The 248,274-nt window shown below is 54.4% G+C and overlaps 76 protein-coding genes and 2 non-coding genes across 78 annotated transcripts; 42 read left to right on the top strand and 36 right to left on the bottom strand.

Annotated features, from left to right (window-relative positions):
- The first annotated feature begins 170 nt into the window (after positions 1-170).
- Positions 171-1,217, top strand: BZA05DRAFT_121723 (uncharacterized protein). Its single transcript, XM_051478687.1, has 3 exons — positions 171-444; positions 515-615; positions 667-1,217. Exons 1-3 carry the CDS (start codon positions 382-384, stop codon positions 1,067-1,069), a joined length of 567 nt encoding a protein of 188 aa, XP_051337623.1. The 5' UTR covers positions 171-381; the 3' UTR covers positions 1,070-1,217.
- Positions 1,218-3,849: 2,632 nt separating this feature from the next.
- On the bottom strand, positions 3,850-4,091 carry BZA05DRAFT_446882 (uncharacterized protein; the record flags this gene model as incomplete). Its single annotated transcript, XM_051487112.1, has 2 exons — positions 3,850-3,887; positions 3,941-4,091. 2 exons carry the CDS (start codon positions 4,089-4,091, stop codon positions 3,850-3,852), a joined length of 189 nt encoding a protein of 62 aa, XP_051337622.1.
- Positions 4,092-8,578: 4,487 nt separating this feature from the next.
- Positions 8,579-9,057, bottom strand: BZA05DRAFT_404657 (uncharacterized protein). The gene has a single exon (XM_051484333.1). The coding sequence runs from the start codon at positions 8,968-8,970 to the stop codon at positions 8,599-8,601; it is 372 nt and encodes a 123-aa protein (XP_051337621.1). The 5' UTR covers positions 8,971-9,057; the 3' UTR covers positions 8,579-8,598.
- Positions 9,058-10,603: 1,546 nt separating this feature from the next.
- BZA05DRAFT_121648 (tyrosine-protein phosphatase-like protein non-receptor) lies at positions 10,604-13,794 on the top strand. Its single transcript, XM_051478686.1, has 3 exons — positions 10,604-12,093; positions 12,154-12,785; positions 12,873-13,794. The coding sequence occupies exons 1-3, from the start codon at positions 11,067-11,069 to the stop codon at positions 13,677-13,679; spliced, it is 2,466 nt and encodes an 821-aa protein (XP_051337620.1). The 5' UTR covers positions 10,604-11,066; the 3' UTR covers positions 13,680-13,794.
- BZA05DRAFT_457376 (uncharacterized protein) lies at positions 13,795-14,795 on the bottom strand (the record flags this gene model as incomplete). Its single annotated transcript, XM_051487575.1, has 2 exons — positions 13,795-14,277; positions 14,373-14,795. The coding sequence occupies 2 exons, from the start codon at positions 14,793-14,795 to the stop codon at positions 14,149-14,151; spliced, it is 552 nt and encodes a 183-aa protein (XP_051337619.1). The 3' UTR covers positions 13,795-14,148.
- Positions 14,796-15,618: 823 nt separating this feature from the next.
- Positions 15,619-19,694, bottom strand: BZA05DRAFT_437778 (ankyrin repeat-containing domain protein). The gene is made up of 4 exons (XM_051486459.1): positions 19,322-19,694; positions 19,054-19,262; positions 18,736-18,990; positions 15,619-18,685 (listed from the first exon to the last, which is right to left on the bottom strand). The coding sequence occupies exons 1-4, from the start codon at positions 19,666-19,668 to the stop codon at positions 16,020-16,022; spliced, it is 3,477 nt and encodes a 1,158-aa protein (XP_051337618.1). The 5' UTR covers positions 19,669-19,694; the 3' UTR covers positions 15,619-16,019.
- Positions 19,695-26,567: 6,873 nt separating this feature from the next.
- On the top strand, positions 26,568-28,414 carry BZA05DRAFT_446878 (HSF-type DNA-binding-domain-containing protein; the record flags this gene model as incomplete). Its single annotated transcript, XM_051487111.1, has 6 exons — positions 26,568-26,704; positions 26,760-26,858; positions 26,932-26,999; positions 27,096-27,442; positions 27,499-27,565; positions 27,627-28,414. 6 exons carry the CDS (start codon positions 26,568-26,570, stop codon positions 28,412-28,414), a joined length of 1,506 nt encoding a protein of 501 aa, XP_051337617.1.
- Positions 28,415-28,702: 288 nt separating this feature from the next.
- Positions 28,703-29,665, bottom strand: BZA05DRAFT_404642 (uncharacterized protein). Its single transcript, XM_051484332.1, has 2 exons — positions 29,372-29,665; positions 28,703-29,290 (listed from the first exon to the last, which is right to left on the bottom strand). The coding sequence occupies exons 1-2, from the start codon at positions 29,572-29,574 to the stop codon at positions 28,774-28,776; spliced, it is 720 nt and encodes a 239-aa protein (XP_051337616.1). The 5' UTR covers positions 29,575-29,665; the 3' UTR covers positions 28,703-28,773.
- Positions 29,666-31,864, top strand: BZA05DRAFT_376451 (uncharacterized protein). Its single transcript, XM_051481818.1, has 6 exons — positions 29,666-29,977; positions 30,099-30,185; positions 30,249-30,321; positions 30,390-30,489; positions 30,563-31,108; positions 31,168-31,864. Exons 1-6 carry the CDS (start codon positions 29,915-29,917, stop codon positions 31,640-31,642), a joined length of 1,344 nt encoding a protein of 447 aa, XP_051337615.1. The 5' UTR covers positions 29,666-29,914; the 3' UTR covers positions 31,643-31,864.
- Positions 31,865-31,936: 72 nt separating this feature from the next.
- BZA05DRAFT_404636 (DNA-binding protein HGH1) lies at positions 31,937-33,558 on the bottom strand. The gene is made up of 6 exons (XM_051484331.1): positions 33,402-33,558; positions 33,273-33,324; positions 33,099-33,205; positions 32,563-33,023; positions 32,386-32,497; positions 31,937-32,335 (listed from the first exon to the last, which is right to left on the bottom strand). Exons 1-6 carry the CDS (start codon positions 33,414-33,416, stop codon positions 31,997-31,999), a joined length of 1,086 nt encoding a protein of 361 aa, XP_051337614.1. The 5' UTR covers positions 33,417-33,558; the 3' UTR covers positions 31,937-31,996.
- A 303-nt stretch (positions 33,559-33,861) lies between these two features.
- BZA05DRAFT_404634 (cytidine deaminase-like protein) lies at positions 33,862-36,299 on the bottom strand. The gene is made up of 6 exons (XM_051484330.1): positions 36,201-36,299; positions 35,965-36,091; positions 35,801-35,877; positions 34,862-35,751; positions 34,291-34,806; positions 33,862-34,236 (listed from the first exon to the last, which is right to left on the bottom strand). Exons 1-6 carry the CDS (start codon positions 36,220-36,222, stop codon positions 34,081-34,083), a joined length of 1,788 nt encoding a protein of 595 aa, XP_051337613.1. The 5' UTR covers positions 36,223-36,299; the 3' UTR covers positions 33,862-34,080.
- Positions 36,300-37,080: 781 nt separating this feature from the next.
- On the top strand, positions 37,081-38,477 carry BZA05DRAFT_404629 (nucleophile aminohydrolase). The gene is made up of 7 exons (XM_051484329.1): positions 37,081-37,219; positions 37,281-37,326; positions 37,383-37,397; positions 37,483-37,517; positions 37,571-37,661; positions 37,714-37,779; positions 37,834-38,477. Exons 1-7 carry the CDS (start codon positions 37,195-37,197, stop codon positions 38,234-38,236), a joined length of 681 nt encoding a protein of 226 aa, XP_051337612.1. The 5' UTR covers positions 37,081-37,194; the 3' UTR covers positions 38,237-38,477.
- A 378-nt stretch (positions 38,478-38,855) lies between these two features.
- BZA05DRAFT_475623 (chaperonin Cpn60/TCP-1 family) lies at positions 38,856-41,148 on the top strand. Its single transcript, XM_051488206.1, has 6 exons — positions 38,856-39,100; positions 39,189-39,414; positions 39,483-39,627; positions 39,690-40,355; positions 40,410-40,765; positions 40,817-41,148. Exons 1-6 carry the CDS (start codon positions 39,042-39,044, stop codon positions 41,006-41,008), a joined length of 1,644 nt encoding a protein of 547 aa, XP_051337611.1. The 5' UTR covers positions 38,856-39,041; the 3' UTR covers positions 41,009-41,148.
- Positions 41,149-41,693: 545 nt separating this feature from the next.
- BZA05DRAFT_356363 (translation initiation factor 2, alpha subunit) lies at positions 41,694-43,268 on the top strand. The gene is made up of 4 exons (XM_051481412.1): positions 41,694-41,995; positions 42,099-42,261; positions 42,332-42,539; positions 42,600-43,268. The coding sequence occupies exons 1-4, from the start codon at positions 41,918-41,920 to the stop codon at positions 43,069-43,071; spliced, it is 921 nt and encodes a 306-aa protein (XP_051337610.1). The 5' UTR covers positions 41,694-41,917; the 3' UTR covers positions 43,072-43,268.
- Positions 43,269-43,999: 731 nt separating this feature from the next.
- BZA05DRAFT_121328 (ATP synthase alpha/beta family, nucleotide-binding domain-containing protein) lies at positions 44,000-45,989 on the top strand. Its single transcript, XM_051478685.1, has 4 exons — positions 44,000-44,051; positions 44,125-44,209; positions 44,269-45,800; positions 45,851-45,989. The coding sequence occupies exons 1-4, from the start codon at positions 44,025-44,027 to the stop codon at positions 45,941-45,943; spliced, it is 1,737 nt and encodes a 578-aa protein (XP_051337609.1). The 5' UTR covers positions 44,000-44,024; the 3' UTR covers positions 45,944-45,989.
- A 229-nt stretch (positions 45,990-46,218) lies between these two features.
- On the top strand, positions 46,219-48,697 carry BZA05DRAFT_404622 (P-loop containing nucleoside triphosphate hydrolase protein). Its single transcript, XM_051484328.1, has 8 exons — positions 46,219-46,424; positions 46,489-46,530; positions 46,589-46,649; positions 46,711-46,739; positions 46,806-46,886; positions 46,990-47,248; positions 47,313-47,849; positions 47,901-48,697. Exons 1-8 carry the CDS (start codon positions 46,392-46,394, stop codon positions 48,443-48,445), a joined length of 1,587 nt encoding a protein of 528 aa, XP_051337608.1. The 5' UTR covers positions 46,219-46,391; the 3' UTR covers positions 48,446-48,697.
- On the bottom strand, positions 48,698-50,761 carry BZA05DRAFT_404620 (SecY subunit domain-containing protein). Its single transcript, XM_051484327.1, has 6 exons — positions 50,624-50,761; positions 50,421-50,521; positions 50,287-50,349; positions 50,044-50,227; positions 48,984-49,980; positions 48,698-48,927 (listed from the first exon to the last, which is right to left on the bottom strand). Exons 1-6 carry the CDS (start codon positions 50,631-50,633, stop codon positions 48,855-48,857), a joined length of 1,428 nt encoding a protein of 475 aa, XP_051337607.1. The 5' UTR covers positions 50,634-50,761; the 3' UTR covers positions 48,698-48,854.
- Positions 50,762-50,892: 131 nt separating this feature from the next.
- On the bottom strand, positions 50,893-52,944 carry BZA05DRAFT_404618 (uncharacterized protein). Its single transcript, XM_051484326.1, has 4 exons — positions 52,568-52,944; positions 51,885-52,481; positions 51,558-51,817; positions 50,893-51,494 (listed from the first exon to the last, which is right to left on the bottom strand). The coding sequence occupies exons 1-4, from the start codon at positions 52,785-52,787 to the stop codon at positions 51,162-51,164; spliced, it is 1,410 nt and encodes a 469-aa protein (XP_051337606.1). The 5' UTR covers positions 52,788-52,944; the 3' UTR covers positions 50,893-51,161.
- A 2-nt stretch (positions 52,945-52,946) lies between these two features.
- BZA05DRAFT_356350 (transcription initiation factor TFIID component TAF4 family-domain-containing protein) lies at positions 52,947-55,032 on the top strand. The gene is made up of 2 exons (XM_051481411.1): positions 52,947-53,975; positions 54,045-55,032. The coding sequence occupies exons 1-2, from the start codon at positions 53,111-53,113 to the stop codon at positions 54,710-54,712; spliced, it is 1,533 nt and encodes a 510-aa protein (XP_051337605.1). The 5' UTR covers positions 52,947-53,110; the 3' UTR covers positions 54,713-55,032.
- On the bottom strand, positions 55,033-57,449 carry BZA05DRAFT_404614 (uncharacterized protein). Its single transcript, XM_051484325.1, has 7 exons — positions 57,151-57,449; positions 56,878-57,076; positions 56,792-56,805; positions 56,384-56,734; positions 55,998-56,330; positions 55,283-55,927; positions 55,033-55,223 (listed from the first exon to the last, which is right to left on the bottom strand). Exons 1-7 carry the CDS (start codon positions 57,280-57,282, stop codon positions 55,149-55,151), a joined length of 1,749 nt encoding a protein of 582 aa, XP_051337604.1. The 5' UTR covers positions 57,283-57,449; the 3' UTR covers positions 55,033-55,148.
- A 909-nt stretch (positions 57,450-58,358) lies between these two features.
- On the top strand, positions 58,359-59,186 carry BZA05DRAFT_446865 (uncharacterized protein; the record flags this gene model as incomplete). The annotated part of the gene is made up of 2 exons (XM_051487110.1): positions 58,359-59,065; positions 59,135-59,186. 2 exons carry the CDS (start codon positions 58,359-58,361, stop codon positions 59,184-59,186), a joined length of 759 nt encoding a protein of 252 aa, XP_051337603.1.
- Positions 59,187-59,253: 67 nt separating this feature from the next.
- Positions 59,254-62,501, bottom strand: BZA05DRAFT_121186 (uncharacterized protein). The gene is made up of 6 exons (XM_051478684.1): positions 62,379-62,501; positions 61,624-62,258; positions 60,668-61,552; positions 60,155-60,603; positions 59,850-60,106; positions 59,254-59,803 (listed from the first exon to the last, which is right to left on the bottom strand). Exons 2-6 carry the CDS (start codon positions 62,077-62,079, stop codon positions 59,385-59,387), a joined length of 2,466 nt encoding a protein of 821 aa, XP_051337602.1. The 5' UTR covers positions 62,080-62,258; positions 62,379-62,501; the 3' UTR covers positions 59,254-59,384.
- A 396-nt stretch (positions 62,502-62,897) lies between these two features.
- On the top strand, positions 62,898-64,400 carry BZA05DRAFT_404598 (uncharacterized protein). Its single transcript, XM_051484324.1, has 5 exons — positions 62,898-63,211; positions 63,356-63,455; positions 63,567-63,797; positions 63,871-64,159; positions 64,241-64,400. The coding sequence occupies exons 1-5, from the start codon at positions 63,122-63,124 to the stop codon at positions 64,323-64,325; spliced, it is 795 nt and encodes a 264-aa protein (XP_051337601.1). The 5' UTR covers positions 62,898-63,121; the 3' UTR covers positions 64,326-64,400.
- BZA05DRAFT_404595 (adaptin N terminal region-domain-containing protein) lies at positions 64,401-68,433 on the bottom strand. The gene is made up of 9 exons (XM_051484323.1): positions 68,193-68,433; positions 68,021-68,133; positions 67,839-67,926; positions 67,764-67,777; positions 67,653-67,696; positions 67,292-67,581; positions 66,907-67,241; positions 64,896-66,850; positions 64,401-64,837 (listed from the first exon to the last, which is right to left on the bottom strand). The coding sequence occupies exons 2-9, from the start codon at positions 68,034-68,036 to the stop codon at positions 64,727-64,729; spliced, it is 2,853 nt and encodes a 950-aa protein (XP_051337600.1). The 5' UTR covers positions 68,037-68,133; positions 68,193-68,433; the 3' UTR covers positions 64,401-64,726.
- A 104-nt stretch (positions 68,434-68,537) lies between these two features.
- BZA05DRAFT_404593 (uncharacterized protein) lies at positions 68,538-69,362 on the bottom strand. The gene is made up of 3 exons (XM_051484322.1): positions 69,008-69,362; positions 68,830-68,928; positions 68,538-68,766 (listed from the first exon to the last, which is right to left on the bottom strand). Exons 1-3 carry the CDS (start codon positions 69,162-69,164, stop codon positions 68,699-68,701), a joined length of 324 nt encoding a protein of 107 aa, XP_051337599.1. The 5' UTR covers positions 69,165-69,362; the 3' UTR covers positions 68,538-68,698.
- Positions 69,363-69,657: 295 nt separating this feature from the next.
- BZA05DRAFT_446861 (N2,N2-dimethylguanosine tRNA methyltransferase-domain-containing protein) lies at positions 69,658-71,684 on the bottom strand (the record flags this gene model as incomplete). Its single annotated transcript, XM_051487109.1, has 4 exons — positions 69,658-69,675; positions 69,728-70,324; positions 70,383-71,281; positions 71,339-71,684. The coding sequence occupies 4 exons, from the start codon at positions 71,682-71,684 to the stop codon at positions 69,658-69,660; spliced, it is 1,860 nt and encodes a 619-aa protein (XP_051337598.1).
- Positions 71,685-74,321: 2,637 nt separating this feature from the next.
- On the top strand, positions 74,322-75,442 carry BZA05DRAFT_420441 (putative methylsterol monooxygenase; the record flags this gene model as incomplete). Its single annotated transcript, XM_051485645.1, has 4 exons — positions 74,322-74,348; positions 74,386-74,560; positions 74,617-74,720; positions 74,783-75,442. 4 exons carry the CDS (start codon positions 74,322-74,324, stop codon positions 75,440-75,442), a joined length of 966 nt encoding a protein of 321 aa, XP_051337597.1.
- Positions 75,443-76,734: 1,292 nt separating this feature from the next.
- Positions 76,735-77,592, top strand: BZA05DRAFT_121015 (DUF427 domain protein). The gene is made up of 5 exons (XM_051478683.1): positions 76,735-76,769; positions 76,824-76,987; positions 77,120-77,130; positions 77,217-77,389; positions 77,544-77,592. The coding sequence occupies exons 2-5, from the start codon at positions 76,904-76,906 to the stop codon at positions 77,585-77,587; spliced, it is 312 nt and encodes a 103-aa protein (XP_051337596.1). The 5' UTR covers positions 76,735-76,769; positions 76,824-76,903; the 3' UTR covers positions 77,588-77,592.
- Positions 77,593-79,036: 1,444 nt separating this feature from the next.
- Positions 79,037-84,174, top strand: BZA05DRAFT_404571 (uncharacterized protein). Its single transcript, XM_051484321.1, has 3 exons — positions 79,037-79,624; positions 79,691-83,542; positions 83,604-84,174. Exons 1-3 carry the CDS (start codon positions 79,353-79,355, stop codon positions 83,920-83,922), a joined length of 4,443 nt encoding a protein of 1,480 aa, XP_051337595.1. The 5' UTR covers positions 79,037-79,352; the 3' UTR covers positions 83,923-84,174.
- A 136-nt stretch (positions 84,175-84,310) lies between these two features.
- BZA05DRAFT_404568 (uncharacterized protein) lies at positions 84,311-86,599 on the top strand. The gene has a single exon (XM_051484320.1). The coding sequence runs from the start codon at positions 84,793-84,795 to the stop codon at positions 86,392-86,394; it is 1,602 nt and encodes a 533-aa protein (XP_051337594.1). The 5' UTR covers positions 84,311-84,792; the 3' UTR covers positions 86,395-86,599.
- Positions 86,600-88,157: 1,558 nt separating this feature from the next.
- Positions 88,158-89,183, top strand: BZA05DRAFT_316706 (uncharacterized protein; the record flags this gene model as incomplete). The annotated part of the gene is made up of 1 exon (XM_051480391.1): positions 88,158-89,183. A coding segment is annotated over one exon (1,026 nt), but the record flags the coding sequence as incomplete, so codon positions are not given.
- A 927-nt stretch (positions 89,184-90,110) lies between these two features.
- Positions 90,111-92,022, bottom strand: BZA05DRAFT_404563 (uncharacterized protein). The gene is made up of 3 exons (XM_051484319.1): positions 91,786-92,022; positions 91,474-91,709; positions 90,111-91,412 (listed from the first exon to the last, which is right to left on the bottom strand). The coding sequence occupies exons 1-3, from the start codon at positions 91,810-91,812 to the stop codon at positions 90,443-90,445; spliced, it is 1,233 nt and encodes a 410-aa protein (XP_051337592.1). The 5' UTR covers positions 91,813-92,022; the 3' UTR covers positions 90,111-90,442.
- Positions 92,023-92,277: 255 nt separating this feature from the next.
- BZA05DRAFT_404561 (40S ribosomal protein S18) lies at positions 92,278-93,253 on the top strand. The gene is made up of 3 exons (XM_051484318.1): positions 92,278-92,475; positions 92,587-92,754; positions 92,810-93,253. Coding segments are annotated over exons 1-3 (468 nt in total). The 5' UTR covers positions 92,278-92,473; the 3' UTR covers positions 93,108-93,253.
- Positions 93,254-94,009: 756 nt separating this feature from the next.
- BZA05DRAFT_120963 (Di-sulfide bridge nucleocytoplasmic transport domain-containing protein) lies at positions 94,010-95,837 on the bottom strand. Its single transcript, XM_051478682.1, has 3 exons — positions 95,429-95,837; positions 94,500-95,368; positions 94,010-94,395 (listed from the first exon to the last, which is right to left on the bottom strand). The coding sequence occupies exons 1-3, from the start codon at positions 95,559-95,561 to the stop codon at positions 94,102-94,104; spliced, it is 1,296 nt and encodes a 431-aa protein (XP_051337590.1). The 5' UTR covers positions 95,562-95,837; the 3' UTR covers positions 94,010-94,101.
- Positions 95,838-98,656: 2,819 nt separating this feature from the next.
- Positions 98,657-101,665, top strand: BZA05DRAFT_426497 (glycine cleavage system P-protein-domain-containing protein; the record flags this gene model as incomplete). Its single annotated transcript, XM_051486012.1, has 3 exons — positions 98,657-98,942; positions 99,008-101,545; positions 101,610-101,665. The coding sequence occupies 3 exons, from the start codon at positions 98,657-98,659 to the stop codon at positions 101,663-101,665; spliced, it is 2,880 nt and encodes a 959-aa protein (XP_051337589.1).
- A 3,369-nt stretch (positions 101,666-105,034) lies between these two features.
- Positions 105,035-107,340, top strand: BZA05DRAFT_120909 (kinase-like domain-containing protein). The gene is made up of 3 exons (XM_051478681.1): positions 105,035-106,184; positions 106,247-106,475; positions 106,547-107,340. The coding sequence occupies exons 1-3, from the start codon at positions 105,157-105,159 to the stop codon at positions 106,979-106,981; spliced, it is 1,692 nt and encodes a 563-aa protein (XP_051337588.1). The 5' UTR covers positions 105,035-105,156; the 3' UTR covers positions 106,982-107,340.
- A 656-nt stretch (positions 107,341-107,996) lies between these two features.
- On the bottom strand, positions 107,997-113,217 carry BZA05DRAFT_340691 (histidine phosphatase superfamily-domain-containing protein; the record flags this gene model as incomplete). The annotated part of the gene is made up of 9 exons (XM_051480975.1): positions 107,997-108,858; positions 108,907-109,700; positions 109,762-109,871; positions 109,962-110,544; positions 110,590-110,634; positions 110,857-111,443; positions 111,513-111,706; positions 112,113-112,134; positions 112,341-113,217. 9 exons carry the CDS (start codon positions 113,215-113,217, stop codon positions 107,997-107,999), a joined length of 4,074 nt encoding a protein of 1,357 aa, XP_051337587.1.
- Positions 113,218-115,239: 2,022 nt separating this feature from the next.
- On the top strand, positions 115,240-117,997 carry BZA05DRAFT_404544 (calcium-activated chloride channel-domain-containing protein). The gene is made up of 6 exons (XM_051484317.1): positions 115,240-115,592; positions 115,664-115,820; positions 115,883-116,183; positions 116,238-116,669; positions 116,727-117,281; positions 117,336-117,997. Exons 1-6 carry the CDS (start codon positions 115,400-115,402, stop codon positions 117,894-117,896), a joined length of 2,199 nt encoding a protein of 732 aa, XP_051337586.1. The 5' UTR covers positions 115,240-115,399; the 3' UTR covers positions 117,897-117,997.
- Positions 117,998-119,857, bottom strand: BZA05DRAFT_404541 (P-loop containing nucleoside triphosphate hydrolase protein). Its single transcript, XM_051484316.1, has 5 exons — positions 119,578-119,857; positions 119,260-119,379; positions 118,528-119,203; positions 118,283-118,470; positions 117,998-118,220 (listed from the first exon to the last, which is right to left on the bottom strand). The coding sequence occupies exons 1-5, from the start codon at positions 119,690-119,692 to the stop codon at positions 118,150-118,152; spliced, it is 1,170 nt and encodes a 389-aa protein (XP_051337585.1). The 5' UTR covers positions 119,693-119,857; the 3' UTR covers positions 117,998-118,149.
- Positions 119,858-122,864: 3,007 nt separating this feature from the next.
- On the top strand, positions 122,865-127,046 carry BZA05DRAFT_404536 (Sodium/calcium exchanger protein-domain-containing protein). Its single transcript, XM_051484315.1, has 7 exons — positions 122,865-123,236; positions 123,330-123,507; positions 123,626-123,932; positions 123,992-125,329; positions 125,383-126,330; positions 126,388-126,645; positions 126,696-127,046. The coding sequence occupies exons 1-7, from the start codon at positions 122,963-122,965 to the stop codon at positions 126,840-126,842; spliced, it is 3,450 nt and encodes a 1,149-aa protein (XP_051337584.1). The 5' UTR covers positions 122,865-122,962; the 3' UTR covers positions 126,843-127,046.
- Positions 127,047-127,683, bottom strand: BZA05DRAFT_404534 (cytochrome c oxidase assembly protein COX16-domain-containing protein). The gene is made up of 2 exons (XM_051484314.1): positions 127,294-127,683; positions 127,047-127,206 (listed from the first exon to the last, which is right to left on the bottom strand). The coding sequence occupies exons 1-2, from the start codon at positions 127,621-127,623 to the stop codon at positions 127,126-127,128; spliced, it is 411 nt and encodes a 136-aa protein (XP_051337583.1). The 5' UTR covers positions 127,624-127,683; the 3' UTR covers positions 127,047-127,125.
- A 1,587-nt stretch (positions 127,684-129,270) lies between these two features.
- Positions 129,271-131,912, bottom strand: BZA05DRAFT_475594 (ATP synthase regulation protein NCA2-domain-containing protein). Its single transcript, XM_051488205.1, has 3 exons — positions 131,665-131,912; positions 129,542-131,587; positions 129,271-129,478 (listed from the first exon to the last, which is right to left on the bottom strand). The coding sequence occupies exons 1-3, from the start codon at positions 131,679-131,681 to the stop codon at positions 129,454-129,456; spliced, it is 2,088 nt and encodes a 695-aa protein (XP_051337582.1). The 5' UTR covers positions 131,682-131,912; the 3' UTR covers positions 129,271-129,453.
- A 7,003-nt stretch (positions 131,913-138,915) lies between these two features.
- Positions 138,916-139,733, top strand: BZA05DRAFT_340445 (ras family-domain-containing protein; the record flags this gene model as incomplete). Its single annotated transcript, XM_051480968.1, has 3 exons — positions 138,916-139,108; positions 139,228-139,323; positions 139,411-139,733. Coding segments are annotated over 3 exons (612 nt in total), but the record flags the coding sequence as incomplete, so codon positions are not given.
- A 486-nt stretch (positions 139,734-140,219) lies between these two features.
- BZA05DRAFT_404523 (cytochrome b-c1 complex subunit 9) lies at positions 140,220-140,769 on the bottom strand. The gene is made up of 3 exons (XM_051484313.1): positions 140,665-140,769; positions 140,524-140,609; positions 140,220-140,462 (listed from the first exon to the last, which is right to left on the bottom strand). Exons 1-3 carry the CDS (start codon positions 140,668-140,670, stop codon positions 140,369-140,371), a joined length of 186 nt encoding a protein of 61 aa, XP_051337580.1. The 5' UTR covers positions 140,671-140,769; the 3' UTR covers positions 140,220-140,368.
- Positions 140,770-140,862: 93 nt separating this feature from the next.
- Positions 140,863-141,569, top strand: BZA05DRAFT_120584 (uncharacterized protein). Its single transcript, XM_051478680.1, has one exon. The coding sequence runs from the start codon at positions 141,010-141,012 to the stop codon at positions 141,448-141,450; it is 441 nt and encodes a 146-aa protein (XP_051337579.1). The 5' UTR covers positions 140,863-141,009; the 3' UTR covers positions 141,451-141,569.
- Positions 141,547-143,651, bottom strand: BZA05DRAFT_120572 (pyridoxal phosphate-dependent transferase). The gene is made up of 3 exons (XM_051478679.1): positions 143,260-143,651; positions 143,038-143,200; positions 141,547-142,981 (listed from the first exon to the last, which is right to left on the bottom strand). Exons 1-3 carry the CDS (start codon positions 143,306-143,308, stop codon positions 141,643-141,645), a joined length of 1,551 nt encoding a protein of 516 aa, XP_051337578.1. The 5' UTR covers positions 143,309-143,651; the 3' UTR covers positions 141,547-141,642.
- Positions 143,652-144,754: 1,103 nt separating this feature from the next.
- BZA05DRAFT_404520 (DASH complex subunit Dad4) lies at positions 144,755-145,494 on the top strand. The gene is made up of 5 exons (XM_051484312.1): positions 144,755-144,822; positions 144,874-144,905; positions 144,962-145,006; positions 145,067-145,151; positions 145,229-145,494. Exons 1-5 carry the CDS (start codon positions 144,795-144,797, stop codon positions 145,255-145,257), a joined length of 219 nt encoding a protein of 72 aa, XP_051337577.1. The 5' UTR covers positions 144,755-144,794; the 3' UTR covers positions 145,258-145,494.
- A 14-nt stretch (positions 145,495-145,508) lies between these two features.
- On the top strand, positions 145,509-148,132 carry BZA05DRAFT_475588 (chromatin remodeling complex subunit; the record flags this gene model as incomplete). Its single annotated transcript, XM_051488204.1, has 4 exons — positions 145,509-145,860; positions 145,939-146,256; positions 146,308-146,807; positions 146,867-148,132. Exons 1-4 carry the CDS (start codon positions 145,695-145,697, stop codon positions 148,130-148,132), a joined length of 2,250 nt encoding a protein of 749 aa, XP_051337576.1. The 5' UTR covers positions 145,509-145,694.
- Positions 148,133-150,219: 2,087 nt separating this feature from the next.
- On the top strand, positions 150,220-151,295 carry BZA05DRAFT_120510 (uncharacterized protein). Its single transcript, XM_051478678.1, has 3 exons — positions 150,220-150,633; positions 150,714-150,888; positions 150,942-151,295. The coding sequence occupies exons 1-3, from the start codon at positions 150,392-150,394 to the stop codon at positions 151,131-151,133; spliced, it is 609 nt and encodes a 202-aa protein (XP_051337575.1). The 5' UTR covers positions 150,220-150,391; the 3' UTR covers positions 151,134-151,295.
- A 1,542-nt stretch (positions 151,296-152,837) lies between these two features.
- BZA05DRAFT_404510 (uncharacterized protein) lies at positions 152,838-153,168 on the top strand (the record flags this gene model as incomplete). Its single annotated transcript, XM_051484311.1, has 1 exon — positions 152,838-153,168. A coding segment is annotated over one exon (279 nt), but the record flags the coding sequence as incomplete, so codon positions are not given.
- Positions 153,169-156,082: 2,914 nt separating this feature from the next.
- On the top strand, positions 156,083-158,036 carry BZA05DRAFT_404506 (uncharacterized protein). The gene is made up of 3 exons (XM_051484310.1): positions 156,083-156,817; positions 157,101-157,277; positions 157,392-158,036. The coding sequence occupies exons 1-3, from the start codon at positions 156,331-156,333 to the stop codon at positions 157,991-157,993; spliced, it is 1,266 nt and encodes a 421-aa protein (XP_051337573.1). The 5' UTR covers positions 156,083-156,330; the 3' UTR covers positions 157,994-158,036.
- Positions 158,037-162,113: 4,077 nt separating this feature from the next.
- Positions 162,114-162,475, bottom strand: BZA05DRAFT_120365 (uncharacterized protein). Its single transcript, XM_051478676.1, has one exon. It carries the CDS (start codon positions 162,382-162,384, stop codon positions 162,145-162,147), a length of 240 nt encoding a protein of 79 aa, XP_051337572.1. The 5' UTR covers positions 162,385-162,475; the 3' UTR covers positions 162,114-162,144.
- A 1,211-nt stretch (positions 162,476-163,686) lies between these two features.
- BZA05DRAFT_120437 (uncharacterized protein) lies at positions 163,687-164,874 on the top strand. The gene is made up of 2 exons (XM_051478677.1): positions 163,687-163,925; positions 163,990-164,874. Exons 1-2 carry the CDS (start codon positions 163,840-163,842, stop codon positions 164,663-164,665), a joined length of 762 nt encoding a protein of 253 aa, XP_051337571.1. The 5' UTR covers positions 163,687-163,839; the 3' UTR covers positions 164,666-164,874.
- Positions 164,875-165,053: 179 nt separating this feature from the next.
- On the bottom strand, positions 165,054-172,182 carry BZA05DRAFT_404491 (acyl transferase domain-containing protein). Its single transcript, XM_051484309.1, has 4 exons — positions 171,833-172,182; positions 169,218-171,749; positions 166,453-169,165; positions 165,054-166,397 (listed from the first exon to the last, which is right to left on the bottom strand). The coding sequence occupies exons 2-4, from the start codon at positions 171,702-171,704 to the stop codon at positions 165,340-165,342; spliced, it is 6,258 nt and encodes a 2,085-aa protein (XP_051337570.1). The 5' UTR covers positions 171,705-171,749; positions 171,833-172,182; the 3' UTR covers positions 165,054-165,339.
- Positions 172,183-172,950: 768 nt separating this feature from the next.
- Positions 172,951-173,330, bottom strand: BZA05DRAFT_120350 (uncharacterized protein). The gene has a single exon (XM_051478675.1). The coding sequence runs from the start codon at positions 173,269-173,271 to the stop codon at positions 173,059-173,061; it is 213 nt and encodes a 70-aa protein (XP_051337569.1). The 5' UTR covers positions 173,272-173,330; the 3' UTR covers positions 172,951-173,058.
- A 697-nt stretch (positions 173,331-174,027) lies between these two features.
- Positions 174,028-180,701, top strand: BZA05DRAFT_475584 (fatty acid synthase-like protein). Its single transcript, XM_051488203.1, has 5 exons — positions 174,028-174,553; positions 174,679-175,142; positions 175,205-176,559; positions 176,613-180,149; positions 180,208-180,701. The coding sequence occupies exons 1-5, from the start codon at positions 174,471-174,473 to the stop codon at positions 180,322-180,324; spliced, it is 5,556 nt and encodes a 1,851-aa protein (XP_051337568.1). The 5' UTR covers positions 174,028-174,470; the 3' UTR covers positions 180,325-180,701.
- Positions 180,702-184,580: 3,879 nt separating this feature from the next.
- Positions 184,581-186,830, bottom strand: BZA05DRAFT_120323 (uncharacterized protein). Its single transcript, XM_051478674.1, has one exon. It carries the CDS (start codon positions 186,623-186,625, stop codon positions 184,688-184,690), a length of 1,938 nt encoding a protein of 645 aa, XP_051337567.1. The 5' UTR covers positions 186,626-186,830; the 3' UTR covers positions 184,581-184,687.
- A 6,042-nt stretch (positions 186,831-192,872) lies between these two features.
- BZA05DRAFT_475582 (uncharacterized protein) lies at positions 192,873-195,401 on the top strand. The gene is made up of 3 exons (XM_051488202.1): positions 192,873-193,778; positions 193,831-194,277; positions 194,343-195,401. The coding sequence occupies exons 1-3, from the start codon at positions 192,900-192,902 to the stop codon at positions 195,075-195,077; spliced, it is 2,061 nt and encodes a 686-aa protein (XP_051337566.1). The 5' UTR covers positions 192,873-192,899; the 3' UTR covers positions 195,078-195,401.
- Positions 195,402-198,871: 3,470 nt separating this feature from the next.
- On the top strand, positions 198,872-199,862 carry BZA05DRAFT_120231 (uncharacterized protein). The gene has a single exon (XM_051478673.1). It carries the CDS (start codon positions 198,956-198,958, stop codon positions 199,643-199,645), a length of 690 nt encoding a protein of 229 aa, XP_051337565.1. The 5' UTR covers positions 198,872-198,955; the 3' UTR covers positions 199,646-199,862.
- A 2,429-nt stretch (positions 199,863-202,291) lies between these two features.
- BZA05DRAFT_404471 (uncharacterized protein) lies at positions 202,292-204,087 on the top strand. Its single transcript, XM_051484308.1, has 3 exons — positions 202,292-202,346; positions 202,420-202,595; positions 202,648-204,087. The coding sequence occupies exons 2-3, from the start codon at positions 202,556-202,558 to the stop codon at positions 203,964-203,966; spliced, it is 1,359 nt and encodes a 452-aa protein (XP_051337564.1). The 5' UTR covers positions 202,292-202,346; positions 202,420-202,555; the 3' UTR covers positions 203,967-204,087.
- Positions 204,088-205,035: 948 nt separating this feature from the next.
- BZA05DRAFT_376354 (pectate lyase) lies at positions 205,036-206,701 on the top strand (the record flags this gene model as incomplete). Its single annotated transcript, XM_051481817.1, has 5 exons — positions 205,036-205,646; positions 205,708-205,994; positions 206,048-206,275; positions 206,327-206,484; positions 206,556-206,701. Exons 1-5 carry the CDS (start codon positions 205,449-205,451, stop codon positions 206,699-206,701), a joined length of 1,017 nt encoding a protein of 338 aa, XP_051337563.1. The 5' UTR covers positions 205,036-205,448.
- A 1,118-nt stretch (positions 206,702-207,819) lies between these two features.
- On the bottom strand, positions 207,820-208,909 carry BZA05DRAFT_475578 (uncharacterized protein). Its single transcript, XM_051488201.1, has 3 exons — positions 208,771-208,909; positions 208,636-208,701; positions 207,820-208,584 (listed from the first exon to the last, which is right to left on the bottom strand). The coding sequence occupies exons 1-3, from the start codon at positions 208,854-208,856 to the stop codon at positions 207,945-207,947; spliced, it is 792 nt and encodes a 263-aa protein (XP_051337562.1). The 5' UTR covers positions 208,857-208,909; the 3' UTR covers positions 207,820-207,944.
- Positions 208,910-210,164: 1,255 nt separating this feature from the next.
- BZA05DRAFT_404466 (ribose-phosphate pyrophosphokinase 1) lies at positions 210,165-212,520 on the bottom strand. The gene is made up of 5 exons (XM_051484307.1): positions 211,975-212,520; positions 211,834-211,907; positions 211,694-211,765; positions 210,520-211,629; positions 210,165-210,462 (listed from the first exon to the last, which is right to left on the bottom strand). The coding sequence occupies exons 1-5, from the start codon at positions 212,157-212,159 to the stop codon at positions 210,422-210,424; spliced, it is 1,482 nt and encodes a 493-aa protein (XP_051337561.1). The 5' UTR covers positions 212,160-212,520; the 3' UTR covers positions 210,165-210,421.
- An 877-nt stretch (positions 212,521-213,397) lies between these two features.
- BZA05DRAFT_340533 (PUA-like domain-containing protein) lies at positions 213,398-214,436 on the bottom strand (the record flags this gene model as incomplete). The annotated part of the gene is made up of 2 exons (XM_051480969.1): positions 213,398-213,890; positions 213,940-214,436. 2 exons carry the CDS (start codon positions 214,434-214,436, stop codon positions 213,398-213,400), a joined length of 990 nt encoding a protein of 329 aa, XP_051337560.1.
- A 448-nt stretch (positions 214,437-214,884) lies between these two features.
- On the top strand, positions 214,885-215,699 carry BZA05DRAFT_120161 (uncharacterized protein). The gene has a single exon (XM_051478672.1). It carries the CDS (start codon positions 215,124-215,126, stop codon positions 215,541-215,543), a length of 420 nt encoding a protein of 139 aa, XP_051337559.1. The 5' UTR covers positions 214,885-215,123; the 3' UTR covers positions 215,544-215,699.
- A 1,671-nt stretch (positions 215,700-217,370) lies between these two features.
- BZA05DRAFT_120143 (uncharacterized protein) lies at positions 217,371-219,977 on the bottom strand. Its single transcript, XM_051478671.1, has 4 exons — positions 219,190-219,977; positions 218,689-219,128; positions 218,528-218,629; positions 217,371-218,450 (listed from the first exon to the last, which is right to left on the bottom strand). Exons 1-4 carry the CDS (start codon positions 219,829-219,831, stop codon positions 217,577-217,579), a joined length of 2,058 nt encoding a protein of 685 aa, XP_051337558.1. The 5' UTR covers positions 219,832-219,977; the 3' UTR covers positions 217,371-217,576.
- A 147-nt stretch (positions 219,978-220,124) lies between these two features.
- Positions 220,125-221,460, bottom strand: BZA05DRAFT_420408 (uncharacterized protein; the record flags this gene model as incomplete). The annotated part of the gene is made up of 4 exons (XM_051485644.1): positions 220,125-220,222; positions 220,257-220,336; positions 220,453-221,329; positions 221,412-221,460. 4 exons carry the CDS (start codon positions 221,458-221,460, stop codon positions 220,125-220,127), a joined length of 1,104 nt encoding a protein of 367 aa, XP_051337557.1.
- A 2,483-nt stretch (positions 221,461-223,943) lies between these two features.
- On the bottom strand, positions 223,944-225,827 carry BZA05DRAFT_420407 (uncharacterized protein; the record flags this gene model as incomplete). The annotated part of the gene is made up of 1 exon (XM_051485643.1): positions 223,944-225,827. One exon carries the CDS (start codon positions 225,825-225,827, stop codon positions 223,944-223,946), a length of 1,884 nt encoding a protein of 627 aa, XP_051337556.1.
- A 919-nt stretch (positions 225,828-226,746) lies between these two features.
- BZA05DRAFT_120041 (uncharacterized protein) lies at positions 226,747-230,394 on the top strand. Its single transcript, XM_051478670.1, has 8 exons — positions 226,747-227,531; positions 227,592-227,761; positions 227,824-228,335; positions 228,388-228,470; positions 228,522-228,836; positions 228,891-228,947; positions 228,995-229,060; positions 229,112-230,394. Exons 1-8 carry the CDS (start codon positions 226,965-226,967, stop codon positions 230,246-230,248), a joined length of 2,907 nt encoding a protein of 968 aa, XP_051337555.1. The 5' UTR covers positions 226,747-226,964; the 3' UTR covers positions 230,249-230,394.
- Positions 230,395-230,521: 127 nt separating this feature from the next.
- Positions 230,522-230,613, top strand: BZA05DRAFT_t232. Its single transcript has one exon. It is a non-coding gene; the product is annotated as a tRNA-Gly (tRNA).
- Positions 230,614-231,584: 971 nt separating this feature from the next.
- Positions 231,585-231,676, top strand: BZA05DRAFT_t233. Its single transcript has one exon. It is a non-coding gene; the product is annotated as a tRNA-Gly (tRNA).
- Positions 231,677-233,151: 1,475 nt separating this feature from the next.
- Positions 233,152-234,596, bottom strand: BZA05DRAFT_119998 (TB2/DP1, HVA22 family-domain-containing protein). Its single transcript, XM_051478669.1, has 3 exons — positions 234,348-234,596; positions 234,088-234,237; positions 233,152-234,026 (listed from the first exon to the last, which is right to left on the bottom strand). The coding sequence occupies exons 1-3, from the start codon at positions 234,374-234,376 to the stop codon at positions 233,243-233,245; spliced, it is 963 nt and encodes a 320-aa protein (XP_051337554.1). The 5' UTR covers positions 234,377-234,596; the 3' UTR covers positions 233,152-233,242.
- A 497-nt stretch (positions 234,597-235,093) lies between these two features.
- Positions 235,094-235,754, bottom strand: BZA05DRAFT_475572 (uncharacterized protein; the record flags this gene model as incomplete). The annotated part of the gene is made up of 2 exons (XM_051488200.1): positions 235,094-235,564; positions 235,678-235,754. 2 exons carry the CDS (start codon positions 235,752-235,754, stop codon positions 235,174-235,176), a joined length of 468 nt encoding a protein of 155 aa, XP_051337553.1. The 3' UTR covers positions 235,094-235,173.
- Positions 235,755-236,209: 455 nt separating this feature from the next.
- On the top strand, positions 236,210-238,288 carry BZA05DRAFT_119980 (NRDE protein-domain-containing protein). Its single transcript, XM_051478668.1, has 4 exons — positions 236,210-236,305; positions 236,356-236,650; positions 236,750-236,843; positions 236,927-238,288. The coding sequence occupies exons 2-4, from the start codon at positions 236,585-236,587 to the stop codon at positions 237,913-237,915; spliced, it is 1,149 nt and encodes a 382-aa protein (XP_051337552.1). The 5' UTR covers positions 236,210-236,305; positions 236,356-236,584; the 3' UTR covers positions 237,916-238,288.
- Positions 238,289-238,628: 340 nt separating this feature from the next.
- Positions 238,629-240,573, top strand: BZA05DRAFT_404446 (isoprenoid synthase domain-containing protein). Its single transcript, XM_051484306.1, has 4 exons — positions 238,629-238,811; positions 238,981-240,037; positions 240,096-240,248; positions 240,317-240,573. The coding sequence occupies exons 1-4, from the start codon at positions 238,747-238,749 to the stop codon at positions 240,473-240,475; spliced, it is 1,434 nt and encodes a 477-aa protein (XP_051337551.1). The 5' UTR covers positions 238,629-238,746; the 3' UTR covers positions 240,476-240,573.
- Positions 240,574-242,437: 1,864 nt separating this feature from the next.
- On the top strand, positions 242,438-242,824 carry BZA05DRAFT_420401 (uncharacterized protein; the record flags this gene model as incomplete). Its single annotated transcript, XM_051485642.1, has 2 exons — positions 242,438-242,563; positions 242,639-242,824. 2 exons carry the CDS (start codon positions 242,438-242,440, stop codon positions 242,822-242,824), a joined length of 312 nt encoding a protein of 103 aa, XP_051337550.1.
- Positions 242,825-243,408: 584 nt separating this feature from the next.
- BZA05DRAFT_376340 (putative choline dehydrogenase) lies at positions 243,409-245,340 on the bottom strand (the record flags this gene model as incomplete). Its single annotated transcript, XM_051481816.1, has 2 exons — positions 243,409-244,325; positions 244,386-245,340. The coding sequence occupies 2 exons, from the start codon at positions 245,338-245,340 to the stop codon at positions 243,502-243,504; spliced, it is 1,779 nt and encodes a 592-aa protein (XP_051337549.1). The 3' UTR covers positions 243,409-243,501.
- Positions 245,341-246,834: 1,494 nt separating this feature from the next.
- BZA05DRAFT_404441 (uncharacterized protein) lies at positions 246,835-247,279 on the bottom strand. Its single transcript, XM_051484305.1, has one exon. It carries the CDS (start codon positions 247,184-247,186, stop codon positions 246,887-246,889), a length of 300 nt encoding a protein of 99 aa, XP_051337548.1. The 5' UTR covers positions 247,187-247,279; the 3' UTR covers positions 246,835-246,886.
- Positions 247,280-248,274: the final 995 nt, after the last annotated feature.

The raw sequence follows: 248,274 nt of genomic DNA, 5'->3' as shown, positions 1-248,274 counted from the left end.
GAGCTCCTACTGCACAGCACACAGCTCCCTGGGGTCTGTCACGATAAGACCGGTCCCCCTTCGATTTGCGCTATGTATGCGTACCCGCGGCTTCCAGCTCACGTCCCAGTGTCCCCCTTATCCACCCTCCCACCCCGTCCCACATGACTCAGTCTCTCATTCATTCAAAAACAAGCTCTCTCCTCCCTCCCTTCTCTACCTCTCCCCAACCCATCCTTTCTCTGAAAACCTCACCGGCATCCAGTATAAACACTACTGGTCACCTTCCCGCCTCGTCGTCCATCAAGCAGCAATATCAGTAGCCAACACCTCCTCGACAAGCTTTTGACATCAATCATACCTATCTACCACGAATCCTCTCCGACAACTACACCAGCAATCATGCCCATCGTCGACTCTGGAGATTTCCGATCCGCTGCCCACGAGATCCGTCGGGAGAAGGAGGTTTGTTGTTCCTGGCTACAGCTGTCAACCCCTTGCTACGGAAACACAAAGACTAACAAATATCAAACAGCACCGTGTCAAGTACCGCGGAGTCAACATGAACCTCATTGGAAACCCCAAGACCACCATTCCGGGTGCCGAGGCCAAGGCAACTTGGACCGCCACCAACAAGTCAGTCACCTCTTCTGCTCCCTCCGATACCACCCTACTGACATATCCCAGACACCAGATGCGGGCCCTGCCATCCCGAACCTGCCAGTGTTTCAACTGCAAATGCTACCGGGGCAAGAAATCGCGGTCCCGCAAAGAGATCCCACACACGGACGTGGTATGCACCGCATACGCGCCCTCGGCCATGGCCCGCAAGACTCCTCGACCTACACTGAACCTCGCGGATGACTTCCGGGACGACGACTACACCTCGTCCTCCTCGGACGATGGTGACTACATGGGCGGTGTTACCTACTCGTTCGATAACACCGGCCCGAACTGTGAAATGGACCTCTCCCATGCCGTTACCGAGGCGGTCGAGAAGTTTGAGACCAAGGAGCTGGCGTTGATCGTCAAGAATGAGTACGATTTCATCATGGAGAGCGAGACGGAGGAGGAGTTTGAGCTTATCTGAACACTCGCTCTCGGTTCATCTCCATCGTGTCACTTCTTCTGATACTCATGTGTACACCTTTCCATTTCGATCCGTCGATGTTTTAATACTCCTTTGTTGCTCCTATTGCTACTGTCGATGCTCTGGTGTTTGGTTCCGATTTCGGGGGGGGGGTTTCGATTCCATCTACGTTTGCGTTTTTCTGACTGCTGTCTACTGCTCTTTGCTGGAAGTGGTTGTTGTATTATTTTTTTGACCTTTCGTGTCTCTTTTGCTCTTGATTCTGCTCTCTCATTGAGACGATTTCATTGCACACGCTACAAACTAGAAATGACCTTAGATACCGTTGCGGTTTTTTTTTGCAGGCAGCTGTTGGAGTTGGATACGAACGAATATAACGGATATTTGTGGGAGCTCCTACAGTGCCGGGTTTGAGTCATGTGAGAACTGAGCTGTGAGCTGTGAGAGTCGTACCTAGCTGTTGGTTACCTACCCGGTACTCCAGCTGTTGGTTACCTACCCGGTACTCCAGCTGTTGGTCGATCGCGCGCTTTCCCACGGGCGTCAGGTAGGTGCATATCATACGCTGGGGTGCATCGTGCATCAGGCGCTGGCTGGGGGTGAGACATGGGCTTGTCGAATCGGTAACGGTACGGTATGTATTTTACAGTACATATTCCGGCGAATCACCGAATCGCTGGCCGCCAATGTTATTCTGAGGCTGCGGGACATTGCCAACAGCCAACTTGATGTAACTAATGGACGACTAATGGACGTGCAGTGCAGCGCGGATGACAAACCGTGGAGAGAGGGCGCGAGAGAGAGAGCGAGAGAGCGAGAAGTGTCCTCAGCGTTCCAACTTCCGTCGGCATCCTCCAAGATCACCTGAGCGAAGGGCGCGCGCGCACATAAGCAAAGTCAGTGGTCACACACAGGATGACGGACTGACCAATCGCTGAAGAATACTCATTCGCTCATGGCAGATGACTCCCTCTGTCACGGAACCGCCACTGAACCGCCACGGCTTACTGGTACGATACAAGTAACCAAGTAGAGTACACAATAGAGACAACGAGAGAGAGAGGAAGAAAGAGAGAGAGGAAGAAAGAGAGAGAGCTCGTGCGCCTTTGGCGTACATAATACGGTCCGGTTGCGCTGGAACACGGCGGATTTCCCGTGTCCCGGCCAGACCGGACCCGCTGGCCGAATATATATCGTGCTGTGTGGCGGGTGAGCCGGCGGCGCAGGTCGGGCTGTTGGCTGTCGTGGAGCGGCCGACGAGCGCGGGCCGCTGTACATATCGATCTGGATCGGGGGAGAACCTGGCTACCCGGCGAAGAAGGCCGGCACCCGGTACCCACGACCGCCGGGACTGACAATCTGACAGTCTGACCTGGCGGCCATGGGAAGCCACGGGATTACACGGGAGGTACACCTCAGTACATACACCGTGCAGAATTGGGAGGGGAAGGGGCGAGGACGTCCTCCCCCCCTCCCCCGAATTCAGGGGGTGGATCTGCCTCCCAAGTCCGGGCATCCCGCAGCGCCGGCTAAGCTTTCGTGGAAGTTTGCACGTTGGAAACATGGAAACCCGAACCAAACCAAACTAAGCCTGGAGTCTGGAGACCCCGCGACTCGCGGCCCAAAGGCGGAGAGGCAGGAAGACGGGAAGGCGGAAAGCACAGTGGAAGAATCCCCGCCGATGCCGATGCCGATACCGGCTACACGACGCGGGAGACCGGTGCACTCCGACTGTGTCCTGTCAACTGCCTCCGAGCTAGCTATCCCGTGATGACGCCGGGAGGATCACAGATACTCAGACACTCAGGCACTCATGAAATGTACATACATACCATACACCCGATAGCCGCTTATGACCGAGAATCGTGGGGATCGTGGATATGGTGACCAAGAGTCCAAGACAAGACAACAATCTCCTCATGATCCATCCAGACGGCGACTCAACTACCTATTTGCTACATAACCACACTTTCGTCCCCAGAGTTCCACTTGTTGCTTGTTGCTCATTGCTCATTACTCAGTGTACTCTACTCTACTTTTTGGCACCGTTGGACTGCCTGCCTGCCGACCTGCCCTGGATGCGGCCTGTTGTCGGGAATGCTGCGTGGCACCGATTCCAACGTCGTTTTTGCTCTGTACTTTTTTCCCATTTCTTTTCAGTTTCATCGATGATTACGTGCAACTTATGCAGCCTATGGTTCCTGCCTGCGGTTTCCGCTGTAGTTACGCACGTACGCGGGGGATAATGTTTGCGAGTTCAGATATAGCGAGCGAGTGAGAGTGTCATGATGTATTATGCATCATGTAGCAAGCATTATCGGCATCTATCTACTGTATATGCATCCGTCCCGGTACTGTATCGCCAGCGTCTACTATAAGTACTCTATCCACTCCACCCTACCCCATACCGTACACAGCCCTCTTTTATGTATACATCTTCACACTCTATTCTTCGTGTTCCGCCACTTTATAGTACCGGGTCCGCGGGATCTCCACAGTCCGAGGACGATGGATCCATAGTTTGCGTCCACCGGCCCGACACCGTCTGAGCTAAGTGCCGTCCATGAGATTGGGTGTTTGTTTCGAGCGATCCCTCAACCGTGGGTACCGCATTGGTATTCTAGGTAGTCGGTATTCTTCTTCGTACTCGTCCGGGTATGTAGGTACACCGTCCAGCGGCAGCTAGCCAGCACTCCGTTCCATTCGCCTTCCGTCTTAAAAGTTGCAACCCGTCAGCTTTCGTCTCACTCGCCACCCAGCCTCCAGGCGGAGAGTAACCTTCAGCGAACCTTCAGCCAACCTGTGACCCGTAGGCTGTCTACAGCGACGGCAAGCGCAAAAACGTGCTAGCACTGTAGCACGCAGGCAGACATTGCTGGAAAGCGACGATGCTCGAGAACAGGAACCACACGTGGAACACGGTGAAGGCGGGGGTGGACAGGAGGTTTGGGTAGTGGCTCGTCAGCGCCAGTAACGTGACGTTGAGCGAGATCAGCGGGAGGACGGTTGAGGTGTATGTCATCTTTACTGGCTGTAGAGAGGGAAGGGGAAGGGGAAAGGGAAAGGGAGTGATGCTGGGTGAGCGGGATAGAGGGAGGTTGGTTTAAACTTTGTGTCGGCGGGAATATGTCGGCGCTCTGGAGTCTGGAGGTGGTTTATATGAGGATATACCGAATTCAAAATGGCCATTTGTTTCCTCTCCGGCATCTCCTCTCCGGTTTGTACTGGACAGTGGGAAAACAACCCCCCACGGTGGGTGACAGCAAATGTTTGTCGTATCCTGAACACTTCACCCACTCCCTTGCTCTCTCTATCTCTATCTCTCTCGTGATCTCGGCCGCACCTAGAACCAATTCGTTTCTTGCTTCGTGTTTGATTTCCGAATTTGCAGCTTTCTCCATCGCTGGCTGGCCGTAGGCCCGTAGATAGTAGACTGTATCATAGTATTCACTTCAGCTCATCTCTCTGCTCCGCCCCCAACCACTCCGACGTGGACGTGGCTGCGGCAACAGCGGGCGGGCGGGCGGCAGCATTGCGATGAGCATGAACTCTGGACGTCGGTCGTGTGTGTCGTGCGTTGTTAACGAAGCTCTCTAGGGCTAACTCAACCTATCCCACAGCTGTTGCACAACATCCTGATCCCGACTTGATCCCGACATGATACATCCTCCCCTGAAGAATTGGATCAGCAAACCCCACCCACCTCCTGGATTTGTTGTTGTCGATAATTGCGCGTGTCGTGCTGCGTGCGAGGAAATAAAATCAGAAATAAAAGAACGTGTCACTGCTGGTGTTGGTGTTGGGTTTGGTTGGTGGTGTCGGTGTCTGCACATGTCGGTGCGGCACTGCGGCCAGCCAATGAATAAAGTCTCGCAGAAAAATGAAAGACGGGCTGGGCCCAGGACTCCAGGAGAGCCCCGCTTTTTGCACCGCTTCATTTGGGAAGTCGCCGGGCGGTCTCGAAAAGAAAGAACGAACAGACGGATGGACGGACGTCATGAAGTCTTTATGGACTGTGCATTTCGTTGGATATCGATAGGCACTGGTACTACATATCTCGTTACCGGTACCAGATACAGAATTGAACCTCCTGTCTGCAGCTAAGAATTGGTGCTTAGGCTGCCGGTCGGTGGTAATTGCGTCTTACATACCATGAGAAACATCTGTAGATACGGTATCCTGCTTGGAGTCTTGGACATGTAGCGATAGGCTTCTGCGACCTTGATTGCTGGACTGGTGTGTGCTGTACGGTACCGTACTGCGTAGTGCTATGCATATCCAGCTCCCGACAACGTGGTACCTGCTACATGGTACCCGCAGCTAGCCGTGCGGCGGCGAGCAAGTATAGAGGAGGAGTTGCAGGTATGGGAAAGCTGATGGACAATTGAGATTGAGATTGACTCGGACATAGTACCTCGTATTCAACGGGTTGTTTCCCGGAAATGACGTTGGAGATGCGGGAATGAACGGGACGTCGATACGAAGAGGCGTTGTTTGCGGAGCAGGTTCATGAATCATGAAGATGATGCTTCGGTGAGGCGGTGAGGCGGCTTTCACTTCTCCTCTCCTCCACCATCGCGAACCAACTTCTCGCCACCGACTCGCGGGCGTGCGGTGTAGTCTGTAGATATGCAATTCTCCGTTCACCCTCCACTATCCGAATCAACAGTCCACTTTCACCTCACTTTCCATCCTAGAACCAGATCAGGCACCTCAACTTTCAAGCAGTCCCAGTTCAGGTACATAGCGAGTGCAAAATCCAGTCTCCCGCCAAGCAACCCCGAACCGCCACAAGCCCAGCCAGCCAGCCAGCCAGCCCAGCAGCCCAGCAGCCCAGCAGCCCAGTCTAGTCTGGCCCCGCCCCCGTGCCGGCCTCAAGCCCAACAGTTAATCCCCAATTAGCTCGGGAAAGCCTCGGGAAAGCCGTGTGTTGGTAAAGCGAAACAGGAATCCGCTGGCGTGTGTGAATCATGATCGTCGATTCCGTGGGCGTACATGCCGCACAGCCGGCCACCATCCACCGGCCACCGGCTTGTCTGCTTGTCTGCTTGTCTGCTTGTCTGCTTGTCGGTGTGTACAGTGTGGACCCTGAATTGACCTCGGTGCTCCCCTCCCCTCCCCGGAAAAGTCCGAACTCCGGATTTCGCTGCGCATGAGGTGGCCTACCCACCGACTTACCTATCTGGACTCTGGTGGAGAACGTAATTCGATCGGAAATCATCATGATTGCGAATCTTTGCGATCATGACGATCTCCGCTCCGACCGGCCGGCCGACCGACCGATTGACCGACCAGCCGGCTGGGGGGGCAGCCGGCTGGGAGCGGAGCGGAGCCTGGAGGTGGGTGCGTGGGTGGATGGGTGGATGGGTGGATGGGTGGATGGGTGGATGGGTGGATGGAGCTGGGTGGAGCTGGATCCCAAGGGGTCATCGCCGATGTATAGTAGTTACATACAGCATATAGGCAGGCAGGTATATAGGCAGGTTAGGTAGGTAGGCAGGTAGGTTAAAGACGACGTCGCGGTAGGTAGGTACGGTATTATGTGCACACTGCACAGAGTGGAGAGCATAGCAGTCTATTTTGCCGATCGAAGATGGAGCTCGCTGCTCGAGTATCTATCGCGTGCCAATACAGTGGAACGGACTAATCGTCCGGAAGCTCTGCCTTAGGTCTACTCTAAGTAGGAGTAAGAGTAGGTAGGTCTGTATTCCCAAAGTGTTTCGGATCGATCACTAGTGACCACTGGGCCACCCAGGCGGTTTGAACTGAACTGACAGCTGATGGCCCCCGCCCCCCAGTGCTCACAATCTTATCGTCTCCATCTTATCAAGATACTAGTAGTAGTTACTCTATTACAGCCTAGTCTAGCCTAGCCCAGCCCAGCCCAGCCAGGCCTAGCCGAAGCTCACACATCACGTCATCATCCGTTGCGCAAGATGTCTCGCATGCCCAATCTTGGTCTTTGGTCCTTGGTGCTGGAAACGTTAACGCCAGTTACATATGTGTGTATGTGTGTATGTACCACGGCGCGGATGGATGATTACGCATGCGCAGCGGCCGGCGCGCGTCGACAGTCGTGTCACTCTGTGGATCCGGGACGTCGACTACCAGTACCTAGTATACACGATTGTGAAGAGTGTGGGGCTCCGAGCCTCCGATGAGCTTGATGGAGAAGGCGCTTGCGGAATCCGGGGAGACGATGGGATTGTGCACGGAGCTGATGAAGAATACGGCAGGTATAAGGTACCGTAGGCACCTACCCACGGATGCCGTTGCTGGCCTGCATACTCTACATACACCTACGATAGTACCGGAAGCAAGCCTCGCGCCTTGCGGTTGTGTGTAAATATGTAACTACCCAGGTACCAGTACTCCACAATTCTCCCCTCGCCCGGACTCCGGAGAGAGAACGGATTTACCTATGTATCGTCACTCCCTCGCCTCGCCCGGACCGGGAGGATAGGTGCCGTAGCGGCAGAGTGATGGGGCGTGACGGATAGTGCCGGAAGCAGACACCGATGCGGGGATAGGTACATAAAGTATCCCGTCGTGTGGAAACGAAGATCCGCGACCAATTATGGGCGCTGGCCGAACATGATCTGGAAGCCGCCGTGCACACTGGACAGTGGACGCGGATCTGTTAGGTACTGCGCACCGAGGATGAATAGACGCAGCCATAGCATATCACATCTATCGGAAAAGAAGAAGGTCTTTCCAACGACCGCAACCGCAACCGCTGCCCTTGGCGATCTCACTCGGTGCTACGGTAGGTACCGAAGTATATACCACTCTACTAGGTAGTAGCAGCGATCGCACGCACTACGAGAAGGTGTTGAGAATCCAAGCCGGGAAAAGGGGGCATAGATATCAGAGATATTCCGTCCTTTCTCCCTATCCTTCGACTGTTCGAGAGCACCTGAGTGGCATGCGCGGGTGTCCCTTGCAGCGAGTTAGCGACCAAAGAAAGCAGAAAGAAAGCAGAAAGAGAAAAAAATGTGGAAGGAGAAGCAAGGAGAATCCTTCAGGTGCGCCCCGCTCTCCTCTATCTCGCCCTCGCCTCAGGCGGGTGGCGGACGTCCAGCGAAACGCCGGAGTGCCGTATGTACGGCCGTTTCCCGGAGCTGTGTTTCGTAGTTTCGGAAGCTTACCGACGCGCACATTTTTTCTTTTTCTTTTCTTTTTTTCTTTTTTTCTTTTTTTTTCTTTGACTCTTTCTGTGCGGTGTGCTGTAGACAGGACAGGATCATATCGTGGGGCTGTTTGGTACGGAAGTACATCCGTGCGACTTTCAGGCCGGTCGGCGGTCTAGAGTATCTAGAGTAGGGTAGGTGGAGGATGGCCCCCGGCCCTCTCGGTTTCCCCCCCTCCCCCCTCCTCCCGCCCGATGACGTACTTGGCACGTGCTTTTCTGCGCGGTCTGGATCGTTTGGCCCTTCTACCTATCATATCTACTGCCGGCGCTTTTATCGTATGATCCGATACATATTATTATTTGGGCCTGCCTGCCTGCCTGAGTCGAGTGCAGTTAGTTACAGCCGAGTTGGCACTGATCTACAATACGTCATGCAGGTTTTGCTTGGTGTCCATGTAGGACTGAAAGTGCTTGAAAAGTTTGAAAGGTTTGAAAAAGTTGACGGCCGCCAGGATGGACTCTGGACTTTGGAGTGCCGGAGAAACTCGAGAGTTGACGCGAAGGCATGTACGTTAGTTACATGATACATGCAAAGATGTAGCATCATGGTTATTGTTATTGGGCGGCTTTTACATTGGTCGGTGGACTGGAACTTTGCTGTACTGTACTGTACTGGACTGTATTGAATTGTACTGTACTGTAGAGTAGAGCAGAGCCTCCGTGGAGGGAAGAAGAACGCGACGAAGAAGATGGTGAATATTACATACATACCAGTACCGTAGTTCGTCGCAGGTGGCCAGCCCTACCTACCTGCGAGCGAGCCACAAGAAGTCAAAGGTCGGTTTCTCCCGGTTGGTTCCGTGGGATGTCCGCACGGGAGCACCGACCGTCACTCGTGGAATCTCACCGACAGCTTCTCCGTGGTTCCTGTGATTTGCTGATCCGCTTACCTACTACGTTGCTGCATCTCGCGAAAATAAAACGAGTCCCAGAGCCGGAGAGTCATTATTCCTCATCCTCAGGTAATCGCTCAAATGCCTGCTGAACACGCATGAGCGAGCTGCCCCACGGAGGACATGTGCCACCCAGTCCAGAGAACCAAAGAGAGCGCAACGCGTCTGGGAGAGTATCATACATACTCTAGAGCAGAGTACTCTACTCTACACGCACGCAGACGTTGATGTGTCGGATGCGCCTATTAATAGTGTAGGGGGGGTCGTCTTTCGTCACTTCGGTACAAGCGAGAAGTCAGATCTAGACCTCCGTTACCTTGTGGGTGATCTCGCTGAGGCCAATTTGGAATTCGCCATGAGCGAGGCCGGTCGTCAGGTGCTTTTGTGCTCCTGTTGCGGATGGAGTGTTATTGCCGTTGAATGAAATACCCCCATTGTGGATGGGAGGGGTGGTGAACCGAGTCAGAGGGCGTGATAGGTAGGTATCATGAGATGAGCCATCCTCCGTCCGCGCTACATACAAACTTCTTATGCTACTTACTGATCTATGTAGGGCCACGCTCTCCAGAGTTACCGCCGACCAGTGGCCAGACCAGGTCAGACCAGGAAATCCGGGCGTGTAGTTACGGTGGTGAATCTCCTGTAGGGCCGGGCACCCATTGCGTGCTCTGGTTACCCGTGCTCCGCGTGCACGAGTGAGTGCCTGTTTCTTTCTTTATTCCTCTTTTCTCACACGGGCCGCCCGTCAGACGCGGTCTGTCCGCACGCTCAGAGGCGGGGGAATACCGTGGGTAAGTACTGACAAATGTACTGTAGATACTCCACCTGCAGCGACAGAGTGTGTGTGGCAATGGCGAGGGCATCGGTATTCATTCGTGCCGGATAACCTGTATGCACTTGCTGCGGGAATGAGTAATTAACCTGCCATGTAGAAAAGGCAAGAAACTGAACGTGTATCATAACTAGGCCATGGTTTTTCCCTTCTTTCCCTGAAACCCACACACGCCCTCAGAGACCACAAAGCAGGAACCACCCACGCTAACTAGCGTCGGTCCACAGGGTTTCGCCCCTCTTCCTCTTCAACATACCTCACCTCTCCCATCGTCCTCACCCCCTACTACCTACTACCACTGACTACATACGGTATTACTACTACGCCTACTACTACGTCTACTACTACTGCTACTACTACTACCACGCCTACTACTATTACTACAACTCCCCACCACCCCTCCCTACCCATCACCACCACCACCACCACCGTCCACCTACCTCACTTAAGGTCGGTCTAATACCATATCTACTCTAACTCCCGCCCCCGCCCCGCCCGTCACCCATCCCCTACATCTGTCCATCTACAATCGACCTGTTCACCGAACAACAACATCACACACCCCCGGACACCTACATACGTGCAGCTATATCCGCACATCCACCGCTGCTCTACCCATCGGACGTCGACCCAGCTACTACTACTACCACCATTACTACTGCTACCTGCAACCCCCCGACTCGGCACTAAAGTAACTGGCGAAACACCCCAGCCAGCCAGCCACGATCCGGCACGAACACGGCATCAACAAACTACTTGGACACTGCCGAGACCACAGCGAAAGCCTTTCACTGCGGCGAACACGGATCGGGAACGCCGGGTTCGAGCTAAAGTGAATAACGAATTTTCGGTCCCAGTCATAGTTGCCACATCAGTGCTGCCCCCTCACCCCCGTCATCATCGCCTTTGAATTGGAATGCTTGGTTGTTCATGACCATGATCAGTGGCCAGCAGTCTTCAACATCACCCTACCTTTGACGACAGAATCCAGAAGGCATCTCTAGCCCGCCGCCGCAGTCCATCATCTGTGGTGTCCCGCCCCCGCACAACTTACGATCCCACATCCTCTAGCCCTTCTACATGCCTCCGCTGCTTGGATCTCCTCTCCACATGCCCAGCATGACCGCATCACCTCGAACCTCGAAAAACGACCTTCCCGCGCACACGCAGATCCGCCAATTCCACAATGGCCCCACCCCCGCGCCCGCGTCCCTCGATATCTCGCCCCCCGCAATACCAGTACCAGCACCAGAATCCGCCTTCGCCGAAACACCTTCGCAGCCAGGTTCCGCCGGCTACTTTGGATTCGTGGTGGACCCGAATGACCCCGTGTACGGAACACACTCCAAGAAGAACTGGTCCCCGGCGAGCTCGTCGATTCGGTCGGCGGCCGCTCGTTCTCCTCTGCCGGTCCATATGGACAACCCTTCCACACCCTTCCAGATACAGACCGAAGCGTTGGCGCAAAAACTTCAGTTGCACCGGTCCTTGGGGTCGACGAGGACGAAGGAGCCCCTTCTGGGTGGTCACAAGGGGAGTTTCAGTGCCGTATCGTCTTCCGGAAAGGATGACGATTACTTTTCCGCGATTCGCACTACTTCACCGGTCAAATTGGACGATACCGGGAGTGACCAACCCTGGCCACCGATAGCATCTCCGGGCACGATCCTCTCCCCCGGACTCGCGTCACCTACCCTCAAGCTTCCGAGTCGAGCCGTAGGCGCCCCGAGCCTAGCGAAGGAGAAGCCGGCATTGATTTCGGCGCGCCATCTGTCCGATTTGATCTCGAGGTGCAGCACGGACGGTTTGCTACTGTTGGACGTCCGGACGTACAAGTCGTTCGCCAACGCTCGAGTGTTGACCGCTGTCAATCTATGTATCCCGACGACCCTACTGAAGCGGCCTTCGTTCAATGTGGCCAAGTTGTCCGACACCTTTGCCAACAGCCAGGATAAGGAGAGATTTGGCCGGTGGAAGCAGATGAAGTACATCGTGGTGTACGACGCGGATTCCAAGGACGCCGACGACCCATCCGCGCTTGCCGCTCTGCATACGCTCAGCAAATTTTCGAGGGAGGGCTGGGATGGCCAAGCCTACATCCTCAAAGGTACGGTCACCGCTGTGTGACTTGATCTATTAGGGGGAATATGTTTGCTAACATGATCAGGTGGGTTTGCTGCCTTCTCCCTGGCTTTCCCCGAAAAGGTCGATTCGAAACAGCTGTCCAACACTCCCAGCGCACCTAAGGGTGGATTGAGCCTGAAAGGAGCTCCTGGAATGGACAATAAGGGAGTCGTTGGCGGCGTGTTCAACTGTCCGTTGCCGGCCCATCAACCGGCTGTAAATCCTTTCTTTTCCAACATCAGACAGAATATGGATCTCATCGACGGTGTTGGAGAAATTCCCATCCAGTTACCCACAACTATGGGCAATAAGAATATTTCCCAGTTGCCCGCGTGGCTCCATGAAGTGGCGTGCAGAGAGGACGGCTCCAAGGTTGTTGCCGATCGGTTCCTGAACATCGAGAAAGCTGAGCAGCGTCGGATGCAAGAGGCGCTGAACGTCTCGGTGGTATATGACTCGCCTACGTCGACGAGTATCAAACCGCACACTTTAGCCGGCGTCGAAAAGGGGAGTAAGAACCGGTATAATAACATTTGGCCGTATGACCACTCGAGAGTCAAATTGCAGGAATACCCCGCTGAAGAGTGTGACTATGTGAATGCGAGCCACGTATGTATACCGCATAGCCGGAAACGATACATTGCATCACAAGCACCGCTTCCAAGCACATTTAGGGTAAGTTTTTCTTTTTCTTCTTTTTTTCCATTCCGTTCCGGGAGAGGAGGGAGAGAGACTACCAAAATATCATTTCTAACTTGCTAGGATTTCTGGTGTATGGTTTGGGAGCAAGACGTGCGCGTAATCGTCATGCTGACGGCTGAAGAAGAGGGCGGACGTGTGAAGAGTCACAAATACTGGGAGACGAATGAGTATGGTCCGCTGAAACTGACTCGCATACAAGAGAGAAAGGTGTCCCTGGAACCCACTTCTCTCAAGACCACGCCTAAGAGGCGTTCGGTCTCGACATCGAGCCAGCCATCTCCTTCGGACTCAAGCATACCCTACATCATAGTCCGGAAATTTACTCTGGAGCACACGGGGTCGCCATTTTCTCCTATGCGTGAGATTACCCAGCTGCAGTACTCTGCGTGGCCCGATCTGGGGACACCCACCCACCCGTCGCATGTTCTCGGGCTGGTTGAACATACAAATGCGGTGGTGCGAGCGTCCATGTCTTCGGAAACCGCAGCCTCTCGGCGACCGGTGCTCGTGCACTGCAGCGCCGGCTGCGGTCGGACAGGAACGTTCTGCACCGTGGACTCCGTGATTGCCATGATGAAACGCCAGCGTATGAACCGGAAACGTCTGATGCCGCAGCTTCAGCAACAGAGCACGGACGATGGATCTGACGGGGATGGTGACATGAAGATGAAGCACCTAGGCTTGGAGGATGAGGGAGACTGGATCACTCGTGAGGATGACGATCTCATCTTCAAGGCCGTCAGCGAACTACGAGACCAGAGAATTTCCATGGTACAATGTCTACAGCAGTACGTGCTTTGCTACGAGACAGTTTTGGAATGGCTCGCGAAGCAGGGCCCACTAGATTCGGGGAAGAGAAAGGCTTGAAGTTTTATTGGGATTGTGGCTGTGTTTGTACATTGAGGTTTTGGTTGTCTTTCCATCCTAATTCTTTACTTGTTTTTCCTATACCCATCGACCCGGGCTACTGTTGTAGATGGGCCGCTTGTGTCTTTTTTCCTTCTTTTCCTTAAAGTTTGATCTCTTTATTGTTTTGGATCGGTGTTTTGTTCAAGTTTTTTCTTTCTTTTTATGCATATGATATCAGGAATGGATGGATGGGATGGGGGAGAGAGGACCACATCAAAATATCACATAGGTCACGCACCCCCAGATACAGATGCAGTTCTTGTACAAAGAAGAAAGTTGGTATATATAAATCGAAGGAAGAGTCTATGATCTTATTCTCCTCCCCCTGCTCCCGAAATCAGCAAAAAGACGCCGGCGAGTAGGACCCACCAGTACCTATTAATCACCAACGGTTAGCATCGCTCGCCCAGTAACGTGAATCATGCAATTACTTTTGGAGTAAGGTCTTCTCCACCTGCGGTACCGGGATCTTCCCGTCGGCAGTCAAAACGATCGGCTTGTTGAGTTCGGGCATGACTCCGGGAGCAGCCTTCACAACCATAACCTTCGGCGCAGCCTACACAACACAGCACACCCATTAGCCCCCATCCCATCACCCATCCCCCACCCCTTCCCTCCCCTTCCCCCCAGGAACCCCGAATAGCAACATACCTCCACCGCCATCGCCACCTCAACGAACCAGACCCTCTTATCCGCGGCATCCCAGCGCAGCGTAACCGCGCCATCACGTATCATTCCACGAGTAGTAACACTACCACTCCACGTCCCATCCTCTGCCGGAACGCCAACGCGCACCAGCTCCTCTGCGTCGCCGTCGCCCAAAGCAGCATCGCCGAGAAGCTCCCAGCTCCCCGCGAGCGTCGTGCTGCTCCACGTGGCTTTGCCTAAAGGCGTGGGGGAGGCGGAGGTTAAGGGCCATGCGTGCAGCGTTACGGTGTTTTGTGCAGCGGAGGCGGAGGAGGGGGGGAGCGTGAATTCGTCGTCTAAGGAGGAGGAGGAGGAGGAGGAAGTGCTGCATAAGCCGAGCGTGAGAAGGCCTAGCAGCGGCAGCAGGAACAGGCGTGGGAGCTGCATTGTGCGTGTGGGTGTGGGTGTGGGTGGGCGGCCGTGGTCGTGATAGTCGCGTTGGGCGGGAATGAAGTTGTGGTGAGGTGGTATCTACTTTACGACGTGCTCACGTAGTCTAGTCTACCGACCCTGGTTACTCGATGGTTGGTTGGTTGGTGCTGGCTTCTCCTAAAACAGGAATGGGGTGGTGGATGAGTAAGCGGCTGGATGGCTAGCGCGTTGGTGGGTTTATACTTCTTATGTACAAAACCCCATGGTATGATACTCCAAAAGATCGCTTTGTACGGACCCTAATGTGTTACTGGTGAGCACCGATTTCTGCCAGCATGGAAGTCTTTCAGTACTCTAGTGATACCACAGCCATCCGGTTGAAGATCACGTACTTACCTATAGTACTACCGAAAAAAAAATTGACCAAATATGCAGTCCTGTTTACAGGACGAACCTGCAAATCCACGCTCAACATAATTACACAGTGCATTGCAACACTGTAGAACTCTCGTTGTCTGTACATAGATGACGTACCTATTACTTTTCGATACGTGATGTGAGAAAGACGGTACGGTACGGCTCCTGTCATTATGGAAATACGTGTTCTCTAGACTGTTCTAACAGTGAGCATACGAGGTAGTGAACAAAAATCTGGTACATAGTCCTTCGGTATTCAAATGACCGCGGTATTCTTCCCGTAGTTATCACACTCCACTTTTTGATACTGTGCTAGTATATAGAGTAATGGTGCGTTCCGTCAACCACCAAGGTGAGCAAATCTAAACCACAGTCGTCAAGCGTTGACCAGGCCGAGTGATGGTTTAAGGATGGTAGTCTACTTTCCAGTCCTCAGAAGTCCAGATTATGCGCAGGAATCCTCACGGACGGCTACAAAATTTCAAATAACATTCACCAACAGTCTAGCTTCCACCCGGTAATAAAACGAGAACCCAATTCCAATGCCTTTACATGACCGTAAACCTCCTCCAAGACCCGAGCCCGCGATTCTGCTTCGCCCTCCAACCAAAACCTGCAATGTGATCCCAAAAAATCAAACACCAAAAACCGGTACCCTGACATTGCCGCAACTGCCCTTCCGAGAATCCGGCCAGCGATAACCAAAACCTGCAATCGTATCTCAAAAAACAAAAACAAAACCGATACCCTGACATGACTGCAACTCTCTCTCGAAGACTCCCAAAACCCGCAATCTCGCCCACTACAGACGAGTAGCTCCACTCAACAGAATTTCTCCAGCACCTTAGCGACGACGGCATGGCCATTCTTCAGAGCAAGATCCCTTGCCCTTTCGGGATAGTTCCCTCCGATGTCGGCACCGGCGTTAAGCAGAAGCTGCAGCATGTCCAGACGTCCGTTTTCTGCCGCACCCTCGAGGGCCGTTCTTCCGTGAAACTTTGCCGACGGCGCGTTCGGGTCAGCGTCGGCTTCGATCAGTATGAGTGCTATTCCGAGGTGTCCCTGAATAGCAGCACCTTGAAGTGCTGTGACCCCACGTGATTCCGCGCCGGCGGCGTTGGGGTCTGCGCCGACTTCCAAAAGAAATCGTACGAGGTCGATGTGGCCTTCGATGGATGCTGCTTGGAGTGCGGTTCTCCCACTATCGGCGTGGGCTGGGTCATTGACTTTTGCTCCCATATCCAATAACGTTTGAACGAGTTCCATGTTGCCGCGTTTGGCCGCCGCCTGAAGCGCAGTCCGTCCCCCGAAGGGTTGAGGCCTCGCATTCACATTTGCGCCAGCCCGTAGAAGCAGGGCAGTCAGTTCGTCCTCGCCCTCCCCAATAGCACTCAAGAGTGCTGTTCTTCCAAGCTCATCGTCCGGGTCCTTGTATGTAACCTCTTTGTAATCCATCAAGCTGGCATCGACAGCAGCGCCGGCATCTAACAGGAGTTGGGCCATAACCAGGTTTCCACTTATCGCAGTGAGCGGGAGTGCATTGGAAACCCACGCAACGTCCGAGCTACTGTCTTGAGGAAAGTATTGGTTGACATTTACCCCGCGAGAAAGTAGTATCTTAACCAGCTCGACGTCATCCCCTATAACGGGACCATCAAGAACCGTGCCATGGGCGGATACAGTGTTGGGGAATGCTCCGGCACTCAACAAGACTTCGATTATTTCCAGGTGTCCCCTAGAAATCGCCATTTCGAGAGCAGTTATTTCAAAAGCAGCATTGACGTCCGCACCCATAGCTAATAAGAGTTCAACGAGGCGAATGTCGCCTTCTGTCGCTGCTGCAATAAGAGGAGATATTCTGCCCCCGGTATCGAAGTTTGTGTGAGAGAATCTGTTGATATCTGCCCCGGCATCTAATAGAATCGGTACGAGCTGCTTGCACTGCTTTGACTGAATTGCCAATAAGAGTGGGGAACATCCATAACCGTTGACATCTGCCCCAGCATCCAACAGAGTCGGCACGAGAAGGAGGCTGTTACTTGACTTAAATGCAAAAGAGAGTGCGGGATAGCCAGGAGCGTTGATATTCGCGCCTGCTTCTAGTAGCAATTGAGCGATCGCAAGGTTGCCAACTTCAGCTGCGGCCTGTAGAGCAGTTCGTCCGGTCAATCGGTTGCTGGTCGCCGGTGCATTGACATTCGCTCCTGCGGAAAGTAATAGTCGAACCGATTCAATCATACCTCTAGACGCAGCAATTTGCAGAGCGGTCATTCCACCCCATGGGCCGGCGGCAGGTGGGGCATTAACATCAGCGCCTGCGTCCAACAGTATTTGAATTAATTCAATATTGCCGTAGCCAGCTGCGCCTTGCAGAGCAGTTATGCCATAGCCTTCTTCTTCTTCTTCGCAATCCTCAAACCAGATCTCTTCCGGTGCCCAGTAAGGCGGGGCATTGATGTTGGCACCTGCGTCTAGGAGCAACTTGGCGAAATGCAAACTGGGCCGCTCATCATAACCAGCCGCAAATTGGAGTGCTGTAGATCCAGCAGATAGATTGTTATTTCTCTGGCTATTAGCGGCGGCAGCATTGACGTCCGCACCCTCGCGTAGTAAGAATTTAACTAGCGCGACATCTCCAGTCTCTGCAGCTACTTGAAGCACGGTTCTGTTGCAGTGGACGCGTTCAGCGACATTAACGTCTGCACCCGCGTGCAACAACATCTTAACCATATCGACGTCAGGTCTGGCAAGTGCGATGTGTAGTGCACTCACTCCAATCCTGCCGGTCGAAAGAGCGTTGATGTCCGCACCTGCGTCCAACAGGGTCTGGACGAGTGTCTCGTCCCTTCCTGAAACCACTACCTGGAGAGGGGTAAACCCATCCATTATGGAAGTGGGAGAATTTGGATCCACGCCGGCCTTCAGTAGGATCCGCAAAACTTCCGCGTTTTGAGTTCTGAGAGTACCTTCGAAGAGACACCTTGCAAAGGCGTCAATGGTTGGTAACTGCAGCTTTGCTGAGAACAGAGTCGTAAGAGCCGAGTGGTTGCTATTCTCAGCAAACCACTTGAGAATTTGATCGCATTTTATTGGACGTAGCATATTGTTGGATGCGAGATAGGCCGCATACTTGAGAAACTCGGACAGGGAGTTGTTATTGACGGGGCCGAGTAAAGTCTGGATACTGGAGAGTTGCTCCCCCTCCAACAGCTCCAACGAAATGGCTTGTAAGCGGGAATGTACGGCCGGAACAAACTCGACGCTTCCCCGTGACAACGGCGATAGGACAAGGTCTGAAAACAAGGACGTGGTTTCCAGTGCTTTTGTGCTGCCACCAGCCCCGGGCTGAATCGCTTGTGTTGATGAACCCGAAGCTGACGAAGCGCCCGGATAACCTGTACCTCGCAAAATAGGAAGGCCTTCGGATGGCTGGCGAAGTTGAGGATCTCTATCAAGCAACTGAGCGGCCCAATTGTCATTAAGGTCGACTATTCATCTGTTAGTTTTTTGAAGGAGTCCAAAAGAAGATACTACTAACTCTGAGCCTTAAGTTGGTGTCGAAACTGGAACCAAGGGAGGTTGTCCAACCGGAGAAAGTAAGTTCGCGGATATTCTGGGGTTAGAGCTGCCCTAGTTGTGCCTGCTGTAGGGGTCCCTGAACTTTCCCGAGTCTGAACGGCTCCTACGGCTCTAGGTGTACCTGGGGTTGGAGCTGCAGGTGTTCCGGGTGTTGCGCCTGTGGGTGTTCCCGGCGTTCGAACAATGATTCCAACGGGAGTTTTGGGACTCGGAACTGGACATCTGAGTGTAAGCATACATACCATCGAACAATTGCAAAAGGAGGGTGGCCAATTACCTGTGGCATGCCATCGCTGTGGAGGGAAATGGCGACCAAGTTCCTTCTTAACTCTCTTCACTGGGATGAGGGAGCCATGCAGATACACAGAACTCTCTTTGTCGTCGGCCTTCCGCTTTTTCGTCTTGTAGTTGATGACTTCCCACTCAGGACGAGTGAGATTCTTGCGTAGACCCCACTCTTTCAGCATCGTTTCGTACTGGTATTTGCTGCTTCCACTATCAGAACCCGGTCCTCTTGTGCCAAACGGCTCGTATAGATTACCAACCTAGGGCGAAAATCGTAGTGGTCTGCCATGAAGGACATGATATCCTTCAGAGCCATGTTGTTGGGTCCCATGTAGAGCTTTGTGATTTCGGGGCGACGACGGTCCCATTCAGCAAGGGCGATGCTTTGCGCCTGTGGCATCGTGGACAGTGACGGTTGTTGATGCGGAGTTGGGAGGGGTCTATAACTGGCAAATTGTAACAATTCAAGAGAGTGGATTGTGATTCGGAGGAGGAGAAGACTCAGGAGGCGGAATTGGAGGATAATTAATGCCAGAGAGTGGATTGAAGTTCGGAGGAGAGGACTCGAGAGAGGGTCCCAAGTGTGCACTGTGATGATCCTGTTCATGGTTCGCAGCAGTACGCCGGCTTTTTATACATACATACACATTGAGGCATGCAGCTCTGTGCCGGGCGCCCTGCGCGGTGCGCATAGAGCGTGGAGTTGGGCCTAGAAAAGCCAATACCAGGATCTGAGAGAGATGATTGGCCGATGCCAGAATCTGGGAGGACAAGGCTTCGACTTCATGTTTTTCATGCACCCAACTGGGTTTCAGCATAGCCTCGCCGTGTACACTATTCCGCAGACCGCCAATGCGGTCCATAGAATCGCTACAGACCCATTCCTCTGCTACTGCGCCTCTCATTTGTGGTTCCCAGAATCTGGTGTGTCTAACCCCCTGGATATGATTGTTGAACGTACATGCGTCAGGGATTACTACTAGGAAACCTCCAGAATCCGATTCAGACTCCTTTCTGTTAGGACACCACCAGCCGTTTCCTCATGAACGAGCAACAACGGACTCTTCCGAGCATGCTGCCTTGCGTCTTTTCCAGGTGACTGTGTATCCGCTCCAGCACATAAAGAGCATGCTGCCCAACTGTTATACCTCCATCTACCTCCGAAGCAAACGATCTCCCCAGTCCGTCTCTGCACTTCCAACTCAGCTCCCTCAACGAACCCGAGTCGATCGACCTACCGCTTACGCAACATGTACTTCTCCTCCGAGGCGATCATCGCAATCATCAGCATCGTGATAAGTCTACCACCGGCGATTTTGATTGTATGGAAGCTATGCCAACGACGAAGGCAGAGGAGCGATGAAGAAGCCGGTAGGTTAACGTCCTTTCAACGTTGCGTGTAGCCCTACTGAAGCCTGGGTCTGGTATTTTTAGGAAACGAACACGTGCTCGAGCGAGAAGGAGCCGTCGTCTCGCAATCGAACTTCACAGCAGTGGTAGTTATGATGAGGGAAGCAGATATAGGGGCCGGAGAGGCTAGACAACAGCTTGGAGAGTTCATCGGAGTCCCATAGGAACGGGAGACTTGGCCAAATCAATGCACCCTGGATATATAATAGTTAATGCTCCAAAACTGGTTTTTTTTTGTTTGCTCATTGATTGTCGACTTCAGAGCTGGTCAGTGCTAAATGTTCGGCGGAGGAGACACCCAGAGTGAGAATCTGTAAAGTGCATTCAGTCTCGTCCGCACCCCGAAACAGGACGCCCACGGAGACTAGCCTCGATATACGCTTTAGGGTAGAGATGACTGTCAAAGTAATAGGGTTGCCGGTCTTGGTTCTCGGGCTTGGTCCGTCCAGGTCGGAAGTGCTCCGTGCGGTAGCCCCTCCGTTATCATCAGTGCACAACCCGCAGAGCACAGTATTCTTCTGTGTTCGAACAGGCTGGACGGTGGCGCCAGTAGGGGCTCAGCCTCTATCGGCCCTGAATAGCTTTTCAATTATCGCTTAACGCCACAACCGTAGCCACCGGTCGTGACTGATATTCCTACCTCAAGCCTCTGCTATAGAAGAAGGAGCGAGAAGTCACGTTTTAGTTGTCGGTGGTGGTGGTGGTGGTGGTGGTGGTTAAGAATGGGGATGGGGCGTCTCCGGCTTCTCATCAGCCTCGCCAGGCGCCGCTATGTATCATAGTAATTGCGTCACTAGTTCCAGCCTACAAACCCCATGTACTCTACTGCACTCAGTTGGGCCAAATCTAGCCGCAGATCCAATCCGATCACACAACCTTTCGCGCGGCGACACAGCTTTAAGCGTGGCGTTTCCCACTCCACACGCACTGCGCAGCAGATAACCTCTCGATATGTGTCGGTTTTGCGAGTAATCTAACGTACATGCTACGTTGTACCCTCTACATTGTCTCCATCGACTCCCTCCGCGTCTCGTGCACCGGTTCACTATATATATGCGTCGTATCCAGCAACTCCTACCACATCACGTGCATCAAGTTGCGCACACTGCTTCAGACGCCTACGGGGTGCCAATTTCGTAGCTATCAACCACTTGGTTAAAAAAGCAAGATGGAAGGTCTAATGCTTTAATAAACGCTAGATATAGAAAACCAAGCAAGTGCCGGCAGTACCGAGTGACACATCATGCGTCAGTGTATCGAGGCAAAACAGGTCTCTCAAATTCCAGTACGAGGTGCAGTCATCACATCTTCGTCGAGAAGCGCCACTCAACAGAATAAGTTGATGTTATCGTATCTGGCCCCGCGAGCGTCTCCGCCGAGTCTACGGAAAAGACCTTGGGGCGAGCGTCGATCAACAATGAGGATGAGAATCCTTCATTTCAACCATCACGGCCGGAAGTAAAGCAACGGGCGGAAGCAAAGCGGCCCGCCGCATATACACGGAAGCCCGGACGGGATCGACTCGGATGCAACGCAGTTGAAGTAAAAAGTTAGAGCCTCGTGTCTGCGCTTATGTACTACCTACATCCTACCTACTCTGTCTGTCTCAAGGATACATATTGCACACACAACTGGCAGGAAGAAGGCTGGGCAAGCGGCTGCCCGACGTGTATTGTACATAACCGGGGTGCCTGAGACGTTACTTAACGGTCCGAGCCGACGAGAAGGCGCTTAAATTAAAGTTACTATCGATATCCTGGCGCATATATTTACGCATTGAAAACATAGGGCAATCAGCTGAAGGCGGTATGTAGAGTACGTATTACAAACATGTTCGATGTCAGCATGGCATTGGCATGGATGTTGTGCATATGAAGAATATATACCTACCAGTACAATTAAAGCACCGGTGATCGGTCTGGACTCCAGAATACTTGTATGGTTGAACCGGAGATGCCTGGCATCATATCTGGTATATCCAGAACGTAAAGTGACGGGAATCTCGAGTAGTTACTCGAGTAAACTTTTGTTATTTGCACACGGCGAAGAAGTGATGAACGCCAGCCTTTCTACGCCTGGAGGTTTACGGAATGTCAGCACCACTCCTAGATCCGCAACCATCTCTCGTTACAATTGTTTTGCAAGGCATTAGACCTATCACCAGAGCAGCTTCTCGGTTTCCAGATGCAGTTCACCAACGTTTGTGCCCAATTTTCTCTTTCCTCCAAGGGCTCATTCCAACATGCAACCACCCAGATTCTCGTCGCTATACTTTCCGCCATCGTGGCCACTGCCAACAGCCTCACCATTGCTGAACGGGGATCATACCCTTCAAGTCTAGTTTCATTTTGCTTGAGGGGTGGCCGTTGATTCCTTCATCATGTTTAGATTAAACAATGTGAGTGTTGTCTTTGTTTTTCTTGATCTGTACGGCATAATGATAGATATGGCGATGTAATAGTATATGTGCAATATGGCATTCCCTGATGTATTTACGTAGCAACTATCCGCTCTTAATGATTGTGATTATTTGCTTCTACTTCATGGTTCGGTGGGATGCAGAGTTGCTACCTCTATGACGGTCCTCAACAGCCCCCAAAAACAAACCGTAGAACCAAAGAGATGGGTAGCGGTTGTCTGATGCTATTCACATATTCAAAGCCTATCCACGAACTTCCCCGGTGCGCCGTGAGAAATTGTGCAACCACCGCCCCCGAAGCCTACCGGTATCCCCTACATGGCCACCGTAGATGTAGATCCGAGCCAGTGCGGATAGCTCTCATTTCTGGGAAGCTGCTTTCTGCTTTCGCGCTCTTGATTTCCATATCGTTTTTGCCGGCCGATTTATGCACTGCATTAAATCTACATTGATTGTGGGCCTTGTGGGGGGACAATGAATCACCCTGTCTCCGCCTCTTAACCTTTGCTCATACTAGGTACTAAACACGAGCCTACATTCTCCACGAGACATCAACGTGGAATTTGTCCTTGCTGGATGACATCAGCGCAAGAGCCAACCAGGAAAGTGGGCATTGTCGATACATGTTAACTGTACTAGGTACTTCGGGTCGGGCCGTCTATGTCTAAGGTAAGTGTGTACCAACGGTTCGAAGATCAGGGTATAAGCTGTCTTAAACAACTATATTAAAATTCTGTAGCTTTACAACATTCCAACCCGGCAAAGCCGTCGTGGCAGTAGTCGCAAACAGAAGTGGTCAGGATCCAAATGCAATCGTGAGTGATCTTTCATGATTTTCACGTGAAACTTCTCATCCGAACTTGTATGCCTCTGTGGTCCAATGTTGATATCACATTGCGAGGAACTTTGCAGCGAGCTCGAAAGTCGCAAGAAAGGTTGGCTCTGCCGGCCCGGTGCTCCGTGACTGCCCATGGGTGCTGTAGGTATCATACCTTGAGTTTTGCGAGGGGATATCTTTACCGATCACCGCAGCCCAGCTCGAAATAGAACTCCCTCTGCGACTGCTTCAGGTGCCGATGCCGACGTCGGCTCGTTAATCTCAAGACCGGCAACCAAGCTTCGACATCCAGGGGTAGCTGCACTACATCGGAAGATTCGAGTGACACACGGTGCCCGGTAAGTTGCGTTTCATCGGTATCTCGTCTCATTGATCGAACACCTAGATAGCCGTAAGGCTTACATACTACAGAACCGAAGCAGGTGGAATAATCGACTGCCACCGCCTCCGACTCGACGACAACGACCGAGCAATCTATCTTAAAATGCAATTCCCAGGATCCTGCCAGTGGAGAGTGTGGACGATTCCGGTTTTAAAGCTGCATACTTCTCACTTACTTATAATCACCCGGTAACGGCTGGACGGTGCTGGCTGATATCGATTTTATGGAGTACTTATCCTCCTGCTACTGGTCGTTGACGTGTTCTTTCTCGCAGGCTGTGATTTGTTCTGGCCGTGCATGGCTGGCTAGAGTCGTGTAGAGTGCTCGACACACACAGGCATGGGAGCGACTTCTTCATTGGGCGTTTCTTCACGTATCGTAGGGCTTGTGTATCGACTGGATATACCTACTCTTTCGAATGCAAATGCGAATGCCTCGTGTAATCGCTTGATTACTACCCTCCCGGTGTCCATGGCCAGTCGGGTTGTGTCCCCCCCGCGCCCCCCCCTCATGGACACCCCCCAAGCGGTTCCCGACCAATTGACGACTGGGCTCACTTCCGATCGATCCTCGCCTCAAACTCCACTCGGGGAATCGCAGGCTCCACGGCCGAGGAAATGAAGGCTTTGCACTGGCAAGGTTCACCTATGGGCCCCCTCCCCCCTCGAACTCCAGGGTCCCCGTAATTCTCCTGCTCCGCGGCACATGCCGACACCTCTCGGGTCCACCTCCCCGTCTCCACGCCGTGGGGTTGGTGAGGACCGCGGACGAACAGCTGTAGCCTTCCCCTCCGAGGAGGAAGTGGGGTATCCGTAGTGTCGGTGGTATACGTATCATCCCCCCACCAGCGCTCTCCGGCCACGTCAAGTCACTCGGCAGTATATATTAGCTAGTACCAATCCCTATGGCCTATTCATCTTGCTGTGTTCCCCCCTCCACATCTAAGCCAATAGCTAAGTAGGAATGGGTGGAGTATACGCGTATCCTGGGGGTGTCTCCCTCTACTGTAAACAGCCGCCAAATCACTCCCTGACGTTTGAATCCCGTCGATTCAATGGACGGGCTCTATAGAGAACATCCCAGCAGCGCTGTCGTCGAACCAGCTGTAGTTGTTGCCCCTGTCCGTGCGGAGTCGAGGCACGGAAGAACGAGGAGGAGGAGGAGGAGGAGGAAGAGGAGGAGGAGGAGGAGGAGGAGGAGGAGGAGGAGGAGGAGGAAGAATGAGAACGAGGAGAAAACAACAAGACGGGGTTTGATAGACCTGAGGGAGCCCCCCCCCTCCTCAATAATACTACCTATCATTTGCGGAAAATGAGAGCTGTTCCAGGTAGAAATCGAAGAAGAACCTGAGGAGCGGTGACGCCTTCCGCCAACACAGAGTGGAGATGTCCAGGAGTGCCATAGAGTCCACATCTCCGCCCCCCAATCACCATTGCCGCGGCCGCGTCCGCCACCGCCGCGCCTGTTGACTCGCTGCCACCGGGCTGTAATACCGGTAGTCATATCAGCCCTACCTGCCTCCATGTACGCAGCGCCAGCGATGTTCGAGTACCTCGCGCACTTCAGGCAGGGCCCATCATCTCTTTTTTTCTGGAAGGGACAAGAAGTTCGTTCGTGAACTCAGCCTCAAGTCCACAGTCTTCCCCTTGCCTTTGCATCAAAGGCGAACAAAACCGGAGAACCCGCCCGCCCCCCGACGTGACCCGAGCGGAGAAAACACAGAACCCTACCTCCCATCATCCCTCCCTTCGTAGAAGATAGCCTCCTTCCCCGTCCTCCTCCTCGTCCTCCCCGTCCCCGTCCCACCTCCTCCTCCCCCACAAATCCAAACCCCCGCCCGTCCGCCCGCCCCCGTCCACAACGGTGACACCCCTACACACACCAGGCCGCCCACCCGCCGGCCAGCAAGGAGTTTCTGACGATTTTCGCTTGGTCCGCCGGCCGCTGCCTGTCTGCCTGGGGGTTGCGGTGGCTTCCCGCGCTCAGAGCTGTCCTCACACCTTCTCGATCGGCTTTGACGCATGCACTATCGTTAAACCGGCAGTCTACGCTGAGGAACCGAGCGATCTCCACATCCACACCCCCCCATATGTTCGGTCGATAGTCCCCCTCCTCCTCCTCCTCTAGATCATCAACACTTTCTCGAAAAGAAAGAAAAAACCGCCGCCAAACCCTCCTCCTCCACCTCTCCACCTCCTCCTCACCCACTCCAAAAACCCGACCCTACCTGTCGCTTCATCCTGTGCTTGCTGAATTGAACGGAAGTGGCCGGGCTAGGATCTGGCGACTAAAAGGAGTCTGGCAACGAAAAAAAGTCTGATGATGGAACAGAGCCAAATAACCTCGAGGATACCTTTCTCCGGCGACGCAGGCAACCAAGTGCGACCTCTCTCCTCCTCGGAATCAAAGGGCGGACCACACTCCAGGAGCAGTCCCGAAATCGAGCCCATCGAGAACATGTCGCTTACGGCGACAATGGACGCGCAGATGGGGAATGCGCCGCCGGGGCCTCAACACTCGCAGTCGGTGTCGTTGGGGAGCTCGGCTGTCCAGCAACCGAAAGTGCAAACTGCGTTTATTCATAAGCTCTACAAGTACGGTCCCTCGCTTGAGTCTATTCGAGCTTCGAAAGCTAAGTGGGAAATGTAGCATGCTCGAGGACGCAAACATCCAGCATCTCATATCGTGGTCTCCCAGCAACGAGAGCTTTGTTGTCTCCCCGACTGGCGAGTTCTCCAAGGTCCTGAGGTAAGCCGACTCGAAAGAAGATAGAACCCGAGATAATCGAAACGAAATTCGAGTCTGACGATTGAGTGTGTAGTCAATATTTCAAGCACACCAATATCTCCTCCTTCGTACGCCAGCTCAACATGTACGGCTTCCACAAAGGTCCGCTGCTGCCCATCCGATCCTATAGCCTCCTCCTCCTCCTCCTCCTCCTCTCCCACAGTTGGTGACGCCCAGCTCATCCGCATGATGTTTCAGTGAACGACGTCTTCCACACCGGTTCCCCGGATTCCACGTTGTGGGAGTTTAAGCACGGAAACGGAAGTTTCAAACGCGGTGATTTGGTTGGCTTACGGGAGATCAAGCGCCGGGCGTCACGACACGCCTTGATCCATCGCGATTCATTCTCCGGACCCAAGGGTACTGCCGTTTCTGCTCCCGGAACGCCAGGCGAACAGTCAACAGACTCGGTGGAAGCCAGATTGAGCGGCATAGAGCAGACTCTGTTCGATGTCACCACACGACTGGCTCGGACCGAGGATAACAACACTTACCTATCCGCTCGTTGTCAGGCTGCGGTCGATGGCTTTTCCAGATGCCGCCGGGTGCGTCATTCTCCTGGGGAGTCATTATAGGTGTTATGCTGAACTTGTGATTCCAGTACACCTCGGAAATTGCCCAGTTCTTGTCGCACGCGTTTCCCTCGGATGCCCCGATTCTTCGTGACAGTGAGATAGCCCCAATTGTACGCTCCCGCTCCGCAAAGGGCATGGCTGACGATGCGAACAGTCCAATCGTTGCAGAAGGAAATAGAGCGGCACAGTCACGCTCTAGAAGAACCTCCAAGGGAAATGATGCACCGTGACGCGCCAACGTTTACCACAACGTTGGTAGACAACGGCGTACCCTTATCGCCACGGCAGCGGCCAGTGGAGGACGATTCCCTCCGCGGTTCCTTCAGTGGCCCGCCGCGACCCTACTTCCGACACCCAGCTCCACCGGCACCGCAGGCTCCGGGGAGGCGTCTCGCCGCCCCCGGAATGGCCGGCTCATCCTCACCCAACTCGCTCCGTCCGCAACGGGATCACCAACAACCGATCCCGCACCCTCTATCAAATCTCCAATCCCAATCTCCACCGGGCCACCTATCTCGGCGGCACACAACCGCCGATATCAGACAGCATGGTTGGCAGGTCAACTCTCCGTTCAGCGGGATTGGCCAGACCCCACACTGGCCCCCGTCACCCGGAAAGCCGCCGAATGACTACAGAGATGCTGGGCCCTACGACATGTCGCAGGCACCCAGGCCATCCATATTCTCGTCGCAGACTACGCCGCCCTTGAATGAGGGCGGCATGGGTAATCATGACGGGCCGGGTGGAGGCATTGCGTGGGGTTTCGGAGGGACCAAGTTCCCTCCCCCTCGAGAAGCAGGACATACGGCGCCTCCAACGAGGCGCTCGAGTCTTGCTTCCAGCAGCGTCCACGCATTGCTGAATCCACCGGATTCGGCGATGGATAGGGATGGTGTCAGCGATGGTGAACCAGATGACAGGAAGAGGAAGCGGATGATGTAGCGAGTTGTGCTCGAGAGAGGGTAGGGGGAGACCCAGGCATACATATCATGGCAACAATGTTATGGTTTTAATATATGGGGTTTGGCGTAAGGGATTGTATTTTCTTTCTATTTTGTCTTTCGTTTCTTGTGAAGCAGAGGGGGAGGGGATTTTTGGGCATACCAACGCATGGACAGAGTATTTTGTTGTGTACGATTTGCAAAGTCCGGTTTTACTCGTGTATGAATTGTACGAAAACGCCAACACTTGGGAGGATTTCCCAGTTCACATATGATAGTGATATATTTTGAAAGAAAGCCTGCGATGTATCGTAGGGATACTGAGCTTGGACTTCCCGTGCCTTGCCGGAGTAAGCAGTGCTATGCTTTAGCTATAGCACCGCTTGCTCCTTGCTTGTTCTTCTTGTTCTTCTTTTTCGACTTCGACTTCCTCTTGCTCGCGTCCACAGTCGTGGAAGGTGTATCGCCAGCAGCAGCAGCAGCAGCAGTGGGGGTATCATCGACATCCATGGGCTCGGGCTTGTCCTCCTCTTTCACCTTCGCCTCTCCCTCCTCTTTCGTCTTTGACCCTTCGTCCTCCTTCTTGGCCTTTGCCTTCTTCTCGCCAGTTTTCACAGCTACCAGGGCCGAAACCTTCGCAGGTTTCCTTCTCAGATCACTGGACATTTTCCGTTTCTTGGATCCAACACCACCCAGTGCGGAGCGTCCCGTATCCTCGTCGCTATCATCCTTTTCCACTCGTTTCCGGGCTGCTAATTTTTCCGCAGCGGGCATCTGTTTCGTAGGCTTCCGGCCGCCAAGTAGATTCCGCCGTAACGTGTCGGTTCCTGCTCCACGAACTTTGAACTCGGCGGGAATTGGCGCGCCGACACCTAGACTGTTCAGCGACGATTGTTAGTGAGAGTGTGCGTGGGCGCGGTGCAGCGGGGAGGGAGAGGGGGGAGGGGGGAGGAGGTGCCTGGGTGGTGCGGGCTTAAATAACTCGTCGTCCTCATCGTCGTTGTCCGCAACTGCTGTCGCGGATTGCCTGGCGGGAAGCCATGATGCTACTAGGTTCCGGGCTTTCGAGACCTGGAGGTCGATTCGCGCCTGTATCACGTTTGCGTCGGCAGGTTTCGCGGCGCCGGCGGTAGAGGCGGGGGAGGAGGTAGTTGCGGCCATTAATTTGTGGGGGTGGTTGTGGTTGCGGGCGGTTGTTGCTTGCTCTCGTTAGCGGCGCGGAATTCTGCGTCGTATTTGTCCGTGACAAGGGCCGAAGCCGAGAAGGTCGCAGGCAGGATGGCCGCCGTTGGATGTGGAAGGTTGCTGTGCGGCGGCTCTTCTCCCCCACACAAAACTAGCAATCCCCCCCTCCTAAAGCCCTCAACTCGCCGCGCCCTCTGCAGACCGACTACACCCGAGAAGCTACTTATTCGAATTTCCCGAAAGGAGGATCGATCCCACCTTAACACTTATTCTCCTCCTCCGAACACTCCGAACACCCCGAATCCCCCCACACAGCATGTTCAATATCGTGCGAAGCACTGGCAGGCCTCTTTTGGCATCTGTCAAGGCCACATCCAGAGTTCGTATACCGCCTCTCTTCCCTACCTTGATGATGTCCTGTGCGAAACCTACTGGTAGCTGGACAACGAGGGTTCAAGGGAAAAAAACAAAAATGCTGATATCAAGGTTGCCCTTGGCAGCATACACAGATCAATAGCAATCTTGTGCAGTCCCAGCGGAGATGTCTTTCCATCCACGAGTACCTCTCTGCAAACCTCCTTAAGTCGGTACGATCTCCCCCCCGCGATGCACACACCCCACATTGAGAGCTCTACTGAACCTCGGCCTAGTACGGCATCGGCGTGCCCAAGGGCGCGAATGCGACGACTGCGGAGGAGGCCGAAGCTGTGGCCAAAGATATCGGTCCGTTGACACCAAGATACTGGCTTCTCCGTAATTCGCTCGGTAACTAACTGGGTGTCCGAATATAGGCGGAGATGATATGGTTATCAAGGCTCAGGTTCTGGCTGGAGGCCGTGGAAAGGGCCACTTTGAGAACGGCCTAAAAGGTGGTGTGCGCGTTATCTACTCGTACGGCGTCCCCCCTCGTCCTTCGCGATAGAACGGGCTGTGTTGTGTGGACATGCTGGCTGATATTTACAAGCCCGACTGAGGCCAAGATGTTTGCAGGACAAATGATCGGTCAGAAGCTCATCACCAAGCAGACGGGTGCCGCGGGAAAGCTCTGCACTTCAGTGTACATCTGTGAGCGCAAGTTCGCCCGTCGCGAGTTCTACCTCGCTATCCTCATGGACCGTCAGACCCAGGGCCCCGTCATCGTCTCCTCCTCGCAGGGAGGAATGGATATCGAGGGTGTTGCTAAGGAGAACCCCGATGCTATCATTACCACCCCCGTCGATATCCACAAGGGTGTTACCGATGAAATGGCTACCAAGATTGCTACCGATTTGGGCTTCTCCCCTCAGTGCATCCCCGAGGCTGTGGACACCATCCAGAAGCTTTACAAAGTCTTCTGTGAGAAGGATGCTACCCAGATCGAGATCAACCCTCTGAGTGAGACTGTCGACCACCGCGTGCTCGCCATGGACGCCAAGTTGGGCTTCGATGACAATGCCGATTTCAGGCAGAAGGAAGTCTTCACCTGGAGGGACAAGTCCCAGGAGGACCCTGATGAGGTCAAGGCTGGAGAGTAAGACTTCCCCCCAGAGTCCACCCATTACCGGCCCGTATATCCTAACAGTTCAAAAGGCTCGGACTCAACTTCATCAAGCTCGATGGTGACATCGGATGTCTCGTTAACGGAGCCGGTCTTGCCATGGCCACCATGGACATCATCAAGCTGAACGGCGGAGAGCCCGCCAACTTCCTCGACTGCGGAGGAGGAGCCACCGGGCAGGCGATCGAGGAGGCGTTCCGCCTGATCACCAACGACCCCAAGGTGACTGCCATCTTCGTCAACATCTTTGGTGGTATCGTCCGCTGCGACGCCATTGCCAAGGGCCTGATCGCCACCGTGTCGAATATGAACCTGCGCATCCCCATCGTCGCCCGTCTGCAGGGCACCAACATGGCCGAGGCTCAGCAGCTCATCGCCGACTCCGGCCTCAAGATCTTCTCGTTCGAGGACCTCCAGGCGGCCGCTGAGAAGGCGGTCCAGTTCTCAAAGGTCGTCAAGATGGCCCGCGATATCGATGTTGGCGTCGAGTTTACCCTTGGAATATGATCGGGGGTAACGAGGTGGCAATGGCAGTGGAGGTGGGAGAGGAATACCATAAGACTTCTGTTAATGGATGTGCTTTTTGGGCGAGGACACATGCAAGGGGATACTTCAGATTGTGTACTTGCCGCGATGAGGTGTGTGTGCGTGTGTGTGTGTGTGAGAGAGAGATGTGTTTGAAATGCAAAGTTTAAGTTGGGGGGTTCATTTGATACCGAAATAACAGCTGCCGTTCCCATTCTTTACGGTTTTTACTTCAGTGCTGTACCTCTCGTTTTCGCTTACGATGAAAGTAAAACAGCCAGCTGATTCTTGATATTTTTTCTACCCCAAACCACCCGGTATCTAAAAGCAAATAGTCTATAATATCTCGACCATAGCGCCCTCATCCTCATCCTCCTCCTCCTCCTCCTTTTCTACCACCTCGCCATCGGGGCCTACATCACCCGCATCATCCCTCTCGGCCATAAGTACCTGTACAAGGCGATCACAAGCCTCAGCGACCTCATCATCCTCGGTATGCAAATGTGTCTCCCTGATGATAGGATACACCTGGACCTTCCGCATGTACTCTCGCCCAGCGCGGGTGGATGTGAGAAGGAGCAGCGACTCCAGATGTGTTGTAAGGATGTGGGTGTCAGTGTCGCGAGCTTTGTCGGGAGGCAGGAGTTGGAGGTCGTCGAGCATTCCGTCCATGTCCTGTCGCTGTTAAGGGCTAGCGAGGACCAAGGAAAGGGAGGGGTGCATACCTCGTCGTCGTATTCCTCTGAGCCCATCAATGGCAGCAGGATGTAGGGTAGCAGATTTACCTCCTCGGGGTTTAGGAAGGTTGGGTGGCTGGATACATCGAAGCAGCAGTTCCTATCGTCCACCACCATCCATCAGCACTGCTCCCCCTCTCCGCCCTCTCTTCCCGGGAAACATACTTGATAGTACTGGCCACACCCTTCCTCCGGATCAAACTCTTATGTTCCGTGAACACCGTGAGCTTACAGATGGGAATAACTCCATCGTAATCCCTCTTCTTGGTAAAATAATCTCTACCAGCCGGCAGCCTGGAGACATCCGCAAACACGTACGCGAGGAAGTCGTAGTTCGCCTCGGGATTCGTGCCCTTAACGAAGCAGTCCATGAGCTGGTCGAGCACGGAGGCAGCGCCGCCCTCGGCGCCCTCCAGTGCCGGGAGGTCGATAAGTTTTTTCGAGAACGAATCCGACTTCGTCATGTTGGCGAGCAGCATCGAGGCCTGGTCGGCATTGGTGTACGACTGAGACACGATCTTGGAGATCAGCAGCGGGTGGAAAAGAGCGTCGCTGATCAGCGACTCCAGCACCGCGGATTTGTCACTGAGGTTTACGAGGATCGTGAGCGCGTGTTTTGCTCGGGGCTGGAGACAGACGAGCACAGCAATCAGCAACCAACCACCCAGGACGCAGCGCAGATATGGGAGGGAGGAGCGCACAGGAATGTCGTTCACGATCACTTTGAGATCGCGTATAGGTTTCAGAGCGGGCTCGAGGAAGACACTCGACTGGGAACCTGCGCTGTAGCCGACAGCATGCTCCAGCGCTGCAATGATTTTTTTTCCATCAGCGCTCCTTGCCGCGGTCATTTGCATCATGATGCCACAACATACCGAGTTGTCGAATCTCCGGCCGTGGGGAGCCCAAAAAGCCCACCAGTTCTTCCTGTCGCATGCAGTGTATCAGCCCTCCTTCCCTCCTCCTTCTCCAGCTTCTCCAGCTTCTCGGCGAGTGTTGTTTACCAGTTCCGTCGGCATCGTTTCGTTCCGCAAAGGTGATCGATCTGAAGGCAGGTGTGTGTATGTATGTATGGTGGGGTGAAAGAGCCGCAATGGTGGGGTTAAGTGCAGCGCGCCAGGGAAGTTTTATACCTACCCTTCCTTCCAGGGTGCCATGCGTAGCGTTTGTAATGGTGAGCCATGTGGAGTCTCATCGAAACTTAATGGCCCGCCGCCGGCAGGGTGCTACATAATAAGTCAGCAAACTGGTGAAACTCTGCGCTCTCGCTGCATCACTCGAGAGTCGACAATGCATCTATCATCTAATAATGGCATCTGTGGGAACTGCTTCTTATTGACGGGAAATCTCGAGTAAAGACCGGCCAATCGCTAACTAGTGGGAACTACCCACTTGCTCTAGAGTGCAGTCTATCACTTCCAAAATCATGAAGAAAATGACAACCCGAACAACTTCGACTGCAGGCGCTTTAGACGCTGATCACTTCAACTGTGAGATTGAGGGCTACAAGGACTTCTCTGTAGGTCTGGATAGCTGGCCGGCTGACGATGGTGAGGGATCAGATAATACGAGCGGACAACCGAAACAGCATTATCACTAGCACACAAACATCTTTGACCTGAAAACATCGTTTATCACAATCTAGATCTACGAAATACAATACAAGTTCGCTATTTTTTTTCTCTAGTGATGGAACAGACGGGTCTCCTGCTCCACGAATGTGATACCACACTTCTCGGCGGCATCGTGAACGGCCTGGTCGTTCACCGATCCACCGGGGGCGGCAGCGTACTTGACACCAGAGGCGGCAGCACGGAAAATGTTGTCAACGAAGGGGAACTATATCATCGTCTGTTAGCCATAATTTCTGCAATAAAACAAATAGTGACTTACGAATGCGTCGCTGGAGACAACAACGTCGGTCAGCTCCTTCTTCCAGGCCTTCTTCTCCTCCGCAGTGAGTTCCGTAGGGACCTCGTCGAAGTTGGCGGCGTAGAGATCCCACTCCATGCTACCCTTCTCGGGGATCTGTCCGGTGACAAAGAGGTCGATAGCGTTGCTCTTGTCGGGGCGCTTGGTTCCCTTCTTCCACTTGAACTCGAAGATCTTAGGGTGCTGTCTCGCCCACCAGTTGTCGGCCTTGTCACCAGCAAGACGGGTGCAGTGAATACGCGACTGCTGGCCGGCTCCGAGTCCGACGACCTGGCCATTCTTGGCGAAGCAGACAGAGTTGGATTGGGTGTACTTGAGTGCGATGGTAGCGACGACCAGGTCGATGATCGCCTGCTTGGGGAGCTCGGCGCCGGCAGGGGTGATGACACGGGAGAAGGTCTTGTCGCTAATCTTAACGTCGTTGCGTCCCTGGTTGAGTGAGACGCCGTAGACCTGGCGAGTCTCGTTGTGGGCGGGCTGTGAAGGCCATCGTTAGTACCTCGCAAGAGCTGCGGAACTCGCCAGATTATACCTCGTAGTTGGGATCCATCTGAAGAACGGTGTACCTGCCACCCTTCTTCTTCTTCAGGATCTCAAGGGCCTCGGCCGAGTAGGCAGGGGCAATGATTCCGTCGGAAACCTCACGGCTGATGATCTTGGCCGTAACAACATCAACCTCGTCGCTCAGAGCAATCCAGTCGCCAAAGCTGCTCATTCTGTCGGCACCACGAGCACGGGCGTATGCACAAGCCAAGAGGCTCTCATCAAGACCCGCAATGTCGTCGACGAAGCACAGCTTCTTCTCGACGTCGGACAGCTTCAATCCAACGGAAGCACCAGCGGGCGAAACGTGCTTGAAGGAAGCGGCAGCGGGGAGGCCCAGAGCCTCCTTCATCTCCTTTACCAGCGCCCACGAGTTAAGGGCATCCAGAAGGTTGATGTATCCAGGGGATCCGCAGATGACCTTGAAAGGAAGCTTTCCAGACTTGACGAAGGCCTGGGCGGGCTTCTGGTGGGGGTTGGCTCCGTAGCGCAGGGTGAGCTGCTGGACGCCGTCACCGGCGTACCGCTTGCGGAAAAACTCGGAGATGGCGGAGTCATAGTCGGCAGTGTGCTCGAAAGCCTTCAAGGCATAGATCTTGCGAGCGGTCTCGGAAACCTCACCCTTCTTAAGCTCCTCCAAGAAACTGGGGTAATCCTCAGGGTCGGAGAGGATGGTGACGCGGGAGTGATTCTTGGCCGCCGCGCGGAGAAGAGTAACACCACCGATATCGATCTCCTCGACAGCCTCGGCAACGGTCACGTTGATTTTGGTGATGGTGTCCTTGAACGGGTACAAGTTGCAGACAACATAGTCAACCTTGTCGATGTTCTGCTCGGCCAGGTCCTTCTCGTCGGACTCCAGATTGCGGGCGAGGATGCCTTCACAGGTCAACTTTGTTTGGTGCATAACATCTGGGCGGGTGCGAACCGGCGTGAACCGAAGGGTGAAGAGTCTTCACTCGTCCGCCCAACATCTCGGGAGCGTGGGTAATGCTGCTGACATCGCTGTACAGAGAGGTCTGTTAACACGGCCCAACTATTTCTACATCCAACCGTGGAATCCGAAAGAGTAGGAGGATAATAAGAACATACAGAACTTCCATTCCAGCTTCCCGAATCAACTTGGCGGTACCGCCCGAGGCCAGGAGACGAATTCCATTCTGCGACAGTCCCTTTGCCAAATCCAAGAGTCCAGTCTTGTTGTAGACGGACAAGATGGCTGAGATGGCGATACGTCAGCGGCGGCTCACTCTGATGGAGGGAACTGGGATGGGGATCTGCTGCGGGGTTGGGTGTGTGGGCGAGCGCTGAGGCAAGAGCGTACGAACCGGTCTTCTGTTGGGCAGGCATGGCTACTTTTTGTTCGGTGGGTAGAATTGTCAAAGAAAAACCGGATACCGAACAGATGTGAAGAAGTGGCAATTGGCTGAAGAAGAAGGAGAAGAAGAAGAAGAGAAGAAAAGAAGAATAAGAGTTTTTTAGCTGTATCAACAGCGATTTACATATGGAGGGGGGAGGGGTCCTCCGAAGGGTGGTTGCTTGTTTGGTTGCATCACTCTGCACCGCAAAAAGGGTTGGTGGGGCCGTCACTGGTCCATGGTGGGGGGCTAAGCGGGGGAAGCGGTCTTCGCTTGCGCCATCCTCATCACCAAAGTGGAACCAATCCGCCCGGGAGAGATATACGCCTGTTATATATGCTTAACTTTGGGCTGCAGAATTCGGCCTCTTTCTGATCTTGACCTGAGAGTCCGCGTCTTCTTCTTGTGCTGCTAGGAAGAGGATTTCAGCGTTTAACGAGAAGGACTTGTAAGCGCACTTGCATCAATCAGCTACCATAACAGACGGATTTACCGCAGTAATCCGATTCCTCGGGATGGATTTGTTCACAACTTGCCAGAAGAAATGTCGGGCAAGGGGTCGCCATAGTGTAGACAGACCGCATGTGACAATAAGATTGATGTTCTCTCTTTCTCGTTCTCACCAGCTCCGTATGAACTACTTAAGGCAGAGAGCTGACTAACCTTCCGCAGAGCCATCGAGGATGCTGTAAGAAAACGGATCCTGTGATGTTGCATTGCCTTATTCCCCGTTGTTCGTAGTGCTCGCGTAACTGCCAGAACGAGTGATAGCCATGCCAAGCTTAAAGCTCGCGCTACCCATCAGCCACGCATCAGCCTCACTTAGAACGGAGGTGCCACACAAGGTTGCCATATCCACACGGCCTGCCGCGTCGAACCTCACCGCCCTAGCTCCCCCCACCACCACCACTGCCACTAAACTCAACCACCAACATATCCATCCATCAACACTTGCCACGAAACCATGCCTTCCGGAAATCTGAGCGTCGGTCAGTTTCCATCTGCTACACTCCGTCACCCTGGGATTTCGATGCTGATGGATGGCAACAGATGGCATCCATGTCGACATGGAGCATCTCAAGAAGGGCGAGGTCAAGTATGTTCTCATCTCAAGATCTTCCTTCTATGATGATGCTGACATAAAGCTTATAGCCTCGGAACCTCAATGTAAGACATTCTCGTTCGACGGTCCCCTGATGCACGCCGATGAACTGGAGATGGCTTTGGAGCTGTGATGGTAACCTGCAACTAGCATGGCGGTGACCTTCAACGGTGGGGTTGTGCTCGGTACGCCCCAGATATCTCAACTCCCCGGAGCGTTCACTGATTGATACTTCCAGGCGCCGATTCTCGAACAACCACCGGATCGTACATCGCGAACCGAGTCACTGACAAGCTTACCCAAGTTCACGACACCATCTGGTGCTGTCGGTAAGCCTGACCACCACTCCCTACGGTGGGCAGCACAGCTAACACTACCCAGCTCCGGATCGGCCGCAGATACTCAAGCAGTCGCGGATATCGTCCACTACCACCTCCAGATGTACAAGTTAGTTACCGTCTTTCTTAGCGTCCGGTTGTCGTGTGTTGACTTTCGTACCAGTGTCCAGAATGCTCAGCCACCTACCACTGCCATCGCCGGCGCCATCTTCCAGGAGATCTGCTACGCAAACAAGGATCAGCTGAGTGCGGGCATCATCATTGCCGGCTGGGACAAGCGCAGAGGTGGAGAAGTGTACTCAATCCCATTGGGCGGTTCCCTTCACAAGCAGGCGTATGCCATCGGCGGCTCCGGTTCGACATACATCTACGGTTACTGTGATGCGAACTGGAAAGACGGCATGACCGAAGAGGAGGCAGTTGAGTTTGTGAAGGGATCGTTGACGGAGGCGATCAAGTGGGACGGAAGCTCGGGTGGTGTTATCAGGATGGTGGTGCTCACCGAGCGAGGTCCCGACCGGAAGATCTTTTTCCCGGATGAGGACTACAAGGGCGATGGAAAATAGATCCGCGTCTTTTTCACGAAGGCGTCTGAGATGAATTTGACAGGCATAGGCGCGCTTTGTTGTACTAGATGTTTGGCAACGTTTGATCACTCTGTGGCTATTGTGAGGCCGAGAGACACATATTGCCCGAGCACGAATGCTAGGTTTGCTCTCCTCTGTATTTGTATCCCGCGGCTGTAGGGTGCGATACCGCGGGTTATTAGATATCCAGAGGTGGTATGTAAAAAAGTGCAATTAAAGCGATCGTGATCAGATGGTGTTTCATGATGCATTGAATCTCCTCCCACCTCATTGTCTCGCTCGTGCAGTTCTACTCTCAGAACTGACCGAGGGAGCCGACAATATGGGCTCGATAGGTGGTGCGATCAGAATTGAGAGAACGACGTCTGCGCATGCAGCCAATTCTGTAGACTCCATAGACGGGATACCGCCGCCGTCCTTAGGAACCTGAACATGTGGGGATGTCTTGCCTAAATGTTACATAGGAGGATGTGAGGGTCCGGCGATAGGTGTCGATGAGAAATAGTGGTGCAGCTGGGTGTACAGAAAAGAAAGGAAATGCAGGCGGTCCACTCGCAAGTGTCTGTCTTCAGTATTTATTTCCTTGGCAGCGTGACCAAGCAGCCAAGCCTTGCGGCTACAATCTGAAAGTTCAGAGGGAGGAATCTGAGGCTTGATAGCATCAAATACACACCTCCCGATTCCCCCAGTTTTCATCAACGGCTTCCTTTTCACCATTCCGGGCGGACCGACGATACTACCCTACCGAATATAAGCCTCTACGAAGCTTCTGTAACCCCTCACAATGTCGCTGCAGATTCCCTCCGCCCCCGGGAGTGGACTCTTCAAGGCCGGATACCAAAAGTTCGTGGTGAAGACAACACGTCTATCTTTCTCCTATGTGATGCGACGTGATGGTAGATTATGTATGCTGATTGGGATATGGTGATAGCTATTCGAGCGAAGATGGTGCCGTGATCAGAAACATCGATGCGTGCCAGGCAATTGCTTCGACGGTGCAGACATCACTCGGTCCGTGCGGCAGAAACAAGATCGTCATCAATCATCTGCAAAAGATGATATTGACATCCGATGCCGCGACTATCTTGAGGGAGCTGGATGTGGTACATCCCGCCGCGAAGCTAGTTGTGATGGCGAGTCAGCAGCAGGAGGCGGAGGTTAGTTACCATCACCCCCGAGGGAAGGAGCAGGAGGTTGATTGGTATTGACGGGATGATGGTGATAGATGGGTGATGCTACGAATATGGTGATCGTGTTGGCCGGCGAGATGCTCAAGATGGCCGAGGGTTTGATCAGGATTGGATTGCACCCTTCGGATATCGTAGCTGGTTACGAGAAGGCTCAGGAGTTTGCTTTGAAGACTCTGGAAGGTAACAATTATCCCCGACGCCCTGCTATGGATGCGCTTGCTGATGATAGTTCTCCTGTACAGAACTCGTGGTCGAGAAGGTCGCCGACATCCGTGATATCCAGGAGCTCACCAAGGCCATCAAGACCGTCGTTGCCTCCAAGCAGCTCGGAAACGAAGATATCATCGCTCCCCTCGTCGCCGAAGCCGTCCTCGCCGTCCTCCCGAAAAACCCCCTCAACTTCAATGTCGACAACATCCGTGTCGTCAAGATCATGGGTTCGTCCCTGACCGAGAGCAGAGTCGTCAAGGGTATGGTGTTTCCACGGTCACCCGACGGCTCCGTCAAGAGCGCAACTAAGGCCAAGGTCGGGGTCTTCTCTTGCCCCATTGACATCTCCCAGACGGAGACCAAAGGCACAGTGCTGCTCCACAACGCTAAGGAGATGCTTGACTTTACGAAGGGTGAGGAGGTGCAGCTAGAACAAGCTATCAAGGAGCTCCACGACTGCGGTTTGAGGGTTGTTGTAGCTGGTTCAACGCTGGGAGAGCTTGCTCTTCATTACTTGAACAGGTATGGAATCCTCGCTATCAAGGTTCTGAGCAAATTCGAGCTGCGGCGGTTGTGTCGAGTCGTTGGTGCCACACCATTGGCCAGACTTGGTGCCCCAATGCCTGATGAGATGGGTTCCATCGATATTGTTGAGACCACGGAGATCGGTGGTGACCGTGTAACTGTTTTCCGGCAAGGTATGCATTCATTATTGGCCAGAAGGATATCATAGCCCAGCTAATGTCTTCCAGAGAACGAGACCACAAAGACTGCGACCATAGTCATCCGAGGAGCCACGCAGAACCACCTCGATGACCTGGAGCGTGCCGTCGACGATGGTGTCAATGTTGTCAAGGCCATCACAAGAGATGCCCGTCTCGTACCAGGTGCCGGCGCAACCGAGATGCAGCTCATCGAACGCATCGTTGCCTACGGTGAGAAGACTCCCGGTCTTCTTCAGCACGCTATCAAGAAGTACGGAGAGGCCTTCGAGGTCATCCCCAGGACACTTGCCGAGAGTGCTGGTCTCGACGCCACCGAGGTTCTGAGTCGGTTGTACGCTGCCCACCACAAGAGGGACGTGTGGACGGCTGGTGTTGACATTGACGTAAGTAACACATGTCCGCTGCCTCTGTCAAAAATCTGACCATCAAAACAGGACGAAAAAGGAACCGGTATGCTCGATGCCAAGGAGAAGGGTATTCTTGATCTGCTTGCTGCAAAGAGCTGTGCTATCAAGCTAGCAACGGAGGCTGCGAGAACGGTTTTGTCTGTGGACCAGATCATCGTAGCGAGACAGGCCGGTGGGCCCAAGCCGCCAGCTCCCAGCAAGAACTGGGATGAGGATTAGAGCAGAAACCAGATAGCAGATATTTAATGGAGTGCCTTTCGTTCATGGTACTTGTACTTCGATCCCGATGCTCAGACGATGAATAAGGGCCTGTTCGGGTGTCAGCTGCATTTTGAATATACCACACAAGATTGAGATGCAGTTTGAAACCCCCAGTTTCCGGGCGATGGGTGACCGTTCGGCACACCATCCCAAGTTGAAAATTTGAGAAACTACATGTTGTCGACTGAGCCATAACTTTACAAATAGACTCTACCGACAACCACCAATACATACCAGCGTAGCCCCCGTAGTCAAAAAAAGTGTGTCGTGCTGTTGAACCTCTAGGTTGCCGAACGGGTCGTTGGGGGATGAGACTTTGCAGCTGCAGCTTTTTTAACCTCCAACTCGTTAGAAACCCCAGGTTTGAAAATACAGCTGGCACCCGAACAGGGTCTAAATTTGTTTCGAGGCCAGGTCACATGATATCACTCGGTCCTGCAAAGGGTTTCTCGTGATCGCGAACAAATTTCACCTTCTGCCTGTATGACTCCTCTAACCTTCATAAGATAAAAGCAAAGGTTGAGTGTATAATAGTGATATGGAAGGCCTGGACTTTTTGAGTCACTGTAGGAAAGGGCTGTGGTCTTTGAATGTTGTGCGGCTCAAATTCAAAAAAAAATCAGTGCTAGCACCAAAATGGCCACCCCACATCACCACTCAACCCAACCCAACACCCCTCACTATCACTAATTCTTCTTCTCTACCACCACCAAGATACGCACCTCCGGCCTCGACGCGACGGCTTCATCTAGAAAGCGCCTGTGTTTCCAGTACACCAGACGCAATAAATAAAGCCACTTCCTCCGACGTCTCACCGGCACCACTTTGACTACTAGTCTCCCCGCTACATCCATTACCACCGCCACCATGTCTTTCGTCAACTGCCGGTACTATCCGGACAAATACCCTGAGGTCGATAGCTATGTCATGGTCAACGTCAAGCAGGTACGCTCAAGATGAAGAGTTCATCCCATTATCTTCTGATTTCGACGATTTTGTACTATGACACAGAGCGCTAACTCTGCGCCTCATCTGCGCAAACCCACAGATCGCCGAGATGGGTGCCTACGTGAAGCTTCTAGAATACGATAACATCGATGGCATGATCCTTCTCAGTGAACTGTCGAGACGGCGTATCCGTTCCATTCAGAAGCTCATCCGAGTTGGCCGGAATGAGGTCGTGGTTGTGCTCAGGGTTGACAAAGAGAAGGGTATGTAATATGCGAAAAGTGTGAAAGACTGACTATCTGGGCTGGTGGCTGATATGCGCTGCGATCATAGGTTACATTGATCTTTCCAAGCGCCGGGTCTCCCCCGAGGATGTGATCAAGTGCGAGGAGAGATTCAACAAGAGCAAAATGGTCCATTCGATCTTGAGGCACGTGGCCGAAAAGGTCAAGGAGCCTATTGAGACCCTCTACGAGACTATCGGATGGCCTCTGCAGAAGAAATATGGACACGCTGTTGATGCGTTTAAATACTCCATCACGTATGTTCAGAAAAGCTTCAGCTATCTGTGAATGTGGTTCTAACATCTCCTGCTACGTAGTAACCCGGATGTGTGGGATGATGTTCAGTTCCCGTCTGAGGCGGTGCGTGCCGAGCTCACCAACTACATCTCGAAGCGTCTTACGCCACAGCCCACCAAGGTCCGTGCCGACGTAGAGGTTACTTGCTTCGGATACGAGGGCATCGACGCCGTCAAGGAAGCTCTTCGCAAGGCTGAGGCCAAGAACACCCCAGACACTCCCGTCAAGGTGAAGCTCGTTTCGCCGCCTCTTTACGTCCTCACCTCGCAGTGCTTGGACAAGACCACCGGTATACAAGTTCTTGAAGAGGCCATCAAGGATCTCGAGGCGTCAATTACAGCTGCCGGCGGAAGCTGCACCGTCAAGATGGCACCTAAGGCTGTCACCGAATCCGACGATGCCGAGCTGCAGGCTCTCATGGACAAGAAAGAAAAAGAGAACCAGGAGATCTCAGGAGACGAGGACGAAAGTGTCAGCGAGGACGAAGTTTGATTGTGCGTTGGGCGAGGTATCTTTTAGCTCGTGCTTCTCTCTTTCTCTGTCTGTATGTGTCCGCAAAAGGTTTACAAAAGTCTGGGGAGTTTGGTGGACCGCGTAATGGGCGGATACTTCGTGTGGGGTCACAATTTTCGGAGATGTTTTAAAATGCAAAGAACACCACGAAATGAGATAGTCATCGAAACCATGGGCACAATTGAATTGTGCAACGTGATGTGTGGCGAATCAGCAATCGAGCTCGAAACTGCTGTGCAAGCGTCTGGCTCGATAGGAGCTTATCGCCCAAGGACATGTGCCCGAAATCATGGCCCATGGTTCGCCTATGAATTTGGTGATATTTCAAACTTGACTCGATTACTATCAAATTTCCATGATCTAATAACGTCGAATGTAATGACGATTAAACAAAAAATATGAGATTACTATCGAATGATGTACTTGTTTAACGCTTGTAAAGCAGTCCAAATAAATAGAAGTTATTGTGATCATCCATTATTCCACTGTTTCCAGGTTAGCTCTTAGCTCATGCAACCCGAGGTAGTCTTGGCGGTGTCGTAGCAGGTGGTGGAGATACCAGGTCCGTTCGTTAACTCATGCATCTGAGGTCTGTCAGAGCAACAAAACTCCCACCATTCAACCATGGTTCGTCATTCCGCTGCCCTTCGGGATATCTCATAGCTGACTCTCTCTTTCTCGAATAGTCACTAAGCAACGCGAGAAAGGATGCCAAAAGGGCGGAGGAGTATGCGAGGGAGGGTGATTATGGTATGGACGTCATTCATTCCCCCGCGATACAGTGGGCGTAAGAGCTCAAGCTGATGATTTTTGCACCACGACAGGTTCCATTTATTCGGTCTCGGGGTATGATTGAAAAGAAGTCAAGAACGCTATTCCGATAATGGATACTGACAGCTTGCTACTATAGACCCGTCGTCGTCGCGGAGAACATGATCGGATGTGCTATGTACGAGCTTGTAGGTCTTCTCTGCATGGGCGGGATCGTTCATCCGAGCTGGGGATAGCTAATCACTTCTTCTGTTCTTTCAGGTCCGTGTCGGTCACGATGCACTGGTCGGCGAGGTCATCCGAATCGAAGCCGACAAAGCCACCATCCAGGTCTATGAAGAGACAGGTCTTGCTCCGGAATCTTGTATTTGCGGATGAAGCACAATGGCTGACTCTTTTCTGCAGCTGGTGTGACCGTCGGAGATCCCGTCCTGCGAACCGGAAAGCCGCTATCGGTCGAGCTCGGACCCGGTTTGATGGAGACCATCTACGACGGAATTCAGCGACCCTTGAAGGCCATCAGCGAAATGTCCAACAGCATCTACATTCCCCGTGGTATCGCGACACCGGCCCTGGACGCGAAAAAGTCGTGGGATTTCACACCCGGAGACTTCAAGGTCGGAGATCACGTCACCGGTGGAGATATCTTCGGTAGTGTTTGGGAGAACTCGCTTCTCGATGACCACAAGATTATGCTTCCACCACGCGTGAAGGGTACCATCACGAGCATTGCCGAGAAGGGTTCCTACACGGTGAGGGATACAGTTCTTGAGGTCGAGTTCGATGGGAAGACGCAGGAGGTCAGCATGATGCACACTTGGCCCGTTCGTGTTCCTCGGCCGGTGGCCGAGAAGCTTACAGCGGATTATCCGCTGTTGACCGGTCAGCGTGTCTTGGATGCCCTGTTCCCTTGTGTCCAGGGTGGTACGACGTGTATTCCCGGAGCCTTTGGATGTGGAAAGACAGTTATTTCTCAGGCGCTTTCCAAGTTTTCAAACTCGGACACTATTATCTACGTCGGATGCGGAGAGCGAGGAAACGAGATGGCTGAAGTCTTGATGGACTTCCCTGAGCTGTCTATCGAGATCAACGGCCGCAAGGAGCCCATCATGAAGCGTACCACCTTGGTCGCGAACACCTCCAACATGCCTGTCGCTGCCCGTGAGGCTTCCATCTACACTGGTATCACCTTGGCCGAGTACTTCCGTGATCAAGGAAAGGACGTGGCCATGATGGCAGACTCTTCGTCCCGCTGGGCCGAGGCTTTGCGTGAGATTTCCGGACGTCTCGGAGAGATGCCCGCAGATCAAGGTTTCCCCGCCTATCTCGGTGCTAAGCTAGCCAGTTTCTACGAGCGTGCCGGAAAGGCCAAGTCACTCGGTAGCCCTGGAAGATACGGAAGTGTCAGTATCGTCGGAGCTGTCTCCCCTCCCGGTGGTGATTTCTCGGACCCGGTCACTTCAGCAACTCTCGGTATCGTGCAGGTCTTCTGGGGTCTCGACAAGAAGCTCGCCCAGCGAAAACATTTCCCCAGCGTCAACACATCCATCAGTTACTCGAAGTACTCTAATGTCCTGGATAAGTACTACCAGTCCAACTACCCCGAGTTCCCCACGCTCAGGGACAGAATCAAGCAGCTCTTGTCCGACAGTGAGGAGTTGGACCAGGTCGTGCAGCTGGTCGGAAAATCGGCACTTTCGGACCCCGACAAAATCACGCTTGACGTCAGCTCTCTGATTAAGGAGGACTTCTTGCAGCAGAACGGTTACTCGGCCCACGACCAATATTGTCCCATTTGGAAGACTCTGTGGATGATGAAGGCCATGGTGGGTTTCTTTGACGAGTCACAGAAGGCCGTGCAGTCGGGTGTGTCTTGGACCAAAGTCAGGGAGGCTACATCCGATATTCAGCACCAGCTTCGTTCCATGAAGTTCGAGGTATATTCAGCTCTCCTTGCAGCTAAATAGATTACTAACCATACCGATAGATTCCGGATGACGGAGAAAAGGTCGTCTGTGCGAAGTACGAGAAGCTGTGGAATGAGATGATGGACAAGTTTGCTAGCATCGGCGATGATTAGACTAGGAGCTGTAGTCGGCTGTTGCAATTGTTTTCGTTTTTATAGCTTGCTGTAGTTTGCTCTTGTTTTTTTGTACTCTCTTGCATCGATATCACGACACAACCCGAGAGTAGAGCATCCCTTTCTGCGCCTGCGGTTCTGTAGGAATATTTGAGCGTTCTTTTGTATATCGACCGATACCTACTAATCGAAGTGATGACACGATAATCCAGATACGCCCGGTGTAGCCACCACGTGATTGCGGTATCGACGTATGTAGAGTGGCTTGGGCCAGGATACCATCCTGGTCCGGTGCGGTGTGGTCGGCTCGTCATTTCGCCAACCTAATTCCGCCGCCTCACTTCACCACCACCTCCAACCAATACAGTACCTTCCCCACACCAAACCAACACTACCATCATCACCTCGAACGGCCTACTAGAACGAGGCATCTGTTGATTCTTTCGATATGGTGACCGATCCCAGGATGACGGCCTCCGAGGTATGTTCTCTTCCTGCCCGCCCAAGCTTGAGGTGGAGCTAATCGGAGGTGTCGTAACGTACAGGCCTTTGCTATCAACGTAGCTGCCGTGACACGAAACTACGGTGTACATGCCCTCATATCCCACCACGAAAGGAAGGAATGAAGTTTAACAGTCAGGAAAGGTCAATCCGAGAATCAAATACAACACTGTGGCTGGTGTCAACGGTCCTCTGGTGATCCTGGGTACGGCAACCACCCTCCAACGAGCCTGGGAGCTTGCGCAAGTGCTGATTGAGTGGAACAGAGAATGTCAAATACCCACGTTTCAACGAGGTGCGCATCTCAGGATACCTGCCCTTTCCTTCGAATCACTGTTACTAAATCAATGGTTGTCCGCAGATCGTCAACTTGACGCTTCCGGATGGGTCGCAGCGTGCCGGACAGGTGCTGGAAGTCCGTGGGAGCAGAGCTATTGTGCAGGTCTGTCCTCCTCCTCCTCCTCCTCCTCCTCCTCCTCCTCCTCCTCCTCCTCTCCTCGCTCTGGGTGTATGACCAACTGCCCGATGCTTACACATTGGGATAGGTTTTCGAGGGAACATCCGGAGTCGATGTACGAAAGACGACCGTCGAGTTTACGGGAGAGAACCTCAAGATCCCAGTCTCGGAGGACATGCTAGGACGTATCTTCGACGGCTCTGGAAGACCCATCGATAAAGGTCCCAAGGTGTTCGCGGAGGAGTATCTGGATATCAACGGTTCTCCGATTAATCCGTACTCGCGCGTGTACCCTGAGGAGATGATCTCGACGGGTATTTCAGCTATCGATACTATGAACTCTGTCGGTAAGTGGAATAGCTAGCTGGTCGGGGAGTGGAGGAATGGTGAGCTGATAATTACGGTGTGTAGCTCGTGGCCAGAAGATTCCGATCTTCTCCGCTGCCGGTCTGCCCCACAACGACATCGCCGCACAGATCTGTCGTCAAGCCGGCTTGGTCAAGGGAAACCGGCCCGACAAGGGCATTCACGACGGCCACGAGGACAACTTCTCCATCGTCTTCGGAGCTATGGGAGTAAACTTGGAAACCAGTCGCTTCTTCACCCGCGACTTCGAGGAGAACGGTTCCCTGGAGCGTGTCACGCTGTTCCTGAACTTGGCCAACGACCCAACTATCGAGCGTATCATCACCCCTCGTCTCGCGTTGACCACTGCCGAATACTTCGCCTACCAGCTTGAGAAGCACGTCCTCGTCATTCTGACGGATTTGTCGTCTTACTGCGATGCCTTACGTGAGGTTTCGGCCGCCAGAGAGGAAGTGCCTGGACGTCGTGGTTACCCCGGTTACATGTACACGGATTTGTCTACCCTATATGAGCGTGCTGGTCGTGTTGAGGGCCGTAATGGATCCATCACTCAGATTCCTATCCTGACTATGCCTAACGATGGTAAGAACACTTCCCCCCACCACTGTACCTATACTGACCGCTCGCATCAAGACATCACCCACCCTATCCCCGATTTGACCGGCTACATCACGGAAGGACAAATCTTCGTCGACCGTCAACTCCACAACCGCGGCATTTACCCGCCTATCAACGTCCTCCCCTCCCTCTCCCGTCTCATGAAATCCGCCATCGGCGAAGGCATGACACGCAAAGACCACGGTGACGTCTCCAACCAGCTGTACGCAAAGTACGCCATCGGGCGTGATGCTGCCGCCATGAAAGCCGTCGTCGGCGAGGAGGCCCTCAGCAGCGAAGACAAGCTCTCACTCGAGTTCCTCGAGAAGTTTGAGCGTTCCTTCATCGCGCAGGGTGCATACGAGAATCGTACCATTTTCGAGTCCCTCGATCTCGCGTGGAGCTTGCTTAGGATTTACCCCAAGGAGCTGCTCAACAGAATCCCGGCTAAGATCATTAATGAGTTTTACCAGCGCTCCAGCGCCGCGGATAGGAAGGGGAAGGGGAAGCAGGGGAGTAAGGACACGAGGGACTCCGCGCCGAAGCAAGCCCCGCAGGAAGAGCAGTTGATTGAGACGTGATTTTCTTGCTTATTGCTGCGGCTGTTACCTAGTAGTTACCTATTGCGTGCGTTGTTTCTATCATTCGGATTCCCTACCGCTTGGTTTTGTTTCTACCTACTTTTTCACCGGTTCGTTACTTACTGGTGGGGTGTGCGCACATTCGCATTGTGATTACGATCTCCCGGTGAAGTTCTACCAATACGAATGGATTAGAGTAGGGAGGGTCAACCATTGTCTAGTCATGAATCAAACATGCCATTTGCACTGCTCTCCGCCGAGACAGCATCGCTCACATAGTCATAGAGGTTTTGTTTCTTCTACATTCATACAAAAAAGCGAATGGAAACAGAAAAGCGCGAAAAATCAACCTTATTACACCCCACCCACTTCGTTAACACCCATGGAAATTTTAGTCCCAACTGAGAATCTATGAAATGAACTGCCCAACACCACCGAGCTCTCCCTCCTTCGCCGCGATCTCGAAGTATCCGTAGATAATGCTGCGATGTCAATTAGTATTTAAGCCAAGGTAAAGTAGGGATAGGAAGAAGCTTACGTTACAGCCAACAAGATACCAGTTCCGGAACCAAGGGCCCCACTAAGATCCGAGACAACAGAGAGCGCACCGATGCAGGCACCACCGAAGGCGGCGGCGGTAGGGATGACGCGCTTGAGTTCCTTATACATGGACTGTTCACGGTGTCCGGCCATAACGAGACCCTGCTCCTTAAGCTGCTTGGCGACGTCGCGGGGGCTGGAACCGGAGACTTCAATCCAGGTCTTGGAAAAGATGGCGCAGGCTCCGAGCATGAAGATGATGTAGAGCGCGGTGTGGACGGGGTCGAGGAGCGCGTCGGTGAAGTTCAAGGGAGGTGACATGTAGTACGCGATTCCGGAGGTAGCAAAGAGTTGCGCAGAGCCCTCCTTGGGCTCCCAGACGCCGAGGAGACGGACCAGGATGTTGTCGGAGAAGCGGGAATACAGCATCTGCGAAACGAGGAACACGTTGGAGCTCAGAGCGGACTGCAGCATGATCGGCATGTTGCTGGTGTAGAACAGGCGGACGGGGTAGGTTCCGCGCGAGCCACGGTACTTGCTCGACTTGACGGGGATTTCGACGCGGAAGCCTTGGAGGTAGATGACCGCGGCGAAGACGACGAGGGTCGCGATGAGACTCATCACGTTGGGGAGGTTCTGGCGGTAGAAGGCCTCCTTGAGCGCGCGGCCCTTGTTGTCCCAGGTCAGGAGCAGGTGGAAGAGAGCGATGACGGCTCCCTCGAACTCGGGTCCACGGCCGGTGTTGATGGTGGTCGGGGAGAACGCCTTCCAGACAATGCTCTCGCAAATGTTGGTGGCAATGAAGAGCGAGATACCAGATCCCAATCCGTAGCCCTTCTGGAGGAGCTCGTCCAACAGAATGACGATCAATCCGGCGACAACAAGCTGCAGAACCAAAAGCAAGCAAATGCCGGCTCCGAGGTCGCTAGGCTGTCCGTAGAGTCCGGTAAGAACGTAGACGGTAGCCTGTCCGAGAGAGAGGATGATAGCGAAGACTATTGAGGGTCAGAGGGAAAGCTCATTCCAGATGCGAGTCGGTGGATTTGGAGTAGACATACGTTTCTGGGCAGTCTGGTACAGCTCACGGTCGGACTTCAGGTCGAGGTTGACATCGATCATGTGGGTACCGGCAAGCAGCTGGAAGATCATTCCGGACGAGATGATTGGCGATATACCGAGCTCCATTAACGTTCCTCGATTACTCGCCATCATCATTCGCAACCAGTATAGCGGATCGGATGACTACATCGGCGTTGTCAGTACTTGAGCTCAGGCATCTCTCGGGGAGCTGTCGATCATACATCTGAGGACACAATTCCGTATAGTGGCATTTGACTCATGACCAAGAAGATCAGCAATGTCAACTGCGAAGCAACCACCAATGTCAGCTACAGTACTCCAGAACTCTCTCGGTCGACGGGAATCGAATGCTTACACCTGTCCACATCATGCGCTGCTGAAAGGGCACCTTCCGCTCCGGTGCCGCAACCTCAGGGAGGTACGGCACGAAGGGCTTGATGATATCCAGAAACCGTACTGTTGGCGAAAACGCGGATCGTCAGTTCAATTACGCTCGGACACAGGAAACACAGCAAGCTTGCTCGGTAGAGAGATAGCATCGCGAACGGGCCAACGTACAACCAGACATGACGAGAGCAATAGGCGGGTGGTCCGCGTATGGAGGGAGGGAAAGTAAGAAAGAGAAAGGTTTGGACTGTAGAGAAGGAAGTCCAGATATGGTTCTGTGTGTTCGGAGGTGATGGATTCTTATGAGGCGGCTTCAGGAGAAAGTTGGCCTGCCAAAACTTAGTTTTTGTGAATCTGGCCTCTCAGCCCCCGTGACTAAGCTGAACCACGCTAACTAGCTATAGCGAGGCGCGACGGAACACCACAGAGAACACGTCTTTGCCGCCTTCTATGTGCATGAATTTACCCGCAGTAGCGGTCACAACCTCTCACTCATCATGACATTTAACTCCCCCGGCCCCGAACCCCCGGGAATATTAAGGGACACAGTAACTAACATACACGGACCAGGTATCAAGTATCGGAAAGTGGTCATAAAAATACAAAGCTGAAAGAATGCAGGCAAGCAGACAGCACAGATAGAAATGAAGTCTACTCTATTATACATACAAGAGAAGAAGAAAAAGAAGATATCACGTTCAGCAATCCCTTACGATTTAAAAACCATCATGCCCGCTCCCACACCCGCCGTCGCAATCCCGCCTGCAAGGAGTAGAAGTCGCCAGAACCTTCCGCCGTTAACTGGGGGCACAGCATCAAACTCGGCTTCAAGCCTCTCCGCCATCTTCTCCTTAGAGAACTCGCGGATAACCCTCTCTCTACCTTTCCTACCCATGGCCTTGATCTCGGTAGGTGACATCTCGAATAAGGCCTGTCGGATAACTTCCGCCCATTTTTCGGGGTTGTTGGGCCTATTCCAGCCAGTCACACCCTCTGTGATGGTCTCCAGAGGACCGCCAGAGTTCTGTGCGAGCACCGGAAGCTGACAAGGCCCGTATCAGTACGGGGGATTAATCCGGCGAGCGGAGGGTAAGAGGGCGCATACCTCGGCAATCAAAGCTTCCAACGGTACGATGCCGAAATGCTCACGCTCCGGAGTGTACAACAACAATGAGGATGCCTTGAGGAGATATGCCTTCCAGCTGGCCGGTATGGACAACAAGAACAAAACGTCCGTGTCTTCTGGGATCGAAAGCGACGTTATGAAGTTCTTGCAGGTGATGTGCTTGAAGCCGTAAGACTCGCAGAGGGTGGTAAGTTCATGATGATATGAAATGTTTTCGTGCACACGAGGGTCGTAACCGCCTACAACCCATGAGAAAGTAAGGACACTGAACTCTCGTGGAATGTCTCGAATAAGAATCAGTCATACCCGCAATGATCAATCGAATCCTTTTCCTCTCTTCCTCCGACAGGCAGGCAAGCGCCTTAATGCCCACCTCGATGTTCTTCTTCCTCTCGAACCTATTGATTGAAAGCAATATCTTCCGTCCATCTCCGGCGAGAAAGCTAGGCTCATCATCCTTGAGGACACTTTTTCTCTCGGTAACATCAACGCAGGGGTAGACCACGTGAGGCACCCGCTCGATCCTGGGAAATGCGGTCGAGAAGACACCCCGAGTGAAGTTCGAGTTGACCAGAATGGTACTAGCCAGCCCGGTTGTGACTGCCTCGATCCAATCAAAGGGGATCCTGTACAGCGATTTGATCAAGGACGTGCGGGACGCGAGTAGGTAGTCGGGAAAGTGGCAGTAGAAGAGCACCGGAATGTGTGGTGCGAACAAGTAGAACAACGGAATACAGGCGGAGAGTTGGTCGATGAAGAGACAATCGTAGTTAGAGATCTCGTTCGAGAGGATCAGCGAAGCGACCAGATGGAGCTGGCGAAGGATTGCGCAGAGGATGTTGAATCGACCGAGAATATTTCGAGGGACTATCGAGTTGCCCGAGACGCGGATGGTCAAGGTTCCTACAAAAATGACAGGCAGACAAGCGTGAGTTACCGTTGCTACAAAACACGTAGAGAGATCCGGTGTTGCTTTGGGGGAATAGTACCATTTCGGGCTTCATCAAAACAGTGTCGAGAATCACAGTGAGAGGTATAGACAGTAACGCTGTGGCCTCGGTCTTGCAACCCGACAGCAGCGTCCACGACGAGCCGCTCAGCACCTCCAATTCCCAAATCAGGATGGATGAAGAGGATTCGTTTCCTCTTCTGTAGTGGGCTTAGTGGTGAAGGCAGCATAGCTGGTTGAGGTGGGTGGTTGGAAGCCATTCGAGGGATCGTGTTTGGCGGACGGGGGGAGCTCTAGAGAGCTGTAACAAAGAGCAGAGCGAATTCAAAAACGATGATGACACGCGAAGATGGCGGCTCTGTGGAACGTATCGCACTAGGTAGTTAGCGTCGGGTAGAGTGGTTGCGTGCAGGTCGCGACTCTCTGCAACTAGCGGACACTGGACAGAGGAGACTCGCCCACCCACCCAGACCCAACCGTGCCGACGACATCACGACCGCGCCGACTACCTCACACTCCTCCTCCCCCCATCAACAACACAAACAAACTACCACCGCGCACTCGTGTAACCATCACCGACATCATGGAGAAGCAGCAGTCGCCATATCCCCCTTCGTCGGGTCCCCCATATCAACCTCCCCCACCTCCTCCACCTCCTCAACAGCAGCAATCGCACCCGCTGCAACAACCTCAACAGCAAATACAACAACCACAATTGCAACCACCACCGCCTCCGCAGCAACAGCAACAACAACACTTCGTACCACACCAGTACTATCACGACCAGTCGCATCCTCAATTCCAACTACAGCTAGCGCAGCAACAGCAGCAACAGCAACAGTACCAGCAGCAACAGCAGCAACAACAACAACACATGATGCCGCCCCCTGCAACCACGAATCCAACCTCTAAGCCGATCGACCCCACCGATCTCGCCGATGCCCTTACGTCTGCTGGTATCGACTTGAAGGAGGAGGAAGCGCGACTGGCGTCGGGCGGCAACTACGCGGCAGCGTACAATGGCTACCCCGGCATGCCGCTCTCGCAGGAAGAGGTGAACCGACAGGAGTTGCGGAGACGAGCGACAATTAAAGCAAACCATCTCAACGACCCCTTCCTGAACGCGCAAGTCCTCTCAAATCGACTTCTTAACAAGACCCGGAACGAAGGATGCACGGCGTTTACTATCAGCGATCCCACGATGCCAGCCCACAAGGAGAACATGGACATCGTCACATTGCTGTCGCTTGCCTGCCGAGAACGACTGAATTCGCTCCTGACCAGAAGCACCGCGTTGGCTCGAGCACGACGTCGACCGCAGACCACCATCACCGGCGAATGGGCGGATCGCGTGATGGGTGTCACACCGGAGATTAGGCCCAGCGCACCCCCGGACAGTGCTGGCAGCATTCCCTCCGCGATCTCCCCCGGCAGCAATCCGTTAAAACGTAAGATATCAATACCCTATGCCCTCACGATTGCCGAACCAATGCTGAATGGGAACCCACAAGTTACAGGCTCCTTTTCAGTCGCAAACGGCGCCACGCCCGCTCCCGGAGGCGGCATCCCCACCGCCAATCTACAGAACGAGGTTGCGATCGCCCTGCGCCAGCTGAAGCAGAAGGAATGGGAGGCGGACCAGGAACGCCTGCGCAAGAAGGCGAGACGGGAGCAACTGGCGGCCGGAGGCACTCCCACTCCAGGTGGCGGCGGCGATACTACTCCTGGAACCCCCGGCGGCGATTCCCCGGGCATGGGCGAGCGCAGGATCTCGGCGAAGGAGAGCAAGAAGCAGGCGGCAAGCAAGATCGAAGAAGCGGCTTCTCATCGCGCCGCCAATCTTACGGCAAACATGATGATGGGTGGCTTCGGCGGCTTCGGCGGACTCAGGAAAAAGAAGAAGACGTACTCGTGGATGACGGCTGGAGGCAATGCCCCGGGAGGTGGAGGTATGGGAGGACCGGCGAGACCGGGCCCTGTTGGCGCCATAGACACATCGGTCGGCCAGGCCAATACTGGCTCTGAACTGGGAAATCTCACGTGGACCGGACAGAGGTTGGGCGTGTGGAGAGAGGATGGCGAGCGTGGAAAAGCCATCCAGATCAGGGATTGGGTTGCCGCCTTGGAGGGAGACGGAAGAGTTGGTCGCAGGGGCGTCATCAAGGCCTACCTGCGGATGAAGTGATGAATTTCCAGTTTCGTTTTCTGTTTCGTTTTCTGTTTCTGATGGAAAATACTTGCCATTACATGATCATGGCGAATTGAGAGAAAAAAACTCCTTCTGCATTTGATGTTTCGAAAAAAGTTTCGGTGCAAAATATCAGTTAGCAACTTGTTTTTTTCTTTTTTTCTTTTCTTCTTTCTGCAATTTTCTGCTTTGTTTTGCTTTTCTATTTTTACTGGCGTTTTAATTCGGGATGTGTTTGTTGGGTCAATTGGCTGGTCATCCATCTGTTTGCTGCTTTTGTACTATAGGTTTCTTTTTTTTTTTCATTTCCTCTTCGTTAGGTCTAAATGCAATTTGTGTATTATTATGACCTATCCGAGTGATGCCGAGGGATTAGGTTCCATTTCATACCACAGTAGTCTAGAATCTAGATACATGCACAGCACTCATTCACTCAGTTCCACCCGCTGATGGCCCCATCAACGATATCCCGGTACTCCTGCTGTGCCCGAGCCATCCGCATGTAAACCTGCCATGGTGGTTAGCAACGACAGTTTGCAGACGATGGATCATTGAAGGAGTATCTACCTCATATTTCGCCTCCAGCAACTTCTTGACGTTCGCATCGGTCGTGGGATATGCCACAGTACCACTCTGGCTCATCCGGTCCATAATACTCCACAGATCCTCCGTCTCCCCCTTCTCATTCACGCTTGCGGCCTTCGCGCCGAGCATGGCAGCGCCGAGCACGACAGCGTCCTGGATATACTTTGGAATAGCGACGGGCAATCCCGTAGCGTCAGCGATCAGCTCCATTAACAGCGGGTTCTTGCACTGGCCGCCGCTCATGAAGATGCTGGTGACGCTGTGGCCGCTCTTGTTGAGCACGTCGATGATGTGCCGCGTCTGCTGCGCGATGAATTCCATCGCGGCGTAGTACTGCAGCGCGAGGTCGTCGACGGAAGAGTCCATGCTCAGCCCAACGATTGACCCTCTCATATTCGGGTCTGCGATTGGGCTCCGGTTGCCGTGCTTGTCGCCGTAGAAGAATAGGTGCCGCGCGAGGTGGCCGATGTGGGGCGCTTTCTGCGAGGTGCGCAGCGCAGAGAGGTGGCTGTTCAGGAAGTCGAAGATGTTGGTGGGCGCGGATTTGGCCTGTGCGAGGGCGGAGCTGTACGACGGGTGCGTCGTCAGGACATTGTGCAGGAGTGCGCCGGTGGTGCTTTGTCCGCCCTTTTTGTTTCCGGAATGTGAGTGATAGCCTGTGAGGAAGTATGTGCGGACTGCGGATATAGCAACATACCTCAGCCAGCCACCTCCCCTCTAGCAGCACATCCCTATACGGCCCCCAGATTCCTGGCGCAAATACGGGGTCTTTGGACATGACGAGATGGCAAGTACTCGTGCCCGCGACAACCGCGAGCCGGTGGAACGCCTGCTCCACCGAGTTCTTTGCGTACCCGGCTTCGAGGGCCTTATCAGAGATGTCGACCTTCGCACCCACGCTACCGACCCAGCCCGCATAGGCGTCGATCACTCCGCTGCCGATCTTGACGCCGGGTTGCAGTCCAAGTTCCTTCGCCGACTTCTCGCAGAGGCCGCCAACGACTTCGCCGGCGGAGGCCCACAGGCCGTTCTAAACACCCACCCGTCAGCTAGCTGCAAGCCCTAACAGCGTGAAAGATCAACCTCGCCGTTAACACCGCCCATCTTCTTATAATTATCCTTTGCCAGCACCTCAAGGCCTATTTCCTTCAAGAAATCTTCCTGCCACCCTTTCACGCTGCCGTCGACACCGACGGGCACGTAGCCCTGTTTGCACACGGTGGAGCAGAAGCTCCGCGTCTCCCGGCCCGTGGCGATGTGCGTCAGTGCGTCCGGGAGATCGTAGAATTTGCAGCGCGCGAAGAGCTCCGAAGGCATGTTGTTCTTCAGCCATAGCACCTTCGGCGTCTCCATCTCGATCGACATCTGCCCCCCGAAGTACTTGAGCAGGTTGTGGCCTGTGTTGTTGATAGTTTTCGTTTCTTCTTTGGGACGCTGTTTTCGCCATCAGCACCTGGTCTCTTGTAATATTTGCGGAGGAGGAGGTCCTACGTGGTCCATCCAAACTACGCATCATCGCAAACCAGATCAGTATACATCCCACGCATCATCTTCGAACCAGAGTAGACGCCACATACGAATAACATTCCTCTCGGTCTCCTTAAACTCCGGCCCCGCCACCGAAATCGGCTCGTTAGTCTCCTCATCGAGCACAACCAGCGAGCACGTGGCATCGAAGCCAATGCCCTTCACCAGCTCCGGGTCAATATCCGCCTTCGCCAGCGCCGCCTTGCTGCACTGGCAGATCGCCGCCCAGATGTCGTCCGTGCTTTGTTCCTGGAGATTGTGAGTGCTTGGTTACGGGGGGGAGGGATGGCGGGGCAGGTGGCCGGTGGGACGGGGGCACACACGTAGTAGTCGGCTTTTTCGTTCCAGGTGCGGATGTCTTTCGACTCCACGACCAGGATTTCGCCGGCCGATGAGGTGATGCACACGCGCGCACTGCCGGTGCCCACGTCCACGCCCATGTAGTAGGAGCTCATCTTGGTATGTATAGTTCGCGGACCCGGGATTGCGGGGGAAGGGGGTCGCTGGGGAGATCTGCGTATTCGGAACGAAGCGTGTGGGGAAACAATTCGATACCGCGGGGAGAGAGTGGCGATTACGACGAAAACACTCAAAGACGACCTCGCAGTCGCCAGGCTTTTATATCTATTCTTTACGCCCTCCCTCCTTCCCCCGTCCCTCCCTCCCTCCCTCCCTCCTTCCACCCGTCCCCAAGTAGGTACCCCATTTGGCGATCGAGCTTCACGGTCCCCAGCGGTCCGTAGGTACTTTAATACTCCAGATCAACCACGCATCGAAGGCCGCTCCTACATAGCTTACATACATACAGGCACACATGTTTGATAGATAGCGAAGAGTGGGGTGGCAGATCCCTCCCGGGAAAAACTAGGCATGTACCTATCATACATAGGCGGGGTTTTAGGTTACTGGAAACGGAACTGGGGCCAATTCAGCCAGTGGCCCGTGGTTAGGCCCGGTGTCGGGGGCGGATAAAAGCCTAAAGGCGAAGGCGAAGGCGGAGACGACGCTAAAATGCTTACATACGGACTCCGGAGTGGCTGTCTGTGTCACGGTGACGAGTGATCGGCAGTGATGGCTGGGAAGATCAACGGGAGGATAGGGAGGATGAGGGACGCTATGTACAAGCACTCGTCGTGATCATTCCTCAGCAGTGAAGCGTTTGTAAAGGATCGCTGGTGAAGGATCCTTCAAGCAATCGAAAGGTCAACTACCACCTACCCAAGTATGAGGCACCTACGACAACCTTCATTACTGTAGAATAGGAATTCAAGAAGTACGCAGAAGTGTGCCTATTATTGCAAACCAAGAATCCCTCACAGCGAGTGAAGAAATATGAGCACAAATATATCCCAGCCTCTCATTCAGACTCGAGCCAGGCCATCTTCCAAACCAGATGCAACCACTTACCGAGTGACATACCATGTTTCATAGACCTACGCCATACCTACTGCTTGTCCCGCATTCCATCCCCAACACCCCACTACAATCCCACCCCACCACCAGCATGTCCACCACCACCACCACCAACACAATGTCCACCGAGCCCGTAATCCTGCTAACCGGCGCCTCTCGGGGCCTTGGACTCGCAATCGCCTGCCACCTGTTAACGCACACAACCGCGAACCTCCACCTGATCTCCCGCAGCGCCATCCCCCTCGTCTCCCCGCGCATCAGCGTCTCCCTCCTGGACCTATCCCTGGACACCTCCGCCCCCCTCGCCATCGCCACCTGCCTTTCCGTCTGGGGGCGCCTCGACAGCCTAATCCTAAACCACGGCCTACTCTCCCCCGTGACGCCGCTCTCGTTCGCGACCGCCTCCGCCTGGCGCGCCGCATTCAACACGAACCTGTTCTCGCACGTCGGTCTGTTGGCTGCGGCACTGCCATCGCTGCGTGCAGCGCCTAACGGGCGCGTGGTACTGGTGTCCTCCGGCGCCGCGGTAACCGGCTACCCCGCGTGGGGCGCGTATGGCGCGGCCAAGGCCGCAATGAACCACTTGGTGCTGACGCTGGAGGCGGAGGAACCGCGGCTGACCGCAATCGCGGTCAGGCCGGGTGTGGTCGATACGGAAATGCAGAGGGAGATTCGAGAGGTGCATCAAGCGGCGATGGGAGCCGCTGGTGAGAGGTTTGTTGATGCGCATAGGGACGGGAAGTTGCTGGCGCCGGAGGTGCCGGGCGCGGTGGTGGCAAGGTTGGCAATGGGTATGGGGAGGGAGTTGGGAGGGAAGTTTTTGAGGTGCGTGGTTGCGGCCCCGGGAAGAGGGGGGGTGTTCGCGTTGCGAGGTGTGGGCTGATGAAACGATAGCTGGAATGCCGAGGAGTTGAGGGAGTTTCAAGACGATGCGGTAGCAGCTTGATCCGGTCGATGAGCTCGAACAACTCACATGTACTCTGGACTGCGCGGCCGGCGGATTCACTATAGACGGATTGACTATAGACGGTAGAAGTCACGATATAGCTTGATTTGAATTGGTTGGAACCAATGTTGTAGTCTACGGTAATGATCTGTACAGACAAATACGCCTCCCAAATGTCATTTTGCCATCCGGTCCTGCCTAGATATGATGCGGGTACTGATATCCCGACTGCGCCGGCGGGGCATACTGCGCAGGTCTCCTACGTCCCCTGGTAGGCTCTCTATTCAGGAGCCCCCTCACCTCCTCGAGGTCCTCATGACGACGGCTGCTCTCGCTATTGGTGCGAGCAAGAGTCCGCGCGTCATCCCCGCTGGAAGGCGGCCTGCTGTGAGTATCGGGGAACTGGGAGCGGCTGTGGTGGTCGGTTGCGAAGTCAAAGTTCAAACCGCCCGTGTTGGTGTTCTCGTGGACGCTCGGGGCGGGTGAGCGCGAGGACTGGTGGTCCCAGCGCTTGGCGAGCTTGTCGTCGACCGCCTTTTGCATATTTGATTGCGCGAGCTCATCCGGGATCGCGACGGTGTACATCGGCTTGCCGACTTCACCGAGGGCAGGGTCACCTATTCCAGTCAGCGAGCACTAACAGACAGAAAAGGGTGATAATACCTCCACCAGGAGCATAGATGGGGATCTTCTTGAGGATCGCCACCAATGCAAGGATGAACTTGTTCCGTCGCTGGAGAGCGAGGGCTTCAGTGATGGTCTCGCGGAAGCGCAGTTCGATCCGTAGCGTGAGCTTATCCAGGTCGTTGATTCCGGCGACTTCGACTTCAATCTCGGGCTGGAAGTCACGGCTGTTTTCGCGGACAAAGAGCATCAACTCCATCTTGAGCGTCTCGATGTCTTCTACCGAGGTATCGAAGCTATATTTCATTAGGTATGCCGTGAGCATAAAGAGGGGACTGGCTTACTGCACGGGAATCATCAGCTGCTCCTGAATGAACTTGGACCGTGTGATGTTCTCGACGATCTTGGTGTTCAGCACGTTGTTGGGGATCTGGGTCGTCTTGATATTGTCGACTCTCTTGAACACGGTGAACAACAGCGAGATGTGCTCGACGACGTATTTCTTGTCGTCAATATCCACTCTATCACCAACGTCATAGGGGTCTGTTGAAGTCAGCATGGCATTCTCTTTGCATTGCCGGAATATGAACTCACGTTTGACGAAGAGGAAGATGCAAGATCCCAAGATCTCCTGGGCCGTGATCGCAAAGACGAAAGACATGCTGATGAGCACAGTACCAGCTCCTGCGATCGTAGTGCCAACACTGGACTGTTGCGCAACGACAAAGACCAGAATCATGATGACAAAAACGATGAAGGAAAGGACATTGTCCAAGGCACTGATTGCATTATCCTAAGTTGGTCCATCAGCACTGGACAATACCGTCTCCCGCTCAGATATGTAGGGAGGTACTCACAACATCCTGCATGCTCTTCGCAACGTGTCGGCGCTCGGTGCGGAGCTGAGTCGTGTGCTGGATCATCTCTTCGAGAGAGACGTCTCCATTGTTATCCCCGTCCAGCGAGTAAAAACACTCCTGCGCCTGGATCTCAAGCTCTGGCCCCATCACTTCCTTCAGGTCGGCCAGTGTCATTGCCGAGTGATCCTCAGGAACAAACGACATCCAGATGCGCCTTGCCAGTGCCTCGGAAGACTTCTTACCGAGGAGAGCACCAGCAGTGACAGCATACGCCGAAGCTGGATTGAACGCATTCTTCTGGCCGGTGACTTCCTGCGCCATATTCCCAAAGACGCTGGCGACCTTACCCTGGACCATATTGACGCCTCCAAGGATATTCCGCATCGGCGTTGCTGCACCACTCGACTTCTTATACCCCGGAATACTCAAGGCACCACGGATTATGTAGTCCTCCTCGGCAAACTCGCCGTATTCGGGAAAGATGTTCCTCGAGACTTCGTACAGCTGTGACAGGAACTTGACCTTTTCCTTGTTGGTCTTGATGCGCTGGGCGAACTGTCGGCGGTGGTAGTCGACGGACACGATCTGGATCAGGAGTTTTTCGGCCAGCCAGAGGAGACTGGACACCAGGCAGGAGATGAGAACTTTGTTCATCACCGTCTGCCATGGCTTTTCGATGCGGACTTTGGTCATCAGTGGGAGGAAGGAGCACAGACTGGCGACCGCCCAACCGACGAAGGAGAGAGGAAGCTCCAGTGCCTTCAGCACGAGGGAGTATTTCTTGACACCGGAACTGATGACTCCGACGAGCGTCTGGAAGATCTTTGGAAGAGCCTTGGCGAATAGCTTTGACACCCAGAGGGAGCACCAGACAATCTCCAGCTGCATATCGAAACCAACGAACTTAGCTTTCACATTCGCACGACCAGCAGGTGCATCGAGGAATCACTCACCCAAACGAAAAACCACACCATCCTAACACCGCCAACAGAAGCCTTCGGAGCAGCATAAACGCCGACCAGAATCGGCACGAGGAAGCACAGACTCAACGGCAGAATGTAGAGCATATACCTCGTCACAATAGAGAAGTGTAAGATCCTACCATACACTTTTCCCATGGTAGTGAGGGCACCCTCCTCCTCGGTGAAAGAGTTGTCGTCGGTGTGCATCCGGCGCCGCCCACGGAACGCGGGAGCAGCGGCAGCAATTGGCTCCTCGAGCTGTACATCCGGCATGGTCTGCCCTGCTCGGCGAGCGCCAGTGCTGGCGTTGGTGCGGATCGGAGTGAGTGGGATGTTGACTACGTGCTCGTCCATTCTGGATTGCTGCTGCCGGGTGCTGGGATGGGGGCTGAGACCGTGAAGAGGGAGGAAGCCCTCGTGCTTGGGGGAGGTAGGAGATTGGACCATTGTATGGGTCGGTCAATTGAGTTGGGTGGTGAATGTCTGTCGATGGGGTTGGATTGTTGTTGAACTGGCCGGCCCGCGGTGGTAGTATGTTTGTGGATGGTATGTGTGGTATGGGTTTGTGTAGTAAAGACTGTGATATTGTCGATTGATGTATGTAGGACGGGGTGGAGCTGAGGTCTCTGCTTCTCACGATTGCAATCAGCAACTGTTTTCACTTCCACATCGGGAGAAGCCTGCTGGTTCCCACCAGGGCGACTGCCATGACATCAATCCCGCGTGAGCTGGAGGTCAACACTTACATTTATGTATCACCACCACATAACCACGAGGAAGAAACGTCAAGTCGAGACTAGGAAACCCGGAAACGAGCAACAGAGGTAGAAAGAAAGAGTGTGGGTTCACAACTGATGCGAAAGAACGGAGGATCTCATAAATCTGGGCATCCCATTGTTTAACTACCACTATATACAAGTCGCCAGGAAATCCCAAGCAGCAAGCCTGCAACACTGCAAGCCACAGGGGTGCTTTCTCGCATTCGCACCCAGGCAACCTAACCGTGAGGCATGGATTGGCGATGAAGATCTTTCTCGGAACCCTGGATAGTGAGGATCCCTACGGATGTTCGCACCAGGAAGCAGCAATGTTTATATCAAGCCTGGTCTCCAAAGCGGCCTAGCGTGAAACGCGAAGCAAGGAGCCCTGTCTCCTTCACGTTTTTTTTCCTAACGGCGGACTCAGTCCAGGTCTAACCGTCTGCGGCCGTAGCGGCGTTTTACCCGGCTGCTCGGATAGCCGGTCGTGACGACATCGATCGGGCATCTCCCTAGAGCAACTCACCCCCCGTGCGCTGCATTGATCGTCAGGTCCCAACCCAGCCTCCTCGCATATCGCATTGCATCTGCGAAATCAAGTTCAAATTACTCTAGAAGATCTCCACCCCCCCTCGTACCCCCGTACCCCCACAAAGAACGAAGGAAGACGGTTAGACAGTGCGCGACAATTGCTATCTAGAAGCAAATCCACCCATCAATCCAACCCAAAAATGCAAGCAACCCAAGCCCGAACCCAAAAGCTCGCCGACAACCTGCGCACCATCATTTCCCGCGTCTCCGCGGTTCCTACTAGCCGGCAGGTGCGTACGTACTCCTCCACCCCACCCACTCGAGCTAGATGAGCCGTCCGTCCAGCCGTCCAGCCGGTCCGCGGTCGGGAGCCAAAGCAAGAAGCAAGCCAAAGAAAAGAAAGCTAATCCATTCCTTGCGGATACCGACTGCAGGTGCGTCTAGTAGCCGTCTCGAAGCTGAAGCCCGCGGCGGAGGTGCTCGCCCTGCACACTGCCACGGGACATCGCCACATGGGCGAGAACTATGTTCAAGGCATGTCCTTCCCCATCCCTATCCCCTTCCCCATCCCTATCCCCTTCCCCTTCCCCTTCCCCTTCCCCTTCCCCCCGTCCTGATCCACCTCTTACACCTTTATTTCAACAGAGCTCCTCGACAAAGCCGCGCAACTCCCGCGCGAAATCGACTGGCACTTCATCGGCCAGCTGCAAACCAACAAGTGCCGCAAGCTAGCCGAGGAGATCCATAACCTATGGGCCGTCGAGTCCGTGGACACCTGCAAGAAGGCCGATGCGCTGGAGAAGGGCCGGGAGGCGCTCACGGCGCGGGAGCCAGAGACCAGTAAGCTGCGCGTTTACGTGCAGGTCAACACTTCCGGTACCGCCCCTCCCCCCGCACCCCTCCACCTCCCCCTCCCCCTCCCCCGCTGACCGTGACCGTGACCGTGCAGGTGAATCCTCGAAATCCGGCTGCGCGCCCACCGACGCCGCCGGTATCGCGCGGCACATCCGCACCGCGTGCCCGCACCTGACGCTGCAGGGACTGATGACGATCGGGAGCATTGCGCGGTCGCAGCGGGCGTTCTCGGAGGAGAACGAGGACTTCGTGCTGCTCGCGGCGACGGCGCGGGGTGTTGAGGAGGAGCTAGGTCTGAAGCTGCCCGAGGAGCAGCTCGAGCTGAGTATGGGCATGAGCAGCGACTTCGAACAGGCTATTGCGGCGGGGGCGACGAGTGTTAGGTACGTTGGCTTGGCTGGTTGGGCTTGGGTGCTGGTGGTGGTGGTGGTGGTTGGGGGATACAGGCTGACAGGAAGCGGTAGGGTCGGAACGGCGATCTTTGGCGAAAGGCGGCCGAGGCAGGGTGCTCAAGCTATGATGGATGTGGTCACTGAACAGAAGGCTTAGGCGTGCTGTTGTGCTTTCTCATAGAACAATGCTTAGAGGTTGGTTGTGTCGTGATCACGAAACCAAGATGAGGTATATGTACTAGAATTCCGTCATAGCAGACGGGATTACAAGTATCATACAATGCAATGAGCCCCCAAGCAAACCCTTTGTGGGGATATACAGAGTACGGGACTCTCTCAAAGCTTAAATAGAAGAATCCATTACGCACAAAAAGAGAAAGAAAGAAGGGCAACCCAGGAAATGATGTACCGCCTTCGACAGAGAGAGAAAAAGAGAAGCAGCTACATAATGTAGGTAGCTCGTACAGAAACAGATAGTAGGAAAAGAAGGGTGTTGGAACATTACAAAAAGTGCAGGTAACTTTACGCCCCCCCACATACAACCCCCCCGCTCCCCCCTCACCGTAAGTGGTCAGGAGGCGGGGATCCCAATGCCAAACGACCCTCCATAACCTTGAGCAAGATCGGAGGCACTCCTTCGTCCGTTGCTCTGACGGTGACACGGTACATCTGCACCCACAAGTAGTCAGCATGCCATCCACCTTACAAAGGAGGGGAAGGGACTCACCCCAGTCTCAAGATTTGGCTCGACCCTCAAAAGACAGCCAAACTTCCCGCCCTCGAGGGTATGCAGTACACTGGCACAGACAAAGTTCTTCGGATTAGAGTCGACGCCATCGAGCACGCCCCAGCGGAACCCCTCGATGACCCGTCGCGTGCGCGGGGGCTCAATCCGGTGTCCCTTGATCCTAATCCCAAACACCTTCTGATACTCCCGGGGGCCGCCACCGATCTGCTTCCAGCGCTTGAAGAAGTCCTCTGCCGAGAGCGCGGCGGGCTCCATGAACTTCGTGGGCACGACCGGAAGCTTGAGCGTGAGCGCTTGCAGTGCCCCTGCGAGGTACGATATCCGGATGGTCGGCGCTTCGGAGAAGATCTTGTGCGCTTCCAGCATGATCGTTTGCTGCGTCTGGCTCTCGGGTGCGACGTTGGTGTCCGGGATGTTGGAGCAGTTTACTACCAGCGCGCCAGGAGAGTTGTTGTTGACGGTGGTGGTGAAGGAGCCGATTGGAGCGGAGGACTTGTTGGTGTAGTAAAGGATTATACAGCCCATGTGTGCCCGGTATTCCGACCGCAACCCAACTTGTATCTGTCCGTCTTCGAAGAGAACTCCTTCCGGTCTGATCAGAAGGCGGTTGTACCCAACTTCCCAGTCGGGACTCAGATGGGCCGCCGAGGCAAGGTTCACTGGTGGCTTCTTGGTAGTGGTGGTGGTGGCGGTGTCACCATTGAGATCGAGACCAGCGAGCTCCTGTGTCGGAGTCAACGCACTTGGCTTCACGGGGCTGGACATGCCGCCGTTGGTCGGGGTGCCCGCTCCGTTCGTAAACGTCCGTTTCAGGCCGCTGTTCAGAGTGAGGTTGAATTCCTTCTTCTCGACGTTCGCGTCCTTGCCTCCTATGACCCAAGTGCGTTTGTCGCTGGTTCCCGCATGCTTCTGGTGCAATCTGGACAAGAGTGCCGATGCACGCTCGGGAAACGGCGGCATTTCGTCACAGACCGTCCGAAGCAGGTCGTCGGTCGGTAATGTCGCAAGCGCGAGGTATTCGCATGCTCGTTGTTGCAGCTCGGGATCTAGGGTGTGGCTATAGGCGCGGAAAACTTGCAGGAGTTGCGGCTTGATCTCCGGGAATAGGTTGATGAACTTTACAAAGGAGGAGAGTAAAATCGCTCTAGTGATGGATGAACATCCATTGAACTTGGACTGAAGCGCCAGAAACTGTTCGATGGGACTGCATCCGGGATGGTCTGCAATGAGATGGCCAAATTCTCCCAAGAGGTACCCTCCAATCTTCACCAGTGTTTCATGGCACTGGGCAGCTTTGAGATGTTGCAATATATTCTGCGCTGCATATACTTGGAGCTCCTCGTTGTTTGTGACGATCTGAATCACTCGCTGCCACACCTCATCGCTCACATGATCTCCAGCCATGCTGATGAGGCGAAGAGAAATGTCGACATACCATTGGTATTCAGTAGCATATTTCTCGGTCAGGATAGCTATCTTCAGCACCATCTCCTCCCGAATAGCGAAGTCAGCACCTTGCAGATACTTGAGGAGTTCTCCAACGATTGCGGATGCGTTCGTAGGATCGCACATGCTGTAGAGCAGGTCGAGGGCTTTCCTCCGAACACTGATGTCGCGATCCCGTAATGAGCCAATGATAGTATTCTGATGCTTCTTTATTGGCTCTAATGTCTCCGAGCGTGCGGCAAGATGCGTCATGGCTTCCAGCCCCAGATATCTGACGTTGGTTTCCCGGGAAGTGATGAATCGGCCAAGTCGGACGGCTATCTGGGTCATCAGGCCGGTCTCCGAGTCCAGATGAATAGCCAAGTTAATGGCCTCAAACAAGACAGCATTTTGTGCATTATTCTGTTGCACATTTTTGGGTGTGTCCGACGCAGTATCGAGGATATTTTGTAACGATTCCCGGATCATGTTTTGGATGCTGACGTCCTCTAGCAAGCAATGGGGTTAGCGGCATGAACCCGCGGGATGTCAAGACAATCCGTACCTGAAGGTGGATAGTATTGGAGAAGTCTTAGTAGCTTAACCTGAATCCATGGGCAAGGGACCTTGTAGTATATATAGTCTTGGGTGTACTCGTTATCAACGACAATGCGCTTCAGCCGATGGGCAGCTTTCACATAGCTAGTTTGGTACGCCTCGGGATTGTCCTGCACCAGAGCCATGACCAGCGATGTTACCGATAATGCAACACCGAGGTCGGGATCGTCCATGATGGAGATTATGCGTTCCGCCCACTCATTCTGGATGATACCGGGGAACTTGCGGTACAATCGGAGGAGCGTCAGGGCAGCCTTCTTCTTGACGAACGATTTCGACGTCCTATACCATCAATTAGCTTCGCCGAAGCTAGCCAGTAGGGAATCACGCACGGTGATATCAGCAGGCGATGAACATCGGGACTGAGTGCTTCTCCCATCTCCCTCCCTCCTACGTTTGCGATGGCGTGCAAGGCTAAGCAGTTATTCAGCTCATTGTTGTCCAGCAGGTCCTTCTTGATGCTGTTGACAACCAGGTGCAAGAAATCGTGCTTCTCGTTCAAAAACAAAGTGACGGCGAGATAGCCAATTTGTTTTTCCGAATACTTCGTCGCGGAGACAAGATTCACGGCTTCGAGGTGGCCAAAATCGACGTTCCATCCCAGGATATAGATATAGAGAAGCTACAATTCGGAGAGTTGAGTAAGGACGGCACTCGAAGGAAGAGCAGGAGGAGGCGTATAACGATAAGTACCTTGCAGACGTATTTTTTCTTATGGTAACCATTCAGTCCGCCATCTTCTCAGTAATATAGCGTCAGTGCCCATCGTAACCCCCGGATTTCAAGGAATTGCCAAGTAATTGCCTTTGAACTTTTGCCTTCGGAGATATCAGCGTATAGTTCCGCTAGCATATGATGCGATGGTGGGGCGCAACTAACCGTATGTTTGCCAGCTCTTTGTTGATTCGCTTCTCCTCGAGTTCTCGTGCCCGCGCGTTTCTCAAGTCCGCGATGAACTGAACCAGCCCTACAAGCAGCCACACCACAAAATCAATTGCCGCCCCCTGGGAATGCTACTCCGGCTTTGAATTGCCGAGTAGTACAGGCTGGTGTGTGCGTACCGCGCATGGACGACATGACAGCGCTTTCCGATGGGTAGCCGAGCTGAGCGCAGCAACGACGGTAGCTCTGGAAAGCTCTCGGAGGGGGTCACGGGCTATCTATCGGTGCAGTCCTATGATCCTTCAGCACTCCACGCGTCACGAACTCCCGTGACACTCCCGAGGAACATACCGGCGTCAAATTGCAAGCTGGAGTACGGCTCGGGGATGGGCCACGCGGAGGTGCGTTGAAAAGGGACGTCGCCACGTACGAACGGAGTGCGCGAATGCCGAGAACGTATCCGGATACCGAGCCGCGTTGAGGAGGCAGTGGAAGGTCGAGAACGCAATTGCTGTACGTAAGTGTTGAAGCGGGAGTGTATGTAGGTCGTATGTAAGCTGATGGAGAGTCGGCAGAGCAGATGGGAGCGGAGTCCGCACGCACACTAATTACAGCACTCTTGGTGCTAGGTACGCAGGGTACACGATGACGATCACGTGCGATGCATGGTTCGCACATTTCCACACGTATCAACAGCTTGGATCCTTCAAAGTACTCGAGTGACAACAAATTCGTTCGTCATGTATAGCTCGGCTCATACCGTAGTGATCCCACACATAAAAGTATACATCTTCCGCATGCTCCAACCCAGTGAATGCTGTTCCAAATTCCAATTACAATTCCCATCCCGCTCAAACTCATGCCTTCGTCGTGAAATCAACCTCTCCTTCCCTCAGCCCAAGTGCGGGGTTCTTCTCGCATGTGCCTACGTTACCACGGACGAATGAGCATGATGCGAAGGACGCAGACTGCATCGGCGGGGACTTACAGGCATCGGCGGGACGCTTCCCACACTCACAGGCGGCTCCTGAGACTTTGTTTTCCTCGGCGGCTCTCTCGCAAGTGCACTCCTGGGCTGGTCGCTTCGCTACCATACATCATTGGCAATCAGCAAATAACTCGATACAAGGAAATCAAAAGAAAAATCGCGACGGTCGAAGACTTACCGCACGAGCACCGAGGACCGCTGAGGACATTCTCTTCTGACGCCTTCTGGCAATTGCAGTCTAGCGCCTTACGCGCTCCGCACGAGCACTTAGCCTGCTCAGCGCAGCTGCACTGAGAACCGTCCTTACGACAACAAGTGGCAGGTTGAGACGACATATCGGATATTTTGTGATGGATTGAGTGTTTGAAGATGGAGTATTCGATGGTGATGAGAGTGGATGCTTTGATACTTCAATACAAAATACGTTGCGCCGTGCCTGTTTATATGGTGAAGTGCCATTTGGGATGCTTTCAAATACGACGGCCGTGATAGGCCGCCAGCGTTGGAAATACGCTATGCCTATTGGTCTAACGACAAACGCATTCAACTTTACGCTTCCTTTAGATCATCAGGCGAGGAGATAGGCTTGTGCACGGTTACAGCGGCTGGCGAGTGAGTCAGGCTTATGAATGGACGTCATGAATGGCCGGCTGAATTGACGTATGCAGCACGAGTGATAGATTATGAACAAAAAGACATGTAATACCACTATTTGCTACAGGATAGAGCCACAACAAGCGTTTACGAACATCCAACACCATTGATTGTAGAAGAACCCAGCCACATATGCTCTGATGCAAACATCTCCCGCAGTGAGGACGATCCACTTCAGCTTGATTCAACCTTCTGAGACATGTTAGCCGCTGCCGCATCCCACTCAAACAATCGTTGGCCTAACCCTTTTCTTGCTTTCCGAGCCTTCATCCTCCGCTTGTGATGGCTTGGTGGTGGATGGACCCGCCCTCGCCATTGGACCCCAATTTGCGGTAGGATTGACCTGATATCTCACGACACCATTGGCCTTATCTTCCTCTTTACCCAACTCCTTGTCGAAGACGATGTTCAGGCTTTCATCCAAGGGCTTCTGCATGATATTGAACCCGGCAGTTCCTTCTTTCAAAGCGTTTTCCTTGCGATCGCCTGCCTTTTGCTCAACCCATCTCTTCATGATTTGCCAGACCACGCTGTGCGGAGCATTTGTTTTGATTGAATTTGGTTTGCAATGCGAGCGAGCGACTTTGTATCCCAACCCAATAAGGGCACCACGTAGCCCCGCATTAGGCGGTGCTTCGCAGCGGACGGTTTTAGACAAGAGGGATGGGACGTGGAAGAAGGGGCTGTCGGCAAGGGGAATTTCCTGGAGTGCCGTCTGCAGCATACCGATGATCCGCGGGATGGTTCCATACGTAGAATCTTCAGCAGGTGGGAGGATCGACAAGAACCGTTCTACAAAGGCAGCGGAGTGTAAAGGACCAGCCCACATTGGACCTCCGAGCTAAAAGGACTTGGTCAACACGCCGTCATGGTCCTTTTATAGGTAGGGAGATGCTCACATGCATCACAGATCCGCACTCAGCGCAATTCTCGCCAACCGTGGGCGCCCTTGCAAGGCCAAACTTCAGGAACGTTCCTTTCCCGTTCTTGTTAGTATTCTCCTTGGCCTTCCCCAACCTCTGTGTCACCCAGGATCCGCATCCCGAGTCACAGTTGTAGACAATCATGGTTGAACTGGCCAATTTCTTCACCTCCGCGGGCCCTTGCCTAATGCGCACCCAAACTCTGGCGTAAAAGTCGATGCTCAGGCTGAGCAACGGTTCGATATACAGGCCGTACTTTCCAGCGGCGGTGGCAATGGAATGCAATATCAGACGAAGTCCAGCCTCATGACACCATTCGCCTTTCACCGGTGTTCCGCCATATAGGGAGTAGCACTTCTCACTGTAACCAGTAGATGCCCAGACGCCCGCATCTGTGCAGGTAACGCACAACAGCCCACCATTAGATACTGCTTGGACAGCGGCGTCCAAGAAGATAGCGGCAGTTCCGTACGGGTCCAGGTCAATGACTTCATATCTGTGTGATTGAGATTCTCCAGGTGACAGGCTATCGTGCGCTGGCGAGAGAACCGAGTACATGTGGTGCTGAGCATTGCCCAGGCTGGGCTTGATCTTGGAGACCGCGTCCGCAGCAGACATCTTTTCGGGATCCGTCGTAGTTGAATGTTTCTTATTGTACTCGATGTTCCTCCGGATCGAGTCAACAGCTGATGGGTCGAGATCGTTGGCAGTGGCCGAAGTGACCATGGGAAGCTCAAGCGTATACCGCAGCGCCCGTAAACCGGTGGCAGAAAGCGCATCGAGAATAGTGAACTTGGGTGGGGTTGGAGTTGCAAGCTTAGTTTCGGGGTGTGTGGCCGGTACTTCCATGATCTTGTCTTCACTCGTCGGTTTGTCTATGTCATAAATTATTACCGGCAACCATCAACTGCGCAAACCAACCACATTCGTACCTCCTTCACTCTTCTCCACCATCACCTCCACCCGTTGCTTCTTCGCGCCTTTCTTGCCATGCCTCGGTTTCTTTTCAGCGAGATATATTTCCGCGAAATTTTTGATTGCAAGAACACTCAAATCACGATTGAATTGTTGGATCGGGTTGTAGAACACCTCTCCCTTAACCTCCACTTCACGGCCATTCTCGTCCCGCTTTATCGTACTCTTGGGGAACAGAACGGTCGCACGGCCCTCCGTGATCGCGGTATATTCGCTACCGTCTACCACAACATCTTTTGAGCTCGCCGGTAGCGGTTTCTCTGGAAGCGGCTCCAGGGTTACAGTGCGCGTGCGCTTTCCCATGGTGGGGCTTGAGTGGAATCTCCGGGTGTTTTGGCTGAGTTGAGACGAGAAATTGCGAGCGAAGACCGGTCGGCGAAGGCGAAGATTCGGACTGATAAGGGCGACCGCCGTTCGTGAAAGTAATACGGTGTTAGGTGCAAGGACGCAGGTGAGCCATCGGCGTTGGGACATCTAGATGCGGCTGCTAAAGTTGTCGCATTGAGTCATGGACGAAAATGTTTAATTAAATGGAGGGTGAATCAAGAATATGGTGTTACCCGGCTGACGGCCCCGCCAACGTACCAGTCGCTTGAACCCAGCACTCTGTACGAGCCCTCACGTGTACCTCTATTACACATGTGATGAGTTGTTTAAGAGGTTGTTCTCCAGACACCGTCTCGAGAGCGCCGAGGTCGATGGGTAGAAGACGGAATAAGCCAATTTCTTGGCTACCCTTCGATATCCACCCTTCGATCTCCACCCTTCGATCTCCACCCTTCGATCTCCACCCTTCGATTTCCACCCCACGTATCTCACTATAAATCACTCGATTAGCCGTTGTAGCGGACTGGGTTTCTTGCCCAAGTTACGCATCAAGCTCCCCACGCTTGGTCGGAGCCTGTCATCGAAAACGTATCCGGCTGAGTAGCACACGTTACCGGCAGAACAATCTCTACACACCTACAGTCAGCGTCTATCTCGTTACCTCGTCAAACAGGATATATTGTACGCAACTTGAACTGCAAAACACAGTCCAATCCGTCCGATCAGCGCTCCTAGAAGCGCTTTTCCACACATGTATTACCAATCTCGTTACATCCGTATTTCCGTCCATCTTAGCCTGCCGGAGACCCAGGGCAATTCCCTAACAGACACTACTGACGTATCTCTGTTGTACTGATGTTCTTTGCTATGCTGGTTGATCTAGGGGCAGGGACCGCGTAGTGCTCGAGTGAATGTTGCAATGTGCGAGTGCTGAAGCGCTCTAGACAGGCGGAGCGTGCTCACGCTATGGTGCAATTGCCAGAGGACGATGATCACTCGTGGAGATGAATAGTTACCCAGAGGTAAACGGTGGGATTCAGGCTCGAGTATATATAACAGCCACTCAACTTCAGACCTTTTGCTTAATCATCAATTGCTTTCGACCTACCTCTCCAGATGATGGCAATACACACTCAGTTTCCTTGTCCACTATCCAACCCAAATTTCGTCAGACGGCCCGGTGTGGATTTCCCTGCCCCCCGCTAGACTTTCCTAGAAGAAACATGTAGTGCGCACTACTGAAATAAAGCTAGGAAAAGGAAAGTCCGCACCTCACTCCCCTACCTCTTCGTCAGGAGATGCCGCGAAAGAGGATGGGGGAGGAACAGCGGGAGTGAGCCCGGTTCCTCGACCTTAGCATCCTCCTCCTCCTCTCTCCGCCGGCCTTTCTTCCCTGTCCCCTAGCTCCCACTCGGATACCTCACTTGCTGCATCTTCTTCAGTGACCTCAGGAATCTGCCTGCCCACACCAGTGGTGGCGAAAGAGTTTAGGATGGCGTGGCTGCGCCGATCGTCTGCGAAATGGTCTCGGAGCTTGAACATTAGGGCCTACAACACAAGAGCGGATGAGTGAGAGGCCGAGTGACAGGCTATGATGTTCGTTGACTTGCTTCTTTTCGAGCTGGGGTCCAAGTATAAGCATTCATCCGCCTGGCTCATATCATAAGGATACTGCGATCCAATCTTCTTCTTTTTTAAACTGGTGAGTATGTACCTGGGTCCATCACCAAACTCCATGAGGCCACAGATCTGGGCAATTTTGACCTGCAACCCCTTGTTCTAGCTCTGGACCATGTAACCAATCCTAGTATGCTGGAAGTGTGGTGAAGACCGCGTTCGCATGATGTGGTGCATACATAAGTTCATGTGCGCGTCGTGCTCTTTTCCTCCGCGGCCCGCGAGTGAGCTTCCTCGCCAGGCGATAGCTACGTGTGTGCGCCACAAACAGGCCTGCGCATCGGCAATCCTGTCATGGGCGTGAGCACTAGAATCGTCCAAAGTCCTTCTCTGTGGCTGCCCTATGTAGAAGTCTTCATCGAATGATGCTTGTCCGCCGTGTAGTCGATCCCGTCGGACGGGCACTCTTGCGCGGGCGCGGGAATCACGGAAGCCTTAGGTCGGTCACCTTAGGTCGGCCATCTTAGAAACTCTCCGGTGATCCATGTTTCACAGAAACAGGTACATACCACCAGGTGTTAACCCCTTTTGAAGAAGAAAAAAACTAGACCCACAGAAGACAACAACAGGTGATCTGGTCGGCTGTTTCGTTAGCGGCCATTGCAAAGGGTGTTGGTGCCGGAATCGCTGTGTCCGGAAATCTCGCCACTTACGGGGGAGTTGGTCTTCCGGCAGCACGTCTCCTGGTTCGATCCCAACCTCAATCCTAAAAAGTTGCTTGGCACGCTTCCCCTTTCCACGAAACCCCTGTCGTTTGGTGACATCTAAAAGGGAGTCCATACCCGCGTCTCTCAACTCTTCTGTTTTTTTTCTACATCTCGAAACCCAACAATCGCACACAGCCGAACCCCGGATCTTCACCCCCCGGAACTGCTCTGTCTTTGTTGCGATTCGATTCAATTTCTGTCGGTTGCTGGTCATTGGTCGTCGGCTACAATGTATTTAAACCTCCCCCTTCGCGCGGTGCACAGGCAACACGTTTTTGTCTTCGTTGCTACAGCTACTGACGTCTTCCCCCTTTGCGTTCAGGTCCAACTTCACCACGATCCTCCCGGACGTGAATGCGTACTGGAATGCCTACGAGCAGATTTCAGAGCTCAATGTGCACCTCAACATCTTTGAGCGCCTCTGGGCCGCTTGGTACCAGTACATGGAGAACGATACGCTCGCTACAGGTTTGACCCCATAGTTCTCCTTCCAGCCGGAACCAGCGACTAACCGTGAAACCTAGGTATCATGTCGTTTGTGATGCACGAGCTCGTTTACTTCGGCCGCTCTTTACCTTGGATCATCATCGATGCTATCCCCTACTTCCGCAGGTGGAAGATTCAGGATGTCAGTCTAGCAGCCCCCTGTTTCGATGCGCTATGTGGTCAGTTTACTGACTTTTGATGCAGACCAAGATTCCTACTCCCGCCGAGCAATGGCGTTGCACCAAGATGGTCCTTTTCTCTCATTTCACCGTCGAGCTTCCTCAGATCTGGCTGTTCCACCCGATGTGCAAGTACTTCGGCATGGACACCGGCGTGCCGTTCCCGCATTGGACCAAGATGGCCTACCAGATCGCGATCTTTTTCATCATGGAGGATACCTGGCACTACTGGTTCCACCGCGCTTTCCACTGGGGACCGCTGTACAAGTACGTGCACAAGATTCACCACACCTACTCCGCCCCCTTCGGACTCGCGGCCGAGTACGCGTCACCAATCGAAGTTATGGCTCTCGGCCTCGGAACCGTCGGATCGCCTCTCCTTTGGTGCTACTTCACCCAAGACCTGCACATCTTGACGGTCTACCTCTGGATCGTGTTCCGCCTGTTCCAGGCTATCGACGCCCACTCCGGATACGAGTTCCCCTGGAGCTTGCACCACTTCTTGCCGTTCTGGGCCGGCGCCGAGCACCACGACGTTCACCACGAAAAGTTCGTCGGCAACTACGCTAGTTCCTTCAGGTGGTGGGACTACATGCTCGATACTGAGGCCGGTCCCGAGGCGGCCAAGAAGCGCAGAGAGCGCAAGATCGCCAAGGATGCGGCGAAGGCAAGAAAGGTGCAGTAAATTACTGTTCTGCCTTGTTCTATGGAAGGGTCTGTGAACGGCTCGGGAGGAGGAAGGGTGTTGCGATGATGGTGGTGATCGGATGTTCGCACTCGGTCATTGTACACTTTGTTTTTGCCGTTTTAATTGTTCGGTCTACTGGTGTTCCTTTGGCTTTTTTCTGTTCTGTCTTAATGAGCGAAACGATAATGTTCGCTATTAGATTGGGGAAGTGGGGGGAGGGGAGAGGGGTTGATTGGGGCATCATGATATCGTCTGGGGAGGGTTCTTCCTCTTCCCCCCACATACTTACGCACGGAAACTGGAACGACTTAAGAAGTACTTAGAATATCTCAACATAATTAATCACAAGGGGGGGATTTGTAAATCATGTACTCTCTTGTGCATCTTGTCGCTATACTCGTGATCTGGGTGCTCTGTTCGTTCTACATCCGGCAAGTGAGGAATCCGGAATGCCAGCTATCCGGATGCAGTTGCGATAGGTAGTCCATGCTGCGCCTCTGTAGGACAACTGCTCAGTGGCTGTGAGCCACCGAGTGATCATTTGTGGTCGTACCGTCGAATGTTCTTCGCGGGTTGCCGAAGCTGTCGGTAGATAAGATTGTCTCAAGAGAGTATAGTTGTAGCCGTACGTTATCGTCCCGATGTCTTGGATTCGACCTGTGTCTTATATCAGCCAAAGGTAAGCGCATGCATGCGCGGCTTGGTACTGTGTGTATACAAGAAACTTGTACTCTTCGTTATTTTCAATAGAGATAGCTGGCTGGAGGTACTCCGTACATATAAGTGCTTGATGGCGAACGTTCTCAAGCTCCAAACCGTGCTGCGGCTTTTATCTGTTTAATTATGCCTGTTGATGAGCACCGATATCGACGACATCGAGCGATGGCAGAACATTCTCGAGCTGTGTAAACGAGGCATATATGCGAGTACTCTATCCGCAGAAAATGACTCGTGGAGAGGAGGAAGGAGAGTCAGTTGGATGCGGACCATGGACCATGCAAGGAGGCTCTGCGAGCAATCAATGACGTCGGGAACCCCACTTCTTTTAGTTTGGAGGGCGCAACATTGCTTGTGCACTCCTGCCGGACGCCTGAACCCTCTTTCTTGCGCCCTCTTGCACCCTCTTCAGCCCCTCCCCGCAATTCCCCTTGTTGCGATTTATCCTTCGAGATAGGGCCGCTGCAGTTTTTCCGGAGCTACTCTAATACTCTCTTTCCACCTACTAGCAGGCGGATTCCTTATTCGCGCCCACCTCATTCTCCCCCGCTCGTCGTTCCTCCTCTGCCAATCCACAACGACACTACGCCTTCCGCGAGCCGATACGGTTAAACTCTACCTGCTTCGTTCGAACTCGACAGTCCGTCCTGATAATTCTCAGTGAACTACATACAGCTCCTAGTCCATCCATCCATACACTTTCCACCTCACCTCACCCTCACCCTCACCAGCTTCGAAACGATGCCTCCAGTGGCTGTTGCCAAAGTGAACGGTACGATTGTTGCGGAGTCGAACCTATATGAAAAGGTGGAGGACAATGTCTACGTGAGCCGCCCGACTTGGTACCCACCCAGCCTTCAGTATTCCCTTTTGCTTGCGATTTTGTGTTATATTCCCGCGGGTACATTGGTATCGATGCTTGGGATCCAGAGTGCTGACTTGTGTGATGTACTTTAGTTCCCTCCGGCGTGAGTGATCCCTCTCTCTGCCCCAGATCATCTCCTCGTTACGGTTTACAGTGCGATGATTGACACTTCTTGTGATCCCCCCACAGCGCGGTGAACTACCAATACCTTAAGCCCTCCACCACGAAATCATACTGTCCATGGAAGGGGGAATGCTCGTACTACAATATTGAGGTGGGTGAGACGGTGATACCGGACGGCGCCTGGTACTACCCAGATCCAAAAGACAAATTCCTGGACTGCAAGGATTTCGTGGCCTTCTGTACGTATGCCCCGCTGATGCTCGTAATGAGGAGGGTTCCTTTACGGTTTCGTTAGTACCCATCCCCATGTCTTTCTGTCTTTTTTTCCTTGCTTGCTTGCTCTTTGGATTCCAACGAATAGGTGGGATGAGGTGGAGCTGATTGACTATGCAGATAAGAATAAACCCGACTTGAGCATCGGAACTATCATGGAGTAGCAAGCTCGCCTAGCGGCCAGCTACACGTCCGGCACGACGGCGGAAGTGGTTAGTTGGCTCCATGTTTACATTGTTTGGGAGAGGGAGGAGGGACCGGGACTCGAACTCGCGGGGTTTTTTTTTGACTGGATACGTTCGATCGATTATTGTGCTTTTTTTTATGACGAGCTTCATTTTTGCATGCCACGACCGATTTCTGGGACATTGGGATGAATGTGTGGGAGTTTGGAGGGACGGACAAGATGCATGCTGGTGTGGTGGTGGAACATTCATATCCTTTGCTTTTGCTTTGCTTTCATTTCTTTTTGCTACGGCAGCCAGCAACAGTGCTGCAGACAAGAAGCAATACCGATAACGAGCGATCATAACTGACCAAGATTTCTTGACATACTAATGCCATCTCATGACCCATCCCCCGCCGTAGCCATCCTATCGCCCCCATCCTCCCTCCCCCTCGACATCTCCATCGCCTTCTGAGCAACAACCAAAGCTTCCTCCCTCTTAGCAATATCCTGATGCGCGTGCTCGACCATGCCAACAGCTTCGTCCAGTAGTTCCCGGAGGTTGTGATTCTCGGCCGATAGCCGCTCGATAATCTCCCGCTGCTGCTGCAGGTCCGGATAGAATGCTGGTAGTGGGATTCGCGTGTCGCGGATGAGCGCTTTCGCCGGTGGTTGGAGTGTTATGAAGCTGGAAGGATGGAAGGAGGGCATTTCGTTTCTGGCTGACGGTAGAGAGCGGATGAGACGGGAGCTGAGAGGCAGAATGGCGGAGGGCCGGGAGAGGAGTGGAGATAAGAGCTAAACTTTGGAGAAGGTTGAGGTTATTCGTGCCTCTTCTGGTAAACAGTAATTGACACCATATACCGGCCAGTCCGGACCGTCAATACCATCTACCCGACGGGGCGGAAGATGTGAACTTCCTGCAATCCTTCCTCTTACTACTATGAATGAGTAACTGGATATGTGGGGTCAGTAAACTAAGGATCTCGTGGGCCGTGCCTGTAGCTACTAGGCAGCTCGGTCCATATAAGGTTGTGAACCGCGCGTCAACGAGTGAGCGAGCTGGACGAGCTGGACTAGCTGAAGGTTCAGATGCCGAGCACAATCGATCGTTCCCATCTCCACGTATATGGCAGGATCCTTTGACTATTGAGGCGACCATGCGAGGAAAGTAGGATTTAGGTGCTCTCTGTCCGTGGGCTTCGCCGATGAAAAGCTCTCCAGGCCTCGGCTCTGGTCGGAGGTGTCATCGGCTGGTAAGTGGTTTCTCGAACTTGTGCCGCAGTTGATGGTTTAAGAAATAATTTGTGTGGTGGTGAGGTGTTGAAAAAGAGTTGGGTTTTGCTACCGGTATATGGTGGGGGTTTTTGAGCTGTTGTATGTAGTAGAGAAGTGGTCGGGGTGATGGATAAGGATCAGCCGGATTCAAGGGCCTTGTCGATTTGCACGTGCGTCACGACCCACCACGGCATCCAACAACGTCGCCTGCAAATGGCCTTTTCCGCCCGCCAAAGCCCGCCCATCTTACGTCTCCATGCACTGGCAACCGTTTGAGCATCGTCGTTGACACGTTCCGAAAAAGCAAAAGCCCCAAGCACTCCGTCACGTCCAGTTGACCTACTGCCGGCCACATGCGTGTTGCTGCATCCCGCGTTTCACACACACCTCCGAGCACGAGGCGTACATAAAGCAGTGTACGAGTACATCACACCCTACGCTCGCATCCTCGAACACCATCTCACTCTACCGGTCAACAGCTCGCCATGAACGTTTCCAGCCCGTTGTCGGCGGCTGCCTCTGCAGTGGCTACATCCTTACTACAGTCGTCTCCAACGTCCTCAGCACTGGCCGCAAGAGCACCCCCACCGGATGATCCCAATATCTTCTGGCTCACGCTGTCGCTGGTCTACTCGACTGTGTACCTCCTTCAGCGCATCGCCTTCGCGACCACCAAATTTGCCACATATACCCTCCCCGCCTGGTTATTTACGCTGTTCAGCATGTCGTTGACGTTTACGATGAACTTTACCACTCTGTATAGATAGGCTTCTGATTTCTGCATCTTGTTTCGCGCAAACTAGGCTAACATGCGTTGCCGCAGCATGATCATATTCCTCGTCTTTGGCTCGATAGTCTCCTGGGCCGTCCGCTACAAGGTGTTGAATAACTACAATCGGTTGCCCCCGGAACCGCAACGCAAGGACCCGGAGATAGATCTCTTTCCCGATTCCCAGGAAGGCGACTCGAAACCGGGCTTCTCAAGCTACCTCGACGAGTTTCTGAGTGCTATCAAGGTGTTTGGATATTTGGAGAGGCCTGTGTTCCACGAGTTGACGCGAAGTATGCAAACGAGAAAGCTGATCGCGGGGGAAACTTTGATGCTGGAAGAAGAGAAGGGTTTCTGCATTGTAGTCGACGGCCTCGTACAGATCTTTGTCAAGTCTAATCGGGAGATGCATGGCACCGCCTCCGCGCATTACGGTGGGGGTGGAGCGTTTCACGATGAAGAGGAGGGTTCGGAGACGGCGGATGGGTACCAGCTACTTACTGAAGTCAAGAATGGTGCGCCGATGAGCAGTCTGTTCACGATCCTGAGTCTGTTTACAGAAGACATCAAGCTGCGCCATGAAGACGAGGACGATGGTGGCCTCTCCACCAGCAGCAGCATGATAAACTTGGACCAGTTGTCGATGAGCCATCGGACTAGTCCAGTAGACAGAGAACACAGTCCAATAAGATCTCATAGCCGCGGGCCACTGCTGCCTGTGCCGCATCTGTCACTTGACGATGGCGAGCGGCCACAGCGACCAAAGATCAAGAGACCAAAGTCCGTGCATCCAGACATTCTTGCTCGCGCCACAGTGGATACAACCATTGCGGTAATCCCGGCGTCGGCTTTCCGGCGGCTCACGAGAATGTTCCCCAAAGCGTCGGCACACATCGTCCAGGTCATTCTTGCCCGCTTTCAGCGCGTCACATTCCTGACTGGATATAACTACCTTGGTCTGACTGCGGAGGTGCTGAGAACTGAGAAATTTATGAACCGGTACACCATGTATGAGCTGCCAAACCACCTGCGAGGAGGTGCCCTCGATAGACTGAAGGAGAAGTTTCGACGCGAGCAAGAACGGTCGGATGCAGACGATTCTATCAAGGGGATTGTACTGCACAATCCCAAGGCCGGAGGAAAGCGGCGGCGATCAAGTGCTGCTCTCCGGAAGGAGGCTGCTATTCACGCTCGACTGGCTGCCGCACGAGGGATTCCATCGCCGGCTCTGGACACTGCGCCGTCTCCCTTCCAGCAGGGGCCCCCCTCAGAAGACCGTCCCCTAATATCGCCTATGCCGAAGAGACGATCTCCGTTCAACGAACCCTGGGATCCTGCCAGCCTTCGGCCGATGGATACGCCAATGACGCATCGTGCATTCGATCCGTTCGCACACAGCGCAGCTAAATTCCTGAACGACCGGAGAGCCGAAAACGAGGATTCGGAGTTTCGGGAGGCTGTATTGGAGTGTATGTTCAAGGCTATCGGCTTGACCGGATTCACGAGCAGCCAGAAAGCCGGCACGGAAAGTGGCGATGCTAGTCCGAGACTGCTATCCTACGATGCACGGCGGCAGAAGGCAACGTTTACCAACGCGTTTGGGCAGCTGGACATGCTGGAGGGAAGCGATGGGGATACAGAGAGTGTTACCAGTGCTTCCGCTGCATCAACTAGCGGCGGTGGCGGTATCGGCTCGGTTCGAGCGGAGCTCAAGGACGATGTGGAGATTGTGTTTTTCCCCGAGGGCTCTGTTCTGGTTGAGCAAGGAGAGAGGGATCCAGGGTTGTATTATGTTATCGATGGTTTCCTGGATGTATCCATACCTGTCGACGGCAAGGCGACTATGAGCCAGAACATCTTTGGAGATAACCACTCGGAGGCTGGTGCTGACAGAGAATCGCTCAACCGCACGGCAACCAACTCGTCCTTTTCAGCAAGATCGACGTCGCGGACACGGACAAATGGCAAGCCCACGAGGACCCAGAAGAGCTTGTTTATGATCAAGCCTGGCGGTGTGGCTGGCTATATCGGCAGCATCACCTCGTATCGGAGTTTCATAGACGTAACGGCCAAAACCGATGTTTATGTCGGGTTTCTCCCGCGAGCTGCGTTGGAGAGAATAACGGAAAGGCATCCGGTTGTCTTGCTCACAATGGCGAAAAGATTGACCAGCTTGCTTCCGCGTTTGATCCTGCATATAGACTTTGCGCTAGAATGGCTGCAGGTCGACGCCGGTCAGGTGATTCATCACCAAGGCGACGAGAGCGATGCTATATACATCGTTCTTAATGGTCGTCTCAGAGCAATCCAGGAGAATGATAACGGCACAATGCGGGTGGTCGGGGAGTTTGGGCAGGGTGAGAGTGTTGGCGAACTGGAAGTTATGACGGAAAGCACACGGCCTGCAACCCTTCATGCAATTCGAGACACGGAGGTCGCTCGGTTCCCGAAGACCCTCTTCAATAGCCTGGCTCTAGAGCATCCTGGGATCACCATTCAGATCTCGAAAATTATTGCCTCTCGCATGCGCCAGCTGATCGACGATCCGTTGATTGAGCAAGGGTCGGCCAGAGTTGGAAGTTCTCCAACCAAGAAAGTGTCTTCGACAATGAATTTACGCACTGTTTGTGTCCTGCCGGTGACTGCTGGAGTGCCGGTTATGGAGTTCTCCCATCGTCTTTCGAACGCCCTCACGCAGATCGGTACTGCCAACGGTGTCACTGTACTCAACCAGTCGGCTATATTAAACCACCTGGGACGCCATGCATTCTCGCGGATGGGAAAGCTAAAGCTCCAAGGTTACCTTGCGGATCTCGAGGAGAAGTACGGCATGGTCCTCTATGTTGCAGACACCAGTGTCAATGCGCCATGGACACAGACCTGTATCTCCCAAGCCGACTGTATTCTCCTCATTGGTCTCGCGGAGTCATCACCAAACATCGGCGAGTACGAACGATTTCTTGTCGGCATGAAGACAACTGCCCGCAAAGAGCTGATTCTCCTTCACCCTGACCGATACTGCCCGCCTGGCCTGACCCGGCAATGGCTCAAGAACCGTATGTGGGTCAATGGCGGCCATCACCACGTACAAATGTCATACAAGACGTCTCCAGGACCAGCGATCAATACGAATGCGAGCCAGAAATTCGGGTCAGCGTTAAAGCAGAGGGTACGCATTCTTCAAGCAGAGGTAGCCAAATATGCAACTAGGCGATCGGGCAAGACTCCTATATATCCTGCTGGGTCTACGGCAAAGAGCGACTTTCACAGGATTGCCAGACGGTTGACCGGTAAGAGTATTGGGCTAGTGCTGGGTGGCGGCGGCGCCAGAGGTATTGCGCACCTGGGTGTCATCAGAGCCTTGGAAGAGGCTGGGATTCCGATTGATGTTGTAGGCGGTACCTCGATCGGTGCCTTTATTGGTGCTCTGTACTCGCGCGACGCAGATATCGTTCCCGTCTATGGCCACGCAAAGCGATTCTCGGGGCGCATGGCAAGTTTGTGGCGGTTTGTGCTTGATCTGACGTATCCCTCCTGCTCATACACAACTGGCCATGAGTTCAACCGTGGAATCTTCAAAACTTTTGGGAATTCTCAAATTGAGGATTTCTGGCTCGAGTTTTACTGCAATACGACAAGCATCAGCAAGAGCCGAATGGAAATACACACGAGTGGCTATGCTTGGCGGTATATTCGCGCTTCGATGTCACTCGCAGGTCTCCTGCCTCCACTCTGTGACGAGGGGGATATGCTGCTGGACGGCGGCTACGTCGACAACCTTACGGTGGCCCACATGAAATCCCTTGGAGCCGAGACTATATTTGCAATTGATGTGGGTAGTGTGGATGACCAGACACCCCAGGCATTTGGAGACTCGCTGTCAGGCTTCTGGGCCTTCGTGAATCGGTATGTTGTCGGCGACCACCCACTCTGCGCCCATTTCTATAATGCTGACTGACCCCCACAGTTGGAATCCCTTCTCACCCTATCCCAACCCTCCCACACTGGCAGAAATCCAGGCAAGGCTAGCATACGTTTCCTCGGTGGATGCCCTGGAGCGTGCGAAGCAGTCGCCGGGCTGCCTATATATGCGGCCGCCCATCGATGCCTACGGAACCTTGGATTTCGGCAAGTTTGAGGAGATATGCGCGGTTGGCTACGAGTTCGGGAAGAAGTTCCTGCAGGAAGCGGCTGAGAAGGGGATCTTGCCAAAGGATTCGGGGGTGGACGGCATCAGAGGGAGGAACATGCTGCGGATGGTGGCGCCGAGACGGGCGAGTATCTAGGAAACTATTTGTTTGCTGGTCAGGGAATTGGGATTTTGAAGGTTGGGCATCGCATAGGATGGTGTTACTTTTTACTTGCTTTTTGCGGGGAGAGGGAGTAACGAAGCCATAGCATGAGCTTCTGGAACTACGAATGGATATCCGATTTCGTTAGGATTTGTGTACATACATGGGTTTTAGGCCGACTATACAAGAGGTCTAGAATAGTGTACACTACGAGTTATGTTACAAATTTAGAATGGTTTCCCAGAAGTTCATCCCCATCTGTGTCGATGGCTATCTGCAGACTGCAGGTACTATGTACTCGATACGTATCGAATCTGGCCAATGCCTGTCCCTTTGTTCCTGTCCAGGGTCTCGGGATTCGCCGCCAGCCATCATCGTTTCGCTGCAACCCGATTCTCGGCGCCCAAAGCCGATATTCACATACCAGTACATATATACCCTTTGATTGTCTGAGGTCATCGCACTCTATGACATTCTGAAACAACGAGCGATAAGGGCAACTGTTCGTCTGTAATAATCGATAGGCAGCATCTACCATACTCTATGGGCTGCGGGCCAGCAATGGGAAACGTACACTGCATGCGTTGTGACTTAACTCTCTTCCATCCACCAGCGCGTCGCCGCCGGGGCTCGGCATTCATTCTCCGAAGAGCTTCCTTAATCCACCAACCCATCCACCGCCTCGTGTCTCTCGTTCGGCCGACTCGTGGTATAACTACCCCCCAGCCTTCCGTCCTCCTACTGTCACCTACTCCTCGTCCGTCGACTGCCGGAATACACGCCTCGTACACTTGGGATTGCTCTATCTTTTATTCTTGATACTACTACGCGGGCACTCGCGATATTTCAACAGAACTTCACATCATGATAGGGCGACGCAAGATTTTCACGGGGACATTCGTGCACACGCCATCACCCAGCGTGCTCTCGATCCTCGAGAATGGGGCGATCTTCGTCGACCAATCCGGCACCATAGTACACATCGACCACGACGCCTCCTCGCCCGACGCCCGCCTCAACAACGACCTCGAAGAGTGGTCCGGCGCTGAGATGATCTTCACCCGCCCCCGCAACAACGAATTCTTCTTTCCGGGGTTCGTGGATACCCACATTCACGCGGGCCAGTATCCGAACGCGGGTCTGTTCGGGAAGTCGTCGTTGCTCGAGTGGCTCGAGGAGTATACGTTCCCGCTGGAGGCGTCGTTGGCGGATACGGACGTGGCTAGGCGAGTGTACGGCAGGTGCATTGCGAGGACACTGGCGAATGGAACTACCACTGCGGCGTATTTTGCTACGAGGAATGTGGAGAGCACCAATCTGCTCGCCGATCTGTGTTTGAAAGCAGGGCAACGCGCGTTTATTGGCAGGTGCTGTATGGACCAGAAGACGCCGGACTACTATCGGGACGCGGATGCGGAAACGGCGATTAGGGATACCGAAGCTTGCATTGAGCACTGCCGACAGGTAGATCCCGAGCGGAAACTTGTGTGTCCCATCGTCACGCCGCGATTCGCTCCTTGCTGCTCACCCAAACTGCTGGTGGGGCTCGGCAATCTGGCGAAGCGGAAGAATTTGCCCGTGCAGACACATATCTCGGAGAACAAGGCAGAGGTGGAATGGGTGAAGGAGCTATTCGCCTCCTCGAAGAGCTACGCCGACGTCTACGATTCCGCCGGGTTGCTGCATGAGCGCACTATCCTAGCTCATGCTATACACCTTACCGACGACGAGATCGAGCTCATCCGTGTGCGAGACGCGAAGATTAGTCACTGTCCGGTGTCGAACTTGGCGTTGACGAGTGGCTGCGCCAAGGTCAAGGCGTTGATGAAGAAGGGCATCAAGGTCGGCCTCGGAACGGATGTGAGCGGCGGTTATTCGCCCAGCATCCTCGAGTCGGTGCGGCAGGCGACGCTTGTCAGCAGGATGGTTGCGTTGATGGATGGCGAGGAGGCGAAACTGAGCGTTACAGAGGCGCTGTATCTCGCTACTCGAGGCGGTGCTGATGTGGTCGGATTGGGAGACAAGATTGGTACGTTCGAGGTCGGCATGCAGTGGGATGCGTTCATGGTGGGCATGGGTAATGTGCCCGAGCAAGAGGCTCCAGCGGTGGAATCCGAGCTCTGCAGGAAACGACCGAGACCGGAGTCGGACGAGGATGAAGATATTGGCAGGGAGAAGATGCTCCTGCCATTCGATGGCTCATGTTCCGAAGACGAGGCGCCCAACGGTGTCGACGGAGAGGGGGCAGTGAAAGATGGCGAATCCAAACCTCTCACAGCCGGGATAGATTTCGGGCTCGACGGCGGACCGGTGGATATCTTTGGCTTTGAGAGCTGGGAGGAAAAGGTGGCGAAGTGGGTGTACAATGGTGACGACAGGAATACTATGAATGTATGGGTTGCTGGTGTTGAGGTGTACAGAGCGGGCGGGATACCCCCAACATGGGCGCTGGATCTCACGTCATGAGAGTAGCATGCGTTTTTTTGTATTGGTTTGATCATGACCGGTTTTGCTCATGACTGGCATTTTGTCTATGGCAGTGGTTTTATTTGGAGCCGAGCAGTTTTATGTATACAACCTAGAGAGATAGACAATTGGGTATCGTACCTAAGCACAGTAGCGGAGAAGCTGGTGAATCGTTTCCACACTCCTAAAATTTGCCGTAATCAAAAGACATTTAAGGTATTATATAACTCTAATACTACACGAAGATTGTTGATGCCGAGCTATTGCGGAATTCCACATGGAAGCGTTTTGACTCCGGTAATGCTTTCACCCCATTTGCCCTAACCGTACTTGGTCTACGGCGAGTACAGGTACTTTGTGACTCATAGCATCTCACTCTACGGAGTTCGCCGCCTACTTTTTGCACTAGTGGCCGCAACCACTGGAAAAAAAGTGGAAGCTCGATACACCCCAACATCACCACCTCGAACCACACAACGGCCAGTCGCGAAAAAAAAAAGGACCGGGCATAAACCGCCACGACTATGCTCTCTTCTGTTCTGCGGTCACCCTACATCTGCCTTCATTGCCGCGTGCAATTGCTTCGATCCCACCGAACACTCGCCCGCCTCACCCCTCCATGTGTACCCCACACCGCCCGCCGTCTGGCAAGTTGGATGCCGCGGCCAGATGAGCTCTCCAACCCCCGTTTCACGAGGAAACGGGAAATCCGCGACCAATCCCCGATGCCTTACGAACCCTTGGAGGGCAACGGATTCGAGGAGGAAGGCACACCGCCGCCGCAGACCCGCACGTATGGCAAAGACGCGGATGCAAACGTTGACTTCTCGATTGCCGAGATCCTGTCGCAGTCCGTAAAGCGGAACCTACGGGAGAATGGCTACGATGAAGGAGGACGCCGCGGTGGGCGCACCTCGCGCATCGATGAGAATTATAGTTCTGCTCCGGTACTCAATCCGACGGCGACGGCGGCGGCGGCGGCGGCGAGGAAGAAGCAGCCCGGTGCTGGGTGGGAGGCGACGGGGCTCCGCCCGGTCGTCGTGCAGACCATGCTCCGTGCATTTCCGGAGGCGTCGAAGATCACCACTGTCCAGAGGAGTCTCCTGACGCAGTTGTTGAAGGGCCATTCGGTCATGGCGTATGGTCCTCCTGGCTCCGGGAAGAGTTTTGCAATCACAGCGTGGTTGCTGACGCTTCCCCGTGCGACAGCTTTGCCGGAGGGCACGGGAGACAAGGTGAGGGTGAAGCCGAGGCACAAGGCGAGGCTTACTACTACTGCGCTGATCGTTGCGCCGAATGTCGACCTGGTGCGGCAATATCACGCGAATATCACCGCGCTGCTGGAGGCAACCGGATCTCCGGCTATCATGGACAATCCTGATGAATTCGTGCAGGCACTGTATAGAGGAGAGGATGAAGCGAAGCAGATAGAGTTACTGCGGACACGCAGGACTCCCCATATCTTGATTGCTACACCCACCGTGCTGTTGGATATCTTGTCCAGTAAGAATGCGGAGATCAGGGGACTGGTGGATTACACCGCCCTTCGGGCCGTGGTCGTGGAGGAATCAGACCAGGCTTTCTTGCGCTACGATAACCCGATCTACGGCCACGCGGGAGTAGACAAGGAGAAGCCAAAGGATCCGCTCTTGATCCTTCTCGATTACGTCTTCCAAGCCAGGAAAGCAGCCATCATCAAGGCCGGCGGTAAACTCTCACAGCCGCAGCTCGTGGTTCCATCTAGTGCTACTGGAGCTGGAAGATTAGCACGGGTCATTGAGACATACCATCCCACGTGGATGGACGGCGAGAATCGTCCCGGCTTCACGCCCTTTACCGGTAAAGGCAAGTCCAGCGCCGCTTCCATGGCTGTCAAGGTCGGCCAGGATGCTGTATATGGCGAGTTCGTCCGCAAGATACCAGACAACATCACGCACCATATCGTCGCCTACGACCCAATCACCGGATTCCTTCGCGACGCCCCAGTACCCTCATACCCCGACGCTAAGTCTATAGCCGCAGACCTCAAAACCGCGGAGAAACATGAACAAGAAGTACAGGCTGCGCTCGCCGCAGCGCTCAAGGGCAATACCCGCAAAGGCCATCTAGACCCCCTAATCAGCTCTGAGTCCAACCGGGCACCGGAGCTCCTCCGCCGCGGCTACCCTCCCGAGATCGCCGCCGAGCTCCTCGAAATGCTCCTCGGTCTCGACGCATGGCCCAAAAACGTCATCGCCGTGATCGGCGAAAATGCCTCCTGGAAAGCGCTCGCGGTCGCCTGCGCTGAGCGCGGCATAACCGCCCGCAATCTATCAATCGATACCTGGAATGCTAACGCCGCCGCGGAAGGCCGCGTTCCCCTCGGCCGTCTCGACCTCCTCCTCTCCGGCGCAAACCGCCCCCAACCTCAAACCGGCAGCAAGGAATCAACCACAGTTTGGATAACCACTTACCACTCCGTGCGTGGCCTCGACATCCCGGATGTAAACCACGCCTATATCCTGCACCGCGTCGACAGAGTCCGGCAATACATCACATATGCCGGGCGCGTGGGACGATGGCCTTTCACCTCCTCCGCCGAAGCCAGCCGTGATCCCCGCTTCCTCGGAAACGATCCCCGCCCCAAAGCCAAGGTCGTCAGTGTACTCCTGGAGGAGAACTCTGTTGGCGGCGAAGAAGTTGAGCTCGGATACTCGGCCGTCATTAGTGATGGCAGCGATTCAGAGAAGTGGACGTGGAGGAATGAGGCGTTGCGACTGGCAAAAATTGGTCTCGGCGTCGAGAAGTATCTGCCCGATGGCGCAATGCAGATGGCGCCTACGCAGATGGAACGCGGCGGCGAGAGGAGCATGGACATGGATGAAATGCTGGATGAAATGCTGGAGAAGGAAATGAGGCACAAACAGCGGATACTGGAAGAGAAGGAGAATGAGGAGGAAGTGGAGGTAGAGACTGAGATTGATATTGCGAGCGAGCATAGGGCGGCTCCCATGGTTCAAGAGGAGGTGGCTCAGGTCGAGGAGCCCGTCAAGGTCGAGGAGCCCGTCAAGGTCGAGGAGCCCGTCAAGGTCGAGGAGCCCGTCAAGGTCGAGGAGCCCGTCAAGGTCGAGGAGCCCGTCAAGGTCGAGGAGCCCGTCAAGGTCGAGGAGCCCGTCAAGGTCGAGGAGCCCGTCAAGGTCGAGGAGCCCGTCAAGGTCGAGGAGCCCGTCAAGGTCGAGGAGCCCGTCAAGGTCGAGGAGCCCGTCAAGGTCGAGCAGGTGGCTCAGGTCGAGGAGGCCGTTCAGGGCGAGCAGATTACTCAGGTCGAGGTTGAGGCCGAAACAGAAACGAAGGCAGAGGAGACTGCAGCCCCGGCACCGATTATTTCAGCGGAAGAAGTGATCCAAGAGCCAGTCGAGGTCAGGGTGGAGGGAGTGGTGGTCGAGTCCGAGGCTGCTGCGCAAACGATTGAAACAGTCGCTACTATTGAGGCTGTCGACACACCTGAAAGTGTGGAGACATCCAAGGATAGCGAGGTAGAGGTGAAGGCTGAGGCAACTGAGGCGCCTGCCGAGATAGCGGTAGAAGAAGCGCCTGACGCTCTGGTGGCCGAACTGGCAGCCGAAGCTGAGGCTGCTCAGGCGGTCGAAGAACCCGCAGCGAAGCCCGAGAAACCTAAGAAGCGCACTACAAAACCTAAGAAATCACCAGGACGGCCAAAAAAGTAGGAGAGCAATGGGTAGATATTGTAATTTATGTATGATAAAAGCTACAGTAGTTTTAGTGGGAACCCGGTGTAGAATAGGAGTTTAGAGTTTTGGGGATTTCTCTTCTCAATGATGCGCACATTCAACTCAACGCCCCTTAGTATACATAGAAAAAAAGGTAAAGGTAAAGGTAAAGGAAGAAGAAACAACAGGTTCGCTAAATAATGATGCCAGCAAGAAATGAAAAAGGAAACAAGTTCCGGTTGGACACAGGTATGTAGAATAGAACAACAACTGCCTCCTTCAAGACGAACAAACGGACAGAATACAAAATTGAAGTACACCAAGGTAGATCAGACCTTTCATCTGAACTTTGTTTTGGACTTCGACTTTGGCCTGGGAGTCTCTTCTTCGCTCTCCTCCTGCTTTACGAGGGGAGCCTCTTCCTCCGCGTCGTTGTCGTCATCAACAGTGGATGCCTCTGACTCCTCAGGCGCCGATTCCGCCTGTTTCCTGCTGCGTGCAACCCTTCCAGAGGATACTTTGCGCTCCAAATGGTCGCGGCTCACCGACCGCTCCTTCATCATGGTACGAGACTTTTTCCTGCCGTTCATAGTGCCACACCTAGCACATCCCCATTGGTCCATCTCCTCTAGGGAGTGGGTACCAGGTGGAGCAAGACCGTTGACCATGCGGCAGTTCTTGCAGATCAACGCGAACCGGGCCTTGGCAGACATCTCGTCTTCGCCGAGAATGACGTCGAGAATGCGGTCGTACCATTTCGGCGCGGTGGCTTCTTCTGGCTGGAGATGCTGCTGCGAGGGAGGCTGCGTTTGCCCTTGCATCAAGAGTGATGACTGGCGTTTCAGTGAGGTGGGTGTTTGCGTAGGTGCCTGCGGCTGCGGCTGCTGCTTTGGGGGCTGCGCTTGGACTTGACCGTACTGGGGTGGAATACCGGCTTTCTGCTGAGCATAGAGCTGCTGTTGGATGCGAATTTGGTCGGGTGTGAGGTGAGGGAGTAGTGGTTGCTGCTGCGGCTCGGGTTGCTTCGACGGCTGCTTCGGTGGCTGTGGTGCGCCGACTCGGAGAGATGGCGCAGTGGTAGGGACGGACTTCTTGTTCTCCTGTTGAGGTGCAAGAGCTAGGATGCCTTCCATCGGTGCGGTCCCTCCATACTTCTCGATCAACGACTGGGTAGTCGAGAATTTCGTGATCGACTTGAGCTTCTCGATGGTTGCGCGTTGCTCTGCCTGAAAGTGTTCAAGCTTCGCTTCGGTGGATGCGATCCGTCCGCCGTAGTAGAGGTCCAGGAGCTTTCGAACAACATAGATTCTACAGATAACAACATTCAGCTCAGCACCCCCGTGGTTGTGTGGACGGAGAATCAACAAACCCTACAGGCCCAGCTGCCAAACCGCCGCCCTCATGCACCCGGATGTTCTGGTACCCTACCACCAGCACGATGACTATGCAGTAGAGGATATATCCAATCACTGAGTAGATAGTGAACAGTGCCTTGTAGCGGCGGGCGCGCTGGCGGAGCGTCGCGAGCTTCGAGGATGTGCTTTCGATCCGCGTGGCAAGCTGCGAAAGGATCCTCTCGAACGAATCTGGAGAATTGTCATCACCCTTCGGAACTATGTTAGCTTACTTCCTTGCTTCACACACCTTCAAAATCTGCCACATGTGGAAAGAGGGAACTTACACCGCTGAAGGGCCAAAAACGAACCATGCTAACTGCTCTTCGAACGGAAAGAAAAGAGAAATAGGGTGAAGACGGTGAACGAAAGATGGAGAACAAGAGAAGGAACAGCAGTTAGAATAGAAGTTAAGAGGGCAAAATAAAATGAGGTAAGGGGGAAGGTCTGTGGAGAAGTGAAGTGAAGGTTGAAAGAAAGAACAGAATTACGGGAGAGAGGGAGCGGCTTGGCTGACTAGATGGGGGTGACCATCGATCGTCTTGGGATCCCCGTTCCTCTATGTCATAGCTAGTGCTTGTTACACACTGCTGCAGTCTGCGGGTTGTGACTTGATTGGCAAAGCGGCAAAAGGGGCGGCGAGATGGCGATGCATGTGGACAAATCAGATGAGATGTGATTAGATAATGTGAGTTATGTGGCGGAGCCGGATGATGCTCCGCCACCGTGGCTGAGACAGTCAGCGCTAGCCTCCTTTCACAGAAAAAAGCCCTTATCTTATCTCCAGTCAATCAGTCGCACAATCCCCAGACAGCAGTCATACGCCGCCGCCCCACAGCGCACAACGCACAGCCCAGCAACTTCGGGTTTGAGACTATCGCAGCAAGAAGTATCCAGCCCAACAACATTTACGACAACCCCACGCCAAACGACAATCCCGACGAGTCCCGGCGAACGACCACATCGTTGCCCATCATGTGAGTATACCAGTATACCTCTACAAAGGAATTTCGAATCTTGGACGATAGCGATGGACGCGTTGGTCTGGGAAAGGGAGAGCTTCGAAAGTTGACGGATCGAATCGATAGGTCTCTCGTCAGCGGCGAAAAGTCGAACTTCCAGTTCATCCTTCGTCTTCTCAACACCAACGTTGATGGAAAGCAAAAGGTCATGTACGCCTTGACTAAGATCAAGGGTGTCGGACGCCGATACTCCAACTTGGTCTGCAAGAAGGCCGATGTCGACTTGAACAAGCGGTACGAAGCTATTATTATCCATCTCCTCCAATGGTTCTCTAACGCCCATATCCAGCGCTGGTGAACTTACCACCGAAGAACTTGAGCGTATCGTCACCATCATCCAGAACCCGACCCAGTACAAGATCCCCGCCTGGTTCCTCAACCGACAGCGCGACATCGTCGACGGCAAGAACTACCAGATTCTCGCCAACGGAGTCGACTCCAAGCTCCGTGACGACCTGGAGCGGCTGAAGAAGATCCGCGCCCACCGTGGTCTCCGACACTACTGGGGCCTGCGTGTCCGTGGTCAGCACACCAAGACCACTGGTCGTCGCGGCAGGACCGTCGGTGTCTCCAAGAAGAAGGGTTAAGCGTATCGCTTCGGATTTGGGATTTTTACGGCGTGTTGGGGTTGTGGAAACTTCTTTTTCTGGGGAGGGGACCACGCTGGCTTTTTTTTTCGGTGATGTTTCGATCAAAATAAAAAAGAAATGGTCATCGATATCATGACTCCGCGCTGTAGTTCCTACTGTGATACCGACGTTTCAACCTTTTGCCCGCCATTTTGTACTCCGACATCATCCCCACCACCGCGCACCAAATGCTGCATGGAAGACGTGAAGCTCGAAGTAACCCAGGGCCCGAGTGATTGAAGGATAGCATACCACGCCTTGTGCAAGCTTCACCAGAACATCACACCAGGACACCAGCCCTAACGCACAAAGGCAAACGATCTGACCGCTGTCCAACGAGACGAGCTAGACAATGCAACACCAGCGTCTCACCTGCCAGTTGCTGCTATGTACATACCCGAGGTGGACAGTTGGCCGCTATCGCTCGTAGCTCCCGCACCGACGAGCAGAGAACAGGTGTATACTTTCTAGGCTTCGATATCGGCCCAAAGACCGCAACAGTGCCGGTTTATACAGCGGAAACCGCTCACTGCTAGTTCTATGGAGCCCCGCTTGCTTTTACATACGCATGGGAAATGTCGATTGCGGTTTGGAGACATAACCTCCACAACTACTGTCCCCACGCCGTCTCATGCCGTCTCACGCGGCGGAGTACCTACCTCAGTAACTGGAGATATTGAACCACGCAATTTCCACAAGCATACCTAAAATACAACAGAAGCTCGAACATTCACAATACAATAGGTACCCATCATACTAGTTAATCACGAGTGTACATAAAGATAAAAGATAAAAGAAGCCAGTAGTCAACCATTCAACGCCGCGTAGTATAATGTACAATCCCCTCCCCCCCCCCCCTCCCCCCCCCCAAAAAAAAAGTTGCGAAGAATTTAAAAAGAAGTCCGTCCCATTCCATTCCCAAATTTCGACGGGATATCCCTGGTTCACTGGTTCACTTCCACTCGACCACCTGCTGATCATCATCTCTCATCCTCCGGGGCGTCCGACCGTGCTCCCCACCAGCACCACCACCTCCTCCCTTCCTGAGTAAGGGTGTAGCCCAAGGTTGGTGTGCGGGCGTGTATGCATACGACTCCGAGGGGATGTGGTGGGGCGTCCACTGCGATGCGAGCGGTGGGATCGTCGCTGCGACAAACGGGTGCGGGTGGTTCTGCTCCTTCAGCGTGGCGACGGCGCTGGCCTTGCTGCCTATCCAGCAGAGCATTACGACGAGCGCGAAGAGACCCTAGATAGATAGGCGCCATCGTTAGTTTTTACGGGGTTGGAACTCCGCCAGTGCGGGTGGGGTGGGGTGTGGGGTGTGGGGTGTGGGGTGTGGGGTATGCATACGATAGTCTTCCAGTGGAGCTCGTTGACGAAGCCGTTCAGGATCTCTGCAATAGTAGCGGCCGAGACCTTTGCGCGGCCGACCTTTGCGGGGTCCTGGGCCATGCACTTCTCCCACATGGCGCAGGCGGCTTCGGTGGCGGGCACGCGGGTGTCGGGCGCACAGCGGTTCTGCAGGTAGTTCTTGGTGCACTCTGCGATGTGGAGGGAGACGGACTCGGCGGCTTCGTACACGCGGTGCGCCATGTCCTGCTGCACCACGCGGAAACACGCGAAGAGGATGTAGATCGCCAGCGCAACCCACGAGGCGTGCACGAATAGCCCGAGGTACGCGGAGACGACCACCGGGATCCGCTGGTGCATCGCGAGCCAGTCCGGGCCGTCGGCGCGCTTGGGTTTCCGCGGCGTCTTGCGCGTGGAGGCAAACCCGTAGTCGGTCTCCGAGCAATTGAAGTCGTCGTCATCGTCGTCGGACACCTGGTCGAGCTCGGTGCGTCGGCGGCGTCGCGGCTTGCTGATGCTGTGTCTGTTGCTGCCGCGCCGGAGCTCGCCGCGCCCGGTGACACGCCCGGGAGTGGCAGAGATCGCTCCGCTGTTGGCGTTGGTCTTCTTGGTGCTGCGGAGGAGCTGGAGCGCGGCGGCGTCGGGCGTCGGCGCTTCGCTTTCCGTGTCGGGGGTGTCGAATACATCCGAGTCCTTCGACAGAGTGGCAAAGGGCCGGCGAGGTGTCCGGAACGATGGGGTCTCGAACCTCGATTGATGTGGTGTCTCACGATATGGGGTTCGGGGGGTATACGGTGTCTGCGCGGGCGTTGCGAACACGGGCTGTTTGATCGGCGATGATCCGAAGACTGAATGTGTCGCTGCAGTTCCTGCGGTGACATCAGGATGGCGTTCCGCATATCTCTCGCGCATCCATGTGGTGTACGTACCTCTCTTGACAGGTGTCTCCTCGGCAAGTGTGCGCTGGAACCCATTCATCCGGAAAGGCGAGTTCGGATCGACTCTGCCAGAGGAGTTCTCCCACTGGAAGTCCATTGGTGATTCTTGGCCGCGGGTCTCCATGATTGGGGAAGTGCCAGTGGAGGTGGGTCGTGGAGTGAACTCAATAGATGAAGGTATTAGGTTGGGAGATATGACGCAGATATACCCAGGTAAGGGATGTGGGGCTGGAATCGCGGTGATGCTCGAGATGAAACGGCAGCTACAGCAAAGTAGTGGTTTCTCGTGACGATGTCGAAGGCTTCAACTGCGGAAAAGACGCGTGTTTGCTCTGGATGGGTGTGGAATGAAAAAGCAACAGGGGGGTTGTCAGGGGCAACAACGGCGACTCGTCAACGGGAGTGTTGAGAGCCGCATGTTTCAACCTCAGGCATTGGTCATACACGGACACTCGGCCGTCAGGGCTTTCGACAGCTTGCCCGCTCGCACGTGATGGTCACGTGGAAGGACATCGACCTGACATGATTCAATAGGGTCGAACGCAAATGATGATGATTAAACAAAGAAAATGGTGACCACGCAATGGCGACAAAAACAAACGTGATGACCACGCGGCTACGGAGCGCTTTAGAAGCCTTGACCGAGGCGTCCGAGTGTTGATCTCAAGACGAGTTGCGTGTAAATTTCACGATCGTCGAGGCAATTCGAACTTTGGATTGCTGTGTGCTGGGTCCAGACCCGTTGTGTCCAGACCCGCTGGTGAATCGAGAAATGTATGTACTGTATACTGCTTCAACTGGATGAAGCCCAACATCTCCAGAATTGCCGGAGGCCTGCACATAGGTGTATAGCAGATTGCAAAGCTCCACGTTGGAACTCCCCCAAATATCCCCTAGGGGCTAGCTGCAAGAAAGACCGCCTTGCAATTGGGCGGGCAATAGGTACTTCACCGCTGGCCATTAGAATACCTATGTTGACCTGCGAGGCCTATTCTGAGTACCTATTCTAGTAGCTGCCGCAATGAGTTAATATTGAGGAGTCTCGGTAGATACATACCACGTTGGGCGCATCGAGGGTCGTCCTATCGGCACTCTATACACCACATGAGTCTGCAGATACCGAGTGCGGAAGTGCTCACGAGCAGTCTGCGCACCTATGGGTCTCCCTGCTGGTCCTATCTAGGACGATTCGTTGCCGGTGAGGCACATGCGATTGGGACGAACGAACTCTACTAACTAACCAAGAGCACGGCCGGTGGGAAGGACATCGAAAGTTCGAACAGCACTTCCATCGACCCGCTTAGGCGACCCGAGACCATTCGACTGAGGTTGCCTTCGGTGTATCCCGGTGATTCTCTTAGTGTGCACACGCCAAGAACTCGTCGGGCACTCCAGAATGATGTCGTCCGTCGCCAGTGATTCCAAGACCGTGGCAGCAGACAGGATGATCATCAGAAGTATGTAGGGTAACCACAGTAAGTACTGTAGTTACATAAGAAGTATCTACCACGGTCCAGAATCATGCGTGCTCACTGTTGTGGCCAGAGTCCCCCACCGCCAAAAAGCCGCGAATTGTGCGACACACACCTCGATTCGCCGCTACATGTGAACCAACCACACTCCCCTCCGCCGTTACGCTAACGCTTGCCTTATAAGGACTTCCCACTGCCAGGTCTATTTCTTATTTCTCTGCTCTAACCGACAAAGCACTTAGCCTGTCTCACTTTTTTCTGTTTTCTTTCCGAGGGTGTGGTGGAGGAGGCCTGTCATGTTGACCGTCTTGTGCCCCGAATCATCCCGACCGCGATTGGAGGTTGACCGGCCAGCGCAGATGCAACGGGGAGAAGCATGGGCCCTGCAGGCATCGGAGAGACGAATTCGCGATGCGCATACAGATCCACTAGAGCGACGACCGAGGTGCCACAGTTCGATGGGCGGGTGATACGTGTGATTCGTAGGAGGCGGGATCCCGTATGCAGGCAGTACCGGCAGTACCGGCAGTGTGGAAGTAGAATAGTAGAGCATCTGTGTGCTCGAGTGGTCATGGCAGGGCAGAGGGCAGAGGGCAGAGGGCAAATGGCAGATGGCTTTGAGTATTGCGGCAGAGGACAGAGGACACTGGACAGTGGACACTGGACACTGAGCAGCGGGCAGCGGGCGGTGGCGGTGATTCGCTGTGTCCGATCGGCAACGCCATTACTATTACTCTTGATCTGCCACCGATCGTCGTGAGTACCTGCTTGACTCGAGCAGTCACAGCAGAACAAAGCACCTGCCGGTACCTTCTATGCGGCCTGGCCCTCGGTCAACAGTCACCCGTTGAAAGCCGCCGCGGGATCGAAGTTCCTGCTTTGAATTCCGCACTTGTAGGTGTCAGCCACCCGTCCGCGGCGGCACGCAGACACTTGATATCTGCCTCCTACTCTGGGTACCTCACCTACGGCCTACTAGGTAGTACATAGCATCCTCACTTTATACATACCTTCACTTTGCCCTGTCGAGCGAGTGTGGGCCCTGGTCTCATTGGCGCCTTATCGTGCCACCACTACCGCTACTTCGATAACGAACTTTCTTGGACTCACGAGGTCCCGGTTCCAACCTTTTTTCTTCTCTCACATCCAGATTCCTCTTCCTTTCCTAAAACATCACTCTATTTGACTTTCTCCTCCCCGAACTGTCGGTTCCCCCCTTCAAAGCCTACCCGAGCAGTCGCATAGCCTTTCCGGCTGTCATTGCGGCGCACGCAGGTTCCTCATACAACTCTTGTATATCCCCGCCGTCACTTGGACGTCATCGGTAACCTAAAACCGACACGGAGAGAATACACACTTGGTAAAGAGGGGCTCTGGATTGCTTCCTCGAGGCGAGACAAAGGGCTAACGGCTGCTTCAGGGACTTCGGGACGCCACATCACGCCACATGACCTGCGCAATCGGCATGATGAGTTCAATCACGGTTCGCCATCTGTTGGCTCGGAGTGCATCTTCGCTTGCCCCGCGTATTCTGGCACGAACTGGCGCCTCGGCCAGGACGGCTGTACCGTCGAGAGCCTTCCCGGTGGCCCCGCGAGCATCATTGGTTGCGCTGAATCTGCGGCACACCCGTCAGTTTTATACATCCACGGCCGGAGAAACGGATGTTCACAGTACATCGATCTTTGCGCCTCTGGACACTTTCCAGAGACGCCACATTGGTCCCTCGACGACCGAGACGCAGAAGATGCTGGACTACCTAAAATACGAATCCCTGGATTCCTTTGTTCGAGATGTCGTTCCCCCGAACATTCTCTCCGCTCAGGATCTCAAGGTTAGCCCGCGCAATGGGTTGAGCGAGACCGAACTGCTGGAGAGACTGGGAGAGATCGCTTCAAAGAACAAGAAGGCGCGGAGTTATATCGGTTGTGGATACGCCGGAACAAAGACTCCGACAGTGATTGCCAGGAACATTCTCGAATGTCCGGAATGGTACACCTCATATACGCCGTATCAGCCGGAAATCTCGCAAGGTAAGCGAACACTCGGCACGATGGGATATATCTATGTAAATTTGGCGCTCACACACGCATTGTAGGTCGTCTTGAGTCTCTCGTCAACTTCCAGACCATGGTGACGGATCTCACCGGTCTTGCAATCGCTAATGCGTCCGTCCTGGATGAGGCCACTGCCGCTGGCGAGGCCATGACCATGTCGTTGGCAACCCTTCCAGCAAGCCGCCAGAAGCGTCCCAACCGGACGTTCTTCGTGGATGGCAAGGTTCACCCGCAGACGATCGCCGGACTCGCCTCCCGTGCTGAAGGGTTTGGGATCCACATCAAAATGGGAGATGCTCTCGATATTGCAAGTGTCAAGGAAGTCGGTCAGGACTTGATCGGTGTCCTCGTCCAATACCCCGCTACGGATGGTTCCATTCACGACTACTCCAAGCTCTCTGAGGCGGTTCACGAAGTGGGCGCCCCATTGTCCGTTGCCACGGATCTGCTGGCTTTGACTCTTCTGAAGTCACCCGCCGAGTTCGGCGCCGACATCGCTTTCGGCAATGCCCAGAGGTTCGGTGTCCCGATGGGATACGGTGGTCCGCACGCCGCCTTCTTCGCGACTGCAGACAAGCTCAAGAGGAAGATGCCAGGACGGTTGATCGGGGTGTCGAAGGATCGTCTAGGGAACACGGCCTACCGCCTGGCGCTACAGACCCGCGAGCAACACATCCGTCGTGAGAAGGCCACCAGTAACATCTGTACCGCCCAGGCACTCCTGGCCAACATGAGTGCTATGTATGCGGTGTACCACGGACCGGCCGGATTGAAGGCTATCGCGGAGAAGATACATTCCATGTCCATGATCCTAGCCGAAGGTGCCGAGAGGCTCGGATTTGAGATCAATGCGGGCTCGAAAGCCGAGGGCGGATATTTTGACACTGTCGTCATCAAGGTCAAGGACGCCAAAGACGTTACTGCTAAGATCACGGAGTGGTACGGAATCAACTTGAGGGTTCTCGATACGGACAAAGTCAGCATCACCATTGACGAGACCGTCTCGATGCGGGATTTGGAGGATCTCCTGGCTGCCTTGTCTGCGTTCGCGGAGAGAATCCCCGGAAGACTCACGTGGGATAAGATGCTTATCGAGATCGCCGAAGACTTGGCCATCACCACCACCACTCCCGCGGCGGTGCCTGAGGCGTTCCGCCGAATCAGTCCTTACCTGACGCATCCAAACTTCAACAAATACCACTCCGAGACGGAGATGCTGAGGTACATCCACTACCTTCAGAGCAAGGATCTTTCCCTGGCGAACTCGATGATCCCTCTGGGCTCCTGCACGATGAAGTTGAACGCTACGACCGAGATGTTGCCGATCACGTGGCCCGAGTTTAGCTCTCTCCATCCCTTCGTCCCGCTCGATCAGGCTCAGGGCTACAAGATTCTCATTGACGAGCTGGAAGCCGATCTTGCCGATATCACCGGCTTCGACGCTGTCTCCTTGCAACCAAACTCGGGAGCTCAGGGTGAGTTCACTGGATTGAGGGTCATCCGAGCGTACTTCAATGCTACCAACCAGTCTCAACGTGATGTCTGCCTGATTCCGGCTTCGGCCCACGGCACCAACCCCGCCTCGGCCTCGATGGCCGGAATGAGGGTGGTCACGATTAAATGCGACCCCAAGAGTGGAGACCTGGACATGACCGACCTCAAGGTCAAGGCCGAGAAGTACAAGGACAACCTGGCAGCGATCATGATCACGTACCCCAGCACGTACGGTGTGTTCGAACCACAGGTCAAGGAGGCTTGTGAGGTGGTGCACTCGTTCGGTGGTCAGGTGTATATGGACGGTGCCAACATGAACGCTCAGATCGGTCTCTGCTCTCCCGGAGAGATCGGTGCTGATGTCTGCCATCTCAACCTTCACAAGACTTTCTGTATCCCTCACGGTGGAGGTGGTCCGGGTGTAGGGCCCATCGGTGTCAAGCAGCATCTCGCCGACTTCCTTCCAGGGCATCCATTGGTCGCCACTGGTGGTGCTAAGGCAATCGCTCCCGTCTCGGCGGCACCTTGGGGATCGGCCAGCATCTTGCCGATCTCGTGGGCTTACATCAAGATGATGGGTGCTCGCGGTCTCACCCACGCCACCAAGATAACCCTTCTCAACGCCAACTACATGGCGGCCCGCCTGTCGGCGCACTACCCCATTCTCTACACCAACTCTCAGGGACGCTGCGCCCACGAGTTCATCCTCGACACCCGCGGCCTCAAGGAGACATCAGGCATCGAAGCCATCGACATCGCCAAGAGACTGCAGGACTACGGGTTCCACGCGCCCACCATGTCCTGGCCCGTGCCCAACACGCTCATGATCGAGCCCACGGAATCGGAGAATCTCCAGGAGCTCGACCGGTTCTGCGATGCCCTGATCAGCATCCGCAAGGAGATCAAGGAGGTTGAGGACGGTAAGGCGCCCCGTGAGCAGAATGTCCTCAAGATGGCGCCCCACACCATGAAGGACCTCATCACTGGCACCTGGAGCCGCGAGTACTCCCAGGAGAAGGCGGCGTACCCGCTGGAGTACCTTAAGGAGAGGAAGTTCTGGCCTACGGTGACTAGGGTCGATGATGGTACGTTACTTCCCCAAGTGCTCTATGTGTATACAGACGCTAATAGTTCTCCCCTCCCTCGTAGCATACGGTGACATGAACCTGTTCTGCGCCTGTGTCCCGGTGGAGTCCGAGGAATAGATTGGTACACCACCGATCATCCTCCTCCGTTCTAACTTATTTTTAGCGGTTTTCTTTGTTCCCTTATATTTATTTTCTTCTTTCTATGGGATATTCAACACGGGATTTTTTTTTTGCTTCTCTTTTTCAGTTTTAGATGTGTGTACATCAAGCAAGTGGGCGTTTGATAACTTGGAACTTGGACAAAGGAAAAGGCAGTATTCATCTACTGGCGCTGGTTGTTTTTGATTTTTTTCTTGGGAGCGTTTGGTCTTTGCTTTGGACGGGTTATATGGGATATGGGTTTCCGGATTGGGATTTCTTTTCACTTTCAATACAATGGGCGGAGGATGGGATGGGGGGATGTAGAATGGAGGTGGATGGTGAGGAGCAGGAGAAGGAGGAGGATGAAGAGGAGGACGAGGACGAGGAGGAACAGGAGGATACTGTATAGTACATACGACTCTCAACAGTCCGTGCGAATAGAACATCGGCTTGCCTCTAGATACTAGTACTTCATCCGACCGAGAGTAGACGTCGAGCATGCTCAGATTCCTCGCCTAGTGACATGGAATGAAGCAAGACCCCTGACCTCGGGCCGAATATTGCTCCCGAACATTTGGAAGCCCCCACTTGGCATACCTGCCCTGTTCATCCAGTTCATCCATGACTCAGGAGTCAGGACTTCAAGAAAGCAAGCCACCAACAGCAATAGCAAGCAAACCCGGGAGTTGTCCTGTCCAGCGCGGTCCACCTAGGCATTCTGGCTTACCGCCCTGACTGTCTGGCTGTCTGGCTGTTTTGGACAGTAGACAGTCCATCTGTAGAGTAATTTCTTACCTATGCACAGCTGCATAAAACCCCTCATGACGGACGGGAGCTAACTTTTCAGGGCGCTTACGGTACATATCGTACGTACAGGCCAGGCCAGCGGCTGCGCTCATAGGATGGGGTAGGATGGGTAGATTACACTAGAACTCGGTTGGAGAGTCGAGTAGGTTATAAGAAGTTGAGTAGGTACATACGGGCAGGTACGAGCAGAAGAAGGAGTTGACTGTTGGAGTTGGACTCTGGAGGGGGGTGATGAGGGGATGAGGACGAGGGGCTGAGGAGGTGGGACTATGGAAGCGGAGGAAATTACCGTGGTGAAACAGATTGGCCAGTAGAAGGGCTCTGCGGGGGGGTTGGTTAAGGGTTGAGGGCGGGGGGTCGGGGGGAAGGAGGGGAGGAGGGGAGGAGGGGTACATAGGGGGGGTATATTCTCCTTCCTTCCTGGGGGGGGGGGGAGTACTCGGCATCCGTCGAGCGCTCGGGGTGCGTGTGGGTGGTCGGAGTACGTGTGGATGGCCGAGAGGAGGTGCATTTCGGCCCGCGCTGTGTGCGTGACTTCTTCTGCTTGTTCTTCTTATTCTTGTTCCTGTTCTTTGCCACCCTATTCGTGGCGCTGGGGCGCTGGTGGGGGCGCTGGGGGGAGGGGAGCCCTGGACCCTGATTGGCGGTTGCGAGACTGGCGGACGGGCATCGGGTGGCGGTAAGCTGTAGTTACTCTATGTCTGCCACCGCTTTTTTCGCGGCTGGATAGAGAGAGGGGGGGTGCAGTTTCTATGTACTAGAATGTCTGCATAGAATTTGGGCGAAGTGAACCTACATATGATGCGATGCGAACTTTGCTGGGGGAAGATTGTGAGTTCTTCAGACTCTCCGCCGTAGTTGGAATTAAGTATGGGCCGTACCTAGCATAGTAGTACTAGTGGTATCGATGTCGATATTGTTCGCCGTGCTACTGGCTGTGATGCGCTGGGGCGGTGCGGTGGGCGGCGGTGAGCGGTGGTGATGGCTTTCATCGCACAGGGCAGTGACGAGAGATCTTACTGGTCCTGCTTCTTTTGCTTTGCTTTTCTTGCTTCGCCTTTTTTTTTTCTTTTTCTTTTCCCATCCACCACCACCGCCTCCGCCCCCGCCAACACCCACCTTCTCTCCCTCCCTCTTACAGCTGGCGCATCACCACTCGTACTTTATACTCGATACGCATTTCAAACGAACGATGATCCGTAGAAGTGTGTAGATGTAGATGTCTGCAAGCATTAACTTACCACCGGGAGTGATGGAACGTAGAGTACGGGGAAGATATCAGGGCTTGGATATGCCTATGCTATGAACTCTGCATACATACTTCAGACGTGCTTAGCAAGTATGTAATCGCATGAACGCCTATCTGCTCTATGTATCCAAGTAGAAAAAAGACAATCCCCCCCCGTTCGCCTATAGAATCCTGACTCCTATATCTATTTCGTCGACGTCTGGACTCTCTTTTGCTTCGTTATTATTGTTGGTTTGTTATTGCGACTTCTTACCGCTCGCTCTTGCTCTGCTCTGTGCTCTGCCCTGCTCCTGCCGCTCTACCGACCCCTCCCCCCTCCTCCTCCCACCCCCCCTTCGCGGTCGTCCTCCTCCACAACATCTCACGCTCCCCCTCCCCTCCCGCCAAAACTCCCGACTGCTCCTGTTACTGCACTATCACAACCGTTACTACCCTCCTAAGCACAACAACAACAACCATAACAACACTACCACCTAACGCTATACTAGAACCCTTTCCCCGCCAGCGACTGCGTGTGAACCTTCCCAACGACCACTACGAAACTTGCTTCACTACCACCACCACAACCTTCTCCCACCTCTACACCCCCGCAGCTGAGCTCTTCGACCCCTAATCGCAACAGAACCAATAATACACATCCACAACCACACATATACACGCACACACGCAGTACTCGACGAGCTACACGCGCCAGTAGCAGCGACCCGTCCCGTACCGTACGCATCACCAAGTTCTCGAGCACCGCCGTAACCCCTCCATCCACTCTATCTATCCGCTCAGGGCAAGACTATGAACGGCGATCAGAACGGAACCACTACTGCCACCACCGCTGCCGCCACCAGCATACCCACCGTCGCCGCTGTTACAGCCATGAACAAGGTCAAGCAGGTTGCCAGTGCTGCGACTGGTGTGGTGAACGGTCCCGCGCCCGCGACTGCGACTCCGACTACCACCACCACCACCGCCGCCGCCGCGACCACGACCCCAGCTGCGCCTGCGACTGCGGCTGCAAATGGAAACAAGAAGAGAAGAAAGGACTTGAAACCTATCCTCGTCAGCGGCGAAGGCCAGCAGTCGGTCCAGGCTTCCGCAACATCTAGAGCAGACAGGTATGTGTCGATCAACTCTTGCGTGCACTCATACTTGTGGGCCCATCTTGCTCCTTAAAAATACCGGCAAAAAAGTTAGCACAGAGTTACGGTATAATTGGCTTGCAGCCCGTGTAACTGGAACTTTCTTTGAGCATTGCCTTGCCCTGCTACACACACATTCACTGTGTCGCCTCGCTGAACTCAAAATGTTGAGGAGCACCGGCTATCCTTTCTCTTTCCCCTCTTGTCCTCATGGCGTGTCCTTAGCGGCTAGCCTCGCACATCGCCCTCCCCTCCCGTATCGGCAGAGTTAACGAACGATGGTGTCATACAGTGATGCCTCGCCGACATCGAGATCCAACAACAGTAACATTCCGGGCTTTACCGTCAACACACCCGGATCCAATGGCGTGGATTCGCGGACGTCTTCGGTATCATCGAGGGATGGCGACGACGACGAGACAAACACAGCAGAGGAGGAGGATTACGAGGACTACTGCAAGGGCGGGTATCACCCCGTGCAGGTCGGAGAAACCTTCAAGGAGGGCCGATACGAGGTTATCCGGAAACTGGGATGGGGCCACTTCTCGACCGTCTGGCTATCCCGAGACAACGAGTGCGGGCGCCATGTTGCGTTAAAGGTTGTTCGGAGTGCTGCTCACTACACCGAGACTGCACTGGACGAGATCAAGCTCTTGCAGCGGATAGTCACGGCGAATCCGGACCACCCGGGCAAGGCGCACGTGGTGCAGCTGCTGGATTCCTTCGAACACCGAGGACCCAACGGCTTGCACGTTTGCATGGTCTTTGAGGTGTTGGGCGAGAACCTTTTGGGACTCATCAAGCGCTACAATCACCGCGGAATTCCCATGCCGCTGGTGAAGCAGATTGCTAAGCAGGTGCTATTGGGACTCGACTACATGCATCGCGAGTGCAACATCATTCACACCGATCTGAAGCCGGAGAACGTCCTGATCGAAATCGGCGATGTCGAGCAGATCGTCAAAACTTACGTGCACGATGCGGACGTCAAGAAGGGTCCCGGGCCTAACGGTCCCGGGTCGGATAAGGGCGACAGGAACGGAAGGCGACGGAGGCGGACTCTCATCACCGGCAGTCAACCGCTGCCGAGTCCCATCTGCTCGTCCTTCGCTCATCGTCATGAGGAGCTGTTGTCGCATGTCGTCGCTGGTTCGAGCCTGAAGACCAACAGCCAGAGCTCGCTGAGCAAATTGATGAGTTCTGCGAGGGGGTCGAGGACCGCGAGCGCGGACTCTTCGCCTACTGCTATTGCACGAAACGGTGGTAAGGAGGATGAGGCGAATTACAAGTCGAGGGAGCGAACAGCGTACGTCACATATTCAGTAGGAGAGAGAACAGTGCGGGGGCATGCTGACGGAGGGGTTCTAGCGACGTCATGGCGCGGGAGATTTCCGGCATCACACTCGATAAGTCCGAGTTGAACGAGGATCTACCAGAAATTGGAATCATCTCTGTCAAGATCGCGGATCTCGGAAACGCGTGCTGGACCAACCAGCACTTCACGAACGATATCCAGACTCGACAGTATCGATCACCGGAGGTCATTCTCGGAGCCAAGTGGGGTGCTAGCACGGATATCTGGAGCATGGCGTGCATGGTTAGACAATACCCTTGTTCTCTGTCCGTCCGTCGAGGTGTCAGCCCTAACTTCGCGGTGGTGGTTTCTAGGTATTCGAGTTGATCACGGGCGACTACCTCTTCGACCCCCAGTCGGGCACAAAGTACGGCAAGGACGACGACCACATCGCGCAGATCATCGAGCTCCTCGGCAACTTCCCGCGACACCTCTGCATGAACGGCAAATGGTCGCTCGAGATCTTCAACCGCAAGGGCGAGCTGCGGAATATCCACCGACTCCGACGCTGGGCGCTGCCGGACGTGCTCAGGGAGAAATACCACCACCAGGCCGAGGAAGCAGTACAGATCTCGGAGCTCCTGATACCCATGCTCGAGCTCAACCCCGAGCGTCGTGCAAACGCCGGCGGTATGAGCAATCACGAGTTCTTGGCCGACGCCGCGGGCATGGAGGACAAAAGCGTGGACGTCCCCGTGGGCAGTCGGGGCGGCATCGAGGGATGGGCTTCGGAGGTCAAGAAGAGATAGGCGAGGCGAGGGGAGGGGGGAGATAGATAGATTTCTTATGACTGGCTCGTTTTCGTTTCTCTTTTCTCAACAACAAAGTTCTTTTTTCTCTATTTTTCCTTTCTTTTCTTTCCGTGTCCTGCTTTGTCAATCTGGGATTGTAATTGTGGATTTTTTTTTACTATTGTGTCGTATCGACGAAACGTACGTGCTGTTCCTTATCTTTTTTCATGCATGCGCTTGCTGCGAAATCGCGGCAGGCTACAGTTTAAATCCGCATCGCATACGCTATACTATACTTCCAGAGTGCCCTGAGTTCTGAGTGGGTGTGTGATATTTCTGGGAGGAAGGGGAGGGTGAGGAGGGGGGGATGATATGGGCTGGGAGGAGGTTGAGAGGGATGGGATGGGATGGTTAGACGGCGGTAGGTGAGAGACGGGGGGTAACTACTAGAGTATAAGTGCTTGCCTGTTCACGTACTCTATGCTCTTGTCAAAACGATACCGTGAAGATACGGTGAAGATACAATAAGTACCAGGTTGAAATTCAGTACGAGTCGATAGGATACGAGTCATATTTTGTGAACATGAACATGATTGTCATTCTACCCATATCTCTTGAACATGGTTGTCATTCTACTCATCTCTATCCATCCTCTATCCATCACTCTAGCAAAAAGTCTAGAGTATCGCCGCTCTACTCTATCAGGATTCAGGTCCGAGCCTAGCTAGCTCATCATATCCTCCTTCCAGACATCGGAACTCGAAACATCGAAGAAATCAAAACATTGTGAATCAAAACATTGTAAACATTAAGCGTGCAGAGATCTCGTCACAGCACAACACAACAAACGCATCCAAGCAAAGCAAAGCAAATCAAAGCATACTCAAGTAAGCAAGCGCAGATAGATAAAAATCAAAAAATCAAAAAATACAAAAGTAAACCAAACTAAACCAAACCCAGCTCCCCGAAATTCGCAATCCGCAAACTCCCATCCATAGGCACCTAATCCAGTCTACCCGCGTCTATGCTGCCTCTACGTTACGGCCACGCTATCCGGCTCGTCGTCTTCGATCGCACACTCGTCCGCCACCGCCGCCGCCGCTACGGCTGGCTCGTTCTCGTTCTCGGTCTTGTTCTTGTTCTCGGTCTCTGCCGCCAGAGGAGCCTCGTTCTTCTCCTCGGTCTTCTCCTCCTTCACCTCGGTCACAGCACCATCCTCCTTCGCCCCTTCCGCCTCACCCACCACCAGCTCCTCCTTCGTCACCTCCTCCTTCGTCACCTCCTCCTTCGTCACCTCCTCCTTCGTCACCTCCTCCTTCACCTCCTTCCCCGCCTCCGCCTCAACCTCAACAACCTCCTTCGTCGCCTCGCCCAAATTAATAGGAATAAAGTGTTTCGGCAGCTTAACCCTATGAAACTTCTCCCTAAGCGTATTGACGACATACTTCCAATCGAGGTGGCTCGTGAGGGACTTTTTCGGATTACAGCCTATGCAATGTTTGCTATCGAGCTGCATATCCAATGGATCGCTGGAGTGGCAGCCAGGGCTGATCGCGACGCGGATGGCATACGCGCTCTTATTAGGGTCGCCCTCGCTCTCGCCGGGTTCGAGTTTTGATTCGGATTCGTATAGCTCGAAGGAGATCTGTGTGAGGTAGTCGAGCTCCGGGATCGCGTTGCGCTCCATCTTGATCGGGATCCCGCCCTCGATTATGCAGTTCAGCAGCGTGTAGATGTGCGATTCTTTGGTGAAATACACGAATGATTTGGCGTGTGAAGCGGCTTGGACGGCTTCCAGGTCTTTGACGATTTGTTTTAGCAGGGGAAGGCTGGTGAGGAGGCCGATTTCGAGTTTTTCGTCGTTGGTTATGCCGTATTCTTGGGGTGAGACGAAGCTGGAACTGTTAGTGAGTGGTAGAATAGGAAAGGGAAAGGTGGCTTACTCAAACAGCACTTTGGCGTAGCGATACAGCTCCCGCAGCTTCACCAGGCGCGCGTCGGCTTTTGCCTTGGTCTTGCCGGTGGACATGAGGTACTTCCTGCCCGCCTCCTCGCTGACCGAGGGGCGGGGGGTATCGACTGCCGAGTAAATGAAGCTTCTGCGCGCGCGCCTGAGTCTCTCGAGCTTGCGCGTTTCTTCCTTCTGCGGAGGTGGCTGCTGCTCGCGGATTTCGCGCTCATAGTCGAGCGGCGGGCCAGTCATCGACGTGCGTTTGTTGCTATCCGTCCAGCCGCCGCTACTGCCATCGTCCCAATCTTCAACCGCCGAGCCCTCGCGCTCCAACAATTCCTGGGACAGCATGGAGGTCGGCGGTAGAAAGATGTTCTCGAGGAACGCACGGTTGTGGAGGGCATCGTACTTCATGGTATCGTAGAGCTCCGAGATCTTTCCTGGGTCAACCTTCTCCGAGTCGCAGAACTCGACGAAAAGCTTTTCCCAACGCTCACGAAACAGGGCAGGGTCCTCGCCACAGCACCAGCGGCTTTGGATTCCGTCGAGTGAGGTGGGATCTCGCTCCTTGATGGAGCCGGTTGAAGACCCACCGCCGCCGTTGGAGTACCCAAGGGATTGCGTCGCGAAGCGGGCGAAGTTTTGGTTCATCACCAACCGGTGGAAGGTCATCAGCTCGATTACTTTGCGCATCACGATCCAGGGTTCTGGCATATCCTTCGGCCATGCAAACTGTGGTGGTGCTTTGGAGCCTTTGCGAAGGAGCGACTTAAGCTTCTTCTTGACCTTGGAGTGAGTTAGTGACAATGCCCGAGAGGAAATCGAATCAAGGAACAGGTCTAAATACTTTGTCCATTTCATCCTTAGCAGCATTGGAGTCATCCAGCAGGTCTTTGCGGATGGCCACGAAATCGTCATCTAGTTTTTTGTTCAGGAAAGAGGCGGTCCATATTTGTGCTATAGAAACAAGACGGAAGTTTTAGAAACGGAGATTTTATTCATGTACACCCTAACTTGCGAGGGGGAGAGGAAGCGGAAGAATCATACCACTGGTGCTGACCCTCCTTTCAGAGCTGGTGAAAACAGAGACATCGTCGAGGGCATCTCGGTTCATCAGCAGTAGATCCTTGCGGTAAGACTCGCCCAGATCTTGACTCTGGTAGCGGGCCGAATGTGTGGGTTCTCCTCCCCATTTGATGATAAGCTGCAACTTATCAAGCTCCGGAGATCCCCGATTAGAGACAGTGGTATGTGTCTCGGAAGGGTCCTCTGGATTACTTGGAATATCCGCCGGGTTGGGGTGCTTCAGATACATCGGCTTGATTTGGACTTTAGTACCTGCAAACCCCATCTTCTTATCCAGCGCATTTTTTAGCTGTGCGAGCTTGTCACCATCCTCCGACTTCAGATCGATGGCCTTCTGGGTGGCTATGACCACATCCTGCAGTCCTTCCTCAATGAGGATGACCTCTTCCTTGTGGCCTTTCAGGAGATCGATGAATGGCTGGGAGTGGAAAGTAAACTTAAACTTCTGTTTCGGCGTTCTGTCCGCGTGTCTGAGAACGGCAACCATACCCTTCAGCTTCCAACTGTGCTGCGGGGCAGTGGGCGGTTGCTTCACCTCCTCACCCTCCGGGACGGGAGCCACGGGGGTCGGCGAAGCTACCGGTGTAACCCCAACTGCAGGTGTGCCATTAGATGATGATTGCGAGGGCGAAGCCTGGGCCGATGTCAATTGCGGTTGTTGTAGGCCAGACTGGTGGTGACTGGATAGCCTTGAAGCCGAAGGTGATCGTGAAAGAAGATTCTGAAGCGTCGACCGATGTCCACTGGCAGGTTTCTGCTTTCCGTTGATTTTCTTCGGGGCAGTTTCCTCCTTTCCTCTTGCGAGTGCGGCGGCCAATGCTCCTTGTTCCTGGAGGCCCTCTTTCGTCTGCTTAACCTGCATGTGCGCGATAAACGTCTTCCGAAGAATTGATGCACATGCGTCGTAATAAGGATTGTTGTCTTTGACGAAGCTCCACCCGTTGACGTCTATCACGTAACTCTTGCCGTGGGCTCTCAAAAGATCAAAGCCACAAACAGCCTGTCCGAAAGCTTCGCAGATTCGTGAAGCCATACTAGCCTCGTCTTTGGCGAGCTGCGTAACGAATCGGATCTCCTTTCCATGCTGATTGCGGCGAACCAGACCATCCACCACCGGCGACTTTCGTGTTTCGGCGTGGCAGTAGTCGGGCCCCACGGTGTACGCTTTGACATCCTCGCAGTTATCGACGTCCATGAACTGCTCGTAGACGAAGGATCCATCCGTTCGTGGCTGGTTCAGATTTGGATCATACTCAGAAGACTTGTTGCCAACTTTGCGGAAGAGTCTCCGTCCACCAATACCACCGGCAAAGTAGATGTTGATATTATGGTCCTCGCCGCTCGTTGGCTTCTCGACGAAAGGCTTCTTGAGCGTCTTGTTGTCTACGATTAAAGTCTCGCCGTCCTCACTAAGTTCAACCCTCTGCGGCATCTTCCATTCGCCTCGAGGCGGTACTCTAACGCCAGTCCGGTTCTCCAGGTGTTGCGCGAGCTCCGGCGTCAGATATGGACCACCATCGCGTGACACAACGATGCGCTTAGGTGTCGGAACGTTGATCGAGTCCAAAATGCGAAGAACTAGCCGCCGGTCCCAAAGGACCTGCTGCATCTGTAGATCATTGACGCAGTATGGCTTGCGCAATTGTACGTAAGAGATTGCTTTATCGAGTGGGAATCCAGTGGAAAAGAAAGATATCAGAAAATCACTAGATGACACGTGGGCACGAAACGTTAGCTGATTCGTTGGCTCTAAAAAGCGGTGATGCCAAACAACCCGGCCATGCGGCTAGAGCATCGGGTGCAAACAAAAAAATGACGGGACTCCACGGGAGCCTGCGTAACGTTCGCGGGAGATACACGGCGAAGAACACCGTCCCAGAACATCACCAATATCATTCCGGCACCACGGAAGTGCTGCCGTTGTACAGTTATGCATGTCTGCGCCATACGGAGATTCACACTTATTCTCAATATCGCACGTATGTACGACAATGTGACCATGATCCTTGTGAGACAGGCAACAGCAGGCATGGGATGAGGGGAAACAGGAAGGAGGGAACGGGGACAAGACGCGATGAGGGGACGAAGACAAGACGAGATGTGAGGACTCACCAGGTAGGCCAGTTTTCGACAGCTATTGCGTGGGGGAGCGAGCGGCGGGCGCGGGAGTTAGCGAATTCCAAGTACCAAAGATGACTACAGCCTCATCCTTGCAGCGGACAGGCAGAAGCCGCAGAGAATAAAACCCCACGGCGTCCCACCCCCATCTCAACGGTGGGGCGCAGGATGCACCCTGCACTCGGAAACCTCTGTTTCACAGGGACACAGGAACACACGCACCTTCATCGAAAATGACCTTGTCACCAAAAATCACCGTTTCGAACTCGCCATTTTCAATCAACCGGTTCAGGATCGTTCGACACGGCTTACTTCGCGCTTTCGCATCCAAAGCACACACTCCGATCCGCCCGATCACCTTCGACTTTCGCGCTTTTTCTTGAGCTTCGGCGGCAGCAGTCGAAGCAGTCGCGGACGAGGCCGACGTCCGTTTGTTGTTGGGGGAGCTTGACATCGATGTTTTCGGCGATCCAACTGACTGGGGACCTTCTTGTCGCGACATCGCCGACCGTGATCGCTGGGAATGTGGTGCCTCCACTACTTGTACGCCCATCCCTTCGTGCGTCGACGTCCGCGCGGTCGTTGGGTTCGATATCACGTTGACGGGAGACGTGGCAACCGTTGCTATCGCCGCCACCGACGGTCTTCGCTTTCGGCCCTGTCCGTTGTGGTACTCGGATGTGAAGCTCTGGCTATCTGGGGACGTCCCGAGCATGTGCATGGAGCTCTGCCCTTCTAGATTGACTACCGAGGAATTCTGAGACTGTGGCGAGTTCGAGACGGTGGTGCTTGCCAAAGACACCATCGATGTCCGATTGCCGGGATAGCTTGAGGCTTCGCTAGGCGAAGAGGAGAACATGGCCGGAGCTCTGGTAGTGATGGCTCGCTCGACAGCAGCTCCTGCAGCTGGGGTAGATATCGTGGCTAACGTTGTCGACTTCTCGACTGTTGCTGTGCCGGTGGAGAGGGATATCGATTGACTATCGGATGAAGGTAGCAGAACCTTACTCGACCGTGGGAGACTGTGAGAAAACGTGTGCGAGGAGGATGAAGAGGCGCGAGGTCTGAAACCTGGTGTGGACACCGGAAGCGACGCCATCGTAGGGTTGGGATGGACGGCGTGTCGGAATATTTTTTTCTTTCTGGCTCTCGGCACCAGATCAGTGCACTTCGTTGGGTAAGATGTGGCGGCGGCGGCGATAGCGAACTGGCTACCAGTGCTTTCTGTGCGTCCAATATGAGCTCATCACGGCTGGGCGCCAAGATATGCGCCTTAGCCCTTACATCGGGTATGCACATGCGAGATCGAGACCGCTTCGACTTGCGCGGGCGAGCAGAGCCACTGACGAAACGAGCGTAGTAATGACGAAAGTCATCGAATGGCTTGGATCTGGACAAGCCTGATGAACCTGAAGATTCCCAGATGAGCTCGATTTCGTTCAATTTCTGCTTTAGGTATCCGTAGTTTGTCTGGCGGTTCACAATACGTCACATTACCAGCGGACGGACCCCCGCCTTTGCCGGATGAACAATCGGGGATTTTTTAATCTTTAGACGAGAACCCCGCAGTGGTTAACCGATTCCCGGAGTTTCGTTATATATGAGCCAAAATTCTATCACGCACATCTGCGAACAGGAAGGCTCACTCGGAATGATGGAGTATCTCCATCTTAGTCATCACACCGATATCCACGCACTCCATCTCGTCAATCGAACCACCCAGTAGCCTTGCAACTCGTTTGTATTGTGATTACAACACGTGTCTGTCAATTGCCACTCCTCCCATCTTCATTAATTCGCTTCATTCGTTCCTCGAGTTCCGTATACTCTCGGAGTTCTTTTTCCTGGCATTCCCGTACCGACTCCCTTTTATACATCGCCGCAACCTTCAATTGCTTACTTTCCGCCTGATCCATGCGCTCCAACTTCTCCTTCATCTGGATCAATACCTTATCCAATTTCTGAATCTCCCGTTGCGAGAACTTCTTCTTTCCGTTTTTCATCTTGATGCCGGCTCTTTCCGCTACGTTTTCGAGCTGTATGATGGTATATTCAATGCCCGGCTCCGGCGTTGGCGGACGCGAATGGATGGGCTCTTCGGGGCCTTGTCGGAATCGGCTGAAGAAACACATTGCTGGCTGCCGTTCTGTCGGAGTCGGAGGGACGAGGGCGGTTATCGTGCGAGATGTCAAAAACTAATATCGTTCGAATGAGGAAGATGGATGTTGATGTCGCGGTCATTCCAGGATGAGGAGACCCTCATTTTATGGCAGAACTGTGTATGGGTACTCATGGGTCCGTGTTGGACGGATGGTGCAATGAGGAGTGACAACTAGTTATGAGCATGAGCAAAGCTTCTCCAAATATAAAGTCACATTGGTATCATGATTCCTCGTCCATGAACTCGTATTGTCACCATCATAGTTGGAACACATAGTAAGATGTACTATATTCGAGTAATTGCGTGGGACCGTCCAACGCTCCGACACCGCTTCACGTGGATCATGATTGTCGAGACTCCAATGCGGTCCCTCCACGGCAGGACAAAGTCGAGAGTACCTACGGCCGTATGGAGGCGTTTCAGCTTGACAGTCCCGACCACAGAGCGCTCCACCCATCGCCTCAATGCCTTGGAGTTCTTTGTTGTCGTCGGTACTCCCACAGATACCCCGCACACACGTGTAGCTCTTTGACCTCAGTCATCAGAGGTGAAACGGATTCCGAAAGTGCCCGGGCGCCCACGCTCGTAGTTGGCCGTGATAAAACTGCGAATCATTAGCTATGTTCTCCAGAGCAGCGATGTTTCAATGGTTACCGACTTCTCACCTCTGATATCGCACCTCGACATTGCATTCTGAGGGTTGCCCGGACGTGGAACATCTGTCAAGCTTGTTGCGTTGAAGAACCCGAAATAGACGCCGCAGTCAATGGGTGGAGAAGAATGGTCACTGCTGTGAAGAAGAAAGACAGACCTATGCAACCACAGGCTCCGACCCCTACCTCTGCCCCTGCAATGGGATCTCATTGCGGTTACTCCCGTCATACAAGACAGAGGCCCATGCAGCAATCCGATTCCCTCGATCTTGATCCCCATGGAGCAACGAGTAGCAAGCTGGCTGGCGTTCACACAAATTTCACTAGGACTAGGCCAACAACACGTGCTACGTCATAGCACTAACAATTCTGGTCGCAGTTGCTCGCACTGCACAGCCAGCTTGGTGTCCCGTCCCGTTCTCAAACAAGTAAAGTTAACTCACCATCCGCACGACCGCAAGAATCGAATGAACACACCCGCTGAAAAGCAGAGAGGATCAGACTCCAACTCTCCCACGACGCGCTCTCCCTTCCTGTTCTCTATCTTTCAGGCATACCTCAGACTCTTCAGGATGGATAGTCCAGTCGATGAGAAAACCCCCTCGACGAAGAATGTCGGCGTCGACTATGTCGTCAACTTCAACTTTGCAAACGCAAAAGGTAACCACAGTTCTGCTGTGAATTGGGTGTCTGGGTGGGTTGGGAGCTGACGCGATGACGATGCGACACAGACAAGAATGAAGCCGCAGCTCAGTTCGAGAAACTGATAGTTTACCTCGATAAGGTGGGAATGCGTACGGAGGTTCGCGATGGCCTACCAGGGAAGCTGCTGGTGTTCGTTCGCATCCGGTCGGCACAGAAGCTGGTTGGCGAGGTCTACAGGGCTAGGTGAGTGCATGCTCCACGTAACCTTGTCCGTGACGCCTGCTAAACGGAAATCTCGCGTTCAGAGTCAAAGACTGGCTTCATGGTGTCCGGCCCGCTGCCCCTGATACCGAGACGCAGCGCTCGCTAGATAAAGAACCTCTTACCGAAGCCGAGAGGTTGCGAATCGTCCACTCGCTACTTACACTTCCTCAGAGCGAGGGCGGCGCTGGAATCACGCCTGGCAAGGGAGAGTGGTCGTGTGTCGAGGGAATCTTCCCGTTGCACGATCATGAGTTCAACAAGGATTGGATGAAGCGATGGTCGACTACGTGGACCGTAGGACCTGAGGAGCTGGGAAACATCCGCGACATGTTTGGCGAAAAGGCAACCCCACTAAATGTCCTTGAGTGATGACGTACCACTAACGACAGGGTATAGGTGGCATTCTACTTTGCTTTCCTGCAGTCTTACTTCTCGTTCCTCGTGATCGCGGCATGCATCGGAAGCGCGTCGTACTTTGTGCTTCCCCAGTACTCGCTCGTCTTTGCGGTCTTCAATTGCCTCTGGTCAGTCGTCTTCGTCGAGCAGTGGAAGCGCCAGGAAATAGATCTCGCTGTGCGTTGGAACGTCCGCAATGTCTCCCAGGTCCAGAGCAAGCGCGCACGCTTCCAGCCCGAGACTGAGAAGGAAGACCCGGTCACCGGTGAGATTGTGAAGGTCTTTCCCGCGTGGAAGAGGCTTTGCAGGCAGGCTTTGCAGATCCCGTTCGCTCTGGGTGCTAGTGGAATCCTCTCAGCTCTCTATGCGTTTACTTTCGGTATCGAGATCATGATTACGGAGGTCTATAATGGCCCGTTCAAATCTGTCCTGGTATGCCACCCGCTGTGATCTCCACCGTGAATATGGCTGACCTCGTCTGTTTGGCAGACCTTCGCACCCACTGTGATCTTGACCGTCATGGTCCCAGTCCTTACGGGCATCCTCTCCGGCATTGCGACAAAGCTGACCGACTTCGAAAACTACGAGCATGAATCTGCCTACGAAGCGGCAATGGTCCAGAAAATCTTCGTCTTCAACTTCATCTGCTCCTACGTTCCCCTCTTTCTCACAGCATTCGTCTACATTCCCTTCGGCCATGTGATCGTTCCCTACATCGACGTTCTCGGCTTGATGGCTGCGCCCGAAGACGAGAAGATGGGCACGCAGGCCATCTTCGAGGTTAACCCGGGTAGGCTGCGGAAGCAGGTCATCTACTTCACCGTCACGGCGCAGATTGTGAACTTGGCCATGGAAACTCTCGTGCCATACATCAAGCGCAAGGCCTTCAAGAAGGCGAAGGAGTTCCAGGACAAGCGCAATGGAAACGAGATCCCGTACGCCAACGATGCACCGGAGGAGCGCCCATTCCTTGATAGAGTCCGGCACGAGTCGGAGCTGGGTGTTTACAGCGTTACCGACGATCTCCGCGAGATGTGCATGCAGGTATACATATTCCCCATCCACCGCAATCTCTAGTCCTAATAACCCGATCAATAGTTCGGCTACCTCTGCCTCTTCTCCCCAGTGTGGCCCCTTGCCGCCTGCTCCTTCCTAGTAAACAACTGGATTGAGCTCCGCAGCGACGCCGTAAAGATCTGCGTCGAGATGCAACGTCCAATTCCTCACCGCGCCGACAGCATCGGCCCGTGGCTCAACAACCTCGGCTTCCTAACCTGGATCGGTTCCGTGACCTCGGCTTCACTGATATACCTCTTCTCCCACACCGACACGCCCACCCCCCTGACCCTCGCCGGAATCCTCATCGCCATTGTCTTCTCCGAACATGTGTACTTCATCGCCAGCTTGGCCGTCCGCGTTGCCCTGTCGAAGCTAGACTCCCCGGGGTTGATCAAGGAGAAGCAGGAGAGGTTCTTGATCCGCAGAAGGTATTTGCAAGAGAGCATGGGCATTGATGAGGAGACGGAGCATACTGGTATTGCTGGCGCGATTAGTGTGGAGGGCGATGATGAGACTGCTTTCTGGGGGCGGCAGGAGGGCGCGCAGGGTGCATTCGCGGCTGGCATAGAACTCATCAAGAGCTCCAAAAAGGAGCAGTAGACGGTAGCTGGATGAGGGGAGTGGGAATCTATTGGCGGGTGTTATAGCGTATTTCAGTTGTCTTGTCATCATTTGCGGAATACATCCAGTTCGAGTTGCGTGTTCAACCTGAGCAATGGTCCCTCATCATTTGCACATACCCATGTATATCTATCCTACACGGCTTATTTACTCGACCACTCCAAATGATTGCCATGCGTAAAAAAAAAAAGGTGAACATTCCATTGAAAGACAAACAGCAATCCCAATAACTCTACTTCCAGAGTTTGGACAAACTCATCTCCTTGTCATCATGCTTGTTGAGGACCTTCGCGGTCGCCAGATCTATCCCCCACCAAACCATCAGTACACATTCAACCTCCACATAAGCTCACTGGGGGGCTTACCAAAGTCCTCCTGGGTAACGTGGATCCTGCGCTCACGCAGCGCGTACATTCCGGCCTCGGTACAGACACCCTTCAGCTCTGCGCCGGAGCAGCCATTCATCTTCTCGGCGATCTTCTTGAGGTCGATGCCACGAGTAAGGTTCATGGATCTCGAGTGAATACGGAGGATGTCTGCGCGGGCCTCGACACTGTTTTGTTTTTCATTAATCCCCGAAATCCGTGGGGTGGGGAGGGTGAAGGCTTACGTTGGCGGGGGGAACTCAATCTTCCTGTCAATACGACCGGGACGGAGGAGGGCGGGATCGAGGATGTCGAGACGGTTGGTGGCCATGATGACTTTGATGTTCTTTGTGGGTTCGAAACCATCGAGCTGGTTGAGGAGCTCGAGCATAGTTCGCTGCACCTCGGAATCTCCGCCCGAGCTGCCCTCCACACGACTGCTGCCGATGCTGTCAATCTCGTCCATGAAGATAATGCTGGGTGCGTGTTCCCGAGCCATCACGAATAGCTCGCGCACCATTCGCGAACCCTCGCCTATGTACTTCTGCACCAGCTCCGAGCCGGAGACACGAATGAATTTGCAGTCGGTATGGTGGGCGACGGCACGCGCAAGAAGGGTTTTCCCCGTACCCGGGGGACCGTAGAGAAGCACTCCTTTGGGCTGCGCTATGCCGAGGGATTCGAACAGCTCCGGGTGCTTGAGTCCAAGCTCGATCACCTCCTTGATTTCTTTGATCTGCTGGTCAAGACCTCCGATCATGTCGTATGTACTATCGGGGACCTTCTCGACCATCATCAGCGAGACGAGAGGGTCGACAGAGCTGGGTAATATCCTCTCCAGCCGGTAGGAGTCCGACAGCAGGGTGACACGCTTTCCAGGGGTCAACTTCGATACATCCACGCTGTCCGCAACATCGACGACTGTCGGCGTCAGTACCTAACCCAACTTGCCGCACGCGGAGGAGAGATAAGTGTACCGTATTTGCCCTCCGGATGGACCTTGACCAGAACCCGTTTGCTACCCATCACCTTGACCACCTCGCCGACATACGATCCAGGCTGTTGTAGCAATCCGAGCTCCTCTCTGAGTAGCCGTACTGCAGCAAGTCAGCGACCTCTTCCTAGAGTAGACTGGCGATGGGCGGGGGTTCAATGGAGTTGGTAGATATGGAAACTGCTATAGCAAAGCTATGCTCGCCCCACGAGAACCATGCTAGCCTAGCCCGCCACATCCTCCTCCGCACCCAGCAACACCACCGTAGTCCACCATAGCCGTCCCGCTCGCTCAAGCATACCTCGAGAGTTGTAGTCATTCCTCTGGGCTTCTAATCTCCGTAGCTTCGAGTTCCGCTCGATGATCTCCAATTTCATCGACTCGATTTTGTTGTGGAAGAAGCTATTGAGCGCCATGGCTGCTGGCTGATGTCTCGATTGTGGTCGGAGGGGCGCGTATGAAGGGTTGGTGATATATCGATCGGTATAGACGGATGGCCGATGGATGGAGATGGAGAGCGAGTTGATGATGATAGATGGGTGGGGCGGTTGATGGTAGTTTGTGTTTGGCCTGGCTTAGGATGATGATGAGCAGTGGGCTACCTTGTTACACTGATAGCACGTGATACTCACTATGATGCTTTGTCTTGGCACGCGGATTACATAAGTGATAGGAATGCATGTGGTCCCCGGGCACACCACAGTAACTTCGCTCCAATCCACGCAACATACGAGTACCTCGCCTTGCCAACCAGCATTACTCGCAGCGCCGACAAGTCTTTGACCCTCTCCCTCTGCTCAGCCGCCTCTCGACCAATAAATACAGCGCTTAATGAACCTCTCACAGCAACCCTAACCCGCGGTGCGAGTGATATTTCCAACCCTGCGGCGCCTACGTAGAACCACCAGCTAATCCCTCCCACAGGCGTCCGGTCATGGCAGCTTACTCTACTTTCTTGCCTCGCACGTTAAAAACTCGACAACCTGTTGAAAACTAATCTCCCATCGACCTCCAAAGACAGCAGTGAGTGATGCCGCCATCGCCGACTGCTTACCTTGCGGAAACTGGCCAGTTACACCCGCACCCCCGAACGGTGAAATCAAGATTGAGCAGAACAGGGGAGTCGTAAGCGCACATTCGCTCAGAGCAACACCACCGGACCGGACCGATCTTCGCTGCCGTTATTGGCCCTCTGGAGTCTGGACGAATGCATCGGTCCAGATTCCAGAGTAAGTCGGTGCACATCTCCCCCGCCCCTCCCGTGCCGAACTGCACAAACACGGATCGAGATTCAAGACCCAGTGCCCGCGAGAAAGCCGACACCGCTAGTTGCGGGAAGCTCTTTATCGATATTCTGTACCTACAGTAGTAGGGACCGGGAAATTGTGCCAATATGCGCCCTCGCAGCCAACCATCTCAAGTGGACGACCGCGAACAGAATAATGCATCATACGCTGATCCGACTATCGTATGGAGTAGCGGAAGAATTCCGGCACTGTCTTGTATACAAGTCAGTCGGTTTAGTGTTTCCAGTTTCTATGCAAACATCTTTCGAGGTTGTTCTGATCTGCTCCACCGCTCTCTGTCGGGGCCGATGCGACTACCCAGCGGGCTCACCTCGACACGGGATCAACATGAATCCTCAACTAGAGGCAGTCACCCCCAACGCCGGAGAGGATCCCAACGACAGTGGGAGGGAGGTCGTCGGTGACAAGGCTGCGGGCTCAACTGTCGGATCCACCGGACGTCTTGGCTGGTAGTATAATCGTGGACGTTCAAAACAACGCGTCGAACGACCCTTTCAAACTAGAATTGGATACTGCTGTGTCCACTGTTACAGCGGCCATCAATACTTCCACCGCCTCCACCGCCTCCATCAGCGCTAAGTATTACAGGCTCGGCGCTGCCTCATCCCCCTCAACTACGTGCCTACTCACTCAAGAACAGTTGTGCCGTGTTGCTTAGTCTACGGTGGAGTTTCGGTTCCTACATTTGGTAAATTCTCCTGTGCAGCCGCCATACGCTTTTTCGATATCACCACTTAGTTGACAGAATCGAAAAACAGATTCTCAGTGTATTGCACAAGCCACGTACCGGTACAAAGTTGTGCCGATGGACTCACCAAAATATTTGATGGTGCGGATCATGTGGTTGCACTATGCCCTCAGTATCACGAGGCTGGAGCATAATGTTCCGGAGGCGGAGGAGTAAAAGGATACCTGCCAAGCTGAAGCCGAAAAGAGGGCATGGGTTCGGGAAACATGGTTCTGGGCCAGGTTATTGAAGATCATTTGCGATGAAGAATGTGATTCTGCGAGGGGTTTTCCGCGTTACGAATTTCTGTTTGTACATACTGGAGAATGCGTCGTTGAAACCGATACATCATACCCTTCGCGTTAATCGCGCTACAGGTGGTTTTGGTACTTACAGCTGTGCGAAATTCCGCTGCCGGCGTCACGGCACCCTGGTGGGCAGCAAATATTATTATTGCGGCCACCATAGACCGACCCCATGGATACTTCCTTATCTTCCGTCGAGTGCACGTGTCCATCATAACCTCTTCGTTTCCAGTGCCCTCGGCGCAGGCATAGATACCGGTAGAGTAGATACATATTCGATACGATCAACGCTCGCCGGTAAAATGACGACGGGCCAGGGTCTGGAGATGTGATGCCAAGGGCAAGGGAACGAGAAAACGGGGGCCCGCGATCCCGAATTCGGCCTCAACTCGGGTACAGAGTACGATCGTCTCCTCCATGCAGTTGGTACGTTGCGTATTTGTACTCTATTCTGGGTACTCTAGGAGACATTGTGTGCGTCCATCTGAAATCCGTAGGGAATCTCGCTACAGTAGCGCTGATAGGTGAATACATACCGGTGATTTTACTCGATGAAGTCGCCTGGGCACTTCGGGGGTGGGGCCAACAGTGGTCAATAGTTACCTTGACAAGAAGTACCAAGTACTTGTATGTATGATACATATCATAGGTACATGGGATGTTCCCTCGCCGAAGTTAATTGTTGGACAAGCCCCCCGTAGGCAAAGTAGGTTGGTAATCGCCTGCCACAAACGATGTCATACTGGTTTTTAATATCCAGACATCCCACAGCATGCCGCGCAGTTGTATCATCGTCCTCCAACGTTTCTCCGCACGGCTGTGCGCAAGAAAAGCACGGAGACGCTGCGTAGAGTTTACTAGTGAGGGGGGAGCAGCAGTAGCGTCCGGATCAACTCTGCCGAGCTAAAGTAGTAGACTTGAGGGACTGGATGCATATCATATGTACTTAGAGCAGGTATCTAGAGCAACTACCGTGGAGGCGAGTGAAGTACTCGTGGAGTATATATCTTGAATAGAGTGGAGTGGAGTGGAGTAGAGCAGAGCAGAGTAGATATCATATGTAGAACCTAGAGTGGTGGGCGCACGAGTTGAACGTCTCCATATCAACGTCCTTCGGTACTCTACTCTACTCCAGCTGCCTGCGCTGCGTGACTACTCTGCTCCCGGTCTAGATATCGGGTCATCCCACCCTCTGCTTGTCGCGTCATCCGCCGAATCATCTGCGAGTCTCCTGCCCAACCACACACCCCACGAAAACCTGCAGAGCCCTGGTACATACCATACAGTACCGCTGCCTGCAGAGTACATAACTCTTCTCCCCCCCGCCCCCCCACTTAAAGCGAAATCATGAGCCCTGCCAAAAAGAGGACTACTGCAATCCCAGACTACCACAGCGTCGACAGCAGAATAAGAAGAAGCAGTGGCAGTGGCAGCAGCAACAGCAGCAACAGCTCCTCTTCAGCTCCTATAGCCATCCCCGGCAACTATCAGGACTCCGAGATGTCGGCCCCCGACAACAACAACAACCTCGAGGAGCAGCCGTATTCGACAAGCGCTGCAAGCGGGCGCTCGACGGGGACCGTCAGACGTGTGGGAGATACGGAAGCCGGAGTTATTCCCAGTAAGTAATCACCACCCCTACGCGGTATTATATATTCTGCGGAGGTGGCAGAGCAGATAAAACAACGGCACCAACTAACACAACCTTCTGCAGGCTCGGTCGAATCATTCAACACGGCGCGTGAACGTCCTGCCGGTGGTGCAGAGCAACCCTCAACCCTCTCGAGAGCGTCTTCGAAATCGTCCCTGCGAGATATCGTGTCACCGGACAAAAAAGTTAGAGCGCGGCCGTCGAACATACGGAGAGCTTCGTCTACACATCCGCATAAGGGGTATATACCGCCTGCATATAATTTGCGCCCCTTCTTCCCCCCCTTCTTCCCCCCCTTCTTCCCCCTCACCCCCCACCCGTGGCATTCGCTGACATCACGCGTGTTGTGTGTGCATCAGACAGGAGTTTAGCGCCGAAGACGAACCAGAAGAAGTCGAAGAGGACCAGAGAGCCCGGACGGCGTCATCGATCTCGAGCATCTCGTTTTCCGGAATGAGGCGACGGTCCCAGCTGTTGCGCCGACGGACTACGCAACAGGTACTACCCAACGTGGAGGACGACCCCGACGAGAGCTCCGATCAAGAGACGAGCCAGGCGGCTGCCCAGCAGGCTGAGCAGGACGATGTGGAAGCGGAAGAGGGCACCATGAGGGCGGACTCGTACGAATCTAGCGACGCTGGAAGCGTTAACTCCTTTACCTTGAAGGTGGGTACTTCTTATCTTGCGCGACTTTCCCGGCGGCTTTTCTGACTCCCGGACTTTAGGACCGGCAACAAGCGATCAACCAAACGCATCCGTTCGGTATCAGGATCTGGAAGCCCGCGCTTTACAAGAAGAGTAGATCCGTCCAGAAGACGGCCGAAGGCGATATCCACTCCGCTCCGGGCGGCAGTGTTGGGCCCATCTTATTCTTCGTCAACATCCTGTGGGTTTTGCTGTTCGGATGGTGGATGGCTGCCATCACCGCGTTCGCCGGTATCACTTGTTTTATATTCTTCTTCAGCTACAGCAACCGGCAATACGGAATGGTCCTTATCGGATTGGCTTATTACCTCCTTTACCCGTTCGGACGCTTCGTGGAACTGAAACAGGACGAATCGTACGCCGAGGAGGACGAAGGTGAGGGCAGGAGCATCAGTGAATACGAACAATGGCAGGCGGGCGACATTGAAGCAGGTAGAACATTCTTCGGTCCACACACGCAGCGGTCCATCGTTGGCCGCCGGAGAGATAGCATAGACACCGTTAGTGAAGCCGAGTCCCTACTCGGAGCAGGTGAGAGAACCGGGTTGATCACGGGTGTTACTGTCGGTTCCGAGAGGAAGACGAGGTTCTTCGGGCGTGGCCAGTGGAGCTTTGGGCGTGTTTTGTTCTATGCCTGGTTTTATGCGGTGATAGCTCCTATGTTACTCTTAGTGTCCGGGGCCTGTTGGCTTCTTGTCTTCTCGATACCGATGGCGAAGGTTACTTCCCTTCTACTTGACCATCTCAGGAGACATCCGTTGGCGCTATCATTCCATTCGGATCACACCTGGAGCCGGAGGCCGGGAACGCCCTCGACATCGATTTTACTGTGCACCTACCGTGCCGTCGGTTGGAAGTACTACAAGTACACCGTGGACGGTACCAATATATTCTTCATCAACCTTTTGGGTGTGGTAATTTTCGTCATCGCCGATTACTATATCCTAAGGGGCCTTTTGGCCCCTAGTGGTTTGACCGCTCCTGCGACTATATTCACCTTGGCGTTGTGTTCAGTTATTCCATTGGCTTATTTCATCGGCCAAGCGGTTGCATCCATCTCGGCCCAGTCCAGTATGGGTATGGGTGCCACGATCAACGCTTTCTTCTCCACGATCGTGGAAGTCTACTTGTACTGCGTTGCCTTGTCCGAGGGCAAGGGACGTCTGGTGGAAGGAAGTATAGTGGGCAGCATCTTCGCCGGTGTCGTTTTCATGCCCGGTATCAGCATGTGTTCTGGAGCGATCATAAGGAAGACGCAGAGATTCAACGCAAAATCTGCCGGTGTGACCTCGACGATGTTGCTGTTCTCGGTGATCGCGGCATTTGCGCCGACGTTGTTTTATCAGATCTATGGCTCGGTTTGTGCTTCTATGATGTTCGCACCGTGTTACATACTGACCTTGTTCGACAGTACGAGCTTAGCTGTGTTTCCTGTCAGTCCTTGGGTACACCGTATGACGCCGACTGTCGCAGATGTGCCTTTTACCAGACACCACCCACTCCTGGCGACCGGTTTTACAAGCAGGCTGTCCAACCATACGTTTGGATCTCAGCCGCTTTCTTGTTCATCTCATATGTTGTCGGTTCGTGGTTCACCCTGAGAACGCATGCCGCTCTCATTTGGCAGGCGCCTCCGACCGCTCACCCCGCACCCGTCCACGGCCCGAGCAGTGCCCATGGAGCTGCCTCTTCTGCCGCCGATGCTTCGCGCGGATTCGCACGGTACCAGGATGCCAGTTCCCTTCATGGATATGATGCCCGCACACCTGCATCTATCCATGAGTCCCAGCTCTACAAACGCATCCTTGGGCAATCACTCGGCAGTGCCGGCTTCCGACAGGACGGCACACCAGCGGCGCCAGGAACAACTTTGCATAGGGCGCCTCCGCGGTCCGCGGGTGATACCCTTTCACCGGTTCAGGAAGATCCCAACCAGATGGACGCCGCTCCACAACCTCCCGTCAGTATCCCTGGTTTGTCGAGCGAAGAGAACGCACGTCTGGTTCATGGCGTGGCTGAGATGGCTGCCGCGGCCGCCGCTGCTGCGGTGCAAGATGTCCAACGGCACAGCGTGAGACGAACGCCGACGACGCCGAAGCCAGCACTCACAACGATGGCATCCGCCATGGACGAAGATGTTCCCGTTGGTGGAGAAGCCGCGGACGCAGGTGGTCACGACGCCCCCAACTGGGGCAGGACGAAGAGCTCCGTCGTTCTTTTGGGCGCCACTGTTTTGTATGCGGTTATTGCCGAGATCCTTGTCAATACCGTCGACGTTGTTCTAGAGAACTTTGATATCGATGAGAAGTTCTTAGGATTCACTCTGTTTGCTTTGGTTCCTAATACTACTGAGTTCTTGGTAACAATCCCCATTCTATATCTACCGGTAATGCCAGCCTGCTGACACTGCATCCAGAACGCTATTTCCTTTGCGATGAACGGAAACATTGCCTTGAGTATGGAGATTGGTTCGGCGTACGCTCTGCAAGTGTGTCTGCTTCAGATTCCAGCATTGGTCCTGTTCAGCGCGATCTACAGTACTTCCCTCGCCCCCGAAGACTTGATCAGCCACACGTTTAGCATGATCTTCCCGCAATGGGATCTCGTCACGGTTATTCTCTGCGTGTTCCTACTTTCGTACATGTACGGCGAGGGAAAGAGCAACTACTTTAAGGTAAGACAACGTCTCCATGCCACTACCGCACTCAATACTGACGCACGCAGGGCACCATCCTTATCCTGAGTTACTTCACGGTGGCGATGGGCTTCTACTTTAGTTCGTACGCCCTGAAGGACCAAGATGACTCACAGATCGTCAGTCTGGGGTCCGGTACCAAGGGCACGGGGTTCTACATGCAGGCGAACCATTAGATTGTATTCGGATTCGTTGTTTACTTTGGCTGATACCCTCTGCATATCCGGTGTTTGGTTTCTTCTTTTCTTCTTTTCTGTGGCATTCTGTCCTCCTGTGTTGTGTTTGCTGGGGTCAACGGTTGCTACCCTCACCTGTACTAGAGAAGACTAGGTTGTGTTTTTTTACATCATTAAGTTTGTGCTGAGAAGATGAGCTTCAGTGGCAAATAATGGTAATCTTATACTGTATACTTCGTCGTTGTCGGTGATAGTACACACCCGTGGCAGCTGAAGCCGCCGCCTACAGTTTGCCATCATGCTCGCCCTTGAGCCTCTCCACCCTCTTCTGCTCCCAGTTATCAATATCCTTGGTAGCCAGTCTCTATAAATCTCACCCAGCGATTAGATTAGAACTCCGCCGCGCAACACCCCCATCATCATCCACAGCCAGGCGCGCGTGCATGCATACGTAGTACTCCTCGTTAAGATCGACCTTGCGGCGGTCCTTACTCAAACCCATAGCCTCGTCCTGCGAGATGCGCTGCACCTTGCGGTCGTGCTTCTCGTACCGCAGCGCTGTCGCGGGCGTCAGAAAGAAGCTGCCCGCTACGATCGTGCCGATGAAGGGCAGCCCGAATAGAAGGAACGGGTGCTTCGCGAGGTGCCGCCGGTAAAGCGCGCCGATTGTTCGCTCAGCACTCGCGGAGGACGAGCGGAAGGATTTGGAGGTGAAGGTCGGCATCGAGTGGAGTGGAGTGGAGGTTTGGTGGTGGTGGGGGTGCGGTTGGGCCGTTGGCATGTAACTTAGTCGCGTGGAGCGGGAGGCGTGGGGCGGCGGGAGGTCGTGGAGTTAGGTTACGCTACTAAGGCATGGTTAGCGTGGGTTTGGAGGATGGGATTTGGCCGATTGCAGGGTAACTACTAGCAACTCGCACGCTCTGAAATTTTTCTGAGCGGGAGGGGGTTTAAAGGTTCGAGCGTGTCCGTCCCTCCTGTTTCCTTCTTTCTTTCCACACCGTATCGCACCGGCATGAGCTGCAGACACAGCAGCAGACACAGCTTCCCGCCGATGAGCGGGCACGGTTTATGGTATGTTACTCTCCTCTCCACTCCCTCAACCCACTCCCTCCACTACATACCTCCTCCGGAGCCACTTCTTCTTCCAAATGATGAGCTATTCGTGTCGCCCCTATCAGACCATGGTCATGGTGATTACACCTGTCTTTTCCAAACGGACGTATCTGATCTTGAAGAAATCCCCCCACTTTTCCCACACATCTCACACACTTTTTGCTCCACGCGCAGTTGCTAACTCTGCACCAGACATCCATCTCCATCCCACCTTCTTCCCAACCTACCTTTTCACCTCACCTCTCACCTCGACCCGCCAGGCGGCGAAACAACTAATGTAAGATTTTTTTTGGCTTTCCCCCACACTGGCGAACCAGCAGCAGGGCAGCAGTAAAAAGAACACACGGAATACACCAGATGATGTAACAAATACCATGCTAATGCATACGGGCGGTCAAACGCCTAATGATTGAGAAAACTATTCGACTTTTCATCTTTCGACTGATTTTGTGGATTCCGGAAAAATGTGTTTCTGCTGCCTACTGCCTGCTGCGGCGAAGGGGGGGAAGGGGATGTGAAAGGGCAAGGTGGCTGATTCGAGAAGTGGTGGACAGATTTTCGAGGTGAAGAGGATAGATAGGATGGAGTGGTAAAGGGAATGAATGATTGAATGCAGCGATGATTATGGGGATTTTGAGACCGTGCTGTGTGATGTGATAAGGTGTGATGTGGGTGGTCGTGAACAATGTGCTATTTCAACTGTGATCTCTGAACGTCATTGACATCCATTCTGCCTGATGTACGCACTCAAGTTTGGCGTTTCGAGTAATGTCGCCAGGCTTGAGTCCACACCGCGTGTCTGTTGCGGTTGGTATCCACAGTCTGGTTCGAATATGTAGGAGCTGGCAGTCTACCAGGAACTACATCCGCGGGACTAGATGTATGTAAAAGGAAATACCTTATCGAGACTCCTGACGGCCGCACCAGAACTCACTCGCGGTTCGACCACGACCTCCCCTTCCCCCACCGTTATCGAGTGCTCAGCGTACAGGCCTAGTCATCCGAGAATTTCTGCGTCTTGGAACAGGAGTACATGTAGCTGTGGTACATTGATACCAGCTGGCTTGACTGCTCCTCGAACGGGTATGCATACGTGTCTACGGATATCACACCCCTTGGGGTGAAAATACGCCTGGTGTGAGTCGTGACATCGTGGTAGCTGGAGATCTTCATGCCCTCTCACTCAGCGTATCTTGAGGATGGATTGTTGCTGAACCGATTGACCCATGATTCAGTCCTTATAATTGGCCGACCATCATGACTGTCATCGGATGAGACGGTAACGACTTCCTTATGCCATTTCTGTTGAAAAGAGCCCGAAGACACGAGTGATAGCAATACCGTTACATATCCAGCTTCTACTTGAGGCGTTCAAATTTGTAACTACTTGGTAGGCACAGTAGAGAACAGGTACAGGTACAGGTATGCTCGAAACACAACTTCTATCGGCTACCGAAAGATGTCTCCATGCCACCGATAATATGCAACCTCCATCAACCTACTTCAGCCAACGTGCATACGCCCTGGATCATTCGCTCGTCAGCCTTTTCCCGCGCACTGCGGACCAGAACGGAAGTGAAACTCACCATCGAATCCTCTCGACAACCTTCAATTGCTTCTTGACACCGCCCCTCACATCGACCAGCTCCTCCAGGTCCGCCACGAAATCGCCCAACAGCGTGCGGTTAAGCACCATCCTCGCGTCCTCCATAAGGACGTGGACCTCGCACAGCAGCAGCCCGTGCTCCTTGTAGTTCAGACAACCCTCGTTCTGCCCCCTGATGGCGCCACTGCCCGTAAGGATTCTGTCGACATTTCGCAGTCTCCTAACGATTTGTGCACGCTGATGCCCGCCCTTCTGCTGCTTCCCGCGAAACATCCCGGCGATCCACCGCGCGGTGACGACAGAGATGAAGAGTCCTGGGGTCAGTCCGACGAAGCCGAAGACGAGCTCTTGCGACTTAAGCAAGCGGTCGATACCTGTGATGGCGACTTCGACGTCGACCTTTGTCTTCTGGATTTGGATGAGAAGGGCACGTACGAGCTCGCCCTTGATAGCGCCCTGGAAAGGCTTCCGGAGGTCGTGCTCGTAGGCTTTGAGGACAGGGGTGAGATCGCCCTCTTTGACGTTTGCGCGAACCAGCTCGATTTCCTGGGTGGAGAGGGACCCCGTGCCGTTGGGATTGTCGATGGCGAAGTCGACGACCATGCGCTCCAGACTCTCCATGTCTGCCGCCAGACTCTTGCGGCTCATGAGCGCCACCTCCGAGTCCTCGCTGTGGCGGATGGTGCCGATGACTTTGCGTGTTGGCTCGACTACCCAGTTGGCCCAGAAGTCGATGATCGTCGTACCGAGCTCCATGATCCACGTTTTGATCTCCTCCTGGCGGTTGACGAGGATGCGGAGGATCGTCGTGGACGATAGTAGAAGTGCTGTTGCGGGGAGCCAGTACCGGGTGAGCTTGGAGGGTCGGCCGTGCGTGCTCATGATCTCCCTTGAAGCGGTGGCTTGCGCCGGTAGGTGCTGGACCAGTATGTCTTGCAGGTGCGCGCAGAGCGCCGCAGTGGCTTTATTCGGGGGATTGTTTGTTTTTATCTGCAAGGAACCTGACGATCCGTGCGTATTTTCCTCTCCCTCCTCCGAGTGAAAGTCGAAGACGCTTTCTTCGAATTCATTCAGTGATTGTGCTTCAACCAGGGAGACGTTGCGCACAACATTCTCCATCAACGACACCGCGCGCTCGATGATACCCCGCCATTCGTCATGGTCACCATCAAACTCGAACGAAAGGCCCTCGCCAATCAGCAGTCCCAGCGCCGACGCCTGCATCTCACGCAGCTTCCGGATGCTAGCTTGCTTCTCACGGATCTCGTGTCTGGCGAGGGAGAACGGAGACATGGCAGTGAAGCGGTGGAGGGTAACCCGGTCATGAAGCGTATTCTTCACCAATCCGTAGAATTTCCGTGCCGTTTCCGACAATGGTTCAGACTTCCGTGGCTGCTCTTCCTGCTGCCGAGGTTCATTTCTTGGTGATAACGGGGAACCGGGACGCATAAACTGTGGCCGCTCCATCTCCTGAAGCTCCTTCAACCGCCTCCGGCTCTCCGCTAGTACCTCCTTTGAGAACGCCAGCAGCCTGTGCGGCGATGTCTGCAAACAGTACAGCGCAGTGTACCGGTAACTCGACAGCACCTCATCCCAATAAAACAAGTCTTGCGACAGCGGGAGCGTCTGATCAACGAGCGAGTTAAGAACAATCCCGTAAGTTTGAATCGCCGCCCTGCTGAGCAGCAACCACTCCAGCTCGCGCTCATACGTCCTATGTTCCCCGGCCTCAGCCGCATTGAATCCTGCCGCCGCATTTGTGATGTTCGCCTCTTTCAGCAGGGCCATCAGCTTTTGTGATGACTGATTCCCGTCTACGGCGCTTCCTAGCTGGCGGATCACCCGCTGGAGGGTTTGTGCGTGCTCTGAGGGGACGAATTGTCGCTGTCGGTCATGGTGGGCCGTTACGGATTCGGCGGCAAAGCTGCGGTGGGAATCAGTAGCGGATGGGGGCTCGGTGATCGGTATCCGCTCGAGCTGGGTTAGTTGGAGTTTTTCGAGTGAAGCATCGAGGCGACGAATCTGGCTGGACGGGCGAAACACAATGATGTCAGCGGCTCTCGTTATGTCTGAAGAATTGCGGTATGCACGGTGGACCCTTACGCTGAGGCGAACGTCATCACGCCAGAGAACCCTCAACTAACAAACTTTGAAGAGAGGAGTGATGTGAAGGGCACGAGCGGTGAGTGGATGGTGCTTGCAGTTGATGGCGAACAAAGTGGGGGGAGTTAACTACGGGCTGGAATGGGTTCTGGCGGGAGCGGAAACTAGGATCATGATTGAACGAGACTATCGGTTTAGTGTCACCTGGCTGGCACGTCTCGAGCTCTCTCTTTGGCTACAAAGCTGATACCATCCATTCATACTTGCTTGGACGAGAGTGCGGGGTTAACAAAGCCGTCATATGCACACTCTACTCCGCCGACCAGGCCAGGCCGAAGCGGGGGTGAGTGATCGAACGTGAGTAGACATTGGTGCCTGGGGAAGATCTATCGGTAATAGTGGGCCTCATGGTCCACCAAATCCCACCTGCTCTCAGATATTTGGACACTCGTTGTTTCCCGCGATGAACATGTTCGAGCTTCGCTTCCGTTTGAACTCCACCCTGGGCCCTGGCTCGGTATAAAAATATCTTCACTGCCTGAGTAATAAACATGTGTGTAACCCAGGTCCACCGTCCACGCGTTCTTGGCCCCAACAGACTGAAGGCACCCTTGTCTCAGAACTTACTCTCGTCACGAACCATTAACGTTTCTCCCACCAACCGCAGCGTCTTCGAATTGTTTCCACGTTCTGTCCATCTTCCCATAAGAATCCACAGGAGAGGTCTCCGCCGCAGAAATGTTGGCCCGCATACGAGGAGCAATAGACTCGCAGATAGCCGCCGAGCAAGCCAAGGCCCGAGCCACGTCGTCATCACCATCCGCAGGCCGTCCATCGCGCTCCTCCTCCCGCGCCCGCAACGCCCCAAAACCTGGCGAAGTCGAGAAGGATCCGTCGGAATTCGAGGAGAGCGATGTCGCTACTACACCTGTTGCCGGAGGAACTCCTGTGCGCGCGGGAACGCCGGTGCTGAGCGAGGCCGTGACGGACGATCCGCTTGGTGCGATGGGGGGAGGTGCAGGTGGTGGGGACGAGGCGAAGGAGAAAGACGTGAAGGACAAGCCCCCGGCGACAGCAACGGATGCGCCGAATAAGACGGCCGCGCTGGCGAAGCCCGCGCCCAGTACTGGCAGTCTTGCGTCCAACCCCGACCTCCCCACGGAGGTCAGAGTCAAGCTTAGGAAGCTTGAGAAGATTGAAGGCAAATACGCAGGTACGTAAAAAATTCCATGTGGAGGGCGGGGTGCGCGGGGTTGCAATTGACATCGGCGGCTTATTCCTGGCAGACTTGCTGAGGTCCTACAAGATCGTGCACGCGCGCAATTCACTCATCGAGCCGTTCGAGAAAGCGCTGCGCGAGAATACACCAGTCGAGTCCATCGCGGACCCCAGGTCGCTCATTGACTACATCAATAGCTTTTCGCTGCGCTCGGATATGGTGAAGGAGGAGTTGATACGGGTCTCAAAAGAGAAGGACGAATACAAGGCCACGGCGCAGAAGTTCCAAGATCAGCTGGACAATAAGGAGAAGGAGCTCAAGAAGGGCCAGGAGAAGAGGACAACGAGGGACTCCAAGAAGTCGGACGATATCTTCAATTTCGATGAGGAGCACGACGACCTAGGAGCCAAGCTCAAGGAATTGGAAAAAACCACCACATCTCTCAGATCCGAGCTCGAGACTGCGCAGCAGGCCAAGAAGGTTGCCGAGGAAGCAGTCGAAATCATGCAGAGGAGCGTCGAAGATGCCCAGAGCGAGCTGGAGGGTCTCCGGGAAACCGGCAAAGCAAAGGATACCGAGATTGGCAGCCTACACAGCAAGGCCAAGGTTTCCGCGAAGCAGATCGAGGAGCTCAACGGCAAAATCGAGAAGCTCAGTAGCGAGTTTGAGAGGCTATCCACAGAAGCCAGCGAAAGCCAAACAACTACCGACACCAGATCCAAGGAGGCTGCAATTAACGCTTCTGCGCTAGAAGTAGCCAAGAAGGAGCTTGATGGCCTATCGAAGAAGCTCGAGGTAGAAGTCAAGACGTCCGAGCAGTTGCGCAAAACAGTCAAAGGTCAGCTAGAGCAGTTGGTCAAGTCCAAGAACGAGTCTACAGAAGCAAAGACGAAATTGGATGCTTCGACCAAAGAACTTGAGCGACTGAAAACTATCAAAACCGGTCTCGAACGAGCAGTCGTCAAGCTGGAAGGACAACTGCAGCAGACCAATAGTAGCGGTACCGCTACTCCTTCCCAGCGCCCGTCCACGCCCATACCATCGACTCCTACAGCTTCGGAAGGTGTAGGTGGTGGTAAGAAAAAGAAGAACAAGAAGAAGAAGAAGGGTGGCCCCGCCATCTCAGCCGCATCGATCGAGGACCATCCTGTAAAGGAGAGCGAGACAGTTGACGACGAGCCCGAGAACGATGCCACACCAACAACGTCATACTCAGAAACCATCATCGCCGAGCTCCAAGGCCAACTGGAACAATTGAAGCAGGAGCTCACCGAGAAGGATACTCGGATATCAGCCCTTGCAGCGAAGGCTAGGCAAACAGAATCACTAAAGGAGGAGATCGAATCTCTCCGTGATGACCTTGTTGATGTTGGCCAAGACCATGTAGTTGCACGGCAAAAACTCAAAGAGCAGTCCAAAGAGTTAATCGACATCAATATGCGAAAGCAAGAGTTGGAGACCACCATCGAAAAGCTTGAGGGTGAAGTCCGCGAGCTAAAGGCGAAGCAATCATCGGTGACCGACAAGGCATACAAGACGCTGGAGACCGACTTTGCCAAACTTAAGGAGTCCGCGTCGGCTCTCGAAACTGAGCTTGCGGCAGTACAGCGTCTCGCCGAAACACGGTTCAAGGACATCACCGAACTCAAGGGTGTGATCGAGAAGGCCCAGCCCGAGCTTGCGTCTCTGCGGACCGAAAATGCATCTTTGTCAGCGACCAAGAACGACATGAGCAAGCAGCTTGTAGACCTCAAACGTCTGGAGCGGACCGAGCGCGACCTCAAGAACGATCTTCAGATTTTGAACAGGAAGATGACCGACAAGGACAATGAGATCTCTTCCCTCCGTAAGAAGAGTTCCGAAGAAGCTTCCAGGCGGCTCAAGTCTGAAGAGGAGGCTGCCTTGATTTCGAAGGACTTGCGCAAGGTGGAGGCAGACCGCAAGAGTGCCGTCGACGTCGCTGAGCGACTGAAGGCCGATCTCTCGCGCGCCCAGGAGGAGGTGGCTACGCTCAAACAGGAGATTGCCGCTCTAGAGAAGGAGCAGAAAGGCCTCCGCGCACAACGAGATGAGCTGAAGGAAGAACTGGAGCTCAAAGTTGCACAGCTGGACAGCTCGCAGAGCCTGATGAACTCCATGCGCGATCAGACTAGTGAGCTAGCGATGCAAACGCGTGAGGCCCAGGAGCAGCGCGAGTCTACTGAGGAGGAGCTCGCTGAGGCTCGCCGCCTACTTACGGAGCGGACCCGTGAGGCGGAGACGATGAGACGCATGCTCAGTGAGGTTGAGACGAGGCATGAGGTGCGGTCTAGGGAGATGAAGGAGCAAATCAATACGATTTCCGATGAGAGGGATAAGGCGGAAGAGGAGGTCGCGACAGTTGGACGGAAACGGGCAAGGGAGATCGAGGAGTTGAAGGATCGGCTGAGGGATGCCGAGAGAGGCCTACGCCGAGCGGAAGAGGCACGGGAGCTGGCTGAGAAGGAACTGGGTGGGCTCAAGGATGCCAAGCTGAGAATGCAGGCGTCATTGGAAGAGAAACACCGTGAGTTGGAAGATACCAAGAGGGCAATGTCTAGTATGACTTCTGCCTTGGATGATACCGACGGTCAAGTACGTGAGATCGAACGACAGAAGTCGGAGCTACGAAGCAGGGCCGAAGAGGTTGAGACTAAGTTTGAGAGAGTGCAGAAGCAGCTCAGGGTACACCATCCTTTCTTTCCCTCCTGCTACCAGAGTAATAGCTAACGTGGTTATTCTCCAGGCGCTCCAAGATGAAGTCCGCTCGAGCAAGACTGCACGCGCCAAGGCCTTCGACAACGACGCCAGTGTCTCTCGATCATCTATAGATTCCCGGACCTCACGCCCCATGTCCCCGCGAGCCGCAGCACCGAACGGTGGCGTGGACCTGACGTATCTCAAGAACGTTTTACTACAGTTCATGGAGTTAAAAGATAAGAACATACGGGTGCAGTTGATTCCCACGCTCAGGATGTTGCTGGAGCTTGATGGCAATGAGGAGCGGAAATGGTTGCAGGCTGTGCAGTAATGGGGCTGATTCTATGGTTCTGGGGGGGGGGGGGGGGGGTTTGGTTGATCGGCGTTCTGTTATCTTGTGTTCTTCGCTACGTCCGCTGGATGGGAATGTGTAATGTTTGGTTGCGACGAGAAATTATGGCTTTACAGATCAGTGAATATGATTTCTTACCGGCCAGGTCTTTGGCAGGTCTTCCGCTTCTTGTGCGGCCGGTGGACCCTGGAAACATGAGCTAGCACTCGTCAACGGTCCGCGCTTATTTTTTCTTCAAAATTGGGGAATATTGCTTCGCTCTGTATGTTCCTGACAAGAGAAAGAGGAAGCGGCAGTGGGCGAGGTCATTGCGGATAATATCCTGAGAAATAGTCGGGTTGAACTGAAGACTTGAGTGTTGCGCGTCTGTGAGAATGGAACCGATTGACGTACGTTGGAGATGGATTATTTACGATCGTGATCAATCGAGGCCCAGCACATCTATAATAGTCTAGGGATGTATCGAATAAGTAGCGCCCCTTAGACTAGAGCCATGCTCGAGGGTTCTAGAGGCAGGCACATCTGCGAAGAAGCATATTTTGAGCTATCTAGGACTGAGATTAGGGTATGTTGACAATAGAGGTTGCTGTTTCTCTTTGTGGTAGTACAAGGATTACCTACGACGCGAGTGAGTTTGCATGAGGAAGTACAGCTTCGAGTCGACGTCCTGGTTATATGATACCTGCATTACTTTAATCCGGGGGAGAAGGTCACCATCGGCACCGCGGAGAGAAGAATCCACCGAGAATAATGCCAACTAAGAACTCAGGGACTGCACAGGTACTATACCGGTCGTCCATTCCGCTGGTGGGGTGATCCTGAGCCTTTCGTACATATGTGTTCGGAGCAACTAGTCCGTCCGGTCGGTTCAATTCGCCCTCCCTTAAACATTCCATGCAACTCGTGCCAACTCCTTCGGCATTCTCGAAGGTTTTGCCCGTCCCGTGGTCCCCAAGCCCGCCTGGCCCACATACATAGCCATCCGAACCTAGAAGTCAAACAGTCTATTTCCGTCACGTCAAGGCCCCGAGTCCCTGACTTAAGGGCCAGTTCGGTTGCCAGCTGCATTTTGAATATACTGCACAAAATTTAGATGCAGTTTCAAACCCCTCAGTTTACCGGCGATGGGTGAGATGGGTGAGCGTTCCGCACACCATCTCAAGTTGACAATTTGCGAAACTGCATATTGTCGACTGAGCCACAATGCAAACAAAAAGTGTGGCGTGCTGTTGAATATCTGGGTTGCGGAACGGGTCCTCGGGGGAAATGAGAGAGTTGCGGCTGCAGCTTTGGCAACCTTCAACTCGTCCGAAACCCAAGGTTTGAAAATGCAGCTAGCAACCAAACAGGCCCTAAGGATTTATACATATCGTGCCGATGGATGGATCTTGATTCTCCACTCGAAATTTGAACGCCGGGCTCGCCAAGTCTCGCTTAACCACCAGCGTGCACGCGAAATTAAGAGGACGGGCGGATAGGGAGGGAACCCTGTGTGCATCTCCCGTTTGTGGCGGAGGGGCTTGGTCCGTAGGAAGGTGGGGGGAGGGGGGGTGGGGAAGGGAGCTTCTGGTATGGGAGGCTCTGGGCTGTGGATTGGTATCGACCATGGTGGGTATTGTTGTATGGCTGGTGGGATAACAGTGGTGAGACGAAGAACAGGTACAGCATGTGGCAGCCTCGCCCCGGTGTTGGCAGGCCGACATTGTTGGATTAGCTTAGAATCGTTAACCAGTAACCAGAGGAATAAATTCATCGTTTCCCCAAATTCTTGATCTGTCGATGCTATTGGCGGCGGCCACGCGGGTGCGCTAGCGGCCATATATCGCGAGAAGCTGTCTCCGCCGCCCGCCGCCAGTGGCTTGGCAGCCCGGCGGTGTTCTCAAATCTCTCTCATACGAAAGATTACGACCTGCCCGCCTCGAACTCGGTAGCCGGGACGGAGGCCGCTCTCGGATGAGCTGAAGCGACTCGACTCGGGCTCGAACTTGTGGCCTATCGGCAGCCACACCTGATTCGCTCGCACATTGAGAGGACAAGAAACAAATCGACGTGCATCTAGGTAGGTAGCTTATCTCATGATTGGATCAAGGCGTCCAAAGATTAGGAATGGTATGTAGGCAAGCCGCGGACACATCTCTTCTCCTTCTGCTCCTTGTGACGTTAAACCGTGCGATAAACTCTCAGCCTTTGTTGTGTCGCACTCCGGCAAGATCCCGCTGTTCCAGTGCACATAGAACGGATAGGTAGAGTGCTCCACGCCAACAGCAATTCCCCATGTCTGTAAGCTTCAAGCGTCCTGCCATGGAGTTAGAGATAGGTTTTATAGACAGTTATCTACATAGAAAGATAGTCCAACGTCGTACTCGCACCTGCTATGGAGAGCTGACCAGACACCGGACAATTAACCTTGAACCTGTCGTGCGCGTGCTAAGCAGCTACTCTACCTACAACTGGAAGCAAAGTAACTGCCACCAGCACTTGACTTCCAAGACCCCAACCAGTGTCAGTTGAGTGAGTCCCTTTCCTCATCTCTCTCTTTCGCCTCAACCAACAACCACCACCGCCAGTAACACACACCAACCAACCAACAACGCAACCGACCTAAAAAACTTCCATAACTGCTTTCAATTATCGACGTCGCCTCACCTCCCCCCGTTCACATAACTCGATCATCTGAATCCCGCCCGTCCGTCCGTCCTCACCAACAATCAACTCTTCGGCTTCTTTCGCTTACGCGTCCCCCCATCCCACAAAATGGCCGGCTCAAGGAACTACGACTTTCTGGTACGCACATTCTTCCGTGCATTCCGGAATGCGAGAAAGAGAGAGAAAAGGCGGAAGAAAGAAACCATGCAAGGAGTGAAGCTGCAGTTACTTCTCCAAGCTGCGGCAGAGAAAAGAGAGAGAGAAAGAGAGAGACTGAGAGGAACTCGGAATCAAGAGAGGCGACGTTTGCTGACGAGGATCTTGTTTCTCCGTACAGATAAAGCTACTCCTAATCGGCGATTCTGGCGTCGGAAAGTCGTGTTGTCTGCTGCGTTTTAGTGAAGACAGCTTCACACCAAGCTTCATTACGACAATCGGAATCGATTTCAAGATCCGGACCATCGAGCTGGATGGAAAGCGGGTGAAGCTTCAGATCTGGGACACTGCTGGTAAGAACGCCACCTGTCCACCCACCACTATCCGCCCCCACCCTCAGATATTGGCTTTTTTTTATCTGCTTCCATTCGTTCCGAAGGTTTTACTGACGATTTGAACTTGATATAAACAGGACAGGAACGCTTCCGGACCATCACGACAGCGTACTATCGCGGTGCTATGGGCATCTTGCTTGTCTACGATGTCACCGATGAGCGCTCTTTCAACAGTTAGCGCTCCCTCCCCCGCCACCCCTGTTTCTTGTTTGGGCTGGTTTCGTTTATACAGAGCACTGAAACATTGGATATTACTACAGACATCCGAACGTGGTTCTCCAACGTAGAGCAGCATGCGACCGAGGGCGTCAACAAGATACTGATCGGCAACAAGTGCGATTGGGAGGAGAAGCGAGCTGTCTCCACCGAGCGCGGCCAGCAGCTTGCTGACGAGCTCGGCATACCTTTCCTCGAGGTCTCGGCCAAGAGCAACATCAATGTGGATAAGGCTTTCTACAGTCTTGCGACCGACATCAAGAAAAGGATCATGGATACGACCAAAGCTGAGGAGAGGCAAGGTGCTAACCCGAACTCGATTGACCCGAGCCGGGAGGGTGGAAGCGTTGGAGGGAAGTGCTGTTAGAGAATTTGAGAGAGATGGTGGGGGGCATACATGATTTGCCAGGGAGAGGCGGAAGTTGTGGGCAAGGAGAGAGCGAGAGAGCGAGAGAGAACTACAGAGATGGAGAGAGAGTTCGGACTGTATGCTGTGGGATGTCTTTTTCCACAAGAAATGGCCTTTTATTGTCTTTGCACGAACGACGCGACGGTTGGAATGGCTTGCTTGCTTGTTATAATGTCTTTGATTTTTTTCTACCACTTACCAGGTGCTTTTTGTTGGTCTTTCGTCGCTTCTGTGCTTTTCTTACATTGTCTATTTATTCCATTTCACCATCTGTCAAGTCAAGTCATTCTCTCTCAGCGTCGCCACAGCCTCTTGCTGTATGCTGCTTGGAATTTGTAAATCTCTCAGACGGGTTCAGGGCGGATAGAAGATATGGGGTTTCCACGAGACGAGAACGACCAGACAGGCACTGGGTGAGTGACACTATATGAGCTCGTGACCGTACGTGTAGACGCAGAGTAGATGTCGGGTGTTGGGTAATATGTATAACAACTCTATTTTTGCGATCCTTCGTCCACCGCAGTCCCGCCGTGTCCCCACGCACCCGCTAAACCTCAAATCGAGTACAATTCGTCGTTGGCAGAGACCAACGTCTACTCCTCCTCGACGTACCGGTGGCGGATGTCCTTCCACTGCCGGCCACGGTTGATGCGGTCCCAGATCTTGTCGCTGGTGGTGTCAAAGAGCCTTTTTATTATCTCGTCAGCAAGGGGGGAAGAGGTTGGAGCTGGTGCGGGGGGTGGCGGACATCTCGAATGCGAATGCGCCGGTGAACACTGCGCCCACGAAGATGTGGTTGCGTCGGAAGACGGCGTTGTAGATGGTGTTTGTGAGCTGCTACTCTGTCAGTTTGGTGGCATCGTTTTGGAGCGGGGCGGGGTGTGCGTACGGGCATTGTGTCGGTGTCGGTGTGGAGGGGAGAGTATCGGGAGTGATGGTGGTGTGGTGGTTGCGAATGTGGATATGAGTGGTGCAGCGGAGGAGTGAGGATTCAATTGCCGGATCGGAAGGAGCCGGGTAACGGAGACGGGGGCTGGAGGTAGTAAGCCATCTTCGGACACGCTGATTGGTGTGGGCAAGTCGCGCTCCCACTAGGACAAGACGCGAACTCCCAGGTTTCCCGTCACAGCTGCAAACCTCAACCTTAACATCCACCGTACGAACTCTCTTCACCGACTCGCAACCACGCGCCCGCCCACACACCTCCACTACTACGATCACGACTCCAGCCAACATGTCCCGCGCCGCCGCCACCACCGCCGCCCCCAAGAAAGTCAACAAGCCGCCAGTGGCCGTCAGTGTGCCCAACCCGCTCCTGGAGGTTCTCGACATAACCCCGCACCCACGCGGCTTCAAGAACGCGGCGTACAAGGCTCCGCTCCGCCGCAACAAGAACCTCAAGGCGATCCTCAGCGACGCCACCAATGCCGACCCGAACCGTCTCAACCCCACCACCAAGCTGCTGCAGCCCACCTACCAGAATATCGAGAGTGCGCCCAGTCTGAGGAGGGGGAATAAGTGGTGCGATATTACTGGACTACCGTCGAGGTATACAGACCCCAAGACGAAGCTGAGGTTTCGCGATGGTGAGGTCTATCAAGTCCTCAGGAATCTGGGCGCCGGCGGCGCGGAGAGGTATCTGGAGGTGCGTGGGGCGAATGTGATCCTGAAGTAAGGGGGATTGAGGCACTTTGTAGCTGGCGTTATGGGATCGGGAGTTTGTTTGTTGGAAAGCGATTGAATTTCATAGCATTTGGTACTGTACAGTGTACTGGGTGATAATAATAGAACTGTTTGTGCACGACAGTCGAGAAGAAGGGAACGTAGATCGTCCATCACAACATCATTTCCGTACAAGCTCATCCATTTACACGCCCTTAAGCTCCTGCTCTACCTCGACAACCGGCGGCGTATGCGTCCCCTTTGCCCTGATTTTCTCGGTCTTATTGACAATAATCTCAAACGCCCTAGCCAAATGTCGCTCCTCTATCTTTGGATTTCCACTGACGACACGGATAGCATACGTCCCATCAACGACCGTGCTCGTGATGAAGATCTCTCCATCCGCATTCACGGCCTCATACACCTCTTTCGTGATCTCGTTTCTTGCCTTCAGGCCAACACCCTCACCCTCCCCAGGCTTAACCGTGAACACTGTAAGCCCAAACGCCGGCGGCGTAAAGATCTCAAACAGATCCAGCCTGCCCTCAACGTTGTTATAGAACCCCGTTCCAACAGTCACACAGTTCCTGATATGCTTCCTGAGGCCCTCAGCACCATACGTACGCATGACAAACCACGCCTTCAGCGCCCTAAACCTCCTTCCCAGGGGGATCTGCCAGTCTCTATAATCGGTGACCAGTCCCTTCTCGGAGAACTCATTCCTGAGGTAACTCGGGGTGATGCTCAGAGCGTTGAGCAGATGCTTCCTCTCGCGCACGAACAGGCAGCTGCAGTCGAAATTCGTCAACAGCCACTTGTGCATGTTCATATTGAAGCTGTCGAACGTCTCAACGCCGGCGATGAGCGGCTGGTACTCGGGACAGACGAGGGCGGCACCCGCGTACGCCGCGTCCACGTGGATCCACAGCTGCGGGTAGTCCTGCCGGATGGAGGCGATCGACGCGAAGTCGTCGATTGCGCAGGTGCTCGTCGTGCCCAGCGTGACGGTCGTGTAGAAAGGCACTAGGCCGTCGTCGACGGCTGCCTCGAGCGCCGCGCGGAGTGTCGCCGCTGTGAGTGTGTAGTTGCTCGTCCCTGAGTGCCGTGGAACGGTGATCGGGCGGTACTTGGTCCCCGCGATTAGGCAGCCTTTCTGCGTGCTGCTGTGCGATTGGTCGGAACAGAGCGCCACAAGCTTGCCGCGATACGTGTCGCGGATCGCCTCCGCCTCGGCTTCAGAGTTTGTGCTGGCGGTGAGAGCGCGGAGACACCGGTCGCGGGCAGCAACGATCACGGTCACGATGGCCTCCGAGGCGGAACCTTGGATTACTCCGCCGCCGCCGGACGGGGAGGTTGAGAGGTAGCATGGTGGCAGTGCTAGGAGCCGGCAGAGCCAGTCCAGGACTATGGTCTCGAGCTCGGTGGCGGCGGGGGAGCAAAGCCAGTTGAAATTTGCGGATGTGAAGGCGGCGGAGTAGACCTCGCCGAGGATTCCGGGGTACGTGGAGTTTGCGGGAAAGAAGGCGAGGAAGTTGGGAGACTGCCTGTAGCGAAGCAGTCAGCACCTCTCGGCTTGTAGAGTGAATGGAACTTCTCGTACCAGTGCGTCAACCCGGGAATAATCTTCTCCGTGATATCCTTCTGGATATCCTCCCACGGCTCTCCGTTCTCCGGGATAGTCGTGGGAATGATTCGGTTCAGCCAGCCGGGCTCAACATTGGATACCACGCGGTGGTCGGAGATGTTCTCGTAGTAGTCGATGACTTTGCGTTCGAGTTAGCTTTCGGTCGACGTCTCCGCGATGGCGGGGTGCATTGCGTACCTTGATCGATAGCGGCATGTGCCGCGGCACGGAACTGATTGGCGTCCATGTCCTCCTGTAACGTTACGAGTACCAGGTCGAAGGAAGCAGTGTATTCGGATTCACGACACCTCCTCTGTGGTGGGAATCATGAGTGACGTTTGAGATCATAGATATAGCATTGGGTGCCCCACGCGTTAACGGCTTTGCGGAGCTCATGGTGGGGCACATAAATCTCACATCATACATGGGCACGGGTTCTCTTCCGGGCATCCTCCTTGGGATGGGCGTTTTCGCTTTGCTTTTCATGGCAGAGAATACCCCATAGGTATCTGGGTAGGAAGGCATTATGCACACATACATACCTAGATGTAGAGCAAAGTCTGCAAAAGATCTCGGCCCCGAGATATAGATTCAGATGATGATATGGTCCGGGATTCATCAGTCAAAGACCGAATTGCGAAAAGGTACTTTCACGTGCATGCAGCGAATAGCGGATCATAACCCATCACATCGTCACTGGGGCACCACATTTTATACGAAACAAAGACTCGTAATGTACATTTAGAGCTATTCTTTTCAGCCGTTTATTATGATAATAGTCATGTATCACGACGATAGACTGCGAGTACGAACTCATGGAGCCGGATACCTCCCCTTCGCCGTACTTTCCTCCTCCTCGATATATCCGAATTTATCGGCCGCATTGCATGGACCATCCGTGAACTGAAAGTATGCAATTGACACGAGAGACCCCACGATCACGTTGACCTAGCTGGTGTTTTCGAAACCCGGTCTTCCACAATACCGACCCTTCCCGCTGTGATAATCGAAACGAATCAACGCTTTCTGGTCGGTATCAGGCAGTATTTTCCGGCGCCTCTCCGGCCGCATAGGGTAGTGGAGTGGAGATACCACCAGCCACTAACCACCAGCTACCTTTAGACTACACGCTTACACGCCCGGAATACAACTTCCGCAAGAATGCCCTCGGTATATAGTCATGGCTGACTAGAATGTATACGGTTATCCTCCATAAGTCGAACGTTGCCATCGGGTATGCTGCCATGGGGGGTTTGTCTCCGCTAGAGTGCGGAAGTGCGTTGCGGTGTGGAGGCGGTGAATGAATATGTCTTTGTATTAACGCACATCGTGAAGGTAGAGGACCGAGGAAGAGGACGAGGTCCTCATCAATCTGAGGTGTGATGGGAGGAATCGCAGAATACCTAGTAGTATGTACTCGAAGACGAGCACGAAAATGCTAACGTAGTGGATCACACATGGCGTTTGTAGTTTTAGTGTCCGCAATGGTGCGTGCATACGGTTATTAGAGGCTTTAACTATTGGGAGATTCTTGATAAACGTGTGTAGAGCGTTGTATATATCCTCGAATTCAGCTTCCGCTTGTTGTATAAATGTGTATATTGAGAGTGACAGGGCATGACCAAGAACATTGTGTTGGTGGGGTTGTTACATATGAAGCATGAAAAGCGATCGGAAGCGACGTTAACGCCCATCCTTCTTTCACGCAACCCATCCACCACAACCTACGAAGTATGGAGAGCCCTCACGAACATCAGCAAGGTAGGTATCCTCTGGCTGCGTAAGAAAATTCTGCTAACAGCGAAATCATAGCCCAGCTCCTCTCGCGCATCATAACGAATGTCGTACGTTTTGAAAGTCAACGCGGGGGCTTTGTTGCGGGGTGATAACATTGTGGCAGGAGAAACTTAACGAGGCGGTCATGACGCTGAGCCATGTTCTCAACGTGAGCTCGCTCGCTGTGCCTATGAGGAGAACCGGCCGAAGCTGATGCAGGTTGTGCTAGGAAATCAACACAAAGAACATGAACACCGAGATCGTTGCGCAGATGTGGAGCAACTATCAGTCGAACGTTCAGTTCCACCTCGAAGGTATGAGAGCAGCTGGGCGGGGGTTGTAGATTCGCTGGCGGGGGTGTGAGTGCTGACTAGCTTTGGCGAGCGTACAGCGACGGAGAATCTCCAGGATGCTGTATAGAACGAACGTACAACGGATTAGAATAGCGAGCTTCATCGTGCTAGCCATGGCGGTGATGATGAAGGTAGAACGATAGAGCTAGCGAGAAGATTTTGAGTTCTGTTTGTTAGGTTTGATGAAATGGCGTTTTGAGTCTTGCTCTGTAGTACCAAGTTTGTCGTGATGCGCGTTTGCGCGCTAGCGTGACACACGCGTGAGAGTTGTGAGAGTTGTGAGCGCAAATGGCCACTGCGAGGCGTTGAAGGTTGAGACTCGGAACAACTAAGCTTTGATTTCACCTCCCGGCTCAACAAAACCCACCACAATCCTTCTACCACGTCTTCCTCTTCTTCCTCCTCTTCCTCCTCAACATCATCAGCATCGTCGCCATCACAACCAACTTCGTCACCATCACAATCAACATCGCGACAACCACAACCACCATAACCATCACATCCATGGCTTCCTCTAACAGCTCGTCTACGAGGACGTTAGCTACGCCTTTACCTCCACCAAAGCTCTACACACTCCCCAATCCGCCTGCGCCATCGACAAAAAACATTAATGCCGACTTCGATTCGTCTTTCAAATTTAACAACAGCTTGCCTATTGTGATTGACAATGGTAAGTCAAAGCTCCATTTCGCTACTGCGCATATTCTCCTTCAGCGAGTAAGTAACTGACTTGCGCGCGCATCTCTAGGATCGTGGCGAACGCGTGCCGGCTTTGCGCACGACCCGACCCCTCGCCTTACATGTCCTCCTCAAGTCTCTCGCTATCTTGACCGCAAGATCGGCAAGAAATACACCTTTGGCGGCTGGGATGTCAACGTTGATGCGACTGCGCGCGGTCAGGCCAAGAACATATTTGATGGAAATGTCGTGAGCAACTTTGACGCGATGGAGATGTATCTGGACTACGCATTTATCAAGTTGGGAATCGAAGGCGATAAGTCTGGTGGTCTCGGACACCCACTAGTTATGACAGAGCCAGTGTGCAATCCAAACTACAGCAGGAAGAGTAAGTCTCACTCGATTCACATATACATGACAAGTTACTAATACTACATAGTGGTTACTGAACTGGTCTTCGAAGCTTACAGCGCCCCGAGTCTTGTATACGGAATCGATGCGCTCTTCTCCTTCAACTACAATGGCGGCAAGACTGGCTTGGTGATGTCTTCCGGTAACACGGCAACCCATCTGATCCCCGTCATCGATGGGAAGGGTCTCATCCCTATGACGACTAGATTGAATTGGGGAGGATCGCAGGGCGCAGATTTCATGCTCAAGCTGATGCAGTTGAAATATCCTACTTTCCCGTCCAAGCTCGCCAATTGGCAGGCAGAGGCTCTGATGATGGATCATTGCTACGTGTCGAATGACTACAAGGAGGAGCTGGAGAAATTTCTCACGAAGGACAAGGAGGAGAAGGATAGAGTGGTGCAGTTTCCGTTCACAGAAGCTATCAAGATTGAGAAGTCTCAGGAGGAGCTTGAAAAACTCGCCGAGAAGAGAAAAGAGAGTGGAAGAAGATTGCAAGAACAAGCTGCCAAGTCGAGGCTTGAAAAGGTATGGCCGATGTGTTTCCAGTTATCAATGAAGCTATGTACTAATATATTGCCCTACAGCTTATTAAGAAAGAGGGAGAGCTCGAATACTACAAGGACCTCCAGTCAAAGGCCGATACGATGGCCAAGCGTGACTTCAAGCGTCTACTCGAGTCTAACGACTTCGATGACGAATCACAGCTGGATAAGATAATCAAGGAACTCGACAAGACGATCCGCCGCGCACGGAAGCAGGACGTTGGAGAAGAAGAAGTCGACGATGCGCCATCCTTCCCTTTGATCGATATCCCAGATGAGGATCTAGACGAGGAACAGAAGAAGCAGAAGAGACAGCAAAAGCTGGTCAAGAGCAGTCACGACGCTCGCCTACGGGCTAAGGCCGAGAAAGATGCCGAGAAAGCTCGCATCGCAGATGAAGAACGCAAGGACGCGGAGAACAGGGAGAGAGACCCGGACACCTGGGTCTTCGAGAAGAGGGCCGTCCGAGATGGCCTCGTTGCCAAGCTCAAGGAACGACAGCGCCTGCGTACCGAGCTCACAGATCGCAAGTCCCTAGCGAGTCAGATGCGGATGAAGTCTATTGCCAACTTGGCTTCCGACACGCCGGCCGCCAAGAAGCGCCGTCGCGGAGGAAATGCTGACGCGGACGACAATTTCGGTGCCAACGACGACGATTGGGCTGTCTACCGTTCCATCGGAACGGGAGGAACCGGCGAGGACGACGAGGATGAAGAAGAAGAGCTCAACCGGGAGCTTAAGTCGATCGAAGCCCAGTTGCTGGAACACGATCCCGACTTTGAGGAGCACCACACCAGGGATGCCCAGGAGGACTGGAGCAAGAGCTTGATCCACGCGTTCTTGCGGGGTTCCCGGCCTTTTGATCCGGAGAACCAGGCCGAGCAGAACCAGATGCACATCAACATCGAGCGCATCAGAGTTCCGGAGGTGGTCTTTGAGCCGTCTATGGCGGGACTCGACCAAGCCGGAATCGTGGAGATTGCTTCGGACATCCTGCTGCACAGGATCTCCGATCCTGCAGAGAGAAACAACATCCTCAAGGACATCTTCTGCACGGGTGGAAGCATCTCGTTCAAGGGATTTGATGAAAGGCTCAAGCAGGAGTTGACTGCGGTCATGCCTGCTGGGTCGCTCATCAACGTCCGAACGGCAGGAGATGTCCTGTTGGATGCCTGGCGTGGTGCTGCGGCGTGGTGTGGGGCTCCGGAGAAGAACGCGGAGTGGAGGAGGGCAATCGTTACCAGGGCGGAGTACCTGGAGAACGGAAGCGAGTACCTGAAGGAACACCGGATGGGAAATGCCTGGTAGCGGTTGCGGGTGGGAGGGGGGGCTATTTTTTTTTCAATTTACGGAAACGATTTGTATTGGAGTTTGGATTTGTACAATAGCAATGCGCGCATATGACCTCAAACTGAAACCTGATCCACGAGAAGTAGAAGAGTGCGAAATGCAATGTAAGCCCATACGTAGTCAAACCACCCTCACTGAGTGTAGGGGATTCCGGCTTAATCGTGAGCTGCCTCCGTTGAGACTGGAGACTAATCCAGTCTCGAAGGTTGTGTTTGATCTGCGCCCCATCTGAACAGGTTACCGATGCACCATGAGGTGCACCAGTTACAATACTCTCTCGTGAGAGGAGTACTGTGGATGGGGCGGGGAAATTCAAGTATGGAAAGAAATAAAGCAAAAAGTTGAAGAGGGAGAGGGACAGTCAGTATCGGCTAATGATTGGATGATCGTATGATCGTGTGTATTAATTGTTACTTATGTACAGCGGGGAAATCCACTCATGACGGGCCGATGGCAACTGATCGAGAGGAATTCGAACATCATAGCATGCGCGTGCGTGGTTGGAGTCGATGAAAAGTTTTAGACGAATGAACCCGGAAGAAAAGGGATTAAGTACCCGACCGTCTGAGCCTAGTGCAGTCACGTGGCCATGGTGGCTTCATCCGCCTCAAATGAGTGCCCGCATTTCTTCATCGGAAGACACTCGCACTTGGCAACACCGTTTCCATCGGACGGACCAGCGCTACCGAAGAAGAACGAAAGTCATGTATCGCCGGCGCCCTTTGAGCTCGCTCCGTTTCTATGTCACCAGAGGCCCCGTTCGAATGCCGAGTCACTCCTACCCGCTCCCCAGCAGGCGTGGAACGGGAAGTTTGAAGGCAGGACCCCGGGGGCACAGGTCGTCGAGAGTCCTGGAGGATCGGTGCTGGACAGACCGCTGAGCGCCTGGAAATGTGGTCGTTTGTGAAACCCCTCTTTCGGACTCCGAAAGCGACCGGCTCGATCACCGAAGCCGTCACCAGGATAGGCGTGGTTCTTCGTCTTGAGATTCTCACTACAAAGCAAGGGAGAATCGCTGGACAGAGCCCGAGTAAAACCAATACACGCACTTGGGACGCTCAGCGAATATGTCTCAGAAAACCGAAAGCTACGTGTGTGTCTTGACTCTCGACTCCCCCTCAAGGGGTGGGGTGTGTGTGTGACAGGTATTTACAACTGCTACCCCTCCACTCTAGCCTACGGATCCTATTGAACAGGTCTAATATCCTCAAACCCACGACTCCTCGGCGGCATCAGGACGAAACTCAGATCCGGATATGATCTTCGATCGCCAGCGGTGCACCACTATACCGAGCAACCTTTGCCCGCCGACTCAAACTCGTTTCACGAAGGGAACACAGTTTGTTCCTCAACAGAGTATGGATCCGCAGAGTCTGTCTGGGTATGAAGCTTGGACTCTAGACCTTTTCGCGGAGCGCAGATCGTGCGTGAAGCTGGATTTTAGTTGAGCGAAGTTTCTGAAACGCAGTCACCAATATCGATCGTCCGACGGTGCTACACTGCTGTGTTGGCAACCCCTCCTAACGGAAGCCAACTCCTCATCACAAATATCCATTCATCTTCGAAAATGAGACCGTCGTCATGGCTCATTCACAGGGTGGCACTCGGCACCCGCACGACGGTGTGCGACGCGCCTCGAGCCCGCCCCGCGCGCTTTGCAATTGTCTTTTGGTGGACGTTTTGCTGTCTAATCTTTCCGCGGCAGCGGCATTGCTGCCAGCCTTTCCAGCCCCCCGCAAGCTCGCGACGGAAGTTTTTTTCGGCTGAGGATAACGTTGCCGAGATTAGATCCAAGCGTATCGCAGCTTGTCCGTTATCCGCTGTGCCTGTAACCGGCCGGCTATTGACCGGTATGTGCTCGCAACTCACCATGGCAACCAGCTGTGCTCAACAAGATTGAAACCCGTCCGGTCGACCAGCCAAATCTCGGAGAAAGTAGCTAGTCCCAGGGTCTAGCCACTTAAGCGGGCTTGTCAAGGCCCCACCCCCCCCCCCCCCCCCCGCCCCCGCCCCCAAACCTGGCCCTGAAGTTGAACGATATCGGGATACGATACAGTGCGGATACGGCGCTGGTGTACGTGTGGTTATGTAACTGCAAACGCCAACCCTACACACATCACCGCAAATTCTGCGCGACCGCAAACAGCGGATACCCAACCTAATCCGGATATTTGATCGAGAAATGCATGTGGGAGGGTGAGGGCTAGGTATTAATCCATGACAACGCACCTTGATGCAAACAGAGTCAGTTCCCCCGCAAGCCACCGAAGACCGCATACATACGCCAAGCGGGGTCATGTCCACATTGCATTCCATGCACACGCACGAGAGACAGCGCAGCTGTTGTCTATACCAGAGCCATTCAGGCTTCAGCTTCTTGGTGACTTGCTCTTTGCCGTGACCGACGGTTTGCTGGGCGCGATTTCACCGAACTTCCCCAATAAGAACATCTCAAATCGGTGAGGGTTGTCTTCCGAATTTTGATTGGAAGACCTGTGCTGAATCCAAGTCTCGCCGGCATTTGAGTCCTCGGGTATAGTGCGCACGGAAACCTTCAGCACTCCACCAGAATTCCTCGTTGCGCGAGGGGCTGTTTCCGAACCAGTGGATGTGATATTGAGCGCTTTGCCAGCCTGTGGGCGGAACAACAACGGAACATCCGGTGCGGAACATCCGGTGCAGAACAAGTGGATGAGAGGGATCGTGTTCCAGCAGTAAGTTTTCTTCTGGTTCGCGGAAGCCTGACTAACTTGTTGATTCCATTCAGAGCGGACAAAACATCGTTCCACCCGGACTGAAACACCACGGACCAATCGAAATGAAACAGTCTTCCACCGGATATGGGGAAACACCACACACGCCACTGGAGCTTATCCGCCAGTGCGGTTTTGAAATCGAAGTTGAGCACATTGGAATGGCACCCGACCATGATCTTATTCTTGGTGGATGTAGCGAGTGACAGCCAGTGAATCTACATCGTCGTTGGACTCGACTAATCGTTCTGCATCTTATCATAATCCTCAATAATATTCTAAGGGTGACTGAGCAGAGCGAACTAGAGGGTAAATTCCCCGTGTTTACGATCTATATTTCGACTCGGAAGCCAACTGACCAGCGAGAATTGAATTCTGCTAACCGCGACTACCGATCGGTTTCTACAATGGAAGTCATACGGCACACGTTGGGAGCTGGCACCCCCACACCTATGGAGTAGCTAGCAGGATACGCGATCCCGCCGGAGGTATCAGGTGTACATGAGCCAGTCGGCAGGCTGCGACTGAAATGACGCGCATTAGTTTGATCCAGCACCGCACCGCACCACCACCACAAACAGGATCATGCCGAGAGGGGGAGAGGGTTGTGGTGGTGGCCATGACTTATTTTGCAGCTGCATCGTACGTGCAGCGAGCGGTGCCGCCGGTGCGCTACAGGAAAAAATGGGCGGTTTGGATTTCTGGGTCGGTGACTGGGCCGTTCCGATATTACATCAAAAGCGGGTGGCTGCAAGGAAGTTAGTTGTGGGGCCTGTGGTTTCCATGTAGCCCTCACTGCAACAGCGCGGCCGCACCGGACATGTACCGTCCGTCACATATCAACAACTTCAGATTTCGGCCAGTCCATTGCATCATCACACGGTCAAAACATCACGGGCTTGACCGTAGTAAATCCGCGGCAGATTATGCTTGGTCCCTCCCCATCCTGTAAACGGTTGGACGGACTCAAACGAACGCCGGCATGATGCAAAGTACAGTTATATTGGAATCTGCGGTACAAATTGGATGACACTTGGAGGATTTGGGAGAGAGATAAACGAAACGAGCAGAAATCAAACGACGGAGGGATATCGGGAGAACAAGAGAGACCTTGGATCGCGAAACCGCCCGTAGCGGTACCCTCGGGAGGTGGTATGTGCCTGTCGCCTATCCTCATCCTAAGGGCCGAGACATCGAATTGTGTTACCATCGTTCGTCGGAGCGATATTTTGCAGTGCCTGCAGGATGGGCATGAGCTGCTGACCTATTGGTTGGGAGGTTTAATCTGACTGCCAGATGATGGATGCGAGGATATCAATCTTGCTGTGCTTTCCCGCAGCCTAATCAATACGGATCGGCCCGCGCACTGCGTACCATGGAACCTGATCGGCTAGCGTGTTCCAATCAACCACGCAAAATTTGGGCCTGTGTGCTGCTTCTGCTTTTCCCACCAGCAGAAACGAAGGAAGTCTCCCCACCTGGGGCACTTTCCCACCACCCACCCCCTGTGCTTGCGGACCCTTAATGAAATGCGCAAGAGGAAGAAGTACCTATAATTTTTTTTTCTCAATGGCCTCGTCCGGCCAACCCCCTACCCCTCCCCCTTCCAAACCCATCATCTCCGTACAAGCACCGGAGAGGAACCCGACCGGCTCGTGGGAGAGAGAAAATTGTGGTTTTCATGCTGCATTTTTTTTTTTTTTTGGTATGATATGGGGTTTTGTTGTTGGTTGGTTTTTGCTACCTCGAAGACACAGTACGAGGAAAAGGCTACTACGCTCCAACTCCACGTAAAGATGGCATCGAAAGGCATTCCTACCCTTCGATCCCATCTTACGTGGTACTGACAAGTGTCTGCCTTCCTGTCCTGTGCAAGTGCAAGTGATAGAGAAAGTTTTCATCCAGGCTGTGGCGGAGATGGCGGCCGCGAATCCAGGTGGGAGAGATTGTGTGCGGGAGAGTCCTGGCCGGGGCGGGTTTCCATGGCTGGCTGGCTGGCTGGCTGGCTGGCGGGCTGGTTGAAGTAGGATTTGAAGTCGAGGAGTGTGAGGAGGAGAAAGATGATGAAGACGAGGTGGTGGTGATGGTGATGGTGGCGGTAGTGGTAGTGGTGGTATTGGTTTTTCTCCCCTCACCGCCGCCGCCGCCGTCGCTGCTACTGCTGCTGCTGCTGCTGCTGCTGCTGCTGTTGCTTGCTTGCTGCCAGTGAAGAGGAGTGTGAAGGAGTGTTGGGATGAAGAGAAACCTGAGGAGGAGGAACGGAGGAGCCCTTTATATCAGTTCTTGTCGACATTTTTTGGGAGGAGATGGGAACGAGGGCGAGAGACGAAACGCCGAAACGATGGACTCCGCGTGGTGGGCGGGCTTTCCGGCGTAGGGGTGGAGGTGGTGGGGGGGAGTGGGAGAGGGAGTGGGCAACTCAGTTCAGGAATGCCCGCAAGTCAAGTTTCTTCCGCATATGGGCTATGGAGGGGAGTGAGTGAGTGAGCGAGGGAGGTGAGTGGTTGGAAGGGAACGACGAGACCACACGGAAGGGCAGGAGTTCTCTCTCTCTCTCAGTCAGAATATTGGGACCTTTCCGCTGGCGTCCCGGCGATTTGGACCCGGTAGATCAGGGAATGCGAAGGGCACTAAGCCGGCCAGGTACGAGTGAGTTGTCAGGAAGGAGGATCTGGGGGAAGGGGGAATGGCAGGCGAGTCCGCACCACCACCACGACCACCACCACCGCCATCACTATTACTACCACCCTACAGCATGACCGCTGGGGAGGCATTGGTCAAGCTTTCGCACGTATGTATGAGGTATGTATGTGTGTAGGTGGGTATGTATGTGTGTATGTGTGTATGTATGTGTGTATGCAGGCCGCGGCAGCTTGGCCGAAAGACCGCATGCATGAGCACCGGCTTTTACGCATGGCCGGTGGGTCAAGGACCAGCGGGACCGGTTTCTTTCGTCCCTTCTTCTTTCTACTGCCGCCGCAAGCACACACATACGAGGGCGAGCACAATTGGGTCACGACTCACGACGACGACGAAGAAGGGGGATGGGGGATGGGGGGGAGGGGATTACGAGAAACTGTTAGCAGTTGCAGAGTTTAAAATTCCTCCCTCCTCCCGATAGCGACCGTGTGGATGCACAGAGCAGAGAGGTATCGTGGCACTGGTAGAGTACATTGTAGCAATCACAGAGTCCGAGTTGCAGAGATTTTTTTTTGGTTTTTTTGCCCGACTTTTTTTTTCCTTCCTTTTAGTTTTGTTTTTTTGGGTATTATTTTCCCACGAATTCGGAGGGGGTGGGAAGAAAAGTGATATGAGCGAGCTGGTATGTCAGAAGTTGCTTACGAAAGTTGGCTAGAAGACGAATTGCATAAGAAGTGTGTACTCTAGGTTGTTTTTTCTGGTGTGTGTGTGTGTGTGTGATGGCGGTGGTGGTGGAAGTGGTGGTGGTGGTGGCGGTGGTGACAGTTGACAGGACGGTGTCGTTGACTGGCGGACGGCCAGCAGGAGGTCGGACGGAGCCAGCGAGCGGGCGGGCAACTGGCCCATCCAGTGCAAGGAGAGATTTGGTACGCTAACATTCGTCGCTAGCAACCATAGAACGCTCGCTCCACACATTCACAAGTGTACCTACTCTAAGTCCTTACCTAAGTCCCTACTTACTTCCTACCTCTCCTCTCCGCACTACACTCTCACTTGTGTACGTTCGCACAGCTACTTCCCTACTACCTACTACCTGCTGGATTCGACGGCAGTGGAACGAATGCACGATTGCTATGGGGTAATTTCCGACGCACTCGACGGGGAGGCGTATGCAGAAGCAGCAGAGCCATGGCCGCGGTCGTGGTGGCCGTGGCTGTAGCCGTGTTCGAGACGGTGGTGGAAGAGGATGAGAAGGAAGTGGTGGTGGAGGTGGTGGCCCGAGGCGCCATTGTTTCATTTAGTTGCTGTGTGTTGTTCGTGGCCCAAGACGGTGGATACTGCTGCTTCCTGCTGCTGGGACTGGATCACGTCGAATGGGGGCAGTTCGGCACCCACTTGGAGGGTGGTGAGGGTGGACTGGAGTGGGCTGGACTGGATTGGACTGGAGTGGAGTACGGTCCTCGTACCCTACTGTACAGCTACACATCGGTAGTCGAGCACCGAGCATTCGAACCGGCCATGTGCGGGCCGATTAGTGGCCGAGCGACGGAGAGCCGCTGCCGCAGTGGCTGCAACTGTGGCTACGGCTGTGGCTACGGCTGTGGCTGCGGCTGTGGCTATGGTGGCGGCTGTGGTGGCGGCTCAAGGTATCGGAGCTTACCCTGTGCTGGGCACCCGTACCGTCCGATGTACTCTACCGTGGATGTAGGATGTGTGGCTGCATTGCGGGCCCGCTGTGTGGATGCGCAGAAGAGTGCGTCGTTGCGGCGTGCAGAACAATCAACGAGCCCGACCCGCCGCACGCTCTGTCTCGCAGTCCCCTTCTCGCTCGCCGATCCCGTCACCGCGTCACCCCTGCCCTCGCACCTGCCTCCGTCCCGGATGGCCGCTGCCGAAAAGAAGAAAAAAGAAAACCGAAACAAAAAGAAAAGAAAGAAAAAGAAAAAGAAACAAAAAAATAAGACCATTTCGATCGCGAACGAACGAGCCCGCATCGTCATCCTCGAATCTCCCCAAAACTCGTTTCACCCGCCCCTCCCGCACCCCCCCTCCCCATCCACCCATCCATGGTCATCGATTTCGATACTCTAGAGTCCCGCGAGAGACACGATTAAAACATCCTCTGCGATCTTCCCCACATCGCACTGCCGAATCCGCAAAGCCAACCGCCGCCCCCCGCCTCACCCCCCCCTCACCCCCAGGCCTACCAACAAAACCTCTCCCGCCCACCAACACCACCTTCCCCTCCACCCCTTCCACCCCCTCAGTCCCCCCAACCACCACCACCACCCCTCCAACCCCCGTCAGTCCCCACGTCTCCCCCCTACATACCAGACAGGCTCCCCACCCCAGAGTCGCGCTTGGCCTCCCATTCGTCCTCCTGCAGCAGAGCAACGCAAAGCAACGCAGAGCAACGCAGAGTAACGCAGAGCAAAGCAAACCAAGCAGCAAACCCATCTATTTCTTCGACTTTGCTCTACTCTGCTCTACTCTGCTCTACACCAACCCTCCCACCCACCCACCCCCCATCCGTCCCAATCGGTCGTGCGGACACCCAGTAGCAACACCAGCCAACCCCCCGCTTGCTTGTTTCACAACGCCGGCAGGCTCGTGGTCAATTCGTCGCGATATATCAGAAAAAAAAAAGTGAGCGGCAGTCAGAGAAAGACTCGGAAAGGCCTACACCTCAATCAATTTCCCCCCTCAATCGATTCCCTCCCTCAACCGATTTCCTCCCTCAGTCGTCCCCCCCTTCCAATTCCCATGCCCACTCCCACCCTTTTGCGCTCTTGGCTTCCCGCCTGCCATCACTGCTGCCCTTCCCGACGGGCTGTCCCCTCTTGGACTCGGCGTTTGTCATCATCCGAAATCCCTACAGCAGGACTGTCCGCGTCACGTACCAACGATGGAGCGTCGGCACCAGCTGTTGGCCGCAACCCAGATGACGATGATGGTCGTAGTGCACCCGGCCGCGCCCGTGAGGCCACCGTTCCAATCGGTAGTTCCTTTTTGGCCGGAGAATCCACGAATACAGAGCCACGTTCCGACAGCTCAGGAACCGACATCGTTCGCATCGTCAGGGACCCAAGTGGTTGGGCTCAGCGAGCAGTACGGCATACGCGGAGCGGGACGGCTGATCGGGCCTCGGGCATGGGCGGCCGCACCTTGAACAGCATGCTTCCATCGAGACCATCAGACCAAGGATGGAGGACTACTTCGGCAACTGGCCATACCCAAAAAGGCGATGCTAGTATGTGGTGCATCATCTTGACCCCCCCTCCGTCTTCTGCCCCACTACCCACTGCCCTACTCGTACAACCGCCCCCCAAACTGCTGTCCAGAGATCACTGGTTCCCCGCGACATCTCGTGTCTCCGCTCTCACACGCAGCAAGCACAATGCATGTGGAGCCGCAGTTTCGTTTGCATGAGTGAATGAATCCCCGCCCCCTCCCCCCGTCGTCCCTGCACAGAGGCTTCTGGTTCTTTCTTTATTCCCCTCGGTGCTGATCCAGCTCTATTTACAACCGTCTAGCTGGCAAGAGTGCCACCACCACCTCCACCGCCACCACCGTCGACCTGGACTTCCAACCATCCTCGACGGTTCAACTGAAAGGGATTGGGACGACGCTTCTGGGAGCCGACATACGTCGTCTGATCCCACGAAAGCACCACCTTCCTGATTTCAAGGACGACCACGACATCGTGCGAGGTTTCAACATACCCGCTCCCGCGAGAGAGGGATAGATTCTCTCTCTTGTGTGTTTTCTTCGATGAGACGGGGAACGGACGGCTGATGAGGGGGGAAATGCGTTGTGTGCTACAGTGATTCCCTTCCGTGATTTCAGATCGCTCGATCGGCGTCCTATCTATCACATCACATTTACCACCCCGACGGCGGCCGGCACTTTTACGTCTAAGATGCTGTCCTTCTCGGACCCCAAAGTGCCCGGGCGGCCCGTCGTCAGATTTCCGCCAGGATCGAGCCCAGAGTTCACGCATGCTGACCGCCGCAGCAAGAGCATCAAGGAACAGGAGGTGATCCTGCAGGGTGTCCTCACTGCCGGTGGGGGTGCACCTGGCCGATGCGTCCTGCTCACGATCTGTGGACTCGGCGGCCGGATCAGATCGACAGGACTCTTGCCCAGGACGGACGAGGTCAGGGCGATATTGGAGGAGAAACAGGTGCAGCTCTGTCCCGGGGACACGGAAAGCGGTAGCGCGGGAGTGCAGAGGGTCGTGTTGGAGAAACGTGGCAACAACGTCTCGACTAGGGTTTTGAAGGCGGACGGGAGGGGACTCGGTGCGGAGGGCAGATGGCTGATTCGCTGTCGGAGCGAGAGCGAAGCTCAGAGGGTTGTCAGGGAGCTTCACATGAGGCCTCCTTGGGATGGGGGCGGAACGTTCCGTGCCGAGGTGATTTATTGAGCAACATATCAATGTCGAGATACCTGATCATGAACAATCACTCCTCACCTTCACTTTTTACCAGGGATGGATCCCGGACCCGGATGTTCTCCCACCACTACTAGATACGTAGATTTCAAGTGCGCGTGCACATTTATCTAGTATATCTACACCCCTCCCCCCCTCCCCCCCTCCCCCCCTCCCCCCTTGTAGAAGCCATGTGGCCACGGGAGTTCACTACATACCCGTCTACCCGCACCTGAAATACCTGCACCCGTATCTGTGGGGGCCGCAGGTATTATTATGAATTTTATTTTTTATTTTTTGGGGGGGTGGGTGGGAGGGTGTCAGCCCTATGGGTGGGTTTGTATTCTTGGCGACAAGGTACTACGTGGACGAATGCGGGGAGGTACATGTTACCTACGGATGCGGTGCTGTGGATGTGGGTCGGGGGTGTGAGAGGTGGGCGCTGTGAGTGTGAGGGTAGTAGAGTAATTAGGGCCGAGGGTATAGGGCAGGGTGGGTGGATAAGTACTTTGCTTGCTTGCGGTAGGTATTCGATCATGCGGGACGTATAGTCCGAACCCGGCCATTTCATGCGGATGGGTCCGAACGCCGGCTGCGTCTCTGTACCGGTATCCGCCGTGCCTTTGCGGTTACTAGTTGCTGGGTTTTACGTTCGTGAGTCGTGAGTCGTATGCAGAGATGTCGTACCTACGGTACCGTACTTTTCCGGCGGATATTCCTCCGGACCTCCGGTGCTTGCTTGCTACGCTTCCAGAAGTCGCCGGACAGACTCTGAACAGAATCTTCCCTACCGTAGGTATTCTCGTCGAGTCACGAGTGAGAAGAACCGCTTCGGTGATTTATGCATACAAGAATGGCGACGGTTGGTGACGGTCGGCGGTCGGCGTGCTTACTATCTAGCCGGCGGATGGTCGTGCGGATGGTCGTGCGGATGGTCGTGTCACTCGGAGTCTTGACTGCTTGACTGTCGTTCCGGAGATTGACAGTAGTAGTAGCAACAGCAGCAGCGGCAATGGCGAGTGTGGTGAGTGTAAATTCACGATACTAGTACGTATATATAACGCCTGCGCCGGTTCGGCAGAAATGATAAGAGCTGGTGGTCACTCGAGGCTGTAACGGGAACGGGATCGAAGCTTGAGGCTTGAGGCTTGAACTCTACTACCTAGACGGCTTTACGGTTGACCGGATATGCCAGTGTTCTCTAAGCAGCAGCAGCAGCGGTGGCAGCGGCAGTGTTGTTCGTAGAATAGGGGGATGCTGTACTTACCTCCTATATCGTGACCTTACCAAGTACCTAATTGAAGTTCATCGTCAATGAGTCAATGTCATCACCGGCAGCCACGGTTCCTATGTACAACACTCCTCGCAACACCTCCACCTCCAAATCTAAGATCGCAGCCTTCGGCAGCATATAGTTTCTCAAAATTTGCTATACCGGTATGGTGCCCGGGATCCAGATACTTTCGAGGTTATGTAATGAGTAGGTTGCGGGATGCGGATGCCTCATCGCGGCTCACTCGTCTTCTGATGTAAAATACGTCACTACGTCACTCGATACCGTCCGGGCTGAAGTTCTGCAGGCTGCAACACGAAACGTGCTGGTTGCGCACTTCCAGGGGCGATGGGTACTCCGGGCGATGAGTACTCCGGGACGGCCGCCACAGGCCCACAGCCGACCCCGAACCCGAGGTTACATACGAACAGTCACTCGATTACCCGGGCAGCCAGGCTTGACTACAGTACTGCCGTCAGCCCGCTTCAGTCAGCGTCCGCCTACACGGTTATGAAGGAGTGTTTGGTTTCGTAATCCTGTACCCTATGTAGCTACATAGCGTGGATCTGATTTTCGAATGAGATGAGTCATACTTCCGTGAATCCCTATTTCCCTCGGTCCATATGTATGTAGATGGGCATGCTGTCCGAACTCCGAACCCATCAGTCTCCTCAGCTATGTGCCACCCACCAGACGGTATGTAGGTACGAAGATAGGATAGATCTGTAGTGTCTTGTGCGTAGTCGTAGGTATCTCTGTGCCTAGATAAGATGCGCCGTCTGGAGTGTATGTAGAGCACCAGTTGTCACCTACGCCTACATAACCGCGTTGATCATCTTTGGGGCTTATGTAGGTAGCAGGGCCGTGGTGGAGCAGCTTGCAGGTTCAGATTCAGTTTCCTTCCAGGTCAAAAGATACCCGACTTCCCACATGTATTATGTACCTAGACGAAATTCCAACCAGCCGATCCAGCGCTGGACAAAAATTCGCAGACTCGCAGACTCGCGGTGGAGCGGTGGAGCGGCGAGCAGTCATTACTCTAGGTGTATAGTGTTGAATTCGGGGGCAGGGGCACCTCTGTGTTGCGGTGAGCGGCGAGCGGCGATATGGTGGGACCAAGGTGTGATGGCGGGCAGACCCGATGCGGTTGTTGAACGTTGAACGTTGAAATGTTTCTTGTTGCTGCCTTTATATTCGTCTAGGTAAGTAGTCGGTCGGTTTTTTGTTTAACACATCAGACATTATCAACCACCACAGACATTTTCTAGAAGTTCATCGGCTTGCTTTTCTTCCTTGCTGTTTTTAGTCAATTGAATCAGTTCATCGGTTGCCCGTACCCGTCGTGGGTCTCTCAATAGTCCCCGAAGAAGTCAACACGTCCCGGGCTCGCAGTCGGTGGTGGGTTCTCTGGTAGACGGTGGCCTCTTCCCCGCCGGAGCACGAGGACGACGAATTGCTCCGGTGTCGGAGCCCCTAGAGGAGGAGGAGCAGGACGGTTCTGCCGACCAAAGGTGGTGTTCTGGACCGGAGTGGGTCGGCCGGCCGGCCGGACACTGCTGGTGTACTCTATGCGGATCGATGTTGGAAGTTGCGGGAAGTCGGCGGCATTCGAGATCCTTCTGGGGGAAAAGGGGATCATGGATGATGGATCCTACTAGGTAAAGAGGATCATGGAACCTTATATCGTACGTTTTTAAACCCTAGAGAAACTCAAATCCGACTGACTTTGCGCTACTATGTAGGATTCTAGAAGTTTATGCATCCGCGAAGTAAGTGGGCTTCGCTGTTTGTAATTTCGCTGTATGTACCCATCCAGGAGGCCGAACCTACAAGCAACAAGTTATACCAATACACGCCATGCGGACGGCGGAGCGTCCAGCCGAGACGTGGTGCAAGTCAATATCTGGCAAAACCGCAGCATTGAGCGGGTGATTGTCCATGAAGCTCGTGCGCGTGAGTCAGCGTGGGGGAAGCGCGTGTCATCATCCGGCCAGGCGCTGTGAGACGAAGCGGTCATCCAACTTCAAGTCGCACAACAATCTGGGCCGGAAGGAATGGTGGCCGAAGGCAACATCAGCAAGCAGCTGTAGTTAGAGTATCAAACTGATGTCGAAGCATTTACTCTACTCTGGGTAATGCATCCTGAAGACTGATACTGAAATAGAAACTCGCCAAGGTCCAGATAGAGACATGATGGCTGATCTGTACGGCCAAACACGTGTCAAAGTACGAGGCGAGGCGAGGTCGGCACGCCTGCTGAGCTGATTTGTAATGCAGACTGCGTGTTTAATAATCCGCGACCGGGGGCTGGGCGGGGTACCTACTCTAGAGTGGCGGTCCGGAGGGCGGCATGTCTCCGTGCCGGCGCAGCTGTGGGGGTGGTGGAGGGGGGATGGGGGACTGGCGCTGGTCATGACGGCAGCACTCTTTCTCTCGCTTCGAGTCCAAGGGCCGAGCTGCCAGCCCAACGACCTCGGCCATCGACGAGCGGCGAGACGGAAGGATGACGGCAGCCGCGCGCACGAACACATACACAAGATGTCTCCAACCTCCAACCTCCGGGTCTATGCTTCCTACGATGCGGAATCGTCGCGCGCGTGTGTCTGCTCTGCTCTGCTCTGCTCTATTGCGGCTGACCGTCGGCCTGACTGTCATCACAGTCAGCGATAACTACTCGAGTACTCTATTCTACTCTATCTCCGCGCACTCTATTCCCGTGCTTACGCTCCCACTCTCCCTCGCTCCCTCGCTCCCTCGCTCCCACACTCGCTCACCCTGCCCGTGCATGTTCTCGCCTCCAATCGACTGACTCGTCGTCCAGCGCTTGGCGCCCCGGCTTGGCACCCGTACCCTCCAACTTTTAACTTATTCATCACCGCCGACTGACTGAACTCTTACACATCATCCCATCCTCCCTCCAAACAGTCGATACCAAAGCGAGCGAAGTTGCATCCGAAGAATCCGACATTCCTTCCGTTCTGTATGTATGTAAGTCCCCCACCGCCAGCCAGCGCCTGCCACTACCGTTACCACTACCCACTACCACCACTACATGCCATAATCCACAACCCACTACCCACGACTTCACTGAAACTCTCCTTGCCCAACGCATACTCTATCCCCATCATCACCATAACCAATACCAAATCCTAATCCCAATCCCCAATACCTCCCATTGCCATCTGCTCCGTCACTGTCTTTATTATATCCCCTCGCTCGTCCCGCCCAAACCCGCAAATAAATATACATAAAAAAAGAAAGAAAGAAAGAACGAACGAACGACCAACCCCCCTCATGAATCGCTGTTGCTTGTCTTCGCTCCGTACTTCACCCAGAGAAAGAAAGAAAGATAGAGGAAAGAAAGAAGGAAAGACGCAGAGCTGAGCAGCTCGCGGTCGCTCTACTGGCGGGCAGCAACGGAAATGCAACCCATAACTGACTAACATGCGAAGCACGTCACTCGATAGCTCCAACTCGTGGTATCGAATATCTACCGTCGCCGCCTCGTCCACCGCATAACCGCTTTGACCGGACGTCCATCGCGAAAGTCCGCAAGCCCGTAGTTGGTCGCATTGCTCGGCGTAACCACTGTCTCGGCGAACACGAACCCCGTCGATAGGTTCTAACCCCGAGTCAACGGTCTATTTTGCACGTCTCCGGCGCAGAGTAGCTTCCACCCCCGAGATATCGTGAATACACACCCACTTCGGCGCATACTCCGATCCATCATCACCATCGCGCCTTGAATTGCCACTCTTACCTGCGCCATCCACCTGCCACCAAGTCTTCGTTGAGCTCTCCCCACCACATCGCGCGCAATGCAACAGCCTACACTTGCTCCGGCGCCCCACATGTCGCAACAGGTATATTGCTCGGCGCTAGAGAGGAAAGGAAGCATGCGCTGACCCGCTCAAATTTAGGACGCAGCCGAACAGAGTCAGCTCTCCCGCGAGGGTACCGTTACCACATCTGATCGAGTGCTAATCGTACTGTTGTGTTGTAGCTCTCCGCGCCCACTTGCTCGGTCAGATCGCCGGCCCGACTCAGACAACTGCCCCTACTACGAACAGTTCTTCTCCGAGTGCTGCCACGGACTCCGTGAGCCCGGCGAGTCAGAACATTGATCCGGCTATCAGCGGTAACGCGAACAATTCTGCGGCTCAACAACAACAACAACAACAACAACAACAACAACAACAACAACAACAACAACAGCAGCAGCAGCAACAACAGCAGCAGCAGCAGCAGCAACAACAACATGCGGCGTCGCAGTCACTGCAGCAGATACAACAGCAGCCGCCCGCACCCCAACCACACCCGCAGTCAATGGCCCAACAGCAACAGCCCATGCACGCTCAGCCCATCCAGCAGCAACAACCACAGCTGTCACAAGGTCAACAGCATGTAATGCCCCAGCATATGCCTCCGCAGATGCAGCAAATTTCGTTGCAACAGATGCCACAGCATCCACAAAGTCCCAGCGGTATTCAGACGCTTCAAATGGGAACACCCATGCCCCAGGGAGTGCCGATGGATATGCAAAATAACCAGTCGCACTCGGGAGCGGATGAGTCCGAGCAACCGAAACCACGCGGAGGAGGCAAGCGGGAATTGTCCACGTCCAAACGCGCAGCTCAGAACCGAGCCGCACAGGTAGGACATTCCCGCCGAGTTACTTGGGCCTGATGACTAATCGACGGAAATAGCGGGCTTTCAGGCAGCGTAAGGAAGGGTACATCAAGAAACTCGAGGAGCAGGTGCGAGACTTTGCTACCATGCAGGAGAGCTACAAGCAGATCCAGAGTGAAAATTACCAACTGCGTGATTACATCATCTCGTTGCAGTCACGACTCATCGAGTCTCAAGGCGAGGATGCGGTACCACCTGCGCCCGCAGTTCTCGTCCACCCCTCGCCACCTCTTGTACTGGTCGACACAAGCTCAACCGCGGGTGGCGGGATGATGCACCAATCCCCCCAACCGGTGCCGCACTCGCAACCGCCACCACCACAACAACTCCCCGTCCAACCGCAGCCCATCCAGCCCCTCCACCAGGCACCCATCAACGCGCCCACAGCGAACATGGGCATCGGCCACCCATCAATGTCGACCGTCATCCCGCTCCCCCAATCGGTCCTAGCCGCCGCCGCCGAGCTCCCACAACCTGCCGGCGCCCAGAAGCGCGCCCACGACGACGCCACGGACCAAGCCTTCCTGCAGAGCATCGCCCAAGCCGCCGGCACTGGCGGATCCAGCTCCTCGTTCATCGCGACGAATCCTCCGAACACCACCACCACCCCCGCCAAGGCCACCACAAGTCCTGCCGCGAAACGCGTTAAGGGCGAGAAATTGGTCGAGCTGAAAACCGAACCGGAGCATGTGAATGGTGCTTAGGATGCGCTGTTTGACAGGAAACTCACGGATTTAGGGCTTCACTAGGTGTTGTGTTGTGTGGGTCTGGGTGTGGGTATGGGAGGGTGGCTGGCTGGCTGAAATCACTTGGGGTAGATGATTTTTTTTTCCCTTCTGTCGTTTTGCTTGAGGCGGGAACGGTTTAGATCGTTACCCACTGACTGCGTTCATTTTTTTACTCTTTGGAACCCTGCCTGCTTACTTTGCTTGTATGGTTTTTTTTTGCTTTGGTTTTACTGTCTTGTTTTTTACTGTCAGTATGCCTGCTGTGGGTGATGAACGATGATCCTGGAATGTTTTGGAGAATACGAGGCTTCTATTGTGTGCTCATGGTATCTGTCAGAAGAAAAAAATGAACTCAATTCCTCACCCCCCCGTTAAAGCAAGACAGATATAAGAACTAAATAAATCGGAAAGCGAAAAAAATAGAAATTAAAACCGAGAAAAAACGAAGAAAGCCGAGCAGAAAAACAGAACCACCACCACCCCCATCATATGATTGCATCAAATTTTGAACCTCCCAGCCCATCCATCCATCCCACCCGATACTGAGCCCTCTAATACAAAGAGAGAAAAAACACCATATGAAACAAAAGCAACCGCACCTGCAACCCATCACACCTCATCACGCACCTCACCACGCACCAAGCCTAAGCCTAGGCGGTCCCATCCTCATACTTATCCCAGTTCGCAAGGACCTGACCAATCTTGGGAGACTTGGTAAGATTGTAGACATCCTCAAAGTACTCCTTGGTGAGCTGGAACGGCTTTGCAGTGACGTTGGGGATGTATTTTCCAATAAGCTTTGCGGGGTCGATCGAGGACTGTACGATCTTCTTCTGGAGGAACGAACGGAACGGCTTGACACCCGAGCGAAGGAAGGTGGAGTGGAAAGGGACGTCGATGCCGCGGAGCGGGATGGTGGCGAGACCACGCTGAAGGTCGATGGGTCTCGGCTTGGACTCCGTCTCCTTCGCACATTGTCGGATGATCATGATCAGGTTCTCCTTGACCTTTTCGATGCTCAATTGCGCCATGAGGACTGTGATGTCGATCTTTTGCACCTTGAGGTAGTTGAGGACGTTGGTGAGGCAGTCGAGCGCGCGGAGGTCGCCGGCGCAGACGTATTGCTGGTTGGCGACGTTGAGGTTGACAATCTCGAGCAGCCAACCAGTCTCCTCAGCGATGTTATCGACCACGTAACGCATGGCCTCCTCGTTGAAGGTCTTGGACACACGGCTGGGGTTGACGGCGCACATCGAGTAATTGCTGCGGCCTTCCGCATCACGCTCGACGGCGACTTGCATCGTCAATCCACGGTAGAAGACGACCGAGACAAGAGACTCTATCGGCATGACCTCGGCGAGGGCAGCCAGAGCAGAGTACTCTCCGAGCGAGTGACCGGCGAAGACGGAGTCGCGCTGGACCAATCCGCGCGAGAGCATGTCCTCGAACGAGGCCTTCTCCATGAGCGTGAGCGCGGGCTGGGTGAACTGAGTGGCCGACAAGAGACCGGTAGGCGAGCGGTAGGTGTACGAGGTGGTGTTCTCGTTGATTTCCTTGAAGATCTTCTCCGACTTGGTGGAGCCATCCGAGCCCACAGTCTCGAAGGTCATCGACATGTAGTTCTGGCGGATCGCCTTACCACGAGGACCGCCGAAGTGAACGGTGAGCTCCTTGGGGTTATTGCGAACAATGTTGGTGATAGCGAAACCTGGTTATCCTAATCAGCGTTGTTTCACATGGTAGTAAGTAACAGGTTCTCTTACCGTAGTTGTCCATAAAGTGCTTGTCGGCACGGTCCCAGACCTCCCTAGCAACGGGAGAGGAGTCGTAAAGGTCCATACCCATACCCTGCTCCTGAGAACCTTGACCGGTGAAGACGTACGCAGAAACAGGCTGCTCGACCTCGGCCTCTCCAACAAGGACCTTCTCCTCAGTCTCGACATTGAAAGATTCAACTTTGATGATCTTCCGTCCGCTCACCATACCGACGTGGTGCAGCATGGTCTTGACATCGTCGTTGGGAAGCACCATTCCGACGAAGGAGCAAGTGAAGGATCGGACACGTCCAATGTTGTTCTCGGCAGCCCAGGTCTCCACAAGGGATCGCACAGCTGCGGATGAGAACATACCGTGGGTGATGGTGCCCTTGAGGTTGGCATAGCTGGCAAAGGTCCTCGAAACGTGGATTGGGTTGTAATCACCGGAGACTCTGGCATAGCCCTCGTTGCTGGAAGGAGCCCTGATGACGAGCTCGGTCTTACCGTGCAGAGGAATGGCGTTCTCGAAGTGCACAGGCTGCTCAATACTCTTTCCATGGCGCTGAAGGTAGTCGAGGACGGGGTTTCCGTGAGACTGACCGGCGTTGTAGTCCACGGTAGCAACCTGGATGACCTCCTTGCTGGGCAACTCGAGCAAGACCTGACCCATCGTCTGGACCGAACTGAAGACCGTCTGGTTCGTGTAACGGACAAAGCTGGAGAGACGGAAAGTCACAGTCTTATCGAGAAGATCGACTTCATCGTCATCGAGCTGGAACCATTCCTTGCTACGCAGAACAGCAACGTCCTTGGTGGTGGCCAGGTGCACATTCATGGGTGTCTCGACCTTCCTCTGGAAAGTGTTCTCGTAGTCCGTGTAGACTCCACGGTAAAGGAACTGAGAGATAACCTCCATGATGGGGTGACCATCCCTGGTGATCGTACCGCAAACCTCGACCATCTTGCCAGAGTCCTGGTTGAGAACAGCGTTGATGTGGGCCTTGGTGTCGACAACATCATCCTTCTGCAGGGGCTCAGCACCGGGAAGCATACGGAAGCCGTTGCTCAAGTGAACGAGTCTCAGAAGATCACCATCGATAGCCTTGGGGAAGATGGCCTTCATGATGGCCTTCCAGCCGACGACGATGGCAAAGTCCATGGGCGCGTAGACGGTCTTTCCGGGGCGTTGCACGAAAGCCTCTCCGTTGTTACCAACAGCGTGAACGAAGTCAGCGATCTGCTGCGCGGTGACAGTAGACTGGCCGCCCTCAAACACGTCGGTAACGGAGGTGTTCATGTCCATGGGCTCATCGCCGAACCACAGGCGGTAGTAGAACTCCTTGATCCTGTCGTTTCTTCCTTCCATCACCTCGCGAATCGGCGCATAACCAATCTCGGGATGGTACTTGAAGGTCAAGGGCATTCCGGTAGGCTTGCCGGTAGCAGAGCGATCCTCAAACAGGGTGACATGGATCTCATTGTCGACGATCTTCGCCTCGAATGTCTTGGTGTAAGCACCGGTAGGGTGGGTCTGATCTTTCTTGGTGATGACCGTCTTGCTGGAATCGTCGGCGTTGGCGATCTCAACGAGGATGCCATGGGCTGGAGCGAATATGCGCTTCATGGGGTTGTCCTGATACTTCTGCCCTTGAACAAAGACATCGGTGGTGAACAGAGCATGCCTCCAGCAGTACGAATCACCGGCGAGCAGCTTCAACCACGTGGCGGTAGCTGGCAAGGCACCCTGAGAAGCAGCCGACGACAGGCGGTAAACGATCTTGTCGGTGTCCTCAGCGATGGTCAAACCATCGATCTTGTCGACATCCTCAGCGGTTGTGAGAACCTTTCCTCCAAAGTACTCGATGACTGGGATGGTGCTCTCGTCGCCACCGTACACATCTTTGGTCAATCCCTCGATGTGGCCGTTGTGGATGCCATCCAGAATGTCCTTGATAGGCTCGTCCACGATCTTGGAGTACTTGACGGCCATGGGTCCCTGAAGAATACAGGTTCTGCCGACGTCCTGACCAACAACCGCCTCCAAGTCCTCAGACTGCCAGAGCGAGTCCTTCTTGAACCAGAACTCGAAGTTCTCATCAAGAGAAGGCACGAAGGGCACGGGCTTCTGGCCCATTCTCTGGCACAACAGCAGGAAGTGCTGCATATCCTGAGCATTGATGAGTTGAGTCTTGGCTTCAGGGTAGCTGTTGAGAATGCGCTCAACCGTGGGGGCGGGCTCGTCAAGCTCCGTGTAGCTCTGGAGGAGGGAGGGCTGGGCTTCGCCGGTAGTGAAACGCTCCTCGATACGCCGTATAAAGTCGCCAGTGAGACGCTTGAGCGAAACATCGATCCATCGCTTCTCGTGCTTGACAAACATGAGCTCGACCATGCGGTGAACAACCTCAGCATAAGTCATATCCTCAAGGTCAACAGCCTCGCCAGCACTGTTCTGTCCGAACCAAGTCTTGTGGAAATCAGCATTGAGTCGCTTGATGATGTATTCACGCTGCTTCTTGAGCTCAACGAGACGCTTGGCCTTGTCGAGTGAGAAGATTGTACGGTCGAGCTCAGCCCAAAACTTGACACCACGGGTAGCCAGCTTGTGGATGGGCTCGCCCATCTCGGAGCGGACAGTGATGATGCCACCGGCAGGTCCCTTATAGGTCTTCTCCCAGTCCTTGTCGTCCACACCCTCCGCTTCGCAGATAGCTTTCTTGGCCTATAGAATCATTAGTTACTGCATCGCAGAAGATTGTGGGGCTACTACTCACATTGAGGGAAGTATGCGCCTCCTTGGCGACCATCATCCTGCTACCGAAGAGAACACCGTCGAACGGCATGGGAGGGTATTGGTACTTCTCGGACCAGGTACCGGTAAGGTAGGGGTAGGTGTCCTCGGCACCACCGAATCCGGATCCAGCCACGAGAATGATGTTCTCGTGGCGGCGGATGCGTCCGTACATCTGAAGAATGGGCTGGTGGAAGTCCTCAAACGAGTGGTGACCACCACCTCTTCCTCCGGTCCATTGAAGGATGACGGGGAAAGTGGGGTTCGCCTTCGCAATGTTGATCACTGACTGGATGGCATCAAGGGATCCAGGCTTGAACGCAATATGCTTCAATCCGAGAGTCTCGATGTACTCATTGGCAACCTCGAGCGACGGAACACCAGCTCCGATGGTCATACCTTCGATAGGCACACCTGCGGCACGGAGCTGCTGCAGAAGCGGCACCTGCCAGGCCATGGCTCTAGGATTGACATAGATGAGGTTGACCGTGATACCAGCTCCGGGAATGGTGTTCTCCTCGATCTTGCGCAGGGCCTCGGTCAAACCCTTAGCGTTGTAGTATCCACCACCGCCCAACTCGATGTGGTAGCCAGCGTTCATAGTAGCGGCAACAAAGTCCCACGGAACAGTACAAGGTGTCATTCCGGCGACCATGACGGGCGCCCGGCCCAACAATCTCGAAAACTTGGTGTCTACATATGTCTTGCCCTCCTTGGTTCTGGCGAGCTTGGGTCCGTGCTCCTTGACCCAGTTAACGGCGTATTTGACGGCATGCTCTTCGTCACGGTCGAACAACTCCGGCTTGTATCCGACTTCGCTGTTGGTACCTTCGACGGCTCCAGCAAGGATTACACGCACGCCCTTTCCATCCTTGTTGCGGTGCGTGAGCACTCCGACACCTGAAACACCACCGGGGCCGAAGTCGAGGACGTGGGTAGCGCCCTTGAAAACTGTAGCCTTCTCCCACTCGACGGTAAGACTCGTAATCATGCGAACGAGATCGTGCACTATCGATGAACCTGTGGCAGATTCCCGCAGATCTTCACCGGTGTGTGTGTCGTATACGGGGATGGCCAAGCTCTCCTTGGTGAAGGTGGTGATGCCCTTGAGGTCCTCCTCGATGATTGGCGCAGCAGTCTCCAGGTAGGGGGAGTGGAAGGGTGCTGAGATGGGAAGGAATCTGTTCACGAACCGCTGCTTCCTCTCGGTGAAGGGAACACGGTTCTGGTCCAAACCGGTCGGGGCCTTCGATTTCCGCAGTCTGAGGTTCAGACCGTGTAGGGATTGGGGGGGACCAGTGACAACCATATTCCGCGCACCGTTGATGAGCGAAATGTGAATGTGACGGTCCTCGGGCAGATGGGTGTTGGTCGCATCGACGTGGCCTTGGACTTGTGCCAGCGTAAGGTCTCGTACCGAAAGCATGGGAGATGGGTGTCCCTCGCCCTCGTTCATCGAGTCCTGCAGGACACTGGGAGCGAGTGATGTGCGGGGGTAGGTTTGCTGAGATCGACATCCGATCCAGAAAAGCATGGTCAGGGCATCGTGCGAGACCTTCAGGTATGAATCCCAATCAGATGCGATAGCGATCGTTGCCGCCGTGATGACACCTTGCGAGTGACCGGTGGTACCCGCAATTCTCTCCCTCAGCTCGCCGGGCTCCTTGCCAAGAATCTTGCAGGTGACATAGTAATGTGACAGCTGTACCAATCCAATCAACGGGAAGGAAACGGGTGCAGAAACGAGATATGTGAGATCGGGTGTGGACTCCTTATCCTGCAACCAGCGCATAACGTCCAGTCCTTTCGAGTAGACTTTTCCGGCCTTGGGGTCCCGTGATAGCGCCGACAAAACATGGGCACAGGACACGATGAATTCCTCCACGAGCCCCTCGTACACATGGTACAATTCCCGCAGCTCATCGAAGTACTCCTCAATGTTTCCCTGGCCGCCGAAGACGGCGTACACACCGGCCTTGCCGTCCGCTGCAGCTCTGAAGAGTGCCGATTCATGAGCCTTGAGTGGCCGGTTCGCAGCCTGGCGGGCAGCATAGTAGTTCTTGACGACATCGAGCCGCTTCGAGGGAATGCCGGGCAGTTGTGCGGCCACGGCGTGGACCTCGTTGCCGCGCAGGAATCGACTTTCGAACTCGGACAAGACGAGCCGCAACACATCTTCATATGTCCCGGAAGCGTCGTCCTCGCCCTCTACTACCTGCTCTGCGACGTATCCGAGAAATCGTGCAACCAATTCGGGAACCGATGACGGCTCCTCGTCGAGAGCTAGCTCCTCAGTGGCCGTGGGTAAAACGGTCTGAAATCGCTGCCGAAGCTCGGAAGCGTGGTAGTGGATGGCCGTCGGCACGAGGAGGGCATGTTCGAGGGAGCCGTGGGTGAGGACCAGAGGTCGCAGAGAGGAAGCGGAGTGGGGGGTGGAGACACCGGTGGTGGTGCCCGCTGTGCCGTACATTGCTTTTTTTTCCTTCTTCTTTCGTGGGAGTGTGCCTCTGAAGCTCTGCAACGAAGCATCAGCACATGAAGCTCGAGACGGAACCGAGAGGGGTCAATTGGGAGGCACGATGGAATCGATAAACTTACGGAGCTTTGGGGAATCTAATGCAAGGCTGATCGAAGGAATTGAGATGGATGGAATTGAATTTCAAACGCCAATTAAAATTTAAACCGGTTGACAGTGATCGTGAAGCAGCTATGGTATTTCTTTTTGGGTGAGGGAGAGGAGAAGTATGAGGATGAGAGACACACCGCACGCACACAGACCAACTGAAATGGAGGGAGAGGGGAGGAGGAGGAGGGGAGGATGGATGGGATGGGATGGGAGGAGGATTGATGGAGGAGGAGCAGTAGTGGGAGAGCAACCAGGTGTCAGTGGAGGGGGAGGTGATGATGGAGGGGTATTGTAGAGCGCTCCTACTGGCACAGCGCTGTATCTACGGGGGAGAGGATGGTGGGGGAAGGAGGAGAGTGGATTAGATTCTTTTCACTCGCTCCCCCTTCCTTCCCTCCCTTCCCTTCGCTCCCTCTCGCCAGTCTCTCTAGAGTGTTTTCGCATTTGGACTCTTTTTCGTCCTCTCTTCACCTCCTTCCGCCAGAGCCAGCAGCCACTCGACGCCGTTCGCTCCACAATATTTTTTGCTGTGGTGGGTGTAACACACCGTTCCCGAGTTGTTGAGGGGCCACCGCCAAGCCGGACCCAATTTTCCCCACCCATCCCTGCTAGGGGCCGCGATAAAGAGCCCCAACGCAACACGGGTCCTTGGGGTAAAACTGTAAACGCCCCGACCACCCCACGGCGAAGCATGGAGGGGAGGGGACGGGCAAGCGGGCAAGGACGGGCTGGTTGTCTCCAAGGGTCCCGCTCCAGAGCGTCATCCACGCCTATCCGGTGAGCTCAAATGGAAATCGGAGAGTTTGGCTCGAGCATGCTTTCTTTTGCTCAGCAATACCGGCACCTCTACTACACTCTACATACAGCTCGGCTGAGCTGCATCAATCGAACCGACCCCACCATACGCCGCACCTCGACCTGCTTCGTGACAGCCCTGAGTGCATACCGGTACCATATACTACTGCTACACTGCAACACTGACATGCGTACGAACACTTATCTATCTCACCAGCTTGGGCTTCTCCTCCCCGCCCCCCGTCATCCCTTGTCCCCAATGGGACTCTGGATCTGTCGCCACTAATGCCTCGAGGTATTAATTGCCGAGACCGAGATATCACTGATGTTGGTGGTACGCGGTAGTGTTGGGAACGTTTGTTGTTGAAGTCGGAGGATTGCTGGGATGCTCAACGGTGGATGCTTACGGCTCGAATGGCTGAGGACGAGGAGGAGGAGGCGGAGGAGGATGATGGTGATGAGCGAGATGGTGAATTGGAAGTTCATGGGTAACGATGCATGGATGCATGAAATATGGCCTGATTGTGGGTAGAAGCTCGGAGAGCGTTATAGTTGCTTCTTCCGTGCTGGCCAACAGGCTGTATGCCCGTACTGCACAGCAGAGTACCGCATTCATGAAATCAAAGTTACAACCTCTGCACTCTTCGCTGTGCTCCGGAGTCTAGATACTCCATCTGCTCTACCGGCCCGTACTAGGCACTTCTATCCACGTACCTACACCAGCTCGGGAAACAGCTACGAGCCTGGCTCTAGCAGCAAAGGCAGCGAAGCTCATATCCCTCCCTCCCCTTTCTTCCCTTGTCCAAAACTTTCATTCAACATCCTTCTGACCGAGGGGCACTGTGGCTAGTGGGGTGGTGGGGCTGGTGGCGATCGGGAAGATATGTAGATACCCAGATTCCTTGCGGATATGGAGCACGTACAGGTAGAGATACAGAGATGGATTCCTTGCGGATATGGGCACCTACATGCTGTGGTCATCCTCGAGTCTCGAGTGCCGGTGGAAAAGTAGTTCCAACGGGTATCTCGAAGAATCCCAATAATGGTGGTGGTGGTGGTGGTGACCACGCCATGGCAGCATACAGTTCCTGGTGACTTGACGGCTACGATGATTGATTACTACTCCGGACCGACAGACAGACGGACGGAAAATGAGCGTACGCATTCTTCCCCGGATACGATAGAGAAGAGTCACGACCGGCACAATTGTTGTTCCTGAATTGAGGCTTCTCTTCCGTCTCGTCTTGTTGCCCGTCTTTGCCCTTCGATCCCAACATTTTTCTCAAGAGCAACCCCTGCCCTGTCCCCTCGCTAGCAACCCTTCCCAAAATTTCTTTAAACCTGGCGAGTTGGGAGCGAGTGAGCTTGCCAACCACTAGCGTCCCCCTCCACACCTCCCCTCCTCCTCCACCAACATCCCTCCTCCATCCTCCAGTACAGCTAGAAGGCCCGCTCCGCAAAGAGAGAGAGAAAAAAAAGGGAAGCGGCCATCCACAAACAATCAATTACCATCCGTCCTTCTCTCCTCCTCGCACTCGACCTCTCCCCATTCCTTCCTCTGTCCTCCGAGTCGTCGTTTCATCCATCAAGAACTCAATTCCGTCCACTCCTCTACCCCCCACTCCCCACTACGAGCTCAGTGCTATCCTCCACCATCACCTTGTCGTATCAATTGTAATCCGTCTCGCAGCTCAATTCCTTTCAAGTCGTATTTGCAAAATCAAAACGGCAACCGAAAACAGATAGCAATCCTCACACCCCGTGATACACCAAATCCTACTTAACGGCATCTTAATCACATACAACGACTTCACGATGAGACCGGAACAGGAACAGGAGTTGGCATACACTCTGCTGGTAGAGCTCCTCGCCTACCAGTTTGCCAGTCCCGTCAGATGGTGAGCGCCAGCTGCTCGGCCCTTCAATTTCCCCCCGTCCTCTACCTGCGATTGCAGCTCCCCCTCCCCCGCTTCATCCCCGAAAGAGTTCAATCAGGCTAATCATTGCTATCTGGATTCCGTAGGATTGAAACCCAAGATGTAATCCTCGCTGAGCACTCCGCCGAGCGGATTGTCGAGATTGGTCCCTCGGATACCCTCGGTGGTATGGCCCGGCGGACACTGGCCTCCAAATACGAAGCCTACGATGCCGCTCAGTCCCTGCAGCGCCAGATTCTTTGCTACAACAAGGACGCGAAGGAGATCTACTACGATGTTGAGCCAGTAGAGGAGGAGGACGAGAAGCCGGCAGAGTCGTCGTCGTCGTCACCTTCTCAGGCTGCTGCCGCCTCGCCGATTGCCATTGCCGCCCCCGCTCCCGGTGCAGGCCCCGCCGCCCAGGTGGAAGATGCACCTGTTCAGGCTACCGATATTGTGAGAGCAATCATCGCACAGAAACTCAAGAAACCGTTCGGCGATATCCCGCTGTCAAAGGCAATCAAAGATTTGGTCAATGGAAAGAGTACTCTCCAGAACGAGATTCTCGGAGGTGAGAGAGCCCCACCCCTAACCCTACAAAGTTCGTCTCCGCTCACCACCGCTTCATCTCAGATCTGCAGAAGGAATTCGGCGCCACTCCCGAAAAGCCCGAAGATGTCCCTCTCGATGAGCTGGGAGGCGCGTTTCAGTCTACTTTCAACGGCCAACTGGGCAAACAGTCGAGTTCCCTCATCGCTCGATTGGTCTCCAGCAAGATGCCCGGTGGATTCAACATCACGGCGGTGCGCAAATACCTCGTAGACCGGTGGGGTCTCGGATCCGGACGTCAGGACGGAGTTATGCTGCTCGCCATTACCATGGAGCCGGCGGCACGATTGGCTGGTGAACCGGATGCCAAGGCCTTCTTGGACACTGTAGCGAACAAGTACGCCGCTACAGCTGGTATTTCCCTGTCGGCACCAGCAGCTGGTGGTGCCGGAGGTGCCGGAGGTGCTGGCGGCATGATGATGGACCCCGCTGCTCTGGATGCTCTCACCAAGGACCAGAAGGCGTTGTTCAAGCAGCAGCTGGAGCTGTTGGCGAGATACCTCAAGATGGACCTACGAAAGGGTGACAAGGCGTTCATCGGCTCGGAAGAGGGCAATAAGGTTTTGCAGGCTCAGCTCGACCTGTGGAACGTGGAGCACGGAGATTTCTACGCTTCCGGTATCGAGCCTACATTCACACCCCTGAAGGCCCGTGTCTATGACTCTTCCTGGAACTGGGCGAGACAGGATGCTCTTTCGATGTTTTACGACATCATCTTTGGGCGCCTGAAGCTCGTCGACCGCGAGATAGTCTCTCAGTGCATTGGTATCATGAACCGATCGAACCCGATCTTGCTCGAATTCATGCAGTACCACATTGACAACTGTCCTACCGAGCGGGGTGACACCTACCAGCTGGCGAAGCAGTTGGGTGAAATGCTCATCGAGAACTGCAAAGAGGCCCTGAACGTGGCACCCACCTACAAAGATGTCGCCTTCCCTACCGGCCCGCAAACCACCATCGATGCCAAGGGTAACCTGAGCTACGCTGAGGTTCCTCGTCCTTCTGTCCGCAAACTTGAGCACTATGTCAAGGAGATGGCGGCCGGTGGAAAGATGAGCGAGTACGGCAACCGTACCAAGGTCCAGAGCAACCTGACCAAGATTTACAAGATCATCCGCCAGCAGCAGAGAATGTCCAAATCTTCCCAGCTCGAGATCAAGACTCTCTACGCGGATGTTATTCGCAGCCTTGCGATGAACGAGGGGCAGATCATGCAGGAGAACGGAAAAGCCAAGCGCAACCCCAAGAAGCGCGGCGGTGAAGGAGTCACGGAGTGTATTCCTTTCCTGCACCTCCGAAGAAAGGAGGAGCACGGATGGGAGTACTCGAAGAAGCTTACTGGCCTGTATCTCGAGTGCTTGGAGAACGCTGCTGCGGTAATTGAATTCTTCCCCCTAACTCCTTACCGGCTTTGACTGACTTTTTGTAGGAGGGTATCACTTTCCAGGGCAAGAATGTCCTCATGACCGGTGCCGGTGCTGGATCCATCGGTGCGGAGGTGTTGCAGGGCCTCATCAGCGGAGGTGCCAAGGTTGTCGTCACTACCTCTCGATTCTCTCGCGAGGTCACGGAATATTACCAGTCAATGTACACCAAGTACGGTTCGCGCGGATCTCAGCTTGTCGTCGTTCCCTTCAATCAAGGCAGCAAGCAGGATGTCGAAGCTCTGGTCAACTACGTCTACGACACTAAGGCTGGACTGGGCTGGGATCTTGACTTTATCATTCCTTTCGCCGCTATTCCCGAGAACGGACGGGAGATCGATAGCATCGACTCCAGGTCCGAACTCGCTCACCGTATCATGTTGACCAACCTTCTCCGACTCCTCGGTATGGTGAAGACCAACAAGGCTTCCCGCGGAATCGAGACCAGGCCCGCTCAGGTTATCCTGCCTTTGTCGCCCAACCACGGAACCTTCGGTAACGACGGTCTGTACTCCGAGTCCAAGTTGGGTCTGGAGACTCTTTTCAACCGATGGCACTCTGAGTCTTGGGGTAACTACCTGAGCATCTGCGGAGCTGTGATCGGATGGACCCGTGGAACCGGTCTGATGAGCGGCAACAACATCATCGCCGAAGGCATTGAGAAGTTCGGTGTCCGCACTTTCTCGCAGCAGGAGATGGCTTTCAACATCCTCGGATTGTTGGCCCCCGCCGTCGTTAACCTGTGCCAGAACGAGCCTGTGTTTGCCGATCTCAACGGTGCCTTGCAGTACATCCCCAACCTGAATGAGCTCTCCAGCAAGCTGCGTCAGAACCTCATGGAGACTTCCGAGATCCGCCGTGCAGTCACCTCCGAGACCGCCATCGAGCACAAGATCATCAACGGCGACGAGAACGAGAAGCTCTACCAGAAGGTTACCATCCAGCCTCGCGCCAACATGAAGTTCGACTTCCCTGTGCTGCCCGACTACAAGACCGAGATCGAGTCGCTCGCCGCCACCCGCAAGGGTATGGTTGACCTCGAGAAGGTTGTCGTTGTCGCAGGTTTCGCCGAAGTCGGTCCCTGGGGTAACTCGCGTACTCGTTGGGAGATGGAGGCGTACGGAAAGTTCTCTCTCGAGGGTTGCATCGAGATGGCCTGGATCATGGGCCTGATCAAGCACTTCAAGGGACCCATCAAGGGCAAGCAATACGCTGGATGGGTTGACGCGAAGACTGGCGAACCTGTCGATGACAAGGACGTCAAGCCCAAGTACGAGAAGTACATCCTCGAGCACGCCGGTATCCGTCTTATCGAGAGTGAGCTGTTCGGCGGTTACGACCCCCTCAAGAAGGAGCTTCTGCACGAGATTGTCATCGAGGAAGATATGGACCCCTTCGAGGCTAGCAAGGAGACTGCGGAAGAGTTCAGGAGGCGTCACGACGACAAGGCCGAGATCTTTGAGCTGGAGTCCGGCGAGTACACTGTCCGCCTGAAGAAGGGTGCCACTCTGCTCGTCCCCAAGGCCCTCAAATTTGACCGCCTTGTTGCCGGTCAGGTCCCGACCGGATGGGATGCCAGACGCTACGGTGTACCGGAGGATATCATCTCCCAGGTCGACCCTGTTACCCTTTACGTCCTGGTCACTGTCGCCGAGTCCATGATCTGCGCCGGTATCACTGATCCTTACGAGTTCTACAAGTACGTCCACATCTCTGAGGTCGGAAACTGTGTTGGTTCCGGTGTCGGAGGTACCAGTGCTCTGCGCGGTATGTACAAGGGTCGCTACATGGACAAGCCCATCCAGAAGGATGTCCTCCAGGAGTCCTTCATCAACACCATGGCCGCTTGGGTCAACATGTTGCTCTTGTCTTCGACCGGTCCCATCAAGACCCCCGTCGGTGCTTGTGCTACTGCGGTCGAGTCGATGGACATCGGTTACGAGACCATCATCGAGGGCAAGGCCAAGGTCTGCTTCGTCGGTGGATTCGACGACTTTCAGGAGGAAGGCTCTTACGAGTTCGCCAACATGAAGGCTACCAGCAACGCCGAGGATGAGTTTGCCCATGGCAGGACTCCCTCGGAGATGTCTCGCCCTACCACTACTACCCGTAACGGTTTTATGGAGTCTCAGGGATGTGGTGTTCAGCTCATCATGACGGCCAAGCTTGCCTTGGACATGGGAGTTCCCATCTACGGTATCGTTGCCATGACCGCCACTGCCACCGACAAGATTGGACGCAGCATCCCCGCCCCCGGTCAGGGTATCTTGACGACTGCCCGTGAGGCCAGCAGCAAGTTCCCCAGCCCCCTTCTGGACATCGGTTACCGCAAGAGACAGCTCGACCTGCGCAAGGCCCAGATCAAGCAGTGGACCGAGACAGAGCTTCTGTACTTGAACGAGGAGGTTGCCGCGATGAAGGCGCAGGGCGCAGAGTTCAACGAGAACGAGTACCTTGCGGACAGGGCCACGCACGTCGAGAAGGAGGCCACCCGACAGGAGAAGGAAGCCCTTTCTACCTGGGGCAACGATTTCTGGAAGCGTGATCCCAAGATCGCTCCTCTCCGTGGTGCCCTCGCTACATGGGGTCTCACCATCGACGATCTGGGAGTTGCTTCTTTCCACGGAACCAGCACCAAGGCCAACGACAAGAACGAGTCTGATGCTATCAACAAGATGATGACTCACCTTGGCCGTAAGAAGGGTAACGCTGTCCTCGGTATCTTCCAGAAGTTCTTGACCGGTCATCCCAAGGGTGCTGCTGGTGCCTGGATGATGAACGGTGGCCTGCAGTGCATGAACTCGGGACTTGTTCCCGGAAACAGGAATGCCGACAATGTTGACGCCAATCTGGAGCAATTCGAGTACATCGTCTACCCCAGCCGATCGATGCAGACGGACGGCATCAAGGCCTTCTCCGTCACTTCGTTCGGTTTCGGTCAGAAGGGAGCTCAGGCCATCGCTGTCCACCCCAAGTACCTCTTCGCAACTCTTGACGAGGCCACCTACAACGGGTACAAGGCCAAAGTTGATGCTCGATACAAGAAGGCTTACCGCTACTACCACACCTCCCTGGTCGAGAACAACCTGTTCCAGGCCAAGTCGCACGCGCCATACACTCCCGACCAGGAGTCGTCCGTCTTCCTTGACCCTCTCTGCCGTGTTGAGGCCAACAAGAAGGCTGGCTCGTACACCTACCCCGCCCAGCTCACGCGCAAGGCCGATCCTTCGATCGAGAGCACGCGCAAGATGGTCGAGCACTTGGCCACGCACTCGGTGACGGGCTCAAACACCAGGGTTGGTGTCGACGCCGAGCACATCTCGAGCATCAACGTGGACAACGAGAACTTTATCGAGCGCAACTTCACTGCCGCCGAGATTGAGTACTGCAACAAGGCGCCTAGCCCCCAGGCCAGCTTTGCTGGTCGCTGGAGCGCTAAGGAGAGTGTCTTCAAGAGCTTGGGTGTTCCTGGAAAGGGTGCCGGTGCGCCTCTGAAGGAGATTGAGATTCTGCGCGACGAGAAGGGCGCGCCTGTTGTCAAGGTCAGTTGACTCTCATCCCCCCACCCACAGACTTGACACGATGTTAACATTAGAACAGCTTCACGGAGATGCACAGAAGGCCGCCACCGCTGCCGGCGTCGAGAGCGTCCAGGTGTCGATCACACACAGCGACACGCAGGCCATTGCCGTTGCGATCGCTACTCTTAGCAGCTAGATGGGGGGGAGGGTCGGTTTAGATGCGGGTGGTCTGGTTAGATTGGGGATGCACTTGTCTACATATTGTTTTTTCCATCTTCCCTTTATTCTTTCTTCTCTTTCTGTTACTGTTACTGTTACTGTTACTGTTACTGGGTGATGGCTGGTTTTCATGGGTATAATCTTTTGTTTCGGGGTGTAATCTTTTTGCTGTTTTATAGGTTGTATAGTTTCATGATACATGATGACGGTGGAGATGAATGGAGGTAAATGGAGCATCGAATGGAGCATCGAATGGATGGTGGTTTGGTAAGGAGTCGAGCATATGTTCGAGAAGCTTCGGCTTCACTTCCACTTGACGGTGGACACCCCGGGGGGCAACTCCTGTTTCCTGCGCCGTCTCGAACCCTCAATATGAACCCATTTGCTGCCAACATGAGCCCCCGTCGGCTCTCGTATTCCATGTGAAGCACTTATCCCCCATCCCCTCGCGGCTGTCTAGGAACTCTTGTGTATGCCTCACATCTCCCAGCTTACAAACAAGAACAAGACCCCAACCATGCCACCCTCAAAACCCACACGCAGCGAAGCCCCCTCCGCCACCACCAGCTCTTCTCACCGCACCCACCACTCCCACCGCTCCCTCCTCAGCCGCCTGAACTCACTACTCCACCCCATCTCGTCCCTCTGCGCACGGTTCGACCGGAAGGTCGAAGCCGTTCTGCAGCAGAGGAGAGCTGAGCTCGCGCTGCAGGAGGAGCGTAGTGACGAAGAGGAGGTGGAGGAGGCGGAGGAGGGGGAGGAGGAGGAGGGGGGGGGGAGGCAGGAGGAGGAGGGGGAGGCAGACTGGCAGCAGGAGGCAGACTGGCAGGAGGGGGAGGGGGCGGCAGACTGGCAGGAGGGGGAGGGTGAGGAGGCAGACTGGCAGGAAGAGGGAGGATGGTAGCAGGAGGGGGAGGGGGGATGGCAGGAGGAGGGAGGGAGATTGGAAGAGGTGGAGGGGGGAGAGAGAATGGCCGGAAGAGGAGGAGGCAGAGTGGGAGGGTGAAGATGGTGGTGGTGGTGGTGGTGGTGGTGGTAGTGAAGCCAGGCTGCGCGCCACCGTTGCCACGGTTACTGCGCATATGGTCGAGTTGAGGGAGTTACGGGATATGCTGGAGTACAGTGCTCCCCCGCCGCTGCCGGTGCCCGCTGCTTCCAGGCCCAGGGGTGTAGTGTTCGGAAGCATGGCGAGTGAGGCGGGCACGGCGGGCGAGGCGGCAGATGTGCGAGGCGACGGCTACCCGCCATGTGAGTTCTGCGGCGAGAGGTATGTTATGCGGTTTTACTTTCCGAGGTCGGTTGGTGCGGGTTCGGTTGGTGCGGTCTGTCATGGCTGTTTGATGGGCTTGGTTAGAAGGCAGGAGGTGGTTAGGCTGCAGAAGGAGGTTGATGAAATGGAGCGGGAGAGGAAGAGGAAGAGGGAGCGGGAGCGGGAGCTGGTGAGGGGGTGGGAAAGGGAGAGGTGGATGGAGAGGTGGATGGAGAGGGGGAGCTGGTGAGGACTTCAGCTCGTAGGTAGGTATGTAGCTTACTTGATGCCGGAAGTGATGAGTCCTCGGGCTAAATGCTCGCAGCTGGTTCGAAATCAACCTCCCGTAGTTACTCCTTCTACTATTTTGCAACTCCGTGTGTGCGTGCAGAATCAAGATACCCACCGCTGTACCGATGACGGCCGTTCAGGTTTTCCGAACGACGGCGCAAGAACTCTCTACCTGGGTTCCCTGGCGTGATACGGTTCGGTCCGGCCAATATGAGGGCGGAACATCGCGGTGTCTACTCTATTACTGGTGGCTTGGAAGTAATAGCCGCTCATCGAAGCTCACTCGTGAATTCTGGTGTTTCGGGGTGGGGAATAGAGTAACTAGGCCCCGTGTGGGATGAGCACTGTTTCAATAACATTTAAGTGGCACAGTGACCACTGACAGTATTATTTTATGTATCTATTTTTGTCCGTGCCAAAATCGCCCACGCCCGTCGCCCGATCATAGCAATTTGGCAAATCATTTACGTTCCTTCCAATGCTGGATTTTATTGGGTCCTTCGGTTGAGAGCGAGCCGAGTCCGACCGACCCGCTACCAGGTACCAGTTATGAAGGTATCGGTGCGACGGTCCAGTCGTGCACGATCCTCCGCTCTCTGCCCTCTGGCGCGACCTCTCAGCGTACCGCATACCAATGATCAATCCTCTCAGCGCACATCAATCATCGCAGCGCTCGAGTGACACTACATGTCTCATACATGTCTCCTACATACATGTCTACTACTACTATACCCAGTAGTTAGCCTCCTCCCTCCTCGCCGCCGCCGCCGCCGCTCCCGCCGCCGCCACTGGCGGTCGGGCGATCTGGATTCTGGAGCTCATCGCTCTATGTGCTCCGCTCCACTCCAGTCCCTTCCACGAAACGGACACGGGACGGTGCGGTGCGGCGCAGCGCAGCGGCCCAATCGAACGGGCTCTCGAACACCTCTCCCCTCAAGAAACTCCACAGACCTCCACAGAACTTCAAGAACCTTCCGGAACCTCGCCAATCCCGACTCCAGGAAGCAAGCAGGCAGGTAGGTAGGTAGTTGATGAACCAGCACTATCGGGTGCGCGAGTAGTACTCCTATGTACCTATCATATGTATAGCATGTATAGTACCGGTACATCCATAGCCTGTAACCCCGCACGCTATGATTCGTCCCCCCGCACGCACGCACGCACGTAGGTAGGTAGGCAGGTATGTAGGCAGGTAGGTATGAGCGCGTGAACAGTGAGCGACTCCGCCCCCGGACGGAGATCGCGGTGTCGATGGGTGATGGGCGGATACCTGGGATCGATAGGTTGGTAGGTGGATGTATAGATGGGTTGCGGAGACGGAGAGGCACAGCGACAGAGGCACAAGAACAGAGAGAGCGGGGGTAAGTGAGGAGGAAGTGGGAGGAAGTGGGCAGCCTATGAGGCTACGATGAATGAACGACGATGATGATGATGCTACTTACCGCACATACCGTACCAAGTACTCTACATACCATACCTCATACCTCATGCCTGATCTTCTGTTCCTCTGCGCACGCAGCGCCCAGCGCCCCTTCAGGCTTCTATGCGTCGTCCACAGCTCCGCTCTGATCCATACTACGATAGCCACCACCACACTATGCGTCGCTATAGCAGCACACACTCCTGCACTCCCAGCTCCTGCACTCCCCAAAGGTAATCGGCATCGGAATCGCCCCGCCGCGCCCAATTGTCCCGCCCAATTGTCCCGCCCAATTGTTCACTTATCACCTGCACCCGCTCTGCCTCCCCTCCTCCCCCACCTTGCCTCCCTCCGCACATGCAAAACAAAGAAAGAAATAAAGAAGAAAGGAAAAAAGGGAAAAAACCCCCGTCGCCGGCGCCGCGCACGCCTCATTGTCGCTCTTGTCGCTCAAAAGTTACTCAACGGGCTCGTCGCTCAACAGGCTCGTCGCTCAACAGGCTCGTCGCTCAACAGGCTCGTCGCTCAACTGGCTTTTTCCCTTCCTTCTTGTGCGCAAGGTGCGGTGAGGTGAGGTGAGGAGACCGCCGGTTTCGCTCACACAGGTTGGTAGATAGTTGGCTCGCCACCTCACCTCACCAGGCTCGTGAGTGGGTGAGTATCCCGCCGCCGTCCGGTCCGGTAGTTCTCGTAGATCCAAGATGCTCTGCATGATGCCTTCTGCACCTTTCTTCTTTCTATTTTCTTCTTCCGATTCCTAGCCGTAGCTGGAGTAGAGTAGTGTCCAGTTAGTTATCGCCGTTCACTTCAGTTGACTTCACATCACTTTCTCCGCGAATCGCTCTGAGCTCTGAGGTTTGTCTGTCTGCCACTCTCAAATCCATTCTGCTATTCAACACCTCTCACCCCCCCCCCCCCCCCCCCTCCCTCCCCCCGCCAAAAAAAACATTTACGGCCCAGAAATTAATGGTAAAAAAACCAAAAGAGAAAGAAAAAAAAAAACTCCATGAAGAAATGAAAAGAAAAAACAAGACACCCCGATCGATCAATATACAAAAAAGCGCTCCTTCCCCGTTAATATCATAGAAACACAAATACAAAAGCTCCCTTTCCCAATAGAAATCCACGCTCGCTGAAAATGGAAGAGACGTAAAAAAAAAAGACATAAAAAAAGGATCAAATGAATGATGGTAAGAAAAAAAAGCATGAAGAAAACTTCTATACAAGATGCAAATGCAAGTGCGTCATCGTTCCGTTCCGTCTCTAATAATTCGTTATCGTGAAAAAGGAAAAGAAATGTTCGTGTCGTTAAAGTGGGTCGTAAAATAATCGTAATCGTTAAAAGTCGTCAACATAAGAGAAAAATTTGTAGTAAAGTCATTAAAACTCCATGCTCATCTTCCGCCTGGCACCCTTGGGAGCGGTCTCCCATGAGCGCGAGGACTTGAAGCCGACGGAGTTGCTGTCAGGGGTCTCGGACCCGCGACGAGCCTGGCGCTCGATGATTTCCTTGGCCTTGCCGGCAAGTCCCACTTCGAAACCGATCTTCATGCCGCGCTGCATGCCCAGTTCCATTCCCTGCTTGACATCGCTGATGCGCGCATCCAGGGCGTCGGCCATCACCACTTGGATCTTCTCCTTCTTCTCTTCCTTCTTCGGGACAATGCCGTGGACGAGCTCATCGTGGCAGGGTGTGCACACGATGATGCCGCACTGGTTGAGAAGCGAGCACTGCCACGCCTCGGTAAGGCTCTGGCGCTGGCAGCGATCACACTCGATGAGAGGGAAGAAAGGCTCGTAGGGGAAGCCTGGTGAGCGGAGAGGACCAGCCTTGGGGAAGAAGTGGCCGTGAACCAGGCAGTGGTGTTGGTAGCGTTCGTTGGACCGGGCAGAGGTGGTGCTGGTCATGAGGTCTTCTGGGAGAGGCGCCTCGTCCTCGTCGCTAGAAGTGTCGTGCATGGCAATCTGCTCGTCGAGGGAGACTCCAAAGCCGCCATTGCCATCATCGCTTTCGCTGTCGCTCTCACCGGAAAGGTAACCTTCGTCGGAGCGGGGAGGGTACAGGTGCTGGGATACTGTCGTTGGTGGAGGTGTGGGAGTCAGGGAAACTCCGCCCTCGGTGGGGGCGGTAAGCTCGATCTGAACGGTTTCCTCGACCGGTGTCACCTTGATGATGGGGGCGGCTGGAGCCACTTCCACCACGGGCACTGGCTCCTTCTCGACAACGGGAGCCTCAGCAGCTTGCTTTGCAGCCGCCGCAACGATCAACTTCGCGAACGACGGCTTAGCCGGCTTGAACGCCTCCAGGGCGATCTTGGCGGTGGGCGTAACTTTCTTGGCAATCTCCTTGGGAGGAGGAGTGATGGCTTTCGGCGGGGGAGTGACGGCCTTGGGAGCTGCGACGGCCTTGGGAGCTGCGATGGCCTTGGCCTTCCTTGACCTTGGCTCCTCGATCAACTCATCTGGGGGCGGCGCCGGAGGAATGCACTTCTTCAGGACATCGACGGTGAACAACACCTTCTTCGCCTTGAGGAACCGATCGCGGGCGTTCATTGTCGGGAAGTCCGGCTTGGGCGCATCGTTGGATCCTCGCGACGGCGGCGGCGAGTGCTCGATGATCTCTTCGGGCGACGGTGGCTCAGCCGTGTCGAGTTCCTCCTCCAGCTCGACGATGGTGATCGTCGGCTTCTCCTGAAGCGGGGCGGGCGATTGAGGATCCAGCGATGGGTCGCCAAGGTGCTGGATGATGTCCTCCACGGCCACCTCGTCCTCTTTCGTCTCCAGGAACAACGGCTGTCGCTCAATCTCGATTGACCGTCGTCGCGACGACTCCAGCTCGGCTTCCGAGACGTCGGCGGCTAGGGGCTCTTCGGCAAAGAGATCTTCGGCTCGGTTGATCGTTTCCTCCTCCTCCTCATCCTCCTCAACGATTGCCGTCCTCGGCAGCGCCGAAAAGTAATCCCTCGCAACCGTCTCCTGGACAGGCTGTGGGGTGCTGTAGCTGTAGCTATCATGTGTGTAGGCATCGTAGTACTCGTCCTCGTCGCTTAGCGACTCATCGTCGTCGTCGTCTTCGTAGTGGTTGAACTCGATCTCAATCGAAACGGTAGGCGACGACCATACCTGCTTTCTCGATGTGCCGTCCCATGTCGCAGCCCGGTCGGGGAAATTCTGCGCCTGGTATTCGGCCGCCTTGGAGAGGTCGAACGGCTGGTATTTGCCCTTCTCGCGCCATTCGGATATACTTCTTGTTTCCCGTCGTAGTGTCCGTCGGATAGATGCGGCCGGGGAACTGTAAGAGCGGCAGAGACCTTCCATTGTGCAACAGACAGGAGGAAATGTGTGTTGTTCGGAGTGGGTGGAGTTGAATGTGGTGGGGGAAGCGTAGGCGGTGGTGGTGGTAGTGGGATCCAGGATGTCGGTGGGTAGGAGAAGAAGATCTCCTGTCGAAAATGGGGGAAGTGTAGATGATATAGCTCCTGCTGACCGAGCCGGGGCTGGTGGGCGACGTGGACGTGGGTGGGTGTGGATTTAGGTTTTTTCTCGGATGCAGTTGCACGCTTGTGGTCTAACGCACACGCAGTTCGCAAGGCTTGGGAGTGGTGGGGAGCGATGTGCAGAATCAAGGAGGGAGCCCAATGTGTGTGTGTGCAATATACAAGACGATGTATTATAAACAGACGCAGGCGGGGGGGAAGCGGGATTACTGCGGACTTTCAGATCCCGTGGTTATGGAGCCTTATATGCGGATGGAGGGTGGTGATGGGGCGTGTATGAATATAGACGGTACCGACGGTGTAAGTAGCGTTTGGTTTCAGGTCGATGCGATGGGTTTGGGAGCGGGGGGGGGAGCTGTTTTAGTGCGGAGTTGGGCGGATGATGTGTATGAGGATTGATCGGGGGAAACAGAGGGGGAAAGAGGCATCCAACATGCGGACAGTGCACAGTATTATATCCGTGGCTTTGTCGGCCTCGTTCCCGTTCTCGTCTCGGCGGTGGGGTGTTGGATTGTCGCAGTTGCGGTGTTCCAGTGTTGGAGTGTTGGATGGACGAGACGAGACGGACGTGTAGAGTACCTTGTGCGCCTCTTTTCCGTGGAGTACCTTGTAGATGCGAGACGTGGTGACAGGTATTCGGAAGCGGAGAAAAGCAAAGAGGGAAAGAAGAAGAAAAAAAGGAAGGAAAAAAACCACTTCACACCACTCGTCGACCACTTCACCCATGGCCCCCTCAACGGCCACCATGGGCCCGACCAGTCAGCCAGTCAGACGGAGCTGTCTCGCAGCCAACAGCATCGCAGCAGCATCAGCACGAGCAGCAGCAGCATCATCATCGTCCGCATCATCAGCAGCACGGTAACTACTCGAGTACATGCCATGCGGGTAGAGTGCGACACTGCAACGACGTACAGAGGATAGCGAAAAAAGGCAGCAGCAGGCAGTGCACATCCGTTGTCGCTAAGTGCTAGTTATGCTAGTACTATACCCCCAGCAGCCGCCCAGCAGCAGCCGATGCGTTGTCCCTGGCTGACTGGTCGGCCTGGACGTGGAGGGGGTGGCTTTGCAGAGCCCTGGCCGGCCTGCGTGGGACGACGAGAAGAGACGGAGGAGGAGAGAGAGAGAGACAGACCCCCCCTGCGCCCTTTGCAGAGAATGCAACGATGTCACGGTGGGGTGCATCACGACACATGTGCACGGTGCGGGCGTGGCCTACCTAGAGCACCGTACCTAATCCCACTGAGGGAGCCACAGCAAGAAGCAGGGTGGACGCTCCGAGTCTCCGAGGACCAGCGAGTACCGGTAGCGTGGTGGATTGAGCCACAGGATTCGCCAATCCGCCGAAACGAAAGTTCCGAAACGAAAGTTCCGAAACAGCATGGGCATTGGGCAACGTCACTGGCAGACTGGCAGTCTGGCAGTGCCCCCCGCGGATCTATATCGATCGTTTGGCTGGTGCCAGTGTGCTGGCCAATCCGAACTGCGGCTATCTACGGGAGGGGGGAGGGTAAGCTGGGCGCTCTTATGATACATACGGTCGCTATTTTGCGAGCGTGTTTCTCGTCGAGTCGTCGCTTGGCTCAGCGATAGTTACCCATGATCGATGGCAAGCGCTCGCACGACAACGGCCGTTTCGCGGGGCGCGCGCGGAGGGAAGTGGGAAGTGGAGGATCTACATGCTCAGGATCTTCGTTCGGGGCGGTTGATCCCGACTCCCAGCAAACAGCCCAAGCCCGCCTGTGCTAAGCCAAGCCAAGCCAAGCCAGGCCAGGCCCGCCCTACTGCTCCAGAGTCCATCACCGCCTCAACGGTCCTTCGCGAGCATGGACAGCCGACCGACCGACCTACGGACCCGCGCACGGACAGGCCACAGGCCAACTGCACTCGCAACGTCTATCACCATCACAGTCGCTCGAGTAGAATAAGAGAAGAAAAACACTACCGTCTGATAAGCAGTCAGATCTACATTGGGTGCTCGTAAAGTCGCAGTCGCACATGCGGCCGGAACGTCGGAACGTCGGAAGAGATTTTTTCTATGTAGGTAATGTGTATCTACGGTATCTATCTTACGGGTCGAGACTCGAAGAGCTCTCTGGAGGTGCGTGATTTTTTTGGTCGCGATACGTGATAGGAGGTACGGATAGGAACTTGGAACTTGGAACTAGGAAGGGCCAATGCTCGGTGGCTCTGTGGACGGGAAACGGCGGTAATACTGGTAATACTGGTAATACTGGCTGGGAAACGTGATGCTGAATGGCTGGTTGACTGGCTGGTTGACTGGTTGACTGGTTGACTGGCTGAGGGATAGGTATAGTAGAGTACAAACGAGTGCGGTTGATGATCTATCTGTGATAGGTAGTCATCAACTACTATAGAATGTACTTACTTGGTATCATAGGTACATCATACCTAGTATCGATGTACATCCACGTACCTACCAGGCCCACCGATAGTCCTGCCGTATGTACCGTACCATATTGCCTCCGCCTCCGCCTCCGTCGCCGCGATTGGCACGGTACGGCACCGAATGTTTCCTCCGCCTCCACTGACGGTGCCAGACCAAGACCGCGCGAGACCGCGCGGCCACCTCAGCAGCCGGGTATTATCGGCCACCTCGAATCCACCTCGGATCCATGGTGATCCACGGTCCACTGACCTGGCGGGTGATTTGACACCCATGCCTTCCACATCGGAGCCACGAAAGCAAAGGGCCGATCGTCATCACGGTACGTTTGCGGCCGTCCGGGAAGCTTCCGGCACGAGATGGTCCTCCCACCCACGCTTCACGCCCCCCCGGCCGGGCACATCCAATCCCGTGAGGACATGTGACCCGAATACCTTACCGCCGCTGTCCAGTCCAAGAAATCGACGGGCCTGGGCTGGTGCCAATCGCGCTGGACGGACGTGTTTACCTCCATTACATACACACATACGTAAACCCCGTAGACCGTGGTGGAATGGTGTGATATGTACTATGTATCGCCATCCAGAATCGGAGCTCATCAGGTCGTCTGAACGTCGGTCCAGTAGAAGGGAGCGCGTATAGTGCTCTCTCTGTCAGGACCCTGCTTTTCAAGTGAAGGAATAACTGCACCGCCATCATCACCATCATCGCCAGCATCATCATCGGGCCTGGGTCATCACCACCATCATCGGGACTGGGCCATCGGTAGGGTAGGTACAGTACATGTGTCATATTCCCCGATGGAATGGATGGATGAGGATGAGAGGCTGGATGAGAGGATGAGGAAGGAATCGTTGGAACCCATTCATCCATCCCGATCCAGCCCTTCGGAATACCCAGCTAGAATATTTTCCGATTTGGTATCCGCAATCCACGGGAATGCTTCAGGCCCAATCGTTGCCCCCTTGGAAGTTGATCCTGCCTTCCTTCCTCTTCCTCTTCCTCTGCTTTTTTGGTGGGAGTCTTCGTGAGCATGAGAGTGGGGGGGGGGGGGGGGGGGGTGGTGGGGTGGTGGGGGGAGGAACGGGCGGGATTAGTTACATACCTGCTCAAGGGCTTACTGACTGATACAGTGACATTGATGGATGACTTGACTTGCCGGCACATCACATCACATCACATACCTACCTTGTACTCGATGCTTCGTTCATCTTGTCTTGTCTTGCTCGCCCTGCGTAACTGCGTTCTAGATGTCTGCACATGTACACACCTACTGTACAGACGGGCCGCCGATGCATGTAGGTACGTACCATACTCGGGGCCCTAACTAACTAACTACCGCCGCATCGACCGTCTCAAAGACACATAGGTACAGTACAGTACAGTACCTACATGGACGCCAGATACTCTATAGTAGCGCACCCGACGGGGTTCCAGATATATACATATCTACTGTAGTTAGCGGATAAGTCCTGATGCCTCTGGCGGCCGAGTGGGCAGAGTGCTCGTAGATCTCGAAGCCCCAAGACCCGCGCATCCCCCCCGCACAGGTGGCAATTGCAGATTGCAGATTACAGATTACAGATTGCAGATTGCAGATTACCGCCCAGGCTGATCCCTTTGATCCCATTAATCCCTTCGAGTCTTGACCAGGACAAATGGCCAGGACAAACGAACGAACAGGCCACAGTGGCGAGCCACAGACGGACGGTCAGCCGGCAGAATCACCGCACGAGTGAGGGTCTGTGAATATCCATTTCGACCAGTGCGTACACGTTTCCTCTCCACCCCGGCCTGTCTTGCGAGGTTGTCCGAGACGAAACGAATTGTGTAGGCGTTATTTAGAACGCATCGTATCGCAACGATGTTTGGTCCGCACTCCGCGCGTGCGTAGCAGCGAAGGCGACTAGAGTATGAATTGGCAGCACAGCCACCGACGTAGGTAGTCCGAGAGTACCCACGTCGCACCCGTAGCGCCAGGGTGCTCTACGGTATGCGAACGGAGTACAATACATGAGTAAGTGGTTATCCGCCCGCACCTCACTGGTCGCGCTGGCAGGCGGGCCGATTGCATCGCTTCAATCGCAGCAGCCGGCGACGGCCACGGGACGATGACCTATGAGAAGACGGGATTGTGTATGTAGAGTATGCATGCACGGCCCAAACACGATCGATGCTGCCATCAGTGCCATCACCATCACCAGTTCCGTCACGAGCGAGTAGAGTGTGTAGAGCAACGTGCCGCAGCTTCCCTCTTTCTATGTTGCGTTCTGCAGGCGGCTAACTAATCCAGTTCTGCTCTCTGCAACATATCGTGGCACTCGCAGCGAGAGCGTGCGCGTGTGCTAGGTGTGAGTGGCCCGACCGAAGGAGGCGAATCCTTCCTAGACACGTCAGTCGGTTGCGCGCTGCGATATGATAGGAACACGAACTTCTCGTTGCTGCAACGTACCACCCACGCACATCACGCACATCCCATCGGGCCAAACAGCTGCCGAGAGAGAGAGAGAGAGAGAGAGCTACTTGCGCGTGTCATGTACGTGCTGTGGGATCGGCTTTTCGGCATGGGAGGGTTTTTTCTCTTTCTTTTCGCTGCACGAGTATCTAGAGTGCGTTCATGACCATGCGCGCAGGGAAAAATCTGTGAGTGAGAGACGTTGCAACTTGCTGGGCAGCTTCCACATCCACTCCTTCCTTCCCTCGTTCCTTCCTTCGTTCCTTCCGTTGCGCATCGTTCACCGCGCTCCCTAATATGCACGCTTGCTTCCAGAGCATATCCCATCCGGTCGACGAAAGGAAAGCGATGCGCCTGCGGTCTTCGGCCCGTTTCTGTATCACAGACAGTTGGGTCGCCACTGAAGCGAGAGAAAAGTGTTGACCGACGACCAACGACCGACGGAGGGATGCATTGATGTTGGAACTCGGCCCCCAAAGTTCAGACGGTCTCGTCCGGTAGTTACCCCCCACCCCCACCACCACCACCACCACCACCACCACCCCCACCACCACCACCACCACCACCACCCCCACCACCACTGGCCCTGACTGCTGAGACCATTGATGTCACCGGAAGGGCGTCTAGAGTCGTTAGTTATGTAGCAGACAAGTCCCGAGCAGCCAGCGGGCTGGCTAAACTATCTACCGCGCCGACAGACAACGCGGAGAGTAAAGTACTCTAGATAAGCAGGTACTTACAACCTATTCCCTGCAAATCTGGACCATCGTTGTCGACCCGCCCCCAGTGTTCTGGACCACGGTGTATGATCCATCGTCTAGACTTCCCTTCTTCCTAGGCCTCTCTCCCTCCATGTGTACTCTACTCTACCGTATCCACGTCCATGTCTCTGCTCGAGGTTGAAGGAAGGAAGGTGAATTCGGTTTTTCCCCACCACGTGGCGGTTAAGCGAGCGACCCGGGCCCTAAGCGTCCGCCAGAGTCCGCTTGGGTGCCCCCGCCGTTTCGCTTCGCAAACCGAAGCACGGGAAAAACCAAAAAAAAAAAAGTCAAAAAAAACCTCCTGTTGCCAGCGTGAACTGAAATTTGAATTGATCCACCTCGTCATCAGGAAGTAACTAACCCGATCCATATCATATCTCCATCGCAACACCACCACCACCACCACCACATCCACAACCACCACATCCACAACCACCACATCCACAACCACCACATCCACAACCACCACATCAGCATGGCCGCCGCACTCACTGGACATGGCCGCCGGTTACTGCTACGTCATCTGCACCGAGCCAACCACCTTCGCCCCACCAGCGAGTTCACCCTCACCCTCACCAGCGCCATCTTCCTCCGGCACTCGACGGGTAGCGCTTCTACCTCCGGATCGCCCGTATCGCCCGTATCGCCCGCGCCCGCCAAACCACGCACCGCGGGCTTACTCGCAGCGAGTGACCACCGCATATCCTGCCTATCCATACCGGAGGGGCAAGCCGGCGGCGACCTCCGCTTCCCGTTGGCGGGCGCGCATGACTTCCGCGCGCTGCGCGCGGAGTCGCTGACGTTCTTTGATAAGACAAGATATATACCGCTGCTCACTCCCTCCCCGGCGGCGGAAAAGGAGCCGGGAAAGGAGTCGGGAAAGGAGCCGGAAAAGGGCGCTGAGGAGCCGGAAAAGGGCGCTCGTGTTAAGCTGTTGTGTCGGCCGGACAATTTTGGGAAGTCGCTGACGAAAAGCATGATGGCTGCGTTTCACGCGGTGGAGCATAAGCCGCAGTTCGATGAGGTCTTTGGGGGGCTGGATGTTGCTGCCGCGGTGAAGAAGGGGGAGGTCGAGAATGGACGGTATCTAGTGCTGGAGTTGGACTTTGAGCGTGCGGGCAGGGGCGTCGAGGCTACGGCGGAGAGGTTTGGCGAGTACGTTAATGGCGAGATCAAGGCGTTCGTGGAGCGCTATCGGCGCTGGGGAATGAAGCTCGAGGTCGAAGGGTGCGATTTCGAGAATCATGGGAAGATCGCGGATAATCTGAAGGAAGTCGTTCGGCAGGTCTGCCGAGAACTCGAGGCGGTCAAGGCCGGTAAGAACGAGGAGAGCCCGCTTTACAATGTCCGCGGTGTATGTACATTTCCACCTCCGCGACCCCACGTCGTATATTGACATGACGTAGATCTTCGTTATGATCGACGACTTCGACGCCCCTGCGCGCGACATCCTCCTCACCGAGAGCAAAGAGACCTGGGCCGCAGCCAAACCCAACCTCGCCAGCGCTTACACCTCGCTCTTCCAGGCGATCGCGGCGGGCATGCAACCCAACGGCGATGGCATATCGCAAGTGTACATGACGGGGCTCGCGCCGCTCCTTCTGAGCCACGAAGCATTCAGCACATTCGACGATGTCGGCATCACGAACCTGTCGTTCAACCACCGATTCTTCGGGCTGTGCGGCTTGACCGGCGGCGATGTAAACCACGCCCTGTGCGTCATCAATAAGGAAAACGACTCGGCCCAGCGCTTGTTCAGCCAATTGAAGTTCCGCGCGAATAACTACCACTTCACCATGGAAAAGAAAGTCCTGAAAACTTACAACACCCTCACGATTACTAAATACCTAACCGTAAGGCGAACATTCCCATCCCCAACCTTCCCCCCCTCGCGCTGAATAGCTGACCCCCATCGCAGGCAGTCGCGCAAAAAGCGACAGAAGACACGGAGCCCACCGCGCCCGACACCAGCTCGCCGTACCTCTCTCCGCTGATCCAGCACGTGTGCAGCATCGAACCCGCGGTGTTCGAGGAGCTAAAGGCCGCGCTCATCCTGTGGCAGATCAAGAAGCGCGTGCGCTACAGCGAGTCTCATTTCCCGAGCCTTATCACACCGGGGGACCTACTGTCCACAGACGAAAAGGGCGTGCATGCGTGGCGGCTACTGCTGCTATACCAGGGCGTCTTCCGCTACGACTCGCAGTACCCGCGGAAGTTCCTCGCGCTAGGGAATGGCGCGAGGTTTGGCGACGAGTTGAGAGCAAGGTTTGGCGAGGATGTGGGCAAGCCGAGAGATGAGACGGGCTTTGTAAAGACTATCGGTATGGCCGCGGAGAAGAAGAGGTCCAGGTGGGAGAAGAGGGTGGCGGCGAGGGCGGCGGCGGCCGAGGCCGGCGTGGGTAATGACGGGGCCAAAGTTGGCAAAGACGAGGCCAGCGGTAGCAAAGACGAAGTCACCGGCAGCAAAGACGAGGCCAGCGGTAGCAAAGACGAAGTCACCGGCAGCAAAGACGAGGCCAGCGGCAGCAAAGATGAGGCCAGCGTTATCACAGATGAAATCACCGTCAGCAAAGACGAAGCCTCTATTAGCACAGACGAAGTCACCATCAGCACAGACGAGCCCGGCGTTACCAGCGCTACCAAAGATAACTAATGTATATGAAGGCGCCATTATGGGAGACGACGATCACCTCTCATGAACTGAATTTTTTTTACATACTTGCGGAAGACGGAAAGGAAATAGAAATGTAGAAGATGGATGCGTTGGCTACCTACTTAAGAGGTATGTACTTAGTATGTAGGATGTATGATAGTAGGATGTATGATGTATGTGTGATAGATATGATTGGGGGTGCCGTTGAGCCAAGTCAAGAGCTTGTTTGAGTATCTTTGCAGTCGAACTTGTTGATTAGGTCATGGCATAGCGAGATGTGTGTACATATCATCCAGCTACATATCGGAAATGAAGAGTGTAGAGTAGGAGTGATGGACGAGTGATTGCTTGTGCACACCCGCGTGACCATCGGCGGCGGCGGCGGCGGTGGGGACCGTGGGTTCTATCAGCACTGGGTACCGGTCTCATCGAGCATACTCACGCCGCGCATCGTTTCAATGATGTACGGTAGGTACATTGTCCCTTCACAGAGCACTCGGGATCATACCGTAGTGCCGTAGTAAACAGCCGAGGCGGAAGACAATCATCACCAGCCCTCGCCAGCCCTCACCAGCCGTCACCTGGGCTCGAATACTGGTAGGTGTCACCGATTCTCTTCACCTGTAGACCCTGTGCGCACTTCGTTCCTCGCGGCCCAGCCCAGCGCGGTAAAACGCCGGAGCATCCCCAAGTACATAAGAAGTGTGTGCCCAATGTCAGAAAGCGAAAGCAAACGGAAAAAACGCGCGCTTAACTGCTTAGGTACACTAAATAAGGTATCGATTTGCTTGCACGGCCCAGAGGTCAAGTGCCTAACATTTAGCCAGCCAGCCAATCCGCCTGCGCAGACCAAGCCAGCAAACAGGCAATATATACTGCGTGCGTGCGTCCAGGCCCACTGCCGCAGCAGCAGCAGCAAGAACAACCATCTTTGGCAGTTCCTGCCCTCCCCCCCCCCCCCCCCCCCCCTCCCCCCCCCGCGTGCACCGCATGCGCCGCGCGCGCCGCTACCGCATCCTCCATCGGGTCGGGCGGGCCAGATCCTGGCCAGATCCGGGCTCTTGGTCTTGGAGTCTCGACTGTCGACTGTCGGAGTCTCGTGTAGTGAGATTATCCGAACCCGAACCCGAATCTGAACCCGATGGGATGGGATGGCGGGGAGGGGAGAGCCTGAGAGCCTGAGAGGCTGGGCCTGTTGAGCCCCCCTCTCCCTCCCCCTTCCCAGTTCTGGTACTTACTTCGCTGTGCTACTGGTATGTACTCGGGGTGGGAGTGGGAGTTGGAGTAAAAGTGAGAGTGGGAGTGCGACTTTGTACTCTACTATCCGCAGTTGGTGGCAGATACAGTTTTGGTGAACAGGTCGAGTGTACTTCTTCCCCCTGTATATATGCGCATACGTACCTGCTGCGCTGGACAGCGGCAAAATCAGACTCCCGACGCACCCCCATCATACATACATATATACACAGACACCCCGTTCTCCCGTTCTCCCCAGGCCAAGGCGAGCAAAGGCCAGCAAACAGCAGCGCCGCCCGCAGCCCGCAGCCCGCTCGGCCGGCTGCCAATCTAGGGAATGGCGTGTTCTGCTGACCCGACCCGACGGTATGGTCGACTAGAAATGTAGCCTCGGGGGCCGGGGGAGCGCCGGACAACCATGTACCCACTCTAGTGTGAAGGTATCACGCTCCACGCGGACGGTGGTACTCTAGTTACGCCGGAGGACTGGCGGTATGCACATAGGGTGGTTGCGGCGACGGTGGGCGGCGGGCGGTGGGGAAGTGTTGGAGCGCGTGATAACGTTGATGATGATGGTGGTGGTTTGTGGTGCCCGAGCACGGTATTCCTGGACGTCACGACACGGGTGATGCACCGCGTGTATGATTGGGTTGGAGCGGGTGGACCGTTCATTGAGGCGAAACGGCGTTGAAGTCCTGAGTCGGGGCGGCATGAAGTCCATACATGTTGATATGTTACCGTAGTAATGTCTCAGCTCTGCTTTTTTGAAGCTTGGCTCACGGATCATTACCCAAATCGGAAGTAGAATTCTTTTCCAGGACACAAGCCATAATTCCCGATGCGGGATGCCAGTTACCAGGTAAGGCCACCTCTTATTACGGTATCAGCACGGCCATAATGGTGATGCCCAGTGTACCGGAAGATACCTGTTTGCACAGTACGTACAGTACAGCAAAAGCGTGACGTCGCGATTGCCTAGGCAAAAGAGAGGACAGATTGATGGGACGGGTAATTGCGGCGATGTGGTCACTGGTCGGTCACTTGCACATGGGGGAGACCGGTGGGTGTTGTTTGTTTTTTTGTCGGAGTGAAAGCGGCGTACGAGAAATTCTATTTCGCCGTTTCTGGCTCGATCGCATGGAACGCCCTTCTCCCCCTGCACGTGTGTTTCAAATACGGGGCCTCTCACACCCTGGTCTCATGCGGGAGGCGCAACGGCCCGCCAAACGATCTTCGATTCGGTCTCAGCTTTTCCCTGTACGGGCGAAATCCGATGATCTCCAGGCAGCGCTGCTTCATCTACGTACAGGAGAAGGACCGGAGCGAAACATCTGGTCGCTTCTTGTCGCTTCTTGTCGCTTCTAATCGCTTGTAGTCACTTCGGAAGAGAAATGGAAGTAGAGTACGCATTGGAAATGACGGGTCGGTGCATGTTGTTGCAGCAGAGGCGGAAGAACGGAGGCCGGCCATCCTTGCATTGTGGGACAAACCCCGGATGCTTTTTCGCATCTTCTTTTATTCGTGCTCGGCGCCCGAGTCGAGAGAGAGAGAAAGAGAAAGAGAGAGAAGACGGCATGGGAATGCGATTGGAAGGTTCGCACAGAGGGAAGATCGTGCTGGCTGTGATCGGGTAAGTAAGTGCCGGCTCCTTAGTGTGGCTGATCGGCTGTTTAGCGGCGGAAGAGTTTGGCGGGGACCTCGGGCTTATTTGTACTCGGACCGCTCTCTGCACGGCTCCTCCTCGGGCTGCAGCAGTCAGTTTTGATGGCTTCAAATCGGAGACGGATCGGGCGGGAGGCCGGGCGCAGTCCGGATTGCGACGAGTGCGGCGAGTGCGAAGACGAGATACGTGCCAGAGTTAGGGCCCTATCTCTACGTTGCGAGCCGGACGCAGAGTGACGAGCTTGCAGAAATAAGCCTCCATTAGTGCTGATCCCGTGATGGCAATCACCATTCATCCGCCTGGCGTCTCTCCGATCTGCGGAACTTCAACTGCCGATGAAAGGTTAAGTTCGGCGATCTGCCATCCCACTCTAGACCCTCCGACAGGAACCACCGGCGGAGAGAGGGAGAGGGAGGGAGGGAGGGAGAGAGTGAGGGAAGAGCAGAGGGAGGAGAGAGGAGCGGAAGGCTGGGCGCTTATTCTGTTCGAAAGCAGCACAGTGTCCCCCCGGGGTGGGGTAAGCGCCACCGACTGGCATGAGCCCGGATTCTATCCATCGAACTTCGGCCTTCTTTTTCCGTTCTTCCACATTTCTGTTCCACCTTCGCTTTCTCACCCTCTTATCCCCCCGTTTGTGGCTTCGGGGTCCTTCCATTGTCGTCTCGTCCGTCCTCAGGCCCCGTTCCGACAACAGGCTGCAATAATAACAAACAACACCGTCGACAAACGGGAAACAGCCAGGAAGCCTGATCGGACGTCAAACAAGCAACAGCAAGCTGGGTCAAACAATCTCGCAACCAACAGGCTGTGACCCAACCCAGCCACATACTTCACCGCAATTCTTCTTTCAACTCCTCTCCTCCTCACCTCCTCACCTCCACTCCTCCCTCACATTCCCCATTCTCGTCCCCTTCTCCAAGGAAAGGAAAAAAATCACCCCAAGCTTGCGAGCTAGGAATCTAGCTGGAACCACCGACCGATGTTCGACTGCAAGACGACGGGCGGGCACTTCTTCGTGCACGCGCCGCAGATGCGATCCTTCAACTGCCAGCGGTGCCGCACGTCCTTCCCGAACTACAATCCACCGCTACCACGAACCCGAGCGGCCCAGCAATGGTACGGTGCTCTCTCGCCCGGCGAACCCGATCGCGTTAAGGCGCCCTGGCGCTGCATCGTCGAGTCCTGCGCCTTCATCGTGTGCGAGCCGTGCTCAGCGTACGCACAACTGGAACTCGGACGGCTGAAGGTGGAGAAGGACAAGGCGGATGAGGAGGGGGCAATGTTTGATTTCGACAAGGAGCTGGAGAAATTGGAGGTCGACGGGCTCATCGGGTTCTACGCTGATTCGAAGGTCAGCCAGTCCACCACCACCTCCACCACTACGAAGGAGAATGTGAAGCCGGGGAAGGAAGGGTTCCTCCCGGGATTTCAGGATCATTACGATGACGGTGACGATGACGGTGACGGCACCATCGAGGTCGATTCGAAGCTCGAGGTGGACACGAATCTAGAGGCCGACGGCGACGACACAGGGTACGCGGTGGAGTTCTTGCGGAGGCCGTTTACGAGGAGTGCTGCTGCCGCTGCTGCTTCGGCACGTGCGAGGGCGAGACGGCCAACCGTCGTCAAGAGGGAGCGCGATCGGGATAGAGACTCGACGGGGGATTAAGGCGGGATGGAGGGGGGATACGTATGGGAAGGCGGGCGTTTGGTCGGTCGGTCGGTTGGTTCGCTCTGGAGTTACTTGCGGAATTCCTTCACGAGGGCTGTTTGGTCGTCGTGCGTCGTTGCAATGGTGTTTCCCGGTCTTGCCTTTGCGCGTTAGCTGTTTAATCTGGGCCCGTCGTCGTCGCCATAATGATTTGCTGTTTCCTTCTCTTTCTTTTTTCTTTTCTTCAGCGGAACGCCCTTGCGGATTGAGGGAGTCTGTGTTTGTATCATGCGTGTGTCCATCCTTTGTGGAGGAGGAGGATGAGGAATGAAGTGAAAGATGACTGAATATCAAGATCCCCAAATTTGACTCTACTCTAGAGTACGGTACGATGGCCCCAGTGACGTTTCCCATCCTTAATGGTCTACAGATGTCTCAGTTTACGGCACTTCTGGATAATCTTCAGCAGCTGAGCACGAGCTCAGTACGGTACCGTACCTATTAGAGTAGCCCGAAAACGCCCATGTTATTTTGGACTCTGGAGGACAGAGTTGAGAACCCTGCACTCGCTATGTACGTATACAGTGGGGGCGAGGTGTGGGAGCGGCGGCGATTCATCAGGCACGGTGGCACAGTCACTTCGCCACTGCCACGGCCATTGCAAACATCACAGCTCGTCACACGAGGGGCTGGGGGGGGAGCTTGCTCGTTCTATGTACAAGGTACCAGTACGGCATGTATGATTGCCGATCAGGCCGGGTTTCGTACCGTACCGTCTCCTCCCAGGAGTTTCCAAGGAGTTCCCATCCCGACGACGACGGCAATGACAACGGCAAACATCCCCCCCCCCCTCCGCAACGCTCAACATAACATTCACCCTCGTCATCAGCCCTCGGCAGCATGTCCCGGACTCTCGGACTCCCGGATAGTTACCGGTAGGTCGATGGTCGGCGCGCATCGGCACCTCACACTGTCACTATCATACCTCACACTGTCACTATCATACATCACTCGGAACTGGGACATGAGAAGCACGGCACGGTACGCAACCTGCAACCTACTGCTCGTACTTTCCACAAAGCTATGTATGGCTCACCGTAGATCCTTTCCTAGCAGGGAGGTTCGTAGGGTTCGCTTTTGGGATTGAATCTGGATGCTAGTATTCGTCTTTGGGCACTGGCAGTGGCAGCATGAGTGCTCCTCTCCCTTCCTCTCTCATCCCTTATGTACATGAGTCGCCTGGAATAATCGAGCCTCCACCATCGCAGCCCAGAGCTCGCGGTTTTCTTATTCTATACAGAAGTCTTATGTACATACAAGATCACTAAGTTCCAACACCTTTGACTTGGAAGTTGGTTGGCCCGTTGGGTCTGCCGCGAATGTTACGGTAGAGTAAATTTATGGCTCGGAGCGTAGACGAGCACTATAAAACATGCTGCTGCTACCGTACATATGTGCGTATGAATGTGGGAGGCTGGCTGGCAGGAACTGAAAGCGGTGCCGCTTCTTTCCGCCCAACCGAACGCCAAACGTCATTTGGTGGAAACCAGCGAATGATGGGGCGTGAACACGATGACTGGGCTATCTAAACACGCATGGAAATGTCCCGTGCGGTTTAGGAACCCGATAGCTTGAAAAATTAGGATTACCCCACGTCGTTGAAAATTCACATACGAGTACATGAGAGATGAACGCGCCGAAGAAAGCTCACAGAGCAGCCTTTCAAGTGATCACGGCATACTCGCCGACTGGTTCTACATAACTCAGCATCCGCCACGGGTCCACGTCCTCACTCCCCACAGCCGAAGGCCGAAAAGGCACGCCCACGACGCGACGCTACTTTGAATTACAACAACTACCACGCGCATCTTAACATGTCATGTTATGCCCACCCCACCGCATCCAGCAGACCCACCATCTAGGCCGCTGGAGCAATGGGAGTACCTATGATAGATAACTCCGGCATCGGAAGCACTGGGTATAAGCCTCGCACACGCCCGAGGGCGCGGCGGCAGCTTTCCCCAAGCGATCCATTCAATTTCAGCACTTCTCGGCACAGCCACCGGCAATGGATTGCGGAGGGGCTGTAATTTGACATCCGTGCATTCGGTTTTGTTTTGGAGGGCTTCGGTGAAGCAATGCTGCATCTTGCATGCAAGTGTTCTGGTTGGTAGGGGAAGGACTTCACTGGTGGGCGGGGGAACGTGATGGGACGGGATGGTGATTGGATAAATCTGTTTCTTTATTGCTACTTTGGACGGACATCTGTTTGCGCGTGCTGTTAGCAGCCATTCCCTCTTGTCTTCTGATTCTCAACGCGGGGGTGTATCGGGCAAATTGAAGGGTACCGCTCAGAATTTTCAGTGTAATACGGAATCATCACCATGTCGTAGACATGGCTCCTCTTTTGAAGTGATCATCATTGGGTACGGGAACAGGGTAGGCGCCTTGCGCGGGAGAGACTTACAATTTTGTTTCGTTTCTGGTTGTTGGGCAATGTTTGGTGGTGTCTGGTGAGGTTGCGTGTGATGTTGTGAAGGTAGATGGTGGAGATTTTTTTCGCTTCGAAGATACCTAGGATGAGAGGCGCTAGGGGTTTGGGTTGGGTCGGCCAATTGTTAGTTAACTAGTGGGGTGTGCGACTTCACGTCGGCATGGTAGGTACAACGGATGACTCCACATGCACTTCCGAAACCAGGGAACCCGATGAAAACAGAAGGTGAGGGTAAGGCGCTGGAGCGCAGGGAAGCGAGAATACGAGTGACACGCGGACAGCTGATAACGTGTAATAGGCCTATCTTCGGAAGGCTCGTATTCCGCCGGCGGGCCGTTTATTTGGACGGTCGTGAGTCAGGGGTGGCGATTGGGGATCTTATATAAGGCCTCGATAAGGACATGCTTCGATCCTGAGTTGCATTATCAACATCAATGAGTGCTGCGAATACACTCGAAAAGCTCCGGCCAGTTGGTTTGTATCACCAGCCCCTCAACGCTCTCTACAAGGTGCTGATGGAACGAAGGCCTCCTCGAACGCTGGTCGACCCACCGCTATGAAATCGGCTTTTACACCAATGTCGCAGTTTCGGCGGAGTACACCGTCCCCGCCTGTACTCTATCGGACGTGAAGGCGCTGCTGTACTCGGCACTGGGAATCGTTGTGGGCAGACATCCAATGCTGTCGGCGGTACCGATCGATGGGGCAGAGGATACAGCGTACTGGGCTCGACTGCCGGTCGTGGATCTCGCTGCGGCGCTAGACGTTCGTGCGGGAATCGATTCTATAAAGGACATGGAACGACTGTTGGAGGATGAGCATAACAAACGATTTGTCTCTCCGGACGGCATCTCGGGCATCCCGTATTGGCGAGTGGTACTTATTCTTGGCCACGAGGAAGAGGCCGAGATTACCACCTTCTCGCTGGTGTTTGTCTACCACCACGCGGTAGGCGATGGTTTATCCGGGCTGGTATTCCACCGGGCACTGCAGGCGGCGATATCGGAGCTGCCATCCCCTGTGCCGGAGCCCGTAGCCACCACAGTCATCGCGCCATCAAGCCCTCCCCCCCCTGCCCTGGAAGACCTCCATAAATTCGCCGTATCCAACTGGCACCTCCTTCGCGCCCTCTACCACGACTGGTTTCCACCAAGCGTACCACCCGGCCTTTGGACCGGCGCCGTGATCACCACGCCGTTACGCACACGAATAAGGATTCTCCATGTCCCTGCGTCTACCGTCACTGCGCTCGGTGCGCGCTGCCGCGCGGGCAAAACGAGCGTCACGGCGTTAATGATCTCCCTCGCCGCAGCGGCGTTCTTCGATGCGCTCCCGGACTCGGCAACCGAGATAATCAGCAGTGCGCCCGTCTCCGCACGGCGGTGGACGCCGCCATCGCTGGATCTCGAGAACGCAATCGGCGTCTGGGTGACCGAAACCCCCGCCCAGCACCACTACAGAGGCGAAGACGTGTGGTCCACCGCGGATCGTGTTTTCACCGCCATCCAAAACACCGTGTCCTCGCGCGGAACAGATACCAGCGTAGCCCTACTCCCTTGGGTCAGCAGCTACAAGAAATTCTTCGATTCGAAGCCGGGATTGAATAGGGCGGCTACCCTTGAAATCTCGAATTTGGGGAGAGCTCCAGATCAGAAGGGACTCATGTTCTCACAGAGTGCGAGTGTTACTGGCCATGCGGTCGAGGTCAGTGTCGCGACTGCGGGCGATGGGATGAGGGTGACGTGGTGTTGGCAAGAGGGGGTGGTGGAGGAGAGTATTGTGGATGGGATGTTGAGGAGGGTGGACGAGAGGATCGCGGCGGAGGCACAGATGGCGGACAAGTAGAATGAACGGGACGGGAATGCTTGATAGTCCTATAGTTAGAAGACCGCGGTCAGTTTGTGCGATAGTTGAGAGTCATCAATGAAATCTTGCACGGCGATATTAATCGTCACTAATATTCTAGGTATGTACTCGCCATTGAGCACGAGCATGTGAATACCGGACCCAGCCCCTCCATTTGTCGCTCCGCTCCGTGCGTGCCTTGCTTTCAATTCAATTCAATTTGCATGGCGATCAGGTCCTGGTATGTATGCACAATTCGGCTTGCCACCGGAAAAACTCGTCGTTGGCCAGCTTCCACTCCGAGGCTAAACACCAAGACCTGCGCGAACCATGGTTCTCGGGTTATCCCAACGCTGAATCCGAGCTTGGCATGTCGTGTCGGTGTGTGGAGTGCACGAGCTTGCGGGTTTTTGGATTCGGGATCTGCTCTCCGCACAACGTGGGGGCCGTGGCTGGCAGGCACGTCGGTGTTTCGAGAAGCGGGCGAGCGCCGAGAGATACGGATAAATAGTGGCCTCTCGCATACCGGCATGGGATCCCGCGGTGTGGATACCAAGATTGCGAGCTGCTGGCAGGGTATGATGTTGATTGAACACGGCAGGCCGCTGTCGCCTCAATGCGAGAGGTGAATATGCCTCGGTTGCAGAGTACAAAGCTGGCTTGAACGGCGGGCTCTTTGAATTCGGACGCGTCCTCTTCATCTATGCGTACAATTTTGCGGGTTGTTTATGGGGTGGTTGGTGATGGTGACGGGTGATGAGTGAAGGGCGAAGGGTGTCTATATCCAGGCATCCGAATATCCGCAGCACTATGCCCGAGAGTGCAATCCAACATCTACACAGGACGCTTTCATCTATCTACCAATACAAGCTTCCAGCTAACGTTCGGTCTTCTCGTTTACAGGCACCGTCTCGCGTGCAAACCAGGGACAGAAGATACATAGATACCCCGAGCTCGGGCCAGGCTATATGAAGTAACTAGCAGCTTGCGCGTAAACATCCCTGAGCGGCTAAAATGCGGGGTGGTGGGTGTGGGGATTCTGGGGAAGCACCGTGCCGTTCGTCAAGCCCCCAGATTCTCCGGCTTATCTTCCTCCCCGCTTGGGTGGATACCGTCAGCATCGAGCGTTGACGTCGGCGCCCCCAACCTGCCCGTACCTCAAATTTCAATGCGTGTGCCTTTTTTTTGTGTAAATACCCTTGCCTGCACAACCCGAGTTGGGTGGACGGTTATATCCGCCCGCCATCTCGGTGTATCAAAACTCCTAGTTTCCGGGTACAGCGCAGGCAAATTGTATTCTACCATACCAGCAATACCGGAATTGCAATCTATAGCTCGCATTGCGTATCCAGCCTTGAGGACTGTTATAAACACCATGATCCCGTCCCTCGTTCCCGAGATGGCCAGAGACTTTGCTGCCTCCTCATCCTCACCCTCCTCCATCCAGATCAATCCTCTCAGTTTCCGTCCCGATAATCAATCATGAAGTTCAGCATCCTCCTCAGCAGCAGTCTGTTCTTTGCCGTGTCCTTGGCTGTCCCTGGTAGTCAAGGAAAGGGTAAGGAACGTGCGGACTTCGCACAGGTTGGATTTTCCCAGGAGAATGGCGGCACTACTGGTGGTAAGGGCGGTGCTACTGTCACCGTCTCCACTGGCCCTGCCTTGGTCACTGCCGTAGCTGTATGTTCATCCTGCCCGAGTGTGAGAGTGTCCGCGGCCAATTGACTGACCCATGATGTAGGGACACGCACCGAAGATTGTCTACGTCAAGGGAAGCCTTGTGATGTCTGAGCGTGCCAAGGTTGGAAACAACACTTCCATCCTTGGTCTCGGAAAGGATGCTGCGATCGATGGCTTCGGACTGCAGATTGACAAGGCCTCGAACATCATTGTCCGCAACTTGGGTATCCACCACTGCATTGACACCGATGCCATCTCGGCCACCTACAGCAACAACATCTGGATCGATCACAACGAGTTCTGGAGCGAGCGGTCGAAGGGCTTCGACTACTACGACGGCCTGGTCGAGTGCGTCCCTCTTCCTACCCTTCAATTTACTACCACAGCTAACAATACCCCAGCGTAACCAAGGGCAGCGATTTCGTCACCGTCTCCTGGAACTACTTCCACACCCACTGGAAGACGTCCCTCGTCGGCGGCGACCCCGAGGCGGGCGCCACCGAGTCCGGAAAGTACCACATCACCTACCACAACAACTACTGGCGTGATCTGAGCACACGTACACCCGCCCTGCGGTTCTCGACCGCCCATGTGTTCAACAACTACTACTACAACATTACTGCCCAAGGGTTTGTTCCCCCTTCATCCACTAAAACACATCAGCCGCTGACAGGAAACAGAATCCACCCCCGCTCCGGCGCGCAGGTGATGATCGAGGGCAACGTTTTCCGCGACGTAGCCGACGCAATCACCACCTACGGCAAGGTCATCCCCGCCGACTCGCCCAACAGCAGCCCCGACGGCGACTACGAGCCCGATGGCTTCGCCAATGTCCTACGTAAGCTGCCTCTCTCTCCCTTTCTCCAAATAACCCCACGGGAATGTAGTAGTTCTGACAGTGGGGAATAGCCGACAACATCTTCCACAACGCACCGACAAATATCACGCAGGTCGGAACCATGAAGAGCGTGCCGTACAAGTACAGGCACATCTACAAGCCCGCGAAGCAGGTGAAGGAGGCGGTCCTTGCCGGCGCCGGAAGGGGAAAGATCTAAAATACTCGTGCTGGTGATTCGGGAGGGGGCTGGTCGATGTTTATGCGTAATATGATACCTACATAGTTGAATGAGATATGTTTTGGCAATGTCGCTGGGGTTCACTCGTAATCAATGGCGGGATGTGTGATTACATGTGACGGTGACGTGATACACAGTGACGAACCAATAGCCCAGGGCAACACCACTACTAGAGTAGGTACTCGAACGCGAGGACAAAAGCGCGCTGAGGATAAACGAGGTGGAGGAGAAGCCACTTCGAGCCCGCTCGACGAAAGTTTAGTTGGACAGTGGACAGTGGACATGGAAACGGCGTGTGTGTGTATTGCCATGATATAGGTAGATGGGTCGCACCGTGCGCGTAATCATTGATTAGACAAGGAAAAGAAAAAAACGAGCACTCCAAGGGCAATGGGAATGAGTATGCCACCTCACGAGCCAAGCACCGCCCGCCCGTCGACTCGCGGAGATTGAATAATTCAGGAACGGCTCGGGGGAGGCGGGAATCGAATGTAATCCAGTGTTCGACATAGGTAGTTCAGCCCGTCCGTCCTGAGCCTCGGACTGGACTGGACTGGACTGTATCTTGACAGTCCGTCCGGGTGCGGTGTTCGGACGGACTAGGTAGGTAGTCCAAAAAATACCGAGGGTAGGAGTCAGGACGGACTGCAGTCCACGAAATCTATGGACTAGACGGACTACTTTGACTCGGTCCGTCCAAGGGGCTGGACAGGACTAGATCTAGACTGCAGTCCGGACTGGACTGTGTCGAACACTGATGTAATCTAACTTGCTGCTGTAAGCCGGACATGGCCGGATGCAGAATGATGAATGATAATAACAGATAAAAGAAGAAAAAAAACACTACTTAATGACACGGGTAGGCTCCACGGAGCCACGGACCTCAAGGACGAATTCAAACTGGTCAATGAGCCTTCAAATCCAAGTACTCCAATTCCGAGCAGGGTTAATCGGGCAGAATTCCTCTACGTATGGCTTACCGTGCGCCGACCATTTCGAGGGTTAATCGGTCACGGTTTATCGCGAATGAGACTGCCCACACGTAGTATCACTCGGAGCAAGACATTCCAGCTGGTAATACATTTCATTTTCCATTGGTTCACTCAACACAGTAAAGACCGACCGACACGGGTATTCCTCCCATCATCATCATCGTACATACAATCTTCTCCAGGCCCCGCTGAAACTTTTCTTCGTCTCGTGGACTATCCTACGCCACCATCTAACCCGAGATCGCCGTGTTCAGACTTCCGCTCTCGACGTACACACCGGAGAAGTACCAATCCTCGGGGGTCTGGTCGTTAGTGCCGCCCGATCTGTCAGGAAGACGCAGGATGCCCAAGTGCCAGTCAGCGCTGTTGCTGTAGGTGCTAGCGGAGACGGTAGCGCCCTGCTGCGTCAGTGCGGCGGCGCCGGTGGAATGCCAGAGGCCGACGGTGTTGGCGGAGAAGTCGATCTCGAAGGCAAAGTTGTGCCAGACGTCAGCGTCCCAGGCAATGCTGAGCTTGCGGGTGCCGCCAACGAACCACTGCAGGTTACTGTTGGCGCCGGCCGCGTCGCCGTTGACCCAGCCGAACTTCAGCTCGGTGAAGTGAGACTCGAAGAAGCAGACTTGGTGCTCGTAGTTCGGGTTGGGGGGGTTGGTCGTCGCCTTCTTCACTGAGAAGTGGTACCATAGCTTGCCGCTGCCGAGAGCTGCCTTCGTCTGCGGGATCAGCTCCGTGCGCCACATGTCGCTGTTCCACAGGGCCGTGGGCGATATCGTGAGCTTCGCGCCTTGGTTCGACGTCGTGTCCGCTGGGTTCTTGTATGACGGCGACAGGTTGAAGTAGTCGGTTGTTGCGCCGGTGCCGTGGATGTACCTGGACCGTCGTCAGTACCGTTCCTTCCTCTCGCGGGCAATAGAAGCTCACCATTGGTACGATCCGACCTGGTTGGCCCAAGACCACGTGTTGATATCCGTAGCCGTGGTGTAATCACTATCGCACATTCGCATCAGCACTCCTGTTCCCCCATCCCCTATCCGTACCATGTCGGAGAAGACATACTTAAACCGACCGTCCCAGATGACAGTACCAGCGTTGACCACGCCTACCGCGACGACCGCAGCAAGCGAAAAAAGACGTCCCAACATTGCAAGTTTCTCGTCTTCCCAAGTGAGTGAAGTGATTGAGTGAGTGGGTGTAGATGCCCACCAGTCGGAGGATCCAGCTGGGTTTGGGGTTATTTTATACCTAAAATGCCGGACCCACGGACCCGCTGTCAACCGTAAACACACCCCTCCCCGCAGGTGCCCCTCAATTGAACTGCCCGCAAAAGCTTGTAGCTATAGTGGTGACAGTCTACAGACGTAGGTAGGTAGGCGCGCCGGCAGTCCGGGGCCGCCGGCGGGCCGCGTAGTAGGGGGGGAAACCGTTTGGTGTATATTAAGCCGGGGTGCTGGCGGGGTGGATGATCGGGCCGGCGGAGTGAGGGACGGACTCGGAGATTATATGTAGGGTATATATGCATGCGTCTGATGCTTGTTTTTATACTAAGTACCAGTACTCTCTCTCCCTCGGAATACGAATACCCATGCGCGCGCGCGGAAACGTCATCCTCGTGGGCGTGGTTCCCCGACTCCCCGTGGCTGGGGTAAAACAAGAAACTGACGATGATGGGTAAAGAGACGGAAGTCGGCAAAACAGCAAGGCAAGGACATAGAGTAGTGACAGACGTATAGTTACGCGAGTGCATATAGTGGTGCCTACGAGACGAGGTAGGTAGGTGGAGCAAAAAGCAATGTGGCTGGACCGGACCGACGCAGTGAGTGAGATATTGTGATTGCGTGCACAGCTCACCACGGAACCCGGCTGCAAAGTCCCGGGTCCGCGAGTATGTACATCATGTGCACCACTTCAGTTCAGGTATTCTTATTTCTATTCTAAAAGCTGAATACAAAGCTCGTGAACTGATACAATATAAACAGCAAAGCAATATGTTCGGAGGGTTCTCTTGCGTCCTTTCCCACAGAAAGGGTAAAGGATGCCTTCTGTCTCCGCCCTACTGCTTTGGAGGCAGCAAAGGAGTACGTACTCTCCCAGAAATTCCGTTAACCACCACTGTAGAGAAGACTAAATGGCAGGCAAATTCCACAGTTCCCCCCGGCGAGGAGGGGTTCCGTGGTTCCTGGGGATTTCACAAAGCAAAAGAAACGAATGCATTCACCTCCACGTTCCGGGAAACCTGAAGAGCAACTGCACTGTTGTATGTTCGGAGGGTTCTCTTGCGCCATCTCCCATGTCCCGAAATTAATCAGGCACACGAAGCGGTGCCTTCTGTCTCCGCCCTACTGCTTTGGAGGCAGCAAAGGAGTATGTAATCTCCCAGGAATTCCGTTAACCACCACTGTAGAGAAGACTAAGTGGCGGGCAAAGTCCACGATTCCCCCGGCGAGGAGGGTCCCGTGGTTCCTGGTATATATATAGATGAAATCTGGAACAGAATGGCATGGACATTCTGAGGGCTGCAAGCGATCACTCATCACCGTCGTCGATATGGAAAGAGAGGAAAGGTAAGAAGAAAGGGAAGGGAAAAGAAAGAACATTATTATGTCATCTTTTTTGGGAATACCAACCCACATGGCGCCAAACTCCACTCTGTACCAACCCACGCAATTCAACCAAACAATAGCACAACATTCAGAAATCTTCTGCTCTCTCAATCGATGAAATTTTGAAACAACGCTGAAACACTCTCTCCTGTGGTGGGTTGGTTAGCATCGTTCTCCGCTCCGTACGGATTGTAAGAGAGCCAACCATTATGGTTCCTCCTAATAGCTTCACCCAAAAGCATGCTCAAATCAATGACAGTCAACTTTCCCCTAGTACCAGCACCACTCGGCGCGAGGCCATCCGTCTTTCCTCCGGGCAGCTTAGCTGCGTCGATGGGGAAGCTGTTGGTGACGACGACCTGGTCGATGTACTCGCACTCCTCCATCTCTTTCAAGCAGTCACCGCCGAAAACACCGTGGGTGGCCAGACAGATCACCTTCTTGGCGTCTGCCCTCTTCTTGCAGTGCTCCGCGGCGGCGATCCAGGTTGCGGATCGATCGATCATGTCGTCGAGAAGAAGGACAGTCTTGTTCTTAACATCTCCGACGAGGGTGATCATCCGCTCGGTTCCCGAAACAGCATCAGCCTCTTCCTCGTCGTCGTCCGAGTTATGAGCGTCGATGGTGCCGCCCAAGGCGTCATCTGCTGGGTTGTGGAGGGATCGCAGAGAGTGGATGGAAGCCAACATAGGATCCATGTCGGCAACAGCAGACTGCGCTGGCGACGGAGAAGGGTAATCGTCGTCGACGATGTGGCCCTGCACCAGACGACCATATGTGACGGATTGCGCCTGATCGTCTGTGTACTCGTCGTCAAAGTCATCCTGGGGATGAGGCGGAAGGATCATGCTGTTGGACATGGAGTCGGAAGGCCGCATGGATGGGGATGGTGCGCTGTCGATGATTCCCAAGCCGTTGACACCGTTAGTGATACCATTGATGTGGAGACCATTGGTAGGGCCCGGTGTCGTTCTCTCCTCTTCTCCATGTTCACTCTCGGCGGGCGAATGGCGATTCGACTGCACGCGCGAGCTCATCCAACCATCGTGGTTGCGACGACGATCGGTAGTGATGAGGGCGAAATTAAGTTTGAGCACGTCGGCAAGCGACGTGACCCTCTTAGTTCCACCAGGGTTCTTCGAGACCACCACGCAATTGCGCCAGTCGGGAATGTTGTAACGAATCCAGCGTGCAAGCAGAGGCTCGGCGTAGAGGTTGTCGACCGGGTTCGTGAAGAAGCCCTGCATCTGCGAAGCGTGTAGGTCGACGGTAACGACGTGGTCAACACCCGCGATGTGGAGAAGGTTCGCGACCACTACAACATCAGACAGTCAGTTGATGATCCACATTTCGCTGCAGTCGAGATGAGTGAGACCTACTCCTTGCGGTGATAGCACCTCGGTGGGACTTCCTCTTCGACTGCTTAGAATATGGGAAGTACGGCATGACGGCTTTGTCGTAGGTCAGCAATCGATTGTTATGCTACAACCTGCAAGACTAGGCTGCAGAGAAGTCGTACCGGTGATCTTGTTTGCAGACCCTCCCTTGCAGGCCGAAATCAAGATCAACAGTTCAATGATGCTGTCGTTGACACTGCAATTCCATCAGAAACCCTTCAAGTCATCGAAAGGGACGGGAGAACAGTGTTGTGCAAACATACCTTCCGCTTCCACTCTGAACAATGAAAACGTCCTGGTCACGAACCGAGCATCCGACCTCCACACTGGTCTCTCCGTTTGCGAACTTCTTCAGCCGACATTTCGCGGGCGTCGTTCCGAGACGTTCGCAGATCGAATCACAGAGGCCAGGATGCGAGGATCCGGAAAAGATTTTGGCACTCCGCATTGCTGTTGATTCTGGATGTGATCGAGGAAGTCGGTGGTTGTCGTTAGATTGTGGTGGGGGAGGGATGTGAAGAAGATGGGGAAAGCCGGGATTATTTTTTTTTCGGCGCGAAAGGTCTCAGGACTGGATGTAGGGTGATGGGTGGCTGACACTACATGCGATTCTCAATCTAATCGAGAATACATATACAGTCAGGGCTAGAGGTACCTGAGCGGGATCAGGAGAAGAGGCGAAGCGACTCGGAGAGAAGGGGTGAAGAGAAAAACAGCAAGAGAGAAGAGGGGACAGAGAAAAATAGAAAGAGAGAAGAGGGGACAGAGCAAGAGAAAGTCTTCTGTAGAGGCTCAAAAGTGCCGCAAGGTAGTGTATTTTGCTGTAACCGGTCTGGCATTGGATTGACAGGGAAAAACGGTTGGTGTGGCTGCCACGATGCCAACAGTGGGGCTGGTGTGACATTGGTTGACTAAATCCATGTAGGTTTGCATGGCTGGCGACCCTGCGTCGTGTGAGGGGTGACTTCACACAAATGAGACTACATACACGGAACGATGTCCATCTACGAAAGGTCGGTCTGTACGGTCGCCATAGCCCAGTGTGAATGGGCTGCCCGCGACAATAAATTGATGTTCTCTCTCACGAGTCACGATTTCTATCCTTCCGAGTCTGATTATCTGATGAGCGCCGAGCGAAAAGTGATTTCCAAGATGCCAAGACATCCACGTGACTTCTTTCATTACGCCACTATTTCTGCGCCACACGGTCCATGGCCGTTGAAATTCACCACAATCCTTAAGTAACATATCACCGCCCATTATTCTACTCGGAAACGAAAACACGAACACGCTGCACAAATCCAATCAAACAGAAAGCATTGATATCAAACGAGTCGCTGCGTCATCACGTACATCCTGCACCCATAGTGTACACCGTACAGTCCCAGGTAAGAAACAAAAAACACCCACCTGCACCCAGACAAAGACAACGAAATCATTCGCAAAGCATCCACAACGTCCGGAAAGCGAGCATGACGATCGAATCAGCCACTAATGAGTCTGTGGTAAAAACACCCATCTGCACCCAGACAACGACAACATCTTGAGACGACCGATGGCATCCCAAACAAAGACAACGAAAGCATTCGCCCAGCATCCAGCATCCGGAAAGCGAGCACCAAAGAAAGACGACGAAACCATTCACCAAGCATCCACAACGTCAGGAAAGCGAGAACGACGGTCGAATCAGGCACTGTTGGTGAGTCTGTGGTAGGCCGTGTACTCAGCGGGAGTTGGTCGATTTCTCGCGTTACTGAGGGGCGGCTGGCCGGCGTTGCGGACAAGCGTGAACTTGTAAAAGTCATGCTCTCCTGGTGAATCCCTCCTGGCGCGAACAGGAGTACGAGCAGTGACAGTGTACAGTCCATCATATCTAAAGCCGCACGAGGGATAGATTCGACTCGTCGGGCTGGGACCACGGCGGATGACCCTGACGGGGTTGCCGGTGCGAATCGACATGATGAGCGACTTGGTCGCGTTCGTCAACATGGTTGTTCCCTCGGGGCCAATATGCTGCGTGCCGAGGTACGATAGTCGATCGCCGGAGTCCTCATTTCCGTACTCCGACTCCGCAGAAACAACGATTGAGAAGGCCCCGGAATGAGCTCGTCCAGCAATCCCGCCCTGTTTCGAACCATGTGCGCCATCTCGGAGAGCACAGAGCTGATATGGCCACCAGCTACACACTGTCAGTTAGTGGGTAACGCAAAGAGAATGGAGAAACATACTCTCCCACGGTGAGGCCATTGTGTCCGAAGACATCTGCCCTTCTCTTGAGACCTCTCGGGTCGAGCTTCATCGTCATGTGGCCGCGGGCATTACGGTATCGCAAGATACCGTGCATTAGGGACTGCGAAAATGCCCCGAAACTCACCGGCTGGATGTTCTCGGCTTCCGACTCGGACTCAGAGGCACTTTCTTCTTCCTTCGAAGAAATCGGACCAGGATTGAAGTTCTTCTCCATCCAGCGCTGCCGAAGGGTGGTAGCCATCTCCACGGTATCGTCATCGAAGTTAGCCCGATTCGTAAGAAGACGCAGGGCCGACAAGATTCCGGTCTTGTCGACCCATTCGAGTGCGTCTTCTTCGAATTTAATATATGCCAAGCGGTCCAGACCCTGCTTAAGCATCGTAAGATCCTCCATCGTCAGAGAATCGGCGCCCTGCTCCCTGAGCTTCTTGTCGCAGTTTTGGAAGTTCCGGCGCCAGAACAACAACCGGAACATCTCGGGCTGGTCTTTCTTCAGCCTCGCAGCTTCTTCAAAAGTCATCTTGTACCCCCTGAATGGCCGGTCCGAGACCACCGAGCCTCCACGTGACGCGGCGTCGGTCGAAGGCGTCTCGGAATCTCGGGCCTTGATAAGTGCTTGTGTACCGCGCGAAGACGCTACAGGAAGAACTGATGTAGTCGGACCAGCCGGCTCGACTTTGGCTTGCTCTTCGATCTTCGCTGGAACAACCGCTGGGGCAACGTTCGGCGTCTGTGCGCGAGCCGTAAGACGATCAGCCCTTGACAACGGAGTAGAAGGAGCCGCAGCCGACATGGAAGCAACCGACGCTACACATGGCGGAGAGATGTCAGCAAGTTAGACCAATGACGGTGCCGAAAGGGCAAAAATAAATAACTAGGTATGACATGTAACAACGAACCTGAAGGAGCAGAACCAGAACCAGGACCAGGGCCGGGCGCAAAGCGGTCAGGTATTACTACGGCGAAGTTCCATCCGGCAGGAATGAGCGCGACATCGGGGTTCGTGGCTGGCGCTGGCGCCGCGGAATTGACAATGCTTCTGCTTCTCGAAGACTGGCGACTCGGCGACATCTTCTCGTCTTCTTCTTTCTCTTGTTTCACACCTTTAAACTCGGACGGCGGTGCAGACTCTCGCTTCAGGAAGGGTGGCATCGTGTGAAGAATGTGGAGGTCGAGATGGTTGAGATGGTATGGTGTGGTGGGAGCGGCGGTGAAAGTGTTGCTTTCGAGGAATGGTGGCGAGCTGGTATGTTGCGATGGTGGTGGTGGTGGTAGTGGAAAGGTATCGATGACGGCTGTTCTTATAGAAAGGACGGCTGTTCTTATAGAAAGGACGGCTGTTCGTGAAGGGCAAGCATCGCCAGGGCAGCAAGAGTCGCCAGTCGTGATCGGTCGAGCTGCAAGAGTCGTCGGTCGTGATAAAGTCGTCGGTCGTGATAGAGTCGTCGGTCGTGATCGGTCGAACTCGACGGCGGCGGTGATCGTGGTGGTGGTCCGTGAAGAAGGCGTTGGTGGTTACAGTCCTACTTCGTCAGGATTGGTGAATGGTGAATGGTTCTCCGCAGTGTCCGTCGTCGTCTGAAGAGTACTCTTCGCGAAGCGGCAGTGTCCCTTGATATAGCATCGACGATCAGGACACGCGGGGAAAGGACGCGTTCGTTTGGCGGACGGACCGAGTCTGTGACGCTAATGGTGGAGTCTATGTGAGTCTATCTACAGGCGGTCCAGGTCTCGACATCGTCATCACACAAGCGAATCCCCTCCGGCGCTTCTTACTCACACCTATAAAGCTGTTGCTATAGGCATGGACCCTTGGCCACCAACCACCAGCCATTGGTCGCGGCCAGCCATGGTTGTTGATGTTGGGCAAACCATCTTCCGCCTGCGGATTCTGCATGACTCAGCGAACGATACCTAGCAGCAGGGACCGAACAGTGGTGATAGGCGGGTACGAGAAGACACCACGGGAGCACCACATTCAATTACATACTCAACATAGAGACTCGGGCACCATTTAACCAGTGAGCCCGATTGCAGAGAGTCCGTCCGCGCGGGCCATGTGTGGCGGGCCGAGACTTGAGTACGGGAGTGCGTAAACCGAAGCCGGAGTATTTGCATTTATATGCGCACTTTATGGAAACCAAGTCTGTAAGCTGTAACGTCCCGTACCGTACAGCGTACACTAGTCTAGTTAATCGGACACGTTTGCGACTGCGGCTGTGGCTGTGGCTGTGGCTTCCCGCAAGTGAAGGTTTAGAGGGCCGGGGGCACGTCGAGGGGTTTACCCTAACTACGATACCTCGTGATTGTGCGGTGGCGGGACACTTGAAAGTTGAAAGTGAGCTACATACATGTGAAATTGAGGATTTGAGGATTTGAGGATCTGAGGGCGTATGTACTCGTAGAGCCTCAGGGGTGAGCAAAAACAGAAACCACACGGAATGTCACTGTTATGTAGGTAGGTATCTTTCCCAATTAGATGGCCATTGGCCATTGGATCGACGGAAACTTCTCGAGGATGGACACAAAGTTCAAACTGCACTTTTGGGTATCCTGTGTACTATACACACCACCGGTATCGCACTCCATCATGCCTACCTCTAAAACCAGTGAGCCCGATTGCACAGCTGAGTCCGTCCGCGCGGGCCATGTGCGGCGGGCCATGTGCGGCGGGCCATGTGCGGCGGGCCGGCGGGCCGGGTCGGGATGAGTACGCCGTATGGTACTCTAGTTAGTGCGTAAATCGGAGCCCGAGTATTTACATTTGTGCACTCTTTGCAAACCAGGCTGTATGTAAGCTGTAACATCGCGTACCGTACGGCGTACACCAGTCTAGTTAATCGGACACGTTTGCGGCTGCGGCTGTGGCTTCCCACAAGTGAATATTAGAGTGCGGGGGGAGGGCGGGGAGCACGTCGAGTCGTCGACCTCGTGATTGTGCGGTGGGGGGACACTGAGCTACATGTGAGATTGAGGATCGCAGGGCGTAGAGCCTCAGGGGTGAGAAAAAACCACGGTATGTCACAGCTTTCCAGATTAGATGCCTATTGGATCGACGAGAAGTTCTAGACTCTGGAGGAGGGACACAAAGCCAAACTGCACTTTCGTGTAGCCAGTATCCAGTATCCACACTACCGGTATCGACAATCGCACTCCATCATGTCTAGGACTCTAGCTCCCTCTATCTATGATACTGTTGTCTAAAACTATGTAGGTAAAGTGTTCATCGCCCGTCCGTCCATCCATCCGTGCCGTAAATTCATACAATATTGTCTGTCGGTCGTCGTTCGTCGTGCCAAAGTAGAGTAGGTATTGTACATCAAATGTGTGCGTGTGAGCAGAGAAGAGAAGAGAAGAGAAGAGGATTAAAGAAGAGGTGTAAGAAAGAGAGGTACCAACAATCCAAGCCAAACAAGTCCCCCCCCTTCTGATATAATCGTGTCAAGTCCAGTCCAGTCGAGTCGAGTCCACAAAAAGCGCCATCGAAATGAAATAAAAAAACTCCTCGAAGAATCCAATACAATGCCACCGACGGATATTAAAACAAAGAAGAAGAAGAAGAAGAAGAAGAAGCGAAGGCGTTGCTCATGCCATGTCATAAATTATACCATCACATCACAGTCGTCGCTGCAAGAGATTAGACCCACTTGCCCTTGCATCGCCCGCGCCCCCGGACACGAGCTGTTCGACACTGAGCCCGATGCCGTTTGGGCCCAACCCGGCCCTTACACTTCCACTTCCGCCAACATCCGCACTCTTCCTCGTCGCGCTGCTGCTCCTCGGCGGGCGGATGTACTCCGTCTGTCTCGGCGCCGCCCGCTCAGTGTTTGCCCTTCGCATCTGCGTGTGTTCCGCGACGACAACAACGGCAGCCGGCTCCTCGTCGTCGTCGGTGCCAGCCGCCTGCTGGAATGGCGACTCGACGGCTGGCTCGGCGTCTTCGAGGTCTACGGCTGCGATGTAGCGCTCGACGTGCGCCTGTTGCGACGCGGTCAGGAAGTTGCTGCGCGGGGCAGCAAGCGCAGGTGCAGGATCTTGCGCCTGCACGCGGGGCGGTGGAGCCTGCGCGTTGATAGGCGCAGCTTGTGGGGGGGCGGGACGGCCGGCAGCCGCAGCACCGTAGAAGGCTGCGGCGCCGTTGACCCGCGCAAGGCCCAGACCGAGGCCGGGGCCAGTGTTAAGGAGGCCCCGCATGTTCTGCCGCATTAGCTCACGGTCGTCGTTGCGCGCCGGACCCGCGGGACCAGCAACTGGTGGAAGCGGGTCTGTTCTCCGGCGGTCAGGGGCCGCTGGCCGTTCAATCGGCTCGGCATTGCCGGCCGCCAGACGCCGAATTCCGTTTCGAAGGCCCAAGCCGAGGGCCCCCAGAGCGGCAAACGGGTCCACTGCAGGGATGTCGTTGAGCGCGCGCGGGAGATCATTGCCAGCGGGGCCTGCGATTCTACCCCGTCCTAGCCTTCGGATGGCGTTTTCTGCGCGGAGTCGGTCCCTGTGGCCATGCGCACGGTGATTAGCACAATCCGTGGAAAGCAGGCTCACGAGGATTCCCAGTCCGGAACAACATACTCTCGCTCAGCTTCACCGGGCTCATAATTGAACCAGGGACAGTCACACGACTTCCATTTTGATCCACACACGTAGCAAAATTGCGCAGTGCAGTGACAGGTCCTTTGCGGGTATTAGCCCTCGCTCGTTTTTGAATCGGGGATAGAAACAGCCCGACATACATATGATTGCAGCCACGTTCGAGCTCCACCATCGCCCTGCAACTGTAGCACTTTTGAAACTTATGCTTCTCGGCAGTCTCGAAGAACTTGAGCATTTCCGGATCTTGCGGGCAATCCTCATCACCATGTGCCCTACCATTACACGTCACACAGACAGCGAATGCGCACTTCTGGCAATGCCCGACGTTGTCCTGGACATGCTTCGGCTGGATCCATTCACCGCAGTTGATACTCGGGCAGTATATCCGATTCGCTGTCGTAAACTCGAGGTACTTGGTATTCCACAGTTTCTTATTCTGGTACGACAGGAGATTCTGGACGTGCTTCAGAGGGATATGGTCTGGTGTGCAGCATTTCGGTGGCATGTGAGCAGGATCCGTCAGGGAAAGAATAAAGAGTCGCTTTAAGCACTCGTTGCAAAACCAGTGCCCACAAGCCAACTACAGACAGATTCCAATAAGCAAACATTTGAAGGAACATATTTATAATTTGACTGATTACCTTCGCCGCTTCCGTCGATGGGGTTTCGTCATCCATGCAGGTAACGCATACGATTCTGTCAACAATCATCAGTGTGTGGTCCAAAACAGTAACAATCATCGCAACAAACAGTTTTGGTGGTTTGGTCCCAAGTTCGAATTCCAATATTAGCCTCCCTGCTTGTGGTTGCGGTTGTGGCTGCGGTTGTAGTGCTCTCAGAACCGGTGCAGGTAGAACCGGCGCCCTCAAGCTTTGTCTCCGTGCTTCTGGTATGACGTCCACTTGTCTCGTCCGATCCAGTTGTTCGGATTGCGTTCGCATGTGCTGTCTCCTGGCAGGCCTTATCTGCATTCTCTCTACAACTCGCTCGCGCGTGGTCCTCTCTGCCGGCCGCGCTGGTGGCGGTGCTGGTGGCGGCTGTGGTTGTGGTCTCTCGACATTTCTTTGTGCCGTTCTTTCTGCCGTCCTGGCTGGCTGTCTCACGGGCTGCTGTCTCACGAGTTGCTGTCTCACGGGTTGCTGCCTTGGCGTGACGATTTCGACATGTCGTGCCGGCGCCCTCTCCGAGTTTGATCTTACTAACGCTGGTCTCGGCGGAACTGCCGCCATCTGGCGAACCGCTGCTGTGGCCGCCTGGGCCCGTTGGATATCCCTGGCTCTCATCAACTCAACCTGTCTCGGATCCCGTTGTGTTGGCGCCACCAGTCGTGGCGGCGAAGCACCGCGCGAAGTGACTGTTCGTGATCTTGATCTCCTCTCTGTTCTTGGTACTTCTACAGGTGCTGGTGCCACCTGTACCCCCTTGGCCCTCTCCAACTGCTCATCATGTTCCCTCCTGCGCCGTAAGTCCCTCGCCGCGGCCTGATCCCTCTCCCCCTCGGGTCTCTCCAACCTCTCCGCCAAATCCGCCTTCGCCGCGGCGTCCGTCGCCTCCTGCGCGCGCTTCCGCGCCCGCTTCACACAACGTCCACACGAAAGTTCAGACTCAGCGGACGCGTGCTCATGATGACGGTGATGACGATGTTCTTGTCCGTGTTGGCGAGGCTGGGCCGAACTGTCTTTAACATTATTTAGGCTGGTGTCTCTACTATGTGCACCACGTGCAAGATGTTTCGATCGAACCTCTCGTTTCGGAGACCCTGTCCTTTTGACCGTCACTATGGATTTCCTGCTGGGACAAACAAAGCTCGTCAGCAAATTGATAACTCCCCCCCCCGCCCTCCCCCCTCGCCGACAAGGGCATATATCGTGACATATCGTGACATTTCCAGGGATGACCCATACTTTCCCGTAAACCCGCTGCTAATGACATCTTTGACCGACACCTTCGTCTTCTTTTCCGCTTTCGATTCCGCTTTCGATTCCGCTTTCGATTCTTTGGGAGGTGGTGGTAGTGGTGACGGTTCGGCGGCGACGGCGGCGAGTATCTCTTTTCCCTTCGATTCGTCCTTGCCCTTATCCTTATCCTTTTTCTTGTCTTTGCCGCCGACCCTGTGGCGCCTCATCCTGGGTAGACCCAGGAGAGCCAGAGCCTCTGCTTCCTGCCGGGCCTGCCGATCCGCCTTCTTTGCGCGCCGCTCTTCACGACGCGCCTCCTTCTCTTCCGGGGTCTCGTCCTTGGCCCGAGCCTGCGAAGACTTCTCGCCCTTGGACTTTGACCTCTTCCGAGACGAAGGCTCGATCATGTCGCGTGCCGTGAGCATTTTGCGCATCCGGGTTCTTCCTCTTGCTTGTTCTTCTTTTCCTTCTTTTCCTTCTGCCTCTGCTTCTTCTTCTAATTCTTGGGTAGAGAGATACTCGCCGTAGCCGTGATCGTGATCGTGATCGTCGAGATCGTTGTAGTCGTCCGTCGTGAAGCGTGCGAGATCAGGCAGGTTTCTCAGGAGGAGTCTACTAGTATAGTCCTGTAGAAAAAGCCAGCTGTTGTTGTTATTGTCGTCGTTGTTCTTCGGCGCTGCGGCGGTAGAGCGGCCACGCACGTCCTCGTCCTCGTCGGAATCACTACTGTAGCCGTAGCCGTGCTCGTCGACGTCGGCGTCGTGGAACCAGGCTTCCCAATTGATGTTTCTTAATGGTGCCACCGCACCGATGAGCTTGCGCAGTAGCTTCGGAAGCGCGACAGCGAGCCCCCCGTCACCCACCACCGCCGCCCCCCCTCCCTCTGCCTCTCCAGGTACAGGTACAGGTACGCTTTTCCTCCTGTTGCTGCTGCTGCTGCTGCTGCTGCTGCTGCTGTCACGCACGCCCGCGGGCTCCGTGTAGTGTGCGGTCCCGCTGGTGGCCACGGCGCATTCCCTGGTCCGACGCCTCCGCCGAAAGGAGGGCCGGTGAGAGTCGAGACGTGGTGGCTGCGGAGTGGGTGCAGCAGGTGAATGGCGCGTTCTAGAAACGGGTTCTGTGGGGGGTGCTGCAGGCCGTTTGGTAGAGTGTGTGCGGTACGGTACGATATGGGGGTTTTTTTTGGCGTTGGCGTGGGCGTTGGAGAACGAACGAACGAATGGCTCGCGATTGCGGTGTATGTGTGTATGATCTAATGTATGTATGTGGAGATGGTTCGGTCGGTCGGCGGTATGTGTGTATGTAGGTGCGTACGGGGGTGCGAGGTATATGCTTCCGTTTCGGCGATAGAGAATCGCGCACGCAGGACAGGACTCGACGGTTTGGTTTGGTTGGGAGTGCTCGCTCGCTGGCCGATTAGCTATCCACGAGTATGGATGTACCGTAGGTACTCCAGTATGCAGCAGGCAATCCGTCGCTACCTAGCAAATGTGGGTATGTGGGTATGTGGGTATGTCCCTACACGCGATAGTCACCTGGCCTGGCGAGGCCTCGAAGAATCGAAGGCACGTCGAGTGCGGTAGAGCAGGGTGGAGTACGATACGGTTGGTATATCCTCGTAGCGAACCGAACCGCGAGGATCTCACTACTCTATGCGCGCCCTGGTTGGTCCTGGGATCTGTATGGCTCGCTCCTCGGTCGGTGGGGCGGTCAACGAACGCTGGGGGACGGGGGGAGGGGTTTGGACGCTGCTGCGGAAGAAGTCCACCGAAAAAAGTGAAAAAAATTCGTCGCAGCGAGGAAGGGTGAGCAGCGTGAGCTGGCACAAATAAAGGTGATGATTCTGGTGGTGATATGTATGCGGTCGGTATGTATCTAGAACCAGAGTAGATATGGTCCATGCACTCATTTCACAGGGGCTACTGCACAGTGCAGGCTGCTGCAGTGAACCAATGAAGCATGTTCTCGGTTGGCTGATGCGAGCGTGAGGGGTTTCGAGATTCAGGGAGGGAATGCCCAAATCTTGTCCGAGTGGAAAAGGCAAATCATCTTGAGCTGGAAAGACGACTTCCTCGAGCTCAAGAATGGCGTTGAGGAAATTGGGGGAAGGGGGATTTGGCGATGCCAAGAAAAGATCGGTACTCTGGGTACTCTATTGGGTCGCACAGCAGACAGCCGTGGGTGGTTACAGGTGAGCACTCTATCGCCATCGAGGGTGTCCTACGATGGTAATCGCAAGCGGCGATTTTATACGCAATGCAAGTCATTTCTAATGGTTACCGGTATCTACTAGGTAGATAACGACATTCATTTGCTCATGGACGGTCACTCGTGGTCAAGGTGTGCTGGAGATTTCGAGAGCTGTAGGCATAGTCTAGATAGGCCGTATGCGACGATAGATTGATATTCTACCTCTCACCTTTTCGAGATCTGTATGTAAAAGAGGAGAGGTTCAGTGAAGGTCAAGTGGGTACATATCATACCTCCGTTTACTCGATTAGAGTACATACCGGTACTGTCTAGAACGGCGATGCGGCAACCGACACTACATCCACAAGTTATTCGATCGTATTTATCGCCCATCGAACACCTACTTTAAAGCTTACACATGTCGCAGCCGCACATCGCACGAATCCGCTACATATTATGATGCTAATGATGATGATGATGGATCCCCGTCCGGTGCGGGGAAGCACTTAGGTACATGTGTAGCATAATTGCTTTTGCGATATTGGATAGATTCATACATATTGTCATCTCCACCCTCTTCGCACTAATTGCCTCAGTTTGAGCTACCAGCTAATGATAGAGATCTGCTTATATTGAAGTGAAGCGGAGAGGATGGCACGTGGACGGTGGTTGTGTGAGTGGAGAGAGAGAGGGAGAGAGGGAGGGAGAGAATATCGATTTATTATCGCATACCTTCGGCCTTGCCAGACTATAGAGACTGCACACACATAACATCCTTTCCTGCCAGCTCCACGTTGTGTGAGTGGGAACGGAGTCCGGGGGATTCAAGTGACAAAGACATTACGAGTGATCGATTACAGAAGATCGGCATCGGGTTATACCTAGCAGAGGCCAACATTGCTCTCGATCCGGACCCGTCTCGCCATTTCGCATGTCACAAGATCGGCCTAAAGGTTGAGCTCGACCGGGTCGCCGTATGTACAATGCAGTCACTGGAAGGGCCGATTGAGCGGCCGGTTACGGCAACATTTGGGTCCGTATGACAATGTCTACGGTCGTGGACCGCTCTGGGGGTTGCTTTGATGTGGCTTAACTTTCATTGGAGGACAGCAACATTTCTGCTGGACCGCTTTCAACGATCAAGAAAGCCCAGCCCTACTCCCGAGTCCCGCGGCGAAGCATCTATTCTCGCAACAGGCAGGCATTCTTCTCCCCGCTCTACATACGTTCATATGTAGCAAAACACGCGCAAAACACCGCAATATAGTACACCCCTACACAACACATTCACCCCGAATTCCCCCCGCCTACAAGCTGTTGATATAGCTCTGCCTCTGCCTCGACGAGAACCTCTTGAGCTCCGCCATGACCTTTGGCAGTCTGACCTCAGGATTCTTCTTCTCTGCTTCCGTCATCACCTCCACCTTCTTCTCGGCTATGTATCGAACGTGCACCTTCCTCTCCTTCGGCCTTGCGCCGGCGGCGGCAGCAGCAAAGATCCCGAAGTTCTCCCTTTCGTCCGCCTCGTCCTCGTCCTCCTCCTCGAGCAACTCCTTCTCCTGCGCCAGCTCGTCCCAGGCACGCAGTGTCCTCTTGACATCGCGGAATTTATCCATCCATCTAGACTCCTCGAAGCGGCCCCAAACGATGCAATCCCAGAAGACGGCCTTTTTGAGTGTAGCAACGAACAGCTTCGCGGCCTCGGCGCGGTCGCGCGGGAGGTCCAGCGAGCTTTCGCGCCAGCTGTCGAGGTTCGACGGTTTGGTGAACTTCTCGATGCGGAGCACGGCGCGCTTGATGATTTTTGCGTCCATGGACGTCAGCGCGACCAGCAGGAATGTTCGCGCGACCAGGAGTCCGGCTTTGCCGTTGTTCTCGGCTACCGTCAGGATTCGGTCGCCGCTGAGGTAGGATTGTTGCGGCCCGCCAGAGGTAATGCACGCCCGGAGTGCCAGTACGTAGTTCCACTCGGTGAGTTCAACACGGCGCGGCGGGTTCTCGATCATGTCCGCGGCTGCGGCGCCGGCGTGGCAGATGGAGGCACAGCGGAGGTAGAGGTGCGTGGGGATCGGCCCTGGGGTGACTCTGTGCGTGGTGGTGATCTCTTTCCAGATGTGGACCGCCAATGGGAAGTTTTTTATCTTTTCGGCGGCTCTGAGGAGAATACCCAGTGAGAAGTCGTCGGGAATGGGCCGCTCATCATCGAAGTCGTGTTTCCGCGAGATCAATGGCAGGAGAGGGTTTTTCTCGATGAAATCGGCCGGGAGTTGGATGCCGTACATCTGGTTAGCGATGACGAAGACTTCCCGCCAGTGCGAAGGAGATGTAGCCGAGCAGAGCATTTCCAGATATGCGTTCACCAGGTACTCGTCGACCTTGAGATCTCCGTTGGCCCAGCGACTCAGAATACCGGCCCACGCTCGCTTTCCGTCAGCGATCGACTCATCACCCTTTCCGGAGAGGCCCCGGATGAAGATGGTGTAGGTTGTCACGTCGGGAGAGCCTGGTCCTGCGTCGGGCAGTTGGGAGATAATCTTCCAGGCTTTGTCCATGTCGCCGCACTTGAGACATACCGAAAGTAAAGCGTTCGTGTGAATAATAGCCGGCTTGATCTCATCATTCTTATTGCAAAGGTGGTCGTAAATCTTGAGCGCTTCAGTGGCGTATACAGGCTTTGGCTCCTTCTGCCACGCAAACCCGCTGAGGAGGTGACTATAGGTATAGGAATCCGGCTTCACACCCCGCTTCTTCATATCATTGTAGAACCTCAGTGCCCTGGCAGGCTGTTGCTTCTCCATCGAGTGTCGTATGAGTGTGTTCCACGCCGCCACAGTGCCAATCCTCCCGGACGCCTGTTCCAGAATCCGATGCGCCCTGGCGACGTCTTCATGCGCCAGAAAACGTTCGACATGCCCCATCACCTCGCGCGGATCCCGCGTCTCGAGTTTGCGTCCCTGGTCATAGAGCAGCAGCACCCGCCGGTCCGGCGGACGGTTGAGAATTGATCTTGCTGTGTTGCGTACCGGCTCGTTGGACCGGTGGCGGGGTTCGTTGGACCGTGGGCGGTAGGCGGTGGCCGATTTTGTGACGGTGGATTTAGCACGCACTCCCCCGCGGTGGGGTGGAAGCGGTGTGTGGATGGAGAGGAATATGGTGAGGTTACTCCGCAGGCAGCTCTGACATTTCAGCATGGTGGCGAACGAAAGAGCTGGAGGAGGAGGCCGAGGTGGCGGCGGTGTGGGAGTGAGAGATTGAGGCCGTGGTCGTGGTAGATTGTTTGGGGTTGACGGTAATCTCAAATTTAGAGTTTTTTTTGGCAGACATAACCAGACCCTGAACCCTGCTCAGTGAAGTCTTGGTACTTGTCTATCAATACCGTTCGCCTCATCATAGTTAACGGCAACAACACACACAAGCAACCGCCCCAATCATTCAGGCTGCAGTCCCCGCCTGTGTATTGCATTCTGGAAAGCCACTAAACCTGTCGGTGCGCCCCGCTCCGTCAAAATCGGATTTCGATTCTGTATGATGGCAATCCGCCAAAGCCGATATGATTGGTCCGGCCCGAACCCAGCACCTTGTGGTTCGAGCGGCCCGAACCAATCATCGGAGAAATTGGACTAGCCAGCAAGTTCAAGGAAAGAAGCTCGCTGGTCATCGCCAATCAAGGTTGTTTGGTCCACGATACCTGTCTTGGTTGTTTCTTTCGAGACGAAGCTACCGGGCTTCTGAGGACGGAGGTTGTCCCGCCGAAATGCAAATAAAGGCAAGAAGAAGAAGAAGAAGAAGAAGAAGAAGAAGAAGAAGAAGAAGAAGAAGAAGAAGAAGAAGAAGAAGAAGAAGAAGAAGAAGAAGAAGAGAGTGTGCGAAATGCGTTCAGTCGTTGAGCTGAGAATGATACCGAGGAAGCCCAGATAAGTATCTTTACGTATTGCATCACGTTGAAGCCAAGGGAAGACATGCAGTGTTTCGGGAGCGATGTTGCGTCGTCTGCTAGTTACATACAGCGCATCCAGCGATCCCAATCAAATACCGGTATGTCCCACAGATCGCTCGAGGCGAACCGTCGGAAGCGATGAGATATAGATCTTGGGACGATAGGTACGGATGAAGATTCCTTCCACGACAGGTAGTTACCTACGCCACTCTTTCCTCGGATCATGCACCATCGCAGGTAGCAGGGGTGTTAGTGGGCTTCTCCGCTGTCGCCGGAAGGTGGGCGTACCTCCTGTTATAAAGGACAGAATCGCCTCAAGTGGCAGGAAGACATGATTATTGGCGCCTAGCATAACAGCATAACAGCATCTCTTCATGTCGACATAGCAAAGATGGAGACAGATTCCACCGCGCACGTTCGCAGGCTCCAGGAAGATGTTGACGCCCTCAAGGAGCTCCTGGCGGGAATCCACCAAACGCAGCAGCAGCAATTCCAGCTTTTTAGCGCTTTCCTGGCGGGGCAAACAACTGCTGCTGCCACGGCGACGGTGGTAGCGGATACACCGACCAAACAACAGAGACCGATCCTCAGATCGATCCAAACCACGCTCGCGGCCGACTTCCCATTTTCGCAAGATGGTCAGAATAATCTCGACAGCCCGATCGTTGATGACTTGGAGTCTCGCCTGCAGCTCGAGACGTTCAAGGAGGCACGTGATAGGTTCTTCCAGCTGCCGCTGGCGAGCCAACGGATTTCGATGCGCCAGTTCATGAAGTCGGATTATGTGGATGTTAACGACGAAGAAGACCCAGTGTCTGCATTTCTTGCGCTAGTTGGTCCGGCGAATAAGCCTGTGCACGTGAGGATCAGAGACTATTATTCCGCAAGGTCAGATAAGCTCATCCAGCACGATATAAGAGAGGGAGATGAGGTGCTTTGGAATTTCCTTGCAATGCCGGTAGGTTGGAGGTTGTTGATCTGAACTAGTAGGAAGATGTTGAACTAAAGATATGGTCAGAGAGCCAATATGACGGCAGAAGTTTCGAGCAAGATTGATCCGCTTACAGTCACGGCCCGGTGGGGAATGAAAGTGCATGTCATACCCCCAGAAGAGACGGAAGCGCCGACTTCGGAAGAAGAGGAGAGACCGCCTGTTCCTTTTGAGTACGAAGCGCTCGGACGAGATCTGTATGTCCCCATATATGTCCATGTGGAGATACATAACAATCCTCAGCTAACTTGATCCCAAGCTCCGTCAAAGAAATCACCCCAAACACAGTGTTGATTCTCAAGAGTGTAGCGTTCCAAAAAAGCGTAGACACCGAGCCCATCTCCAGTCTCTCCACAGTAATCGACAACACGCTCAGCCGCGAGCCCATCACCCTTCAAGCCGTCAACATAAACTTCAAGCACCAGACTTTCCTCTTCTCCGCGTCATTCATGGAGCATTCGAGTGGTGACAAGTCCGAGAGACGGAATCCAATCAGTTACATAAAATCCAAGACATCCAAGCCGAAAGTTGCGTTCGGCGCAAAACTCCGTGCCTCGTTTCTTGCCTCGCCGGATTCAGGGAATGGCACGGATATTGGCGTCCGGGAGTCCACCGCTTCGATCGTGTTTGATACCCTGGAGATGAGGAGTGGGACGTATTGGACTATTCATTCGATTGGGGACTATGAAGAGGCATTGGCCCTCAAGTGGCTGGATCAAGCGAAACAGGGGACATATACCTCACCACAGGAGGTGTTCTTGGACAAGCTAGGTAGGTGGGCGTGTCAGCTTCTCTCTAGCGATCATGCAGCTGACGTGCACAGCACGGATCATCGACTTTGCAGTCGACAAAGGAATGTCAGCAGTATTGAAGACGCTCGAATATGAGCTCGATGGCGACAGTATTGTAAGTGCCTTCACTATATCCAGGCCGTCCTGATAACCAACCATCTCCCAGCTCTCCCAGAAAGACGCAGAAAAGCTCCTATTCGACAACCAAACCTTCTCCAAAACCAAGAACCTCCAATGGTCACTGCAACTACTTCGGCGGATGCAACGGAGCATCTACAACCTCCTGATCCAGGTGGAAGACTTCGAGAAGACCAAACTAGACGTGCTGAAAGACGCCGCGAGGGACCACCGAATCCGAGCTCGTAGTGGCGTCAAGAATGGCCGGAACTTGATCTCTGAGACCGCGTTTAGGAGTAAGCTGCAGAGGGTCAAACAGGTCAATACGAGGATCGAGGCCAAGTATAATGAGTTGAAGGATTTGGTGGGTTGATATCTCACTCGTTCTGCCTGCGGATGCTTACAGTGGGGATTTTAGAGGGATGCGCTGGTGAGTACTTCGGGCGTTATGGAGTCGAGGGTGGCTGTTAGCCAGGTCAGTACCGCTTCTTGCCCGGGCCCAATCAATGCTGACCCAGTAAGGCGGAGACGGTCCAAGTCCTTACAGTTCTCACCCTGATATACCTCCCTGCATCGCTGGTGATTGGAGTGAGTCATTAACCAGATCCCTCCAGACTATGGCTTGCTAACCCTCTCTAGTTATTTGGAATGGAAGCCCTTCCTGCGGCGTCCCAAAACATGAAAACATTCGGTATAATATTAGGCCTAGTATTCATCTTCACCTCCTTCCTCGGACTCGGCATGGGTTCGGTGATAACCCTCTTCTCAACCGGAACCCGAAAACTATCCTATCACATGCAGAAGTCCATGGAGAAGTTCCCCGGAGCGTGGAGCAAGCGGTCTTCGGACCTAAAGGAAATGAACGAGGCGTGGCGGGTTCTCGAGCGTGAGCGCGGGAAGCAAGTTCCAGCGGTCCTCTACTTTGTATGGTTCTGTTGCGTGCGCTTCTTCATCGTCTTCCCGGCCTCGGAACTACGACAACTGGGCGGGCTGATTACACTCTTCCAAGCGACAGCGGCGAGCTTCCACGGCGGAAGATGGATCTGGAACCTCGTGCTGGTGCCATTCCGGATCGCCTTTCTACCATTCGATCTAGCGCTCGTCGGCGCAGCGTACGTACTTTTGGTCCTCTTCACCGGCTGGATAGTAGGGTGGACGCCGAACGAGCTGCGACCAGGCACCCTCAGCGTCGCCTCGCTATTCCACCCGAACCCAGACCCGAACTTCAACCCCACCGGGACCTCGGTCTACACGGTACGCGCCATCAAAACACCGCGCCGCAAAGTCACCGCCGGCGAAGCCCTCCTCCAGCGGTTCAAGCAGCCGTTCGTCATCCTGTGCCAGTACTCATCGTACTTCCCCAGCATCGTGGCGCCCGTCACCTCCTCCGCCGCGCGAAAATCTACCAGCAAAGTAGCCAGCGCCAGCCTCCAGCTCGGTGCCGCGGGACCGCGTCTGCCCCCAAAATCTGAGTTCTACCAGGTCATCGATGAGAGCTTGCACGCGGCAGGCGAGGACGAGGTTAGTGACAGTGAGGGCACGGATTACGAAGAGGATGATATCGATGTCGAGGAGCGTGCGCTGTCCGCTACGACTACGAGTGAGGTGCAGGAGGTCGTCGTGCTGGAGGAGGGGATTGGCGGCGCGAAGGATGAGGAGGAGATGGATGCCGTTGGACAGTTGCCGCCGCCGCTGCCCGCGCCGAGTAGGTTGAGGATGGGCATGAGGAGGGCGCTTACGACGCCGGATTTGGAGTGGGGGAAGAGGGGGAGGTGATGGGATGCGATGGATGGATGTATGAATACTGTATAATCAATGTCAGATTCTCGCTGCAACATGTGGCGAAGGGTTCTCTATTGTCCGGCGGTCTGTCCGTCTTAGGGTTTCATTAATAACTGACTACTGCTGTCCGCCCGTCTCATGAATGAACTGAAGATGGCGGCAGACACCTAATAAGGCCAGACAGCCGTCAGAAAACAGAAAGAACAGCATAACTATTAATATTTACATCGTAATATATTAATCCTAGCACTTGAAAATACATCAACCGACTCAGTAGTGTAGGGGTATCATGGGCGCTTGCCATTGCATTTAGCATTAGCATTCTGCGCCCGACCCGGGTTCAAATCCCGGCTGAATCACTTGTCATTTTGTTTTGCCTTTTCTTTTGCCGTTCTCCTTGTTAGCTCTGATCTCATTGTTGCTTCTTTTTCGTGGAGGTGTAACTCGGTTCCATGGTGATGGGGTTGAGCGACACGGCATCGGCGGCGGGGCAAGGTCGAGTCGAACAATCTTGGTGATGGTGTTGCGCGACATGACTAACCCGGGTGCAAGATCATGGCAGTCAGCAAAACCTCCCTTTCACGCTGCACCCACTAATCCTCATTCAGAACGGGCTGAAGTGCAGCTCAAGTGCGCACTTCATCTACAGAACCTCCCTAATGGTGCCCAGCGGTCGTGGGCAGTGCTCCTGATAGCGCAGTCCAGACTGCCCTCCGGACTGGACGGACTGCATTAGTCTAGGTAGTCTATGTAGTCCATAAAATTGGAGAACGATCCGTCCCAAAATTTTGCTACCTCGGATTACAGTCGACTGACAGACTGCCACTCTCTGAACTTTCTTACCTTACTTCACTATGGTTTCAACACATCCCTCCACCCACGTTGCAGAGCCAGACAACCCTCCTGTTCCGGTATCCTTCCTTCGAGTGCGCCTAGGTATCAACTTCGGCATCAAAGTCACTTACATACAACAGCAACCCGATGGTCTTGCAGCTGCTACAAATGGCGATATCGAAAAGATGGAGACTAGTTATGCTCAACGCACAGTGCGAGAAGGATCTGCAATGGCTGAACTAGGTATAGACGTGTACAAAAAGTTCATTACTGATTTCGAACATTTTCCATTCAAAGTAGGTACCAGTCCATTCAGTCGACTGCAGTCCGTCCAGCCCTATGATACCGGTTGCGCAGATTGCCCAGTCCAATCTGACTTTTGATGAAAAACGAACTGGACTAGACTGGATTATCGGAGGCACTGGGTCAAGACACCTCTGCTCCGAGTGTAATCTAGTCTAACATAGGCGCCGCGGGGAATCATATTTCATCAATCGACTCAGTAGTGTAGGGGTATCATGGGCGCTTGCCATTGCATCTAGCATGAGCATTCTGCGCCCGACCCGGGTTCAAATCCCGGCTGAATCATTCAATTTTTTGTTTTGTTGTTGGCATTGTTGCTTCTTTTTTTTTGAGGGTTGTGGGGAGGAGGAAAAGGGAGATGTGCGGGAGGGGAGAGTCACGGGCCCGAATACCGAAAATCGGAACGGTTGTCTATACCGGTAGGCCGAAGGTTGGTGAAAGTCGTTGGCCCCGTCCTCCCCGGCCGGGTCGGGGGACTATGTAAGACACCTCGGGCTCCGAGTATTCCCACACCGTGGTCCCCCGCGGGAAGAGTCCGATCCACGGCTTCTTTGGCGGGATGATGGATCGGACCCGGAGCACCGACCCCGTAGCCACTACCGGGACTTGCAGCTGCCTCCGGAGCGTGGGGCCTCTCTCACCGAGAGCGAAAACCACTAGTTCCCTAGCCACGGCCTACGGGCTGCGGATGTCGTGACTCGTGAGCGGTGCGAGCAGCCTGCAGGCGCTATTAATCGCCGCTGCCGCCATGGCTCGCTAACTGACTACCAGCGTACATCCGGGGGTGGAGGTGGGACGGCGGCGGTTCGATGATGGGGGTTTTCGGGCAACAAGTACCGGTAAGTACGTACTTGCCCACCGGGGGCGGTCTTTGTCTTTGTCTTTGGCGGGGGTCCAAGTACTTAGCAAGTTAGCAGAGAGTTTCCGGCGGGTGGGTGGTGTCCGCCGAGTGAGATCCATGACCACACTTCACGCTCGTCACTCGCCGCCCCCCCTCCTTTCCTCCCCGTTCGCTCCTCGGATCCGCAGTGAAACACCCGCTCCTCACCTGCTCCTCTCCATCCGCGATCCGCCTACAACCCCCGCTACACGTGCCCCACTCCCCACCCACTCCCCACCCCCTCGCCCCCCATCACCCCCCTCCCTTCCCCCCGGCTCCAGCTCACGCGGTAACACGAGATCTTAACCGCAACTGCAACCCCGTCCCTCTCCGTCGACGCCGACGTCATTGGTCAGCATCCTCAACTCGCAACTTGCCCCTCCTTTGATGCCCCTCATTTCATTCCCCCTACATACATGCCTCCTACAGCAGGTATCAACATCCAGGCAGGGGGTTGGGGCCCTGCATTACACATGCCCCTCACGACTCACGAGTGAGTTCTCTGCACACTAGTTTGCACACAGCACACGGGTTCTTACGGTTCTTACGAACACGAGCCACGAGATATATATCGCCTCCAATTTTTAATCCTCAAATCCTCAAATGACCGCTCATTCAACTACCTACAACGCTGAGTGAAACCACCCATCTCCCCCACTGAAGTAAACCGGACTTGACAGAAAGGAACGGAAAGTAAAAACGACAACTGATCGGAAACATTAAGAAAGGAGCGCGAAACAACGCTCGCTCAGCCTCGCAATGCATGCATGCGGGAGGGAGGAGCATCATCTGTCTCAATACCTTCTTTTAGCGTTCCTGCCAGTCCGAATACCCTCCCTTCGCCTGTCTAAGAAAGAATAATGAAAACAAACAAAAAACAAAGTTCACTAGCACTGCCACTGTTATCATGAAATCCCAACCCCGACTGCGACCCCATCACGCTCCTCAGACGAGGCATCACTTCCGAAGCTCTACTCGGAGTGCGCCTTCTCCTGTTGCTCCTGATCTTGAGGCTTCGTGCCCCAACCAAACAACCAACCGCCAGCGGGATTGATAGGCGGGACCGCGGCGTCCTCCCTGTCGACATGATCGAAGTCTCCCTCGTAGGCGGAAAGATGTCCCATGCTGTAGCTCTTGTGCAAGCCACCGTCAGCACTGGCAGCAGCAGTGTCAACGCCTCCGGCGGCACTCGTCTGCGAGGCCTGCAGGGTATCCATCTCGCTCTCCAGCGCGGCCATCACCGTCTTGAGGCGCTGCCTCTGCAGCTCGATGAACCGCGCCTTCTCAGCGGTGCCCTTGACATGCGGCGGGATCAAATTGCCATTGCCCGGTCTGCCGCCGGGGCCCGAGGTACCGGGCGCCTGCTGCAGCGCAGTAGAGAGGAACGCGTAGAAGTCCGTGGCCATCTGCGGGGCGTAGGGGGTAAGGGGCGGCACGCGCCAGCGGGAGAAGAGGGCCTGAGCGTAGCCGGCCGCGTCGTGCGGCATCGGGGTGGATGGGCGCTGGTCCATCGCCTCGGCGTGGGGGAGCCCACCGAAGATGACCTGCTTCGCGACTTCGATCATCCGCTGGATGTATTCGGCGCCGACGGCCTTCGCTTGGTCGTGCACGCGCGAGATGAACTCTTCGATATCGCCTTCGTGCTTGGTCAGGGTCGGGTGCACGTATTCGAAGTAGAGCTTAGTCGCGCCCTGGGTCTGCGGCAGGACGAGCCAAAGCATGAAGCAGGCGCGGACGTCTTGGTAGAAGGGAAACCTGTGGAAACGCGAGATACGGTGAGTTCAGGGAAGAGGGGAGAGAGAGAGAGAGGACGAACCAAGAGATGGCCCAGCCTACCCACGACTCAACGCAGAGAACGCAGGCGAGCACCACCCAGTACATCAGCCATGGCGTCAGCTGGGCCGGGTCGTTCGCTTTGAGGGCTTTGTAGGACGCAAAGATGGGGAATGCAAAGGTCGCGACGGAACTGTGTAGACGGGCAGTGTTAGAATTTCTCTCTCGGTCACCGACGCTGAAGCTCCGGAAAAGAGCAAACCGCGTGTGTGCGCGCTCCACGACGACTGAGAATGGGCTTACCAGAGGAGCTTAGCGAACAGATCGAACATGGTGATGACGATGATGGAGTGATGGGATTTTGATGGAGAGTGGAGTGATTCGGCGAGTCCGATTACTGAGGGGAGTTCGGTATGATGCTACGAGGGGGCGAGGTGGCTGATAAGGCGGAAGGAAGGAGCTACTGAGGTAGAGCTGGGAGCTTTGTTGCGGTGGAGCTTATGGTTTTAAGGCGGGGTGGGGGGGTAGTGGCGCAGGTGACTGGGGGGGGAGTGAGATCTAGAAGGTTGTCTCTGTCCGGCTGTCAGGTGTAGGGTAGAGTGTATGGTAGGAGTTCCCGCGAAGGATAGCTACTGATGATGGATTGAGATGGAAAGGGGAGATGAAGAAAGGAAGGAGAGGAGGTGAGGAGGAGAGGAAGCAAAGGAAGAGGAAATAAGGACAAGAAGAGGAGGAGGAGGAAAGTCTCTCACGCAAGGACTACCTATTCCCGCTCAAGCTCTAGATGTATAATGTGCGTGTCCCTGCCAACGTTGAGCGGGGTGGTGGGAGGGGCTCAAGCTCTCGATTGTGAGTTTGTGCTTCGTTACATTTTTTCTTTTCTTTTCCATCGTTTCTGCGGAGGGGCACGCTACAAATCTACGCTCACTTGCATGATGCACGTCTACTCTAGAAAGCGGGATGGTCGGTCGGTCGTAACGACGGGCCAGCATCGACTGATGACTTCAGAGGACCATCGAGGCCCTTAGTTGCTGTGGATACTTCCTCACCCACAACCGACATACTTCACGCTTACTCGTACGGCAGCAGTGAGCACCCGTGACGTGGGCCAAATAAGCCCCACTCCTTCTCAAGTGACCCACATGGCACTGGCACAGACGTCGACAGCCGCCACCGCCGTTGCGTTGTTGTTAATGCTGTTGTCGTTGCTGCTGTTGTTTGCCCCGCTTGCGTCCTGGGCTTCACTGGTTGGCCCCTGGATGGTTGGCCATGGACGCATCAGACTCCATTCTGCTGCTGCGGTGGGTGGTGCCCCGCCCGGTGGATAATCGCCGGCACACGCGGCCAAACCGTGTAAAGCCGTTCTCCTAAGCACTCGTCCGAGCAGGAGCTTGGGCTTGGGCTCGAGCTCGAGGACGACCATGACCACGACCACCACGACCACCACGACCAAGACCACGATGCAATCGTTCTGCAGACAGGAGGAAGGCAGCGTCGTGAACCCCGTTTCCGATCGATGGCTGTCATGGGTCCAGGCCAAGATCGTTTCGGAGACAGCCTGAAGCCGCAATCTTTTCTTCCCCTCGCCGCTGCATCTCGAACGACACCTCCTCTTCCTACATACCCGACATACATATGCCTCTCCCCACGGTCACGCCCCCACCTACCCCCGTTTCTGAAACCAGTAGTGACAGGCACATCCTCAGCCATAATGGTTCCTCTTGATAATCGTAATGGGGAACTGGCCTCGGCCATCCAAAAACATCCCAACGGTCGACAGCAAATATGTACATATCTACCGGTAGCTAGACAGCTGGCAGAAACACAGGCACGGGCCATCTCGATAAACAGAGTTCTTCAAGATCTGCCGGCCCGATTCCGGAGAAGAAACCAAATAGATCGCGGTCCCTGTCCTGACCCGTGCCCACCCATGGGATATTGCGCATGTCGTGGGACGTGTCTTTGGTCCGTGGGGCTATTACAATTTTCTTTTTCCCCGCTTGTTTCCTTTTTGAAATTTGGCAACTGCTAGCGAACCGAGGTTGGTTACCGCAGCAAGAGAGGCGTCGATCATGGATCTTCGAGCCTTAAACCACCTCACCCCACCCGTCAGCCATGGATGGCCGATGCGCCGCTCTCGGTGGCGGGGAGAGCATACGAAGGAACGGAAACATTCACAACGTACCACTTTCTTGCCTACACATACGGCATCGGGTGTTCCGGTGGTAGAAACAGGAGCGGCGAATACCGCCGATACTCGAGTCAGTGGCTTGCTGCTCCCTCTCCCAGCAGCAGCTGCCGATGAAGCCAGGTCTATGACCCGAGCTTGGGGCTGGCGGTGCGTTGGCCGCAGCTGCTGCTTGCTGCATTCCATAGAGGGGAAGTATTTAAGTGCAATTGGAGCCTGAGATGCTGATTGATCCCGCGCATCCTACTAACTGCCTATACCTATACCTACACTCCGTCACGCCTACCTGCCACCTACCTACCCATACACCCTACCGATCTCCCATCAAAAGCGCCAACTATCAACAAACGCAATGTGTATATTTCTAGTCTCTACCGCTCATCCCGACTATCCTCTCATCCTCCTCTCCAACAGAGATGTAAGTTCTTCTTCTTCCCTGCCTTTTCTCGGGGGATAATGGCCACGCAGCTTGCATGAGCCTCGTTGTTCGAGTTGCTGACGCGAACCTGTAATGTAGGAGTTCCTGCACCGGCCAACTCTGCGCGCCGCGTTCTGGGATCCTCCACACGAGAACCTATTCTCCGGACGAGACCTTGCCAGACCCGAGAAAGGTGAGCCCCCCTCCCCCCGATTGAACTCGCCGTACACTTCTCCGGAGGAGCGAAGCACTGACCGTTGATTGTTCTCAACATAGGCACCTGGCTAGGAGTCTCCAAGGAGGGCCGTCTGGCGATCTTGACCAACTACCGTGAAGCATCGTCGGCACTGGCGATTGGCGAGAAGTCGCGGGGGGCAATGATCACGTCGTTCTTGGCCTCGCCGGATCCCGTCGATACCCCAACGAGTGTCTGGCTCCGGAAGGTTCTCGACACCGGCGAGATGAAGGGCGTCGGTGGATTCTCGATGATGTGCGGCTTGCTGAGACCGAAGGGCGAGAACCTGGAAGGGCTGGCCATCATCTCCAATCGGACACCTTACCGTGACGACGGAGTCGAGTCCACGGCCCATTGGATCGGCGAGAAGAAGGGTGAGACCAGAGGCCTGAGCAATTCTCTGTTCGACAGCCCATGGCAGAAGGTGAAGCTCGGGGAGCAGCTACTCGAGGAAACGATACAGGTGTCGGTGGAGGAGGAGGGGGGCGTGTCGGAGGATGAGTTCCTCAAGAGATGCTTCGCCGTTCTGAGCCACAACACCTTACCGCTGATCAGCAATGACGACACGTACGAAATCGAGATGAATGCCCTCGAGCTCTCGATTTTCATCCCACCTTTCGACGCCGCAGCGGAACATGCCACCACTCCCCACGGACACCGAGCACAGACCCCGGATATACCGGAAGAACAGCTACCACCCCACCCCGAAGATATCGCTTCCGGCCGGCCGGAAAATCTCCGAAGCACGGTCGTCGACACGGGTGCTGGGTCCACGCGGTTGGACCATCTCTGCTGTGAATCGCCGGTGACGCCACTGGTTCCATCGATGAGCGAGGAGGACCTCACGAAATGGAGGAAATCCCCACGGCTTTATGGAACCGCACAGCAGACGGTGATCTTGGTCGACAACAGTGGCCGGCTTAAATATGTCGAGAGAACGCTGTACAACCGTGAGGCACGGCCGCTCGATGCGAAGGATCAAGACATTGTGGTCGAGTTTCAGATTGAGGGTTGGCCGACAGCTGCATAGGGCCGATTATTTCGGATGACTACTTGTCTGTCTTGTGATGATTCATGTTAGCGGGTATTGTTTTTGCCGACTGTATAATATTTGATACCACTGTGTTTTTTGTGTAGTCACCTGTCAACTCGCTTGGCTTTTGTACTGGCTGTCCTATGGGGTTGATTCCCTCGTACCGATACCCACCCAAGTACTTGGTTATCTACATAGCAAGTACTCACACTCTTTTTGAATTTGTGGGGGATCCGGGTAGATGTAGAGATTCCATGGTGGTGTGCATGGCGCCTATGTACCGGTGTACCGGTGGGCGTGATGCTTTGGCTTTCCCACTGAGCTGCATGGAATCCGGGTATTACCTGGAGTACATAGCCTCCATCTCAGCAAGATGCTCTTAACCTACTCCGGAGACGCCTCTCCATCCCTTCTGTAGTAATCAAAGCCCAGTTCTCCGCCGAAATCTGAAGGCTTCTTCACACTTTGGCTTCATTACCTCGCCGTGCGATAACCAAGTAAACAAATACCGTAACTACCCACTTTGTTTCCACGGTGTCCAGCTCTCACTGCTAGGTACTTGGTTACATACATCTCGCAAGGTCTACAATTTGCCTAAGTACAGTAACCAAGTACTCCACAGCTTACTGGGAATAGTCCGAGCCGTGGGGGCTATCTAGCGCTGCCGCCTTACCTGATTCGCGTCGCTCCTTTACGAAGCAAAGAAATGAGCTACATACGCTTCTTCAACTTTCCGTCCTCACATCCTCGACAACCTCTTCTTATACGCACCCAACCCTCTCCTTCTCCCGAGATCTCCAACCACCAACAACATCCTCCTCCGCAATCATGAAGGCCACCGATCTCGTCTACTACACCTTCCACCCGAGTCAATTGAGGTCGATCATACAATGGTACCACTCCTGTTCCTTCCCATCCCCCTTTTCCAAACCCAGTGGCGACGGTGCAACGACACGTCGTTTCCCAAACTCAAACAAACGAAACAAAGACTACCCCCTCACATCCCCCCTCCCGAACGTGTGAGTTGAGCGCCTGCTAACGCGCCTGTTTCGCTGTGACCAGGAAAGTATGGCACAACCCACTTCACGAGCGGAATCCGGCGAACGAGACCCCCGAGCTGCGTCGCTGCTTCGATTTCCTGGACATGACGTCCCGGTCGTTCAGCGCGGTGATCCAAGAGTTGTGTCCGGAGCTGTGCGTGTCAGTGTCGCTGTTCTACCTGATCCTGCGGGGGCTCGACACCATCGAGGACGACATGACGATTCCGTTCGCGGTCAAGGAGCCGCTGCTACGCGACTTCGATAAGGTGCTTGACCAGGAGGGCTGGACCTTCAATGGCAACGGCCCCAACGAGAAGGATCGCCCCCTCCTCGTAGAGTTCAATGTCGTCATCGCCGAGTTCGCAAAGATCCCAGACGTCCACAAGGACATCATCAGGGATATCACGAAGAAGATGGGCAATGGAATGGCAGACTATGCCGGCGACGAGGAGCACAATGTCAACGGCGTCAAGACGATTGCCGATTACGACCTGTACTGCCACTACGTCGCGGGACTCGTGGGCGAGGGTTTGACGCGGCTGTTCGTGTCGTCGGACAAGGCGAACCCGGTGCTGCTGGAGAAGGGCGACCTCTCCAACTCAATGGGCCTGTTCCTGCAGAAGACCAACATCATCCGCGACTACCGCGAGGATCTCAACGACGGGCGCGCGTTCTGGCCCAAGGAGATCTGGTCGAAGCATCTGGACAAGTTCTCGGACTTTGCGAAGGTCGAGAACGAGGAGGCGGCGCTCAACTGCATCAGCGAGATGGTCCTCGACGCCCTAAGACACGCCGACGACTGTCTCTTCTACCTTGCCGGTATCAAGGAGCGAAGCGTATTCAACTTTGCGGCTATCCCGCAGGTCATGGCCATCGCGACGCTGGCGCTCGTCTTCCGCAACAAGAACGTCTTCCAGAAGAACGTCAAGATCACGAAGGGAGAGGCGTGCCAGCTTATGCTCGAGGTCGGCAATCTTAGAAGTGTGTGCGCCATTTTCAGGAAGTACCTGCGGGTAATCAAAGAGAAGAATACCCCCAAGGATCCCAACTTCCTCAAGATCAGCGTCGCTTGCGCAAAGGTTCGTTATGTGTTCACCCCTCACTGCCGCGTGTATCGTACTAATCCGCCGTCTACAGGTGGAACAATGGATCGAGCATGTCTTCCCGCAGAAGGTGGCCGAGCCCCCGCAGCCGGGAGAGTCACCGGAAGAGCAGGCATTAGCGCGGAAGGAGATCATGTTGCTCACGGCCGCGGTCGTCACAACACTGTTCTGCATCTCGGGCCTGATGGTTAGTTCGCACGCATCCTCTTCTATTCCTGCCTACTACCTCATGTTTCTAACGCTTCGACCTAATAGTTCTTGGCGGCATGGCTGATGGGCGCACGATTCGACGTCGCGTGGGGAGAGCTCCTAAAGTCCCTCTTTGGCGCTGCAGGCGCAGCTGGTGCGCCAGGTGGCTCGGTACAGGAGCCGGCTGCGGGATTGATTACCCCGGTTCCCCATGGGGAATTGTAATCTTCCGTAGTAGGAGCAATAGATGGAAATGGAAATGGAAATGGATTATGTATGCTTGCATGACTAAAAAAAACCCCAGGGGTTTGGGGAGGAGGGGGGGGGGTGTGGCGGGGGGCTTGTTCTTTTCTTTTACCTTTTTACCTTTTTTACTCTTTTTATTTGTTTATTTGTTTAGCGACATTCAACTTGACAAGCTTGAACTTGACCTACTGTTACGGCATGGTAAACTGTTGACTGTTAATGATGCATGCAAATATCTAATGTTTTTTCTACCTACCCTTTTTGAGGATCCTTTATGATGGCTGTTACGTTACGTTTTGTTTGTATGTATACTGTGTGTAGGTTATGTATAGGAATGATGTGGATGCGGATGAAAATGTGATGGTGATAGTGATGGAATGTCTGATGTCTGATGTGCTTGCCCGCGAAACTCGCCGACTCGTATTCGGCTGTGCGTGTATGTGTGTATGTGTGTATGTGCGTGTGTTTGTTTGTTTACCGCCGTGAAGCTGAAGTGAAGTTGAAACGGTAGCCATCCGGCATCGCTGGCAAGCGGGTGAGCACAGGAGGGCAATCTCCGAATCCGGCCACGTAAACTCGTATCCCGACTGTCGGTCCATGAGCAGTCGTTTGCTCGCTCGCTCGGCGAGTCGGTGTTTGCCGGTCCGGGCGCGATCCAGTCCGGTCAGAGTCGGTCCGGTGCGTGCGGGGCTCGGTCCGGGCGCGGTCGGGCCGGGGTCGATCGGGGCCCGGTCCAGTCTGGGTCGGTGTTTGGCGGGGCCCGGACTCCGGGGTAGGTCTCGGGCGAGGTCGAAGTCGAAGTCGAAGTCGAGGTCCGGAGGAGGTCGAAGTTCGGACTCCGGGGTAAGCCTGGTCGTGGTTGAGGTCGAGGTCCGGTCGGGGCGAGGTCGGGGTGGAGAGCCGGGCTCCGGAGTAGGTCCCGTATCGATCGTCGGAGAGGGTGTTGTAATATCTCACTCGTTGCTTAGTCGCTTACGCGGTCACGGCGGGAAGCACTGGCCGCCTACCACCTCTTTTTTCTGTATTCTCTCGAGGCTTTTGAACTCTTAACAATACAATACTTGTTCTTTTTTTGTTTATTTATTGATTGTGTGCTACCTATCTAGATTATGGCAATATAATCTACCCGTGCGTCCCCCCGTTTCCACGCCACTGTCCAACCCAACTTATTGTTAGGGATTCCACCGGGGGCCGACGAGTGCGAGTGATCGTGTGTGAACTCTGCCACCGCCAGTGATGTTTGCCGTCAGATTTGGGTGGGTGGGGCAAGGATGCATTGACCGTGAAGCGGAAAAGGACAGGGGGAGGGGGTGATGCGATGGCTAGTTACGTTTAACACCAGCCGCAGCAGTTGTATCATTATGTAGAAAAAACAGTTTTAGCAGTAACCACCGTTTGGGGAGGAGATGTTTACTCCGTTATGGTGGCCCTCTATGTACGGTAGTCCTGTGAAATCCGTGAGAAGATCTTATCAGACGTCCGGACGGCGCGAGCGGTATGTATCGCCGCTCGGTGAGATTGAATAGCCCCCGCGAGGCCATTACTATAGTAGGCCTTCCCTCACCATCTGCAATTGAGTCTCACCAGCCTCAGATACCTATTGAAGCTTATCTCAAGCCTGAGGCATCAACACGCCTATCAAAAACCCCCCCACGCCCACCCACTTCTCTTCTCTTCTTCTCTTCTCCTTTTCATCATACAGATCTCACGCTCACAAGACTCTCGACGCCAAATTCAATATAAAATTTGAATATCGAACTTTGACGAATACTCTCTCAAGTAAGTACCAGGAACAGCCAATAAGTCGTACCGCACCAGCATTACGAATCATGAGCGCAAGGTGAGGCATCACTTACCCTTACACCGAGTACAACTCTATATCCGTCTTTTCACATAAACTCACTCGCAAATAACGAGTGCTAACTCGAGTACCTACCATAGATGTCTCCTCAGAAGCACAACTACAACCTCCGCAAGCGCGCCCCACGCGGCGTGGTGGTCATGAAGATCTCCGTCCCCGCTCGCGTTGAGGGCGGTGAGTGGCCCCAGGAGATGGATTTTGAGGAGGTCCGCGGGGAGGAGGAGGGATAGGAGTAGGGACAGGAGTAGGGACAGGGGGAGGTGCGCCACGATGAGATGCAGCACCAGGTGGAGGCGCAGGAGGAGGTGGAGGTGCGCCAGGAGGCGGAGCATGAGAAGAAGCTGGAACAGCAGCTATCAGAGCAACAGAAGGAGAAGAAACAGCAGAAGGAGGAGGTGAAGGAAGGGAAGAAAGAGGGGGAGAGACAGACGGCCAATAGCAGCCGCCTCAACTGCATCGTTATGTAGAAAAAAAAACAATTTTAGCAGTAACCACCGTTTGGAGCGGGTTTACTTTTAGTAAATCCCCCCAACGGTGGTTACTTCTTATTTACTTTCTTTTCCATCTTGCCTTTCTTTTTGCTTCTCGCGACGCACCCATCCGAAGCGGCTGCATGTGAGTAGTTGAACTGATCTATTAGTATTGTAAATAGCGAATATCCACCTACAGTGATTCTCGGCAGCGCACGGAATGAAAGCAAATGGGTTGGGACACAATCCCCCCACCTTCTATACGAGTGATGGCGAGACGTAGGTATGTACCTACACAGTACCTGCAGTACAAACCTGCCACAACCCCAACGCCTTGGTTCGGATCCTACTTGTAATTGTAGCTGTAGAAATGTCCAGCATCGACAAATTCCACTCCCCGTCGACATATTCCGACCTGCATCTAACCATCAGAATTGAGTGAAAAATGAGTGAAACGGCAGATATGTAACTGTACGAGTACAGTAGGTATCGGACATGGTCCCACTTGCACGTGGGAGTATCGGCACGGGATTGATACTTGTAACTAATACATAGCAACTTCGGAAGGACAAACCAATGGCGGACAAAATATAAATACAGGAACACTAAACAGCAAAAACAGTGATAATTGAGTAACTTGGAAACCCCCCACCAACCACCCAAAGCGACCGAAATCAGAAGCACGTCTTCCTCCTCCTATCCTCCTTCATAATCTCAGCTGCCAACTCAGCAATGCCATAGACGGTAGCCTGACTATGCGCTGAGATAAGGAGGGGGGCGATACTCGCATCGACAACCCTCAGCCCCTTAACGCCAAACACGCGTAGCCTGTCATCGACGACCTTCCCCATCGCGGCACTCGCGACCGGATGCCAAATACTCTGCGTAACCTTCTTCGTATACGCCCACAGCTGCTGATCCGTCAACCTCCCTGGCGGCAGGTCGACCCTCCGCTTTATAATCCCGCTCAGCGGCGCGGTATTCGCAATCTTATCCGCGAACTTCACACCCGCGAGCATGACCGCGCGGTCCACCGCCTCGCTGTAATACTGTGGGTCGATAACGGGCGGCACCAGCGGGTCGCGTGACGAGATGTGGATGCTCCCGCGTGACAACGGGTGCAACAGGCACGCCCAGATCGAAATGTACGACTTCCCCACTTCCCGTGGGCCGGGAGTCACTTTGTAGTTGCCGAAGAGGAACTCGAGTTGGGCTACTTTGTTGGCGTCGCGGTGCTGCGGGGAGTAGGGGAGTGTGAAGGTTGAGAACGGGTCCACCGATGGTTTGGAGAGCTTGGTTTCCGCGATTAGACGTGAGAGAGCGGGTGGGTCCATGACGTTCGTGAGAGGGACGAAGGACAGCGCTGAAATGCCCGAGGAGAGGATGCCGTCACGGTGGTTGGTGTAGTTCGCCTCCGCTGTGGCGAGGAAGGGCAGCGAGGTCAGGAGCAGGTCGCGCGTGGGGATGCCCGGCGTAATTTCGTAGACGAGGGGGGCGACTGTGGCTGGCTGTTAGACGTATCGCGGGATATACTGGGGAGAAGTGGGGGAGAGCCTACATAGGTGATCCTGCAGATCTTCACCGACGTTGTCGTTGCGCACGCGGACGGGAATCCCCACGGCATCGAGCACACTCTTCTTCCCGATGCCGGAGAGCTCTAGCAGCTGCGGCGTCTGCGTGCTTCCTGCCGACAACACCACCTCTCCGTCAGGATTGAGGAACGCCGTGTGGTTCCGCCCACTGCAGTCCAGAAACTCCATCCCAATCGCCCTGTTGCTCGCATCCAGCACCACACGAGCACCCGTCGCCCCGGGCAACACTACCAGATTATCACGGTGCGCGTTCGGCAGGAGATACGCCGAGACACTGTACGACCTCGTACTGGCGCCATTCAGGATGGACGCCGGAGAATCATATGTGCCGATTGCATCACCGCTCAGCGGGTTCGGATTGACCTTGACGCCAAGCTTCTTGAGGGTAGGCGCAAACAGCTCTGTCCCGGGGGTGACGAACTTCTGCACCGACAACTCTCCCGCTTGCCCGGTGAGGACGCCGGGCTGGATCGCCCTCCACGCCTTATTCACAGCGGCGGAGACGGTGCACCAGTTCCAGCCGGGGGCGTTACCGTGGGTGGCATACGCATCGTACTCTGGCGCCGACGGGACGTCCCAGATCATGTAGTTGAGCGCGCTGGAGCCGCCGAGCATCTTCCCGCGCGACCAGGGCATGCGGCGGTTGTCGACGTGCGGCTGCGGCTCCGTCCTGAAGCCCCAGTCCAGCGGGGAGTCGTCGGGGCCGTAGCCCGACGACCGCTGCGGGTACCCGTAGAAGCCCGGGATGTAGACCAGTGGGTCGTTGTGCGCGTCTGGGCCGGCTTCGAGAACGCCGACGGTTACGCTGGGGTCAGAGCAGAGTCTTCCCGCTAGGGTGAGCCCCGCTGTGCCTCCGCCCACGATTATGTAGTCGTAGCTGCGGGCGAGAAAGAGGAGCGGCTGGAGTGAGGAGAGGAGCATCGCTGCGGTAGGTGTACGGGGCAGACATTGTTGATATCGGGGTGCGCTTTATACGGGCGCCGGTGTCTATGGATCACGACATTGCGCCTTCTTTCACCTGCGGAAGGCCTTCGATTTGGGCTGGACCGTCAAGTTGAGGTCAACTTTGACGAGCGTGAAAAGCGTTATGGTTGATCGCAGCATTCGGCACATGCATATTAGGTTCTCACGGCCGAAGTTGAGGTTGAGTTTACCGCGCGCAATAGAGATACCGAGATATCGAGAGGATCTGGTAGTTTTGCCGGTTCCATTGACCTGCATCCAGAGATCGAATAAGAGTTGCTTCTGCTTCTCCGGAAAGATGGAGCGAGTAAGGTAGGTACATAAGTAAATGAGCATTCGTAACCCTTTCTTGATGCATTCGACCTGTTTACCGGTATCTAGATCGTTCCGGTATCATGTCTGCCGTCTGGGTAGTTAACCAGCTCGCTGGCAGCGACCCGCCGCCCGGGCTACCAAGAGAAGATCGCGCGCAAGGAAAGGACATATCATACGAAAGAACACAGGAATAACCCAAAGCCCGGAAACAATGACTGTGGCTATTCTTGCGTCGCCCTTTTCCACCCCCACCCTCCCCACCCTCCCACTCGTTCTAACCCATCTATACCCACCAGCTCTCACACAGCCCCTCCGGTATGGCCTAGATAGATAGTGAAGGGTGCTTTATCCTTCTGTAGCCCCGACACATCCATCCATCCATCTCTCATCGTGAGAAACCCGACACGAGTGATATACTATGACACGTATCCCAGCAAACCGAATCCATTTTTTTATCCATCGTATTGGAGATCAGAGATCTTCTATGTTTCACCCCCAAAAGAGGGGCTGGCTGGGCTCATCACCGTCCGAAGGGCTTGCCTGTAGCTGAACTCCATGTAGCACCACATGATGACCATGACGGAGACCAGATGATAGGTGGGAACAAGTAACAACAGCCCCCCACAGCAGAGGCACAGCAAAAGAAACTCCAAAAGTGGCAGTATCCATCGGACGTCTTCTCCGTCTTTCCGTCCATCAGCCATATTCCCCGCCCCATCCCATCCCATCCCATCTCCACATCTACATCCACATACGGTGTTGGTGTTACCGAGTCCGTCCGCCGTTCATCCCAACGGAGTCAAGGAATGGCATTCATTGGCTCTTGATCCCACCACCTCGGTTATGGGAAGCAGAGGGATGAATACTCTAGTTACTGCTACTGCATGTATGTCTTGGACGTGAGATCGGGGGGCTCGAACATATCGGTGTCTGGGTATCGCGCATCATGCATCTCCAGCATCTCCAGCATCCAGCCTCCAGGTCTGGATCCGTCATGCATGCACCGTATGCATGTATGATATGTGGGAAGTTATCGTTCATACATACAAAATCCACACGCCATCGAGGCGTAGGTGGGGGTGAGGGATGAGGGATGGGGGGGATAAGGGTATCTGCTCCGTATCTTTCTTTGGAGAGGCCGGAAATAAGAACAAGGTAACTAAGGCTTTTAAGATGGTTATTCTTGTCTTCAAAGGCATTCCCCAGTCGCACTGCGCAGAACTCTAAGCAAGATTTCCGTCCACGGATCGATCATCGCCGACGCAACCCAATCTCCAACCCAACCCAACCCCCACCGCCGACCTCGATCTCGACGCCGACGTTTCAGCTGGGGAAAAAAGAAAAAAAGAAAGACTCGTCCTTTGGTCCAAATGTGATGTGATGAGGTCGACGTCGGACGAGAAAATACAGGATGAATTATGATACTCCACCACAGGGGTGCGAGTGAGCAGTGGTGTGTCAAGCCCGTCAAGCCCTCCCCCCCGGTCATGTGGTGGTATGCAACCCGTATTCTACACTTTCGCCACTGCAGGTTTCACCGCCCGACGACCACGACGACGACGAAGAATGCTTTGACCCAAAGTCCACTGCGACACTGCAACACTCGTGTCGTGGGGTTCCTTTTTCTTTCTTTCGCCCAGCCGGCCAATTGCAACTACACAAACCCGTCGTTGACGTCGCCCCGATCGCGACGTCCGCCGAGTGCTTCTGCGCATCAGAGACATCGTCTAATATTAGCCTATTAGTAGTAGTAGTAGTAGTAGTAGTAGGCAGCTGGATCGAATTTCGACAACTACATACCTAACTGTCAGCCTATGCACAGGGAATCTTGTCAAGCAATCCACATGGAAATTCACGCCCCTCCTCCCCTGAGGTGGGCGAGAAATGCACACTCCACAGCAGCAAAAGAAAGCGTCAGATTTGAATGACAAGTGCATATTTCAGACATCGTCGCAGTCTCGCAGAAAGCCGCGAGTGAGTAGAGGCGAAAACTGAACCCCGAACTGCGGACCGCGGGCGGGGCCGGTGTTGGAACGTGGAGTTGGCTCCTTGACATTCCCGCAAACTTTGGACGGGGTATCTAGAGTACCTAATAGATACATCGCCGGTAACGGCTAGCAGAGTCCAGACAATAGTTCTGTCGTTGTATAACATGTATCTACTCTAGAGTACCGTACGCCGAACACGCGGGAATCGCTTCCGCCGCCCGCGTGTTTTGAGTTTCAAGTTCATCTGCGGCTGTGTCTACCGTCGAGTCTCAAGACTTAAGACTCAAAAGTGAAAGTGAAGAAAAAAACATAAGGTGGACACGCCGCACGCGCGTAAACCTGCCAGCCAGCCAGCCCGCCCAGCCATATCGCATCGGTCGGCTGGCCGGCATAATGGCATGTGGTTCTAACTCCCGCGATATGCGTGGAAGGGACTCTGTCACCGAACCAGGTGGTTTATGACTTCTTTAGGTCGGATACGGTACGGAAAGGTAGACGATTTCCGCCACGCGGAATGGAATACATACCTATCCAAAGCGTAGTGAGAGCGAAATGGAATATCAAAAGTGTATTGTATGTACATAGTAAG

This window comes from Tricharina praecox, assembly GCF_024521635.1.
Source record: "Tricharina praecox strain CBS 144465 chromosome Unknown BZA05scaffold_20, whole genome shotgun sequence".
Taxonomy (NCBI): Eukaryota; Fungi; Ascomycota; class Pezizomycetes; order Pezizales; family Pyronemataceae; genus Tricharina; species Tricharina praecox.
The sequence above is the reverse complement of the archived record's forward strand: the minus strand, read 5'-3'. Positions and strand labels throughout refer to the sequence as shown.

Coding starts and splice junctions, on each gene's coding strand:
- BZA05DRAFT_121723 (XM_051478687.1), top strand. CDS start 382: ATGCCCATCGTCGACTCTGGAGATTTCCGATCCGCTGCCCACGAGATC. Junction 445..514: donor AGATCCGTCGGGAGAAGGAG/GTTTGTTGTTCC, acceptor AATATCAAACAG/CACCGTGTCAAGTACCGCGG. Junction 616..666: donor ACTTGGACCGCCACCAACAA/GTCAGTCACCTC, acceptor GACATATCCCAG/ACACCAGATGCGGGCCCTGC.
- BZA05DRAFT_404657 (XM_051484333.1), bottom strand. CDS start 8,970: ATGTATGTAATATTCACCATCTTCTTCGTCGCGTTCTTCTTCCCTCCA.
- BZA05DRAFT_121648 (XM_051478686.1), top strand. CDS start 11,067: ATGCCTCCGCTGCTTGGATCTCCTCTCCACATGCCCAGCATGACCGCA. Junction 12,094..12,153: donor CCAAGCCTACATCCTCAAAG/GTACGGTCACCG, acceptor TAACATGATCAG/GTGGGTTTGCTGCCTTCTCC. Junction 12,786..12,872: donor CGCTTCCAAGCACATTTAGG/GTAAGTTTTTCT, acceptor CTAACTTGCTAG/GATTTCTGGTGTATGGTTTG.
- BZA05DRAFT_437778 (XM_051486459.1), bottom strand. CDS start 19,668: ATGAACAGGATCATCACAGTGCACACTTGGGACCCTCTCTCGAGTCCT. Junction 19,263..19,321: donor CACTACGATTTTCGCCCTAG/GTTGGTAATCTA, acceptor TAGTGGAAGCAG/CAAATACCAGTACGAAACGA. Junction 18,991..19,053: donor ACAGCGATGGCATGCCACAG/GTAATTGGCCAC, acceptor TCAGATGTCCAG/TTCCGAGTCCCAAAACTCCC.
- BZA05DRAFT_404642 (XM_051484332.1), bottom strand. CDS start 29,574: ATGGCCGCAACTACCTCCTCCCCCGCCTCTACCGCCGGCGCCGCGAAA. Junction 29,291..29,371: donor TTTAAGCCCGCACCACCCAG/GCACCTCCTCCC, acceptor GTCGCTGAACAG/TCTAGGTGTCGGCGCGCCAA.
- BZA05DRAFT_376451 (XM_051481818.1), top strand. CDS start 29,915: ATGTTCAATATCGTGCGAAGCACTGGCAGGCCTCTTTTGGCATCTGTC. Junction 30,186..30,248: donor CTGCAAACCTCCTTAAGTCG/GTACGATCTCCC, acceptor ACCTCGGCCTAG/TACGGCATCGGCGTGCCCAA. Junction 30,490..30,562: donor GGTGTGCGCGTTATCTACTC/GTACGGCGTCCC, acceptor GATATTTACAAG/CCCGACTGAGGCCAAGATGT.
- BZA05DRAFT_404636 (XM_051484331.1), bottom strand. Junction 33,206..33,272: donor GCCGGAGATTCGACAACTCG/GTATGTTGTGGC, acceptor AAATCATTGCAG/CGCTGGAGCATGCTGTCGGC. Junction 32,336..32,385: donor CAGAGGAATACGACGACGAG/GTATGCACCCCT, acceptor TAACAGCGACAG/GACATGGACGGAATGCTCGA.
- BZA05DRAFT_404634 (XM_051484330.1), bottom strand. CDS start 36,222: ATGCCTGCCCAACAGAAGACCG. Junction 36,092..36,200: donor GCCTGCCCAACAGAAGACCG/GTTCGTACGCTC, acceptor TCGCCATCTCAG/CCATCTTGTCCGTCTACAAC. Junction 35,752..35,800: donor TCACCCTTCGGTTCACGCCG/GTTCGCACCCGC, acceptor TGACCTGTGAAG/GCATCCTCGCCCGCAATCTG.
- BZA05DRAFT_404629 (XM_051484329.1), top strand. CDS start 37,195: ATGCCTTCCGGAAATCTGAGCGTCG. Junction 37,220..37,280: donor TTCCGGAAATCTGAGCGTCG/GTCAGTTTCCAT, acceptor GGATGGCAACAG/ATGGCATCCATGTCGACATG. Junction 37,518..37,570: donor CAACGGTGGGGTTGTGCTCG/GTACGCCCCAGA, acceptor TGATACTTCCAG/GCGCCGATTCTCGAACAACC.
- BZA05DRAFT_475623 (XM_051488206.1), top strand. CDS start 39,042: ATGTCGCTGCAGATTCCCTCCGCCCCCGGGAGTGGACTCTTCAAGGCC. Junction 39,628..39,689: donor TGCTTTGAAGACTCTGGAAG/GTAACAATTATC, acceptor TCTCCTGTACAG/AACTCGTGGTCGAGAAGGTC. Junction 40,766..40,816: donor CGGCTGGTGTTGACATTGAC/GTAAGTAACACA, acceptor CCATCAAAACAG/GACGAAAAAGGAACCGGTAT.
- BZA05DRAFT_356363 (XM_051481412.1), top strand. CDS start 41,918: ATGTCTTTCGTCAACTGCCGGTACTATCCGGACAAATACCCTGAGGTC. Junction 42,262..42,331: donor CAGGGTTGACAAAGAGAAGG/GTATGTAATATG, acceptor CTGCGATCATAG/GTTACATTGATCTTTCCAAG. Junction 42,540..42,599: donor GCGTTTAAATACTCCATCAC/GTATGTTCAGAA, acceptor CCTGCTACGTAG/TAACCCGGATGTGTGGGATG.
- BZA05DRAFT_121328 (XM_051478685.1), top strand. CDS start 44,025: ATGATCGGATGTGCTATGTACGAGCTT. Junction 44,210..44,268: donor CCAGGTCTATGAAGAGACAG/GTCTTGCTCCGG, acceptor TCTTTTCTGCAG/CTGGTGTGACCGTCGGAGAT. Junction 45,801..45,850: donor TTCGTTCCATGAAGTTCGAG/GTATATTCAGCT, acceptor CCATACCGATAG/ATTCCGGATGACGGAGAAAA.
- BZA05DRAFT_404622 (XM_051484328.1), top strand. CDS start 46,392: ATGGTGACCGATCCCAGGATGACGGCCTCCGAG. Junction 46,425..46,488: donor CCAGGATGACGGCCTCCGAG/GTATGTTCTCTT, acceptor CGTAACGTACAG/GCCTTTGCTATCAACGTAGC. Junction 46,650..46,710: donor CGGTCCTCTGGTGATCCTGG/GTACGGCAACCA, acceptor TGAGTGGAACAG/AGAATGTCAAATACCCACGT.
- BZA05DRAFT_404620 (XM_051484327.1), bottom strand. Junction 50,350..50,420: donor AGCGCATGATGTGGACAGGT/GTAAGCATTCGA, acceptor GTTGCTTCGCAG/TTGACATTGCTGATCTTCTT. Junction 48,928..48,983: donor GGTATCTTGTTGGCTGTAAC/GTAAGCTTCTTC, acceptor TTGACATCGCAG/CATTATCTACGGATACTTCG.
- BZA05DRAFT_404618 (XM_051484326.1), bottom strand. CDS start 52,787: ATGGCTTCCAACCACCCACCTCAACCAGCTATGCTGCCTTCACCACTA. Junction 52,482..52,567: donor TTTTGATGAAGCCCGAAATG/GTACTATTCCCC, acceptor TCATTTTTGTAG/GAACCTTGACCATCCGCGTC. Junction 51,818..51,884: donor GATTCGATTGATCATTGCGG/GTATGACTGATT, acceptor CATGGGTTGTAG/GCGGTTACGACCCTCGTGTG.
- BZA05DRAFT_356350 (XM_051481411.1), top strand. CDS start 53,111: ATGGAGAAGCAGCAGTCGCCATATCCCCCTTCGTCGGGTCCCCCATAT. Junction 53,976..54,044: donor CGGCAGCAATCCGTTAAAAC/GTAAGATATCAA, acceptor CACAAGTTACAG/GCTCCTTTTCAGTCGCAAAC.
- BZA05DRAFT_404614 (XM_051484325.1), bottom strand. CDS start 57,282: ATGAGCTCCTACTACATGGGCGTGGACGTGGGCACCGGCAGTGCGCGC. Junction 55,928..55,997: donor AGGGGAGGTGGCTGGCTGAG/GTATGTTGCTAT, acceptor GGAAACAAAAAG/GGCGGACAAAGCACCACCGG. Junction 55,224..55,282: donor TGCTGGAGGCGAAATATGAG/GTAGATACTCCT, acceptor CCACCATGGCAG/GTTTACATGCGGATGGCTCG.
- BZA05DRAFT_121186 (XM_051478684.1), bottom strand. CDS start 62,079: ATGGTCCAATCTCCTACCTCCCCCAAGCACGAGGGCTTCCTCCCTCTT. Junction 61,553..61,623: donor TGGTGTGGTTTTTCGTTTGG/GTGAGTGATTCC, acceptor TTCGATATGCAG/CTGGAGATTGTCTGGTGCTC. Junction 59,804..59,849: donor CATCTATGCTCCTGGTGGAG/GTATTATCACCC, acceptor TGACTGGAATAG/GTGACCCTGCCCTCGGTGAA.
- BZA05DRAFT_404598 (XM_051484324.1), top strand. CDS start 63,122: ATGCAAGCAACCCAAGCCCGAACCCAAAAGCTCGCCGACAACCTGCGC. Junction 63,212..63,355: donor CGGTTCCTACTAGCCGGCAG/GTGCGTACGTAC, acceptor TACCGACTGCAG/GTGCGTCTAGTAGCCGTCTC. Junction 64,160..64,240: donor GCGGGGGCGACGAGTGTTAG/GTACGTTGGCTT, acceptor AGGAAGCGGTAG/GGTCGGAACGGCGATCTTTG.
- BZA05DRAFT_404595 (XM_051484323.1), bottom strand. Junction 66,851..66,906: donor CCAATACTATCCACCTTCAG/GTACGGATTGTC, acceptor ATTGCTTGCTAG/AGGACGTCAGCATCCAAAAC. Junction 64,838..64,895: donor AGCCAAATCTTGAGACTGGG/GTGAGTCCCTTC, acceptor TTGTGGGTGCAG/ATGTACCGTGTCACCGTCAG.
- BZA05DRAFT_404593 (XM_051484322.1), bottom strand. CDS start 69,164: ATGTCGTCTCAACCTGCCACTTGTTGTCGTAAGGACGGTTCTCAGTGC. Junction 68,929..69,007: donor CGGTCCTCGGTGCTCGTGCG/GTAAGTCTTCGA, acceptor GATGTATGGTAG/CGAAGCGACCAGCCCAGGAG. Junction 68,767..68,829: donor GAAGCGTCCCGCCGATGCCT/GTAAGTCCCCGC, acceptor GTGGTAACGTAG/GCACATGCGAGAAGAACCCC.
- BZA05DRAFT_121015 (XM_051478683.1), top strand. CDS start 76,904: ATGCCTCCAGTGGCTGTTGCCAAAGTGAACGGTACGATTGTTGCGGAG. Junction 77,390..77,543: donor CAAGGATTTCGTGGCCTTCT/GTACGTATGCCC, acceptor TTGACTATGCAG/ATAAGAATAAACCCGACTTG.
- BZA05DRAFT_404571 (XM_051484321.1), top strand. CDS start 79,353: ATGAACGTTTCCAGCCCGTTGTCGGCGGCTGCCTCTGCAGTGGCTACA. Junction 79,625..79,690: donor ACGATGAACTTTACCACTCT/GTATAGATAGGC, acceptor GCGTTGCCGCAG/CATGATCATATTCCTCGTCT. Junction 83,543..83,603: donor TTCTGGGCCTTCGTGAATCG/GTATGTTGTCGG, acceptor TGACCCCCACAG/TTGGAATCCCTTCTCACCCT.
- BZA05DRAFT_404568 (XM_051484320.1), top strand. CDS start 84,793: ATGATAGGGCGACGCAAGATTTTCACGGGGACATTCGTGCACACGCCA.
- BZA05DRAFT_404563 (XM_051484319.1), bottom strand. CDS start 91,812: ATGGTTCGTTTTTGGCCCTTCAGCGGT. Junction 91,710..91,785: donor GTTTTTGGCCCTTCAGCGGT/GTAAGTTCCCTC, acceptor ATAGTTCCGAAG/GGTGATGACAATTCTCCAGA. Junction 91,413..91,473: donor TTGGCAGCTGGGCCTGTAGG/GTTTGTTGATTC, acceptor TGTTATCTGTAG/AATCTATGTTGTTCGAAAGC.
- BZA05DRAFT_404561 (XM_051484318.1), top strand. Junction 92,755..92,809: donor GATGTCGACTTGAACAAGCG/GTACGAAGCTAT, acceptor GCCCATATCCAG/CGCTGGTGAACTTACCACCG.
- BZA05DRAFT_120963 (XM_051478682.1), bottom strand. CDS start 95,561: ATGGAGACCCGCGGCCAAGAATCACCAATGGACTTCCAGTGGGAGAAC. Junction 95,369..95,428: donor GGAGACACCTGTCAAGAGAG/GTACGTACACCA, acceptor ATGTCACCGCAG/GAACTGCAGCGACACATTCA. Junction 94,396..94,499: donor AGCTCCACTGGAAGACTATC/GTATGCATACCC, acceptor CTATCTATCTAG/GGTCTCTTCGCGCTCGTCGT.
- BZA05DRAFT_120909 (XM_051478681.1), top strand. CDS start 105,157: ATGGTGTCATACAGTGATGCCTCGCCGACATCGAGATCCAACAACAGT. Junction 106,185..106,246: donor AAGTCGAGGGAGCGAACAGC/GTACGTCACATA, acceptor GAGGGGTTCTAG/CGACGTCATGGCGCGGGAGA. Junction 106,476..106,546: donor TCTGGAGCATGGCGTGCATG/GTTAGACAATAC, acceptor GGTGGTTTCTAG/GTATTCGAGTTGATCACGGG.
- BZA05DRAFT_404544 (XM_051484317.1), top strand. CDS start 115,400: ATGAACACACCCGCTGAAAAGCAGAGAGGATCAGACTCCAACTCTCCC. Junction 116,184..116,237: donor GCGACATGTTTGGCGAAAAG/GCAACCCCACTA, acceptor GACAGGGTATAG/GTGGCATTCTACTTTGCTTT. Junction 117,282..117,335: donor TCCGCGAGATGTGCATGCAG/GTATACATATTC, acceptor CCCGATCAATAG/TTCGGCTACCTCTGCCTCTT.
- BZA05DRAFT_404541 (XM_051484316.1), bottom strand. CDS start 119,692: ATGGCGCTCAATAGCTTCTTCCACAACAAAATCGAGTCGATGAAATTG. Junction 119,204..119,259: donor CCATCCGGAGGGCAAATACG/GTACACTTATCT, acceptor TGACGCCGACAG/TCGTCGATGTTGCGGACAGC. Junction 118,471..118,527: donor ATTGAGTTCCCCCCGCCAAC/GTAAGCCTTCAC, acceptor AAAACAAAACAG/TGTCGAGGCCCGCGCAGACA.
- BZA05DRAFT_404536 (XM_051484315.1), top strand. CDS start 122,963: ATGAGCCCTGCCAAAAAGAGGACTACTGCAATCCCAGACTACCACAGC. Junction 123,933..123,991: donor TTAACTCCTTTACCTTGAAG/GTGGGTACTTCT, acceptor CCCGGACTTTAG/GACCGGCAACAAGCGATCAA. Junction 126,331..126,387: donor CTAATACTACTGAGTTCTTG/GTAACAATCCCC, acceptor CACTGCATCCAG/AACGCTATTTCCTTTGCGAT.
- BZA05DRAFT_404534 (XM_051484314.1), bottom strand. CDS start 127,623: ATGCCAACGGCCCAACCGCACCCCCACCACCACCAAACCTCCACTCCA. Junction 127,207..127,293: donor ATCTTAACGAGGAGTACTAC/GTATGCATGCAC, acceptor TGAGATTTATAG/AGACTGGCTACCAAGGATAT.
- BZA05DRAFT_475594 (XM_051488205.1), bottom strand. Junction 129,479..129,541: donor GTTGTCGAGAGGATTCGATG/GTGAGTTTCACT, acceptor CGAATGATCCAG/GGCGTATGCACGTTGGCTGA.
- BZA05DRAFT_404523 (XM_051484313.1), bottom strand. Junction 140,463..140,523: donor GGCGCATTCGCATTCGAGAT/GTCCGCCACCCC, acceptor GATAATAAAAAG/GCTCTTTGACACCACCAGCG.
- BZA05DRAFT_120584 (XM_051478680.1), top strand. CDS start 141,010: ATGTCCCGCGCCGCCGCCACCACCGCCGCCCCCAAGAAAGTCAACAAG.
- BZA05DRAFT_120572 (XM_051478679.1), bottom strand. CDS start 143,308: ATGGACGCCAATCAGTTCCGTGCCGCGGCACATGCCGCTATCGATCAA. Junction 143,201..143,259: donor ACATGCCGCTATCGATCAAG/GTACGCAATGCA, acceptor TCGAACGCAAAG/TCATCGACTACTACGAGAAC. Junction 142,982..143,037: donor ATTCCCGGGTTGACGCACTG/GTACGAGAAGTT, acceptor GCTTCGCTACAG/GCAGTCTCCCAACTTCCTCG.
- BZA05DRAFT_404520 (XM_051484312.1), top strand. CDS start 144,795: ATGGAGAGCCCTCACGAACATCAGCAAG. Junction 145,007..145,066: donor CGCTGAGCCATGTTCTCAAC/GTGAGCTCGCTC, acceptor AGGTTGTGCTAG/GAAATCAACACAAAGAACAT. Junction 145,152..145,228: donor CGTTCAGTTCCACCTCGAAG/GTATGAGAGCAG, acceptor GCGAGCGTACAG/CGACGGAGAATCTCCAGGAT.
- BZA05DRAFT_120510 (XM_051478678.1), top strand. CDS start 150,392: ATGACAACGCACCTTGATGCAAACAGAGTCAGTTCCCCCGCAAGCCAC. Junction 150,634..150,713: donor AATAAGAACATCTCAAATCG/GTGAGGGTTGTC, acceptor CCTCGGGTATAG/TGCGCACGGAAACCTTCAGC. Junction 150,889..150,941: donor AGAGGGATCGTGTTCCAGCA/GTAAGTTTTCTT, acceptor GATTCCATTCAG/AGCGGACAAAACATCGTTCC.
- BZA05DRAFT_404506 (XM_051484310.1), top strand. CDS start 156,331: ATGCCCACTCCCACCCTTTTGCGCTCTTGGCTTCCCGCCTGCCATCAC. Junction 156,818..157,100: donor TACCCAAAAAGGCGATGCTA/GTATGTGGTGCA, acceptor ACAACCGTCTAG/CTGGCAAGAGTGCCACCACC. Junction 157,278..157,391: donor CGACCACGACATCGTGCGAG/GTTTCAACATAC, acceptor TGTGTGCTACAG/TGATTCCCTTCCGTGATTTC.
- BZA05DRAFT_120365 (XM_051478676.1), bottom strand. CDS start 162,384: ATGCGTTGGGCAAGGAGAGTTTCAGTGAAGTCGTGGGTAGTGGGTTGT.
- BZA05DRAFT_120437 (XM_051478677.1), top strand. CDS start 163,840: ATGAGTCCGAGCAACCGAAACCACGCGGAGGAGGCAAGCGGGAATTGT. Junction 163,926..163,989: donor CTCAGAACCGAGCCGCACAG/GTAGGACATTCC, acceptor GCGGGCTTTCAG/GCAGCGTAAGGAAGGGTACA.
- BZA05DRAFT_404491 (XM_051484309.1), bottom strand. CDS start 171,704: ATGTACGGCACAGCGGGCACCACCACCGGTGTCTCCACCCCCCACTCC. Junction 169,166..169,217: donor AGGCGCATACTTCCCTCAAT/GTGAGTAGTAGC, acceptor ATGATTCTATAG/GCCAAGAAAGCTATCTGCGA. Junction 166,398..166,452: donor GCACTTTATGGACAACTACG/GTAAGAGAACCT, acceptor TAGGATAACCAG/GTTTCGCTATCACCAACATT.
- BZA05DRAFT_120350 (XM_051478675.1), bottom strand. CDS start 173,271: ATGAATGCGGTACTCTGCTGTGCAGTACGGGCATACAGCCTGTTGGCC.
- BZA05DRAFT_475584 (XM_051488203.1), top strand. CDS start 174,471: ATGAGACCGGAACAGGAACAGGAGTTGGCATACACTCTGCTGGTAGAG. Junction 176,560..176,612: donor GCTTGGAGAACGCTGCTGCG/GTAATTGAATTC, acceptor GACTTTTTGTAG/GAGGGTATCACTTTCCAGGG. Junction 180,150..180,207: donor AGGGCGCGCCTGTTGTCAAG/GTCAGTTGACTC, acceptor ACATTAGAACAG/CTTCACGGAGATGCACAGAA.
- BZA05DRAFT_120323 (XM_051478674.1), bottom strand. CDS start 186,625: ATGGAAGGTCTCTGCCGCTCTTACAGTTCCCCGGCCGCATCTATCCGA.
- BZA05DRAFT_475582 (XM_051488202.1), top strand. CDS start 192,900: ATGGCCGCCGCACTCACTGGACATGGCCGCCGGTTACTGCTACGTCAT. Junction 193,779..193,830: donor CGCTTTACAATGTCCGCGGT/GTATGTACATTT, acceptor GACATGACGTAG/ATCTTCGTTATGATCGACGA. Junction 194,278..194,342: donor CGATTACTAAATACCTAACC/GTAAGGCGAACA, acceptor CCCCCATCGCAG/GCAGTCGCGCAAAAAGCGAC.
- BZA05DRAFT_120231 (XM_051478673.1), top strand. CDS start 198,956: ATGTTCGACTGCAAGACGACGGGCGGGCACTTCTTCGTGCACGCGCCG.
- BZA05DRAFT_404471 (XM_051484308.1), top strand. CDS start 202,556: ATGAGTGCTGCGAATACACTCGAAAAGCTCCGGCCAGTTG. Junction 202,596..202,647: donor CGAAAAGCTCCGGCCAGTTG/GTTTGTATCACC, acceptor GATGGAACGAAG/GCCTCCTCGAACGCTGGTCG.
- BZA05DRAFT_475578 (XM_051488201.1), bottom strand. CDS start 208,856: ATGTTGGGACGTCTTTTTTCGCTTGCTGCGGTCGTCGCGGTAGGCGTG. Junction 208,702..208,770: donor ATCTGGGACGGTCGGTTTAA/GTATGTCTTCTC, acceptor AATGTGCGATAG/TGATTACACCACGGCTACGG. Junction 208,585..208,635: donor CAGGTCGGATCGTACCAATG/GTGAGCTTCTAT, acceptor ACGACGGTCCAG/GTACATCCACGGCACCGGCG.
- BZA05DRAFT_404466 (XM_051484307.1), bottom strand. CDS start 212,159: ATGCGGAGTGCCAAAATCTTTTCCGGATCCTCGCATCCTGGCCTCTGT. Junction 211,908..211,974: donor GTTCAGAGTGGAAGCGGAAG/GTATGTTTGCAC, acceptor ATGGAATTGCAG/TGTCAACGACAGCATCATTG. Junction 211,766..211,833: donor GTCTGCAAACAAGATCACCG/GTACGACTTCTC, acceptor CCTACGACAAAG/CCGTCATGCCGTACTTCCCA.
- BZA05DRAFT_120161 (XM_051478672.1), top strand. CDS start 215,124: ATGTGGAGGTCGAGATGGTTGAGATGGTATGGTGTGGTGGGAGCGGCG.
- BZA05DRAFT_120143 (XM_051478671.1), bottom strand. CDS start 219,831: ATGAGAGCCAGGGATATCCAACGGGCCCAGGCGGCCACAGCAGCGGTT. Junction 219,129..219,189: donor CATCGACGGAAGCGGCGAAG/GTAATCAGTCAA, acceptor ATCTGTCTGTAG/TTGGCTTGTGGGCACTGGTT. Junction 218,451..218,527: donor CCCGGTGAAGCTGAGCGAGA/GTATGTTGTTCC, acceptor GCATGGCCACAG/GGACCGACTCCGCGCAGAAA.
- BZA05DRAFT_120041 (XM_051478670.1), top strand. CDS start 226,965: ATGGAGACAGATTCCACCGCGCACGTTCGCAGGCTCCAGGAAGATGTT. Junction 228,948..228,994: donor CGAGGGTGGCTGTTAGCCAG/GTCAGTACCGCT, acceptor TGACCCAGTAAG/GCGGAGACGGTCCAAGTCCT. Junction 229,061..229,111: donor CTGCATCGCTGGTGATTGGA/GTGAGTCATTAA, acceptor AACCCTCTCTAG/TTATTTGGAATGGAAGCCCT.
- BZA05DRAFT_119998 (XM_051478669.1), bottom strand. CDS start 234,376: ATGTTCGATCTGTTCGCTAAGCTCCTCTG. Junction 234,238..234,347: donor CTGTTCGCTAAGCTCCTCTG/GTAAGCCCATTC, acceptor CCGTCTACACAG/TTCCGTCGCGACCTTTGCAT. Junction 234,027..234,087: donor GTAGGCTGGGCCATCTCTTG/GTTCGTCCTCTC, acceptor GCGTTTCCACAG/GTTTCCCTTCTACCAAGACG.
- BZA05DRAFT_119980 (XM_051478668.1), top strand. CDS start 236,585: ATGTGTATATTTCTAGTCTCTACCGCTCATCCCGACTATCCTCTCATC. Junction 236,651..236,749: donor TCCTCCTCTCCAACAGAGAT/GTAAGTTCTTCT, acceptor CCTGTAATGTAG/GAGTTCCTGCACCGGCCAAC. Junction 236,844..236,926: donor CCTTGCCAGACCCGAGAAAG/GTGAGCCCCCCT, acceptor TTCTCAACATAG/GCACCTGGCTAGGAGTCTCC.
- BZA05DRAFT_404446 (XM_051484306.1), top strand. CDS start 238,747: ATGAAGGCCACCGATCTCGTCTACTACACCTTCCACCCGAGTCAATTG. Junction 238,812..238,980: donor TTGAGGTCGATCATACAATG/GTACCACTCCTG, acceptor CGCTGTGACCAG/GAAAGTATGGCACAACCCAC. Junction 240,038..240,095: donor TCAGCGTCGCTTGCGCAAAG/GTTCGTTATGTG, acceptor CGCCGTCTACAG/GTGGAACAATGGATCGAGCA.
- BZA05DRAFT_404441 (XM_051484305.1), bottom strand. CDS start 247,186: ATGACCGGGGGGGAGGGCTTGACGGGCTTGACACACCACTGCTCACTC.